General features: G+C 43.9%; 2 protein-coding genes and 1 long non-coding RNA gene across 6 annotated transcripts; 2 read left to right on the forward strand and 1 right to left on the reverse strand.

The window, feature by feature from the left end:
* Positions 1–7619: 7619 nt before the first annotated feature.
* LOC143836667 (galanin receptor 2a-like) lies at positions 7620–8372 on the forward strand. The gene has a single exon (XM_077336214.1). The coding sequence runs from the start codon at positions 7620–7622 to the stop codon at positions 8370–8372; it is 753 nt and encodes a 250-aa protein (XP_077192329.1).
* A 6793-nt stretch (positions 8373–15165) lies between these two features.
* On the reverse strand, positions 15166–184846 carry LOC143835862 (copine-5-like). 4 transcript variants are annotated; one of them, XM_077334233.1, is made up of 21 exons: positions 184083–184787; positions 151872–151912; positions 145254–145300; positions 127517–127620; positions 125652–125691; positions 124255–124331; positions 109709–109768; positions 106042–106105; positions 89006–89109; positions 81815–81919; positions 67177–67218; positions 66428–66503; positions 48677–48730; positions 42568–42629; positions 34474–34520; positions 30114–30295; positions 28727–28854; positions 27955–28057; positions 24288–24345; positions 20524–20597; positions 15166–19513 (listed from the first exon to the last, which is right to left on the reverse strand). In XM_077334233.1, exons 1-21 carry the CDS (start codon positions 184190–184192, stop codon positions 19325–19327), a joined length of 1767 nt encoding a protein of 588 aa, XP_077190348.1. In that variant the 5' UTR covers positions 184193–184787; the 3' UTR covers positions 15166–19324. The 4 variants fall into 4 exon arrangements, 3 of the variants coding, with proteins under 3 accessions (XP_077190348.1, XP_077190350.1, XP_077190349.1); XR_013230366.1 differs by lacking the exon at positions 24288–24345 and having other exon boundaries at positions 19438–19513; positions 184083–184793; XM_077334234.1 differs by lacking the exons at positions 15166–19513; positions 20524–20597; positions 24288–24345; ... (2 more) ...; positions 30114–30295; positions 34474–34520 and adding an exon at positions 39447–41301 and having other exon boundaries at positions 184083–184846.
* LOC143835863 (uncharacterized) lies at positions 37306–87915 on the forward strand. Its single transcript, XR_013230367.1, has 4 exons — positions 37306–37514; positions 70157–70249; positions 72595–72775; positions 85636–87915. It is a non-coding gene; the product is annotated as an uncharacterized LOC143835863 (long non-coding RNA).
* Positions 184847–204740: the final 19894 nt, after the last annotated feature.

A 204740-nucleotide genomic window follows, 5' to 3' on the forward strand; every position in this document is an offset into this window, starting at 1 on the left:
GGTAATGACTGGGGAAGGCACTGGCAAACCACCCCGTATTGCGTCTGCCATGAAAATGCTAGAGGGCGTCACCCCAAGGGTCAGACATGACCCAGTGCTTGCACAGGGGATACCTTTACCTTTACCTTTATTGGTAGAGGCAACACGGATGGGTGGCTTCTTTGCAGTAATTTTTTGAAAAAATGCTTCTGTGTTCCAGTGATGCAGCTCCACATTCTTTTGCTCAATAAAAAATCCCTTTTGCACAGTTCAGGAACTAAACTTGCATAGGCAAGTGTAATCCCCAGTTAACTGGTATACTTTTTCAATCTGCAGTTAAAGCTATAACTGATAAATGGCACCAATAATCTGTTTAAGTGAGCATTAAGTTAATTGCTACAACCTTGCTTACAGAGGGGAAGAACCCAGTAAGACTCCCAAAGCTCCTTGCTCCACTCCCACGCTTTGCAAGTCCTTCCGTTTCCTCCTGAAGTTAGCAATTTTCTGGGTGCCATCCACACATTACGCATTATCCTTGTGTTTGCTAGGGAACAACATGAGGACTTTTAATGAGATTTGCGATGGGAGTTCTGTGCCTCCCACATACCCACTGCCTCTAGATCGTGGATGGCCACAGCACACAGACAAGTGGCTGCAGTTTTCCCAGCCCAGCTGTTTTTACAACCTCAAACTTTACCATGAAGCCACCATTGGCGAGGTTGTAAAACTCAAATTACTTAGGTGGCTCCCAGGAAATTTCACAACAAAGGCAATAGTGGCTCCATGAGACAGTTTGAGGACATGAAAGCAGCAGGGGAGAGACTAAAGCCGCTTCTCCCAGTGTTATGGTCACAAAAAGAAAACAGCCAGTGTATGCGGGGGAGGCACAAAACTCCTGTTACATGTCTGATAGAACAACAAAAATTGTGTCAAATAGCACCTTTAACACCTTTAGGCCCAATCTCAAACAACTCCTTGTTACCCAAATTGAGTGGACACATGTCCTAAAACATGTATCTTTGAGCTTGTGGGGAATATTAGCTCAAATGCTGCGAGAGGGGGGTAACTTAGCGTTATCGGATCGTTACCTATGTCTACGAGGGTTTATTACACCCGTGGGAACTCAAGGCAAACACAGATTTAAAGGTAAAATATTAATATAAGCTTTTATTGAAAGGAAAATAACAAAAAGACACACAAATAGCTAACACACATACAAGCAGTCATATAGAGAAGGGGGAGGAAAAGTGGAAGGCTTGATAGTTACCTGTCCGAGGAGTGGTGGGTCAGAGGAAGAAGCACGAACCAGCGTGGGAGGTCCCGGGTTGGAAGACACTCAGAGTGGCTGTGTGAAGCCACAGTTTTTATAGGATTTTGGGAAGGGGGCTATGTGACAAGGCTCAGGTAAGCATGTGCTGGAAGTTTCCAGGGTCCCCAGAGATTAGGACAATACCTGGCCAAGTGGGGGGTGATGGCCGTAAATGGATTTGGATAAAGGTATTAATGGCTCTGAGGAAGAGAGCCATCAGGTCTAGCTGACAGGGTGTGGGGAGGAAATATCCCCTGGCAGAGGGGCCAAGTGTGAAAAATGTTGCAAGACAAAGGATTTTCCTAGGAGCCCTTAGGAAGAAGCCAGTCCACTCACTTAGAAATACAATGGGGGGGGGGGTAAGCTGATGCAAGCTGGAGTCCAGAGGCACCTCTGGGTCAGGCAAAGGCTGTCATTCCAAACCTAAGGCAGAGAGCAAGATTTCTAAGATGGAGTCTGGCCTGGCTTGGCTGACCCTAGCAGTGTCATGGCTTTAGCGTAAGCCTAGACTATTGTGGGGTGTCATTGGTTATAGAAGACAGTGTGCCAAGGCATAAGGCAGGGATCCTGCCATGCGTAACATCCTCACCCACAACAATGCAACATGGACACTGGTATTAGAGCTTGCAACAAACCCAGATGCCAACTTTGCTGCCACGTACACTCCAATGACACAATCACTGGACCTAACAACATCACCTACACCATCAAAGGCTTATACAATTTCTCATCTACAAATACTGTGTATGCCATCAAGTGCCAACAATGTCCCTCTGTTCTCTCTACATAGTGCAAACAGGTCAAACCCTCCGCCAAAGAATTAACAAACACAAGTCTGACTGGTATGTGTGTAAAATATTTATTTATACGGTACTAGACCAGTAATCAAATTACAATGTACATAAAAGTATTCATTGGTAATTAAAACAGTATAAAATTCAAAACATCCCAACTATAAGAATCTATACAATTACATTTTAAAATTCACATGTATTATCTCCATTACCTAAGTTGCCCAGAATTCACCCAGTTTTCCTTATTTTAATTGCCCTCCAAGCAAATTTGGCAACAACAGAATTTATTTCAGTGTGTTTATCTGATAACATGTCTTTAATCGCCTCTGAGTTGGACATATTCTGTAGGGATGGAGTAATGTATGTTCTGATGTCTCAATGCTCCCATCCTGGCAGATGCATAAACGATTATAGATAAGTGACATCAAAAAACACAGGACTGAAAAACCTGTAGGAGAACACTTCAGCCTTCCAGGACATTCAATAAGGGACCTCAAAGTATCCGTTTTATTGAAAAGGAACTTCAAGAACAGACTAGAAAGGGAGATTGCAGACACGCAAGTTATTACAACACTCAAAACAATGGCAAACCCAAGGACATAGGCTTTTAAAAAAATCTCACTATGCATGCTAAGCTCATTCAACTCTCATATCCACATTCCTTACAATCCCCTCTTCTTTTTCTTTTAGTTGTGACAATGAGACTGTAATGTGATCTAAATAGTATGTAATGTAATTCAGAATCTAACTCTTTGGTCCCAGGACAAGAAAACTGGCCAGAGATACTTCCATGCTTGAGTGGAGACAAGGGGGAAAACAACTAGTCCCTTTTAATTATTTTCACAACTGGGAAAGTGTCTGCCATTAATTACTAAAATGGACAGTTTTATTTCTCCAATGTTTTTGTGAACTACAACTGAATTCAAAAGGACTGGTTAGCTGTTTTACCTAAGAATTATCATATGGCATAATTTGGATACTATGACAAAGTTTACTAATTTGACACTAATTTACTTTTTTTCCTATATATTTATTTTCTCATGATATTCCAGTTTTTCTGAGGAAAAGTGCTTGCACTCAAAAGCTCATACCCTGAATAGATATTTGTTGGTCTTAAAGGTGCTATTGGACTCAGTTTTTGTTGGGCTACTTCAGACCAACATGGCTAACCACTTGAATATGTCTGAGAGAAATAATTTGTTTTCCAACAAATATTAACTTAGGTTTCCTAAGTTCCCAGGAGGAACAAATGTGGTGCCACAAATTATAAATGATTTCTAAACATAATTGTGGAGCTGTTTCCTTCAGATTGCACATAGGTATTGAGTAGACACATTTTCACTGGGCTCTATAACTCCTTAGGCTTATCAGTCAGCAGCTGGCATATCTCTAGGAATTTCTGGAAACTCTATGGTAAAACCATAGAATTTCCAGTGATTTGAAGGGAAGTGTGATGCTACTTCTGGGTTTTTGCTGGAAGTGTTGTAATGCTATTGCCTGCTAGTAATTTCTAATTGTTGTCTCTCTCCAGTATTGGCAGGCACCAGAAGCTGTGAGCAGGTGATTTCATACCCCTAGTGGGAAAATGGGAAGCCTGCCTGCAGTGCTGCTCTTCATTTGAACTTATGGGGTTGGTTTCAGGGCCCAGACTGGTCATTGTACAGAGGAGCCATCCATTGAATCCTTTCTGAGCCCTGCTTCTGAGAACCTCTTAAAGGTAAAGGTAAAGGTATCCCCTGTGCAAGCACCGGGTCATGTCTGACCCTTGAGGTGACACCCTCTAGCGTTTTCATGGCAGACTCAATACGGGGTGGTTTGCCAGTGCCTTCCCCAGTCATTACCGTTTACCCCCCAGCAGCAAGCTGGGTACTCATTTTACCGACCATGGAAGATGGAAGGCTGAGTCAACCTTGAGCCGGCTGCTGGGATCAAACTCCCAACCTCATGGGCAGAGCTTTCAGGCTGCATGTTTGCTGCCTTACCACTCTGCGCCACAAGAGGCTCTTAGGGACACTTAAAAGGTTACTTGGAATTAGGGCTACCAGCCTCCAGGTAGGGCCTCAAGTTGCACTAGAATTACAGCTTACCATGAGTCTACACAACAGAGATGAGTTCCCCTGGAAGAAATGGCAGCTCCAGTGGGCAGGCTCTATGGCATCACATCCTCAATGAGCTCTGTCCCCTCCATAGACACTGCCCCCCTTCTCCAGGAATTTCCTCAATTGGAGATGGCAACCCTACTTGGAGTCTGCACAGAATCCTAGAGTGGCATGGCTTTATTTCTGGGTTTGATGTGACATTGCTTCCCATGATCCCTACCAAACCCATTTTCTTGCCAGGTGCCAGCCACAGGCTAGCAACCCCTATTTGGACTAGTGGGATGGTAGCAAGCAAGCATTTTATGAGCTTCTTTCAGGGTATCTGTGTTTCTCTCCATGGGCTTCTATGAAATAAAGGAATAATAATGTTTGCATGACCTACCTACTATTTCTCCTCTGCATTCCTTTTCCTAGTTGGCAAGGACACATTCCCTGTGCCTTAAACAATTTCTTTAATCGCTGACCTGGGTTCTGGCCATCAGTAACAGCCCGTGCAGCATGTAGGAGGAGATGATTTTTCTGGTTGGGATGGCTTCATCAATTTCATTTCTGTGCCACAAGCAGCTGTGGCAGATACTGCAGTATGACAGTGGTAACCCGTCAGATGGCTGAGGCCATTCTACAGGACATCTCTTGTCTCTGTGCATCAAGCCTCCCAAATATTAAAGTGAGGAATGCACCTGAGGGCAAGATGAGAGGCTGTGGGAGAGCCACAAGGCTCATGTGACTGGTAAAGAGCCAATTTGTCCTTCTACTGACTGTCTGGCCACACGGCTTCATTCTGTATACTCCAGTGTCCAGCTTCCTAACAAAGGGTTAACAGCCTCCTGGAATAAATGCTCTCCAGGCTATCCAGACCAAAGGTGGACTTTATGGCACTATGCTCCCCCCCCCCCAACCCCACACTCTTCTGGCACTGCCCCTGGAGCTACAGGACTTTCCCAACCCAGATTCTAACATCTTATTTACTGTCGCTGATGGGAATTTTTTTTTTTGCTCTGTACTAGCTCTACTTTGGCCCTGCTTAGCATCCACTCCAGAAATATCAATAGCAAAGTCAAATAGAATTTTATTAGATCTAGAAAAGAAGTCAGCAGGACTACCTGAAATATCCTGAAGAAACTTACTCCAGTCCCCTCCCTTCTCCCCATAAGAAGACTACAGCAGCTAAAACAGCATATGCTGCAGGTAAAAGATAAGTAAAGGAGGCTTAAACATATAATAAGAATTCAGATTTATCTTGGTGCCAGGCTTAACATTCCCTTCCCTTGCAAAACACCCCCATGAGATAGCCATACACCTTTACAGAGGGTTTGCTTTTATGTATGACTTGGAAGCTTAAAATAGCATCTCTGTTCTCCCACCGCACACACACATGCTGTGACGCAGGAAGAGTGGATGGTGTCTCTATCCCCCAGCTCCCCCGCCCCTTGATCCGCAGTGATTAGGGGAGGAGATCTTTTTCTTCTCTTCCCCGTAGACCAAAGTGATATAAATCACTGGCTGCTAAAACAATAGCAGAGCGGGGTCTCCTCCAAGTTAACCATTTTACAGTGGCTTATCTCAGAGCTGTGCCGTGCCGTGCCTGAAGCCTGGTCATAAAATACAAAGGTTTGGTAAGTTTTTTTCCTTTTTTCAAAGTCAGCCGAAGAGGCATTCTGAGCTGCCTTAAATGAGCTGGTGCAAGAAACATTTGTTTGAGTGGATAACTGTTGCCACTTCCATTATAAATGTGAAATATTTCTCAAAGGATGAGTTGCTTTCCTATGTACTTTGAAGGGTGGCCTGATCTTTGTGATTCCTGTGGCTTCCTGTGCACACTCATCCTATGGGAGACTTCTGCTTGGATGACATACCTCCTCTTCTACACCGTGTCTGTGTGTAAGGTGCTGTCAAATCACAGCCAGGCAACCCCAGCCAGGAGCTGTCATGGCAAACGAGAAGGAGAGGTGGTTTGCCATTGCCTCCCTCTGCAGAGTCTTCCTTCAGAGTCTGACCGACCCGAGTGTGGTCCGGTTGCTGCTCTCCAGGGATGATGGCTAATGCACAAAGTAGCTTTGTGGCATTTGCTATTTTGCTCGACACTTAAAATCAAATGGATAAGAGAACAGAGTCTATGTAACACAACAAAATTTGAGTCCAATAGCGCCTTTACAACCAACAAAGATTTATTCAAGGCCTGAGCTTTTGTGTGCAGGCACACTATGTAAGTCTCTGTAAGTCTCACTAGTGAGGGCTGAAACTGGATGCTACCAGGAGGCGGGTGAACAGTCTTCTGATGGGATGGCCTCTGAGGAGACTGGCTGCAGACAGCCAGTGTGAGTGCGAAGACTGCAGTGGAGTCGAGAAGACTGCACCCGACCTTCCTGAGGGACATGGCTGTGGTCCACCCGACAGTGGGTGGAGAAGCTGTGTATAAGTGTCCATCCTTCCACTTACTTGTCAACCCTGCCCTCCCCAAATAAACCTCCTCATAAGTTTTCCCTTGTGAGGTAAAAACATACTGAAAATAGCAGTCTTGAAAGGACCAATGGCAGGAAGAGACAGAATTAAATATCTCCTCCCCCAGCTTTCCTCTAATCAGATTGGCAGCCCCCTATGGCTGTTTTAAAGCAAAAATAAATCTGGCAGGATATTGTTCACCTTGAGCCATGACTGATGACTGACTAATTGCATCCAGCAGCATTTTGCGACAGCCAGTCAAAGTCATCACACGTCAGGGGAAAAAACCCTCTTTTCTCATCTCACAATATGACCATCAGGGAAAGGTTATAAGCTAGAGCTGTGTGTTCTGGCTCTGCCTGGAGACAAGCCTATTGGAAATCTACTATTAAATAGCTACTAAATTTTTAATATTTTCCCTAATATTCCCTTAATTACTTTGTAGGTTTTCCTAATCATAGTAGTCGAAGTCCTCGCAGACCATGCACGTTTAATAACCGCCTGTGCAGAAATTTTCCCTTTCCTCTTAGAAATGAAGTAATGTCGGAACAAAATAGCTTGTGTGGGTTGCCACAGACACACAGTGTGGCATGGCGAACATTAATTTAGGCCAGTGGATGCTAGGATGTTGGTACTGCTGGCTCTGTTCAAAGGCAAGGAAGAAATAATGGTAATGGAGCTCTTAATTTTTTGTTGTTCCAGAGAAATATCTACCCACTGTTATCACCTTAGCAAGCTGGAATGATGAACTTCCCAGAAATCAGAGAGGTTTTCCTTCTTGCTTCCAATCGCACCATCAACACCTCTTCACATAGAACTGAATACAGTTTTGGAGGCCTGACAGTGTTACATCTTAGACACATTTTTGCTTCTTTCTGTGGCATCACTTTGTTCATTGGTTTTGCTGGCAACCTGTTCATGCTGCTGGTCCTAATCGAGGGTTTCCAGAGCAGCAGCAGCAGCAGCAGCAGCAGCAGCACCAGCTCCATCTCCATCATGACCAACACTCTTATGGTCAACATCACGATCTCGGATTTGATTTTCCTCCTCTACAATGTCACTGTGCTTTTGTTCACCTTTGTCTATGAGGACTGGAGCATGGGTGCTGCTGTGTGTGTAAGCAGCCAGAGCTTTTCTATGTGGACCATGTTCTGCAGCTTCTACAGCATGGTTGCCACCTCCTTCCTGAGGTACATGGCTGTGGTCCACCCGACCTCCTCCTTCCCAGCAAACAGGCTCCAGCGGTTCTTCCTCTGCATGCTCATGTGGCTGATGGGTTTCACTGTCTCAGTTCCCAACTGGATGCATCAGGGAGTCATTGTGCTTGAAGATGCTAGATACTGCATGCTTCTGATGACTCCAAAGCAAACATACTTATATTTTGTGCTCTTTGGGGGGATTGCCTTTTTCCCCTTTGTGCTTCTGTTGGCCCTCTGCTATGGCAGAATTGTCCAGTCCCTCTGGTGCAGGAAGATGGTAGTGGTCCATTCTTCAGTGAGCAAGAAGGCCACTGTTATGATTTTGACTGTGTTAGCCATTTTCATTTTGATGTGGATACCGTGTTCGGTGGTGATCTACCTGTCTGCAAGCCACAGACTTCCACAGACTTCTGCAGCATTTGTGGCCTCCAGTATATGCACCGTGTTGGCATACTCCAACTGCTCAGTGAGCCCCATCATCTGCTTCTCCCTCTCCGATCAGTTTCAGGCTGGCTTGAAAAAGCTACTTGGCAGGAGGAGTTACAGATGATAGAGCTGTGAGACCTGGGACCATTGGACCCTGAAAAGAAAAATCTACATCTGCTCAGGGAGCAAAATATGCCCACATGATATTGCACACCAAGTGTTTTTCAGTGGTTAAAACAAAAAAGAGGAAATTAGTGAAAATACTACTCTGAGGAGAGGTAGCTTGGTGTAGTGGTTAAGAGTGGTGGCTTCTAATCTGGAGAGCCAGCTTTGATTTCCCACTTCTCCATATGCAGTTCTGTTAGAACTGTTCTCACTGAGCGGTTCTGTTATAGCTCTCTCGGCCCCACCTACCTCATAGAGTGATTGTTGCGGAGAGAGGAAGGGAAGGCGATTGTAAGTTGCTTTGATTCCGGGGTATAAGAACCAACTCTTCTTCAACAAAGATGGAGGCATTGCAAATCTAAACATCACAATCTATTTGTGAGAATAAAATAGAAGAAAGCAGGATATAAATATCTAAATAAATAACAATGTGCTGGGGGTGGGGTGGGGTGGGGTGAGGATACTGAGCTAGGAAATGGAAAAACAAAATTATGTTGTTGTCAGTATAATAAAAGATGATGTGTGGGTGAGGTGATTCATTCAACTTCAATGGTTAAAGTTAAGCATCATTGGAACAAGCCCAGTTCTTCACAGATGTCTGTTTCTTTGCAGTCCAATTGTTTGGGTGAAGCATGCCATATTATGTGTTCTGCTCATGATTTCTTTGACATGACTAACCCTGCCCAGTCAACTATCTAAAAGCATCATCACACTACCAGCTATTTAGGTTCTTGAACTTCAACTCAGATTGCTCCCCAGCTTGTTTCTGAATTAGCTCACTATGTTAGATACTGTCATGGCTGATAAAACGGATTGTGGATTGTTCTAGTGCTGAGCTGCAAATAAATACAGAGCACTAACACCTTCTCTGTTAACAGATACATTAGGGTTGTCAGACCAAATATGGCAATCAGAGGAAGACCTGGAGGGGTGGAAACATGAGGGCAAATGGCCATTGTCTGCAGTCCCGAGGAGGTGTGATGCCACTTCTGGGGTAACATCAGCCCAATGGCCATTTTAAAATATTGCTGTTATGCTGCAACTGCTGGAAGTAACATCAGTCCTCTCTAGGAATTGTTCAAACTCTGTGGTTTTGTCATGGAGTGTCTGATGTTCTTCCCATTAGTGACATCAGCCTAATGATCATTACAATTTTTTTTCCTGCTGCTGCTTTAAAAAGTGTCAGTCTTCTCTTGGAATCACCAAAAACTCTGTTCTTTTATCACAAAGTTTCTGGCAATTCCTAGAGTGGTGTGATGTCATGTCCAGATTTTCCCCAGAAGTGATGTCATACCATTAGCCCAACAGCCATTTAAAAACCATTTTTCTCCCACTGCTGCTTTCTGAAGTGGCACTGATCTTCTCTAGGATTCACAAAAAGCTGTTTCTTAACATAGAGTTTCTGGCAGTTCCTAGAGAGGTGATGCAACTTTGGGTTTTCACCAGATGTGACATCATGTCAGAGACCCAACATCCTTCTTAATTTTTCTTCTGCTGATTCACACTCACTGGGGGACAAGCAACCCTGAAATGCATCCCCTTCAGGGGGATGCATTTACACTTACTAGATGTGGTGAATTTTACAGACAGTAAAATGGATTATATGTGATCCACCAAGGGGGATTCAGGTATGATTGAATGCAGATGCCAATACACAGCTGGATCATCTTTCTGGCATCATTAGTGATGTGTGCAACACTCATGAACAGAGCTGAATTGGGCCTGTATTTTCAGCTCCTTCTGCAACTGTTGACTGAGGAATAAACATTCCACTTCTAAACTAAACATTTGCCAGAAAAGCTAATACCTGTGACTTAAAGAAACTATGTTTATTAAGCCAATTTGTACATATGGCAAGAGGCAAAATGTAGTTCAGGCTATCAGACTCTCCCCCCACCCCAGCTTCTGTACTTTTAATAGACCTTGCATACAGATTTCAAACCTATTTTTATGGCTCTTAAAAACATTCTTTTTTTAAAAGGAAAGAACATTGAAATGTTCTGAATTATTTGCTCAACACCCAATTCAAGGAATATGATCATGAGAGAACTGCTGATTTATCACATTTATCTCTTGCCTTTCTCAGTAAAAGGAGCACCAATTCAAAATGCCATTCTGATAGCACAGAAGCACATAGGTAGGAGCAGATAGCAATTTATTATTATTAATAATAATAACTCACTTTATTAACTATCCCTCTCTGCATTCAGGCTTGAGGCAGTGTAAAACATACATTTCTACAAGAAACTTAAAATCAGAATATAAAACTGTGAAAATAAATAATAAAACTCTATCCCAATGCCATCTCAGTATATCTGGGTGGCATAGGGTATTCAGGGTAGGGTGGAGAGGGTGTGCAGTTTGTCTGTGTGTCCTGGAATCACCTGTTTACCTAATAAAATAGTGCCAGCTGGGGCCAGGGCCACAAAGGGCTCATCATACTTCTTTATAGTCAGCGACCACTGGCATATTTGCATTTGTAGATTTCTGACTTCATCTGGGGAATATGGGGAGAGGTGATCCCTTGGATATGCAGGGCCCAGAGAACACAAGACCTTAAAGGTTAGAACCAACACCTTGAATTTTATCTGGAATTCAACTGGCAACCAATGCAGCTGCTGAATTATTGGTCAAATATGTGTCCTCCATGGTGACATAGTGAGGTCCTGTGCAGGTGCATTTTGTACCAGATGCAGTTTCTGAGTCAAAGTCATGGGAACTCGGGTAAAGCAAGTTACAGTCACCTAATCTAGAAGTGACCGTTGCATGAATCACTGTGCCTAGGTTTTCCTTGGTCAGATAGGGCAGTGGTCCCCAACCTTTTTATCACCGGGGACCACTCAACGCTTGACAATTTTACTGAGGCCCGGTGGGGGGGGGGGGTAGTTTACTCCTCTACTCTCAACCACTGCCCTAACGCTCTCTGATCGCTATGGTAATGTTTAAACATCCCTTCAAAATAAGATACAGACATGCCACAACAATGAACATAAGGAACATTTTATTTTCATGGAAATTTTAACTCATGACAATGACAAATCGAGGGGAACCCTGAGCTTGTTTCTCTGCAACGAGATAGTCCCATCTAGGAGTGATGGGAGACAATGACACCTGAAGTGTGTTGTAAAGGGCTGGGGGGAGGTGGAGAAGGTGTCCTTCGCGGCCCACCTCCAATTAGTTGACGGACCACATGTGGTCCGCGGCCCACAGGTTGGGGATCGCTAAGATAGGGTGCTAGTAGCTTTGCCTGGTGGCAATGCACCCCCCCCCCCAGCCAATTTTTTTTTTTTTGCTGGGGGCATTTTTAAAGGGGCAGTAGCTTGGGTAATGACTGGGGAAGGCACTTGCAAACCACCCCGTATTGAGTCTGCCATGAAAACGCTAGAGGGCGTCACTCCAAGGGTCAGACATGACTTGGTTCTTGCACAGGGGATACCTTCACCTTCAACCGGAGGCTGCATGCTTGGCTGCTGGCTGCTAGCCCTGCTTCACTTGGTGCACTCATCCTTCCCCCTCCCCCAGCACACAAGGCCCTCTCTTCCCCTTCCAAACAAAAGAGTCTGTGAGCCCTGCTGCTGATTCCTGCCCAGAGGCAGTGAAGAGGCTCTCTCAAAATTGGCCCCAGCTGCCGCTGTCTCCTCCCATGAAAAAGGCAGCAGGTGCAGCAAATGCTTGCAGTGCTCAGCAGCAGAGCTCAGCAGAGGCCATGGCAGGCACTCACGGCCCACTGCATTGTCTGCACTCATTGGCACCCACCTCACACCCACACAGGCAGTAGCACTACCATCACACCCCACCCTACCTGCCCAGCCCCACCACCTCTGCCACCAGTTCTTACAGCAACTGCTTGCTCACTGCTGCCACATCCACGAGGCTAATGGTTGGAAGCTGAGTGGGTAGGGCAAATTTTAGGAGGGGCACCACCCCTGCCAACCCCCCTCCCCCCATGGCTGAAAGCCATGGAAGAATGTCTGGTGAGCCACCTTAGTGATCTGTGCCTCCATTGTTAATGGCATCAAAGCTCACCCCCAAATTCCTGACGGAATGTGAAACTGTTACTTGCCCTCCATCAAGGAAGGGGATTCCTGCTTCCTCATCTGCTCCTTTCCTACCGAGCCACAGGACTTTGGTCTTTTCAGGGCTTAGCTTTAAGTGGATCTGCTAGTTTGCTCCTGGCTGTCTCCTGAGACGTTTACATGGATTTCTCTGCCATCTTTGTGGTGGAAAAAAAGACTATGTGAACCTTAGTCTGTGGCCTCTAGATGGCGCTCATGTGCCTGACATTGAGAGCGGCTGCCCCGGTGGTTATAAACTGTCCGCATACAGATGCAAACCAGCCTGGGTCCAGGGCAGGACTTTAACAGCAGTGTTTATTTTATTCAGCTGTGCCTTTGACAGTGGCCTGTGATCTCTTTCCCTTTTCACATGGTCACAGGCTGCTGGTGCTTAAAACCATTAAGCCAAATGGGTGTTTTCCTTCATCTGTGAGCGGATATTAATGCAGTTCCCCAGCGCCTGCCTCAACATTCATAATTGCTGAGGGAGGCTAATGAAACATAAATATTAAGCAATCCATCCTGTGAGATGGATGATTCCGATACAGTCCCTATGGTTCAGCATGAATAATAAATGTGACGGCCACCAAGCAAGAGCTGCATGGGGCCGTTAAAAGAAACAACCCCCCCCCCCCCCCCGCTTCACGTAAGCAAGCAGCAATATGATGGGTTGACTTCAGTGTCGCTTTTCTTCCCCCTTCAGCAGTAGAGGAAGACAGGTCCAAACATCTTTCCCCATACCTTTCCTGACTGGTCGCTCAGAATAGAACAGTCATAGACTTGGGACAAGACTTGCTTAAGATCCTTGAGAATTTCTGTATCCCCTTGATGTGAGAAAACCACAGTCAAACCAGAGTAATAGGTAGGGTGGATCGATGCCCTTCCTCCCATGCCGTGCAGAACTTTGCCTCTGGTTCTCACTTCATTCTTGGCCACAGTGTCTGTTTCTTTCAACGGCCTGATAACTCACCCCCTGCTGTGTGAAGAAATCCGGCATGTTTTCAAAGCAAGCTGCAAAAGTGAGGCCTGCCGATCTTAGTTCAGAACTTTAATGTGAATTTAGAAATCTGGAACAAAATGATGTGGATGGTTTAGAGGTTTCAATTAGCCTTCAAGAAGAAGACTGTGCCATGTTGCAAATGGGTGGGGTGAAAGGGGCGGGGAAGAAGGCCATGGATGCCTCTGTGAATCCATAGCCTTATTAGTCCTCCTGTGCAGGAGAAACCATTCAGTACAAAATTGGGCTATGTATGTCTTAAGTTTTGTTTTCCTCAGCAGAAGATCTTTGCATTGTAACAAGGCCACTTCTGAAAGTTTAGAGGAAGCATAGTGAATCGTGGTGTATAGAGCTTGGAAGTGAATGGGAAAAGTTAATGGCCACAAGAAGCACCTCATCCAGGTTTTTGGATCCATGTCTTGAAGTGTAGTGGTATCATTGAATCATAGAGTTGAATGGGGCTGCTTGAAGACTGCCAGTGATGGGGAGCTCACCACCCCCTTGGCAGTCGGTTCCACTGCTGAACAACTCTGACTGTTAAATTTTTTTACGTGATATCTATCTAACAGATATAATTAGGTACTTAGTTTAAACCCATTATTGCGGGTTGTATCCTCTGCTGCCAACAGGAACCTTTCCCTGCCCTCCTCTTTAAGTATTTGAACAGTTGTCACTTAGACAACTGCTCAAATACTTAAAGAGAGCAATCATGTCCCCTCTCAACCTCCTCTTCTCCAGTCTGAACATCCCCAAGTCTTTCAGTCTTTCCTCATAGGGCTTGATCCACTGGTCTCAGATAATTTTGTCGCTCTCCTCTCAATTTTGTCCACACCTGTTTTGAAATGAGGCCTCCAGAACTGCACACAGTTTGGAAATACTATATTTGAGACAGCATAGACATGATTTGCCCCCCTGTATTTGGCTGTAAGTACCTTGATCTTGAATGAACAATAAATGAATCATGAGAAGCATGAAACGGTCAGCACACATTAGTAAGTGATTAGAAGTCCCCAGTTCTCTATCCAAAAGGAACTGTGTATGATTTTGAGCAGATTTTGCTTTATTAACTGGTGTTCATACTTCTCACTGATTCCTGCCAATTCCTTCCCTTCTTCCATAGCCTGGTTTGTAGCTTCTCAATGTATGTGCTTTTCCACAGAGCCTATCATCTCTCCTCACATTTCCAATGGTGCTTATGCTTCTTACAGAAACCATTAGCATTCTACAGAAAGGACTTTCTATGCTTGACAAGAAGCATGGTTGGAAGGCAAAGCTTTGCCTCACTGTATGTTAATGAAGACATAATGCTGGGAGCGATTGAGGGCAAAAGAAGAAGGGGATGACAAAGAATGAGGTGGATGGATGGAGACACTGAAGCAGTCGGTGCAAACTTAAATGGACTCCGGGGAATGGTAGAGGACAGGAAGGCCATGGGGTCGCGATTGGTCGTGATTGGTCGCACCTAACAACAACAAAATGTTAATGACAACCGATACCACCAAATTTAGTAGTACACATTATGTACTTGCAGTATAGTGCACACGACACAGTGTTTAATAGATTATAGGTATGTATACCTCAAACTCGGAACATTTCAATGTCACAGAAGGATGTTTCAAGACAGAATAGTGATATTTTTTAATTGTCTTTTCAAAAGTGGAGCATATGACAAGCTTAAATGACAAGCTATGAGACACGGCTTTAATAAAAGGAATCATTTATTTCAGTTAAGGCAATCCAATAGAAACCATATTACATCAGACATTCAATGCAGGATACTGTAGCATAAATAGTTCCAGGGCATCACCATGCAAATAAAAATATTGGTCAATGGAACAAGGAGGAACATGCTGGATGGCTGTTCATAAACCAATAAAATTTGGAGTTTGGGAGTACACATTACAGCTTCTCTCCATGGACTCAGAGGCATTCACCTACAGATTCCCAAAACCCATCCAAGAGCTATGGGCCTGGGGGTTCAACAGACTTGATCTTACATGCACAATGAATCGTCTTTGCCCAACACATTTCCCCTGTACACTGTGCTCATACACAGCAAGGTGTAAAGTTTTATGATTTGTATCACCTTGCTCATATTCTCACATAACTGGGCACAGGAACACTTTGGCATGCTTTACCCAATGGGTACAGAGACATGGCACACAAAACTGCAGAGCACGCAGCACTCAGGTGAACTTGTAATAACATGACATAATGCACAGACAGAAAAAGTAAAATTAGCATAGGCAAATGCTATTAAATTCCTCTGCTTCAGAACTGGCCCTCACATTATCTATACCTCTCTCTGGTTCCTCTGTGAAGGTTTCTAATCTTGAGTGGCACTTGAAGGGGAGAGAGGCTGAACAAGGTCAAAACAAAGAAGTAGAACTATTGCCATTCTCTGCTTTCTTTGGGAATTTGGGAGACCAAAGCAACAGAAGCAACAGCTACAATTCTTTACCTCATATTGAAGTCAATGGCAAGGCTCCCCTTAACCATATAAATATAATAATAATAATAATTCTGGATTGTATTCTGAGTTTATGCTACTGAACATTTCAGCCCATATCAAGGTCCTCTTACTGAATTATATTTGAGGCTGCTCATATATCGAGGCTGCTCCTATATCAAACAAGGAAGATAAAGATCAATAAAAACTTGTGAAACAGAAGATATTTGATGGTCCTACAAAAGAAATCCATCATGGTAAGTATGAAAGAAAACTCTGTTGGCTGATTTATGACCCAGGCAGCTACCGATATTCCACAAGGGATAAACCACAAATACATTTTCCCAGGGTCCTCTGTATGACCAGATGTATATTACAAGTTCCATGCTGGAAACGTAATCGCAAGTATGCAGGGGCACAACTGGGACTGAGGCTTTGATCCATGAATAAGGAGGTTTAGACCTCCATTTTCCAATGCTGAGATTATTCCAAAGGTCACCATTTGTCTGGCTGGGGAAACCTAGGTGTCAGCCGTTCGTGCCCTAGGAGTCTCCAGTAACAACTATCACCTCTGGGGCATTTCAGATTGCAAAAATGGTTATGGGGGAGGCTGAACTGCTCTCCCCACTTGCATCTAATCTGATCAGACCCATGTATGCCTGGGATTAAGTTCCCTGCACAGAATTTGCTAGAACCAAGAGAGAGAGAACCTTAGGAAAAACTGTAACATATAATTAAACCCTAAATTAGCCATTAAACGGCACAGGATTAATAAGGCCACTTAGACATAACGTGGATCCAATGAAGCTGATGAGGTGTGCATTAAGGACTAAGTTTTGCAATGTCTCTTTAATCTTATGTTCTAAGAGCAAAGTTGGGATGACTTTAGATGCTTAAATCCAGTGACTGGAGCTGTGAACAGGCAAAAGGCAGATCTTTCTACAAATCTGAAAATGGCCATAGGTTGGTAGAAAAATTTGAAATCTTAAAAAATAAAAAACCACCAGACAGCTTTAAATAGTAAAAAATGATTTTTAAAAAGCACTGTTAGTTTGATTCTCTCGGTGGCTGTTGATAGGAAACCAAGCTTGGTTCTGGTAGTAGAGGGGAGAGGGACCTACCCTTTCCAGGCCTATCTTGGCCCTTGAGGGATGGAGCCAGGCCAACCTGACAAGTGTGGCCAGCTCCAAATTTGGCAATTCCTAGATTTTATGTTGGAGTTTGAGGAGAGCAGGGTTTGGGGAAGGGAGAGGCCTCAGCTGGACATAAGGCCAGAGAGACCATTTCCCCATTAGGAGACACACCTTGTTTTAGCCTCACCTTGGATTTCCTTTGGATGCTGTGATCTGAGTCTAGCCTTTCCACATTTGGGCTTTCCTCCCCTTGTTTCTCCAGCTGAAATTTGTGACATGCTTTCCGCACTGAGTCTGATGGAGGCAGCCTCCCATCATGCTTTGCTCCCTGTCCCTTTTTAAAAAATGTCCTTTTGCAAAATGGTGCCTGCTTGAACCTTTGTTTTTGTTGCACCCCTTAATTCCAACATTCTGCACCCTTGATTCCCCCCTCCTTTCACTGTCCTAAATGTATTTAAAAAAAACCCTGGGTTATAACATTATAGCACACCTGTGCAAGACTGCTTTTTTAAAACTTGGAAACAGTGTTGTAACATGATCATCCCCTTTTTAAAAAAGTGAGATTTCTTGGAACAGAAGGAGAGAGGGGGAGAGAGGAGGGATGGCAATAAGGAAAGAGGCATGCCCAAATGACTCAAAATGGTGGGCATGGGGAAAATCCCAATTGCATGCTTTTCCACCTTGGACAGCCCTGAATTAGACCCTGTTTGACCCCACTTTCAAAAAATGGTATTGGGTTTTCTGGGGATTCCTTTGCTGCAAGGCAAGTGAGGGGACAGTTTAGGACTGTGTGGAAATGAATGAAAAAGTCAACCCCTTAAAAATGCAAATCCAAATGATATCACTAGTGCGAAAACTGTCAGAGTCCATCCTTCAAAGAGTCCACCATTTTCTCCAGAGAAATAGATCTCTGATGTCTAGAGTTCAGTTTTAATTCTGAGGGATTCCAGGTCTAGGCCTGGCAGCATCCTCTGAATAAATAAACGTCTTGTTGACAGATGAGTAAAGCAAAAGTTGTTGTCCCTTCTGATCCTAGGAAGGGGTAGGTAGCATTAAATGTTAACAGTATGGGTAAAGGGTAAGCCACCCTTCGCCTGGAGGGGAAGAGAGCATAAAGTGCCCCATTCAGGACATGTCCAGTGAGGAAGGAGGAATATTTAGGCAACTGCTGAGACTCCATGCCTGACTGCTTTTGCTCTGGGCATGTCTTATAGCCCAAGGTTTTGGGACATTTTATGTAGCAGTTATATGCCTTACAAAAGCTGAAAATGAAGAAAGGCCATCCAGACTCTTCCAAAGCCCTCTGAGCTGCAAGCACAGAAACTGTTTCATACCAGCCCTTGGCAAAGGACGGAACCTCTTTAGTCTAGGCCCACAGAGTTGAAGCCTATGGCCATCTTGAGTTAGGATTCAACTAGCATGATTGGCAGGATTGCAACATGGCCAAGAACGCAGGCCCAGTTCTTATTGTGTTCTCCTTTTCTCACATTCAGAACACCTGGTTTACACACTCCACAGTGCCGTTCAGAGGCTGAAGGGTAGATGGCACCTTGCCAAAAAATGAAAGCAAACACAGGCACACTAACTCAAACCAGGCTTGCACAGATATTTGGCAAATTAGACTTTCAGAGGATGAGCAGTATTAAGCAACTCAGGGATAAACAATGTGTGGTACAAAGAAGAGCAGCAATACCATTAGAGGTGACATCACACAATTAACTTGACAATATTCAGCCTGCTGGGTCACTCCACAAGCCAGGCCATTACAAAGCCAAGAGGAAAGGCAGAAGAGATGGACTATACATTGGGTATAAAACTTCCAAATCCTTTAGAAACTCATGTTAAGAGAAAGAGGTGCTTAGAAGATTTGGGGCCTGATTGGTCCATCACAGGAACCATAAGCCAAGTGAATGATGTAGATCTCCTTAAGAGAGCTGTCAAGACAGATTAGACTCTTTTCATCTTGGTGATATCCCCAACCAGGGAATGAAGATACTTGCCAGTGATTGGGCTTGTTCTGTTTTTAAAAAGCCCACATTTCTGCCAGGTTGCTGCATCTCATGTCTGATCAGTGCTTCCAGTTATGCATATTGGCGTGCTGGAATTACAGCTTTAACCAGTTCCAAAAATGGACTTTTGGGGCTAAAGAGTACACTGCAGATTTCCATGTTATGGTGTACTTACTGCCTTGCTGGCCTGTCCACAGAGAATTGAAACAAGAGAGCAACTTGCATTTTGCAGGCACTTGACTCAAGTGCTCTTTTCCTCTTCTTGTTTTCAAATTTGGGTCTGAAGGGTGTGGCCTGTGGGTGTATATGGAGGTGGGGCAGGGTTGGGTTTGATGCTGCGTCCTTTCATGTAGGAGATGAATTGGTCTGGGATCTCAGCAAGGACATCTTTAGCAAGCCGAGCCATGCTCAGGACATGGTTTCCTGTGCGGTCAATGTAATCCCGGAATGGAACAAACTGCAAGAAAAAATTATATGCATATCAGATCAGATGCTTGAAAGGCAAAACTGTAAATTATTTAAAAAAAAACAACAGTGTATATTCATACAACTGGGACTTTTTAATCCAGGCACACTGAACTAGGGATGTGCACTGAAAATGTTTTTGGTACTTTTTGTATTCAGGTCAAATAGATTTGGCCAAATCTGAATCACTTGAATCACTGGTGTGGACTTGAAGATTTGAATTTGGAAATATGGGCTTGGCTGAATTGGTTAGGCGCCATTATAACCTATGTGTCATTGAGGTCAATGGGGAATTTTGCCTTTTTGTCTGTTCCATGGTTTGGGGTGGGGCAGGGTCTGAGGTGTACTAAATTTGCAGTGTAGCTGGGGGAGCATCTCCTCAACATCCAGGTTTCAAAAATATTGGACCAGAGGGTGCAATTCTACAGCAACCAAAGAGGGTGCCCCCATTCAACCTCCACAGGAAACAATGGAGGTCATATGGGGCATTCTCTTTGGGTGACCATAGAATTGGACCCTCTTGTCCAATATTTTTGAAATCTGAGGGTTCTTTTGAGGAAGAGCTCCAACAGCTGCACTGCAAATTTGGTGTCTCTACTTCAAACCCCCAATCCTCAGGCAATAGAATAGAAGAAAAGACAAATGTTCCCACTAACTTTAACAGCCACATGGGCTTTTATGGAATGATTGGACTGCATCTGAATCATGATTTGGATAATGCTGATTCAGACCATTTAAGTGCAGGGGTGGGTGATTTGGCTTGGATATGGCTGAAAAGTATTCAGATCAGCATAGATTTTGGTATGCTTCAACTCTCAGTCAAGTATTATAAAAATTTTCATGACAAACCAGTTTTGAAAAGTAAAGATTCTTCCATTGTCTCCTCTTCCGTGCCAAGATCGGTGACAATTAGTTTGTGTGGTGGCTTTTGCCTTTAACTACATGATGCCCACAACATTAAAGAAGCCTAAAATCCATATGAGAGAAATATTTCTTTGTTACCTGGACAATGTCACGTTCAGCAACCTTCCCCCGAGATGAGATTCGAATGTCATCTCCATCCAGCTCTACCATGGCTGCATTGTGAGGAGAAGTGAACAGTAACCAGGATGAATTGCAAAATGTACAAAGTACAAAGGAACTAAAAACTATAACAGCTCCAAAAAGCCCATGGCAGATTAACAAATCAATTATTTGGAAAAGGTAAGTTGAGAGAATCACTCAGCTCTTTTCCTTCAGACAGCTGAACAGGAATTTCCCCTTTGCGTAATGCAATTTGTACCGATATGAGCTGTATCAATGCCCATTTCTTATTGCAAGATGTAATTAAGTGTTACATTTGTTAATTTCATTATACAGATGTTCTGCAAGGTATCAGACTTGGAGACTGTCAAATGCAAGCAGAGGTAGACAGGCCATTTAACTTACAGGCAAATTTACCTGTGGGCCAGCATCCTAGAGGGTTGCTAGTCACCAGGAACAAATGTAGCAAAGCTTTGGCATCTCTGCTTGAGCCGCTGGAACCTCTTGGCTCAGCCCCTTCATTGACAACGGGATCTGATGTCAGTTCACCAGTTGTCTTTCCCCACACTGCTGCCAGTTTTCAGGAGGGAGCAACGGGTGAGCTAATGCCTACTGTGCGCTGCTGAGCTGAGTCACCCCTACTGTGCTGGTTTGTAGCTCCACAGGGGCCGATACATCCTGGGTTGTTCCAGGGCCTTTTTACTTTCCAGCTTGTTCCTGAATCTAAGGCATGACATTTTGAATTGATGGCTTGAACAGTCACATGAGAGACCTCAGCTGATGCTTTGCAACACTTCTGGCATTTACTTTGATTGGCTGATAATGCTTTATAAGCCTATAATGACTTCTCATTTCTTTCCTTATTGGCAAAATCATGCATATAGGGGTTGTTCCACAGCCATCTCTAACCTTTTCCATAAATATTAATCTGTAATTTGGCTACACAGCAAGTATAGTATTGGGAATTTTCATACATAGCACAACACCAAGGTTACATGGTACATGGACCACCCTTGAAGAAATATTTTGGTCACCCATGTAATCTTTTCTTCCCCCTCAGACTTAGTCACTTTGTTTTTCTGTTGTTGTTTTTTAGCAAACCATATTTTGCCAGTATACCCAAACCAGCACAGGATGGGCTATGCTTGCCCAGAAGTATTCGAGATCATGGCAACAGTAATCTGTGGTTTGCAAAAGTCCAGAACCAGCTACTTCACAAGGAGAGTCTGACAAGAGAAGTGATCACATGGGCAAGCCTGAGGCCCTTCTAGGTTTGTTCATGTAGCTCCAAGTTATGGATTGGCATGTGAACCATGCAAAAATTGAAGACCCATGTTATGTGTGTGGATAAAGTGCCATCAGCTTACAGCCAACTTATGGCAAGCCCAGCAAGGGGCTTCCAAGGCAAGTGAGAAGCAGAGGTGTCCTGTCATTGCCTTCCTCTGCTGTCTTCCTTGCTGTACTTCCCTTCCAAATACGGACCCTGCTTGGCTTCCAAGATCTGATGGGATTGGGCTATATCATGCTGCCTTCCCTCCTCCAGGTTATAGACCTTCCATAGTATTCATGTATAACTGTGTTCTGATTTTTTTAAACTTCCAGTTATAAGAGAAACCCAGCAAAAAAACCCCAATAAGCCACTCAAAGGAAATATTCAAGAAAATTTAGAAACAGCCAGGAATACTTTAGCGTTATGATTTTGTAACACCAAAGTCATGGTGTGCACAAGTGCAGAGCTGCTGCTAAAGGCCTAGGCAGCGGCAGCAGATGATGTGCGCCCAGTATGCAGACCTGGATGTAAACTGCACGGAGCTTTTATTCCAACCCCAGATCGATTCAGTCCCTGCCCTCTGCACAGAATGCGATTTCTGTTTGGATTTTGGCCGATTTAAAATTTCCTTCTGCAGCAAGAAGGATTGATACGGTGTAACTCTACCTTTATTGTGCGATCTCAGACTGCTTTTAATCCTGAATATCCATTTGGGTAAGAAAACTCCGTGGTAGAGAACCTCTGATAGGTCATGTGACACGCTTGCCTTAAAGGAGAAGCCCCTAATTTCTCTCAATTTCTGTCGGTCCTGGATTTTTCCTCCCTCCTCTGCCTTTTCGATCCTCTCCCCCTCCCCTCCAAGAAAAGAAAGAGGCTCCCTGCTTGGCTCCTTCCCCCCCCCCCCTTCAAGAAAAGAAAGAAAGAGGCTTGGCTTCCTCCCCCCTTCTGAACTACCCTAACCACGTGCAGAACACTTTCCTGTTTCAATGGGGGGGGGGGGAGAGGAAGAATCGAGTTCAAAGCGATCTGAATTCAACAGGATTGACAATGGAATAAACAAAGTAACTGCAGACTCTGCCCTAGTGATAGGTATTGCTGCATCTGTTTCTCTTCTGTCAATCGTAACACTTTCAAAGACAAAAGGATCACCAGCCACATTCTTCTGTGATGCTGCCAGGACTCATGCCAAACTGGGGGATTTGCTATAAACATTTGTTTGAATCCAGCAGTAAACTTTCACTTGCACTATGCACTAGATCAGACTGTCCCTCTCAAAAGCGTATGCTCTGAATCTCTAAGGTTCCAGGGGATTCTAGATGCATTCCCACTTGTGTTTCTGCTTGTGCTCCATCTTGTGCAACCAGTTTCTGGGCACTATAAAATACTAGGAGGAAAGTGCTGGGTGTTGTATGATCTTATACGAGTAGGACTGTGCTCAGCCTGTTTATGCTCCTGCTTGTGCATCACTGGATGACACTGCGACTCTCTCTTCTTTGCCACTGTTCTCAAAACGGGTAGCAAATAAGTAACCACCGCGTCCCAACTATGCATGTTACTTGTAATGCCCTCATTGAGAAGGGAATGAGAGTTCTCTCCTACCACATCATGTAGGGGTGAGAGCCCTCATCTTGCACATGGCATTGTCACTGGATCACTAGTGACAGGAGAGGGTGCCATAGAAGCCCTTTGACTCTGACTTGGCTGATATCACCACCTTCATTGTGAGGAACCCAACAGTTGCACTGTATGAAGTGAACATTTGGAGAAATGTGGGCAACTTGCAGGCACAGGCTTTCATTCTACTGAATTCATCCTAGGGCATGGAATGGTGAGCATCTTGACCAGCATCCTGGAGGCAAGAATACGTCACTAGCTTCAGTGAAGCCATTGGTGCATGTGCCAGGTGAACTGACTGGTTATTGCAGTGCCCTTGCAGGTGTGCATGTGACTCTTCCGAGCTCTGTCTGGGTGCCCATCCCTAAGAACTCATTTAGGATAAGACTAGACTCTGGCTGCAGTGTAGGATCTCTTCTGTACTAGCTGGAATGCACAAATGTGATACAGTGGGGGGGGGGGAGAAGAATGTGTGTTAAAAATCTGGCCCCACAAAGACTTAATTGAGGATGTGTCATCAGAAGTGTGCAACAGCAAGGGTAAGGTCAGGGAATCTGTCAGATGAAAGGAGTACAACTAGCTTGTGATGAGACAATGTGTCTTCCATGCACGGCTTATGTGGGTGTTATCACCACGTGTTGCTGTGAGTTTTGAGCAATAGCCAAGTGGCTGGGATGCTGTAAGAATATGCAGGTGTTCTGACATACAGCTTTTTTCCTGTGGCCACTCTGGTGATGACTTTGCTGCCTAAGCATAAGCATCCTGATGCAGCAAGACTGGAGGAGCAATCTTTTAGTTAAAGTTACTTGAAAATCATTGTGTTGCAAATAAATTCATTGAATGCAAATTTGGTTCTTACCATCAAATTCAGCCTGTCCAACTCCCACAATGATTATGGACATTGGAAGCTTGGCAGCCTTAGGCCCATCAGGAAGCAAGGAAGAATGGGGAGGGGGTTGTGGGAGAGAGGGTGGACAGTGAGGATTTGAGAGGGGGCGAATAGAGAAGAGAAACAGCATGCATTTAAGATAGAACTGTAATGCATTAGGAACCATGCTGCACTATAGGGCCAGTTAGTGTTTCTTAAGAGTAAATATCTGTAGTAAAGCTGATAGGACAGTAAAAGGGATAAGTACAATTATTCAGTTGATTTGGCACAGATACCCAGAATCAAAGATAGCTTTAATGGTAAATGAAAGCTTACAACAATTTTGGCATTTTACAGATATATGACCATTTCCAGAGACTGGGAGATTCTTTTAGGTGACAGCTGATGGTACTTTGAATGCTCAGTTACCCATTCATGATGGGTTACAGTGCAACTCCCAGGGCCATTCCGCACAACGGGCAATGTTGCTAAATCTGAGCGCTATTGAAAAGCACTGCAAGCAAAAGTGGCAGGTCTTGGTAATGTACACAGCTGTTTCTATCTAAAAAAAGGCTCTTCCACTAGTGCTGTTCTCATAACATACAAGTTTCCGGTCTCGCTGAAATTTCAGCAAACGAAGCGCAATATTTTTCCATGCTTCCTCCCACCCCTGGCTATAAATCAAACAGAACAGCCAATTAACTATTGTGTTCATGCTTCCATTTAAGAACTGTTTTTTAAAAAACCCAAAACACCTGTAGCAACACATATTCGTTGATTCGATGTATCAGAAAGCCCTTTTTCGCTGGCGTGGGAGATGGCGCTTAATCGTTTACATGCTCTTAAAGTTAAAAAAAAAAACCCTGCTATTTCTGGCCGAAATTACGGGCAGTGTCAAAAAGGAGGCTGTATTGTGCTTGGAAATTTTACAGACAATTGATTGTGGGGGGATTTCAGCCAAAGAAGCATTGCTTATTCGTTGCTTTTGCCGGTTTAAGGGGGGGAAACGGTGATCGCGACACCGGAAGCTTGGGTGCAAGAGCTTAGGAAGGAACATGCTTGCTACCGCTACACTGAGAACGCACATGTCTTTTTTAGATGTGTTGTAGGTTCTTCTCTAGAATCTAGTGGGTTTTTAAGGTGGAATCCACTTATGTGGATTCCCCAAAAAGTGCTACAATGAAGTGATTTTTGCGGGAGTGTTGCGGGAGTGTTGCAGATTGTGTACGATGTCGTGAATAATGAAAAATAAATAGCGTTACACAATGCTAACACTTCAGCAACATTAACGCTGTGCAGAATGGCCCCTGGTGAGAACAAAATTTGGAGAATATATGCTAGTTTGGGCTTTTTCTGCAACCCACAAGACTAGTTCTTACAATGGCTATATCACTTTGGTTGTGGAATCTTCAATTCGCAAGAAGCATTAACAGCTGTCATTAACAGCAAAGAGAGATTCTGGATTATAAACACTCACTTTGATTGATTTAGCTGCTGGCTATAGTACAGTGCAGGATTCTGCAGGCTTTTTGAGCCTGTGGGGATTGCTGGAATACTAACAATGTGGTGTTTGCAGCAGGGAGACAACCAGAAAATGGTTGCCACAGCTTACCTTCAGACACAAAGTGAAGAGCCTTGTGCTGTGTTGGCAGCTGATGCTAAAGCAACATTTAAAAAAATCTGGATGGGCAATCAAATCTTCAATAGCCAATCAGAAGCTTTGTTGGGTAAAAGCCCCACCTAGTAGCACCTACTTTCTAAAAGCAATTGGTGGACATTAGGAAAGGACTCAGTGATATAGCGTCAGTCTAGCTCAGGGGTAGTCAAACTGCGGCCCTCCAGATATCCATGGACTACAATTTCCATGAGCCCCTGCCAGCATTTGCTGGCAGGAGCTCATGAGAATTGTAGTCTATGGACATCTGGAGGGCTGCAGTTTGGCACACTTCCATAACTAATTCTGGTCACATTAACAGCTTGCAGATTTTGGACATTTTTGGGGGGAAATGCAGCATTCAGTGGTTCTAGAGAAAACATCTGTGTGGTTTGCACTCTCTGCCACAAAGGGCAGATTTAGACTTGGGGAACAACTGACCACTGTTGCCATACACAAACATATAGCACACTCCCCCACATCCGGTTTTCTACTTTATCAGGTGAAAACTTTCTGTTTGCATAGAGACAAACCTTCCCACTCTCTCCCTGCTCCTAATGTTTTTTTTAACTTGTTAATGGATTTTTCCATTATGTAATTTATCACAAGAGAGGAGAAATCAAAGTGATACTTCCTGCTTTCTGCTCTGCCGCCACTAATGCCTTCAGGAACCTTGTTTGTATTTTTAACACACTTTCTCAGCCTCGTTATCAAATTATCTAGCTCCCTTTTCTTCCCCTCCAGCAGTCACTGATTGTTCTCGCTGTTAAACACAGAAGCAGTAATAATAAGAGCTCTTTGCCTGAGCTGATCTCTGGCTGCACCGTAACAGAGGACTGCAACAACGCTTGCTTAATAACAAGCAACACTCATCACTGTTTCCTCTCTGAGCACCATACATGGAATGGGTCAAAGTGGTGGCAAAAAATGAAAAGGGGGAAATGGGCTGGGAAGCTGCTGGGTGCTTAAAGCATACTGTGGGGTAAACAGGAAGCTACCAACAGTTCATGTGGTCCTCATGAGCTGGGAGACCCAGGTTGAACGCCCACTCGAGCCGCAAACTGAGTAGTAGTCCTGGATGATCCTAAATTTTCACTGAGAGCTCAGAAGAGAGTGGATGTTAATATAATGGTAGACAGAGTGAGCTGAAAAAAAAATCCTGCTTCAGATCTTACCTCTTTCATCTAGTCATTGGATGACTTTTGGTGCCCCATCTGTAATATCTGGGTAATTATATGTCCTACCTTATAGGGATAATGGAATGACAATGCATAATCGAGGCAATGCATGTCAAACAGTCTACTCTAAGGACTCTCTGAATGCTAAATATGAACAGATCCAGTAATGATACATTAATAATATAATTAACATGCCATCAAAAATCAGCTCCAAAGTGGACAACACAAGCAATACATTGACAGAGAAATACCTAGATCGGGGTTTCTTGATGGCCCTGGAAGGGTTTCCTGAATGGGTTGGAGTATATTAATTGTTTATATTTGTTAAACATTTATCAGGTGATATGACCATATATGGTCATGTTGACCCACCCACCCCTCCCAAAATGGCCAATGATGGGCCTGAAGGGAGTGGGAAGGGAAGGGGTCCTGGGTGAGTATGTATATAGCCCTGCTTCCCAACCTTATTCTGCACGATTGTGCCACTTCTGGGGGTTCTCAAGGCCTGAAGAATGTTTCAGGGGTTTCTCTACAGGTTGAGAAAGGCTGACCTAGACTGTATTTCTGGAGACTTTTTCAAGTGGTGAAATGAGATTTGTGCTATTGGAACACCCTATCATTTTCCCACCTAGAAACAAATGCCAGGAATGTGAACTTCCTATCAGAATCTGTAGCCTTTCAAAAGGGGGAAGGTTTTCACCCAGGCAGGCAGAAGAATACTGGCTACAAGGCAATGTTTTGCTTGCCTTCCAACCATAACCTGCAACACCATTATAATCCTGTGCCATGAAGGAAAGCATGAGGAAGCAGAAGCTGTGCTACTTACATTGACTATAGCTTCTTTTGTCTGGGCCATGTCTGATATCACACCATCTGTGATGATGAGCAAAACAAAATATTGGGAACCATCTTGCACAGCAGCTGCATACCTGTGTGGAGGGGAGATCACATGAACACTGGAGCAGGGGCAAGGCAGTCAGAATGCTATACTGAACCCACCTCTTTCAGTAAGCCCAGGACCACCATTAGCTAAAACCCAGGAAGGCTTCTCCCTACTGTCTTGTGCTCTTCTGAATGACTGGGTGGGAGCAGAGAAGAACTCTGGGCACCACAGGTAGCCCTTCTCGGCCACTTTGCTGCTACCAGGATCCTTGAACCAGATGCACTCTTGATCCCTCCCCTCTTCTGCACTTGTCACCTATTCAGACTCTCATAAGACAAGTTCAGCATGTGCAAAGACATTGAAAAAAATCAGCTCAGGTATTAGCCTTAAAAAAATTAACTATGTTGTGAACTGAGCTTAGATCGTACTGATTTCATAAGGCCAGGGACCAGATTTCAACGCTACTGGAAAATAAAGATCAACTGCCTGCTATCATTCTGTGTGATGCTGTCTGCTATCATTCCTTCAGGCATCCAATTTGAATCTCCACAGTTACCGGCAGTGGTTTGCCTGCAACAAACAGTTATAATGCAACTGGTCATCTGAATCTGCCTGCAAGGATGGAATGAGGCTCCCCACTGCCCACACCTCAAGGCAAACTGCAGATAAGCCCTGCTGTGCGTCAAAATGATGGTCTTGGAGTGGAGGGCCATACCTAGCAACATGGTTGACCACCGGTGCAAAGTTAGTTGGTCCATAGAGCTGGACGGTCTTGAGGCTGTCATGATAGGCTTCAAGGATTCCCTCTATCCCACTGCAATGAGGATTGTCAGGGTTGCCGTTCTGAAGGAGAGAAAGAGAGTATTAGGGTGGAAGTTCCCAGTTAGAGGCTGCTTCCTTGCCCTCTCCTTCTTGTTTCAAATCAACATCTGTTTCAGTTGATAACTGTAGGGGAGGGCGGTATATTGAATGAATGAATGAATGAATGAATGAATGAATTAGCATTCTAGCCAGATGCAGTTTTACCTAAAGATTTGAGAATGAAGGAGTCTCTGGCAGGAAGCAGAGATATGCCTAATGCTATAGGAACAGCCTCCCTGAAGATGTAAAGGCATGGCAATCACTTCCCTCCCTTGGGCCTCAAATCAGGGACAATGGTACAAATGTAAGGTAAAGGTAAAGGTATCCCCTGTGCAAGCACCGAGTCATGTCTGACCCTTGGGGTGACGCCCTCTAGCGTTTTCATGGCAGACTCAATACGGGGTGGTTTGCCAGTGCCTTCCCCAGTCATTGGTACAAATGTGGGAACCCTTAAATTGTAGGGAATGAAAGCAACTGAACCCCAGTTTCTGTTCTAATTTAGCCTCAGGAACCCCAGCTATCCAGTGAGGATCAAGACAAGATCCAGGAGCCCAAAAATTCAAAGCACTTATTTACATTACACTCCACAGAATTAATTATTACAAGTAGTAGTGATGACCATGAGTTTGTGGTATTTAAAAGAAGAGGCTTTTTTGGTGCTTTTTACTATCTGAAGGAGTCTCCAAGCAGCTTACAGTCACCTACCCTTCCTGTGAGATAGGTGAGGCTGAGAGGGCTCTGTGAGAACTGTGACTGGCCCTAGGTCACTCAGCTGGCTGCACATGGAAGAAAAGGGGGGAATCAAACCTGGTCCTCCAGATCAGAGGCCACCACTAGATCAGACTGGCTCTCAGGGGGACAATTTGAATGCATGGAGGGTCTATCAATGGCTGGTAGCCATGAAAATGATAATGAAATCTCCATGATGAGAGGCTTGGTTCCTCTGTATGCATTTGCTGGGACGGCAAACAGCATCTCATTCCCATGGGGTTCATGGGAGCATCTGACTGGCTATGGTGGAAAAACAGTGCAGGGCTAGAGGGACCTTTGGTCTGATTTCAGCCAGGCTGTGCACATATCCTTATTTCCTCAAAGGTTTTGCTCTCAGCAGAGCAAATTATTCCACATCATCAGACAATGGGGGCATGTTAGGCTGTCTGGCTCCAGACTGAAGCTGAAATAAAGTACCACTCATCAGCTGTATCTGACTGCTGAACTGAATCAAAGGGAGGTGTCAGTACCAAGGGAAACTCATGAGACACGTGGCCATCAGGTGGTATTTTGGCTCCAAACCCAAGTGCTGGGAACATTTTGTCACTGTCATAGTCCTGGATGATCTCGCCAACAGCCTTCAGTGCCATAGCGTATGCATTGAGCTGGTAAGGATTCATGTAGTGAAGGGAGGTAGACTGAGAGGGATTGCCTGCCAAAGAGAAAGAGAGAGTGAGAACAGTCACTGGGCCACCACTGTACCTCTGGCAGGCAGCAACACTCAGAGGAAACTCTCTGCAATCTGCAAGAGAACCCCTCACAAATTACACGCTTTGGGCTCGTCTATGCAATTATTTGTTTATTTTATTTATCTTTCAGTTTGTATCCTGTCCCTCCTGGCAAGTTGGCTCGGGGTAGCTTCCAACACTCAACTTTACAACATAAAAAAATCAACAACACAATAAAATGACATTTATCTACAGTTTAAATTATATATAATAATAAAATCATAACATTTTAAAAACCATCACAGTAGCTATATTGCCAAATGATTTGTTGCGTTGCATTCTGAACTTGACCTGACTTCAGATTCATGGGGGATCCATGTAGAGGGAGCCCAGTTGATGCTCAGTCACTCACTTAACCTATTTTGTTAAACAGAGTACTTGGATGGGAGAATGAGCCAGTATGTGTTCTCTTAAGATTTATACAGTTCCCTAAAGCATTCATTCTCCTTCTGAGTTTGGATAAAAAGACTGGCCACTCAGCAGGTAATACAAATGAGGGGCAGGGAGAGGCTGCCTGTAAAGAATCGCAAGGCGGATCAACTACTGAGAAAGTGAACTTGCCCAGGCAGCAATAGCATAAGACTTCAGAGATCTGGAACTCGAAGAACAGCTTCCCACTCCTCTAGGCTCAAACTTCCGCAGTTTAGAGCTGTAATGCAGTTCTTCTAAAACCCTGTGGGCTGTGATTTGTGGGCAGGTGAACAGAAGTTGAACATATTTCCCCAGATATGGAGGGGGGGTACACTTTTATCTCTCCCTACCTGTGCTATAAGGGGTATAAGCCTGAAAATCCTATTTTCGCTCTCCCATATCTTATATTTATTATTTTTACAAAATTTATATCCTGCCTTTCTGCCCTAGGGTTGCCAGGCCCACTGGTGCTGCTGGTAGGGGGGGGGACTCTCTGAGAGCAACATGACATGCTGACCTTACCTGGAAGTGATGTCAGCATGTTGGAGACATTGGAGGAATTTGGTTCAAACTATAGAGTTTTGCCCAGAACCCAGAGTGTCCCCCATGACACCAATGTGCCGACATAATTTCTGGTTGACATCAGCATGTTATGCTAAAATGCAGCATTCTTCTGATTTGGGGTAAGTTGGGTTAAGGTAATGGTTAGGAGTGCATTCAGAAAGTGGGGGACCCCTGTCCAGATCAGTGGCTCTGGCAACCCTATTCAGTCCTCAGAAGGAACACTAAGTTAGCTAACAAATTAAAACATACTTAATCTAATCTGTGCATTCTATGCAAGGGGTCAATAAATGTAAATGCTTATTTTCCATTCAAATTTATTCTAAGCCAGGTTTTCTCAACCAGGGTTTCATAAAACCCTGGGGTTTCTTGATGGCCTTGGAAGGGTTTTCCAAATGGGTGGGAATTAATTAATTTTAATATATATTTTTTAAATTTGTTAAGCCAGTGAGGGGCCTGGAGGGGGTGGGAAGGAGAGGGGCCCGAGGTGGGCATGGATGCAGCTATGCTTCCCAACCATATTCTGCACAATCATACCACTTCTGGGGTTTCCTGAAGCCTGAAGCATGTTTCAGGGGTTTCTCAATGTTAAAAAAGCTGCAAAAGGATCATCTAAGCATATTTAGTATGTTAAACAGAATACTTTTTTTGCCCTTGGAGTTTGTTATTGTAATTACCCTTGGACTCCAGTCTATAACAGTGCTCTTGGAAGTAAACTTGTGAAACCACATATGCTCTATGGCTCACCAATTTTTTCTCAGGCCCAGTTAAACTACCCAATAGGCTTCAGACAACTTTTCTCCCCATAAAATTCTTGCTCCATGTACAGTATCTATGGTCATACAGGTTGAATGGGGTCTTCCAAATATCTCTACTTTGATGTGTAAAGCAATCATTAACCTGAAATTTAGATTGCGTAACAATGAAGAGCCCTGCTTTCACTTGATCAGCAGCCTGTGAGCGCTGCTGGTCTTAGCAGAACAGAGCTGTAGATTTTCAAATCACTCACTTGTACCCAGTGAGGCTTTTGAGCCCCTTAACAAATAAGAAAAGAGAGCTACTCATCAAGAAATTACTTAAACAGGACTGGGATCTCTTGCTTAATTATGCCAGAAGGAAATATTCTCTGCTTTACACAGGAATTAAATATCCAGCTGAATTTGAATGCCCACACTATCTTCACATGTTGACAGTTCCGAAACTGAGAAGGCCATACATGATTGCACACTGGGCATTACCTGCAGCTCAGATGAAGGGCCACTCTCTCAGAACATCTCCAGAAAAGTGCTTTCATGACTCTGCTTTATCAGGAGTTGACTCATCAATGCATGTTTTGCTTTATTGCTCAAAACATGCTGAGGCCAGGGAGAAATTTCTTTTGAAATGTTTATTAAAATATTTAGCTACTGCAGACACCCATAAGCTAAAATTACTTCTGAGTGGTTACAACAAAACTTGTACGGTTGATGTGGCTAAAGCAAAACAATCAAATCACATCTTTAAAACCTCTGTAAAAGAATTAAAAGCAGAGCTAAAATACATACAAAAGCATAAAAGCGAGTTTTAAAACATTGGGCAGGAAGGAAAGATCATGGAGGGAATGCCAAACAAAAGTCTTCAACAGAAAGGGGCAGATGAATCTCTCTGGGGAGAGTGTTCCAGAGTTTTGGTGCCACTACCAAGAAGGCCCTCTCCTGGGTTACCACATGCCTAATCTCAAAAGGCGGAGGCATCCAAAGATGTTCCTCTGAATACGACAGTGGTGGTTTGGTAAGTTCTTAAGTAAGTAGGTGATCCTTCAGCTATTTTGGTTTCAAATAGGATTGCCAATCTCCAGGTGGGGGCTGAATATCTCCCGTTATTACAACTGAACTCCAGACAATAGAGATCACATCCCTTGGAAAAAAAGGGCTGCTTTGTAGCGTGGATTCTATGGCATTGTGCCATGCTGAGGTCCCTCTCCTCTCTAACCCTGCACTTTCTGAATATCTTTGCTAAAGGCTCACGCTCGGCCTTTATCGGAACGTTTATCACCTCTTCTTTATTTAAATTCTGACATGAATATTATTCTGCACACCTTGGGAGTCCCTCAGCTATGCAGGAGGTCCAATGATGTATGTCTGCAGAAGTAGATTGAATTACTGGGAATCTCGTAATTTGTTGCCCCATCCCCAAACCCTGGGCAAAAATGGAGACTTGCTGGGTTTTGCTCCGTGAATCCCAGATGAAAGGCCTCAGGCTTTTGATCCCAATCAGACTGTAACTGCACTAGCGATAGCATTTGACTTTGCATTTTTAAAGGGTCAATTCTTTTGTCCATTTCCATACTAAAATGTGCTTCTTAAGCTGCAGTCCCAAATTGCCCCCTCACTTGCCCTGCAGCAAAGGAATCCCCAGAAAACCAGATGTCATCTTTCCGGGGTCTAATTTGGGGCTGCCCAATGTGGAAATGCATGCAATCGGGTTTTTCCCTACACCTGCAATTTCCTTATCGACATCCTTTCTCTGTTTTGAAAAATCTGCCTTCTTTTTAAAAAAGGATGTGATCATGTCACAATGCTGTTTCTAAGGTTTTTTTAAAGTACCCTTGCCCCACAGTGTTATAATGTTATAACCCACAGTTTTAAGAAATCTGCATTCAGAACACTTTGGGGGAAAGGGGGAGAGGCGATCAAGGATACGTAATGGTGGGGTCAAGGGGTGCAATGAAAACAAAAGTGCAAACAGGCACCATGGACTCAGTGCAGAAAGCATGTTGTGAATTGCAGTCTGGGAAAGCCCAAATGCGGAAATGCTAGTGTCGACTCACAGCATCCAAAGGAAATACAAAGTGAGGCTAAAAGAAGCTATGTCTCCTAATGCGGAAACGGTCTCAGATTACTCAGCAGTTCGGACAGAATCATACACAAGGGTACTTTCTCTTTTATTATAATGATGTTTCTCAATTTGCTGAGGAACAAAGTAGCTAGATGTTGCCTGTCTTACAAGATGTAATGACTGCAATAAATACAAGTGAGTCAATACTTCTAAATACACTAGTCACAATTTATATCACTTAAACACTGGGAAATGGTCTGAGCACGCAATAATTTAACACAGTTCAGCAAAACATATGTTATTAAAGCCTCACCATTGGAAGCTGTGAAGTCAATGGCCACTGTGAAGTTGATCTGGGTCCTAGGTGAGAAAAATAATCACATCACCTTAATGGTTCAGGTGAGCAAACAAATAAATACTTTGATTAATAAAGATTCTTAAAGAAAAATGGCAAATTCAGTCTAATATCTAGGCTTCCACTTTCCCCGTATCTGCTTCTGCCTCTCCTTCCAACCTTATTATAATAAAAGTAGGTTTTGAATTCACCAGGTCTTTAGCCAGAAATGATGGTTTGGGTGGGTCTGGGTGCTATTCAGGGAGGCCAATGTAAGTGAATACAAAATCAGTTTGACAATATTTCTAAATTGATGGTTGTTGGGGTGGAGATGAGCAATGAAAAATGCTCCACTTGGGAGAACCCACTACTTTTTGGCAAACTTGAGCTGCAGTTCTGTATCTGACTTTCTGTGTTACCAACGGGGATGGTCATGAACCACTTTTTTGTAGCTTGGCTCATAGTTTGTAGCTTAATTATGAACCGAACCACAAATCCATAAGAACTGGAAAGTTAGCTCATGAACTAAACTGATTTGTATCAGTTTGTGCGCCATTTAATGCTTTCTGCTCCATGTGGCTTTTTGCAGGGAGCAGAAAGCAAGGGATGAGATGGCTCCAAGCCATTAAACCAAACAACTGAGCACTGGGGAGTTCCCTACCACTCTGCTGTTTTTTGTGGAAAGCAGAAAAAGGTTTAACTCCTAGCTTTTTGCTCTTCACAAGCCATCATGAAGAGCATTCAACATTTGTAAAAAAGTTTATTTTATTTTATTTATTGGACTTCTGAGCCGCCTCTCCCCAAAAAGGTCTTGGAGCAGCTTACAACAGATGTAAGTAAAATCCTCATACAATAAAACAATTAAAAATTGTAAAAGGCTATGTAAAATATGTAAAATATGTACTAATCACTCACTCCATCCTACAATCATCCCCTGCAGGATTTTGGAGGTCCAGTTGTCAGCCCAAGTCAAATGGAAGGGGAGTGGCCAGGGTCAAAGCCCTGGCAAGGGACTACGTGGGAAAGGCCCCTTCAGATGATAAAAGTGCGACCTTAGCCTCAACCAAATGCCTGGTGGAAATGCCATTTTGCAGTGGTTCCAGACAGGCCATGTAAAGTACATTTTGTCTCAGAATTGAATGATACAGACTTGAGTTTTGAAATACAGATGGTTGCCAAACAGCAGGAAAGCAGTGGAGGCTAAGTGTGTGATAAGTCTTCCCTTTGCTTGCTGCTCCCACTCCACCATATACTTTTCTCCATGGGCATGTCTACAGTCTTAGAGGTTAGCAAGGAACAGCAAGTGGAGGAATAATTCAGCACTGCTTTCTTGCACATTGCTCCTCTACCAAAAATATCTTCACCACCATTATGGCACTGCTGTTTGGTGGCTCAAAGATCAGCCACACCACAACATGCAGCAGAAAGCCATTCAAGTGGCACACTGCTCTCCATGTTTCCAGTGCATTGACGGATGCCAAGCTGAAATGACTGGGGAGCTTGTATTGTTCCAAAGGTGCTACACAGAAGAATGGCGGATGTCTTGGCAGGTCATCTCCTTTGTTATGTTATTTTAAAAATTAATTTACCAATGCCATGTTTGTCACGACCTCCCCATTCCTACTGCAGGGATTGCCAAAATTACTACTGTTCAACATTTTTAGTGTTATTCTGAGAAAATAAATTAGGCCAACTTTGATCAAATCCTGATTTTTCTTTAGCTTGCATGAGAACAAGTTTCAAGGGTTTATGTTAATCAAAATGAAGCAAACACAAAGTTGCTTTAGGGCATCTGGGCTCTTTGTGAATTGCCCAAGGTTAACAGGAACTGAAAACTAATCAAAGCCCATGCTTTAAAGTCCCTATTGAAGTAAGCAGGTCACATGCATAACTAAGTTATAGATCAACCATACACTCGATGCAGGATGTTAGTTAACACCCTTGTAAGGTTCTCACATTTACTGTAGTGATTCTCCATCTATCTCAAGCCGTACGTGACACAGTATGGCAACTTCACCTTCCTCAGATACACATCAGTGTTGTCTATCAGAACATATCAGAAACTCCATATTTCTGAATAATTGACTTTTAAGAGATCAGCAGCCCAACTTACACATGAAAAGAGTTTGGTAGGAATTACATCTAAGTAATCGTGCACAGGATTATAGATGCTGGAATCCATTGCCATGTTTGTTGAAGAATTAAAGAATAAAGACATAATTATGCTGAATAGAAGCAAATTTCAATGATAGGTTATCCTTCCTTGAGCTAAGCATTCAGTAAGCCATGGCCCAATTTTTACGGCCTACTCCAGTGGATAAGAAACAGTAGCTTAGAGCCAAAAGAAGGGATGGCTGAAAAGCTGCCTGCAGATGTATCCCCTGGCAGCCTTCTCAAAGGCGATCCCCTAGCCTGTCATCTCCTCTCCTCAATCAGCATCAGTTGCTCCCATGACAGATGCTTCTTTCAAATGTCACACAAGGCCCCTAATGAAAGAACATGTCTGTCAGTAGGAGATAACATTTTAACTGCTGGCGAGATAGGAAGAGACAAGGCCATAGGGAAAGAGATTTTTTTTCATTATTTTTTTGGTTATGCTGTGGTTCTGAGACATATCAGCAGAACAGAATTAGGACAGGCTGGGGAAGTGCCCCCAAATCCGGAGGAGAACTCAAAGTAAGGGACTGACTTGTGACTGTCCCAAACTGGCCAATTATAAGGCTGCTTATGTGATACTTCAGTCACTCAGCAGTTTTTGGACATGCCTAATTTATCAGTGGACTCTGAGGAGAAATTGCAGAGACAGCGGACAGAAGGAAAGGAATGTCAGGAATGCTGCAAGAGCCTTTGCTCAGGCTGCAGTAGGATTGCAAAGATAAAGGTTCAAGGGCTGTTGAAGCTAGGCTGGCCCTATTGGTTTCCAAGGGCTGGAGGATGAAGAGAACACTGAGTTGTTGGGTTTGAGGTAGAGAAGCAGCCACTTCGATTTTCATGAAGCCCAGGAAAGAAATCCAGGCAATGTAAGTCTAGGAACTTCTGTTTGGCAGAAAGCTGTTCAAGCTCATCTGAAGAAACCCCTGGGATTTTAATGCTTTTTCATCAGCTCTAAAAAATGGTAATGGTGATCAAGGGAAGTCAATGCAGAATTGTTGCCAACAGGTCCCGCCAGACCAGCCTGGTTTCTTTCTTTGACCGAATGACAGGCTGACTAGATCGTGGAAACTCAGTTGATGCTGTTTAGCTGGATTTCAGTAAGGCTTTTGACAAGGTTCCCCAGGATGTTCTGGTGGATAAAAACTGGGAGACTGCTGACTGGATTTTTGGATAGCTAGGTGGATAGGGAAATGGTTAGAAATCTACATCCAAAGAGTAGCTATCAGTGGTGTTTCATCTTACTGGAGGGAGGTTAGTGGGGTGCCACAGAGCTCGATACTGGGTCCAGCACTTGATAAGGGGGTGGAGGGACTCCTCATTAAATTTGCAGATGACACTAAATTGTCATGAGATCTAAATCCAATGAGATCTAAACATGCTGGAAAAGTGGGCAAATGAGAACAAGATGCAATTCAATAAGAACTGCAGAGTTCTACATCTGGGTCACACAAATGAGAAGCATGCATATTGGATGGAAGATACTTGTGGGTAGCAGTGTGTGTGGATGAGATCTTGGGGTACTTCTGGACTGTAAGCTAAATATAAGCAGACAGAAGGCGAAGTCAGTCTTGTAAAGAAGGTGAAGTCAGTCTTGGGCTGTATCAACAGAGGCATCACATCAAAATTGCAAGATGTTATAGTCCTACTGTATACCGCATTCCTCTTTTTGTTACCATGCACCTTCCCAAGTACATGTGGATATTTCCCTAACACTTCTGCCATTAACAATCTGGTGGTGTTGCCTGTGATGCATTTTTAACAAGATTTAGTTTTATTTTGGGACATCCCTAGCAGGCTGCTTTCCTTTAAAAGGAAATATCCTTTAAAATCTTAGGCATGGACATTGGATCTGACCTTCTCCTTTCCAACACATGCCTGGCCAAGTACTGAAGTCACTGCCAGAAATCCTCCTTTGAGAGATACAGCCTTCTCACTAGCAGTGTGTGGAATTTCCTCTTGTGGGAAGTTTGTAGGGCCTCCTTTTTGTTGGCCTGCTGATAACAACCCCGTGGCCTCTGCTCTGCTACTGCTTCTTATGGAACTTTGGGCTTGGTTTTTTTTTTAAGGCATTGCTTATGAGGCTGTTCATTATGTCTGAGGGTGTGAGCTGATTATTTTCTTGATGAGATGTTGGCCATGTAGCTGCTTCAGACCAGGAGTTCGGCAAGTCTAATGTTATTTATTCTGATAACACAGTAATCTAGGAGCACCTTCCCAGAGTTTCACATAATGGTCTTTCATTATCACCTGTTACTTGACTGGAAATGCCAGAGATAGAATCTTGGATTTTTTGCATGAGCTATGGCCTCTCCCCAGTAATTCTACATCACTGGCTGCTGTAACAAATAGCAATTTGCTGTGATTTTATTCTAATATTATTTTCTGCAGGTTTAGTGTGGATGTTATCTATTTATAGTGTTCTAAATTACTGTAACTAGCGTTGAGATTCCATTCTTGAATGGAAAGCTTGGCTACATCATCTGAATGTTTTTTTTCCAGACAGGAAGGGGTATGGAATGGTCCCCCCCCAAAATAAGACTGCATCTCAGACCAGATTCACATGGTTTCAGGGCTCTTTTTAAGGTATGGGTGAGAAGGTGAATCCCACAGCTCCCAGGCATCCAGATGGACGGGCACGTTCATGTTACCTGAGCAGCACAGGGGCAGCTTCTTCATGACTTCATCTTGCACAGCTCTAGTAATTCTGAGAAGCAGAAATCACATGGATCTTCAGCCTCCCAACAAACACAGCATGCAAGGAGCATGGGTGAACGCATGGGTGAATTAGGACCCAATCATTGGCCTGTTATATGTCATTCCTTTGGCCTGGTATGTGTGACACAGGATCAAATATAGGGAAATGGGCCCAACACAGTTAACCTCATCATTCTCTGGATAAAATGCCACTAAGTTGGGGCTGCATCCTATTGTATGTAGTCTAAAATGTGTTGACAAAAGTAACACAGCTAATCATGGGGTAGTCTGCAGAGGGCTTTTTACCCACTAACAGATTGACTAAATCCATGCAGTCTACACTGAATTCGATTTCCATTTTGATTTTGGACACTTTAAATTTTCCCTATGGAACATGCATGATTGATTCATGGTGACCCTACCTTTCCCTGGTGATATCCTGGAGTGGATATAAGCCTCAATATTTCAAAAACCGCCATGAGTAAATGTGCATATTTTTGCTTTTTTTCTAATGAACTCCCTTCTCTGTGCCTTGGAACAAAACTGTCTTACCTGAATGTTCAGGGCATCAGTTCAAAGACTTCCTGGTTCCCGGATGCAAGGCTTGTTTTAAAGTGACTGTGCTCCAGAAGCCCTAACTTCTCTCAGCAGAGATTTGCCTCTTGTTATTCCCCCCTCAAATCCCCCCCTCCTTCAAGAAAAGAAATTCCTGCTGCAATTGGCACCCCCCCCCATTCTGAGGTTCCCCAATCTAGTGCAGAACACTTTCTGTTTCAAATGGGGGGGGGGGAATAGAGGAAGACCTGAGTTCAAACCGATCTGAATTCAGCAGCATCCACAACGGAAAAAACAAAGTAAGTGCGGAATCAGCCATGGATGCAAAAGGCCTACAGCCACTTTGGTACAAATACCAAACAGAAACAACTTGAGTGTAAATCTTAGGTGGTGTAAATATGCACAGCTCAGTCAGTGGGGCCTAGGCACCCACAGAAATTACTGTTCATCTCCAGACTACAGAGATCAGCTCCCCTAGAGAAAATGGGTGCTTTGGAAGATGTAGTCTATGGCAATGTATTCTACTAAATTCCATCCCCAAACATCCAGAGCCCCCCCCCACCCCATTCCCTGCCAGTGGCCAGGAGAGATATGGCAACCTTAAAGAAGAAGAGTTGGCTTTCATACCCCGCTTTTCACTACACAAAGGAGTCTCAAAGAGGTTCATGATAGTCTTCCCTTCCTCTTCCCAAAACAGACACTCTATAAAGTAGGTGGGGCTGAGAGAGCTCTGAAAGAACTGTGACTAGCCCAAGGTCACCCAGCTGTTTTGTGTGGAGGAATGGGGAATCAAACTCGTTTTTTCAGCTTAGAGGCCCCTGCTCTTAACCACCACACCCCACTGGGATGCTATTTATTTATTTATATTTATTTATTTATTATATTTATATACCGTCCTCCCCGGAGGCTCAGCCGTCCACACTTTGCTTTAGGGCTTTACATAAACCATCAGAATTGTCTGTTCTCTGTTTTCTGTCTAGAATTTTTTAAGGTGGTCGGGGGAGGACACAGTTCTAATATCTCGTCTCTAAGGTGCCAGATAATTAGAGCATTATTTTGCAGAGAAAAATGTGCTTGTCTTCCAGCTCAGTGACTGTAAAATTCATCCACATGTGAGCTAGATACCTTTATTGAAATGGAACAAAACGTTTTACACAGCTGTTACATAAGAAGATAAAATATACCTTTGCAGAGATGTACCTGACAGACAATCTCCATAAGCATGCACTGGATTTTTAATTATATCAAATTCAGGTATAATTAGATATTTAAAGAATGACTGGGGGAAAACATCTGAAAATTGTCTGTCATGTCCTGAGCTGTATATTTCATAGGTCTGGAGATCCTACTGTCCATAACACCTGAACTTGGTCTGCTGTGCCCTTCTGTAATTTCTCAGTCATCCTGCTAGAAGAATAAAAATTGCTGGGAGTTTTTTATTTATTTATTTATAATCCAATTTATATGCTACTCTTCCCTGAAGGCTCAGGGTGGCTTACAACATTTGCAATAAAATACAGATTAAAATATTTTAACATTAAAAACAAGTTAACACTTAAAAACCAAGGAGCTCAATGTTTCCATTCCAGTAGGGGTGGGTCAGCTAAGTTGTTGTCAGCTAGATAGTGTACAGATGCTTATCCTTTTACACCCACGCGCATTTATTTGTAGGGAGGCCAGCTATTGATGGTATTCTGTAGACCCCAACCATAGGCCTGGTGGAATAGGGTCTGCAGAGCTGTTTTAGGTCCTGCAAAGCTCTGATCTTGCTTGGGAGAGTGTTCCACCAAGCTGGCACCGGGGCTGAACAAGACCTGGCTCTGTTTGAAGCCAGTTTAACTTCTCTGGGGCCAGGGATCTTGAGCAAGTTTTGTGTGCTCGATCACAAGCTTCTCTTAGGGGCACGGGGGGGAGGCGGTCCCACAGGTACAAAGGTCCCAGACCATTTAGAACCCTGAAGGTAAGAACCAGCATTTTGAGCCTGATTCAGTCTTCAGTCTGAATCTAGTGCAGCTGCAAGAGCACTGGTTGAATATACTCTTTCCATTTAGTTCCTGTAAGGAGCCTGGCCACTGCATTCTGGACTAGTTGAAGTGTCTGGATCAGGTACAAGGGTATCCCTGCATAGAATTGCAGTAGTCAAATCTGGAGGTGACCATTGCATGGATCACAGTGGCCAGGTCGGATGCAATCTTGCAGAGATGGTCAAAAGCCTGGTGGGCAACATATATGAAATGGCCTCCACTGACAGAGAGGAGTCTAGGATTACACCCTGATGGTGGTCTATGACTGGGTATTTCCAGGGGTCTTTAAGGAAAAGTACCATCATGTAGAGTTTCTGTATGAGTCACAACCATGCAGGGAGAGAACAGAAGATTTAACTCTGCATAATTGTGCTAATTGAGAATGAATTCCCCATGTTTTTATAGCCTTGTAAAAATTTAAAAAGACTGATCTTCCAGTGTTCCACATGCACCAACAGTGTAGAGCCCTCCTCTACCAATGTGGTCAGAACTTTAATTCCCCTCTTCCTGCCACATAGTTCCAGTGTCGCATGACTTCCTGTCATGCTCATTAGATTCTATATTATTATGTGGGCATTAAAGATAGGCCTGGGGTCTAGCAATGATGGAGACCATGCACTAGGAGATATATAGAGATTGTACTCACCCTCCTTTGATGTAGTCCAAAAATGTGTGCTCTGATTCTGTGGCGAATGAGAGCAACGTTACCTCAAAAATAAAGAAAGAGGGATATTATTATACAACAAACTCAGAAGTAGCTATTATTAGTCTGCGTCAGAGGTCCCCAACCCCTAGGAGCCTGTGGGTCCCTTTGGAATTCTGATACATGGTGGTGAGTGCAGCCCCAAAATGGCCATTGTAGGAGGCAGAGCCAACCATAAAAGGTGAAGGAGTGGGGTTATGCATAATTCTAACAGTAATTATTCACTATTTCAGACAGAAGCACTGTTTAACAGAATGCCTTTTATAATGAACATATTAATTTAAAATATTTTCTTGCATCTACTTTCTGGCATCTAGTGAAGAACCTTGCGTTGTGATGGGAGCTGCTCCCAAAGAGACATTTTTGGAAATCTGCTAAACCTAGCAGGTCTCCAGTGGTCAATCAGAAGACTTCCTAAGCAAAAGCCCTATCTGGTTCTACCTGCCATGAATCTCCCTGTCTTCTCTGAATGTCATTTCAAATTTATTGTAGGTCCATGAACTGTCCACCTTGTGTCAACAAAGGTGAGAGCCTTCAAAGTAGTTGCCTCTGTCCTGTGGAACTTGCTGCCTGAAGAAGTGCATGTTTTACAGGACCTCCCTAGGTTCCTCAGGGCATGGAAGGCCACTCTTTTTTTGGGGGGGCAGCTTTTGGGTGATTGTGATCTGCCAGGAAACTGAGAAATTATGCTACATCTGTGTCTTCACCATTCATGCATCATAATGGATAGGTTTTAACCAGGGAAGGGGGAGCGGGATTAGGGATGAGCATGATCCGAACCATAAAGCAAAATTAATTATGAATTTTGCCCTGTTTGTGGTTCGTGAACAGAAGTGCATTACAGGTTATGAATTCCCACAAGCTTTTAAAGCACTTTGTGGCAGTTCACATCTGTGGATGGAGCAGATAACTGGTTTAAAGGGACTCTGAGTCTCTTTAAACTTTTGTTTTCTGTTCCCTGAAAACAAACCTCCTGGTTCAATTTGGTTTGTGGTTTGGCTGCATTTTTCTGGTGGGACAAAATCTGTTAAAATAAATAAGTAAACCCGTGGCAGGTGCCAGAAAGGGTATAGGTGAGTGTCATGCCAGGGGACCCCTGGTCTGGGTAGTAATCTTGGTGGTGACTTGCAGCAAAGCTTGGGTGCAAAAATTCTCACTAGGATACTATAGACCTATTACCAAACTTCTGAAACTAACTCGCATCAACACTGTTCTTGGGCAGTCAGTGTCTTAAATAACATTCTTGGAGGTGGAATATCTTTTCTTGGTCACACTCCAGAGTTTCTTCCCATTCTTTTAAATCTGCTACTGAACAGAAGGAAGCTGATTCTGTGGTTCACCTTCCTGCCTATGCTCACATCCTGCCTTTGGTGGGTAAGGTAAACAAGATGAAAGAATTGGGATTTTTTTTAGGGAAAGGAAAGCCATGGTTCCATTATCACAGACATAATTGTAACCCATATTTCAGCATACAGTTAACATGTAGCCTACACAGAGATCAAAATGAAATCATAAACAACCTCATCCTCCCAAACATTCCTAAACTCTTCTAATGGTCAGTCCATTCCCCCTGCCCTCAGCAGATGTAAGCATACAAACAGTAAAGAACATGGCAAGATGCTAATGCCAACACAGATCCTGACAGTGCCCATTACAGATGAAATGGTGACCGTATATCTAAGGCAGATGACAGGTATGAGGATTGTACCTATTGTTACTAGGATTAGTAGTTTGTCATCTTTAGGGCTGAGAAGAAACTCAGCCCCATAATCAGAAGGTTTAATAACAGGATATGTAGTAATAGTAGCAGGGTTTTGCTAACATTTAAACTACACTCTCCTAGGTGTTAATGTACAATTCTAGGAGAAAGACTAGGAAAAGACACAGGGCTGCTGATAGCTGCACCAGTCATGCATCTCATGTAACTGAGTTCTGGACCGTGGGAAACCAAGGCCTTTGGGGTGCTAATCTTCCCTTGAAGCTATAACATTAAATGCATGTTTCTAATTTGGCTCATCTATCATCTGTGCCAACTAAGAACACTTGGTCTGGGTGCATTAAATTAGTTTTTAAATCAAATATAGGAACATATTGTCTGAATCATAAATCATTGTAGATGACATTAGATACTTGAATATTCTTGAAAAAATCCTTCAAGAATTTGTGGGAAGAAATATACAAAAGATCTTGCTAGATCTACATTTGGGGTACCCAAGTGCATATCCCAGGAGTACATGCTATTCAAGCTCCTCTTGATAATGCAGCTGCTTGACATTTTGTCTGAAAAGCCACTGTGTATGCAGAGCCTGTCACCTTCCCAGTCAATTTCTCAAATAAACAGGCTTGGCATGTTTAGCAAAAGTGATTTACTGAAAAGACACAAATTAAGCTCATGATATATATTTTTTTTGTTAAGAGGAGACTTCAGAGTTATCTCCAGCACTGCTCTTGGAGCTGCAGGGTCTAGCAGTTGGTGTTCACACTAGAGTGTAACAAACACTCCTGGGAAAGTAGGGAGGTTACCTTCCTAAGTGGGGTGGTATGACAGGACATGAAGGTGGGGCTCCCAAGCCATTGGTTGCTGGTTCCTAAACTATATTAATAATTGTTTTATAAAAACATTTTGTTTCCATCAGTAATTCTCAAATGTTGTCCTGGGAGCAGCAGCAGGCTATGCAAAAGCTGCCTGCATGTTCCAATTAATGACATAAAGGCTGCTGGGAGCCCAAATGAGCCACCCACAGTGATGCTCAGTCTCTGCATTAATCTCACCTCTGGGATTGCCCAGTCTGTCTCCTCTGGGAGGGGGTAACTCTGCAGTGGGTGTAATCAGACCACTCGGTCATTCTGATGTAGAGATAATAGTAGCAGCATTCTTTGCCCTGGGAGGAGGCTACAAGCTACCACGTAACACATTGTAAAGGTTAAGTATGTCTCCAGTTTTAATGCTGGAAAACAGTACTCTTCCTAGCAATGCATACACTCTGGCCATTGTTATTTATCAGGGCCATTACCCCTTTTGGATTTTCTGTCCCTATTTGTCCTGATTTTGGGAGATGACATATTAAAATTGTTAGTGAGATTTGCTAGCATGGTCATCTTTCAAGGTTTAGTCTTTTTTCGCAGGATCTCTTTGGGGGGTTGGAATACATCTGCAGGTCTGTAATGTGCATGAATGGAGCTGCACACGCATGAACATAGACGTGTAGTGCATGAACATGTAGTGCACAGCCTGTCATTTCATATGCTAGTGGGGGACATTTAGAACTGCTCATAAAAGAGTGAAGGACAATTAAGGTTTTAAACCATCCTGTGGCTTTTATAACTGTTTGCACAAACAGTTGCATAATAAATAAATGCAGCATACAGTGGATATTTTAGAGCATTCAGTATTTTGCAACAGGGGGCTCATGCATTAATCCTTGGTAGGAGCATACAAGTGTTAAATGTTTTCCTCTTTTCATCCATTAATATATCCATCAATCCAGCCTTTCTTCCTCCCTCCTGCCCTCTCTTTCCAGAGCTCCCTTTGTCAATAGATCTTGAGCAATGACTAGAAGAGTATTTTAGTTTCTAAAGGAAAACATGATAGATAGGAATATAGCAACCAATAAAAATTTTTTGGATCATGGTCTAGTATCAGATAGGGAATTAATATCCCAACAAAAATTATTGAACAATAAATGTGATAAAACAGGTAAAATCCAGTGATTCCTAAAAACTCTTTAAAAAGGAACATTCTGCTACTTCATAACTATCAATTTCACCCCGGCCACCAGGGCAAAGATGATCTGAATATGGACTATCACAAAATCTCCCACACAATATTTCAGAGGAGTGAGTGACAAGATGAGCTAGAGCAAATGCTCTAGCATAACGAGGAACCATTGGATATAGCCATTCAATGTTGAGAGGCATGGCAATGAACCTTAAAATATGAAGGTGTTCATTTTGCAAATGAACACGTGAAGCTGCCTTATCCTGAGTAAGGCCCTTGGTCTACCAAACTCAATAATTGTCTATTCATCCACAGTGCCAGTAGCACTCCACGGGCTCAGGCAAAAGTCTTTCAAACCACCTGCTACCTGGCCTTTTTAAGTGGAACTGCCAGGTATTGAACCTAGGACTTTCAGCATGAAAAGCACATACTCTGCCACTGAACCATGGCTCCACCTCATCCTTATCCATTGTTGTTCCTCTATATATTTGTGAAACAGCCTAGGGGGTGGGACATGTCCGGCTATCCAAGTTGGAATAGGGCCAATCAGGGTGCAGCCAGCTTTGCCCTGATTGGCCCTGCCCCTGTAGCTCCCGCCTTCTGTCCCTGGACTCTAGCCCCTTTGCTCTCAGACACCTCAGTGCCTCGAGCCAGAAGCAGGTAAAGGGAGAGGGCCCTGGGCAAAGGGTTGTGGTGGAGGGCTTGCTAATGAGGGCCTCTTGGCCTGCTAGGCTGGGCCTGCTGACGAGGGCCCCCCGGCTTGCTGACTGCCTGCTAATGAGCTGCCCAGCCCCTGCCCGCCACATTTGATCTGGCTGCAAGCTGTGGCCCAAAGCCACCTTAAGCTGCCTGGCCAGGGGCCAAGGGAAGGGACCCTTTCAAGGCCTGTTCTTAGGAATAACAACTTATTCATACATTCATAATGCATGAATACTCACAGATGTGATAATCTTTCATTTAGACTGAAAGGTTTTTGTTAATGCAATTTGGGAAATGTGGAATGAACATACTCATAATTCTTACTAAATGCTGAATCTTTCCCTGCATTCAAGTATACTACACTTGAAAATTCCCCTTCTTTAAATCTGGTGAAAATGCACTGGGGAATAATGTCCTCAAACTCTGGAGTGTATTATGGGTCCCCCCCCCCCTATTATTCATGGCTGCACTACAAATATGACACATTCTATCTTCCTAACTTTGAAAAATGTTTTGGGGATGTATTTGAGTATGAATTCATTTATAAATGGGAAGCTGCTATTTATAGAAGATGCATGTATTTCCATGGAACATTTCACATGCATTTCTCTCCCACTAAGCAGAGGTCAAAACATTCAACATTGCAGGAAATGTGAACCATAAATAGCAGAGCTTTACTAATTTATTGAGAGGATTTCTACACTGTCTTTCTATTAAAGTAGCACTCAAATAAGTTGACAAGTAAAAGCTGAAAAGAAAGGGCTACTCTAATGATAAAATAAATTAGCAACAGCACAACGATTTACAACACAACAGCAGTAAAAAACATGCTAAAATATTACAATTTAATAAAAGAAATAAATCCAGCAGTAAGCAGTAAATGTAAGAGTTGTTAGGAGTAAACAAATTGATCAACACTATGTCAGAAAATAGATTGCATTAATCTATCATTAAATGAATTCCAGAATAAAATAATTTGTACAGATCTCAAAGAAAGCCAAAAGCAAGGAGGCAAGTAGGTCTTCAGGTCCAACCATTATACAACAGACATGCTTGTGGATGGTCTAGGGCAGCCTTTCTCAACTTTTTTACAGTTAAGAAGTCCCTGAAATATTATTCAGCCTTCAAGAAACCCCAGAAGCCACACAATTGTGCAGAATATGGTTGGGAAGCATAGCTGTGTACATGCCCCTCCCTTTCCCACCTCCTTCCAGGGTCATCATTGGTCATTTTCAGGCTGTGTGTGTGTGTGTGTGTTTGACATGACCATATGTGGTCATATCACCCAATAAATATTTAACACATTTTAAGCATATATTAAAAATTAATGAACTCCCACCAATTCTGGAAAACCTTCCAGGGCCATCAAGAACCCATAGATTGAGAAAGTCTCGTTTAGAGCAAAGCAATTGGATTTGTGCTCCCCCTCTCAGCAGCAGGAAACATCTCATCTTCATTCACTTTTCAGTTTGCCTGAGGGTATACAAATGGTACTTGCCTTTTGGCTTCCTGATGCTTAAAATCTCTGAGGCAAATGCCAAAGCACCTGGCCAGAGTGCCTAGGGGCCAGCTACATCCCCACTAGAGAAACACCTCCTTCCTCCCTAAAACAAGAATTAAAGTTGTGTTACTCACTGTTCCTGAGTTAATATACTTCTTTTTCTTCATTTTCTTTTTGGGATTTACCACCTAAGAGTGAAAATAAGTAGAAAGCAGATGTCTTAAGGGAACACAGGGATGAGGGGAGATCCCTGCCTGTAACTTCTGATTGTTCAAAGTGCATAAGTACAACCATTATCAGACATTATCTGGTCCCATTGATGCTGATGGAACTTTGCTGAGAGAAGTAGCAAAAGCGGCAGGGCCTTGACCCCAGGAACTAACAGCTCTACATTTCAACAACAAGGTAAGGAAGCAAGAGAGCCAAGGCAGAGTGGAGGGAAAACCAAAGACTTCAATGAAATGTTTGGTTTTGAGGAGGGCTTTGACAGTCTCTCACTTGCTGATTTTTGCACCCATCTTATTCCCATTTTATAGACGGGAGAGGTGGCTCAGACTCTTGGCCTGCCTGAGGTTTTTTATTTTTATTATTATTATTATTATTGTATTTATACCCCGCCTCCCCCCGAAGGCTCGAGGCGGCTTACATAACCCCGTCCCCTAAAAACCATAAAATAACAATAAGATCCAATAATTTACAACAGTGGCAACAACGATGGCTTAATCTTACTCATTTATTCTCCGCATCCTCAACTACAAGAGGGGAGGGGGTGACACTCTCTACCGCCAGTTTGTGAGGCTTAACTGGAGGTTAACTGGAGGATCCAAGGCTCAGAGTTATGAAGTCAGGTTTTTTTCAGTCTCCAGCAGTAGTAAGAATGACAACACAGATCTCTTTTTAAAATATCAGCTAACTCTAGGGTTGGCAGCTCTGAGTTGGGAAATATCTGGAAATTTTAGGGATAGGACCTGGGGAAGGTGCTGTGGGGCCTCAGTACAGTACAAAGCCAGAGTCCACCCTCCACAGCAGCCATTTTTTCCAGGGGAACTTATCTTGGTTGTCTGGAGATGAACCATAATTGCAAGAGATCTCCAGGTGCCACCTAGATGTTGGCAGCCCTAGCTGAGTTTGTACAGCAAATGTCTTTCAGCATTAGAGGAAGCTCTCTGAGGAAACATGTGCACACAAGAAAGCCTTGAATAAAACTTTGTTGGTCTTAAAGGTGCCACTGGACTCTAGATTTGTTCTGCTGTTTCAGACCAACACAGCTACCCACTTGACTATAGCATTAGAATATATTTAGTCTTATTTCCCATCTCTGGGTTTATGCAGCCCATCATTCAGCTCATCCTGACCACATCCTCTCTCTACCATGTAATGGCTTTGCCTCACTGAAAGTGTTTCATCTCACTAGCCAATCAAGCCTTGCGCTGTATTTAGCAATGCACCATGTTGCTAGCAAATTTTAGCACATTACATGTTTGGTACATCTGGGGTTGGCTACATTCTGGTCTGCATGTACTGGGCACTGTGTGGTTCTGGGCAATGAAATCAGGTTTGTGAGAATGTTCTTTTTAATGAAGTTTCTACTTCTTATTTATTACTTCTTTTATTTATTTATTCAAACTATTGTATTCTGCCTTCACTCTTGGTTTAAGGCAGCTTGCAGTCTCCAGCTAAAACCAAAGATTAAATAACAAGGCCCAACCCCCCCCCCCCCATTTAAAAGATACCAGCTATTAAACCCCCATCAAAAGCCTTGGCAAAATAGCAGGCCTCTCAGCACCTTCTCCAGGGAGAGGGCCCCCACTTGCCTCTTCAGGGAGCGCATTTCACAGCAGCTGTGCCCTGATGGAAAAGGCCTTAGCTCTGGTCTCTATAAGTGGGATAGCCAACGGATGGCTCCCTGCCTACTGTAGTGGTGAACAGACAGATCACTGCAAAATCTGTGCAGCTTGCAGAATTCCTTAATGGACAATTTGGATTACCCAGGTACAAAATGTTAACATTTAGCACAGAACCCAGACAGTAGCCAGTTTTCAACACCTGAAAATTTAAGGACACAATATTTTTTTCCAGAGGGCTTGGTGGTTTCTGTCAGTTCTCCCCTCCCAATTCAGACCCCCCACACACACACACTTTGCCTGTGGGCCCACAGATCCCCAGGAACAAATTTTCAGGGGACTACAATGGGAGGAGGGAATTGGGTGGAAATCAATGGCCTTAAGTCTTCTGCAGTGTGCAGTGGCCTATTGCACTGACCCAAGTTGGGCCCACTTCACACCCCATTGTACTGTGGCTGTGGTTCGTTTGACTTGACCATTAGAATGATTATATTGTGCCATGCTTTGATGTGAGATTTAGGATCCAAATAATCTGTATGCTTCTTTCTGTCCTAGATTAGAGATATCCCCTGAGATGTAATCAATGCAAATTCAGACAGGAAATAAGGAATCATTGATTGTAGGAGCCATTGCTAAAGGAAAACAAACAGTTGTACATTATCATTATGCTGTAAACAACTGCTGCACAAATACAAATTAATCTTTTATAAAATAGAGCTGACACTCTTCAGTAATCTTCCACCTTCATATTTCATAGGGAAGAGCAAACAACATGCCTGCATTCATCTCATACCTCAACAAGCAAATTATAAACAAACTGTTCAGAGCTACCAGATTCAGTGGGTTTGCGCAAAATACATACATTAAGACAGTGAAACTGAATATTATATTACTATACTATTATGAAATTCAGTCTGAAAATAGATTACAGTCCAGGTTTCCAGATGTTCCAACGTGTGTGCACCAGTATTACATTATTTATACATGACAAGGGGGGAAGTGGAGAAAAGCAGGTTACTATAGCCCTGTGCTGTAGTTACTTCCCTTTACCCTGCAGGTTTTAAACCCTTATAAACACTCTTCATGTGCTTAGAAGGCAGAATGTACATCATACTTGACATGTCTCGCAGCTGCACCAGGCACAAATATTTGTTGTTGTTGTTAGGTGAGAAGTTGTGTCCAACCCATTGCGACCCCATGGACAATGATCCTCCAGGCCTTCCTGTCCTCTACCATTCCCCGGAGTCCATTTAAGCTCACACCGACTGCTTCATTGACTCCATCCAGCCACCTCATTCTCTGTCGTCCCCTTCTTCTTTTGCCCTCGATCGCTCCCAGCATTAGGCTCTTCTCCAGGGAGTCCTTCCTTCTCATGAGGTGGCCAAAATATTTGAGTTTCATCTTCAGGATCTGGCCTTCTAAAGAGCAGTCAGGGCTGATCTCCTCTAGGACTGACCAGTTTGTTCGCCTTGCAGTCCAAGGGACTCGCAAGAGTCTTCTCAGCACCAGAGTTCAAAAGCCTCAATTCTTTGACGCTCGGCCTTCCGTATGGTCCAACTTTCACAGCCATACATTGCAACTGGGAAGACCATAGCCTTGACTAAACGCACTTTTGTTGGCAGGTTAATGTCTCTGCTTTTTAGGATGCTGTCTAGATTTGCCATAGCTTTCCTCCCCAGGAGTGGAACATATATATGTTCAGCTAAAACAGTTATGGAGCATGTTATATGAAATTGCACAGCTCATCTACATTTCTTTAATTTCAAAAATAGTGAATAGTAACTTGCAGAGGTACGTGTGTTCCAAATTTTGCCTCCCACATAGAGGGAGAGGGCTTAGTGCCTACGTGTGTAGCTGCCTCAGGCAGGTTCCGGAACATACAGGGTATAAATATTTTAAATCAACCAGTAAATAGATAAATAAAGGACAGGAAGCCAGGAGTGAAAAAGCTGTTTTGGGTCATGATGGAAAGAGAAGGCTAGACTGAAGTAAGACTTTCAGTGCAGGGTATTCCCACCTCTGTTCCACCTCACCCCCACTCAGCCCAGAGCTCACACATGCACTGTTCCCCTCTGCTACATAACCTCAGGATAAGCAGTCTTTTCCCTTCCCTTCCTCTAGTCTAGAGTCTAGGCCAGGGGTAGTCAAACTGCGGCCCTCCAGATGTCCATGGACTACAATTCCCAGGAGCCCCCTGCCAGCGAATGCTGGCAGGGGGCTCCTGGGAATTGTAGTCCATGGACATCTGGAGGGCCGCAGTTTGACTACCCCTGGTTTAGGCCTTACCCCCACATGTGCATGCATAGAAAGTGAGTTGTGTCTGTAGATGGCAACTCTAAGGTGCAGCCAATGAGAAAGAAGCCAATCACTTTTCTTTCTTATTAGCTAATGGTCTAAAATTAGTTTTAATTAATTAAATGTTTTCCACTGGCCAAGAAAGGCAGGGAGCATGGAGAAAAAGGAGGAGTGGCACTTTCAGTGCCCAGAATGAGGAAAGGTCTTTGTTCTCCGTGATTTGTTTGGTTGCTGGTCCAAACCTTCACATTTTGCTATTCCTCATCACTTTTATGAGCTTCTCCAAGACTTGCCACTCTTATCCTGACTATAATCGACAGACATATTCCTTTTCCAAGCTGTGAAATTGCTTTTTATTCCAGTCTTTGTAAAAGAAAAAAAACCCTCATTTTGAAATTCTGCTTTTCTTTCCTTTCCCTTCACAAGATCCATTCAGCTAAGGGCTTGACAATTCATCCAGAACAAAAAGCATTAATGATTTACACAAATTATACGGGAGCTTCTTCTTCCCCTCCATGTGGGCTCCCATATTTTCCTGCTGAGGGGAAGAGTAAAAATCCATGAGAGGAACTGCTGGGATGTGATTGCATCTGAGTCAGGTCAGTCATTTAGAAAATAGCCTAGAACTGTCACACTGGATGATATTAAAACGGAGCAGCTGCACTTAGCACATGTGGAGTACAAATAAATGTTAGATAACAGGCGGGAAGAAACCCCAGGCATCGATGCAAAGTGGTGTGCTGCAGTGATTTGTTTTTCAGTTCCACATGGGCTTTGCCATCTGCTCCTTGGGCCAGATCTCCAGACTAATTCTAATACCCAACTGATATTGCACTAACACTGTGCTACCTGGGCAGAGATATGCTATGCAATCCAAAACACTACAGACAGAACATACCAGAATACTCTCCTCCCCTGTCCGAACCATCCACATACCCAAGTGGCAGAATTGATAGATATATCCAGACACCAGGAAACCAGTGAAGCACAGAGGTGCACATTAGGTGGGAGAGATTGCGGGATAGTAAATTGCACTATTTCCCCCCCTCCACATTCTGCCTCCCCATCTCACTTTTTCCCCTCCTCACTAGCCACTCAGTCCGTCCCTTCTCCACACACTGCCACACCGCCTGAGCTGCATTTCAACAGGTCTGTGAAAGGAAGTGAGCTGGAGAGATTCTGGCCCTAGGATGTCAGCTGGGGTTGAACTCTGAGGCAGGGACACAGGCTCAGCAGGGAAAGGAGGCTGGTCCTGGCCAAGGAGGGAGAGTGCCGCAGAAAGAGCCCAGCCAGGGAGCCAGCCTGTCTCCACCTGCCTCTGCTCAGGAGAGGGAAAGGTCAGTGGCGGGGAGCACCTAACCCTCAGCCCCTTCCCTCCAGTAAGCCCAAGCTATGCCACCCAAGCTGCCACTGCCACACTGCCTGAGCTGCTCGAGCCACACTGCCTTGGCGGTCCAGAAAGGTGAGCAAGTAGTGCGGGTGGGACAATGCTCAAGAGACTCTTGCCTATTGCCCCCTCCATATGGTCTTATCCCTGGATGCTCGCTGCTTGTTCACCTCTGGGACGCGCGATAGAGAGTGGTCAATCCACTTTCCTGGATTTACCACATCATGCTTTGAAAGTGACCACATCGTGAAATAGCCCCGGGAGGCTGGCAACATCATTTGGAGGGGCACCGATAAGCTGCCAAAATTTGGAGGCTGTGTCACCAAAATTCCTTGTGCAGAACTTGCTATATTTTTTGTAGCAGCAATGTGAATTATCTCTAAATACCCTCTTCCTTTAGCACTAGTTCTTAATCTACCATCTACCACAACAGTGTTCCATTAAGGGAACCTTGCTGCAATGGAAAAGCTCTTTAAATGTAAGAGTGAAATCTATACCAAAGAAATAGAAGCACAGATTTCAAATGTATTGTAAACCCACCTACCCGCCCACACACAAAGGGTTCTTAAATGGAAACTGGGGTGTTTAAATGAGCAATCATTCACATGTTAAAGAACAAATACCTTTGGATGAGCAGTATGCATACAACTTGCAGAAAATAACCATTATGTTATGCACCCTGTCAACAATAGCAAGAACAGCATTTTACCAGCAATCACCGTTTGAAGTCTAAGGTAGCAAAAGTTCTAATGGAGGCACAACATGGAAAGAAAAACAAAGAATTTGGGCAATATGGTGGTTTTAAGAAACACAGGTTCTGTATACAAGCCCCTAAAGCACCAATCACTTTACTGGAGGACCTGAAGATAATCAATTTAACACCAATCTTTTAAAAACAATCTTGGGAGAATCTAGGAATTTGCAGGACCGTTAGCCTAATAGCTAACTGGCAGAAAGTATAATTAAAGTTACAATTATGGGGAAGAGCAGGTTTTACTGGGACTTGTGTACAGAATCAGCAAGGCTTCTGGCAAAGGAAGACCAGTCTCACACATCTTCTGGGGTGCCTTGAGAATGTATCAAATATGTAGATCAGGATTGTAGCAGACATGCTATAATTGGACTTCCTAAAAAGCATTTTGCGAAATCTCTCATCAGAAGTTCTTGAGTGACTTCTCAGGTGTAATATTTATGTGTTTACCGACAGACTAACAGAATGAGGAACAGTTGAATATAAACCGCAATTAAAACATCTTGTACAGCAGGATCTAAGCCCCAGAATTTTATAAAATTAAACATGGGGTAGAGAAAGTCAAAAGAAAGAGTACTTTGTTCCCCTCTCCCATAATACTAGGAGGAGAACCTTTCCAGTGACAGGTCCCGTTTTTGCTAGGCTGTTGGCAACAATATGGACTAACTGGCCCCTTGATCTGAGACAGCAACACTTGTTGTATCTTTATTCGGTTCTTGAATCTGTTCCTATATTCTACTGTCTTTAATGGTAGAACCCAGCAAGAATCCAGTAGTACCATAAAGACTCACAAAATCTTGCTGTTTTCTACTGCTATAGACAGACTAACACAGCTCCCATCTTAGCTTTCAATGGCCATTTTAAGTGTGTTTTTTATAAATGACTACAACTTCCTCTAGTATCAGATAGCCAAATTCTCCTTACTAATTTGATATGGTGCAAAATGTGGTGTCATCAACATCTCCAAAGGACAAATATTACATTTCAGTCACGTTCTTCTCCCCATTTTCATGTACTTTAGGCGACAAACTGTAAATCTTCCTGATTCTCCTTGCTTGTTTTTCTTGCTGAACTATGCTGGCTACACCGGAGGAATCATATCCACTAAGTGACAGCTTGATAAATGAGCCAACATTCTTTTCTAAAACGACAGCAGGTATTACATAGGGCTGTTTCTTTTAACAAAAAGAAACAAATCGGTCAAGGTCTTGAGACGTATTGCATTGAGTGGCTTTGATGCAGAAAATCTTGGGGAAAACAGCAAACACACCAGAACAAGTAGAAAATATTAATTCTCTAAGAAAATATATAAGACAAAACATTATTGATGGCTGAACGCAGATTAATATAGCATACAACAGGCAAAATATATGAAGTTGATGAACTGAAAGCATAAGAGATCATGCCTACTCCACAAAAAGCTGACAACTGACTCTTAAAAACACTCACAGGCACATGAAGCTGCCTAATCAAGATCAAAGTATTTATTAGTACAGTCACAGACCAGCACAAATCTTAACAAAATCCCAGCCTTATCAAGGCCAATATTGCCTATTCAGACTTGCAGTGGCTCTCCAAGTTCTTTCCACTGGAGATGTTGGAGACTGCATCTGAGACCTTCTGCATGCCAGGCAGGTGCTCTGCTGCTGATCTGCTGCTCCTCCTTTGTTACAAGTTTAGGTGAATGAACCATGATTCCATGAACCACAAGGGAAAGGTGTGTGTATACATGTTTTAATAAATAAAAACCATTTAAGCACTTGGGGGGGGGGGGGAAGGAAAATGGATGTGTCAAATGGCTTCCAGCCATTTCAATTTAACAGCTTGTCAGGTCTGCCTGTCAGCTGTTAAGTTCAAATTTCTGTGAGCCATTTAACCAGTCTGATTTCCCCCCCTTCCTTCTAAGCAGATAACTGGAATGGTTGCTAGTGCTTCACTGAGTGGTTTCACTTCTCCCTACTTGGAAGTAGGGGGGAGCAAAATTGATCAGTTAAATCACTGACAGCCTTTTAAACTTAACAGCTTGACAGGGATGCCTGCTGGCTGTTAGGTTTAAATGGCTGTGAGCCATTTAATACCTCTTTCCCCCCCTGACAGCAAGGGAGAAAGAAATGGGGAGCTTAAAGCTCTGCATGGCTGAGGTCCATTGAAGCTCTCCCTTTCCTTCCCCAGTGTGTGGGGAAGATAATAGATGGCTGGCTACTTACAGTCATTTAAACCTAACAGCTGATGGGTGAACCTGCCAAGCTGTTAAGTTTAAATAGTTGATAGCCATTTCATTGATTGATTTTGCTCCCCTCACTTCTAAGCATGGGGAACTGAAACTTATCAGTGAAATGACTGGCCCATTGATGTCTATCCCTATTATGGAGACTAGGGAACAAGGTTGCCAGATGTGATAGATGCATTTTCAAAGTAAGGCTCCAAGTACTAAATGGATAGAGAACCAGTAAGGAGAGTTTTAAATTCTTCACTGAGGCAGGTGGGGGCAGTAGGTGTAATATCTCACCTAGAATAATTATTTGCTCCACCTAAGGATTTCAGGGGGCAAAAACACTTTTAAATTTGTGACAGGTCAGCCTCCCTCACAATAACAAGATCTTGTTTCAAAAACAGGAACATTTCTTAGTCCTGAATTTCTGTTTAAAGCAGTGGCAGATGGTATGGTATGCCCTTGAGGTCTTTTACCCTGCCCAGATCTGCACTCCCTCCACACCCCACCAAATTCTCCCTGGCTAAGGGCACAATTTTCATAGTTCCCATGCTTAAGTGGTCCAGAAAAAATAATTCACTTTTAAATATTTTGACTGAATATAGCAATAGCAAATCCCTGGACAGAAACAATAACAGATCCCTAGGTAGTTAGAAGAAATCAAAACAGCAGTTGGGTAGGGGAGGCTGAAGCAGCTTCTGTCTGCATACTGCAGTGATATGCCTGGCTTTGGGAGGTATGAAAATACCATTGGATAACTGGTGGAAAATCCTCATCTTGCCCACCTATAAACACGACTCTGTGCCAGTCAGTCAAGAGTGCTTCTGGGTGGTGACTGCGCTTCAGTAGCACACACAGCAATGCAGGGACTAAGCTCAGGTTCAACTAAAGAGACCTTTTTAAAACTAGCAGAGATGAGCAAATCCATTTGACTTGCCCATGTTCTGTCTGCTTGGAATCAAACACGCTAAGAAACAACATCAGATAGCTAAAAGGAAGACCTGTTTGTGGGCAGTCATAGGCAGGGATAAGCCCATGCACACAAATGAAAAAGCCAAAGAAAGAAAGAAAGAAAGAAAGGAAGAAAGGAAGAAAGGAAGGAAGGAAGGAAGGAAGGAAGGAAGGAAGGAAGGAAGGAAGGAAGGAAGGAAGGAAGGATTACATAAAAACCCGAAGTTGCCTCAGAACTAATTTGTACTGGCTATAAAGGTGACACAGACAGTTCCTTACTGCACAATGGACTGAGGATCGATTGTCAAACAATTAAAACAACTAAATTTAAATGTTTGTAAGAAAAAGGAAACCTTCCTAATGCTCTTCCAGTGTATTGCAGTGGGGATACATTATAAATAAGCCAGAAAGCATATCTAAGGAAAACATGTTAATAATAACCTGAGAAAATGGGAGGTCAGCAAAAACATTTTCTATCAATCTGTGACTAAATGCCTGTTTCCAAGCTCTATTAAATAATGTGTATTCCTCAGTGGAACAAAAAGTCTTATCGAAAGCTGTAGCTGCAAAGGAAGAAAGGAAAGCAAGAGGCTGCATACAGATGTTCAATCAGAAATAATCTCAGCCAAACAAAAAAGGCTACTTTAAAAAATTACTTAAAGCATTCACAGTATTTGGCTTACAAGAGCTTCCTCTTTCCCCTCTCATTTCTTGAATGTCCACAAATATAAGCATTTTGGAAATAAAATTATATTCCTACAGACAATATTCATAGGGTTCTTTTGCTTTCATGTTTAAAGGGTGTATTGGTCTTATTAAGCATGTCTTGACTGTGTCAAAGAAATCTAAGCTCATCTTTTAGTCTTCCTCAAGATAGTTGTCTCTCAGTGGATCCTCTCGGGGGTGGAAAAACATGTCCCGACCACAGCTGCAGCTGCAGGTGTGTCAAGAATGGACTGAAAGGTTGCCCACAAGTCTCCATCTTGCTGCAGTTGCTCCTGCGGCCACCCCACCCCTCCTTTCACTCCACCATTTCTGCACAGAAACACAGAGGGGTTACAGCCTTGTTACCTAACCCAAGTTCCGGTATAAAACTACACCAAGCTCAGCTGGGGGGAAGCCCTTAAAAAGTCTAAAGAGGGGTGAATGAAGAGTTAGGCCTCAGCATTTTGAAGGCGGAGTTTAATTAACTGAGCTCCATCTCATTATGGATGGCCAACCAGAATCCATCCCAGATAAATTGGCCCCATGCCTGGAAGCTGTGGCTGGATAGTTTTGACAGAGTAGATTGAAACTGAATCAGCCAAAGACAGAAGTCCTTTGGGTGGGCTGTGAGGAGGTGGCTGAGGCTGGCCAGCTCCCAATGATAGATGGATTACAGCTGGTATTGACCCTATCTGTCCTTTGATTTGATGCTTCTTATCATTGATTGATCTTTTCAGGAGATTGTTACAATTGATTAAAAAATTGATGATATTAGAGGGGCATTGGAATCTACTAATCCTTCTGAGAACTTTCAAAAGAAATTATCGGACATTGAGGGAGAATTTTAAAAAATTTCAGACAGTTTGAAAGAATTTAAGAATTAAAAATTCAGCCAAGATATTAGGGATTACCAATCAGACAATGTATAGCCCTGGATGCCGGGCAAGAATCCCAAATTTAAGTAAAATCAGTCACTTGGGATCCAAATACTTTCTCGTCATCAGAGGCTGAATCAGGTAGCTCAACTGGTGAGGATCTCCCTTATACTCACTCTCAGCCACACCCGGTGAGAAGAGCTAGACGCCCTGACAGATTCCAGGAGGGTTTTCTGAGGGGGAAAGCTCCTGGGGGACTGAGATAGTTTTAAATTGTTCTAGCCGCATATTAAAGAATGAGGAGATTTCAGTTTTGAGTAGAGGGTTATCTTTTATACCTCACTATAAATACAATGTCTTTCGCACCAGGATTGACTTATTTAAAATGACTAGACTATTGAAATTAAAATACTTTTTTTCATCAAGGACCACAACATATAGCGAAAGGTTTAAAATTAAATCAAAATTCACTCAAGTCAAGGATTGCCCTGAAATTCAGACTTTTGAAAAGATAGTTCTTAAAAATATAGCCCAGATGGAAAGCAAGAAAATTAGATATCATAACAATTTATCTACTTTAGAATTTAATGCTTTGAAGGATTTACAGGCTGATAGTTCCATTATTATCAAACCAGCTGATAAAGGAGGGGGGATAGTAGTTATGGATAAGGTTGATTATAACAATGAAGTTCATAGACAACTTTCCAACAAGGATCATTATATCAAGGTTAATTTTACAAAAGTAAATTCTACTACCAGACTTATCAAAATTGTAGTACGGGACGGGTTGGCCTTAAATTACATTACAAAAAATGAGGCCGAATTCCTTATGAGAAGGCATTTTAAGATCCCCCATCTGCACTCCAAGGAAGTCAGCATGGATTTGTCTCCAACAGGTCCTGTCAGACCAACCTGGTTTCCTTTTTTGACCAAGTAACAGGTTTGCTGGATCGTAGAAATTCGGTTGATGTCGTTTACTTGGATTTTAGTAAAGCGTTGGATAAGGTTCCCCATGATGTTCTGATGGATAAATTGAAGGACTGCAATCTGGATTTTCAGATAGTTAGGTGGATAGGGAATTGGTTAGAGAACCACACTCAAAGAATTGTTGTCAATGGTATTTCATCAGACTGGAGGGAGGTGAGTAGCAGGGTACCTCAGGGCTCGGTGCTCAGCCCGGTACTTTTTAACATATTTATTAATGATCTAGATGAGGGGGTGGAAGGACTACTCATCAAGTCTGTAGACGACACTAAATTGGGAGGACTGGCAAATACTCCGGAAGATAGAGGCAGAGTTCAACGAGATCTGAACACAATGGAAAAATGGGCAAATGAGAACAAGATGCAATTTAATAAAGATAAGTGTAAAGTTCTGCATCTGGGTCAGAAAAATGAAAAGCATGCCTACTGGATGGGGGATAGGCTTCTAGGTAACACTGTGTGTGAACGAGACCTTGGGGTACTTGTGGATTGTAAACTAAACATGGACAGGCATTCCCAAGTCCCTCAACCTATCTTCATAGGGCTTGGTCCCTTGGCCCCAGATCATCTTCGTTGCTCTCCTCTTTACCCTTTCAATTTTATCTACGTCCTTCTTGAAGTGAGGCCTCCAGAACTGCACACAGTACTCCAGTGTACTGTGTGTACTGTGTGTACTGACCAGTGCCATATACAATGGGACTATGACATCTTGTGATTTTGATGTGATGCCCCTGTTCATACAGCCCAAAATGGCATTTGCTTTTTTTTACCGCTGCATCATACTGCCTGCTCATGTTTAGCTTACAATCCACAAGTACCCCAAGGTCTCGTTCACACACAGTATTACCTAGAAGCGTATCCCCCATCCAGTAGGCATGCTTTTCATTTTTCTGACCCAAATGCAGGTTCCGAAGATGATGGACAAGGGCTGTGCAAGTTCTCTGGAAAGTTCTTTGAGTACTCTCAGGTGCATTTCATCCGGACCAGGGGATTTGAACTCATCCAGTGCAGCTAAATGCCTCTCGACAACCTCTCTGTCAATGTTAACCTGCCACCCAGACACTGGCTACGGCCATCTCTAGATGTGCCTAAACACTTTTGTAATCCTTTGTAAACCACCTTGGTGGGATGGGTGGTGTAAAATTCTATAAATAAATATGTTCCCTTCCTGTATTGCAGAGGTGTCAAACATATGGCCTGCAGGCTGGAACTGGTATCTCCATGTCTCTTATTTGGTCTGTGAGCAGATGGTAGGTGGTAATCAGAGCTTAGGAGTGGGGAAGGAAAGAAGAAGGAAACCTGTGGTTGGGGGAGAATTCTCCAGGGTATGTGTCTCCCACCCAGGGCCAAGGCCCCCCATCCAGCTCTGCAGGGATCTGGTGCCATAGTCAAGCAGGCTTCAGAACTGGACTTGCTGCTTAGTGAACTGTGCTCCCTCCTTCCACTGAAAGGCTTGGAAAGCTCCTCTGGGATGTAGATGACAATACAAATGTTGGCTGGTGTGCACTACATCTCCAAGCAGTGTGCATTAGAAAATAAATGCAAATGAAGGAGGGCAACTTGAACAGCTTGGTGCTCCATGTGTCAGGTGGCATTGAGAAGTTGGGGGTGGGGAAGGAAAGGAGGAGCAGGATGAAGTGATGGGGTGTGAGGGAGAAGAAGACCTTACTGGGGCACTGAGGCAGTTGGCTCCATATCTAGAACCCACAACTGAGCTTGAGAGGAGGGCAGCAATCTGCAGGAGGTTGGTCACTTCAGCCAGGGGGACCACAGTATAACAGGAAGAGAAGGCACATCTAGTTTGAGGTTTCTGTGACTTTCCCCCAGCCATTTAAGTTGAGTGAAAAGGTTTTTTAGTTAGACACAGCCCATTTCTTAAAAAAAAAAAAACACCAGAAATTGACAAGATAGTGGAAGTTTAAGGAACTATCTCAGGGTGGTGGAAGTGACCTAGAGATCAGAAAAGAGCAGAGAAGGGAGAAAATCTGATGGAACTGTTATGCTTGTGAATGACTTTCCCCTTGTGCATGCTCTGCCTGCAGCAAACATGGGGAGGGAAGAAGCTAACCTCTAAGTTTCAAACTAGCAGAATGAAGTTGCACACCCCTTCCCTTAGCACTTTAAAGAGCTTTTCTTATTCTCTTAGCTAAGTTACGTTGTAGCTTTACACAATGCTTCAGCTGAGAAAGGAAAGGGTGGAGAACATGGCACAATTATCATTCTATCAATGCTTCTGCACAGCACAAAGGGGATGGGTGGTAGATGAGCAGAGCAGCAATAACAGTGCAGGGACTGACAGGGTACATGGATGTCATTCCTGCCTATTTCCATCTTGTTTGCTACTGCCAAAGTTGGAGCATGTAAGGAAGCGGTCTTGTACTACACTTGGTGTAGTGGTTAGGAATGCGGACTTCTAATCTGGCGAGCCAGGTTTGAATCTGCACTCCCCCACATGCAACCAGCTGGGTGACCTTGGGCTCGCCACAGCACTGAGAAAACTGCTCTGAACTGCTCTCTCAGCCTCACCTACCCCACAGGGTGTCTGTTGTGAGGAGAGGATAGGGAAGGCAACTGTAAGCCGCTTTGAGCCTCCTTTGGATAGAGAAAAGCGGCATATAAGAACTAACTCTTCTTCTTACCACAATGAAAGTGGTAAGAATTCCCTCCCTTACACCTACTAAAAGGATAAGCACCAGGGTTGCCAGCCTCTAGATGGGACCTGGCATTCTCCCAGAATTCCAGCTGATCACTTTACTGCACAGATCAGTTCCACCTGAGAAAAATGGAATCTTTCGGGTAGACTTTATGGCATCTCATCCACACTGATCCCTTCACCAGACTCTGCCTTTTGACTCTGCACCCAGATCTTCAGGAAATTGTCATTCAACCCTCATAACACCTGGTCTAAACTGTGAAAATTAGATCCCAACTTTGTTTTTTAAAAACTGACTACTTCTGTATTTGAGCTTGTTAATGCTACATACAGCTTTACAGCCATGTTTTGTATGGCTTTCTGCATTAAAGATGGTTCTAGGGTACAAACTTCATGTACTGTTTTAACTAATGCATATTTAATGTTCCTGTTGAATATGTGTTAATGTTGGCAACATTCTTTTACTGTTGCCTACAGCAATAGCATTTTCATGGCTGGCAGACGTATATAGGTTAAAGTTGTGCAGCACAACAATGCAGCAACTGAGGCTCCTCTTTGTACAGTCTTTTGAGGCAATTTCCCAGTGAAGTGACGTGAGCACAAAATCGACAGTATAGTGAAGTGGAAAAATCTATGCTCTCCTTCCAGCGTCCACTGGCTCCTTTTATTTAGCTTACAATGAGACTGTTATCAATGCATCATTGCCCTGGTTTATTAGGCACTTAAATGAGTAGAGATCTCACTAGTTTCCATTAAGACATGATTCCTCCCACCCACCCCCCCCATCCCAGAGAGACAATAATAACTTCTGCCCTTAAGTCCAAATGCTTTTCTGTTGCAATAACTCAGTCCTGCCCAGGGCTTTCCTGCTGAGCTAAAAGCGCAAGTAGTTGAAGAATGAGAGTGAAACCAAATGTGCAAAATTGGCCATGTTTCTCCCTGCCTGATAAGGAGCAAAATACAACAGACATAAGGCCAACTTTATGCAGGCAGCTCCTCCTTAAATTGCTTATTTCTTTGGACATTATTTCAAAAAATAACCACAAATAGGTTGCTTCATTAACTGGTGGAAAACAACAGCATTGATTCCTATTAACTTGGGCTGGAGTTATTTAATAAATCTTAACAGTTTTCTTTGTCTTCTGAGCTCTGTTCTGAATAAAATCTTTCCCCTTTCCTAAAATTGCAACTCAAGCAGCTGGACCTACTATAATCCATCCTTTAAAAAAATGATAATACAGCACGGTAGAATGAGAGAAGAAATCTGAGTGGCTTCGGGTAGCTGGTTACAGGTGTTACTTTGTGATATGCCAGTGCATTATAAGAGTCAAGGTATGGTTCATGGCGATAATCTAATCCTGGCTATGTGTCTTGGACTCTAAGAATATAGCAAGCAGGGTTAAATACAGCAATATCCTGAAATTATTTATATTCCACATGAAAAGACTGTTGTGATATCTGATAGAAAATACATAGATGGAGAAGTAATTTGCTCCATGTTATCAGAAATATTCCTATTATATATATTGAAAGCTGTTCACTTTTCTTATCTGGTGCTGCACTACACAATTTCCTTTGATTTTTTTTTTTTAGGCAAAACACAGGCTGAGTTTAACACCCTAACTCTGCCAGCTAATAATACAGGGTAGGGCATAATGCTAGTGGTGCTAGATCGGGTCTAATAAGGGGATAGTTCTGAAGGGGACAGTTCATATCCCTACAAAATCCCATGAAAAATAAATAGGAGTAGTACTGATTGGACACTGATGATGACATACCTGGCCCCCACCTGGTGGAATGAGCTCCCAGGAGAGCTGCGGGCCCTGCGGGACCTTTCAACGTTCCGCAGGGCCTGCAAGACGGAGCTCTTCTGCCAGGTCTATGGTTGAGGCTGGGGCTGCTGGGGTACATCGACTGCTCTACCCCGGGCTTCTTCTTGAACATCGTTGACCTCCTTCTCTTCCACCCCCCCTTTTTTAGGAAGGGGGGTAGGAAGGGGATCTTATTATTGTGCCGCCATGTTGTGGCATTTTAAAGTCTTTTAATGGGAGTTTTAATGGGGTTTTAGACACTGTAACCCGCCACGAGCCATCTGGGAGTGGTGGGAAATAAATCGAAATAATAATAATAGTAATAGTAATAGTAATAGTAATAGTAATAGTAATAGTAATAGTAATAGTAATAGTAATAGTAATAGTAATAGTAATAGTAATAGTAATAGTAATAGTAATAGTAATAGTAATAGTAATACCTATGTAAATTACTTTTGGTAATGCCCACAGGCAGCCATTACCCACGGAGCCCCTTATACTTTTGTGGCCTTAGGCAGCCAGAGGTACAAGCAGGCACCATCTTGGATTAAAACCAAAGAATCATGGTAGAAATGGAATAAAATCACATGACATCTAATCTTAACCATAAACTGGCTTTAATATTTGTGAAAAGCCAGCTTAGGTGAAGCGCTGTCCAGGACACTTCTGGGTATCTGGCCTGCCAGGCACGCTCAGATTGGGCCAGCCCCTGGAGTGCCTGCCTCCAGAAGTTGGCTGCAAGTGGCTCGCACAGACCCGCCGCCAGATGCTTCCTGGCTGCCGAGGAGAATGCTCACACAGCTCCATCCCTTCACCATGGCTCGACTCGGCTACCACCAACCATGCTGCCCTGACTGCCAGCGCGCCCGTCACCCCACCTGCCAGCGAGCCCGCTGCCTCCGACGGCATGCACTGCCCCAAACACCTTCAATGATGTCTCTTTTGCAGGAGAATATCCGTGCTGAATTGGGCCAAAGGGTGTTTGTTTTTGATTTTTTAGTCTAAAGCAGTGGTCCCCAACCTTTTTATCACTGGGGACCGGTCAACGCTTGACAATTTTACTGAGGCCCCTGTTCGCTTTCTCATTGGCACTCCTGATGTCCCACCATCTGCTGGGGGGCGCTGCCAGCAGCAGTTGTGCAGTGCCACGCCGAGGGGGAGCCCCAGCCATGGCGGCTACTGGAGAGCACCAAAGGTGAGCTGGTGGCAGAGTGGCAGGGCAGCCTCTGAGGCAGCAGCCGGGGAGGAGGACGAGAAGGAGCTGTGGCCCAATACCGACTGATCCACGGACCAGTACTGGTCTCCGAACCGGGGGTTGGGGACCGCTGGTCTAAAGGAGGGAAAATCCCAAAGTTATTCCCAAAGGCTCTCTCAGCAAACTATTATCTCCCATCTTGAGGTTGAGGGAAATCACTCACCTCATAGACATTGAACTGGCTTTGTCCTCGAGCCAGTTCTCGATAGCTGGTTGTAAACTCCCCAATGAAATCATGGCTGTTGGTGGAAAAGAAATTCTGTGAGAAATATAGTTCTTAATGTTTGCATCTGTTTCCTTCCTTCCTTCCTTCCTTCCTTCCTTCCTTCCTTCCTTCCTTCCTTCCTTCCTTCCTTCCTTCCTTCCTTCCTACCTACCTACCTACCTACCTACCTACCTACCTTCCTACCTACAAGGTGGTGTACATGGGATTCCCATGAAGTCTCCCACCAGAGGCAGACCATCTACCACAAGGCTGCTGCATCAGGTCATGTTTTGGTCTAGAATAGAGGCTCTTCTTTGTTTTCTACTGTAGATGGGCATATTTTCTAATTGAATAATATAAACACCCCCATCAAATAAATGGCAAAGTCACTCACTCTTCCAGGACTCCTTTCCCTTTCTTGATCTGTGAATCTTTTGCATTACTAGGAGGAGGTGCACAATAAAATCAGAGTCCAATAGCAATAGGAGAAGGTGTTTAGAGCAATACAGACAGCCTCATCTGCTGAGTGTCTGTTTACAAGTTGTGTTTCTACAGGAGCCTTTTACAGGCCTTCAGTGCCTTCAAAAGACATTAAAGCATACAACAGGCCTATGCATTCCTATTCAATTCCTTATGTTTAAGTCCCATGGTTTACAGGCAGAAATATTTCAAAGACTTAAAAAAAAAAGATTTTGAATGCCACTCACCTGCCATCCCGGTCCCAGTCATACACTTCCACTTTTATAGTTCTGAAAAATATGACAATAAAGGTGACTCTCATAACAAGTCGCTTTTTCTGTTGTTACAGTTTCACCTTCTTTCTTCCTGTGGAAACCACTGGCAAGAAAATGTCAAGCTGTACATAAGAGATAAAATTCAGTCTCAAAAGAAAATCCTGGGCAAATGAGAAGCCAAACTGGGATTTTATATATGTTTGTGTAGATTCCCCTAAATTTACAAAATGTGTTAGGGATTTTTTAATTAAACATCTAATTGTTCCTTATTGGTTTTTCCTGCTTAACTTCAGGGGGAGTATTTGTGCAGTCAGTTTTCTTTCTTTTGTTCTGGAACTCTGAAAAAAATGCTTTGAATACTTATTTATTTAGATTTTTATACCGTCATCTCCTAAGAGCCTCTTGTGGCGCAGAGTGGTAAGGCATCCGTCTGAAAGCTTTGCCCATGAGGTTGGGAGTTCGATCCCAACAGCCGGCTCAAGGTTGACTCAGCCTTCCATCCTTCCGAGGTCGGTAAAATGAGTACCCAGCTTGCTGGGGGGTAAACGGTCATGACTGGGGAAGGCACTGGTAAACCACCCTGTATTGAGTCTGCCATGAAAACGCTAGAGGGCGTCACCCCAAGGGTCAGACATGACTCGGTGCTTGCACAGGGGATACCTTTACCTTTACCTTTTACCGTCATCTCCTACGGCTCAAGACAAACTATATCTTAATTCTCTATATATCTTAACTCTCTCTCTCTCTCTCTCTCTCTCTCTCTCTCTCTCTCTCTCTCTCTCTCTCTCTCTATCTATCTATCTATCTGTCTTACCCTCAGGAAGCCTTATACAGTTTGAACCATCATTAATCAGAAAGGCCACAGTGACAATGTCCGTGAATTCTGGCTCCGTGTCTGTTAACCTGGGCAGCTAAGGGCAATTGTAGCTGACAATGCTGCCAGATGAACTTAGTGTTCCTAGGAAGATTATGGAAGTTGCTGTGACCATGTTCCTCTCTCTTACCTCCTAATTGTGGCAGGCTGTTGTCAAGAGATGCTCCTGGCTAGCTCGCTTTTTAAACTCCTGTTAGAGGAGTGACAGTGATTAATTTGCCTGTGGCTCCCTGTGTGTTGATGGGTGACAGTTGAATTCTCAGGGGCACTCCAGTGAGCAGAAAAGTCAGTCCCTGCTTTGAGTTCCAGTTGGAGCTCATTTGCAGAGACTGTGCCACGTCCCCCATGACCTTTGGACTTGCTTTCTATATTTTTTTTCATTGCCTCTGCAATCCAGCCAAGTTATTGCTCTGGCCTGTGAGTTGCAGGGAATGAATAGGTTATAAAATATGCAGCAAAGCTGGCTCAAGAAGCCTGACACCCAATTTTTTTAAATATAAAGGTTACAGTCAGAGTTACTATTCCCAAAAGTCATAGGAAGGAAAGGCAGCCCAACAAAGATACAGCTCCAGAACAATGAAAAACACTCATTAAGGTGAAAGAACTACTTGCAGCTACAAATTTAATAAAGAAAATCAGCAAACTGATAGATGCATCTGCTATGAATTAGAAGCAGAGCTCACCCCAAAGGCAATCAGAAGACTAGTGCCATGTTACATTCATCGCCACACTGAGAAGCAGCAAGCAGACCAGATCACCCAACATGATCTGAGGGGGATGGCTGCACTCATATCAAGAAGCCAAGCAGCAAGTGCATTCCCAGGTGACAAAAGAGAATCTGTCAATCAACATGGCTTATGAATGGCTTGGCTCAGATTGGATGTTGGCATGGGAAGGTCTCTAATCCTTCAAGATAATTTAAACAGCTGTGCAGAGTTTAAGATTTTGTGCAGAACTAATGATTTCTCCCCACAAACAGTGGATGTGTTCCAAAGAATGTGCTCGAAGCCGATGACATTCTTCCTTCTGCCAAAAGAATCTGAGGAAAAAGCAAAAGAGTTTTTCTTCAAAGACAAAAATCTGTACTGAATTTTTAGGCTCACAGCAAGTCAGAGAGGGAAAACTAGGAAATGGAACTCCATTGGAGAGAGCCCTGATATTATTCCTCAGACAGAATCGGTTTTTCAGTGCCGTGGTGAGGCCAAGGTGGCTGCATGTGGGGGAGTGAGGAATCAAACCCAGCTCGCCAGATTAGAAGTCCGCACTCCTAACCACTACACCAAGCTGGCTACAATTAGTTCAGAATGTTGTGGTTAGGATCCTCACAAATACACCATGGAGATCCCACATTCAGCCGGTACTCCAACAACTCAACTGGCTCCCGATTGAATTTCAGATTAGGTTAATTACCTTCAAGGCCATACAGTCTGGGCCCAGTGACCATCTCTCTGCCTATACCCCCAAAAGAGCACTACGCTCTGCCACTGCCAACTGGCTAGTCATCCCTGGCCCCAAAGAAGTATGTCAAACCTTAACAGGGACCAGAACCTTCTCTGTACTGTCCCCCACCTGGTCAAATGAGCTCCCTGAAGAGATCAGGGCCCTGGTCAAACTCTCAGAATTCCACAGGGCCTGCAAAAGGGAGCTCCTCCACCAGGCATACTGAGGTTAATCTGACCTAAAAACATCTGACCTAAAAACATCTGGCGGTCCCCCTCCAGCCATACCCTCCATAATCTGAAGGATTCTGTCCTCCCTAAGGGCTTTTCTATTGAAATGTTCAATGAATGAATTATAGTAAGCTGTTAAACTTATATTTATTTATTGTTAGAACTGTTACTGTTATGTTATGTTGTGACTGTTATTTAATATAATGTGCTATGTTTCCTAAAGCATCCCATGTAAACTGTCCTGGACCATGTGCAAAGAGTGGTATAAAACTCTAATAAAATAAAATAAATAAAAAGGTGATGTTAAAGGAGAGGACGCATTGCACCAGTGGCAGTGGCAAGAGCAGTGACCTGCTCGTGACAGATAACGCATGTCACCCCACAAGTAACTCAGACTTTTTTTTTTCAGATTCCAACTGCAATTCCGAGCATGGACTCAATAATCCTTAGAATTGAAAATTCATGGAGGCTTCATAGTGTATGTGACTGAAGATTAAGGCTAGTAAGCACATTTTGGCAATATTCAGCAATAGATTGCTTTTCTTGGAGAGATGCAAATACTTTTAATACTTGCCGTCACTGCTTCAGGCATTTGCTGAACCAGGGAAATGCAGATTTCGCAATTATGCTTTTATTCAGCACTGCTTACATACAGCTCTTTTGCAGTTCCACAGCTTCTAAAGAGAAGCCGGCCTTTTCCCAGAATCTACACAAAATATCAAGGGATAAACCTGGCTGGGACAGTGCTGATAACCCCTTGTATGTGGATGGGACATACACACATTGCTTTGACTTGCTAGGTAGGATGGGAGGGAGTGCTTGGACAGATAATCAGTATTTATATCATCTGGAAGGGCAGCCAGACAATTTCAAGCAATTTTCACAGGGAGAAACAGAAAAGTACCACTAACTACATGCTATTTTGGAACATGCAGGTTTGAACACATCTCACACATGAGCTCCCTATGAAGAATGAAATTGGGGGAGGGTTGAAAGTTTATGTAGAAGTACCTAATTGGAGAGGATCAGTAGTAAATCCTAGGGGCCATTGACAGGAGTGACTGGAACACTATAGTGAACAGGGCAGAGAATCTGAAAGAATTCCAGACCGTGTCATAGGCACCTTCAGTTTCTCAACCAGCCCAAATACGCCATCATTTTATGGTCAGTGTTTGTAGGCATCAGGTTCCCCAGCTGCCATCTAAGCCACTGGACAAGGAAGAGGTTAATTTTTAAAGCACACTTTCAATCAGAAAACAGAATGAGTAGAAGATTGCGTTGTCTCAATCAGTGTCTAGCTTGGTCCCAGTGTCATATGTCTCCATGGCAACTAAAGCTAAAAATATACTGCCTAAAAATGGGGGGGAAGGCCCACGCAGCAGTCAAAACAAACTAATTAAAGATCCAGTGCAGAATCACAAGGATAATGCATAAAGTCATTTTAATCATTTGTTTGGACTTGTTCAGAAGCAGATGAAAGTTAGAAGATGATGGGAAATAATGTGTTTCAGAGAGAATGCCGAAATTTTCACCCACTAGTATGGGTGGAAAAGGGGCTTGGTTGGAAAAGGGGTTCTTTGAGCCATGTTTTCATGTGAGTATGCTCAGGAGAAGAACTACTTTTGGAGAGGCTTCTCTATCTGATATTGGCTCAGACTTAAGATGCATAATATATACAAGATTCTCACAGATATACAGGAGGTAGAATACTGGAATCAAGCACCCATCTTTCCATGGTTCCTCTATATATTGGTGAAACAGCCTGGGGGGTGGGACATGTCCGGCTGTCTGAGTTGGAATAGGGCTAATGAGATTGGCCCTGCCCCTACAGCTCCCTCCCTCCCTCCCTCCCTCCCTCCCTGGACGCTAGCCACATTCCTCTCAGAGGAATGCGCCAGGAACAGAGACACACACACAGACACAATGCGCCAGGGACAGAGAGAGACACACACAGTAAATTACTTCACTGGCAGGAGACTTGAACACGAGCCCACATTCCCTCTTATCGCTCCTGCTGCTAGGCAGAGAGAGAGATGCCTCAAGTTGCTGACCAGCCCTGCTTCCCTCCTAAGGAGCCCTAATTACCTGCTTTGGCTCCTGCTGCCACAGACAGAGAGACACAGAGAGAGCCGCCCCTACTGCCATGGAGGGAGAGAGAGACAGACAGAGAACTGCCCCAAACTGTACACTAACCCTGCTTCTCTCCTAAGAATGAACCCTAATTACCTACTGCGAGGCACACCGAGAGATAGGCAGCGACGGGGAGAGAGAGACACAGAGAGAGATCTGCACCTCCTGATGTCCCCTGGCTCCCAGCGTCCATTGCATTTCTGGTTGCAATGGGCTTTCTTGGTAGTTTACTTCAGAATTCAGAATCATACTGCAGAATATAATTGCACCCCCTCAAAGATGTGTTGCTTTAGCAAATTGTCAAAGGAGAGTCCACTTATGCTTGTTCTCATCTCTGTGACATTACAGATCAAATTTTAAAAGGATAGAAAATAGCCAAAAGTGTGATGCAAAATCGTTAACACTACTCACTAAACAGTCATTAGGGAAAGTTTTGCAGCAGCCTAGTCAACCACACAAACCACTTCTTGTATATTATACTGCTCCATAAGCACATTATTTCATTAATAATTTTATTAAAGTACTGTGTGTTGCTGAGCAACTCACAGTACATCTAGTGGAAGCAGAAGTGGTAAAGTACATTTTCCTTTCCATCTATACATCTCTGAATCAGCTCCTTGGGTCTCCCTCATGGATTGGCTAGCTTGTGTAATAACCTGTGGTGCAGTTTGGTAGCTTTAGACTCTACAGCTAATGGCCTTATGCCTCCTCTTTTAGATGGTGATGTAAATTACTTCACTGGCAGGAGACTGGACCATAAATATATGGACCAGAATATGTGGACTGGACTAGAAGATGGACTGAAGGAATTGCCTCAGGCAGTGATTGTGCGGAGCAACTCAGAAGCAGCAAATATGGATCGGATTCAACGGGCTCTCATAAGATGCTAAATATGGCAGTAAGTATAAGAAGAGATTCATTACAGTGCTGGGATATGCATTGTGTATGGGGCTCATGGAAAAGGTCTTGGGGGGGGGGACTATATCATCTCATGACATTCTGCCATGGCTGAAGATTCCCTGTTTTATGTCTTGTTGTTAAGGCAGTCCAGTCTTGCAATCTGAGAGATTGCTTAGCGTTTGGCCATGACTGCAAATTGAATGAGTGTGAGTTCGGTCATTAAAGCAGAATGTAAACTACATCAGGAAAAACAACAGCTAGCAGGCTTTGTGACTGGAGGGATATGTCTGTGTGATCCCCATTCCTTTTCACCCATTCAGGTTTCTCATAGGATGCATCCACACATTTGGATATTGCAGTATGCCACAGCAATCTTTTGCAACTGGGTTTCCCTGTGCGGACAAGTAAGCCCAAATACAAATGATAGCTATAATACAATTACATGTGGATACAATCCAATGATATGTAGATACATCCCTGAATCATTAATGCAGTTCTAGTTTCTTGTGGTTGTCAGGATAATCTTTAATGTAAACTTACAGAAGTACAAAAGCAAACCAAGTTTTTAAAATTTTGTTTGGTTTTATTTATTTAGAAAATGTGTATGCTGCTTGCTTAGCATATAACAAGACTTGACAAGACAAGAAACCCCACAAATCAATAAAAAAACAAATTAAACCAATAAAAACAAATCCATAAAACAAGCTGAGTCAATAAAATAAATCATTACCAAGTCAATAAAACAAGAAAAAAAAGCAAGCCAGAGCATAAAGGCACATATTTTAAAAAATCTAAAATTATACTTTTAAAACAGGCTAAGAGCAGATGGAATACTTCAAATAAAATCCTGGGTAAGAGAAAGCTGCTGGGCAGGTGTCTAAATAAAAGGAATGTGGGTGCCAGGAAAGTTTCAAGGGGGAAAGCATTTCACAGGGAGGTGCCACCACTGAAAAGGCTGTCTCTAATCACTTCATGGCAACATAGGCAAGGACGCACACAGCAAAGAGTGAGAAGATCTTCACTGGCAGGCTGAAGAATGTGGGAAGAGGCAGTCCAAATACATTAGACAAGAATACCCTTTGAAAAGGGCAGAGGATTCAAAGGAATCAGCTAAATCCCTTAGAAGAACAATAACAACATGACTTTATTTAAATCTAGAATTTTGTCTGAACTTAGCTGCTACTTTGACATGGCCCATGTAATTATATTTTACGTTAAACCAAGAAACCAGCCACCCATGGTGCTGTAAAGAATAGTTTATCAGCTGGAAGAGAACCACCTGTTGCTTCTGAAGCACAGAAAGGATAAGATGAAGAAGAAAATGCTTCAGTTTTTACTTGGAATCTCAATTCTAGAATAACTCTTACCCTGGGACCCATTTTGTGTCTCTTTTCTCTAATTAGTTCAGCCAAAGGAGTTCCATCATGAATACAGATTCATAGAATCATAGAGTTGGAAGGGGCCGTACAAGCCATCTAGTCCAACCCCTCACTCCATGCAGGATCAGCCTAATGCATCTATAATAAGATGTCCAGCTGCTGTCAATTTGTTTATGTGCTATGTCTATGTGCCGTATATCAACTTTTATATCCCAGATTTAAATATGTATCCTCAGGGAACATTCCAGCATTCCACATAACTGGTTGATCTATTTGTAAATATTGTCTTCTCTGAGGTGCTGGAGATCTACTTCTTTGCATTTCTACTATTGGCACCTTTTGGAGCACCCAAACTACATCAGACCCATGATACTAGTGTTTGTGTGATGACAACCCTTTTCCCTATGGCTTTTCCCCTAACATAAGTTTTCCTCCTCCTGATGCTATTTGCCCTGATACAGAAACATAAATGTTTTCCCTGAGGGCAAATAGCATTTTTGGTGATTGAATTCAGTTTATGCGGTGAAATGGTACAGGTGGCAGGATTAATTTTTCCATCCCTCCTGCTCCAGTTCAGGTTCTACCACAGTTGCTCGTAATAGAATTTTTTTAAAAATGAAACATCTGATGGCAAATCTCCAATTTCTTGTTTTGCTTAGCTTCAACACAGATTAGGGAGAGACACTTCATAGGAACAGCTTCTTTCAGCTAAGCTCTGACCCCATGAATGGAGCCATTGACCTATATTAGCCAGCCATGACAACTTTTGAATTGCTCCTCGAAACATAAACAAGAGCATAGAGGGATTTGTATCTGAGAGACAATGATAATAATCAAAGCTGATGGTAGGGCCTTAGTGGCAATAAAAAGAGCTTTATGTGAGCTACACAGCAAAGATATGAAACAGCATCAGAAGAATCTTCACAAAGTATCCTGCAAAATTTATGGCACCCCTATCCTATCACTGTCATTTGTCCTCAGAACCTTAAGGGTAGGATTTCCACACATTTGTGTGAGGCATGCAGTCTTTTTGACTTCTTGAATCAGCTTGTCAGCAAATCACTGGAACCACATGGATAGTAAAGCTTGCCTGAGCTCTAGGATCCTTGCATAATGCATGCCTACAGTGACTGAACTTAAGCTGAGGAGTACCATAGAAGGTATGTTCTGCTCCCCCCCCCCTTTTTGTGGAATTCTAAGAGGACATGAGGTCTTTCTTTCGTTCTTTAGTTCTTTCTTCCTTAGTGCTTGTTAAAACTATGCATTCCCTTCTGGGTTTTTAAAGAAGATTTGTTAAGTTTATATTGCAGTAAATTATTTGTTTTAACTTATATTGAACTGTTTAAAACAGGCTTTCTCAACCAGGCATTCATGAAACCCTGGGATTTTGTGGTGGCCCCAGAAGGGTTTCACTGATTGGGTGAGAGTTAATTAATGTGTGTGTGTGTGTGTGTGTATATATATATGTATATATATATATATATATATATGTATGTATATGTATATGTGTGTGTGTGTGTGTGTGTGTATATATATATATATATATATATATATATATATATATATATATATATAAACACACACACACACACACACATACATATGTTGGCATGTCAACCTACCCTTCCCCCCCTAATGGCCAATTTTGGGCCTGGAGGGGTAAGGAAGGAGAAAGGCCAGGGCAGACCAACACTCATCATACGTGATAGTGACTGTAGTCCAGAAAGGTAAGAACTATCATTTTAATTTAACCGGGGAAGGTTTTTTGTTTGTTTGTTTTTTTGTTGATGGAATGGTACAGGCCTGGCTCAGTCCTGTTTCCAGTTTTTGGGGTGTGTATGGAGGCAATGGAGTGGCAAAGGCTTGCCCAGGTCCTGTTTCTGCAAGCTCCCACCACAGGCTCCCTTTGGTGAAGAAAAGCAAACTGGTAGTCAGCCTTGAGTATAGGTATGGTTCTGTTCACAAAGCAACTTAAAATATTTCTGCACTGTCACTTCCTGTGCTGGGAGAATGGTCTGGTGATATCACATCCAGTGGGAATGTCTGGGTGATGCCATTTCTGGGGACATGGGACTTTCAGGGGTGTGGCAGGAAGATGTGGCCTGCAGATATTACTCCCAGGGTTTCTCCAAGAAGAATGTTTCAGGGCTTTCTCAATGATAAAAAGGGTGGAAGGGTGATCTAAAATTATATTTTAAAAATGAACAAATTTAACAACTTCAGGTCCCACAAAATCTGTAGTTATCTGTAGCTGTTAATATTATCAGTAATCAACAAACAAATGAAAGCCCTAGAAAAAACTCAAACCACGTAAGGATGCAAGGACCATATAAGGACTATTTGGATTAACAGACTCTTCTTTCAGTTACTGAGGCTGAAATTGGCTTTCCCACATTTGGATGCAATACCTTCTAGCAAGACAGTTTTGTGAGATTATTACTGACCAACACTATCTTCTCTGATCATGGAATTACATGCTAACATCCATTAGACTCATCCTAAGACCCCTGATGGCAGCAGAACTACGTTATAACTTTCTCTAGGAAAACAAATTGTATTAGTAGAAGATGAGTATTTCACTGTAGTTGTACAGCTAATTGAAATGAGTGAAAGAATAAAATGATACATGTTCGTAAAAGTGTTAAGCAAATTATCTTACTGAAAAAAAACCCTGGAAGCTTCTTAATTCTAACTGGTCCTTTCCCCCATGCTGCTCCCTAAGTCTGGAACTGCCCCCCTTCCTCTAAAATTCTTCATCAAAATTTACATTTTCCCTGAAGGCTTGGGTAAATTCCCATATTTCCCACTTCCTGCCTATTCTTGCCTACATCCCCCCCCCCCCCCCCGCTTTCCTTGCTATCCTTCCTGAGCTGAATTACAGACTGAAAACTACACACATTGATGGTACAGATAATATCAACTGTAGCCAGAATTTGTTAGCAAGTATTACAGAACTCTGTATTACAGATTTGTATTACAGATCTGATAGACAGAGTGCCTGAAGAACTATGGATGGGGTTCGCAACGTTGTACAAGAGGTAGCAACTAAAACCATCCCAAAGAAAAAGAAATGCAAGAAATCAAAATGGCTGTCTGAGGAAGCTTTACAAATAGCTAAGGAGAGAAGGGAAGTGCAAGTTGGCAAGGGAGAAAGAGAAAGATACACCCAATTGAATGCAGAATTCCAGAGAAAATCTAGAAGAGATAAGAATGCCTTCTTAAATGAACAGTGCAAACAAATAGAAGAAAACAATAGAATGGGGAGGACCGGAGATATTTTCAAGAAAATTGGAGATATGAAGAGAACGTTTCATGCAAAGATGGGTATGATAAGGGACCAAAATGGTAGGGACCTCACAGAAGCAGAAGAGATTTAAAAAAGGTGGCAAAATTATACAGAAGAACTATACAAGAGCAAGCTTAACATCCCTGATAACCACAATAGGGTAGTTACTGCCCTGGAGCCAGACATCCTAGAATGTGAAGTCAAATGGGCCTTAGGAAGTTTGAGCAACAATAAAGCTAGTGGTGGTGACAACATTCCAGTTGAACTATTCAAAATCTTAAAAGACGATGCAGTAAAAGTGCTACACTCAATATGCCAGCAAATTTGGAAAACTCAACAATGGCCACAGGATTGGAAAAGGTCAGTTTACATTCCAATCCCAAAGAAGGGCAATGCCAAAGAATGTTCAAACTACCACACCATTGCACTCATTTCTCATGCTAGCAAAGTTATGCTCAAAATTTTACAAACTAGGATCCAGCAATATGTGGACCGAGAACCTCCAGAAGTACAGGCAGGATTTCGAAGAGGCAGAGGAACTAGAGATCAAATTGCCAACATACGCTGGATCATGAAAGAAAGCTAGGGAGTTCCAGAAGAACATCTACTTCTCCTTCATTGACTATGCTAAAGCCTTTGATTGTGTGGAGCACAACAAATTGTGGCAAGTTCTTAAAGATATGGGAATACCAGAGCATCTTATATGTCTCTTGAGAAACTTATATGCAGGTCAAGAAGCAACAGTTAGAACTGAACATGGAATCACTGACTGGTTCAAAATTGAGACAGGAGTTCGGCAAGGCTGTATACTGTCGCCTTGCCTATTTAACTTGTATGCGGAGCACATCATGAGAAAGGCAGGATTAGAGGAGTCACAAATTGGGATCAGGACTGCAGGGAGAAATATCAACAACCTCAGATATGCAGATGATAATACTCTAATGGCAGAAAGTGAAGAGGAACTAAAGAGCCTGTTGATGCGGATGAAGGAGGAGAGTGCAAAAGTTGGCTTGAAACTCAACATCAAGAAAACGAAGATCATGGCATCCGGCCCTCTCAATTCCTGGCAAATAGATGGGGAAGAAATGGAGATAGTGACAGATTTTATTTTCCTGGGCTCCAAGATCACTGCAGATGGGGACTGCAGCAAAGAAATTAAAAGACGCTTGCCCCTGGGGAGGAAAGCTATGGCAAATCTAGATAGCATCCTAAAAAGCAGAGACATCACCCTGCCAAAAAAAGTGGATCTAGTCAAGGCTATGGTCTTCCCAGTTGCAATGTATGGCTGTGAAAGTTGGACCATAAGGAAGGCTGAGCGTCAAAGAATTGAGGCTTTTGAACTCTGGTGCTGGAAAACTCTTGCGAATCCCTTGGACTGCAAGGCGAACAAACCAGTCAGTCCTAGAGGAGATCAGCCCTGACTGCTCCTTAGAAGGCCAGATCCTGAAGATGAAACTCAAATACTTTGGCCACCTCATGAGAAGGAAGGACTCCCTGGAGAAGAGCCTAATGCTGGGAGCGATCAAGGGCAAAAGAAGAAGGGGACGACAGAGAATGAGGTGGCTGGATGGAGTCACTGAAGCAGTAGGTGCAAACTTAAATGGACTCTGGGGAATGGTAGAGGACAGGAAGGCCTGGAGGTTCATTGTCCATGGGGTCATGATGGGTCAGACACAACTTCGCACCTAACAACAACAACATTACAGAACTCAGCACTTTGTGTCCATAACTTTAATACCATAAAAATGGAGACACAACTTTGTACTGTGAGTATACACATTGTATTATCCTTTGGATACGGCTGGTTGTAATCAAATATTCAGCAATTAAAAACTAAAAGTAAAATCTGAAATAAAATAAAATTAGCAATTTCCTGGTCATCAAATGCAAATGGAACACGTAATAATCATCCCATAAAAGAGGAATCCTTGGGAAAAAAACTAATTAATTTTTAAAAGTGAGAACTTTATGAAACCAATAAGGACCAAAAAGCAAATAAAAATGTAATTATATGAATATAAGTAGATCATTAGATATGTGGCTAGCACCCAAAACTCTGAGTGCACATCAGGTCTTAATCCAGTATTTACTTTATTCAAGAATAATATGTGTCAGAAGAGAACACCCTGAAGTGTAACGTTTGTCATTGCATTGGACTATAGTAGTCACTCAACAAGCAGGTGTTCCATGGGAGGGATCTTATTTCCCCTCCCCTATTACTTCCTCTTTTCATTTAATTGGTCCCCACAGTTTCTCTTTTTTTCCTTCCTACCTACCAGGTAACCTACCTTTATTTGCCTCCCTATCTCCAGCTTTTCCTCTGTACCTTCTATCTGAGAAAACTATGGTCAAGTTTCTCACTGTAAAACCTGCAAGAACTTTGGGGGCATCTCATTTTCTCCTGTATCTCCTTCCCCACATAATTTGTTCTTTTTTCCCTTTCTGACAACCTTCCTTAGCATTTGTTTGCTCGTTGCTCTCCTCTCCCTTGCACTACATGGCTTTAAAGCTCTACTGGTGCTTTAAAATGCCTGTTTGCTACAGGGACGCTGGATGCTGAATGCCAAAAATACCGCATCAGCAAAAGGTAAGCCTTTCACTATATTTTCCAGGTGCAGAATGGCCCCAAGTTTTGCTACAGTACAGCTGCTAAAGCTAAATTGTTGCCTAACCTGAAAATAGCTTAAAATCAATGTAATTAGAAACAACTTTTCATTTAGACTAAATTAGGCTCAATTTTTGGTTTAGATTCATTACTTCACTCAAGCAATGTTTAAATGCATTCATTTCAATTCCACATCCCTGAAGGTGCCTCTCTGGTCAAGCTGTGCAGTAGAGGAAATCCATCCAATGGTTAGTTAGACAATGTCACTTTAGACTTAACAAAAAATGTCCAATGGGAGTCAACACTCAGACACATTCCTTTACTAGTTCAGAATATAGAAGAATATTGACTAATTTATAGAAGAATATCATTTGACACATTTGCTTTAAAATCTCCTCTGATGAATAGTCTGAGAAAGGCAGTTGTAGGCTAAGAACAGAAGAGGGTGAAACATGAAATAAAATGGAATTGGCTGTCAACCCATTTCTGGAGATTGACTAAGCATGATATAAACAGGCAAGAGATTATTTTTTTAAAAAATTAAAAACAGGACATGGTCTTAGTTGTAACAGGGTTTCCTTTTTTGTACTGTTTACAAGGACAATCTTATCAGGAATCATTAGGCTATGTGAGAATGCAACCCAGCAATGAGCTTCTAATCAGTGACAAAAGTTACAGAGTATACTGGTAACCGCTTCAATTCAAGAACAGCTGGTGTGCAAAAGTGGAAACACACACTTCTCTGCATACCAGGAACTCTTATTAGCCTGATTAACACTACTGTCAATTCCCCCACCACCAAGACTATCACCCTTGAATTGCGACTGACCTTTTCTGCTGAGTTAGGCATAGCAGAAGCATTTATAAATGCAGCAAATTATCCATCTCCAGGGCTTCTCCAATCAGGCTTTTCCCAGGCCTTGTGGGTAATTTCCACCCATCAATCACCCCTTAAGCACATTTTTCTCCCATCTGGGAGGAGAAGGGAAACGTCTCTAGGAAGCTCCCCCTCCCTCTTTTGCCTCTTCAGTAATGCTAACACAAAACTAGAACCTAATTTAGAACAAGTCTGACTCCAGGATTTCAAATGGAGACAGATTCTTTGAAATTTCCAGCTGGGTTAAGGGGAAAAGATTATTTTGGATCGCAGTATTTCAGGATGGGACACAGATTCAAGTAGGTTGGTCTGAAGCAGCAGAACAAATTTAGAGTCCAGTGGCACCTTTAAGATCAACAAAGCTTTATTCAAGGTATGAGCTTTCGTGTGCCCACACACTTCCTCAGACACAATGTCTCTGAGGATGTGTGCATGAACACGAAAGCTCATACCTTGAATGAAACTTTTTTGGTCTTAAAGGTGCCACTGGGCTCTAAGGCTCTCAAGATTAGAGCCCCTTGTGGCGCAGGGTGGTAAGGCAGCAGAAATGCTGTCTGAAGCTGTCTGCCCATGAGGCTGGGAGTTCAATCCCAGCAGCCGGCTCAGCCGGTTGAGTCAGCCTTCCATCCTTCCGAGGTCGGTAAAATGAGTACCCAGCTTGCTGGGGGGTAAACGGTAATGACTGGGGAAGGCACTGGCAAACCACCCCGTATCGAGTCTTCCAAGAAAACGCTAGAGGGCGTCACCCCAAGGGTCAGACATGATCCAGTGCTTGCACAGGGGACACCTTTACCTTTAACATTGATTACTTCTAACAGCCCCCCCCCCATCCCTCCCTCTCAAGAAATAAACACCCACAGTTGTTGAATCAAGTTCTATGATGCTTGTACCTGTCATAGTCTCCATTGCAGAGGGCCCGGACGGGGATGGAGAAAGACTGCCAGACAGGGTTCAGAGTGTTCTTCACCACTTCTGTTTTGTGGCATATAGTAAACCTGGCAGGATACAAAAAGGCCAATTATGTTATGAATTAACCTCAGATACTGCCCAAGACGAGATACTGGAGAACACAGAACAACAACCTCATTAAAGTTCCCATCTTTGACAGATTCTGCCGACAACCCTGGACAAGGGAATGCTCACACGAGGTTGGATCAAGACGAACATGGATTACTTTAATAGTCATACAGGCTGCCACTGTTTGTCTCCAAGGCCATAAAGCAGTAATAAACCAGTCTTTTACCTACTGTTAGCAAAACACAGAACAAACACAAGAGTGCTCAATTTTCTTAGTGTGAGCATGATTCTGTACCAATACCACAAGATCTGTTGGAATATGCAAGATCTGTGTGTGCATGATTGAGAAGATGTGTATTTAGCACAGTTAAATTAGCAATTTAGCATAGTTAAGCATTGGGGGAGATGTGTTTTTAGTATAGTTAGAGTAGGAACTTACAGATCTTTTTCAAATAGTCTCCTCTAGTGTTCTGATTGGCTCTTTGGAGATTTCCAGCACCTTTGAGCACATTTTATCCATGCTTGCCTCCAGAACAGGACAGAAGAAAGTTAGGTCTCTCTCTCATTCTATAATAGTTGTTTCTCAGTGGAATAAAATCATTTCATTCTTTTAAGTATCTTGGTGCCTTGCTGTCTTCATATTTAAACTCTGCCAACAATGTTAAGAACTGGACGACTGTTAATTATGGTTTAAATATTTTCATGCTTAGTATAATGTTGAAATTTTAATATGATTAATTTTAGTATAAATTATATTTTTGTATTGTTTATTTAATCATGATGTACACCACCTTGAGCCTTCTGGGGGGACAATATATAACTTTAATAAATATTACTGATGATGATAATAATAATATCTTTGTTGAGAGGGAGTGATGTGTGGAGGTGTCAGTGGATATCCTGTTTCTGAGCCTATGTATTGGAAGGACGGAATAGACAGTCTAGGGGAGACAACCATATTTGTGAACATTTCTTAAAAATGGGCACACCTCTGCAAGAAAGAAAAGAATAAATGTAAATTTATATGCTCTGCTTTTCTCTACCCTATGAATCTCAGAGCAAGCTTTCCTTTTTCTTCCTCAACAGTTATCTTTTGAAATAGGTGGGGATGAGAGAGTTGTGACAGAATCATGACTGGCCCAAATTCATCCAGCAGGCTTTTTATAGAGGATTCTATAATCTGTTTATAACCTCTCTTAACCATTAGCGTGCATACCCTTCCAAGAGCTGGGGGGAGGCATTTTGTGTAACCTATGACAGTACAGGCCTCTATTGGATACCTGCACAACTGCATTCCATAGAGCAAAAGGTGCATGTACCACTGACACACAGGGAGGAGGAATAAAGTTACATTTTCCCAAAAGACTGAAACAATGGCTGCCCAATGGAGAACAGCATGCCTGTGCATGTCAATGAGCTCAACTCTCAGGCCGCACAGGACTTTCCTGTTTAAACTGGATCAGAAGAAAACCTCCTTCATCTAGCTCAGTCCTTCTCAACCAGGGTTTCATGGAACCCTGGGGTTGCTTGACAGTCCTGGGTTTCCTGAATGGGTGGGAGTTAATTAATTTTTAATACATTTTTGCATTTTTTAAAGCATTTATTGGGTGATATTACCATATATGGTCATGTCAGCCCACCCACCCTGCTCAAAATGGCTAATGATGGGCCTGCAGGGGGTGGGAAAGAGAGGGGCTTCAGGTGGGTTGTTTCCCAACCTTACTCTACATGATTGAGCCAATTCTGGGGTTTCTCAAAGCCTGAAGAATATTTCAGGGGTTTCTCGATGCTAAAAAAGTAGAGAAAGGCCAAGGTAGCTCAAAGGAGGAACTGTGGGGCAGCACCAGGCTTGGCTTCCTTGTAGATGCTCCACCTTCAGCCAGTTGGGGTTTGTGTGTGGAGCTAATTTCCGCATTCTGTGCCCTTTAAGACCCTTAAATTTTTTTCCCATCTGAACTGTGGTGTATGGGAAATGGCAGGGTTGCTGGACAATGAGGGGCAGTGCCACGATCATAGCATAGCTTCTGAAACAACCTGATGGAGGCAAATGAGGATGGGCAAAGGTGAGCAGTGCAGGTACTGAGTAAGCAGACCCACCTGCTTGCTTTCATTTTCTTTAAGCAAAATGCTACTACATACAGGGGTACTCTCCAAGATGGTGGCTGACGGATGGGCAGTGATTCCAACTGCTCTTAGGATCTCTTGTTAAGTGGACCAAATATAGTCAGATAAGGAGCATTTTTTTGTTTCAATATCCTCCTCTAAGATGAGAAGTTTTTTCTTCACACTACATGGAGAAAATAAAGCAGGGATGCCTATCTCTAGCTTTAATCTCTGTTGGCATGATCCGGGCCTTACCAAGGAAATCGGTATGATATACCACCTCAGCCAGACTAGATTTTTTTTCTCTTTATCTGCTTTAAAAAAAGAAAAAGATAGAACTTGCTTTGCTGTCTTCTCTTCTGAAAAGCCTTCCTTTCATTAAATTGGAAATTAGCCAGCTATTCAAAATGACGTGACTGGACTCTGCTGGAATTTGTGATGGTTCCCCCCCCCCTTATTATCTCTATAAAAGAAAGAAGAAAGACAAACTCTCTGTTAAACTATTGGAACTCAACTATATTGAGCTAATTAAAGACCAAAGACAAAACTATTTATTTGACTGTGTCCAAAATAATATTTCTAGTACACCACAGATAACCCAGATGGAACTGGTCGATGTTTATTCTTTTGGCTAGAGAATGTTTACCATTTTCAGTAAAACTGTCTGGAATCTCAGCCAGTTATTAAGTACAAGCCTGAAACTATGAACTAAACCCAACAGCACATTTAATGACCTCATCTTCCCCACATAGACACCCCTTCCTCTATCAAGGTGGAGGATCCCACTGCCACACATCTTAATGCCCCCAGAATCCCATAAATCGCAGAGGAACCTGCTGCTGCTGCATCATTAAATGTGCCTGTCCCATCCCATGCTCCAAAGGCCCTGGAATCAGCAGCCACCACCAGCGCGGCACAGTTCATGGGCAGTTGGGGCTTCACTGCCACAGCCTGCCCTGACCCATCACTTTCCCCCCACTGGCATCCTTTTTGGCACCATGGTTGCTTGTTTCTCTCCCGCTATCTCGCTCTCCTGCCAAAATGGCCTGTGAGAGGCTTAGCTGTTTGTTAGTTTTTGTTAGTTTGTTAGCGTGTCTAGCATCCCTTTTCCCTCAAAAAGTAAAATAAAATAAAATTGCTGGGCTTCCCTGACATCGTGAGGCGGTTGGGACAGAAAAAAAAACGGCTCCTCCCACCGAGCGACGTATCTTTGGGCGCCCTGATGGGGAAAAGAGGCCGAGCAATGTCAGGCCATCCGTTTAACTGACACCTAGCTCAGCCACGCCCCCTGTTGCCATGCCAGCACACACCCTGCCCAGAATGCCAGGGCTGGGAGTTCTCACCCACCAACCAGGTCCCTGTCGGCATTCCTCCCCCACAGCGGCAATGGCCCCCTTTAGATGAGTCTTGGGGGCTTTTTAATGACTTAATACCTTTAACATTAACTGAATTTTCATTACTCGGTGCTCTATTACTCTTACTCTAAGATGAGTAAATTGGATATACTAATGGATAACATTAGTTTTCAAAGAATAATTAACTTATCTTTGCAAGACAATTAAGACAACAAAATCACAAACTTTGTGCTCAGTTTTCAGAAATTATCCATAATCCTCAAGATCCAAAACAGGATTAATTCAAGAAACATCAGAAAACCAAAGGGTTCTGATCTTAGAAGATAAATCGGTGCCACAAACATGTTATAACCTGAAAAGACTGACAGCTGCACAACAAATCCAAGCAGGGGCTCCATTCCAACTACTGAAGGAGAGATGAAAAACTATCACCCCCAAACTGAAACTGAGAACTAACACATCCTCCCATCAAGATTTCCAGGGTGGCAAATCAGGAAGAATTCTGGACAAAAACATGAATCTGCGAGAGAATCCTATCAGCTACAAGAGGACAAGAAAGCTTACATGGAAAGGCATTACATCTGCAAAACAAGGGAAAACCTCCACATAGAAATGAACAAAGTAGGGACTCACCTTTGGGAGTAGAAATTCTTTTGGATAAAGGATAAATATAATATTGTTAGTGTATAATTTATGTATAATTAGTGTATAATTTGGACAGATAACGATAGCATTTCCTTTTAATTTTGTTTTTGACGCAAGGTGAATATATTGTTAGGTAATTTTAGCAGAATATTGGCAATAAGGACATTATGGCATTGGTAATGAATATTACTATTATGGATTTGGATTCAAAATATTGAAATATTGATACATTTATATTATAATTTAATGGGAAAGAAAAGGGGGTATATTTAACATTGAGAAATATCTAGGAGTGAAAAATGTTAAAATGAAGCAGAAACTATATTTTGTGAAGGGACAAAATGGACAGTAGAAGGGCGTAGTTATTCTCTTTTAATATATAGTTTTCCCCTTTCTTCTTATCATCATTATGCTTTCTGTTCCTTCCAGGTTAATCTTAGTTTTATATTTAAGTGAGAATTTTTTTTTAAAGGGAATGGAATGTTTAACATTGGCCAGTATTTTGGGATACAACATTTTAGGGGCATTTTTAGCGCAGATTCATCCCTGGAGGAAGAATTACTTTTATCCTTTTCTTTGACAAAAGATGAGCAGGTTATTGTTAGCATCTACTTTGGACAAATGACAATGTAAAGATGATAATATTATTATTGATACAGATATAAAATATTAAGCTATCATAATGAAAAATATTCTGTATTATAATTTGGCCTAATAAGGACTTAATGTCATACCGCATAAAAACCTTACCATCCTTCTGACAATGTGTCAGGCCCTCACTGGGGGAGATTCCCCAATAGGGTGATGGTGGGCCTATCAGAGGTTCTTCACTGAACCATGCTCCACAGCCTCCTGGCTGCCAGGAGAGTGGGGAGGACCATCCGACTGGACTCTGCAGCAGCCATGCTGCATGCCCAAGCTTCCTGGCCATTGGGAGAACTCACGGAGGCTGTCCACCCATGCTTGCTGTCTGCCCTCCCTGCTCTGCAGGAGTGGGGGCGCAAGGGTGGAGGGTGGCAGGGTCCCTGCAGAGTGTGGCAGACTAGTCAGTGGGCTCGCCCACCCTCCTCTGCAAGACCCCTCCTGCCCTCCCACCCTTCTATGACCCATTTTAAAAATGGGCTTTGTTACTAGTATTATGTAACTTTGATTCATTGACTGTGATACCAAAAATAGACACTGGATGTCAGACTTGTATTACATAGATGTATTGTAGACATCTATTTTAAAAAGAGGGTTTTTAAAAATCTATTATGTTAAAATACAATCTTTTTGGTGGCATTACCTCACTTGTAAAGAGATCAGAAACATACCATAGGATTACAAAAAGTTTAGAGGAGAAAGTACCTTAAATATTTTGTCTTCTGGAAAACAAGATTAGTAACTAATTATGTTGTTTCTTTCTTCCTTTTAGTCTTTTAAACAAAATATATACTAAAAGATTAAGGGAATAGTTGTGTTTTTAAAAATTATATATTTTTCTTTTTTTCAGTAAATATATTGTAACATGTATTTCAATTTATATAATACTTTAACATTTAATAACAACATTACAGTGGATGGTATGGAATGTGAAGTTGATACAAACGTTAATCCAAGTTTATATTATTTTTATTTATTTTATTTATAATTTAATTTATATCCCACCACTCCTGTAGCTAGCTTGTGGCAGCTTTTTTTAAAAAAACATGTTTTTATTTTCTCTAAATCTGTTTTTCTGTTAAGATCTTAATAGAAACTAATTGTTATTAAGTGATAGGAATAACAGATATAAAGAACATATTAATCAATGTTATAATGCAAATTTTATTATATGCTGTATTGTTATTTCCTTTTCCCCTTTTCTTTCTTCTAAATAAAATAAAATATATACTACACACAGAGTGCTAAATTCTCCTTTGTTGCATACATAGGAGCAACTTTAAAAGCTCAGGCAAAGTAGATCAGCTTATCTGAGTTGCACAGAAGAAATTATTTTGAGAGAATCACTTAGGTTCAAACAGATCCACTAAGAAAACGCATCAGGCCAACTGTCAGTCATTGATTATTGAGGTTTGCTAAGGCTGCAAAAATAGGTAGGCTAAGATGGCTTAATTTCTCTCAGAGCAACACAGAACATTCATAAAGATGAGAGTGCTCACAAGCACTTTCCCTCCCTGCCTGAGTTTAATATTCTCTCCTCCACTCCTCCTTCCTCACACTTTACAATTCTTGACAGTATTACCCTTGAGTGATTTTTCTCCCACTCATATACAAAATGCTCACATTTTTAGATTGCCTGGCAAAGAATTTCGGGGATAGCATCCATACCATACCATGTATCGGATTCTCTGTAGCCTTATAACAGAACATGTATTACAAGAATATTAGTTCCTGACTCCCTCATTCATTAATCATATTTAAGTATGAGAGAGAGAGAGAGTAATCCTTAGATTGGCCACAATCTCTCAGGTCCAATCCCAAAGGATGCTCTTTTGTACCATTCAGTTGTACCTGTAGGGCATCCCAACTCAAGGCTGCTGTAACCTTATTTAGGAAAATGATTAAGAAGGAATCTGGTTGTTTGAAGCCAGCGGACGGGTTTATCCTTTAATGATGGGCATTTTATTTATTTAAAACTTTTTTGCCCTGTTTTTCTCCCCAAAAGGCCCTCAAAACTATTCACATCATAACACTAACAGCATACAACATATTGTAGAGCAGAATAACATTGTTCACTTCCAGCTGCCTTCAAAGGCCCTCCAGTCCAGGCTTCCAAAGGTCCCTCAAGGCCAGAAGGAAAGGCTGTTTTTCAGGGAGACTGTTCTATTCACTTGGAATCACAGTAGTCAAGAATTAAGACCATGCAGTAGCACGCCCACTAGACCCCTAGGAGGTGATAGCCAGGAGACTGCAAAGCAATCTATGTACCATTTTGATCAGAGCAAACTTTCAACCTCAAGACAAAGCTGTTATACTTACGTCCCATCCTCGTTACTTCTGTAGAAGACCATGAAAGGGTCAGATTTTCCAAAGAAATCTTTCTTGTCCAGCTTGTTGGCACAGAACTGCATTGTGGCCACATCCTTCAAATGGAAATCATAATATATCATGTCTATAAATAATGCCACTGTCTTAACATGAGCAACTTTTGGGGGGGACCTTCATAGATTTAGTTCCAAAGGTCTAATGCATACAGCATCAAAATCCAGGGCAAAAACATCCAGGCTTACAGAGGAGGGTAAAAGGGGGGATTAATGTTCATCACTGAAGGACAGGTGCATTGATAGATAAGGGAACAGTCTGAAATAGAAAGCAGCAAGGTAGCTGATCACCGAGATATCTAACAATATAACTTTATGCCTAAGAATTTAGACCTTTTTTCAACCTTGAATAGTGCCAACGTCTGACAATTTGATTGTGACAACAAAGATGTTTTTGTTTCTGGTAGGGGCATTACTGCTTTGACCGTCAGTGTATCAATAAGCTCCTTGAATGTGCCAAAGTACAAGATGCTATGGACCGTGATAGGGATGATCAATTTGTTTCTTGCTAGACCAGCCTTTTTCAACCAGAGTATTATGAAACCCCTGGGTTTCTTGATGGCCCTGGAAGGGTTTTCCAAATGGATGGGAGTTAATTATATATTTTAAAATTTTGTTAAACATTTATCATGTGATATGACCATACATGGTCATGTTGACCCCCCCCCCAAATGGCCAATGATGGGCCTGGATGGGGTGGGAAGGAGAGGGGCCTCAGGTAGGCATGTACCCAGCTATACTTCCCAACCATATTCTGGATGATTGCACCACTTCTGGGGTTTCTCAAAGCCTGAAGGATGTTCCTGGGGTTTCCCAACAGTAAAAACGTTGAGAGAGGCTGTGCAAGACTATTGATTCAATATTTCTTTTGGCACTTTTGAGATTAAACAAATCCAAATTCTCTACAGTAGCGATCCCCAACCTGTGGGCCGCAGACCACAGGTGGTCCGTCGACTAATTGGAGGTGGGCCGCGAATGACGCCTTCTCCCCCCCCCCAGCCCTTTACTTCATCCCCCCCCCAGCCCTTTACAACACACTTTGGGTGTCATTGTCTCCCATCACTCCCAGATGGGACTATCTCGTTGCAGAGCAACAAGCTCAGGGTTCCCATTGATTTGTCATTGTCAAGAGTTAAAATTTCCATGAAAATAAAATGTTCTTTATGTTCATTGTTGTGGTGTGTCTGTATCTTATTTTGAAGGGATGTTTAAACATTACCATAGCGATCAGAGAGTATTAGGGCAGTGGTTGAGAGTAGAGGAGTAAACTACCCCCCCCCCACTGGGCCTCAGTAAAATTGTCAAGCGTTGAGTGGTCCCCGGTGATAAAAAGGTTGGGGACCACTGCTCTACAGGGTTATTCTGCTTTATTATTTGAAAGATTCAGGTTTAGAGTTTTAAAAATCTTAATTTGCATATCTCTTAATCAATGTCACATTCATTTTTGTGATCAAAATCAAACTTTTGAAAAACATCACCTAAAGGTCCAGTACCAAATTCTAGTCATGAATCAGGAGCAGTAGTCTGCTTACAGATCAGAAGTTAATTAGGGATTATAAGATCCTGTGGTCCGCATCATGGTTCCCACAGACTTCCCACCAATGAAACATTAATACTAGCAGAAGAGTTAAGCCATCTTAACTGAAAGCTGTGGAAACACAAACCAATTTAGTATCTTAAATAACATACTTACAGCATCATCCTAAGCGTTACACTCTTCTAAGTCCATTGGAGTCAATGGGCTTAGATGGATGTAACTTTGTTTAGCATTGCACCGTGACTTGTGCATTTGTAGACATTGGAGACATACTTTCTCATCGACCCAGTGCAGGGTGGCAATGGTTATTATCTATAGATATAGATGTTTTTCTCCAGTTCTTCTTCACCTCCACCAGCATTATCTGCGTCAGCATAGATGGAAACACCTTTATCACTCCATGATGCCTGAGCTCTTATGTGGCCCACTAACTGGCACAGTACAGGCCATGACTAGTCCAAGATTTTGGACTGAGATCCTTGGAGGATGCCAGTGACAGAAACACCAACATATTCTAGTGTTATGGAACTATTTTGCCTGTTAAAACCCAGGTATCTAAATCAATGATGTCATGAGCACAGCCACATTTCTTTCTGGATGGGGATAAAGCAGACCTCCTTTCTGGTTTGAATGAACCCTGCATCAACGCAGAGCCAAATGTGTCCTAGTGTAAAGAACCAAGGATTGCTGTGCTGTTAGAGAGGTCATATATGAGATGAAAAATCAGCTGAGATCTTAGATGCTTGACAAGCAATAGGCAGGCATGAGAAGAAATCACAATAACTCAGTGGCAAGCCTCACAGGATATTTGTGATTTTAACTGATTGCACAATCCTTTAGTTCCTTTGCTAAGCTACCAGCTTGTATTGGCTGCCGGCAGAAAGCAGCCTGCCCCCCTTCACCAGGCAGTGAGTGACTCATAGACATATAAGCACTTAATTCTTCTAAGGATGTAACCATAGCTTAGTGAAAGGGAGGAGAGCTTTGTAGCTTCAAAAGGGACTGAGAGCTGCATGTGTCACTGCCATGCTGTGTGATCCTGGGCAGCTCCCTTCCTCTTCTTGTTCCCATCTATCCATCTGGACACTACAGCTGGTTAACAATTACCCACTGTTTTTTGAGAGCTCAAACTAAAAGGCACTAGAGAAATGCAAATCAGACATGAGAGTTGCTTTGCTCAAAGGCTGCAATAATCAAATGTGAAGAGGCAAGTTGACACTTTTGAACACAAAGTGGGTGCTTTGTCCCCACTTAATGGGCACGTTTTCAGGCTTACTGGAGGAGATCTGGAAAGCATTCATTTCTTGTGATAGCACTAACAGCCCTAGTAACTGCAGCAGCAAAGCATACAGAGCAACAGAAAAATTCACCAAAGCTGCATCTACCTATCATTGGATATTGTGTGGCATTGCACAGCAGAAATCATGGTAATGTGGACATACTAGTCCAGTTGCAAATGGCTGCTATAGTGTAATATCTAGTGATGTGTGGTTGCAACCCAGGTATGATATATTTCAGAATCTCAGAATCAGAGTTGGAAGGGACCATACAGGCCATCTAGTCCAACCCCCTGCTCAACACAGGATCAGCCCAAAGCATCCTAAAGCATCCAAGAAAAGTGTGTATCCAACCTTTGCTTGAAGACTGCCAGTGAGGGGGAGCTCACCACCTCCTTAGGCAGCCCATTCCACTGCTGAACTACTATGACTGTGAATTTTTTTTCCTGATATCTAGCCTATATCGTTGTACTTGTAGTTTAAACCCATTACTGTGTGTCCTTTCCTCTGCAGCCAACGGAAACAGCATCCTGCCCTCCTCCAAATGACAACCTTTCAAATACTTAAAGAGGGCTATCATGTCTCCTCTCAACCTCCTTTTCTCCGGGCTGAACATTCCCAAGTCACTCAACCTATCCTCAAAGGGCTTGGTCCCTTGGCCCCAGATCATCCTCGTCACTCTCCTCTGTACCCTTTCAATTTTATCCACGTCCTTCTTGAAGTGAGGCCTCCAGAACTGCAGGTGTGGTCTGACCAGTGCCGTATACAATGGGACTATGACATCTTGTGATTTTGATATGATGCCCCTGTTGATACAGCCCAAAATGGCATTTGCTTTTTTTACCGCTGCATCATACTGCCTGCTCATGTTTAGTTTACAATCCACAAGTACCCCAAGGTCTCGTTCACACACAGTGTTACCTAGAAGCGTATCCCCCATCCAGTAGGCATGCTTTTCATTTTTCTGACCCAAATGCAGAACTTTACCTTATCTTTATTAAATTGCATCTTGTTCTCATTTGCCCATTTTTCCATTGTGTTCAGATCTCGTTGAACTCTGCCTCTATCTTCTGGAGTATTTGCCAGTCCTCCCAATTTGGTGTCATCTGCAAACTTGATGAGTAGTCCCTCCACCCCCTCATCTCGATCATTAATAAATATGTTAAAAAGTACTGGACCGAGCACCAAGCCCTGAGATACCCAGCTACTCACCTCCCTCCAGTCTGATGAAACACCATTGACAACAACTCTTTGAGTGCGGTTCTCTAACCAATTCCCTATCCACCTAACTATCTGAAAATCCAGATTGCAGTCCTTCAATTTATCCATTACAACATCATGGGGAATCTTATCAAAAGCTTTACTACATCAACCGAATTTCTACGATCAAGCAAACCTGTTACTTGGTCAAAAAAGGAAACCAGGTTGGTCTGTCAGGACCTGTTGGAGACAAATCCATGCTGACTTCCTTGGATCACCAAATTGTCCTCCAGATGTTTGCAGATCGCTCCCTTTAATATCTGCTCCATTATCTTCCCCACAACAGAGGTCAGACTCACTGGTCTGTAGTTTCCTGGGTCATCGGAATAATGTTTCCTCTCTTCCAGTCCTCCGGGACATCGCCAGTCCTTAATGAGGTCCCGAAGATGATGGACAAGGGTTGTGCAAGTTCTTTGGAAACTTCTTTAAGCACTCTCAGGTGCATTTCATCCGGCTCTTGATTAGAGCTTGGCAGGGAATAATATTATGATTCCTCAAGGTCCAAAAAGGTACAAATGCCCAGAAAGGGAATGCTGGAAACTCTTCAACATTTCCCTGAATACAGCCCTCTGGTTTTATTGGTCAATCTTCCCCTTAGCATTAGAGGACACCTTCCTGGGATGGCTAACAGTAGAAGAAGAGTTGGCTTTTATACCATGGTTTTCACTGCCCGAAGGAGTCTCAAAGTCAAATTAGAAGGCATCTCTCTTAATCACTACACCATGCTGGCTCTCGGTATGCTTTTATTGGGTTGCAGAGTAGAGATGGAGGGAAGAACATGGAAATGCAGAACATAAGGTTCAATGTCCATCTAATCCAGCACGGTTTCATGCAGTGGAGAACCTGGCCTACAAACACAGCACAGGGGCCAAATCTTTCCTATTGTTGTCCCATCAGAGTGTTCCAATATTTGGTCATCATGCATAATGGCCATTGATGGACCTATGATTTCCATGAATCTGTGTTACCTGCTTTTAATGCCATCTAATCTAGTGGCCATAACAACATCCTGTGGCTGCAAATCCCTCAAATTTGACAATTCCTTTTGTCTGTCCTGTAGCAAATGCTCAATGAAGAAAGATAATCTAGACTAAAAAATGAAGGGCTCTTGTGTGAGAGAGGGCCTTGCTGTGCCACAGAGATGGTTCACTTACTCTTTTGTGCAGCTTTTATCCTGGGCAACTCTGTCTTCAGAAGACACTGACCAGGGGAGTTTTCCCCTGCTGAGCCTGAAGCAGCGTACAAGAGGCTCACATGTCATATCACACCTGGCCGCACTGATTGGTACACAAAAGGAAAAGATCACCCTAGAGGCTGCATCTGCTGCAAATATGCAAAGCAGATCACAATGGGCCTACTTTTGGAGCTGTGAGTGAGAACAGGGTTGCCAGGACAAAAGCACTAAGCAAATCACTATTGCTGAAGCAGCACCACTTAGAAAGTGACTGCCTTTCCCATCACTCTGTACAAGGAGCCAGGGCCAGTGATGTTATTGCTGGGAGTGCTCCACTATCAGCCACTGCTGGTGTCCACTGGTCTCTATCTATCCAACTCCCAGTCCACACATGCCAGGGACGGTGCAATCTTTCGTGGCTGGCTTCTCCTTATCAGTACAGCAAAGTCTTAGTGCATTAGATCTTGTCAGGAACTGGCTCTTGTTAAGCCGCTGAAGGCCGCATGGCCAAGAAGCAATGTAAGGCAATGTTGTATGGGCAAGACAATGAATGCACTGGCAAAAATGCCCATTTGTGGCAGGCAGCAGCAGCTTCCTCAAGTCAAGGAAGAAAGCTGACCTGGAAGCTCTTGTAAAAGCCAATTCTCGTCACGTGACATGTAGCCATTTCCTTGGTACGATCTTCTGCCTCTGGAACATACTGAAAACTGAAAGAGGCACTCAGAAAATGCTGCTGAAGAGAAGTCGGTAAATGATCCCCAACAGCATAGCTGCATAGCTGTCAGATTCCAATGAAACCTTCATTATTCTTCCTGGAATGTACACGAGTTGTGAAGATCTAAGTCAACAAGGGCGCCAGCAAGACATGATGTGGCCCATAGAGGTAGCCCCTTGCTGCAACCCCCCACCCCTCAGGTGGAAGTCATCACATCAAACAGCTGACTGTCTTTTTTGCCCTGCCATGATGTTGTCTGAATTATTTGAGGTGATTGACAAGTCACTGTGCAACCATTCAAGGGAAAATGGCATGGTGTAGAAGCACAGTACAACCCCTAGCACCCAAGCATCACTCACTTGATGGAGAAAAGTTAAATCAGTTTCTATCACAAAGCAGCGGAACTGCTCATGCAGAGTTAATTGCTTCTGTCTCGGTTCTTTTAGCTCAAAATGGGTGTTAATTCTCTTTATAGCACAACAGATGGCAGGGTACTTTGTATGCATTCAAGTGCACCTCAGAAATCTTAAGTGGACATTAGTGTCAGAAATGGCAGGCACTCACCTACATGCAGTTAGTGCCTCTCTTGAGTCAAAAAGCTATATAAATGTAATTTCTGTGTGTGTATATGCATGCATGTGCATGCAAGCATTAATGTAAGAGCAACAGAGGAAACAACTGTATAATGTTTTCGTGTCAACAGCTTGAGAATTTGATGTCAGGAAGCAATAGATCAAGCATACTCACAAATGCCTGCCCATGTGCAGAAGGATGTGGTATACGCATCTTATATTCTAACTAGCAAGAAAGCCCATTGCAACCAGGAATGCAATGGGCGCTAGGACCCAGGGGACACAAGGAGATGCAGATCTCTCTCTCTCTCTCTGTCTCTCTTCTCCTCTCCATCTGCCTCGCAGCAGGAGGCATAGCAGGTAATTAGGGCTTGTTTTTAGGAGGGAAGAAGGGCTGGTCAGCAGCTTGGGGCAGCTCTTTCTTTGTCTCTCTGTGCCTCCCTTGCAGCAGGAGCAATAGGAGGGGATGAGGGCTCGTGTTTGGTATGGCAGGGCTCTGTGTGTCTCTCTCTGTCTCTGGCCAGTCTCAGAGGAACTTGGCTAGTGTCCAGGGAGAGAGGGCAGGAGCTGTAGAGGCAGGCCCAATCAGGGTGCAGCCAGTGTTGCTAGCTGCACCCTGATTGGCCCTATTCCAACTTGGACAGCCGGACACGTTCCACCCCCAGGGCTGTTTCACAAATATATGGAGGAACCATAGATAAGGATAGTGATAGTGAAGTTGGCCAATCTTTGGATACTTAAATCCAGTGTGGAGCTGTGAATGAGCAAACTGGATCTTTCTACAAATCTGAAATGGCCCCTAGGTTTGCATAAAAATGTGAAACATAAAAATACATGCTTTTTTAAAAGCCAAAATCTATAAAATGAATGACTGTAGCTTTAAGTAATGGATTCCCTCAGTGGTTGTTGTTCGGCAACCACAGTATTCCAGGCTGGGTTTACATGAGGAAAAAGGCAGGAGGTAGGGGGCAGTGACCTTTCCAGTCCTATTTTGGCCTTTGACTAGGGATGATAACTCCAGGATGGGAAATTCCTAGAGATTTTGTGGTAGACCCTGAGGAGGGCAGGAATTAGGGGGGTAAGAGAAGCCTTAGACAGATATAAATCAATCAGTCACATTTATATCCCACCCTCCCCTGAGGCCCAGGGCAGTTTACAGTGAAATGCATTATATAATACAAATAACACTGTCATTAGAACATATAATAATTTAAAACACGCAAGGTTGACTCAGCCTTCCATCCTTCCGAGGTTGGTAAAATGAGCACCCAGCTTGCTGCTGGGGGGTAAGCGGTAATGACTGGGGAAGGCACTGGCAAACCACCCCGTATTGAGTCTGCCATGAAAACGCTAGAGGGTGTCAACATGACCTGGTGCTTGCACAGGAGATACCTTTACCTTTACCTTTACCTTTTTAATATGTCTAATAGTAAAGCTCATAACAACAGAATGTTTAACATTTAACATTTAATTATAATTTTCTGATTTTGTAGCTTGTTATTTGGCATCTTCCAGTGCTGTGATCTGACACTGTCTGTGAGATGTAGTTGGTGGCGGGAGGGGGTCTCTAGGCTCTGATTGGTGTATTGCTTCATTGGCCTCAACCGAAAGCCTTGTGGAACAGCTCTGTTTTGCAGGCCCTGCAGAACTGTTTTAGTTCCGGTAGGGTCCTGATCTCTGCTGGGAGCTCATTCCACCAGGTGGGGCCAGGACGAAGAAAGGCCTGGCCCTGGTCAAGGCCAGGCGAGCCTCCCTGGGGCCAGGGATCACCAGTTTACGGGTGCCTGCAGAGCATAGTGCTCTTGGGAGGTGCATAAGTGGAGAGGCAGTCCCAGATCATGTATGGCCTTGAAGGTGATTACCAGAACCTTAAGCCTGACTCCACTCTCCAAAACAATATTTTTCCCAGAGGGACAGATCTCTGTGTTTAGATTTCAGTCTAGGTCCAATCTGGAGGCTGAAAACCCTAGATTTGGGAGCAGCCTCTAGTGCAGGTTTTCTCACGCAGGGTTTCATGAAACCCCAGAGTTTCTTGACAGCCCTGAAATGGGAGGAAGTTATTTATATATATTAAAAAATTGTCAAACTTTTATCAGGTGATATGACCATTATACTGTGCTGCAGTTCTCCCCAAAACATGCCCTCCTAAGAGTCCACCCCTAAATTTCCAGCCTGGAGCTGGAGACCTCAACATGGAACTGGTCTCTATATTTGATAGATCTGCTGTGATTCCAGGTGATATCCAGTCACTGCATGGAGGCTGGCAACCCTAGAAGGAGAGAAGGAAGCCGGAAAAGGGGAGAGGCTATGGGGGGCTTTTATGACATGAAAAGAGGAAATGGTGGAAGATGGAAAAACAAGACGCCTCTCACAAGTCCTTGCGGGTCTCTACTAGTTTGCTAATTGTGGCAATCCAGCATGTGTATGAGAGCAAAAGAAGATTACTTTTGTCTGCGCAGGAGAGAAATTGGTTTTCCCCACTCTTGCAGACATCAGAAATGTGGGTGAGAGGAGGTGAGAAAAATGCAGTGATACTGTTTGTATTCATTTCTGTATGTGGGAGAAAGAGAAATAATCTGCCTGTGCTAGTGTCTAGACAGGGCTGTGTTTCTCTTAAAAGATGTTTACCAACTGGGCTTTGTTCTATTCAAGGGTAATATCAAGCTGGTCATGGCAGCCAAGAGGTTTTGAACCGTATGACCAATACTTGAATTGCTGGATTCATACAGGCAAATATTTGATGGCTCTCTACCAACCCAGCTCCCCCCTGCCTCTCCCACACATCTCAAGTTCAAGACTGACAGTGTAGAAAGACCTCATTCCAGTCACAATGGGCTTTGCCTCTGCAAGAAAGTATAACCCCCCCTCCCCCATAAATCTCTACAACAGAGATGGCTGTTAATCAAATGGAAGGCTGAGTTCCGTTAAGAGGGCCACGTAATGGTCTCCAGCCAATCTTGAACTTGGGCACCCTCTGCATCTTTTTCCAATGCTAAAACAGGAAGGAGAAGAGGAGGAGAGCTGTTTTTCTCATACCCTGCTTTTTTTCTACCCAAAGGAGTCTTAAAGAGGCTTACAATCACCTATTTATTTTTATTTTATTTATTTATTTATATTTATATTTTTATACCGCCCTTCCCTACGGCTCTGGGCGGTTTACATAAAACATTTTTGAACATTCACATAGAACACTATCAAAATCAATATCAAAAATCAATATAACAATATAACAATAACAACAACATATCAACTGGAACAATTAGAACGGCACTTCAACAATAACTTGCCAATCCCTCCGTCGGTTCGTTCCCTCAGTCTGGGGGGCACCTGTAGGTGTTATGGCTCAGTCGGCCCCAACAAATGCCTGGTGGAAGAGCTCCTTTTTGCAGGCCCTGCGGAACTGTGGAAGTTCCGGCAAGGCCCTGATCTCTTCGGGGAGCTCATTCTACCAGGTGGGGGCCAGGACCGAGAAGGCTCTGGCCCTTGTTGAGGCCAGATGTGCCTCTTTAGGGCCAGGGATCCGTAGCCAGTTGGAGGTGGCGGAGTGTAGAGCTCTTCTGGGGTATAGGCAGGGAGGCAGTCTCTCAGATACACTGGGCCCAGACCGCGTATGGCCTTAAAGGTGATTACCAAAACCTTAAGCTTAATCCGGAATTCAACTGGGAGCCAACCAAGTTCTTGAAGTACCGGCCGGATATGTGATCTCCATGATGTCTTAGTGAGAATCCTGGCCGCGGCATTCTGCACCAGTTGTAATTTTCGGATCAAGGATAAGGGTAGGCCTGCATAGAGCGAGTTGCAGAAGTCCAGTCTGGAGGTGACCATCGCATGGATCACTGTGGCTAGGTGCTCTGGTTCCAGGTAGGGCGCTAGTAGTTTGGCTTGGCGGAGGTGGTAGAATGCCAGCCGTGCTACCTTTGTGACCTGGGCTTCCACTGTAAGGGAAGCATCCAGGATCACGCCCAGGTTCCTGGCGGAGTGAGTCGCTAGGAGCTGCACACCATCCAGGATGGGCAGGCGCGCATCCTCCCATGGTCCCTTCCTACCCAAACACAGGACCTCCGTCTTTGCAGGATTGAGCTTCAGACGACTTGATCCATTTTGTCACTGCTTCCAGGCATCTGGCTAAGGATTCTGGGGGGGAGTCAGGGCAGTCATCCATCAGGAGGAAGAGCTGGGTGTCATCTGCTTATTGGTGGCAACCCAGGGAACCAAAAGTAAAAGGATTCAGATGTCTTTATACTAACGCCCAAAGCATGGGCAATAAAAAGGAAGAGCTGGAACTTCTCATGCTGATGGAAAGGTATGATCTAGTAGGCATCACAGAAACTTGGTGGAATGATTCTCATGACTGGAATGTAATGGTGGATGGATATGAACTGTTCAGAAAAAACAGAATAGATCGAAGAGGTGGAGGAGTGGCACTGTATGTGAAGAAAGGGCTTCCCTGTCAGGAAATTCTAGTGAAGGAGAGCATATCTACAGTGGAAAGCATCTGGGTGAAAATAAGCGAGGGGAAAACAAACAGTGTGGTGGTTGGCGTCTGCTACCAACCGCCTGACCAACGAGAGGATGTGGATGCTGCACTTTGTGAGCAGCTTGAGAAAATATCCAAACGGCAGGACCTTGTCATCATGGGTGACTTCAATTTCCCAGATGTGTGCTGGGAAACAAACTCTGCGAAGCGTCCTCAGTCATGCAAGTTTCTGACCTGCCTGGCTGACAATTTCATTTATCAAATGGTAGATGAACCCACAAGAGGTTCAGCCATACTGGACTTAATACTGACCAACAGGCAAGAGTTGGTGGATGAGGTGAAGGAGGTGGGGACCCTAGGGGGAAGTGACCATGTCCTCATAGAATTCCTTTTGAGATGGGGAGCCAAGGAAGCTTGTAGCCAGACGCGGATGTTGGATTTTCGTAGGGCAAACTTTAATAAACTCAGAGACATGATGAGTGTCATACCATGGACGAGAATGCTGGAAGGGAAGGGAGCATGTGAAGGGTGGGCGCTACTCAAACAAGAGCTATTGCATGCTCAATCAATGACTATTCCAGAAATACGAAAACACTGCAGGAGCTCTAAGAAGCCTATTTGGATGAACAGAGAACTTCAAGAGGAACTAAGAAAGAAAAGGAAAATGTTCAGGAAATGGAGGAAAGGACAGAGCTCTAAAGAAGAGTACCTACAGGTTACTAGGCACTGTAGATCAATCATCAGAAAGGCCAAAGCTGAAAGTGAGCTAAGATTTGCCAGGGAAGCCCATTGTAACAAGAAAAGATTTTTCAGTTACGTGAGGAGCAAACGTAAAGTAAAAGAGGCAATAGGCCCGCTGTTGGGTGCGGATGGACAAACTCTAACGAAAGATGCAGAGAAAGCAGAAAGTCTTAGTGCCTATTTTACATCTGTTTTTTCCCACAGGTCAAAGTGTTTAGGCACATCTAGAGATGGCTGTAGCCAAAGGATAGTGTCTGGGTGGCAGGTTAACATGGATAGAGAGGTTGTCGAGAGGCATTTAGTTGCACTGGATGAGTTCAAATCCCCTGGTCCAGATGAAATGCACCCGAGAGTAGTCAAAGAACTTTCCAGAGAACTTGCACAGCCCTTGTCTATCATCTTCGGAACCTCTTTAAGGACTGGAGATGTCCCGGAGGACTGGAAAAGAGCAAACGTTATTCCAATCTTCAAAAAAGGGAGGAAGGATGACCCGGGAAACTACAGACCAGTGAGTCTGACCTCTGTTGTGGGGAAGATAATGGAGCAGATATTAAAGGGAGCGATCTGCAAACATCTGGAGGACAATTTGGTGATCCAAGGAAGTCAGCATGGATTTGTCTCCAACAGGTCCTGCCAGACCAACCTAGTTTCCTTTTTTGACCAAGTAACAGGTTTGCTGGATCAGGGAAATTTGGTTGATGTCATTTACTTGGATTTTAGTAAAGCTTTTGACAAGGTTCCCCATGATGTTCTGATGGATAAGTTGAAGGACTGCAATCTGGATTTTCAGATCGTTAGGTGGATAGGGAATTGGTTAGAGAACCGCACTCAAAGAGTTGTTGTCAATGGTGTTTCATCAGACTGGAGAGAGGTGAGTAGCGGGGTACTCCGGGTTCGGTGCTCGGCCCGGTACTTTTTAACATATTTATTAATGATCTAGATGAGGGGGTGGAGGGACTACTCATCAAGTTTGCAGATGACACCTAATTGGGCGGACTGGCAAATACTCCGGAAGATAGAGACAGAGTTCAACGAGATCTGAACACAATGGAAAAATGGGCAAATGAGAACAAGATGCAATTTAATAAAGATAAGTGTAAAGTTCTGCATCTGGGTCAGAAAAATGAAAAGCATGCCTACTGGATGGGGGATACGCTTCTAGGTAGCACTGTGTGTGAACGAGACCTTGGGGTACTTGTGGATTGTAAACTAAACATGAGCAGGCAGTGTGATGCAGCGGTAAAAAAGGCAAATAACATTTTGGGCTGTATCAATAGAGGCATCACATCAAAATCACAAGATGTCATAGTCCCATTGTATACGGCACTGGTCAGACCACACCTGGAGTACTGTGTGCAGTTCTGGAGGCCTCACTTCAAGAAGGACATCGATAAAATTGAAAGGGTACAGAGGAGAGCGACGAAGATGATCTGGGGCCAAGGGACCAAGCCCTATGAAGATAGGTTGAGGGACTTGGGAATGTTCAGCCTGGAGAAAAGGAGGTTGAGAGGGGACATGATAGCCCTCTTTAAGTATTTGAAAGGTTGTCACTTGGAGGAGGGCAGGATGCTGTTTCTGCTGGCTGCAGAGGAGAGGACACGCAGTAATGGGTTTAAACTTCAAGTACAACGATATAGGCTAGATATCAGGAAAAAGTTTTTCACAGTCAGAGTAGTTCAGCAGTGGAATAGGCTGCCTAAGGAGGTGGTGAGCTCCCCCTCACTGGAAGTCTTCAAGCAAAGGTTGGATACACACTTTTCTTGGATGCTTTAGGATGCTTAGGGCTAATCCTGCGTTGAGCAGGGGGTTGGACTAGATGGCCTGTATGGCCCCTTCCAACTCTATGATTCTATGATTCTATGATTCTATTTGGGCTCGATGATTGAGAGGTGTCCATGTCTGATGTTGTGTTCCTCCTTGGGTTGTCAACTGCTTAACTTCTAGGGTTGTGCCCTGGTTCTTGTTTCTTTTTTGGTTGCTTTGGCTTGGATGCTTTCACTTTTTCTGTTTCAGGTGGTTGATTGGTTTTGGGTGTTTCAGTTGGATTCCAGAGGGATGACCCCGATCGTCTATTATGACACCTCAGGGCTACCCAATCTGGAGTTAATTTGTTACTAAGGTGTTGTGTACATTCTATTGGATCTTATTCAGGTGGGATGGAAAGGGGAAGGGGCACATTTTAAGGTTGAATTTCATTTCATGTTATTATAGTTATTAATTGGGGTATGGTTGGTAGTGTTAGGGGCGTAATTTGTGGTGATTAGAGGGCCATGATTTGAATGATCAATTTAGTTTGTATTAATTTGAGTGATATCTATGGGATTTGATAATGCCTAATTCCCCCCCCCCCCCCAAGTTTCATTCCTTACTTTTTTTCCTCCCTGTTACTATTTTCTGCCTGGTTTCATGTTTATCCCTCTCCCCCTCCCCCCTCCCTTCCCTCCTTCTCCTGTGCGTGCAATGTTTCCCACTAAGATTTTCCCGCCCAGCTATCCCCGCGCAATTTTCCCGCCTATCCCTCCTTCTCCCTTTTCCTTTTTTCCCTCCTCCTCCCTTCTCTTGGGATTCTCTATCCTTCCTCTCCCCACAACAGAAACACTGTGAAGAAGGTGGAGCTGAGAGAGCTATGACTGGCCACTCAGCTGGCTGCATGTGAAGGAGTGGGGAATCCAAACTGGTTCTCCAGGTTATTTTATTTATAATTTAATTTATATCCCGCTTCTCTTGACAGTCGTCTCAAGGCAGTTTACAGAATAAAACATAAAACAATATTAGAGGCCACCACTCTTAACAGTTATTCCAAGATCAATCTCAACAGCCAGCATTCACCTTCAATTCCTCAAGAGTGGGCCTAGATTCAGATTGTGCCCTTATATTGAAAGAATTGCCCACCCTACAGGATGTTTTGGATCCTTGCTTCCTACTCACTGTCTCTGATGATGCTACTTAGCAGGTCCTTGGCCTGGAAAGGTACAAGATTACTACTTCCGTAGAGGAAACATATATAGTTCTGTACAGTATAGGATGTCCAGTGGCATGTTTGTGGAGCCAGGGAAGAAAACGCTACTTTGATTAAGGTCTTTTAGCGCAAAAAACTAGTTGTCTAAGGATTGCAGATCCATGCCGAAATTAGGCTGAGAGACTATGCTGGATAAGTGACCTGTAACACATGCTAGTGTAGCTATTCATAGTTAAGAATGCGGGTGCACTGTTCTATGTACACAGATAAGCACTGAATATACCTTTTGCCATAAATATTTAGCTTATTTCTCATACCACAACACCAGCCTTGTGGTTGCAAACATAGAGGCAGGGACAGCTAACAAGAAAGCACCAAATCACTAAGGGCAGTTTTTCCCTGATTTCTTTCTTTCTTTCTTTCTTTCTTTCTTTCTTTCTTTCTTTCTTTCTTTCTTTCTTTCTTTCTTTCTTTCTTTCTTTCTTTCTTTCTTTCTTTCTTTCTTTCTTTCTTTCTTTCTTTCTTTATTTATTTATTTATTTATTTATTTATTTATACTGCCCTCCCTGGGGGCTCAGGATGGTTTACATAATAACATAAGAACAATACATGGAACTGAGAGCTTACTACTAGTACCACAAAGATGGACACAGAAACCCAGTGTCCATGGTGAAATGCAGGAAACAACCTTAGGAACCCACAGAACTCTGCACAGATCATACAGCTCATCCACCTCTACCCAGGTACCATGTTATTTCTGATTTAGGTGCACATTCTATGTATATCTCTCTGCACAGCCAATGTTTTCATAGAATCATCTGTACACCACCTGTGGCGCTGCGGGCGCCACGGACTAAATAAAAGAGTAAGGTGTTCTGGGGCAGGATGTGTCCGGGATGAGGAAGGGTCCGGATTGGACCCTTCCTCATGACAGACAATCGGAGGGACCAATCGGCAGGCGCAAAGCGCCTGCCGATTGGTCCCTCTGATTCCCAGCCCCAGCAACTGCGAGCCGCGCACAGCACGGCTCGCAGTTGCTCCCGGCCTGACATGGCGAGCCCCCTGCTTAGGTATAACCCATGAAAACAGAGCAGGCAAAAACTGGCACTTGCCCAACAAAGACAGGTTCAGAGGAGTCCTTGGAAAACGGATTGGCTCGAGAAGGTCAGTCTTTGTTGCACAGTTTAGCAAAAGCAGGAAAAGAGAGCGCGCGAGAGCAGCCAATTTTTTTAGGCGCGGGGCCAAGGAAGGCGAGACTGGTTAGTTTAGCCAGGAGGAGACTGTGGAGAGAGGAGAAGTTTGCGGAACGCCAAAGGCTGGCATTTAAAAAACCAACAACTACAACCAAAATGCGGCATACGAGGAGAGTGGATTAGACGGAGGGAGGGGGAGCCGGCCGGTTTCAAATCTCACCCATGAAAAGGCAGATTGAGGCAAATAAGCAACACTTTCTTGCTGTTGCTTTTGGTCGGGTTGTTGTTCAGGGCAGGGCTGCCCCCATTCTTGCTCTCGGGAGCAATCACTTTGTCGTATTTGTTATTCTGCATCGTGCTGGGAGAAAGTCCCTTCCGAACGGCGGCTCGGAGTGGAGGCAAATCCAGGCGATGGAGCGGGGCTGCCTGCCGGCTGCTGGCCGAGCGAGGATCTTCGTGCTCCGAGAGAGGGGGGGGGGGAGGAGGAGGAAAGGGGCTGGCTGCTCCGCAGACTTTTGTTGTTGTCGCTAATTTGCTGAGGGCCCTTTAAATCTGGGACCTAGGTGGGTTTTCCTCCCCCCTCCCGAGGTGAAAAAGGAGAAGGGAAGAAAGTGTGCGATTCCCTCCAGCTGGTCACAGAGTCCTCGCAAATATTGTTGGTGGAAATCAAAGGTGGAAATCAAGCCTTTTTGCCCAGCATGATCTGGAATTCGACCACTCCCGGCTGCCCTTTCCGCCCACAGGAGTTTAGCGGAGCAGCCAGCCAAGCGAGCGAGCACTGCAATGCCCTTGCACAATGAATGGGAGCCGCAGCAGCCAGCCGAGCAGACTTGTTCTTGTGAAACCCATGCTGAGTCTTAGAAATCACAGCTCTCTTCCACCTGCTCAGGGTCCGAATTCATTAGTTCTAAAAAAAATCATCCACTAATTGGCCTAGGGTATGAAAGACTCAGGCAGTACAGCACTCTCTAGTGTGTGATACTCCTCATGGCAGATGGAGTTTTCTTTGCCCTTCAGACACAATCGTCAGGAGCACTAACAGAAGCTCACAGGACAAAGAATTACTCACTCTGCAGTTTCCCAGTTCCTCAGCAGACAGGATGATGGTGCCACATTTTTTCCCTGGAATACCCCTGCAAGAGAAAAGAGAAGGATTCAGCTAGCCAGGAAGTAAGAAAAGAAAAACCCATCCATACCAGATCCCATATTGCATTCTTTGGCCTGCCTTTTCACCTCTTAACAATTCCATGAAGAAGACTGGCAGAAAAAGACTGGCTTTTTCAAGGCCACCCAGTGAGCTGAGCATCATAGCTCAGCAGGCTATCTGACCTTGGGCTTCCCACATCAAAAGCCAACACATTGTCTCCTGATGCTCATTCGCAGACCACTCTGGTACTTCTCCATGTACAGGAGCCCTTCTGAAATGGAAGTGGTTATGTGAAAAATAGTGCTGTGAGGACTATGACTTATAAGGGTGGCTCAACAAAGAAGGGGATTTTTCAGCAAACTGTGATTTTATTTGCACTTGTACTGTTTAAGATAAAGTGACATGTTTATTTTCAGTGCAAATGTATAGAATAGATTGGAAGGCACAGCTGCCTTGTACTTAATCAGACCATTGGTCTGATTTTTTTTTTAACCGGAACCATTTTGTCCAGCTTTGTGAGGTAGACTCATCCCATCCATTCAGTGCCATGACCCCAGGAGACTCTGCTGGACAGTGATCTTTCAGAATGAATCTGTCCTATAGGCCAGATGACAGCTCAATTCATTTCATGGCACTGGAAGTTAGGGGTGAAGCAGAAATGGACTGAGTTGCCCTTTTCCAGGCCAGAAGTCTAAATGACAAAAATCTACAAGCTAGGCCAAGTGAAGCGGCGTAATTGTGATGTCACATGTCTAGCAGCTTAGGAAAGGCCAAGGCTCACGTGCAGAGTCAATCAACAATGAAAACAATAACAAAAAAGACCAGACTAAAACATGGAAGAAGACAAACTTCTGCTTTATTTGTTCTGTCCTTTGTTGTGTTGTACTGACACAACTCTTCATTTGAGCCTATTCTGCTCCCACAGTTGCACATGGAAATGAGAAGGCCTATGAGCCACCTCGAAGAACTGCCTCTTGCCAATGAATCACTGGGATCATTTATCACAAGCACAAGTGTGATTTTGAACATCACCTCAAGGTGGTGACAATAAACTCACAAAACAGGTTGGACATATACCCAGTGCAGCTGGACCTTTTATTCTACGGGTATATATACAGAATAGTTGAGTGAAGTGGCCCAGTGGTTTCTACACACCCCAGTTACCTTTTTCAAACAGTCATAATTCTTCTACATCGCCTGAGTTTCTCCTACATGCCCTGAATCTCATCCCCCCCTTTTTTCTCTCTCTCTCTCTCTCATTTGTGTCTGCACATTTGGGGTCATGTTGGGCTAACTAGGCTCCCTCAGGAAACATGAACAGAAGTTGGCTTATCTGTATTATCTTTTCAACTAATCATATTAAAAAGAAATCTGTTGTGATTTGTAGTGAAATTGTGCACTCAAGCTTGGCATTGAGACAAATGTGTGCAGGTTTAAAATTATGTAACAAACAAGAGGAAAACAGAGGAAGAAATCAGGCGAAAAATGGGCCCACCTGGGTAGTTTGAGTTCTCTAGGGCAGAGCTCTGGGAGACAAAATGAATGCACCCTCCTATCTTTCGAATGCATATTTGAGGGGGGAAAGGCGAGCTTCAGAGTTATTGCAATGTGAAATCTTAGGAACAGCTCTACAATGTGCTTTTACACACAATGAACAATCTACTTCTAATGCACTCGAGCAATCATTTGTAACTGGATTTTGCTGTTTTGCAGAGTAAAATCCAATTGCAAAGTGAACTGAAAGTGCATTATTTGCTGTGTGAAAGGTTAGAAATAGGGGCAGCTACCATTAGAAGTAGTATATGCCTGAGACCACCCTCTCAATTAGACCCCACTTTCATCCAAGCCTCCTGATTATCTGAATACAATCTTATTTCTTCTCATAGTCAAATATCTGATTTCCATGTCCCTGAGCAGCGGTAAGAGCACACTAAGAAGCAACATGCTGCAAATGGTGTTGCGTTTCTTTATTTAATTTATTTACATTATTTATAGTCTGCCTTTCTCACATGGACTCAAGGCAGATTACAAAAAGTGAGTCAGTACAGTCAACAAAATGGTAATTTAATAACAAAGACAACAAAAGTTGGAAATTACCAGAATGAAACAGGAGCATGACACAAGTATTACCAATGACACATTAAGCAGTACAGAAATTACATAAGAGGACCCTACTTACAATATGCTATATACGGCAGTAAAGACCATAAGTCTCAGTCATTTATCCAGGTAAGTTTGTGAAACCATTTTGTACCATGCAGCCTTATTACTTGTGCAGAGAAGCCCTCCTGAATAGTTCAATTTTGCATAGTTTGTGGAAAGCTAAGAGTAGAGGTTTTCTTGACCTCTTTAGGCAGGCTATTCCACAAAGCAGAGCCACAGTGGAGAAATCATATGTACAGGCAGTTTTTGCACGTTTGCAGGTTGACATCCACAGAAACCTGTGCTAACATGACTGGTTTGTCATGGCGGAACATAGACAGAAACAGTCCCATAAATAAGAGGACCAAAACCATGAAAGGCTTTATATGTGATAGCACAATATGTTGGATTCAGTATGGGTTCTCTGCCAGCACCATTCTAGACCTCTCCCAACAATTTTAAGATCACCCAGCTCTGTGTTAATCCAGGAGGCTGTTTTGATCCATCAGAGAACAGTTTTCTACTGGGAGCTCAGCATACATAGTAGTTCCTGCACCTATAGCTGGCTTTGGATGCTATAATCCTGCACCTATAGCTGGCTTTGGATGCTATAATAATAAATGCCTCTTCTTATACTGGAGCAACCAAAACAACTACATCATGACTTGCTTTGGATGTCACACAGGAAGCACAAGGAGATGTTGGTGTATTTTCTCTCCAGTTCTTCTTGCTAGGATCTGAGAATGATAGAATCATTTGCACACTGACAAAAGCAACAGAAACAACTGAAATATTGGGTTAGTCTCTATTTCATGTAACCTCAATGGAAGCACTACTAGGATTGTGTAGTGGTTAAGAATGCAGATTTCTAATCTGGCGAGCCGGGTTCGATTATGCGCTTCCCCACATGCAGCCAGCTGGGTGACCTTGGGCTCGCCACGGCACTGATAAAGCTATTCTGACTGAGCAGTGATATCAGGGCTCTCTCAGCCTCACCCACTTCACAGGGTGTCTGTTGTGGGGAGAGGAAAGGGAAGGCGACTGTAAGCCACTTTGAGAATCCTTCGGGTAGAGAAAAGTGGCATATAAGAACCAACTCTTCTTCTTCTAATTCTATGCTACGATTCTGTTGTATCTGACCTCCTAGACATAATGCAAAGTGCCACCCACTCAATGAAAGAATCAGCCCAGTTCAATACTAGCAATATTGCCTGGCTCAGAGCTTCATATGAAAGCTTATTTTTCAAGTTGATGTGCCACCAGTTAGTAAAACTTGCATTCCTTGTGCAAATTATGTGCTCAGTTTACAACAGACAGTAGGTAAAATATGCTGGATTAAAGCAGCGGCCTCCCACCCGCTCTTGACTCCTTGATATATGCCTTCAATTAGTCTGTGATAAGAAATATTATAGCGGCTCCTAGAGGAAGGGATTACAGCAAGACTTACCCATTGGACACTGATGGCATGGGCTTCCCCGTTCTGGAATGTAAAGTAAATGCTCCCATCCTGCAGATGAAGAGAAAGAGATGCTAGAACGAAAATTCCCCTTCATAACTTATTTCTGTTCTCTTAACAGTTTTGAGAAAGGTGGTCCTCTTCTCAGAACTTCCTGAAATATTTTCTGAATTTTCCCAACCAGTATATGAGTGAATCTGGATGCTGGTTTTGATTTTCCATCCAGACCAGGGATACGTAGTCATTTATTAATGAATGGAGAAAAGCAATGGAAATAACTCATTTGGTATGGTTAAGTTTATAATTAAAAAAAAAATAAAAAAGAAATTTAATTATATTGGTTAATACTCTGGAAACTGTCTGGTTTAGATTTCAAGAAGGTATGTGGGGAATCATATAATAATGAAATTGACAGGGAACCTTTCCAGTTATCAAGCCAAGCACATCCTGTAATAGTGCTTGCACTCGAAAGCTCATGCCTTGAATAAGTCTTTGTTGGTCTTAAAGTTGCTACTGGGATCTGATTTTAAAAGAGAACTGTATTGCTAGGCCTTTCTTTCCACACTGTCTCTACCAATTAGCAGTGATTTACAGTGCAATCCTAGGCAGAGTTATACCCTTGTTAGCCCATGGCTTATATATCTTTAGGATTGCACTATTGGTGAGGATTCTCTTAATTTTATTTTTTAAATGGCTCCTATTTACCAATGCTATTATATTTGATAGTGCTTTACTTCAACTGCTATTTAGGTAGAGGGAGATTCTTCCCCTCAATCCTTTTCCCTTAGTGATTAACATTAACCTATATCACAGAGCACTGTGGCAAACATTTTACTTTGGCAAACATTTTACCCAACAGTCGGTTGTGCTGCAAACTGGGAGGGGGACAAAGCCAAACACTTTGTTGCTCCTTCTTTCTCAAAAATCCATTCCGTACTACAATCCATACTATAGAGAGTGAGGCAGACAGACTTTATCTAGTTGCTAAGAAAAAGAAAAGGCTTAGACATAAAATAAGAGAGGTGTAGGTGCTCTTCTCCCAACTTCTGGCTAGAAGGGGATCTGTGTCATCTACATAGCCTGTCCTGTACTCCTTCATTCCCATGCTTTAATAGTCTTAACTGGGATACCAAACCTCACCCCGTAGCCACTATGTTACTGCTTGTCTTCTGTGGCTGCCAACCATCTGCCTCTACCACGGTGCCAGTGAGAACTTTAATTGTCTTTTAAAACTGGAAATCTTTTTCTATTTAACTAAACTTTGGGAGGGGCAGGATCCTGTGGGTGACCAGTGTGGTAATGTTTGACCTGAAAATTTCAACTCAATTTGATGGAAAACAAAGAAGTTACAGCTTTGCTGTGTTTCCCATGAAGATCAACAGAAAAAAACAAACAAATGAAGGCAGTAACAAATGAAGTCAAAAGACATATATAATTTAATTATAACATGACAAAAGTTTGGGCATGTGATGACATATCAGGTACCAAAGGATGGGCCACACAAGCAGCGCAAGTCACAACACAGGATGAGGTCATATATTCACACACATGGTCATCAATTGTTCACTGCTACATCAAGCAATTGCTTGTAAACACAAAAGGGCCCTCAAAAACCAAATATCAAAGTCAGAATTTCAAACACGACACTTTTCATGGCAAGAAGTTCAAAATCCACACTTGACTATGAAGCTGAACAGATGACCTTGGGTCAGTCACCCTTGGCCAACATAACTTTTCTCACAGTCTTAATATGAGCATATACTGGGAGAAGCAAGATGGCACCCAGAAGCAGGGGGACCACTCTGAGCTCAGAGGAAAATCAATGGAACAAAAAATTACTGGATAAAATCTGTCTCTCACAACTGAGAAACTTTAAGCACCTGAAAATCACTCTCGATGAAAAAGCTAAGGCAGGACTGGTGGAGAAATTTCTTTGCTAGATCAGTAATAAATCTCATAAACTGAAGACATTGGTCTGTGTTGGCTTTTTCAGATGTTCTTTCAGATGCTCACTCCTTAAAAACCACCTACACAGTCCAGTGGAATTTACATTTAACAGGGCAACATCATGAGGGAAGCTGTGAGCTTGCCAATGATCAAGCACATCACAACCTTGACAAAAGTATTATCCTGGTTTTGGGATTCAGCTTGATCACCGTGTGTGCTTATATAAGAGTTGGAGACAGATTGCTGCAAAGAGGAAGTCTTTCAGATTTTTTGTCCCTCCATTCCCTGCTGCTAGGAACAGTGGCATCTTCTAACTTTCTCTTCCTTGGCTTGAGGCCATAGCTACAGAGACAATGACTAATTCCTTTCCTTCACTGATATAGTTTCCTTGACAATATTTATAGAATCTGGCTGAGGCCCCCTACTCCCACCTCTGAATGCTCTGAAAGGCCCACTTAGCTTCTCTCGGTGTGTCTGATCCTTGGCTCAGCTCTTCATTTGAGCTGGAAGAGGCATCTGGAAAGTTATGACATTTATAATCAGTTCATTTTGACAGAAGTCAATATGAACTTCTCCTTCCCACCACCCTGCAAGGGCATGTGGCTTTTCTAATGTTCACTGGCATGATGAAGGACAAACATAATTGGCACCCCACAAATAAATGAATATCTCACTGAGTTAATCTGGGAATTTCTCTCCACAGTCTGCCAGAAGAGAGGGAAAGGAGTACAGACTGGTTTTCCCCTTCTGGTTCAATCCCCTTCCTTGTTTCTAGTCTGAGGCCTCAACCATTTGTTCAAGTGCCTAATTTCTCTGTGTTTTCCAGTCAGGACCTAGAAGATATCTATGATTCAGGGATCTTCCCTGCATTTCACAGATTCTGTGCTCAATGAAAAGACTCATGACAGACATTCCTCAGACATTCCTGTGGTTCCTCATTTTTCTTGAGTCAGTAGTCATAATTATGCTACATCAGACCTGGGAAAATATAGAATCTTGCCTTGAACATCATGCTGAGCTTCAGAAACAATCAAAACACTTCTAATCGCACCACTGTCAAGTCCCTTGTGGAGTTCTGCAGGGGGTGGCCCTCTCTCCAATTCTATTTAATATCTTTATGCACCTCTTGCCTAGCTGGTCTGTTGGTTTGGGCTTGGGTTTCATTAATATGCAGATGACACCTAGCTCTTCCTCCTGATGGATGGCCATCCTAATTCACTCATTGAATCCTTTGCCAGATATATGGAAGCAGTGACGGAATGGCTCAAGAATCATCTGAAATGCAACCCTTCAAGGACAGATATCCTGTGGCTGGGAAGGAAGGCACCAAGCGAGAAGTGCTATTGCGATGCTGGATAGGGTGGAGCTGACTCTTGAACACTCAGCCGGGAATCTGGGTGTGATCTTCAATGCCTTTCTCTCTATGGAGGCACCAGTCACAAGAGTATACCAGCTGGAATTCTTCCATCTTTAGCAAGTTAAGCTACTAGCATCCTAGTTGGCCCCGGAATACCTAGCAACAGTGATCTGTAACTTGCTCTGTGTAAGCCTACCTTTATCCCTGCTTGGGAAACTGCAACTGGTCCAGAACACAGCAGCCAGAGTCCTCACAGGAACATCTTGGAGGGACTATACACAGCCTGTACTTTGGCAACTGCACTGGCTTCCAGTAGAATTCTGGATCAGGTTTAAGGTTTCGGGACTCATCTTTAAGGCCATTCACAGTCTGGACCCAGCATACCTGAGAGAATGCCTTTCTGCCTATGCCCTCAAAGAGCTCGGCTAACTCCAACTGGCTAGTGATCCTTGGCTCCAAGGAAGTATCTTGGTTTCAAGGAAGGTCTCAACCATGGCCAGGACATTTTCTATCCTGGACCCTGCTTGGCGAAATGAGCTCCCAGAGGAGATCCAGGCCCAGTTGGAGATAGTACAGTTCTTCGGGGCCTGTAAAATGGAGCTTTTCTGCCGAGCCAGGAGAACTGGGGTCAGGGAACTGTTAAGATCTATTGGGCCTTGATCAGAGCTTCCTATTAAAAATGCCCAAAGAACATTCGGGATGAGCTGGAATTAATCTGTCCAGACAGCAGCTTATCTATAGTTTTATATGTTTTTATTTAGATACTGTAAATTGTATATTTTAATGAGAATAATTCTATTACTGATATATCATATGGTTTGATTATGATGTTCACCACCCTGAGCTGTCAAAACTTGAGAGAGTAGTATATAAATTTAATCTGAACACCGCCCGCAGGGCCGCGGGCGCCATGGACTAAATAAAACAGTAAGGGCTTTAGGGGCGGGATGTGTCCGGGATGAGGAAGGGTCCGGATTGGACCCTTCCTACGGACAGACCATCGGAGGGACCAATCGGCAGGAGCAAAGCGCCTGCCGATTGGTCCCTCCGATTTCCGCCCCGGAGCAACTGTGAGCCGCTCGCAGCGCGGCTCACAGTTGCTCCTTTGCCGGCGGCTTGCTGCGTCGGGAGGCTCCCTGCCCGGCGGCCTGACGCGGTGAGAGGCGCAAAGCACCTCTCGCCGTGTCAGGCCGCAGCCCAACGAGCCCCCGCCAGCCGCCCTGCGCCCGGCTGCCGGGGGCTCCCTTGCCTAGCGCCCGCTGTATTCAGAATACAGCGGGCTTGAATACTAGTAATAATAATAATAACAACAACAAGAACAAGAACAACAAATATACACAGCACAAGATAAAAGGCAATCCCCATTCTCTTCTCCATTCCAAGCATAAGACAATAAGCAAATTTTGGGGTACTGGTTTGGAGAATTTAATTACAAAGCTATCCAAAGCTATCCATTTCATTAAAAACATATTTGCCAATAGTCTTATAAGTAGTGATGTAAGTGAAATCTTGATGCTGAAGTAATTTGATACTATGGATCAGTAGCTCTTAAACACAACAAATTTTCACTGGTTAGCTCCAGTACACTTCTATCAAACACACACACACACACACAGAGCTGCCATATACTGAGTCAGATTATCAGTCTATCAGTGTCAGCACTGTCTACTCAGACTGGCAGCATCTTTCTAGGTTCTCAAGAAGAGGTCTTTCATATAACCTTCTACCTGATCCTTTTAACGGGAGCTGATAGGGATTGAGCATGGAGCCTTCGGAATGGAAAGGAGAAGCTCTGCCACTGAGCTGTGGGTCTTGAGCGACTGCATGGCAAGGTTCAGCTATCAACAAGCTTCAAGGAAAAGGACTTAGTTTTTACCAACAATGTCAGACTGGGAGCCCCCGAAGATATCCAAAAATGGTTTCCCTCCTACTCTGCTGCTTTCAATTGCATTTGCCTATTGAACGGGTTTCAGAAGGGTAGCAGTATTGATTTGCAGTAGAACTAGATTCAAGTCCAGTAGTACCTTAAGACTAACAATATTTTCAGCATTGAGTCTTGAAAGCTTAGACCCTAAAATCTTCTTGATCACTAAGATACTATTGGACTCAAATTAGCTTACCTCTTGAGATGTTTAACAGTTTTTCAGGAGTGTTGATCTGTTAGTTAAAGTTGGAGTCTGGTTGGTTCTTTTTCCTGAAGCAGTTTGGGGGCCAAGTGAAAGTTCCTGTGATCTAGCTGTGGCCTACTATGACATGAAGCTCACTGGCTAAGCCAGTCACTCTGTCCCAGGACATGGAACAACCATATATACTGTCCTGAACTCCTTAGAGCAGCCTTTGTCAACCTTTTTACTATGGAGGAGCCACTGAAATAATATTTCAGGTTTTGAGGAGCCCTGGAAGTGATGTCAGCTGGCCACACCTCCCTGCTATGCCCTCCCCAGAAGTGACATCACCACCTGTGTTAATAGGCACACCCAAGGATGACTGATTGGGGGAGGGACAGGAGGAGGTTTAAGGCAGAAGTAGGCATGCACGTACATGAACCACGAAAGAACTCATACTTGGGAGGGGGAGCAATGGAAGTGGCTGGTTCCCTAGCTTGTAGCCAAGTCCATTAAGGCAGGAGGGGAAAGCTGCAGACTAACTCTAGAGCCTGGTTGGGAATCCCTGCCTTAAAGGAAGGATGGGTTAAAGGTGGATTAATGGATGGAAGGCTAAATTGATTAATAGGCTGATAGATGGGTAATATGCTCATGGCTTGCCAAGGACATTGAGATGCAGTGGACTTTAAAACCACCATCTCCTTCTTATGGTTCCTACTGGAATCTGGAACATTGCCCAAGATTTTGCTCATGCAATCTGATATCCCTCCATACTAAAAGGGCTCATAATGGATTCCAGTGTGGTGTAGTGGTTACGAGTGGCAACCTCTAATCTGAAGAACCAGATTTGATCCCCCACTCCTCCACATGAAGCCAGCCTGGTGACCTTGGGCTAGTCACAGTTCTCTCACATCTATCTCAGCCCCACCTACCTCACCAGGTGTTTGTTGTAGAGAGGGGAAGGGAAGGTGATTATAAGCCACATTTAGACTGCTTTAGGAAGAGAAAATTGTAGTATAAAAAACAACTCTTCTTCTGCAAATGGCATGCATGTATTCTTTGTTCCTGATTTTGTGAAGTCTGCTGTGTGCTACTTGGGTAAAATATCACTTTTTGGTCAAATTCAATGAATGGCACACTACTATTGCTGTACACATGACTGTGCCTATGCCAGTTCCCACTCCATGGGGAGGGCCCATATGCCAAGATTCCAATAAGCTGTCTGCCTATCAAACAGCAGTCCCATGTTCAGTAAGAGTAATGGAAAGTGGAAAAGGAGCAGAGATGACTGATTCCCTCAGGTATGGCTAGTGACAGTGAAGACTGGCAACCTTTCTCCTTCCTGGCTGGAACAGCCTTGATTAGCAAGTAGGGAAGTCAGAGGATATGCTTTGACTGATGCTATTTGTCTTGAGTGATGCTAAACATTTATCCAGTACCTGCCTTCACATAGCAAGGCTCAGCCTGATCAGCCTGATACGAGCAAAATGATTGCCTCTCCCCAGGGGCAAAAGTGGTTCTGGGGAGGGAACAAATTCTGTCTACGCTGTTGCAAATCTTTACATGCTGGGAGCCAGCCAAGGCATAAACTGCACGTATGGAGTCAGAACCAGAAAGTCCATTAGGCAGGACCAGGCTTATGGCAGAATCAGGTCTAGGACAGAGTTAGGTAGAAACATGTCCTGAAACATGAAGGTTGCCAGGCAGGATAATAGAGGCTAGACTTGGAACAAATTTTGGACAGACATCAGATGCAAAGGATAGTGCAGGGTAACCAGTAACAATGCTCTGTAGAGGCACAGAATATAGGAAGAGGTGGAGTCAATAAATCTGTGTAAGAATGGTTGGCCTACTTGTGAGTAGCAATTTTCCAGCTTCGTTATGCCAGGGATGTTGGGAAAATGCTTCCAATGGGGCCAAGATAGCTTTGTCTCTTTTTTGGTCCGCAGTACAGTGACCCCTGGTACACACATGATGTCCAGTCAACCCCTCATGATCTGTAACAGGCCATCAAATTGTTGAGCATCAGCTTTGTGCCCATCTGTGAGTAAAGTACCAAAATGGACTGTTGAGAACATGAATATGACGCTTTCACCACATGCATCATTTCAGGAGAGTTCAGACGTTCCACGGTTCTCTACTCTTTTACATGGTCTAGCTGTTACCATAACTTCTTATCCCACTTTCTTCCCTGCCAGTGCTGAGGCTCCGTATTATGCATGCGCATATCTAGGGTGAAGAGAAAACAGGTCAAAAGATATGGAGGGGCCACAAGAGAATCTCTTTTGACATCCCATCAAATGACTCCCCAGATCATCATCATAATATTTTAGGGATGATTCATGCATTACCTTCCTAATGAGCAAATTCAAAGAATGCTGTTTGCATTCTGAAAGACAGTGTAGATGGCAAGAGCCTAGGGATTCCTCACCGCCCTCATCATGGAAATCAGGAGTGTTTCTGGTCACTGCATGTCAAAGATAGTCTGGCCTGGAATATAGAGAGCAGCTCCAGGGAGAGGCCTCTGGTTTCTTATCACTCACACTGCCTGCTTGGTTGAGCAGGGGGAAAATGTGGCAGGTGGTGATGATGTGCAGTCAGAAATTCACTAATCTAGATTCAATGGACGTTTTCTCTTGGCTACTAGAAGGATGCTTTTGCTAGTTACAGGGGCTGTGTATGTAATAGGGATTGGGTAACACTTAGGCTAATTGGCCTCAGGTTACCCAACAAGCTTCCCCAACAGTGGGGATTCCTAGTTCAACACATTAACCACCTCACCACTCTCCAAGGTGGGAAATCACCAGATTGGAAGGAAAATGCTAAATGAGGCAATGGGCAACAAGGCAAGGTGAAACAGCAGGCAGTATTTCACTCCCCCTTTTGTACCCACTCCAGTTTTATAGGGGAAAGTACCAGGGCCACTTTGAGGATCAAAGTGTTTGGTGTATAAATGAGGATTCCATTTTGTGAGGGTTCTTTGGGTAACAGGTACAGGCCTTGAGAATTTCATCCCAACCGGAATACACCCAGGAATATGTTTCTCATTGAAACAAATAGAAGTCCATTTAGGACTGATTTCCCAGGACACCTAGGTTTAATTCTGATATCAATGAATTCACCTCCAGTTTTTAAAAATGACACTAGAAGCTAATTCCACTTTCAGTTCCCTCAACACCCCCACATCTAGTGGTGACTTAAGTCTGGTGGTCCCAAGTGGCTTCCTTCATATATGCCATTCCCATAAGAAGAGTCACCCTTTCCTTCATCCAAGCAGACATGACCTTTCTTCTGTGCCCTGGACTAGCCGACTGTGTTTGTGGACAGTTATGTATGTGGCCATTGATACTAGCTAAACACGGACACTGGCTTCGTTCACTTGGAAGTAGCAATTAGCATGTTGCACCCCCCACCCCCAAACTCCAAAAGAACAGAGGCTGCTCCTGCCTTCTGGCTGTCTACATGGGAGCAGACAGCTTGACTCTATGAGTTCCTTCACTTAACATGGGGATTAGATCGAAGACTGAACTGATTCTATGCCTAATATGATGCTCCAGTTGCTTCAGGTGTGTTAGTCTTGCTTCTTGAAAAGCACTTGCATTCAGATCAAAGGGGCTCATCTCCTGTGCACGGCAGGCATTCAGCCCTGCCTGAATCACACAGATGAAAACTGTGAAGAATTACTCTGTATAACGGAAACTGAGACGCCCGTGACAAGGACTGCTGTGGAAGGAAATTATACGTTTTAAGTTTAAAAAAATACTCAAAGGATACTCTGTTTTGAATTAGAGAGAGCAAGAGAGAGAACCTTTAATGAATTAACATAGCAAGCAACCGTGCTTAAGAAGTCTGCTGCCTTCAAAGCAGTTATTCTGCTAGCAAAGAATATTGAAATTAGCACCCTAGAGAGACACGATTCTCTCCGGTAAGGTCCGAAAACCTCCCTTGTATGCTATTTCCCCTATGCAGATGCCTCATAGCTTGGCCTCAGCAGTGAAAAAAAATCAAGCAGTGAAAAAAGCCAAGTAGAGCCAGTGGCCAATTGTAAGCAAAGGACTGCAGAAATCCAGCAAACTTACACCACTTGGCAAGATGGCAACCAAGGTCTTCTCTTAGTGCAGGATTCTCCCACATCATGCAGTTAACTGCATTTTTGAGAAACATCTTCAGAATCTGGTATGAAAACACCAAAAAAGAACCAAGAGAAAGCTCAATATGGATACATTTCAAGTGAAACCTCAGCACTAAGGCCTGAGCCTCTCTTATATTGCTGCCTCTTTACTCTGCAGATGTTCCATAACATAAATAAGAAAGATGTAGAGAAACTGGAGTGTGTCCAGAGGAGGGTTTGGAGGGGTTTGGAGACCAAGTCACATGAGGAAAGGTGGGGGAGCTTTGTCTATTTAGCCTGGAAAGAAGGCAACTAAGAGGTGACATGATGACCATCTTCAAGTACTTGTGGGACTGTCATATAGAAGATGGAGCAGAGTTGTTCTCTCTTGCCCCGAAGGGACAGGTCAGAACCAATGGGTTTAAATTAATTCAAGAGAATTTTCGGTTACACATCTGGAAGAAGTTCCTGACAGAGTGGTTCCTCAGCAGAACAGGCCTCCTCAGGAGGTGGTGAGTTCTTCTTTGGAAGTTTTAAGCAGAGGATAGTCATCTGACAGAAATGCTGATGTTATGATCTCAGGCAGATTGTGAGTGGGTGGGCAGGAAGGGATGTGCCAGTGTTTGTCTCTTGTGGCTCTTCCTTGCATACCCAGGGAATTGCTAATTGTTGCTGTGGATCGGTGGATTTCCTCCAAGCCAGTTTGGATTCTGGAGATTTTTGGTGGAGAGATCACTTGGGTATGAAATAGGCACAACTGTGGGTGGGCAGGTAGTTGTGAGTTCCTGCATTGTGCAGGGGGTTGCGTTAGATGACCCTGGAGGCCCCTTCCACCTCTGTGATTCTATGATTAAATGCAAAATACAGAACCTATAACAGTTTAAATTGAAATGTGTAAGATTTTTCTCCCCTGTGGTGGGGGATTTGGATTTTCTGCCCCACACACCATAATATCTTGAGCTGCTCCTGGATACCCTACTGGAAAAGAGGGATGTTTTGTAGATTAATAACATTTTTCTGTTTCTGTGTTTCCCTGTCACCTTTCAGTGAAGCAGCTCCCCAGTTTGGCAGGACAACTGCCGAGATTCAAAACACAGAAGCCAATTATGCCCTGCTTTCTCTCAGGAGCAGGCTATTCCCGGGCTCCTCCAAGCTACCAGCACCACCTCACAGCCTAGGAAATGAAAAGGCTGCTGTGTCAGCAGCTCTTGCAACTTTGGTTTCCAATTCGCCTGGCACCGGGGGAAGAACACACACGAAAACATGGGCTTTGTAGCTGTGCTTGAAAAGCCTGTTCACACTTCCCAGAGAACTGAGCGTAGGAAAAATTGTGCTGATGTAGGAGCACATTTCGCACTCCCCTCTGTGATTGTTATTAAGTCAGTACAGTTGCTGGCATGCTATGTGGTTTGTGACAGCTCAGAGGGTCTGCCAGTTGTGGCGCAATCAATCTGCCCAACGTGGGCACAAAGTGATTCTGCAATGGAAGAGTTTACTCTTTCCCCTCTGCTTGGGGATATCAAGGCCATTTCCAGCATTATATTTCCCATTCAGTTGGGTGTGTCTACAAGCTGCTCCTGTGACAAATATGACTGTGGGCCTAACTACACAATCCTAGCCTCCACACAGCGTCCACACAGACTCAGTTGGCTCTGCCCATGCGGACAATATGCTGACCCAAATCCATATCAGCAATTATCACTGGACTGCAACCACTTAGAAAGCCGCCATTGCAACTGGATGCCAAAATTTATTGCAAGCTTTCATTGTGTGGTCAGCACAACCAGATATGGCTGGGAATTATTGTAGGCTGCAGTAGGCCATTCCATCCACTTGCTATAATTTCTAGGCTTTTCAAAACAGGTGTGCCTGTTGGTTAAAGTCCTTCAAACAGAATAGTCACATCTCAGGAACAAGTTGCAGACAGACTAATAGGAAGTCTGGAAACAGCCTTCTGGGATGGAGAATGAGGGAAGAAACACCTTAATTGCAGCAGGCAACTCAGAATGAATAGACATATTTTTGTATTCTGTTTCCAAAACAGAAAATGGCCACAGGCCTGAGGCCTTCTCCTCCATTCTCCCCCTCCATCAAAAAGGCAGAAAAATGATGAAATAGACAATTTGTTTGTATTTCTGCGGTGTTGTATTCTGCAAAAGATGAAGTACATGGTCCTCTGCCACTCTGCCATGGAAATGGAAGACACCCCACCCCCCAGTACCCACTCAGGTGGCTTGTAGCAAGTTATATGGTTGCCAGGGAGTCTCATGCTATAGTGCCTGAAGTGCAGATGGAAGGAAATGGAGTAGAAACGAATGAAGGTGCATACCACCATTGCACTAGTGCTCTGACGTTTCTGGGGAGAACTGAAAGTAATGTCATGGGACACTCTAGTACTTGCAAGAAAACCCTCTATGATTTTATCATATAGTTTTAACAAATCCTAGATCCCACAAATTGTGTTTCTAAACTGGGATTAGACCATAGTTTAGAATCTCAGTCTGTGGAGAGGAAACAAACTCCAATTTGCACAGACAACTGATCCTCACAACAAACTGGAACTTTCAAAGCCACCTAAGCCATGCTCCCAGGGTGGAGGTGAGAAGTAGCATGTAAGCATGAAACAATCCATGTATGTGCCTCTCATAGAAGCTTGCTGTGATGTCTGACTATAGTCCTTGCTTTCAGACAGAGTTGTATGGTTGAAACAGTGAGAAAGTATTTGATATTTTAGGAATCATTAAGAACAAATACTCATTAAGAAGGGGAAAAATCCATTATGTGCACATTTTGCTATCACTGCAGAACTTGGATTCTGTAATAATCATACTAATATGTAGGCATTTATTAGGCATTTATCGGTATCTAATTGTTGTTGCTATTAAGAACATAAGACCAGTGGTTCATTTAATCCAGCAGCTTGTTTCATGCAGTGGCCTACCGGTTACCTTGTAGTCATTCAAGGTCTGAATATGGAGATTCCATTTAGTCCCCCTCTCCCAAAATACAGGGCAGCCAATGAAACTGGTGTGTAGTACGTTCAAAATAGACAACAGTAAATATTACTTTACACGGAGAGAGATTAAAATGTGTCATTTGCTGCAAGAGGATATGGCAGGCTTTCTCAACCAGGATTTCATAAAACTCTGGGGTTTCTTCACAGCCTTGGAAGGGTGGGAGTTAACTAATTTTTAAATATATTTTGAGTAATTGAAGAATTGCACCCAAAACAATAAGATAAAATTCAATACAATATATGTAACTGTATAACTCCCAGGAAAGGTAGCATCATGCATAACATTTATTTTTCTACAAGTATAAAGGAGGGCTGGCTGAGACTGGCAGTTCTAATCCAGCAAACTAAGGCAGCTCACATATTAAATAGAAGGCAGATGCATCCAGAAGGTGATAAATGGAGTGATGGACAAGGCTGATGTAAGCCAGAAGAAGAAGTACAAAGAACCAGATATATTTATCTGATGCCCAAATAGACACACATGCAAATGTTTTGAAAGAGAATTACATGGTGGCATTTATTATCCATTATTAACTTTGTTTACTCGGAATAGATCTTATTGATTGCAGTGGGACATATTTCCTAGTAAATGTATTTAGGACTGCAGACTCTGGGCTGAATAGACATGAGAGTAAATGCAGGGAAAAGACTTTGGCCACCCATTGCCATCCTAGTTCTTCATATAGGAGTACTTGTTATGTATTAAGATTAGGGTTTCCAACCTCTAGGGGTTGGCTGACACTCTCCTGGGATTACAACTGATCTCTAGATGACAGGAAATGCCTGCCCCCATTGAAGTCCCTCCCCTCCCCAAACCCTGCCCTCCCAGGCTCTACTCCAAGTCTTCAGGTATTTCTCAGTCCAGAGCTGGCAATCCTACTTAAGGCAAACTCCAGCTTTGAATAACAGGCTTTTCAGGGCTGCACAGGATTTGAGACATCTTGAAATTGCAATCGGTTTATCATCAGGAAGGAGCTTTAATTCAATCCCTGGCAATTCAATTGCCAATCCCTGGCAATTTTCAGGTAGAAGGTGATGTGGAAGACCTCCACCTGGGAGTCTGGAGAGCTGCCGTCAGAGTAGACAATATCAACCTTGAAAGACCAATGTTCTGTTTCAATATGAGGCAGGTTCATGTGGTCATCATCCAAGAAAAACAGAAAACTGGTATACCACCCAAAAGAAAAATTCCTATATCTAATTATCCAGCAAAGCCTCTCTTAATGTAGTAAAATTAAGCAGTGATCCAGCGCCTCAAGTCTAAGGTCAGTTAATGAGGCACACAAGTAACTTGTATCAACTACAGTAACTTGCACTGTAGCAAACAAAAATCTGGGTGTAAATGGAAGACCAATCTATGAGACTTTAGCTATGTAGCACTCTGTTTACTGCTGTTGTTCAGAATTCAGACTTGAACCTATGGACATACTAGCATACTACAGACTTCAGCTGATTTAACCATCATCTCCTCTCCCAGGGATCCCTGAGAGGTGTAATTGTGTACATGTGCATAAAAGATCCCCAAGGAGAGTTCTGAGTGTCCTCACCACTTTACAATTCCCGGAATTCTTGGGAGGGGGATACAAACTAACACAGAAATGACATCATTTTGTATAGATGCATACGATCTATTTCTTCTTCTGTTTTTCAGTTGATTTGAGTGGGTTATGAAAAAAAGCTACAGCTGTGTACCAGAGATGATAAGCTGCAGCAGCACCAACACATACACCTAACGCCTTAACTGTATATCCAGCAGTAAACCTAGGAAGAGCCTCCACCTGGATGTGGCCCATAATCCCTTCACTATCAGTGTATAGCAGCACAAAGCTTTTTGTCTGACTTCATATCTTGCAGACACATAGCAAAGCAGAGCCAAGGTACCTTGAGCTGGACCTTGCCAGACAACACAAAGAAAACACAGCTGGCCTTAAACATCCCCCCCCCCCGCCCTGACACACACACACACACATGCACCAGGGAATACCCAGGCAGAGCACTCACATCAAAGGCTTCTCCAACCGGCTTCCTGAAGATCCGACAATCTCGCCCAGTGTGCAGAATGTCTGACCCAGGAAGTCCTGTGGAAGGAAATTAATATGATCATTATGAAGCAACCATTTTCCAGTGCCAAAGACTCCCTGGAAAATGGAGGGGAGATATTACCTCTGTGGCTATAGAAATTTTGTTTCGGGAAGAATTCTGTCCATTTAATCCAAATTCCCTGAAACCAAAACTGCACTTCAAAGAGTAACACAAATGGCTCAATAAAATCAGAGTCCAGTAGCACCTTTAAGACCAACAAAGATTTATTCAGGGTGTGAGCTTTTGAGTGCAAGCACCCTTCGTCAGACTATGAATTACTTACATTCCCACTGTCATTTCCCACTGTCTTAAAGGTGCTACTGGACTGATTTTATCGAGCTACTTCAGACCAACACGCCTACTCATTTGAATCTATGCAAATGGCTCAGTGGAGCTGTGGCTCAATGGTAGAGAATCTGCTTTACATCTATTGATTTTATTTTTATATGATATTTCATATCACATCATTTATGCTCCCCCTGCTTGCTGATATGTTTACTGTTATAAAGTTTATTTTGTTGTTTTTAGGTTTTGCCTGCTTTTTGTGGAGATTTTGGGAACGATCTGTTGAATTAGGAGACAGTAATAGTAATGCATAGTAATGAAAATGTCTAAAACTAAAGCACATGAAAATACAAGGTAGATTTTACTTGTTGGACTTACAATTTACTTTAAAAATAGAATCAATTAAATAAATTTCAGTTGGTAAAGAGTTCCATTGCAAAGGAGCAATAACATAAAATAGCATAGCACTAAGACATAAAATGGGAAGAGAGTTTAACATGCAATAAAGAACCAGAATAGTACAAAGCTAAAGGAGAGATTTGGAGAAATCAGGGACAAAAATTGTGCAGAGAATGAATAAATTTGAAGACAACTAACAGAACAATCCTAAACAGGGTTAAACTGGCCTAAGCTCCTTGAATCTTAAACAGAATAGGGAAAAGTGAGAGCAAAGTGATGGTGAAAAACTGCTAAGATGTTGAAAATGCTGGAAAAAAACAAGTGGGCATCAACATAATGCAAAATGATTACAGGAGCAGGAAAGATAGACTAAAATAATATTATGATAAATCCACTAGACTAAATGTTATTACAAGGAATGTATCAGCAATCAGAAGGGGCATAAATAATGTGATAATAATTATCTAAACTAAACAAACCGAAGCACAGTCAGAATCAATAGGAAGAAAACAATTACTATTAGCAGCATCTGACAACTGAAAATGGCAAGACTTAACTAAAGATGAAAAGTGAGAAGGAAAAGGAGAAGAATCTAAGAGTATGTTGGAAGTAAAGAGCAGCAAGGAACTTACATGTTTTGAAAGGTCAGGACTCTTGGAGTCCACATCATACCTAGGAAGAAAATAGAAATCAGATTTTATTTATGTAGGATCCTAGTATTTTCCCCCTGCCTTCATGCCCAACCTATCTGGCATGTTAGAATATGTCACCCTAGCCTACAGCATCTGCAAAGGAGACAGAGTCTCTGATGGGAGCACAAAACTGCCAGTCATTCTATATGGGTTCCTGCAGTTTATCTCTTTAGATCAGAGAAGTACTGGCCTACAGTCGTTGCTTAAAGCAAGGATGAAGATGGGACTAGAACACAGAGGCTATGAAAACACTTGAAAGGAAATTTCATTTTTAGATACGGCATACAAATTGTAATTTATCGTAATGTAAAGTATTTAATAATGGTTTAATGCATGTAAATTAATTATTTGTATATATTATGTTGTCACCACCCTGAGCTAGCTGGGAAGAACTAGGAAGAATATTATTATAAAAATAAAGTTTTTATTTACTGGCCATGGATTCTTAGGGATTTGGGGGGGGGGCATCATCTGGGCATGGAGCTCCCCTCCATGATTCTATGATTTAAAAAAGAACTCTGAGATGTGGTATCTTACTCTGAACTCATTTTAGCACTTCAGCTTCCTTCCTTTACACAACAAAAGCACATGTTGAAATTTGCCTAATTTTCCAAAATGCATGACATTTGCCACTCAGTTGCAAAATAAATTTCCAATTTACATAATCACAAAACATTAAACACTCCATGTGAATATTTCAGGCTTTTGGCATGCCTTGTTTCTTTCAACTTTAGCTTACTTTAAATAATAAATGTCTAAACTGTCAATAGTCACTTGTTATTCCTGCTGTAACTTGTTTCTCAGATGCTGGCAGATTCTAAATACTCGTTACCTGTTAAATGCTATAAAACTATCACACACAATATAATATTAAATGTCAGTACTCAAATAGGCAACTTTTCTGCCGTTAGTGATCTATCTCTGCAGTGTGTGGGAAACACTTAGGACACAGTCACAATTCATAGTGGGGAAGGGGAACAATTGAACTGTGTTCGTATCTCCTCAATTCTCATGCTGAGTTTCTCCAGCACTGACATACAGGTTCCTGGAAGTCTCTCCATTTGTTATTCCCCTCCTCGAAGGAGTCTCATGCTGCATACATGGCTCGTCTCTGAGGTGGCTTAGGCTGAAACCATATGAGTGGTCTACAGTCACTCAGCGAGCTTTTTGGCAATCTGGGGACTGAATGGGTCTCCCAGATTCTAGATCTACTATCTAGCCAACACAATACACTGATTCTTATGTCAATGATGATACTTTTCCTGAAGGCAGAAAGTGTAGAGAACTAGGCAACAGCTGTCAATATGATTAAAGACTAACACGAATGTAGGCCTCAAATACTAAAATTAATTTTAATCGGGAACCAAATCTGGAAGTGAAGCGGTCAGAAAAAATTCATTCTGATAATATCCAAGGGAAATTCAATAGCAAAATTAGCCAAGGAGAATGTGGGAGAATTTTGAGGAGCAATAGAGCTACTTCACAAGGGATGCAAAGTCCCTTTGTGCAGAGGTCACGGAGAAAGGAAAAGTACACAGTAAAGGACTATTTTGGAACTATCTATTTCAGAGCCAAACAACAGAAGAATTCCAAAACAGTGCACACAAAACCTGAATTGATAAAACAAGCCTGTTGAGATTAATTGAAATTATTGCTTTCCTAGCTCTGGAGTAAAAAAGAGCAACTGCTGAATTTTAATGTGTTTGCAAATCTCAGATAGGGAAATATACAGTCATTCTTTACACCGATATCTTCTTTCTCTTCCCCCACGCAGACACTACAATGTCTCAATTTCTGTCACTCACAGGTCAAAACGTAAATTTTGCTTCTCTTCAAAAAAATAATCGAGGATGAACTTGCGCACAAAGTCGGGGTTCAAGGTGTTGTCGATGACTTCAGTCCTGCCAAACTACAAAGGGAGGGAACAGCAGTCAGAAGCAGTAAGGGTGCAACATAGTGGCAATTTATACCTTAAGGACTTTGAGAAGACCAGTTCTGGGACTCTTAAAAGTATGTATGGGGTTAATTAATTTGTTCCACCCACATTCTGCTCTTGGTGTGTGAGAAACTGGACAAAGGATGGGTTCATTAGCTTACAGTTTTTATGAACTTTGTATGTAACAAAGTTTTTAGGCTATTTTTTCAACAAATTTGCATTTAAAAATAAATATACATTTTCGTTCTTGGACATACTTTTTCTAAATTTGCAACAACAAGTGTATCAATTTCATTTTTATCCTTTGCTTCCTCCAAGAAGTTTAGGATGCTATATATGGTTCCCCCCCCCCTTTTCCATTTTATCCCCACAACTCTGTGAAGTAGATTAGGCTGAGACAAAGTCAATGGCCCAAAGTCACATGTGAGAAATCCTAACCTAAACAGGTTCTATATCTGGAATTCAGGGGGCTTACAAGGGTGTAACAATGTTTGGGATAGATGTTCATCCAGGGGATATGTGCTGTCTTTTGGAGTGAACAAAGTACAGCTGCAAATGATGTACCTGGGGAGAAAATGGAACATGTAGATCATTGCAAGGTATTGGAGTGATTTGACCTTTCCCAAGACAGCAAAGGAGGTGTGGAAGAAAAAAGTGTTAACATGGATGAAAGGCAAAACAACGAAAACAGGAAAAGGGAGGATGAAAGATTCAGCCTAAAGATAGGGACCTACTGTATGTGAAACTGCCAATTTCTTGCTTGCATCATAAGCACAGTAGCAAAGGCCTTTACATAAACTAGCTGACATAGAGTTCAAAAAGGCGCTGTGATTAAGTCTCTAGGTGCATCAATTAAGCAGATGTTAATTACATGCCATCAGTCCACAAGGGGGTTGCAGAATTGCTGGGTGGACTTGCAAAGCTTTCCTGTCTGCCGCTAATTAATATGTCTTCAGAGCTAAATTAATCTCATGACACAACCATGGTGAACTTCAGTGTACATATGTGTGAGAGAGAGAGGATTACAAATGGCAATGAGTTGTTTCTGTTGGAGATATTTCCAAGGCCACAGAGAAGGGAATCCATGCTAGGAACAAAGCCAGCTCTCTGGAAATTGCTGTAATTCTTTTAGGTGTAGAGCTCCTTATCAGTGGGACGGAGGGGAGAGAACTTATGGCCTATGTATTAATGCCTAGAGTGTCCAGTTACTTGCTAGCAGCTAGCCTTGTGTAATGGAACATATTTCCAAAGTTAAGAAAGGTTGATCTGAATTGCCTTTTAGTACATGCTTGCAAAGGCAGTGTCTGGGGATTTTGTTTTCACCAGTACTTGGATATCTTCCAATTCTACTCGGGAAAACAAAACCTGCAGAGATCCAGCAAGAAAATGAATGTGTTTTTTACTTTGCCTCCTTAGGAGAACAATAGAAGTATCATTGCTTCAAAAATGGCCTCCATGGGAGTAGCTGAGAAGAAGTAAACAAGCTCCAAAGTTCTGGGATGATTCTGACAACCAGCAGGAGGCATATGGAAACTGCTTCAAAGTTATCAGCATGGGACCTTGACTACAACCGTGGGGTGGCAGAGGTAGGGTCACCAGCTCTGAGTTGGGAGTTACCTGGAAATTCTAGGGGTGGAGCCGGGCATGGGTGGGATTTGGAGCAGAGAAGGGTCTCAGTGGAATATAATGCTACGGAGTCCACCCTCAAAGCAGCCATTTTCTCTAGGGGAACTGATCTCTTTAGTCTAGAAATCAGCTATAATTCCAAGGGATCCCCAGGTCCCCAATGAGTTCCTTCAGTCAACATTTGTGCACTTCCTCCTCATAGTGCTGACATGGTAAGAAACACATTCCAGTCCCCAATGGCATTCCGCTGTCATGTTCCTCCAGCACATTCTGCCTCTGCTCACTGACATACAGTGTGCTGGCCAACAAGGGTCTCTTTTCTCTCGTGTGAGCCTCCAAGGAATAATAGGGGGAAGGGTATGCTCTAGGTTCGATTCTGCTGAGAGATAGCTTGTAAGACATATTGTGAATCTTTGCGCACACTTTCACAAGTGTAATCCTATCACTCACCTGGGGGAAAAAACAACACACCCCTCTCAATTAGGTGCAGGGTTTTTTGTATTGGTTTGGTACAAGAAATGTGGACTCAGGTGCCTTCCCAGCATTTGTGTGGCTATAGCAATGTGCAGGAATCACATGAAATGAAAGTGCCAAGAGGCACAAACAAGGATTGTGATAGGGTGTAAAAGCTTCAGAAGATGCTTTAGAGGGAATTAAGTCTTTTAGGTTTCAGATGCTTCTATACTAGGGAGCTCACAAGATACTCAAAATGACTGGATGGATTAATTCAACTATTATCTGGCCTGTAATTTCTCCTAAGTGTTCAGAGAAGTATAATCTCATTTTATCCTCATAACACTGTTGTGAGGAGATTTGGCCAAGGCCACTCAGTGAATGGCCCTATTTCCTTTTCAGGCACAAGGAGTTGCAACTTCAGGCAAACCTATTCAAAAAGCAGACTTCAAGTCATGCTTATGGTACCACATGTTTCAGGTAATAAAGGAATGTGGTCAGAATGGCCTCCTCGTTGACAGTCCACCTCTTTTCCCACAAACATTAAGGATGGTTACCTGTATTGGGATATCATGTGTATTTCCCCACTCCTAGTTTATAATGTGCTACAGCTGGTAAAAAATTGCAAAATATAAATAAATAAATAAATCCCTTCAATTCTGAGGGCCATTCCGCACAAAGTCTTACCTTTTATAAACGCTATTAATTTAACCGGGGAGAAAGGTGGGTTATAGAGAGCCAGCTTGGTGTAATGGTTAAGAGCAACATCTTCTAATTGGTAAGCCAAGTTTGATTCCTCACTCCCCCCACATGCAGCCAGCTGGATGACCTTGGACTCACCACGGCACTGATAAAGCTGTTCTGACCTAGCAGTAATATGGGGGCTCTCTCAGCCTCACCCACTCCACAGGGTGTCTGTTGTGAGGAGAGGAAAGGAAGGGGATTGTAAGTGGGTTCTTGAATGGGAGACTTTGCAGAGGAAGGCAACAGGAATTGGGAAACCACCTCTATTTAATCATCTGTCTTGAATACCTTTGAGGTCACCAGCTGTGACTTGACAGCAGATTACATACAAGCATTAGCAACATGATGTTATTTACCTCCAGGTTACAAAAGCTTCAACTGCCAATTTCCACACATTAAGCCTCTAATAAAAGGATAGTTTTCCCCACACCAACAGGCAACCCTAATTGTCAGAACTGGACATCTGCATCCACACAGCTACCTTCATTCCACAGGTATAGATTTTTTTAGGACTGCGGCTTGTATCCAAACCCTCAGTCCCAAGACAGAAGCGCACTTCCATTGTTGGTAGATGGGGGGCTTATTTTGCCCTTCATCAGCAGACCCCCACACTTCGCTTTTGGTGTATTTCTGAGGGTCTCACTGAGCACCAGTAATAAAAATGGAGAAGGTCAGTGAGCTGCCTGAGGAGGAGAAAGTGGTAAAGTCCTAATCTGGGAGGTCTGTTCAGAAAGTGATTACTACTGGATACAAATCTGATTTCTGTGGCCAAGAGGAAAGTGTAGCAAGAACCATACTTTCTGGAAGCATTGAACAAAGCAGTGTTTTACTTGGTATAACAAAACAAGAAGGTTCCAGAACATCATTTGCCATATCCATCACCATCACCAGGGTGTAAGAATAAGCAAATGATCTTCACTCAGTGGCTCTTCCTTCGTGTGCCACCCTTCCGAGACATGTAGAAATGTAGGCACAATTTCTAGAAATGTAGGTACAATTGTTGCCCTAGAGGCCTTGTGTTTGGCAGGTGGTTCCCACCTTAAAACAGCCATGGTTAAAGGCACTAGAAGACATGAAAGCTGTGGGCCGTGTGGAAGTAAAGGACTGTCCTCACCAACCACCCCCTTTCTTTGGCATCACCACCTTCTCATCTCAGCACCCAGGCAACTGCTGGGAGGCAAGTAATCTTATGGCAGAGAAGAGGAAGTACAGCCATCACAGTAACCACACAAGTAAAGAGCAAGAGTGGAGTCGTGGTGGTTTTACTTCCCTTTACTATTTTGTTGTTATGTGCGAAGTCGTGTCCGACCCATCGCGACCCCATGGACAATGATCCTCCAGGCCTTCCTGTCCTCTACCATTCCCCGGAGTCCATTTAAGTTTGCCCCGACTGCTTCAGTGACTCCATCCATCCACCTCATTCTCTGTCGTCCCCTTCTTCTTTTGCCCTCGATCTCTCCCAGCATTAGGCTCTTCTCCAGGGAGTCCTTCCTTCTCATGAGGTGGCCAAAATATTTGAGTTTCATCTTCAGGATCTGGCCTTCTAAAGAGCAGTCAGGGCTGATCTCCTCTAGGACTGACTGGTTTGTTCGCCTTGCAGTCCAAGGGACTCGCAAGAGTCTTCTCCAGCACCAGAGTTCAAAAGCCTCAATTCTTTGACGCTCGGCCTTCCTTATGGTCCAACTTTCGCAGCCATACATTGCAACTGGGAAGACCATAGCCTTGACTAAACGCACTTTTGTTGGCAGGGTGATGTCTCTGCTTTTTAGGATGCTGTCTAGATTTGCCATAGCTTTCCTCCCCAGGAGCAAGCGCCTTTTAATTTCTTTGCTGCAGTCCCCATCTGCAGTGATCTTGGAGCCCAGGAAAATAAAATCTGTCACTATCTCCATTTCTTCCCCTTCTATTTGCCAGGAATTGAGAGGGCCGGATGCCATGATCTTTGTTTTCTTGATGTTGAGTTTCAAGCCAACTTTGGCACTCTCCTCCTTCACCCGCATCAACAGGCTCTTTAGTTCCTCTTCACTTTCTGCCATTAGAGTGGTATCATCTGCATATCTGAGGTTGTTGATATTTCTCCCTGCAATCTTGATCCCAATTTGTGACTCCTCTAATCCCGCATTTCTCATGATGTGCTCTGCATACAAGTTAAATAGGCAAGGCGACAGTATACAGCCTTGCCGAACTCCTTTCTCAATTTTGAACCAGTCAGTGATTCCATGTTCAGTTCTCACTGTTGCTTCTTGCCCTGCATATAAATTTCTCAAGAGACAAATAAGATGCTCTGGTATTCCCATCTCTTTAAGAACTTGCCACAATTTGTTGTGCTCCACACAATCAAAGGCTTTAGCATAGTCAATGAAGCAGAAGTAGACGTTCTTCTGGTACTCCCTAGCTTTCTCCATGATCCAGCGTATGTTGGCAATTTGATCTCTAGTTCCTCTGCCTCTTCGAAATCCTGCCTGTACTTCTGGAAGTTCTCGGTCCACATATTGCTGGAGCCTAGCTTGTAGGATTTTGAGCATAACTTTGCTAGCATGAGAAATTAGTGCGATGGTGCGGTAGTTTGAACATTCTTTGGCATTGCCCTTCTTTGGGATTGGAATGTAAACTGACCTTTTCCAATCCTGTGGCCATTGTTGAGTTTTCCAAATTTGCTGGCATATTGAGTGTAGCACTTTTACTGCATCGTCCTTTAAGATTTTGAATAGTTCAACTGGAATGCTGTCACTACCACTAGCTTTATTGTTGCTCAGACTTCCTAAGGCCCATTTGACTTCACATTCCAGGATGTCTGGCTCCAGGTCAGTAACTACCCCACTGTGGTCATCAGGGATGTTAAGCTCGCTCTTGTATAGTTCTTCTGTATAATTTTGCCACCTTTGTTTGATCTCTTCTGCTTCTGTGAGGTCCCTACCATTTTGGTCCCTTATCATACCCATCTTTGCATGAAACGTTCTCTTCATATCTCCAATTTTCTTGAAAAGATCTCTGGTCCTCCCCATTCTATTGTTTTCTTCTATTTGTTTGCACTGTTCATTTAAGAAGGCATTCTTATCTCTTCTAGCTTTTCTCTGGAATTCTGCATTCAATTGGGTGTATCTTTCTCTTTCTCCCTTGCCTTTCACTTCCCTTCTCTCCTTAGCTATTTGTAAAGCTTCCTCAGACAGCCATTTTGATTTCTTGCATTTCTTTTTCTTTGGGATGGTTTTAGTTGCTACCTCTTGTACAATGTTGCGAACCTCCGTCCATAGTTCTTCAGGCACTCTGTCTATCAGATCTAATTCCTTAAATCTATTTGTCACCTCTACTGTGTATTCGTCGGGGATATGATTTAGTTCATACCTGAGTGGCCTAGTGCTTTTCCCTACTTTCTTCAATTTAAGCCTAAATTTTGCAACAAGAAGCTCATGATCTGAACCACAATCAGCTCCTGGTCTTGTTTTTATTGACTGGATAGAACTTTTCCATCTTTGGCTGCAGAGCACATAGTCAATCTGATTTCTGTGTTGACCGTCTGGTGATGTCCATGTGTAGAGTCGTCTCTTGGGTTGCTGGAAAAGAGTGTTTGCTATGACCATTGTATTCTCTTGACAAAATTCTACCAGCCTGTGCCCTGCTTCATTTTGTACTCCAAGGCCAAACTTGCCTGTTATCCCGGTTATCTTTTGGCTTCCTACTTTAGCATTCCAATCCCCCATGATGATAAGCACATCATTTTTTGGCGTTGCTTCTAGAAGGTGTTGTAGGGCTTCATAGAACTGATCAACTTCATCCTCTTCAGCAGCAGTGGTTGGGGCGTAGACCTGGATCACTGTGATGTTGAATGGTTTGCCTTGGATTCGAACTGAGATCATTCTGTCATTTTGGAGATTGTATCCCAAGACTGCTTTTCCTACTCTCTTATTGATTATGAATGCTACTCCATTTCTTCTGCGAGATTCTTGTCCACAGTAGTATACCTGATGGTCATCTGAATTAAATTCACCCATTCCTGTCCATTTTAGTTCACTGATTCCTAAAATGTCGATGTTCAGTCTTCTCATTTCTTGTTTAACCACGTCCAGCTTGCCTTGATTCATGGATCTGACGTTCCAGGTTCCTATGGAATAAAAATCTTTACAGCATCGGGCTGTCTTTTCGCCACCAGTTACTTCCACAACTGAGCGTCCTTTCGGCTTTGGCCCAGCCGCTTCATTCATTCTGGCGCTACTCGTACTAGCCGTCTGCTCATCCCCAGTAGCATATTGGACACCTTCCGACCTGAGGGGCTCATCTTCCAGCGTCATATCGTTATGCCTATTGGAACTGTCCATAGAGTTTTCATGGCAAAGATACTGGAGTGGTTTGCCATTGCCTTCTCCAGTGGATCACCTTTTGTCAGAGCTCTCAGCTATGACCTGTCCGTCTTGGGTGGCCCTGCACGGCATAGCTCATAGCTTCACTGAACTACGCAAGCCCCCTTGCCACAACAAGGCAGCGATCCTTGAAGGGGGTCCCTTTACTATTATGGCCCTATATTATTGCTGCTGCTACTGCTGCTCCCACCAATAAATAAAATGCTGGATCCCATCATTTGGGAATGAGCCTATCAAATGAGTTCACAGAAATGTTCTTTCTTTCCCTTCTTCTTCCTGAAGCAGCAGTCTGTGCTATTTCAAAGCTTGCTTTCCTTCTGAAAGGCTTCACAACTAGCGTTCCTGGGGAAAATGGCTGAAAGGGCTGTCTCCCAGAGGAGATCAGGGCCCTAAAGTAACTATAATATTTCCACGGGGCCTGCAAAAGGGAGCTCCTCCACTGGCATTTGTTTGAGGTCAACCGAAACTAAACAACATCTACTGGACCCCTGAACCTCTCTCCCTTGAACCCATGCAACAGATCTGACCAACTATCAGACTGTTAGATTGTTCACTGTGTTCGAATGTTATTTCCTTTGTTTACTATTATTATTATTACTGTTACCTTTCTTTCATTATAATCTCTGAATTTGATGAATTGTTCTGTTTATGTTCTATGTGAACCGCCCTGAGCCTTAGGGGAGAGCGGTATACAAATCTGATGGATGGATGAATGGATCCAAGTGCATGCTCTTTCCAATTTCCTTCTCTTCTCTCAGCCCCATATTGTTCAGAACAGTGACCCAGCACCCAAGGTTGCTGAGGGACGGGGGAGATTTGCTTCTACAAATTCTTTCAATTTACACAGGGCAGAACCTAACCCTTTTAGCAATGGAGGTGGAGAACAGGTCCTGATGGCTTAAACAAATTGTTTCTCATGTTTTCTTCAGTAATTCTTACCAGTGGCCTGTGAAGCACAGTTGTATTATTATTTGGAGATTTGGGGGAGGAGAACTCTGTGGCTGGTGTGGTATTTTGAAACAAACAGATGTATCCTGCCTTTATTTATTTATTTATTTGTGGGTTTTTTAGACTGCTTTAAAATTTCACATGCTATGATATAAAAACCAATACAGCCAAAATCAACATCAGTTGCAAGAGCAGAAAGCCATTAAACTAAGCATGAGAAAACTTCTATAGAGGGAATAAAACAGCAACTGTGGTCGATCCAAATGAGTATCTCCATGATCTTCTCCTGGGAGGGATGAGTGTGTGTAATTTTTGCATATGTCCCCCTCAGACTACAGCCTCTCACCCAATGTCCCATGAGATTTCTGACCACCCCAGTAGGCACAGGGGACTGCAGCAGGAAAGGGGCTTACATTGCTAAGGATCCAAGCAACTGTCACTTGCTTTAGCCATGGTACTTCATTGAACCACTGTATACAACATAAAAAGAGCCTCTTGTGGCGCAGGGTGGTAAGGCAGCAGAAATGCTGTCTGAAGCTGTCTGCCCATGAGGCTGGGAGTTCAATCCCAGCAGCCGGCTCAAGGTTGAGTCAGCCTTCCATCCTTCCGAGGTCAGTAAATGAGTACCCACGGTAATGACTGGGGAAGGCACTGGCAAACCACCCCGTATTGATTCTGCCAAGAAAACGCTAGAAGGCGTCACCCCAAGGGTCAGACATGACTCGGTGCTTGCACAGGGGATACCTTTACTTTTACCTTTATACAACATAAAACAGCAACTTGGCTTCTATCCACACCATGCAAAGTTAAAAAGACAATGACCTAAATACTGGCAGTCAATGTATTTTATTTGCATGAAAGTTCTTTCTCTGAACCTTAATAAAGTTCATAGTAAACGAAGCAAAGGTTATCAACCATGATGCTTGGTAGAATCAAAAGCTACGGTTCCTTTCCATCCTCATTGGCACTGTGCTTTGTGTTGATGAATCTGTGTTGGTTTGTTTATTCCAAATATTTATACTTTGTTGATTAAAGAAGGAGCTAAACACAATATATAATTAAAACTTATTTCCATCTAGCTAGTGTGTGCTTGTCAGGAAGAGATGCTGAACTGAACTTCATTAATTGAGTCACTCTTAGTATGCATCTGTTATGCTAAACAAGAAAACACAGATAGTTCTTGTCTGGCACTTAAAATAACTATGTGGAAGGATTTTGGCGATTCCCCAAAGCATCAACTTGTCACTGGCTGAGCATCTGCTCTTTCTGGGAAAGTACAGACTTCAAGGTGTTTTGAAGATATAAATTCCTTAGTATAAGGTCTACAGGCAACTTGGTAATAGCGTCTGTGTCTATTCTTGAATCTCATTTTGACTCATTGCCCAGTCGTATTTTTACTCAGCCACAATGATATTGCTGAAAATAAGCTTATTGAAATCCAGTTAGTTCCACTTAACTTGATTGAAGAAGGAAAATTGGTTCTTATATGCCGCTTTTTTCTACCCGAAGGAATCTCAAAGTAGCTTACGATCGCCTTCCCTTCCTCTCCCCATAACAGACACTCAGTGAGGCAGGTAAGGCTGAGAGAGCCCTGATATTACTGCTCGGTCAGAACAGACAGTATGATGTGGTGGTAAAAAGGTAAATGGGTTGTATCAACAGAGAAAGTTCACTTTGGGCAAGACAAGCATTTGGACAAAGCAGACCTTGAAATTCATGGACTATGGGTTGGATCCCACAACCCAACAATGGAAGATGCTGATGGTCACAGATCTTTCACTCATTCTCCTTCCTGTATCAGTCCCACCCAGACCCAGGACAACTGATTCTCAGGATCTTCCAACCTTCAAGTGGCCACATGAGTCAGGAGGCTGAAGTGAGGAGAAATTAGATAACCTAATTTATTTTACCTTTTAATGACAGGATTGCAAACTATGGGTTGGCAAATTTTGAGAGATCTGGGGATTAAGCCTTGGAAGGGCATGGTTTGGGAAGAGGAGGGTCCTCTCCAACTGAGCTATTTCCTCCAGTGGATCTGATCTCTGAAGTCTGGAAATAAGTTGTATTTTTGGGAGGTCTCCAGGCCATACCTCGAGGCTGGCAACGATGTCAATGAGTGATTAGGTTACTATCATAACTGTTTGCTACTTGTTCTTAACTGTTTCTCCACTGTTCTTGTATCTTTAAAAACATTTTTATGTTCCTCTAATTTTCTTTCAGCATTTATATTGCTGTTAATCATGCTACTTGTCTGATATTGGTATACTGAGCCCAGTTTAATTCATTTTACTTAAACTACTGAGTCTGTGTTTACTCACTGGCACATCATGGTCCACTGGGGCAAAATCGGGTCCGGATTTCTACTGGCCCCATATTCCCTAGTGTTACTTTGCATAGCAAGAAACAGTCCCTGTTCCTATAATTGGATCTGAGCTATTGCTTGGAAATCTGAGAATTCCCTGAATGTTAGTTAAAAAGAAAAATGCTGACTGCTCAGCAGTGAAATATTTGGCCCAGATCTGCAATGTGATCAAAATGAGATATTCATTCTGATAGCATTCACAAAAAAACATACAGCTTCCAGGCTCTTTAGATATTTGAACGATCCTCCCTCTTTTAACTAAAAGTGCTGCAGAAGGAGCAATGTAAGATGCATGAAAGTTAATACAAGACTTATATAATAGCAGAAATTAACTGTATGCCAGCAGGCCAAATGCCAGATCTGCTTTATCATTCTGCTAATTGTGATTCAGCTCCTAAATCAAAGTTAAGTGAACTTTCAGCCAAAGAACTGGTGCTCTTCTATTTTTTGGGTGGTACCAGGAAAGCAAACTTGTTTCTAACCCTATGGCTGCAGTGATCTAACATCCATCTCATTCTTTACTGATTTCCCAAGCACCCATGCTGTTGAAGGCCATGTAATTGGTACAAAGCTGACCTCAGACTCAGCATACCATCACCCTCTGTAATTACAACATACTTTGACCTCAGCACATGTTAACAGCAATCCTTCTGCTCGTTTCCTGCCATCCAGGCTGTAACTCTTTTTCAGTGGCAATCATGCACGTGCTACCGTCATGATCTGAGCCTCCATTGAGAGGGAGGCATCAACTATCACTCCCAGGTTCCTGGCGGAGTGGGCCACTTTTAGCTGCACTCCATCCAGATTCGGTAGGCGCACTTCCTCGCTTGGGCCTTCCTGCCTATCCACAGGACCTTCATCTTTGAAGGGTTGAGCTCCAGACAACTCTGCTTGAGCCATCCTGTCACCGCTTCCAGGCAGCTGGCTAATGTTTCTGGGGGAGAGTCAGGGCGGCCATCTATCAGGAGGAAGAGCTGGGTGTCATCAGCATTTTGGTGACAACCCAGCCCAAACCTCTGCACCAGTTGGGCAAGAGGACGCATAAAGATGTTAAATAGGGTTGGAGAGAGAATAGCCCCTTGGGAGACTCTGCAAGCCAGTTGGTGATGGCTTGATGAGCTCTCTCCTAATGTTACCCTCTGTCCAAGATTCCGTAGAAAGGAGATTAGCCACTAAAGGGCAATCCCTCTGATCCCGGCATGTCACACGCTGCTGAGAGATCTAATAATATAAGCAGCGCCGACCCGCCCTGGTCCAGCTGGTGACGGAGGTTGTCCATCAGGGTGACTAGCACTGTCTCTACTTCATGGCCAGACCAGAAACCAGACTGGGATGGGTCTAGGACCGAAGCTTATTCCAAGTATGCAGACAGTTGGTCCATGACTGCTTTTTCAAGCATTTTCCCCAGAAACGCTAAGTGTGAGACAGGGCGATAGTTGGATGGCTGTTGTGGATCCAGAGAAGATTTTTTTGAGCAGTGGGCAAACCACTGCCTCTTTTAGTTCCTCTGGGAATTCTCCTGTTCAAAGGGAGAGGTTGATTATCTCCCAGAGGGGGGCTACTACTCTTGTGTCAGATGTTTTTAGCAGCCATGATGGACATGGATCTAGAGAGCAAGTGGTTGTAGTGTTCTTGCAGTGATCATTGCAGGGCCAGTAGAGGGACTTTCTTTAAGAAACTGGTAATTGTTCCAGTGCTATAACAATTAGCAAGATTTTTTAAAGCCCTTAGTGGTGTTGCAGAGAAAATGCTCGCTATGAGGGGCTGACAGAAGGACACTGTTGGTGGGACCTTTGAAAATGTCTCATCCAGGAAGCATGCTGATGTCTTTGGACTGAATTCTTAAAAAAAAAATCAGACTAAAGCAGCTTTGAAAAGGGAGATACTGGGATGGAGAAGACCTGGAACATGGACAATCAGAGGATGATGTCACGTGAATTCTCCAAGAAAACAGCACTCTAGTTTGGTCGCAAAGGTGAAGGGAGAAATTCCATATGGAAGCAGCTATTATCACATTTTTAGAAAGGGTTTATAGAGGTTAGTGCATGCCGGAATGGCTATGTTCCTGCAAAGAAAAAAAACACTTAAATGCTTTGTTACTCCCAGGGGAAAAAATATCCTTAGTGACTGTGACAAACTCAGAAATGAAGGTTTAGAAAATGCAATCTGGAGTTCCTTGAATCCAAGCCAAAGGAGTTCATGATCTTTCTTTCTCAGACATAAAAGATCATCAGCGATGTCACCTTTAGACATTTTGATTATGTGTTGGCACTAATGAGGTGAGAGCAGCAGTGAGCTGTCCAGGCACCTACATCCCTGGCTCTCCCCCAAACAGGTGACCTCTGATCAGACAGTTTACAGAAGCAAACAACTCTTTGGCAAGCCATGTTCAGAGTAGAAGTTTATTGTCACAGAGAAGCAACCACCTGACTTCTCCCAATGGCAACCAAATAGCTCACACGTTAGAAACATGTTGGGAACAAAGGAGGATTTCCTTCTGTATTCCTAAGACACCCTGAGAAAACAGAGCTCACTGCTCTCTATCTGCGGATTTGCGATCTGACAGCTTTCAGTCCTCCTATGCACAGCCGTGTGTGTTGAATGTCTTGATATTTTTGCCTTGGGGCCACTATGTCAAAGATCAAGGAAGCTTGAGATGGTTTTTATAGACTCTGCTACAGACGAGTAGGGTTGCTGGAATCCATGCCTGCCCAATAGTTGCTTGTCTTACAAGAAATTACTTTGGCAAATTGGCATTAAACCCCACAGGGCACCCTTGGACTCCAGCAATCGACTTCAAACATTGGCCAGGCAGGGATCTGCTTCTGCTGCTTTGGATTTCCTTATTATTAAATAATTTATGAGCCTGAGACCCCAGAAGGGATTCTGGAATGCCTCTCATTGGCCGGCTATTCTCACTCTGTATTTCTAGTGCATCGGCATAAGCCAGTGGATGCCGCTTAGGACAGGGGAGGAAGGGGAGGAATGTCTTTGAGCCACCTGCAGGAATCTGGATGATGCTTCTGTTCTTGCTTCGCTGCAAGTACAGAGCTCAGGCTGGAATGTTTCCAGAAATGTTCTCACTCTAGTTAGAATGCCCCCTCTCAGCTGCTCTGGGCTGAGAGTTGCTGTTCTGACCCTTCTCCCAGGGAGTAGGGCTTCTTCCTGGGCTTCAGAGCAGGCACATTGCAAGAAGTTCTGGAGAGGAAGGGATGCTGACTTGCCAATGCCTCCTTCCCCAGCCTCATGGGAGGGGGCTGCAGGCTATACAACATGGCTCTATGGGAATTCATGTGGCCCACAGTTTGCATTTTGTGTACTTGTACTCTAACCACTACACAACTATACTACACTGCTATACCTTCAATGGGAGGCCCATATACTTCTCTCATGCCTGCAGCCATCCCGCTCCTTTCCAGAACTCCAGTCTGGAAACAGAAGATTATACAAACACAGGAAGCTGCCAGAGTTGGGCTACAGGGCAATTCATTCATTCATTCATTCATTCATTCATTCATTCATTCATTCATTCATTCATTCCTTTTCTATCTGCCTCAGGGCAGTTTATAACAATCCGATAAAACACTTAAATTCGATAATAACAAGGAAACAATTTAAAGGTTTAAAAAGCTTAAATCCTCAAAAATGATTCTGTTCACCGTAGCTGCTCAACACCATGATCAGTCATCCAGCTCACTAATCAGTCCTGGATGAGAGAAGAGTACAGAGAAGTTCAGTATTCTCTCTGGCTTGCAGCTGCTCACCAAGTAGGGTTGCAGCTGCTCACCAAGTAGGGCTGTCAGCTTCTAGGTAAGACCTGGAGTTCTCCAAGAGTTATACCCAAACACCAGGCTGCATAGACTTAGTTTCCCCCAAGGAAATGGCTTTAGAAGGGATCACATTCTAGCTCAGATCCTTCCCTTCACCAAATCCCACCCTCCATAAGCTCTGACCCCAAATCTCCAGGAATTTCCCAGCCTACTCCAAGGCCAAAGCACATGTGGCTTTGAGCCACTGAGCCATGCCCACATCCCGAGGGGAGCAAGTGCAGCAGCAGCTGTGGTAGATATAAGGACAGAGTTTCACATTAGAGTGCCAGGTGTTTCCAGGGAGTTGGACCTTGGTCCACCTAAACTGACACTCTCCAAGTGGCAGGGCTCTCCTATTTTGACACTGGCAATGCAGGAATCTGCTACAGCTGCCACATCTTTCTTTATTAAGTGAATGGTGAGCTCTGGGCCTCAGAAGAGACTCCATAATGGCAGCCCCCCAGCCAAGTCTCCCACCGGCCAACTCTGCTAATGGAAGTGCTTTAACCGGAGATGCCAGAGATTTTCCCTCTGAGCAACAGCTCCACCCTGAGATGCTCCACTCCTGGGCTGAGGCTTCCCACCCAAAGGCTGCAGGGAGGTGCATCTCTGCAGCATAGGACTCCAGTCCTGCTGCTACTTCACTTGAGTGAGCTTCCATGGGGTTCTTGTTAAATAATAGAATTTTAAAATATTTTCCTTAAAAAACCCATAAAATTCACAAACCAAACACGTAAGTTCATTCCAAGGCCAACTATTAAGTTAAACAGTTATATAAAGTGTACCTTATTTAACAACCATAAATATATTTCTAAATCATCTGCCTTCATCACGATGCAAAAATTAAATTAAATGTAACCATGTGTTCTTGCAATTTTCTCTGTAACAAAACAGTTGTGATAATACAAGATAGCTGGAGGGGATATAAATGGCTTAAATTAGAATTAATTAGTTCTTTTGCTAGAATTGTACAAAAGGAGAGGATGATGTGCACACGCATGCATATGCCCCCTGCCAAGGACACAGCTGCACATGCAGAAGGGGGCTCAGTGGCTCCTCTGTTCCTCCCTCTTTACCCTGCTTGACCTTCGGCCACACATGCAGACACACAGCAGGAATGGGTACCCTGCACAATGCCAACTGCTGCTACCAGAAGCAGACCCATGTGTGCCTTCCTTTTCTCCCCAGGACCCTAACTGGCAATGTACTCACACCCTAGGATGGAGAGGGACAGCTGGATACATATGTGAGCAGTTCCCAGAATGCTGCAGTGCACATGATCAAGAGGGGCTGAGGACGGCCAAAAGATAACTCCACCAGATTTCACAACAAACAGTTGGGAGAATTACCTGGGGACAGAACTAACATCCAGCCAACAAGCTTTATTTCCAGCTTCCCCCAGTCAGAGGACTCAGGTAAGGACAGCAAGACAAGCGGAGGAAGGCATTGCTTCCCCCCATCCTGTGGCTCCTGTACATCACAAATCCCTGATGTTATGCCATCTGCTGCCCCTACCTTTACCCCCAGCACCATTTTATTTATGTTATGTTATTTACGTACTGATGCTACTGTCCTCCATGCTATGAAAAGCTTCAGTTGCCAATGTCCACATATTAAAGATTCAGTTAAAGAAGGAGAGTTGGTTTTATACCGTGCTTTTCACTGCCCAAAGAAGTCTCAAAGTGGCTTACAATCACCTTTCGTTCCTCTCTCAGATGGGGCTGAGACTCTGATGGGACTGCTCAGTCAGAACAGCACTATCAGGATTGTGACTAGCCCAAGATCACCCAGCGGGTTGCATGAGAAGGAGGGGGAATCAAACCTGGCTCACCAGATTAGAAGCTGCCACTCTTAACTACTACGCCACGCTGGCTCTTGCCACTAAAGGGACTGGATATTTCCACCTAGGTTGCTGGCAACCCTAGTTTCAGTCAAAACATAGCCAGCACAGCTTGATAAGTGTGCCTCCTTGGCCATTCAGTGAAGAAAAGTATGCCATTCCATTCACTAACAACCAGCCAACTCCACAACTCCACAAGAATATATTTGCTTTTTACTTCACTTTTCTCCCTATTGGAGACTTCAAGCAGCTGACAAAGAAACAGAAAATTATATCTAGACAAACCAACCACAAATCTACAACACAACTCCAGCTTCTGACAGGGTTGCCAACATTGGAATAAGCAAGATCTGTAGTCTGCATGAATCAACAGAATAAGAATTCCTACAGGGGCATTGGAGGAGGAGGTGTATCTAACATAGGTAGGACAGGAGCATCCTGATGTTTTTCAAATCATCTCCTCCAGTGTCCTGATTGGACACTTCCTGGTCCTTTGAGCAGCTTTCTTCCCTGCTTGCCTCCAGAACAGACTGAGTGAATGCAGAAAAACTGCCAGGAGGGTCTCCCTCCTCTCTTTCTATTCAAAGTTGTTTCTCCTATAAATAAAACTATTTTTAAGCATCCTGGTGCTTAACTCTTCTTTTAATATTTAAACTCTGCCAGCAGCCAGCCGCTCTGGAGAAAAATGATCTGTCCCCTTAAAAGAGTTTTAATGCATGCAAATGGGCAACCGAAGCGCTTCATGGCACAGATGTATAGTACAGGGAGAAGGCAGACCAGAGGTCCCTGGCTACAGTCCCAGGTTCAGTCCCTGGGGATCACCACGTACATCTGAGAATGGGAAGTGCACTTGACAGGCAAGGAGGCTGGTATGCAGACTACAGGCTCTATTGCCAGACTTCATGCCCATCATCCCAGACAACAATGCTTCCTGAGTGGTCACTTGACCGATGGCCAGCAGCTGCCAGTTTTTCCCAGCTAACCCTTTCCATAATGCAGCTGGACTCCAGAGCTTATCCAATTTGCAGTAACCTGGGGGTGGGGCCTGGAGACCACTGTACTGTTAGTCCCTCCTCCTTGTCCCTGTAGCTCTCTGCCTCCCTCCATTGTGCTCTCACGCTATGGTGAAAACATTCCAGGTGAGTGGTAAGAACAGAAAGAGACAGAGATCCCCCACAAATTTTATTGAGCAGTTTCAGGGGCAATGTGATTTTGGGGGGAATTAATTAAAACATATTTTAACCAGATACTAAATTGTTTCACCTAGCCTCCATTTCAGATTATATAACTTAATCCTTGTTATGAAGGTGGGGGAAATCGAGATCAGGAAAGTAATTTCAAACATTACATAAAACATGAGAGACAAAATACAGGATCCCGGAAGTATGATCAGCCCAAGTCCCACCATCCTCCTGAAACCAACATTTCCCAATCATTATTATTTGAAATAAATGCAGACTACATACCTCTCTCCACTGCTTGCTCTCAATGCCCTGAGTATACAACACACACACTGCAAAAGAGAAAAATCACAGGTCAGTTCAGCCAGTGGCCCCGCAAAGGAAGTTCAGATGTTGTGCGGCATTGCATCGTCATGACCTACGGAGCAGAGTGTTCTGCAGGACCAGAAATCAAGGAAGCTCATTGCAGACTTCTTTGGCAGTACAGATGGGGAAGGGGATCAGTGTTCCTGAAAACAGAAAACCTATTCACTCCTTTGTTCTTTCTCACCATTTTCATACAATTGCTTATCCCTGTTTAGCTTTAGAAGCTGTTTTGTTCCGAAAGCACTTATTGCACCAAAGACCAACACAAGGTATTGAGGAGTGGATGTGGCATGTGATGGAAACCAGAAACTGAAAAGGCAGGCATTCTTGCACCAGTGCTTAGGGAGTGATTGATCCCTTGGTCACCCATTGCATGGACCTGGGTCTTGGATGGTAACTAATACTTAACAGAAGCTATACTGCAAATGAAGCAAAGGCTGAATGTCCAACAATACCACGTCTAGCCACTGGCATGCACCCACATGAATAATTGCCAGGGACTCTGATGGAATTTATTTATTGAAACCATTATACTCCACCTTCTTCTGGAGATTCAAGGTGGCTAACAAAATGGAAACATTGCAATCTAAAAATAATATTATGATAGACAGGAGGCTCTCCTGGCCCTGAAGGGAAAAGCAGCCACAGTGGGAGTGCTGCCAATGGGATCAGAGCCCTGTGGAACCTTAAAGTGTTCTGTAGGGCTTGCAAGACAGCTATAGTTGAGGCCAAGAATTACTGTTCATATCTGCTGTCCTCCCTGCCCAAACTAACCCATTGACACCTACATCACTGTCCCCTATCCCCTAGAAATAGGAGATGTTTCAGATGGAACACATGCCATTTTGTACTTGAAAGCATTAAAGAAAATTCAAACCACAGAGAGAAGCCCGGCAGTTGTTCTAATATAAATTGAAAAACAGATTAACTAGGTTAAATGTATGTGCCTTAGTCAGGTTTCTCCTTGACCACTTGGAGATCTGCTCTGCTGTTCTGTTCTTTGAAACCAACCTGTAGCCAGTGTGATCTCAATGCTTAACAGCTTCTTGCTGTGGCAGAAGAGCAATGTGGACTGTGTTGATTACATTAACAGCTGGGGGATCTCTCTGGGCCGAATTTATCTCCCTAGATAAAAGGGAGATCCAGAGATAGTCCACACATTCCTCCAATGGCTGCTTTTTCTGTCTAGGTAGTGAGAATCAGAGGTGTCTTGCTACCTTATTCAGAGTCAGAGGTAGGAAGGAAATTATCTTCATTCCACCCCACATTTGCATTCTTAAAGCTGGTTGAGACACATTTCCTGAATGCCTGAGGAGGAATAGACTTAATTGATGAACAGAGATTTTATCCATGATATCAAATTCCTATGGTGAGAATCCATTTTTCTCAGAGCTATAAACTGAGACGTATATTACTGCTTAAAGCTTTGGCATATAGATAAAACTGGATGCCACTTCTTTCCTACTTGTCTTTTTTCCTTTCCTTTCCTTTATGTTTGGTAATTTGCATGTTTCTTTTTTCTTGTTTATGTTGTATTCTTAAAAACTCTGAATAAAAGCTTTATATAAAAAAGAGATCCATCTCTAAATAAATAAATAACCTTTGTTATTTAATCATATCTTAATCCTATCTTAATGAGCTTAATGTTCTACCAGCTCATCACAAAACATACCTCCCAGCAGCAAACTCAGAGCCTTTATACTTGCTACCTTAAGAACATTTGTTAATTGATGGGAAGATTTATATTTTAAAACAAATCTGCTTCTCTAAAATCATAGGACACTGTATGGGCATCCTCGGTTAGCAGAAAAAGCCTGTCACAAATACCAGCAGAGAGATTCATAAAGTAAAAACAGCCTAAATATATAACTGCATCAGCCTTCACATAAAGCTTAATGGAACAGGACAGCTTTACAGGCTCTTTGAAAATGGAGACTGCCTTTCACACCATTATTCCATGGTGGTGACCCAATGACCAAAAATGCTCAACCCTGGACTGAAAAGGAGTGGTTGAATCTGTGGGAATCTATCAAAAGGAGGAAGATCAGAAGGGGCACTCAGGAGAACAATGGGAGATACACTGCATTAGATCCCAGGCCATGAAGAACATTAAAGGCAAGGGCCATTATCTTAAAGGGGCCCAGATTCAAATAGGTGACCAATGGAGAAGTTTTATTTATTTATATACCACCCCTCTCGGACTTGCCATCTCAGGGCAAATGACAATTAATTACAGTATAAAACCATGAATTAGTTTGAAAGTTTTTAAATTACACTTAAAAAACAAGGAAGTATGAAGGGCGGGGGGGGGGGAGAAGAGGGAGGCCCAGCAGTTGTTCTAATAGAAGTTGAAAAGCAGATGTTATATGTTCCATAGAGCTAGTCCTAGACAAACGCTGGCTGTGGAGTTTGTACCCCCAGGAGGTTCCAAGTTCCATGAAGAACATGTGACACAAATCAGCCTTTCTCTTCAGGGCACAGGCAAAGATTCATTTCAGCTCCTGCTATCCAACAGAGGTGCTTTCAAAGTCCCTCTTTTAAGTTTCCCATGTCATCAAATCTGTTGGTCTGCCACATAAGGAGTATGACAGAGCCTAGGTTGCTGCTCAAAGTTTGTGGTTAGGAGTGCGGACTTCTAATCTGGTGAGCCAGGTTTGAATCTGCACTCCCCCACATGCAGCCAGCTGGGTGACTTTGGGCTCACCACAGCACTGATAAAGCTGTTCTGACCGAGCAGTAATATCAGGGCTCTCTCAGCCTCACCTACCCCACAGGGTGTCTGTTGTGGGGAGAGGAATGGGAAGGCGACTGTAAGCCGCTTTGAGCCTCCTTCGGGTAGAGAAAAGCGGCATATAAGAACCAATTCTTCTTCCCCCTTCCCCCCTTCCCCCTCCCCCTCCCCCTCCTCCTCCTCCTCCTCCTTCTTCTTCTTCTTCTTCAATAGGCTCCAGTCAAACATCCTGAGATGAGAAGCAGGGGCCCATGTGTTCAAAAGTGCTGTCCTTATTCCAAGCATTAAACACTGACCCCCACCCTGTCCCACCAATGCTTCCTTTTTCTGACACTTTTAGAGAAGCTCAGACTGAAAGCAGACTTGACCTCCTGCTTCAACAAACACAAAGGCAAAATGAACGCCAATCTCTTGTGACTTAACCAAGCCACCAAAGAAATCAAAACAAGATCTTAAGGCTGACTACTTAAAATAGCAATAAAGACACTTTCATTAGTGTATTTGGCTCCCTTTCAAAGGCTCCCAGTTACTAAAGCACAGCAGAAATGCACAGAAGATTAATGAGGTGTTAATGAAGAGCTGCTGCCAAAACGGGGGTAATTTGGCAGACAGCAAAAGCAAGTTCTATTAATTTTTTCTCGAGTTCTGCTGTTTGCCCCCACCCCTTTGTCTATGATCTAAGGACATTTGATCCAAGCATATGATCTAGTGTCCCTGGGATCTCTACAGAAGGAACATTCTTTACCATGTATACAATCACAGAAGGAAGAAAATGGATCAAACCAAAAGGTGCAGCTGAGACAAACAAAAGCATGCAAACTCCTCAAGTGCAGCCGCTGACTCGCCAGCAGACCACCAATTACCACCATGGCTGGATCCAGCCACAAAAGAGGCAGTGTGGCCAGCTTGCCTCCCCCCCCCCACACAGCCTTGCCGCAGCTGCAAACACTCACCTGCGCCATGTGGGGTGTGAGCAGGGTGGGAGGGGTGGGTTGATCCCATGTCTATTTAAACGGAGTCGCCCATGTGCTCTCCCTCCCTTGCACCACCCTGCCAGTGGCTTGTTTGGCTCGTTTCCAGTTTGGCACTGGGCAGACATGGAGGGTGCATTGTTTGGGGCTGTGCCTGTTTCTGTGCTGTTATTTCATGGCCTTCTTATGGGTGGCAATGATCTCCCTGCCATGTCTGCTTGGGAGTCGTCCTCATCTGTCATGCGAGACCTGCTCATCACTCAACAGCAGTGACCTGATCTGCACATCTTGTGGTCTGCTTTGCTGGAATGGCGAGCTTGGAGGGGTGCAGTGGATCCTCAGAAGGTGGACTTGGCGAGACACAAGCTGTGCAAAGTGGTGTCTAGGGGATGCGTTTCCAGCCGGTGCTCAGTCATCTGGCACCCGGACATTGTGTTTTGGCTGCCGGCCTTGTACAGGCATGATGGTGTCTGCTTGTCACGTGGGGCATGGATGTGTGGCTCAACAATATTTCCTCCACACTGTTGGAGTTGTCTGGCTAATGAGCACTGGCAGGAGCAGGGCTGCTGGTGTGTGGCCCGCTCTGTGGTGGTTTGGAAGGATCCTTTTGGTGTGGAGCCCAGGCCTGTGTGCTGGGCTTCTCTAGTATTGGGGGCCTCTGTAAGAGGCTGGGTGCATGCTGAGCAACAGCACCTCTCTGAATGGAGGGAGCTGCCTCGCTGTGCGGGTGATGGTGGGTACCCTAATAGAGGCTGATGCCCATAGAGCCTCCACCAATACCACCACCTAGCCTGCAAGGTAAGTGCGGCTGCTGACTCGACAGCAGACTGCCCATTACTGCTGTGCCTAGATCCAGCCACAAAAGAGATGGTGCGGCCGGCTTGGCTGACCATGGCTCTACAGCAGCTGCAAGCACTCACCTGCCTCGTGCGAGGTGTGGGGTAGGTGGGAGGGGCAGGGAGATCCCAGGGCTATTTATCCCATGTGCTCTCCCCTCCCTTGTATCTCCCTGCCAGCAGCTCATTTCTCACCCCCCCCCCTGCATGGTTTAAACTTTTGGGTGCTGCTTTCTCAATGTTGTCTTTTATACATCTGTTGTATTGTTATATTTGTCTTGTTCGTCATCACAGCTGGTGGTTTGGAAGGGAGCGAATCCTTTTGGTGTGGAGCCTGGGCCTGCATGCTGGGCTTCACTAGTATTGGGGCCCTCCACAAGAGGCTGGGTGCACGCTGAGGAACAGTGCCCCTCCAACTGGAGGGGGTGGTCACATTGTGTAGGTGATGGTGGACACCTGAATAAAGGCGGTGTCCATAGGGACTCTGCCAGTACCACCCTCCTGTGGGCACAGCAGGCCTTGCAGTTTGGGGAAGTTTGACCTAAGGGATTGCTTGGTCCCCAGGGGCAGCCTGCCGGTGTGTGTGGGCTTTGTTTGGTCAACTGGCCACTCAGAAGCTGGATCTGCCCCTTGGTGTTTTTGCCGGTGCTCATGTACATAATAATAAAGCTGTGGCCAGAAATTATGCCAAAAAAGTATGGTTATCGAGTCCTCTGTGAGGCCTAGAAAATTCCAGTCTGCAAGGTAATCACGTTATCTTTATCACTAGGTTTGTTTCCATAGTCTTACAGTGACCCAGAGATTCGTTTTATTAAGTCCTAGAAAGAAAGCCCATTTTATGGCAGAATAAAATGGGCGCTAGTGGTGAGGGCCAGTGGGCAGGAACGAAGAGGAGGCCAGGACTTGTGGGTGAAGGTGGCAAAGGCCGCTGGAGGGGAAGAAGCCGGGCGACGTGGAGTCCAGGAGAGAAGGCGGGTAGCGGGGCAAATCCCGGATTGCGGGGTGTACTCGGTGCGCAGGGCTTAGTCGGGGCATTGTGGGTGCGGGGAGGCGCGGGGCTTTGGTGGGGCAGGGAGGCGCGGCCGCTTGTCTTTGCTCTGGCGGGGCGAGGAGGCACGGGCGTTTTGCAGGGCGGGGTACCTGGCTCTATGGCATGGGTGGCTCCGGTGGCAGCAGCTTCGGCTCAGCGAGGTGTGGGCTCCAGCCGGGCGGGGTGGCTGGTCGTGGCAGCCTGGTGCATGATGGGAGCCACTGGTGGCACCGTGGCCTGTCGTGGTAGGAGCGGCGGGTGCAGCGGGGGCGGGCGGCGGTGACAGGGAATCGAGCGCCGGCAGCGGATAGAGGATAACTGTACAATTGTACAGTTCAGTTGTACAAGTCATTAAGAATGAGGACCTTAAACTCTTGAATACCCCATGATCCTTGAGTGGATCTGACTATCTTTATCCGTTCTGAAGAGGTAGCTGTATGGATGTGCATGCATCTGATGAAGTGGACTATGACAAACTTGTTAATCTTAGAGAAACCACAAGACTCTTTGTCATTTTATCTTTATAGTACTAACCAGGCCCAACCCTGCTTAGCTTCCAAGATCAGACAAGACCAGGTGTGCTCAGGGTGGTATGGACGTAGGCTGACTTTTTAAATCTTTATCAGAATGGGGGTGGAAAGTGCTGCTCAAATGATCTATTGTTTAAGTAGTTTTCAAATTTTAGTGCTTTTTGTGTGGGACTAATTGCTACCATCCCAGAGTCATTAACACAGTGAACAATCCGGTCATACTTTTAATTCCCATCAATTTCAACGGGAGTGTTAAGTATGTGCTGTGCTCTCTCAAGCTGTGCTTACTCTGACTAGATCATCCCAAAGGTTGTAATTCTGACTCCCAGGACCCTATGAGACCTAAAGTAAAAGAAAAAGTTGGATGCTGCATGAAGGTTAAATGTCTCTGAGCAAAAAATCCAGAAAATGAGTGAAACTACACACAAAGTGTACTTACATGGGTCAGACTTGGAGAACGTATCCTTATCCAAAAGGTTTCTGAAATAAAGCAGCAAAGACAAAAGATTACATAAGAGCCTGGACAAATCAGATTGCTACATACAAGCCAAACATCCTGCATTAGTTTCTGTATCTGAACTGATTCTTAGAAAGAAAGAAAAAAACAATACAGGTCATTTTCAGGAGCTCTGACTTGTATTTCTTAAGCTGACACTGCTTAAGAATGTATTTCCTTTCCTCAGATTCACATTCTTGTTAAATATAGAGATTATCAAATGAAGTAAACGAAAAACCTGATCACAATCACAGAATCATGGAGTTGGAAGAGTCCATAAGTGATCATCTAGTCCAACCCCATGCTCAATGCAGGATCATCCTAAAGCATCTGTCCAGCCACTGCTTGAAGACTGCCAATGAAGGGGAGCTCAACACCTCCTTAGAGAGTCAGTTCTACTGCTGAACTATTCCACTGCTGAACTACCATGTATTCTTAATGTAGACCAGGGGAGGAGGGAAATGACCAAGCACTGTGATCCATCAAATAGATATTTAGCTATATTGATTATCTTGCTCATTAAATATCAGTTACTGTCATTATTTGAGAGATGTTGAGGACCCAGAAGACTCTTACTAAAGAAACTAGGGAGAACTGGTAGCTGTGGAAATATTTGTTCTTGTGTTGCATCATTGATTTGGAACTTAAGCTGCCTCCTATTGATACTATTCTGGAATCCAAATATCACAGGCATAAATGTCATGGTGTACTGACTTCACTTTGCAAATCAGAACTTTCCCACAAAATAAGGATCTTTTCCATTAGGATCAGGAATAGTTTGACATAAAAGAATCTCACACTGAAATCACTCCTGCCCTATGTAGATGGTGCTTTTCACAACAGCCGCTATAATCCCCTGCATATCTGCCCTGCAGATGCTGTAAAGCCCCATCCAGAGATGACTCATGGGGTGCCCATATTTTCCATATTTTATGGTGATCCTGTAAGGTTGTCAAGGCAAAATCCAAATGGAGATGGTTTGCCACTGCCTGCCTTTGTGGTTTCCCATCTAAGTATTAAAGTCTGCTCTGCTTAGCTCCAAAGATCTGATTTATATACCACCCTCCCCCAAAGGCTCAGGGCGGTTTACAGGGAACAGGAAACAGATACAGATAACATGAGGTAACATGTGACAACAGCAATAACAATACAACAACAATAACCCCAACATGATAACAGTAATAATAATATGATAGAACTGCAAAAGAGCCTCAGCTCAACTCTTACTGGACCCAGTGGGTTAGGCAGATTAGTAGTGGTCGTAATAGGAAGGGGGGGCCTGAGGGCCAATTCGAAGCTATGGTCCGGGTCAACCTCAACCAAATGCCTGGTGGATGAGACTAGGTCATCAGGTCAACTATTAAGGAACATCACCTGAACAAAGGCAATAAGAATATAGAAGAACCCAAACAAAATTATTAATGAACCAGATGAAACAAGCCCATGTGATTTTGTGCTTAATTAACATGGACTTTCCTGAAATCTACTCAAATTTCCCCACACCTGGGGGAATCTCTGAGAGATTCTGCCTGTGGTATATACAATAATACAGCTTCAGGCCCTGCACAACCAGCCTTCATCCCCACCTCACTTAACCATCCATTCAATTCACAATCTTCCAGATGATAATAAACTGCTGGGAGCTGTCCAGCACTTATGGTACTGAAAGCGGCCAGCCAAGACTGCAATCAAGATGTAACCGTAACAGTCAATGGGATCCTTTGCAGAGCTGGATGAAGTTTGGATCGGTCCCTAATGGCCCAGAAGGCAGGAATGAATAGCAGAGATAATGAGGGATTAAAGAAGGCTTAATAGCATTCCAGCTTCAGAGCCAGGACTCCTGTGAATGCTCCTTTCAATAGCTTATCTTCAAAGCATGCAAGAGCACCAATTAAATGTAAGAAGATATACAAGGCTGAGTGCAGAGGAAGCTCATTTCAACTTGCTGGCATACTCATTCCAGGAAACAGTGTTTCACTGCTTTAGTGATAGTGGCTCAACTTCAGGGATCGGGGTAAGTCAAGTTGTTGCTTTGGAGCAGAAGAGAAAGCTGCTCTCAGTCAGCAGCATCACATGAACAGGTTAGGCAAACAGAAATAAAACTTTTTCATGTAGGATTGGTATTGCAAGAGCAGACAAGATCAGTAGCAAGACTTGCCAGAGATGCTGAATATCACCATTCCCCACTATAGCCAAATGTGAAGGATTTGAAGGCTGCAGCATCATGTATAAGAAGCTCTGATTATTGAGTGATCCATCCATTGTAATGTATTATGCACAATCAAAAAAAATTAGGAGCATCTTGAGAAAGCTGATCTGTTTTCTTGTCAGAGGCAGTGGCAGCTAGTGATTAAGGAAGCAGCAAGAACTGAGTTTGTCCTGGTATCATATTAGGTGGGACAGAGAAATTCTAGGCAACTAGCTATCAATTTAGTACTTTGCTGCTATTCTAAGGTGAAAGGAGAGAGTAGGACTTATATTTTTGTTTCAACTGTTTTTGGTTTTTGCATGATATATCCTAAAAATATTGCAAAACCATATTCCCATCAATCAGTTTCAAGTCCTAAAATGTATTCACACACCCCTTATTACCACAGAAATCTGGAAATAAAGATTATTTTAAAAGAATGTGATTTAATTTATCACCCCTGCTGCAACTTTTTTCATACTTGGTAGTGAATTCTCTACACTGACTGTGAAGAACTTTGAGCATTAAAGTTGATATATCTTAACACCACCCGTGGCGCCACGGGCACCATCTTAGCGCCACGGAGTATATAAAAGGGTAAGGGGTTCTGGGGCGGGATGTGTCCGTGATGAGGAAGGGTCCAGATTGGACCCTTCCTCTGGACAGACAATCGGAGGGACCAATCGGCAGGCGCAAAGCACTTGCCGATTGGTCCCTCCAATTCCCAGCCTACTGAAAGTGGAGCAGGGAGGAAGAGCGGAAGCATTCTCCTTCCCCCTCTGAGGTCCGTCCTTCCGGCTGGCGTGTCTGGTCGTCGAGGGCTCCTCAGGCTCTTCTCCCCGCCCCGCGTAGTAGGCGCACAGGCCGCGCGGCAGGCCCTGCGCCCTTGCTTGATGAGGCGAGGTTCGCTGGGTGACGGGCGGGAGAAGGAGGCTTAGTGGCAGCGGCAAGCCACTTTCGGTAGGCTGCTCCGCTGGGGGGGGGGAGCCTAGAGCCCGCTGTATTCAGACAACAGCGGGCTTATTTGCTAGTATATATATAAAGCAAAGAGCTGGGTCTTCTTTCTGCAATGTTTAAAATGCAGACTTTCCAGGCATCTAGCTATAATCTTGCAATGATGTGGCTGTTGAATAGGGTGCCCTGCCCCGCAGGGACAAACTGCACTTCAGCTTGAAAATTATTGGCAGAGACAGTAGTTTGTGTGGGTGGCTGTCACAAATTGCCTGAATAACCCATTAAGCATGAAAGACATAAAGAGAAAAGAAGCCCTCTCATCTCAAAGGGGACAAAATTTCACATGGTGAATGCACTTCCTTACAAGTTTTAAGGCTACAGAAGAAGAAGGGAAAGAGACTAAGAGCAAAGGGGACCTAAAAACACAGGGAGCTGAGAGGAAGGCACTGAAAAGGAAAAATCAGAAATCCAGAAAGCAAAAAAGTACAGTAATTCCAACCAAATGGGAACCATTTGTCCTTATGCTTGTAATGTTGGCCTTTTGATGCTAAAAAAATTCTGCTTTCCTTTCAGAACTGTTTCCTCTGAGAGATCTTCATGCATCACCCTCTCTCCTCCTTTCATACTATCTCTCATTCCCAGAATGAGAAAAAGCCCAGTGGGATAAAACAAAACCCCCTCCAGACTCTTCATGCACTGAGCAATTATGACTTTCTACTGGAGGACAGGGCTTGAATGGCTACATCCTCCCCTTCCGAAAAAAGCTAATATTTTCTTGGCAGAATAAGCAATATAACCATTGCCAAAAACACACAAACAAAATCAGTGCAAATTAACATCACAGAATGCAGATAAATCACACAGCAGAAATGGGAGCTTGGAGCAGAGCTATTGTAGAAAATGCTAAAGAGAGACCTGCAAGTCACAGAGAGTAGAGGGGACTACGCAACACAACAAAGCTTCCAGCCACTATAATATCCTGACAATTGCCCAGTGAAGGACCTCAGTCCATCCTGCCTCTCAACTTTGTGTCATGCCTCAGATTAAGCCAACAGGACACACTGGAGGTCTGAGCGGGACTTCTGACTTGCTGGCCAAAGAGATTACACCTCTCAAAGCAACCATTTAGTCAACATGGATACCTTATAAGTAGCAAAAACTATATAAGCAGAAGGCACTGTGGAAAGGATGTGGCAACAGTTAGGGCCATTCCGCATGAGTTCAAAGTAGCAGAAGGCTTGCAAATGGTAACTAATTTGCCGTTCCATGACATCGCACACAATCTGCAATAGTCCTGCTACACTAGCGCTAAAATCACTTCGTTGTAGCGATTTCCGGTGAATCCAGAAAAGTGGATTCACCCTCAGAAAATCGCTACACTCCTGCCAGCAACCTGCAACACTAGCGAAAAAGACCTGTGCGTTCTTAATGTGGCGGCTGCAACAAAGTCCCTCCCCCTGGCTCTCTCCTCCGAACTTCCGGTGAAGTGATCACCATTTTTTCCCCCTCGGAGCGGGGAAAGCAATGAACCAGCGAGGCTCCCTCCACAGAAGTGTTTTAAAGCTCCCCTAAGTCCCGAAGCACAACACATCCCCCTGTTTGCAAGTTCCTTTTATTTTCTGCTGAAAATCGCACCCGTGGGGGGGGGGATTTTTTTTCACTCAGGGGAGCGTGGTAACGATGAATCACCAGCTCACACGCCAGCTAGATGGGTCTCTCCATTGCAACAAATCAACACATATTTGTTGCAACGTGTGTGTGTGTTTTTTTTAAACCTGTGCTTAAAGGGAAAGGGGCTTTTCCGGAACATGATAACAACCACCCATTGGCTGTTCGTTTGATTGACAGCCAGGGGCGGGACCAAGCACAGAAAAAATCGCTCCCTTTCTAGCGATTCCTGCGAGACCAGAAACCTGTGGGGAACGAATGAAACGCTACTGGATTCCACTACAAATGCAGGTATGCAGAACGCCGAGATTCCACTATTTAAAATAGTGTTTCTGCTTTGTGGAACCAATTGGCAACATTGGTCCTTGTGCGGAGAGGCCCTTATTCTTGAGTCCTGACAATCCAGATCTGAGTTCATTTGTGCAGCCCACCAATTAAGAACCTCCTTACATGTCCTACTCTGTGTCCCCAGATACACTGCTGAAGCGGGCAGGGACCAGAAACGGGGATCTGTCATTTCCTCAGGAATGCCCTCCCACTTTGGCCTTATTTGGCACCTACCTTACCACACTAAGGCATTTCTTTATACTCTGGCTTTTAACTAAGGTATTCCACCTTTTTTGAGTTCTGGTTTTGGTTTGTTTGGTAGTGTTGAATGTTCTCTAATTTCAGCATTGTGAAAGAACATTCAATGCTGCAAAACAAATTACTAAAGAATACTCACTTCACTAAATTTAATTCTGGGCATAAGAGGAAAAGGAAGCGGATTATAAATCGCTTTCAGACTCCTTCTGGTAGAGAAAAGTGGGATATAAAAACATCCTCCTTCTTGTCTTCGTCCTCCTCCTTCTTTAGATACATGTTTTCAGATACATTGAAACAGTTTATAAGCAGAATTCAACTTTGTGGGTCTTAAAGGTGCCAATGGACTGAAATTGTGTTCTGCTTCTTCAGACTAACATGACCATCCCACCTGCACTCACTTCACTGAATGGCCATGTTGTCTCATTGCTGTTCTACCCATTCTGGCTGCTTCCTTCTTAGAACCTCTTCCTTTCTCCTTTGCCCCCACAGTCCTCAGCATCATTTGCCTCCAAGGTGGTTTCATCTGATTATCACAGCCAATACATGTGGCTTTCTTTCCGAGCATTGGTGACATCATAGCAATAGAGCTGGGTGGTATTGCAGCTGACAAAATTATGTGGCTCATCAGAAACCATAAGATAAAATGAAGCTGAGAGATGAAGGAGCAAATAAGAAGAGGGGTGTGGAGAAGAGATGGATCAAAGTAACGCAAAAACCAACATGGAGTATTGCCAAAAATGGGAGCTTCTCCAGCTAATGAGATCCTGGTAATCTGCAGTATTAATAATGTTTTTTCCCACCTAGTCTTCAAAGCAACCAGTAAAGTGGCTAAAAAAAAAGCACCTCACTTTAAATATGCAAACAGGCCAAAAATTTGTATCCAATCTGCCTCTACCATGCATTCACATCTCTTCCCTCTGCCACAGCACATGCTCTTTTCACCCTCCTTTCTTCCTTCCTTCCTTCCTTCCTTCCTTCCTTCCTTCCTTCCTTCCTTCCTTCCTTCCTTCCTTCCTTCCTTCCTTCCTTCCCTCCCTCCCTCCCTCCCTCCCTCCCTCCCTCCCTTCCTTCCTTCCTTCCTTGTCTTCTCTCCCATCTCCCACCAAGCTGATGCATGTGCAATCCACAACAAAGCTTCCCCAGTACAAAAACAGATCCAGTAGTGCACAGACTGGAACTTTCCTGCTTCTCCCCCTGGCTTCAGACTATTGAGTCCCACCCTAACTATGTTACTGGGTGGGGGGCTCAGTGGATTATCAGGAACAGCATGGGTGGGACTTACTGCCCTCTCTTCTGCAAACAGAAATGCTTTTCTGTTGGAGGAACTACATGGCTGAAGAAAGGCTAGTAGGGTGGAGTAGTCTGAATGCCAAACAAATTGAGAATCCAGTGGCACCTTTAAGACGAAAAAGTTTCATTCAGGGTATTTGTGCGCACATACACTTCCTCAGATCCAGTATCATGGGATGGAAGTAGTCAGTTAATACTTATAGGTGTATCTGACAGTAAATTAACATACAGCATGATGAAAACGGTCATCAGATTCCAGAGATAAATAGGAAAAAACAGTAATTTGGATTTGTTTGCATTCACTTGAGATTGACTTGCATGAGAAACATCTTGGTTTCAATAAAGTTGTCTGCATACGAATAATGAGCAAATATATAATCAATTGCTGACAGCAGTTAGCTGAGACCTTGCCCTTATGCCCCCTCCCTGTCCTCTCAGGCATGGAAGAAGCATCTTAGGATGTCATCTTCTTTGAAGCAGAGCGTTTGACTGTCTCTTCTGACCATGGACCAGAAAGAAACATATTAGCATATCATTACAAACTACCTTGCATTATACTAGTCAAAGTTACATTACATGACAATCTGCTTGTTCAACTAAGAATGCTGGATTTCAAAAAGGGAGAACTCAAATTCAAAATTTTGTGCTATGAAATTAACTTGTTCAAACTACCATTTCTCAACATAACCTTCAAATTGTTGATGTGGCACCCAGATGCAGGCCTGAGCTTCTAGAGGTGCTGGAATACAATTTTCATACATCTGACCTGATATAAATGGGGTTGCTACCTTTTTACTGCCAGAGTTCCTGTGCCCTCATCATCTACATGTCAGACAGAAATTCAGTGAGCAAATCCTTTTGCAGTGCAGTGTACCGGGGAGACTGCATCATAAAATAGAGAGTTAAAAATGCAAGGGCTATGCTAAGGGAGAAAAAGGGTCAACTGCATGGAAACTGCATAATACTGCTGATTCAAAATAAACTATAGCAGTGATTTTCATAGCCATGTTGCTCATCAATATGTTTCCTAATACTCAGTAGCTTCTCCCCCGCAAACCCCTCTTCATCAAAGCAAAGAGGTCATCCACCAGATCCCCATCACCACTACTGGAGTGTCATTACTTCAGATGACCCAAGAAGGCATCATCTTTTGATCTGCAGAAAGTGGTGGTAGCGTTTCAATATGCAAAGAGGTGGAAAGCATCAGACTGTTTAAAAGAATAAAATACTTTTTTATTGTGAAAATAGAAAAAGGAGAGAAGAGACCCAACTGTCTGTCTAACTGTTCTGTTCTGTGTTCAATCAGTTTCTTCTGTTGTGGAGGCAAACAAGGAAGAAGAATGTTCAAAGGAGCAGAAGTCTCCAGTTGAGCCAATGAGGACATAGAAGAAGATCTGAAAAATACCAGGAAATTCTTGATCTATGCTAAATATATATCTCCTCCAATATCCCCTGTAGGACTTTCTTTAAATGATGTTGAATCATGCACACTACAGATCTTGCATATTACAACAGTGAGTGTCCATTCCAAAATAGCTGCCTTTGTCAGAGGAGGGTGCTTGGCTTGGGACTTGCCAACACTTTGCGATATGCCTCAGTCCACATGACAGCCATTTTGTAATTGGCCACTTCTATGGTATCCATTTTGTGGGATCACTGGGACCCCCCATTATCTATCAAAATTTTAATACTACCAACAAGTTCAATAAAGTTCAGGGCCTTTGAACTACACTCTAAGCAAGAATGTTGGCCAGTCTTCACATTGCTTACTGTTCTTTATGGTAACTTTTTATCACAGATTCCCATAAACAACAACACGTTGAAAGATGTTTCATTGATTTTAGTAGAATACAATTCAGAGTAATGCATTTAAAATTGATATGCAGTTAAGATAATGTTCATAGACCAGTTATAAGCATATTTATTGAGGCAAAAGTTCAAATGGGCTTGCTACTTAACTGTGTGTGTAAGAATGGAGCATTTGCATTTTTGCACTGGGCTAAAAAGCTTTGTATATATTATCCTAGCAACAACTCTATGAGACAGGCCAGGATTATTTCCCACCCCTCCATTAAAGATTTGTGAAGGGTAAGACCGCCACAAAGCATCTTGCCCAAGGTGGCCATGGCTGAGCTGACACTTGAACCATGGGTTTCCACCTCCAACTGCTATGTCACAGCTGCTTTCACCTAGAAACACATTGACTAAAGAAAATCCCCATGACCAGGTCAATGCCTGATGGCCAGGCAGAAAAGACTGGTTAACACGATGGGGTACAAAAGCTGACATAGTTTGGGTGTGACTGCAAATCAACACGGACAGTCTTTCCCCTGGGGAGACTGGTTGAAACTTCTGCATAGAACTGCTCTGATATAGGGTTCCAGATGGGGTTCAGTTTTAATTATTCCACAAGAGAAACTATGGCAGTTCCTTTACAACCAAAATCACAAAAAGTCCTACTGCATATTAATGGACTCTGGTACATACTTTTCTACTGCCTTCCGGTCAAAATAAATTAGTGCTCAAGGTTACTTCAAAAAATGTCATTAATTCAAAACACATAAAACCATCCATTTTGAAAACCCGCATGCAGCAGCATTAATGAGAGCAGAATGTGAGAACATCTATCATAACAATAATATAGGAGCAAACATTGACAGCCTTCAACAGAAGAAGAAGGGCTGGCGTTTTTATACTCAGTGTTTCACTACCTGAAGGAATCCCAAAGTGGCCTACAACACCTTTCTCTTCCTTTCCCCACAACAGACACCCTGTGAGGTAGGTGAGTTTGAGAGAGCTCTAAGAGAAACACTATAAGAATGGCTCTAAGAGAATTGTGACTGGCACAAAGTCACCCAACTGGCTACATGTGGAGAAGCAGGGAATCAAATCTAGTTCTCCACATTAGAGTCTGCTGCTCTTAACTGATATGCTGTGCTATTTCTCAATAGGATCCTTGTGGTACTTTACAGTTTCACAAGGTTAGCATAACCTTTTGTGAACTAGAGGCCATCAGATGCATTTCCTGAAATTATCACTGTATTTGCATACCATAACACAATGGTCTTGTTTCTTGATGCCCTCTTGCTTCTTACCTAAAATTTCTCTTCCCTCAGTGGGAGAAGGAAGTATTTCAGAAAAGCCTAAAGGGGTTGCTTTTGCATCTGCAGGGGGCACAGCTGCCTACATCATAGGAGGATGTTTGGCTTGGAACCACCAAACATTTTGTGGAACTTTCCTACACTTTATGTTTGGTCCCATCTCCAAGGTAATGATTTCGTTGGCCTTGTCAAAACTCCAAAAACATCCACAGATTCAAGAAAGTCGAGGCTGCCTGTGCCGTAACAACGGGGTACCTCAATCCCTACCAGTTTGTGTCACAGACTTTCCTCCGGGCACCCTTCACCTTTGCACTCTGAAATGTTGGCAGAGTTATCTCAGCATAAGGACATGGCGAGAAACGCCTTCTCCCCATACAATTTGCTTTTGCATCCCATGCAGTTTTTCTCAAAGTCTGCTAATCCACATTGTGCAATTGTATGTGGCTTCTGGCTTAGCTCAAGACAATTAGAAGCATCAAATGCTTTGACTATTGTCATAAACTACCTTGTGATGATCTTTTTGCCTGCACCAGTTGTTGGCATGCACAGGGTGAAAGGCTGTTTGAACACTTCCCACATTTCCAATCGGCTTCAGCTTTGCTAAACTTCACTCAAACTATTCTCACCTTTTCGTTGCTTTACTCTGGGTTCACAGGCAGTGAATAAATGGATACAAAATGAATAGGGTTTCTTCAAAAATTACAGCAGAATCAATTGTGTCTTGGTAAATGCACTACAACTGGTCTAGACAGTCAAGGCCTCTTGACATTCCCACTTGGAAAGTAATAGACACACCAGGATAAGTTGCCATACAGCTTATTCAAGCAACTGTACATGTTCCACCTGTAGACCATATCTCCTGTGAACTGATGGCTCAGAGGCCATAAGATGGTGAGAGAAGACCATCAAGTCACAGCTGATTTATGCTGACCTGATATGGTTTTCAAGGCAAGAGATGTTCAGAGGTGGTTTGCCATTGCCTGCCTCTGCATAGCAACCCTGGGCTTCCTTGATGGCGGCTGTTCCAGAGGTTATATTATTTTAATGGATTTGATCAGTCCAAGGAAGCCCAGGGAGACAAGACACTGTGATAACACAAATATACTTTAATTGCAGAAGATAACACAATCCTCAATATGCATAAAGAAGGTTCCTCCTATCCCTTTATCCATTGGAGGCTTTTTACAGCAACAATGGTCTACAAGTATACAATAACGCCCACCTTGCTACTGTTTCCTTTTTATATCCTGCATAGGAGCAGCTTTTGGCATATGTATTACCTGGCATGGTGAGACAGTTTCTAGTGCTTGCACATGATGTTCCCTTATTATGGAACTGACCCTGTAGCCACTTTGATGGAACCTATCTGCAAATATGTTCTAAGTTCAGATAAGGTTTCCTGACCACACCATTCCCTCCTCCTCCTCCAGGGGTTCTTCCATGATGGCACGACATCGGTCTCCCATCCAAACCAGGGCTGATCCTACTTAGCTTCTGAGATCTGGTGAGATTGGGCTAGCCTGGGACATCCAGGTGAGAACTTTAGAAAATACCGCCATCTGAAAGATGCTAGAGAAAATTGCTTTCTCAAAAGAACCTACAACCGAGGTTAGGATCTTTTTTTTCAATTGCCTCACAAAGGCCTCTGGTAATATGGTGGAGAAAATGATGGCCACAAAGGACAAACAGAAGGAAAATGGTGCGGCTGTGGGTGTCTTCCAGGACATCCAATAGATCAGCTGTCCCCAACCCCCGGTCCGTGGACTGGGACCGGTCTGTGGATCAGTCGGTACCAGGCTGCGTCTCCTCCTCATCCTCTTCCCTTTGACTCTCAAAAGCTGACACCATGGTCTTTGAGATGCTAGTGTTCTTCTACCTTGCCTGAAATATGTAAGCTAAAGACTTGCACAATCGTATTCATACGTGCATACTTGGCCCACTTGAGAATAGCCTAGATCAGAGGTCTCTGGTCTTTCTGAGCCTATTTGGATATTCTGAATTAAGAAACATGGTAGGGGGCACAATCCCAAAATGGCTGCCACAGGAGGCAGAACGACATACACAGAGAAGGTCCAGTTGCAGAGCAGACCACGGCTAATTCAAAAATACATTGGGAGAGGTAGGTAGGAAAGGGAGGTGAGAGAGAATACAGCAAACACAGAGATAGCAGCTGCCATGGAAACAACATTGTATTATTCTGCATAACCAATCAGATCTTCTGTTGCAAATCAGAAGCCCTGCTGGGCAAGAACTCCCCCTGCTCCACCTATTTTCAAAAAACCCTTGATGGGTCCCAGGGAGTCCACATTGGGGATCCATGGCCTAGATAATGTGATTCTTTCCTGAAGAAGTGAGCACTGATTCAGGAAAGCTCATACCCCGCTGGAAATTGTGTTATTGTTTAAGGTGCTGCTGGACTCTATTGCAGTCCTTTTCCTCTTTATCATTAATATTATATTATATATTATATTATTGCAAACTTAAATGGACTCTGGGGAATGGTAGAGGACAGTAAGGCCTGGAGGATCACTGTCCATGGGGTCGCGATGGGGCGGACACAACTTTGTACCTAACAACAACAACATGTGAAGCATAAGAACGGACACACATTACAAAATTCCTTCCATGTAGGGGTTATCACAAAAGCCAGATGTACATTATAATGTTCATTGAGCCTGTATCCAATGCAAATGTGTGCTGAGTATCCCCACCCAACTCAGACATTAGAATCTCCACTGGAGCTTCCCGGATAGGCTTGGCTGACAGCACCCTGAGTTTTGCAACCTAGTCCAGCACGGAGTAAAGAAATGGTACAAAAAAGCCAGTTTTTAGAGGAGCACATGAATAATTCTTCTTGCAATTTCTATTGGAGTTCTTTATCAAAATTTTAAGTTGAATTTTGGGCTTGCATGAACTTCTAAATTGCTGTACCAAAAGGAAGTTGCTGGATATCTTTTAATCCAAATTATACCAGTGTCTAAGTGAAAAGCAAAGTTAATTCATTAGGAATAGAAATGTTTGACCAGGGCATAACTGCTTCCTATTATAGTGGAAGATGGGGAAAGTGGTCAACTACACATCTAAAATTAATCTGTACTCGATTAGTCAAATTATAAACTCTGTTGAATTCAGAGTGCCCTTTCTTGTGAAGGGTTTGTAAGTTATCCTTCCTTGGAAGACAACCAAGGACTAAGGAGGAAAGGGAGCAAAGCAAAGTAAAAGGCAGTCCTGAGAAGTTACTGGAGAAAGAGTGAAGAAGAGAAGCCCTCCTTTAAAAAAAAAGTCAGACTAAACAATTCAAGGCAGGGTTTCCATTTCTTCTGAAACTGTAATTGGCACAGAAGAAAAATTTACTCTCCACTCACTATGGCACAGAGACTATCAATCACCAGTTGTGAATTCCAGTGTGCACAAGACCAAAAGAGAAATGATAAGGCAGCTCCCAAACCGGTATAAACTAGAATAGGAACTATGTTGAAGCTCCCCTGAAATGCAGAATTGTGACATATGAGATAGATGGCCTTAGTGGCCTTTAGGGTTCATGTTGCTCCTGGCCACTACAGCATCTCCTACATCAGACTGGCTCATTCATTTATTCCAACCACTTTTGGAGAAGTGCAGGGTCTACTGCAGGTAAGTCAGAATCCAGTGATTCATCAGGATCAATGAAAAAAATCCAAAGTGCCAAAAATATTCTGAGATTCATTTTTCCCCACATAACATATTGTTTTTTCTGCACCTGTTAACTGTAAAAGAAGCCATTCTCTTATCCTATGTTAACTGCAAGTCACAAGAGTCATTCCTACCCACTGACTTTTACCAGTGAAATATACATATTTTAACATCATGGATAAGTCTACCATGCCTCCCCCCTCCCTGATTTTGCTGGGTTCTCTAGCCCAGGGTAGTCATGGTAATAAAGTATTAAGGAAGATATTCTATGCTGCCTTTTTCACTCTGGCAGCAATGGCTGTCCTGTACAATGGCAAGGAAGGGGAGGGGATTGATATTCCTTGAAGAAAATCCAGGAGGGAAACCCGAGAGCCATCAGAGGAATGCTTTAATCCTATTTAAAAGCCTGGTTAAGCCTGATGCTCCAAAGTAATGCTGAAATTAGGCTGTCCCTTTAATATTTACTTGCATGAGAAGAAAATCAATCAGGATTCTGGTGTCTGATTTATAGCCGTGAGAAGGAGTGTGAAGTGGGAGCCAGAAGCCCCTTGAACGCTCCGCCTGCTTCTCAGTGACCCTGCAGCAAAAGAACAGGAGAAATCCATCTGCTTCCATCCGGAACCTGCCATGTTGAAGCCTTGCTAGGGAGATTTGTCAGGCACACTGAGGGCTCCCTGCGATCTGAGCCTCCCCCTCCTTTCCCTGGTAGTGAGAGACCAAACAACTTGAAAGTCAACAGAGGCTGTGCTTATACTCCCACAACCATTTCCCCATTCATGAGACTTCTTCCCTTCAGCCAGCCTTCTCCTACCTCTCCCAAACCTCCCCTAATCTCAGTCTAGTGCTTAAATCAAAGCTCTTGACTCTGGATGGGTTTCAAGGAATATCTCCTCTCTGTCGCTCTACAAAGGGTGCTTTCTAAAGCTGCCTTTTTGACTGCCTGAAGGTCTAACTTTAAAGTTAACTGCCTCAAACGAAGGTTTAGGATTGCACTAATCATAACAGTTTTCTAAGAAAGAGCTCGTTGATGGAACTGAACCTATCACTGCCTTAGTGGCAGAGTTTAGTTGTATGCCCACTTCCCTTACCAGGAAACATCCATTTTGCACTAGTAACAGAGGGCATCTCTGGCCAGACCCTACATATTGTCAGCAGCAGCACAGGAACTGGATCGCCCAGTGCTCAGACCCCTTCCTCTTGCTTTGACCAGCCAGTGCATCCTGGGGCAGTGCTGCCAACAAAGCTGCAGTTTCCCTCTAAGAAGAGTTGGGAATTACTCCCTGAGGAGCCAAAGGAAAATGAGATGTGGGAGTTCTTGGGGGGGGGGGGTTCAATAAAGATGTGAAGAAATTTGATAAGGTGTGTACAGCAGTAGAAAGGAGTTACACCAGCAATGCTGAAAGGGCCTGTGGAAAAGCCAGGTACTTTCACCATCCTGAATATTTTGGTGTCATCTGAAAACTTGGCCACTACACTACTCACCCCTAGTTCCAGATCATTTCTCAATACATTACATAGTACTGCCCCCAGCATTGATCCTTGTGGGGCACCACTGCTTATTTCCCTCCATTGTGAGTGTCCACTGATCCCTACTCTTTGCTTCCTGTCATTTAACCAGTTCTTAATCCATATGAGAAGCCATTCTCTTATCCTATGACTGCTAAGTTTGCTCATGAGTTTTGCTTATCTACTTTCTCAAAGGTTGGTGAAGCAGGACTTCCCTTTATAGAAGCCATGCTGATTTTCCTTCAGCAAGCTTTGCTCTTCCATGGGCTGAATAATCCTATCTTTGATTACAGTTTATACTAACTTGCCTGGGATAGATATTAGATGGAGGGCAGCCATTGCTCCATCAGTTATCTCTGTCCCTCATGTGGACAAGCAAAAATAGCAGCAGGCTGAAGGACCCAGCATATGCAATCTGAGAAGAATCAGATTGTTTCGGAGGATGGTCTCTATGGCATTCCACCCTGTTGAAGGCCCTCCACTCTCCAAACCCCACCCTGCTCGGGCTGCACTCCCAAATTTCCAAGGACCTACTGCGGCAGAGTTAGCAACCCTAAATAAACTGGTTATACTGCATAAGCCATCTGGGAATAAGGCTCACAAGACAAATAATGAAAGCTCACAAGATATATTATTCATATAAACTGGCCCTATGTCTTGTCAAGGTTGGTTGGGGGCCTCTAACCCAGTGGTCCACAACTTTTTTCAGGCTGCGGACCAGCAGCAGCTGGGAGGGTGATCGCCCAGCCACGCATGCGCGGGAGTGCTACGCATGCGCATTTGCGGCCGCTCATGGTGCAACACGCATGAGCGGCCCGGCCCAGCCCTGTGGACGCAGAGAGCCGCGGCCCGGTGCCAGGGCCTTCGCGGCCTGGCACTGGGCCGCTGCCCGGTGGTTGGGAACCACCGCTCTAACCCTTGTTCTTCTCATGTGGTCAGCTGACTTCTGTGGAGGTCCTTTCCTCATCAGGCTCTCTGTCCTCCTTTCACTCCATGTTGTTCCTGGCCACTTGAAGCATGTGGCCCAAAGCAGTGGCAGGAAAAGGGAGTGCTTTTCAACACGTGCTGAAGCAACGGTGCTGACCCTGCTGATGTTCAGTCTCATACCTACGGAGATTACAGCCATGAAAAATGCAGCTCTGCAAGAAGCTTGTTTTACGCAGAGGTTAATTATACTTTGATTTCCCTGTGGTATGATGTACATGAGATCAAGCTCGGGCTACGGCTTTAGATTTTGAAAACTGCAACATTAAAACTTGTTGATCCTTCCACCCCTCCCACCCCACAAAGGACACTCTTTTTTTCACCATTACTAGCCATGGAGCTTCTGCAGAGAACCAGATTTTACAAGACATTGGCTAGGATCCTGAGCCTTCTTTTTATTTATACTGTACCCCTCTTCATGGCAGAAGCAGTCCTCCCCTGAGACACTTAGTCCTCCAGCACGAGGAGCTTCTCTACATGCAAGACCAATGCACTGCCTTCCATGACCACTGCACTGCCTTCCATGAGCTCCTTCGTGCTGCATTGCCTTTCCATGAGCTCCTTCACGCTGCTTTGCTTTTCCATGAGCTCCTTCGTGCTGCTTTGCCTTTCCATGAGCTCTTTCATGCAAGACCACCACACTGCCTTCCATGAGCTCCTTCATGCAAGACCACTGCACTGCCTTCCATGAGCTCCTTCATTCAAGACCACTGCACTGCCTTCCATGAGCTCCTTCATGCAAGACCACTGCACTGCCTTCCATGAGCTCCTTCGTGCTGCACTGCCTTTCCATGAGCTGAACTCCACCTAGTGCCAGAGGAAACTGCTGCATGGTAGAGGATTGCCTCTGCCCCAGACAAATGGGAGGAAGGCTTCAGGCCCAAGCTGTGGAGTCATAGATGCAGTGGCTCAATTTCTCCTTCTCTCTTCCTCATAGGGTCTAATTTAAAACAACAATCATGAAATTACCCAGCTTTATAAAACTGTATAATGTTCTCCTCCATTTATTTTTAACTAAAAAGCTTCAACTGTTTAAGTTCTTCTTTGTAGGGAAGAACAAGCAATTCCCTAATTTATTTTAGTTGCCCTTTTTTGTGCCTTCCCACTATATCCTCCCTCTTGCGAGGGAGAGAATTGGACACAACATTCCAAATACAGCCACCACTTAGATGTATATATTAGCACTATTACCCCTGCCATATTATATCCTAGCAATTCCCTGACAATTGTCCACATGGAGCTCTTCTTCACAAACAAAAGACACACACACCAACCTACAGACAAGTGGAGATGGGAGAATCAGACCGGTTGACCTTGGAGCTCCTCTGTATGTGGCTGGAACAAGATATCCTGAACTAATGCATCTGACCCTGCAGAAAGCCCTGGCCAAACATGTCTTTCTAGTCCAGTCCCTTGACTCTCTGGAGTGAGCATCTCTGTTTGTGCATTTTAAAAGAATGGAAAACTGGAATACCAAATGTACTAAATATGGAAATGGTAGCAATAAAATAAAATAACCAAGCTCTTAGGAGAAAAAGTTGTTTTTGCAAAAATAGCTGGCTTTCACATTTGCATATGTTGAAGGCCAGTAGTGGAGACCACTGGCTGCTACAGGAGTGAGCTGTTACTGCAGACTTCCAGCTGGCTCCCTAAATCAAATGTGATTTATCACTGTAATCTAGTAATCCTTGGATATTATATATTATACATAGGAATTTATATTTACAGTCTAGCTCTGTTTGGTTTCTTCCTCTTATTGTATTACTGAAATATTAAATATTCTGTCTTGCATTTGCGTGTACCCATCCCAACTCATGCAAGCAGCTTTGCTCTTTTCTTCACCACATACCCAAGGCACATCCTGGATAACTCAAGACCCTAGACTGGGAGTGGGGTATTTGCCACTAGAAGGACAAAGGAACACTACTCTAGGAAGGTTGTAGCAAATTTTTGACCACAACCAAATCTGTCCACGCCAAATAAAATGAAAAGTCACCAGACACACCTTATAGGAAGAAGACCTTACTGGCGAGTGCCACAGGGTTGTCCTGCCCAATGATTCCCGCTCTATTGCCTTTCCCACCAAAATTATCTACCGTGGCAGTTTCCAGACTGTGCTCCAGGGATTCATGGGGTGTCTTAGCAGCAGGGCTGCACAACTGACTCCTTGGGGCAGCATAATGAGAGCCAGCCAATTCTTTCCATCATTGCTCTTCTCTCCACCCCTTTGCAGTCACCTGTCAGCTCTGGAGAACACCTCTATCTATCCAAGAGGAAGCCATACTTGGCAACAGGAGTTGGCAGCTCAAAATCTTAGCTTTAGTGACGACACAGGTCTACAAGAAAAGAAACACGGACAAACAGAAGAGCTGTCCAGCTGGAGCTACAGAGGCAGAACAAGAACTGCTGTAGGGAGATGCTGCATTATAAGGTTGCCAGGTGTGTCCTGGCCCACTGGTGGGGGAGGATTACCAGATCCTGGTTGAGAAACTCTTGGGAGATTTGGGGATGGAGCCCAGGAAGGAAAGGGACCTCAGTAAGGAGACCAACCCCCCCCCCCCAAACACACACAAAGTATCAATTTTCTCAAGGGAAACTGACCTCTGTAGATGAATTGTAATTCTAGGAGATCTGGGAGCCGGCATCCCTACTGCAGTAGCAGAATGTAATTACTGGAGAGTTCTGTAGCTATTCTTGCAGCTCCAGCTCTTGTGGTGCATTTAGTGGAAGTTAATGGTTTTAATTAAATCCAGCTTGGCACTTTCCTCCCAAGTGGGACTAGCAGAGGGGAAGATTTATGCTGCTAAGCAAGCACTCTGTCTTCTGATCTGGACTTCATGTCAGACCCCCATTCCCTCTCCACTCTTGCAGCTTCACAGAGTTCTAAAAGAAGAGATGAGGAGCTGATTTTTTTTTGTACCCCACTTTTTACTAACCAAAGGAGTCTCGAGGTGGCTTATAATTGCCCACCTTTCCTCTCCCCACAACAGGCACCCTGCAAGGTAGGTGAGGCTGAGAGAGCTCTGAGAGAACTGTGAATGGCTCAAGGTCACCCAGCAGGCTGCATGTGGAAGAGAACTGGGGAATCAAACCTGGTTCTCCAGATTATAGGCTGCCACTTTTAACTACTACACCTTACTTGCTCTCACCAAGATGGCAATGGGGACACCCCTGAGTAGGGTCCATGGGTACTACCACTTAGACTGCTTGTCCCATCCCTCTATGCCTCCTCACTCCCACTGGCACTTTCTAGGAATCAGGTGGCTCAATTACTGCCTCCTCCTCCTCCTCCTCCTCTAAGTCTTCAGGGTTTCTGTATTCATGGAAAATGAAACAAGGAAATCATCCTCTAAATATCCCTTACAGCCATATCCATAATAGCTAAAACTAAAAGCCCCCCTGCCTTAAAAAGGGCAGACATCCATAGCATTTTCATTTGAGTCCTTGCGGACGATAGCAAAACAAAGCCCCCCTCTCACTACTTTAGGCTGGCATAAAATAAATTCTTTTATCTGAATTTGCTTCACCCCCTCTGAGCTTTCTTCCTTGGTGCTTCAATATTAAATGCAATTAATACATCAGCTATTGACTACTGGTGGTAGCAACCCACTCAGCCTGAGCGAGGACCACAACAAAAGCTTCTGTGGATAGACAGTGGCAGGAAGATGAGACTGAGAAAGAAAAGGGCTTTAATTTCATCAGCATTTTAAAAAGCAGACTATCCTTTCCACCATTCTGATGAGTGGCTTTACAAATACGGCTTTATTTTCGAGTGGCTGATTTGGGCAATGGGAAGATGAGGGGAAAGCTGAAGGGAAAGGATTGTGGGCTCAGTTTTTATATCTGGAAATTCTTTCTCATCTGTGCCCAGAGGGAACTTTCTCCTGCATCCTGAAGTCTGGGGTGAGAAGAGGGAGCAGCTATTCAGTGCTGAGCCAAATTCACTCAATACGTGCTCATGGGCATTTCCCCCTTCTTCCAGGACTCAGCCCTAGGGTCAAAAACAAACTCCTGAATGAGGCATTGGAACAAATTTGGTAACTGATTCCAGAAACAAATTTCAGAAGGGTAGCTATGTTAGTTCATTCTAGCCTTGTATCACCTTAAAAACTAGCATTTACTATAACATCAACTTCGTCTGCAGCCTACTTCATCAGATGCAAGAAAATCCTCAGTGAGCAGATCTAGCCAACCATATATGAGGATACAGACTAGAAAACAGTGAACAATGAGGATAAAAGGCCGTGAAATGAAGATGTGTATTTTGTAACTGGCAAAGCTTGATAGAACCAGATACACCCAACGTCCGCACATGGCAGCTGTAAGATGTCTGCTTAACACAGTTAGATCTATTTAATCTAAATTCTAATCAGCAATTATTTATTCAGAAATTATCTGTGCTACAATAAGCATGTCAGCCCTTGAGGTGCCACTGAACATTTTAAAAACAATAAGGACAGCCATTGTGCCAAGCATTCAAAATGCATCCCACTCCAGAGCTATGCCCTCTTGCAATAAATTAATAAATATTGTATGTTTAATGTTTAGGAGATTAAAAAGAAAATTACACCACAGGAAACTGGATTATTTTATATGAACCCACATTGTGCTTAGAAACAACTGGGGGGGGGGGTCACAAAACCTCAGGATTTGAATTTTATTAAAGGGTGGGGAGGGGGGTGTCTGCAGGGCTCGAGCACCTCGGGGTTCCATGCGGAGGCGGCAGCAGTGGGTTGCAAATGTTATGATGGTTGTTAATTTAACCTGAGGAAGAGTGCATGCAGGGGAAAACTCACGCCTTGAATAAATCTTTGTTGGTCTTAAAGGAGCTATTGGACTATATTTTTTCTTGTAATACTATACCTTGCTTGGGGAGACAAAATACTTTAAATCAGGCCCCACAGGGGCAGTAAGGAAATTTGTCATGGCTGACACAGCTTCCTTGAAGCACTGCTTGACCCATCAGTAGTGCTCTCTCCCTGCAGTCCATAGTAGAGTACCAAGTTTTTTTCCATATATGAATATGACCATGAGGCCCAACAGGCCTGGCTTGTGTCCCCTATGAACTGCTTGTCTTTCAGAATATGCCCCTCCCCAGAGCACGTGGGGTTCTGACAGGCCCTTCAGCACCTTAAGTAAAAACACCACAGGAGAACTCTGTTCAAGACTCTCTTCATAATATAGTTCCTGTTACTGAAAGGAAAATAATCCTTGAGTGATGTTATGGAGCAAGTGGCTGAAAACAAGGGAATCAATGGGCAGAGCTAAGATTGTTGGCTGCTTCAGCACTGCTCAGTTCACAATATAGTCTGTGGAACAAACCAGTAGCCATCAAGGAACTCACAGAATTGGTACCCTTCCTCTGCCTTTCTGGTCCCTGTTGGTAATAATCTACACATTGCCAGATGAATGCCCAAAGGAGCTGGACATTGGCTTAGTCTCACTGGATTTGGCAATGACCTGGAAAGGGAGCCTTTGCTCAGGTAGTCCCAGAGTGCTTGAGGAAAAAGTGACTTGTCCAATGCCACCTCAGAAGTTTCACAGCTGAGCAGGGATTCTAATTTAGGGCCCTCATGCCACCCCCAACACTCTGGTACAGTATTGCCTCTCCTTAGGATTAACTCAACTCTAAGGGCAAATCCAAGAATAGCAGAGTTTTATCATGTGGCTACATCACCAACTTGCATCTGATAAGACTGAGGCAAACAATTTGTTGTTCTGGGCATCTGGGACCCTAACATGCGGTCCAAAGTGCCATCCCAAGTGCCAATATTACCTTTGACGGCCATTTACTTTGATGGGCTTAGGAAGAAGTGGCTGTGCTTACAATTACACTGTTGACCACCAAGCAGCCACCAGAGAGAGGGGTGCATGCAGCCGCGGCATTGGGAAAAGGAAGAGTAAATTATTATTGCTATTGGAATCCATACACAGCCAAGCTTTTTTCAGCTTCCAGGGGGGGGGGTAGGGTTATAGGGAGACAAAGAGGGTGGGGGCACTTTCCATTGGGGGAACAATATGTGGAAAGAGGTTTCTTTTAGAAAATCTTTACCAAAGCTGTGACCTGGGTTCATATTGTGTCCCATGCCGGATTTTTTTCTAAATCACTTCTGAAGTTTCTTGCTTTGAAAACCCTCCTTGGTCACCATTAAGTCAGCTGCAACTTGATAACAAAAAAAAAAAACCCAAAACAAAAAGATTCACACCTTTCTGTATTCACTGAAGTCAATGGATTTAAAAGGGTATAGCACTACTTAAGATTTCATTGACAGTGTGATATCTTTGGAATGAAATCATGGTTATATGATTAATTTATTCATGTTGCTGAATGAATTCAAATTATTGCGAGAGAAAAGGTGGGGAAGCTGAAAAACTGTCTATCAAGAACTCTGGATTATGGATAACCAAAGATTCTAAAATTGGTAAATCAACTAGTACTCCTCTAATACCAGAATTGTGAGAAACCTCTGCCCATAAGGTATGAAAAAATAAAATTATTTAAGATGATACATTGGAAGCACAGAGCACACTAGAGAAACACCGAGCCACTGAACTGCACAAAGTACATTCACAGATGGCTGAGAGCTGAATGAATCCTTTGAATCTACCATCAGAAAAAAAAGGTTACTAAGAAGATACTCACACCTGAATCATTCCCTTCAGATGATAAATCTGAAAAACCCAATCTGAAAAAATTGAAGTGTCAGTAGAAGAGGTTGCAGAACAAATTGATAGGTTAAATAGTAATAAGACACCTGTCCCAGACAATATTCACCTAGGAGTCCTGAAAGAACTGAGATATGGAATTGTTGAACTGCTCATTCTAGCTTTGTAAAACCTCACAGCATCAATCTTGTAGCAAAGACCTGGGAGGCAAACAATACACCACCAATCTTTTTTAACAGCATCTGATGTCCTTGTTGGGCAAAATGGTAGAAAAAAATAATTGAGAGAGAATAGATGAAGCTCCTGGACAAAGGCGACCTGTTAGCTGAAGCCTCAGCATGGGGGAAAGCCCATAAATCACTGGCACAGTGCATGTGTAGGCCCCCAGGTGTAGGGGGCATTTCCATGCCACAATGGCTGGACTTCTCTCTTCTACATGCCCATTAAGGAAAAGGGAGCTATGTTGTTGAACAGGTGATCATACCTGTACTCAGGCTTATTAAAACATTTTTTTTTAAATAAGATGTCCTATGATTCTTGAGTTAAAATGTCTGTTAACACTTTTAAGCCCTTTGGCCTCCATGGGTTTTTTTCCTGCTTGTCCATTTGTCATTGTCTTTATGGGCTTTTCTCACACAAGAGCACTCATTAGTACACCCAGAAAGAAGAGCTGTTTTTGGTATCCTGCTTTTTGCTGCCTGAAGTAGACTTAAAGCAGCTTACAATCCCCTTCCTTTCTTCTCCCCATGACAGATACCCCGTGAGGTAGGTGGGGCTGAGAGAACTGCGACTGTCACCCACTTGGCTACATGTGGAGGAATGGGGAATCAAAGCCGGATCTCCAGACTAAAAGTCGCCACTCTTAACCACTACATCAAACTGGCTCTCAAAAACAGGCACAAGAAGATCTGTGAAAGCCATGGTGAAGAGAGTCAATGAACACCTTCTCTCTTGCTAGGTGTTGTGTGGCTGATAGGCAGCCAGTCTCCACTTGGACAGCTGCTCAGTAGGAGACAGTGCTGTTGGAGTACAAAAGTCTGGAAGGAGAACCACTTCCTGGTCACCCCTGGACATTCTCCTTCATTAAAGGCTGTAGGTGAAATGCCAGGACCCATTCTGCACTAGCAGCATTGTGCTGGGCTGCCGCCAGGTGTTTGAGCCAGGGCAGGTTGCCCTGCCTCTTCCCAGTTCCAGACGGGGAAGCATTTCCCCCGCTTCACTCAGCCCACCCCAGATTTGAGCCTCCAGACCAGGCAGCCAGGGTGTCGAGATTCCGCCATGGGGGGGGGGGTTGGTGGGGGATTTTTGTGGTTTGGTTGAAGAATGTGTTTGACAGTGGTATTGCGTGAAAACCCTGTACCACATTCTGCAAACAAACAAAAAATTCCCCAGGTGGCTCCGCTGTGCTGCACAGCATTTTTTGTCCCTTTTGGGACACTGTAGTCACAGCCATGGGTGGGGAGGAGCCAGGCCAGGACAGCCTGATTCTTCCCTTCCTGATGGCTACAGTGTCATATGGAACTGGGAATTTGTCCTGCCACCGAATGAGAAGTGGGTTGGGGCAAATTCCCAGCGCAGAAAAAGTGCAGGCATTTCAAGCTTGCACCTAGAACTCTCAGCTACAGACCAATAGGAGGCCAGGCTGCTGCAGCTCACAGAAACACACATATACTTCCAGAGCTAGGCAAGTCAGCCCCTCATGCTCTGAGTTTTCATCACTTCCAAATCAGGAATCTTGTCAGCAAAAAGAGACTAAGATGAAGGAACTTCTACATCACTGACCTATCTGCAAAATATGAGCCTTGGACAACAAGCCATTGCTTATTTTGTTCTTCCTGATGTTATGCACACCACAACCAGAAGAAAGTTGGAGGGGAGATGTGCGTCTAATCATTGCAGCCTCAAATAGATACAACTGATTTGGCAAAAGTGCTTTTAAGCACTGACGTAGCCTTAATCCACATCAACATGTTTAATGCAAAGGGCCATAGAAAAGCAGCTGCAGTTCCATTATTATGGTTATAAAAGTTATGTGATCAAAGATGTTTGCAATAGAATGACTGCATACATTGATACATACAATGGGGGGGGGGTGGCTGATACGAGTGTAAATTGCATCTGCCAGAAGATCTATTTCTTTAAGGCAATACTGCGAAAAAAAGGATGAGTCTCTGTCAATGTCGGTTCCTTGGTTTGAAAAGCAGCTTTTATAGAGCTACCCTGTGGTGGTGCGTGGGCAATAGAGCGGGTGGGAAGAATGAAATGTGTTATCGCTGCACATCTTATGTGTACAACTCAGAATCCACACAGGTGCAACTCTGGGACCATTTAAGCACATCTCTAATTAGGATCCCATCACTGGATATTACTTCCATGGAGGACGTATGTGTTGCAATTCCAGTAGAAGAATCAGTGGAGTAGGGTGGTCCTCCTCATGCCTTGCATGTGCATTTTCAATGTGCCATTAGGAAACTTATTTGTATGGACCAAATGAAAAGCAAACTGATTCAGAAGCGGAGCCCTTTTCCCTAGGAAGCACAACACAATGAACTTCATGCTACAAGTCGTACATTTCATTCTACTTCAGATCTAGCCTCTTCACATCTCCCTGAAACTAATTCAAACTTCCAAAGCCTTATCTACAAATCGAGTTCTTTGAAATACTTATGATGAGAGAAATGAATTCAGTTTAGACGCTATTACTCAAACTCTCTCATCAAGACACTGGCTTGGATCTAATCATGATCTGACACTTTTTTTGTTTCTATACTGGTGTTTATGGAGCTCAACACGTCAGACATAGACATTAAACCATTTTTTAAAAATGGTACATAAATCTACTGTTGGAAAGCTATCATTTCAACAAGTTACAGTAAATGTTCAGTCTTCTCCAAATGCCTTTCTGCAAACAAATTGCAAATATTTTCAAATCAGAAACTTTAAATAAATATAGATCTTCAATTCATTCTTTTAGGCAAGTCCCCAAAACGTTCTGCTCTGTATTTTAAAATATACCCAATATCTACCCATATAACTGCTAGGGGAGAAAAAAAGCCAGAATAAAGCTTCCCTGCTGCATCACCTGGAAGTAACTCTTATCGTAGCTGCCCAGGTAAGTGGCTCTTTACAAGCCCACTTTCATTTTCACCTCTATTAGCCTTGTCACAAAGGATGCCCTAACAAGGCCGATATATAATGAATGTATGAAGGCAGCAACCAGATCCATAAATAACTCAAGAGGCTGTTCCTTAGCTGAGCATTCGTGGATGTGACACAAGCACAAAGCACAGGTCAGTGAGTTGTATACTTGGGTTCCAGCTGGAAGGAACCTTATTGTTGCCTTGTGCAGGGGTGGGGAGACACTTTCTGAGAAAGCAGAGCAAGGATGTCTGAAAGAGTGCTGCATGCCAAGTCCCACTCTGATTTTGTAGTCGAGGGCTGTAGGTGATGCAGTTTAGTTCTAATTTCATTATGACATCCCTGCCAATATTAATCAACAAGGAATCTACGAGAAAGAGCTTCTTCCAGAACCTGGAATCATCTCCAAGAATCTATCCGCAGATCCCTTCAAGAGAGATGCTGTTTCCTGTTGCCCCAGAGGGTCAGATCAGAGCCAATGGGATGAACTTAATTCAAAAGAATTTTCAGTTAAACATCCCGAAGAAGTTCCTGTGGTTAAAACATCCATCAGAATGTGGGGGATCTTATGAAGCCATCGTCAACTATCATGGAAGGGATTGTAATCTGAACAACAGCCCATTGAGTTGGGGAGAAGAGAAGCTAGGGGATGCCGACCTCCTTGTTCCTCTGATGAGAGCTGCTGGTTTGGATGTCTCCTTTTAATAACAACAACAACAACAATAATAATCAGTTTGCAGGCATGTTCCTCTTCAAGCTGCTGTAACCACTACACAGCTTCTGAAGCCAAGAGCATTAGAAGAAGAAGAAGAAGAAGAAGAAGAAGAAGAAGAAGAAGAAGAAGAAGAAGAAGAAGAAGAAGAAGAAGAAGAAGAAGAAGAGTTGGTTCTTATATGCCGCTTTTCCCTACCCGAAGGAGGCTCAAAGCGGCTTACAGTCACCTTCCCATTCCTCTCCCCACAACAGACACCCTGTGGGGTGGGTGAGGCTGAGAGAGCTCTGATATCACTGCCCGGTCAGAACAGTTTTATCAGTGCTGTGGTGAGCCCAAGGTCACCCAGCTGGTTGCATGTGGGGGGGGGGGGCGCAGAATCGAACCCGGCACTCCTAACCGCTACACCAAACTGGCGATATTGGAGGAAGAGTACTTGCTCATGAAAGACTATATTTTGCCAGTCTCTTTCCTTAAGGTGGGGTTTCAACATCAACAAACAAAATTTGCTCATTGCAGTGGTAGTGGTATATTCCACCTCATCATCACATGTTGGAAACATTAATAATTTAAATAACTTTGCAACAAAAAGATGGGCTCCTTAGCAAGAGTACAAAACCCTTTAGTCACAAACTGGACACTCTTGGGTTTTGGATTAAAGATAACAGAGATGTATTCTTTCAAGTGGGTAGCCATGTTGGTCTGAAGCAGCACAATAAAGCAAAATCAGAGTCCAGTGGCACCTTTAAGACCAACAAAGATTTATTCAAGGCATGAGCTTTAAAGTGTGCTTGTAAAATACAGAATCAAGATCCAGGACAAACCATACACATTCTTTTAGGTAATGTTCCAGTCATAATTGTTTCTGATATGAGTTGTTGGAAAACCTTCCAATCTGACCATTAATCTGGTGCCTTGCTATTGGCTTTCATTTGCCCAGGCAACAGAAGGACCAGTGAGAGGAGGGAGTCAATCTGTAGACTTGTACACAACAAAAAGATTATCCAGCATTGTCCCAAATGGCATTTCGGTGCACGCTTTCCCACTACTTCTGAGTGGTTTGAGATGACTTTCCAACTTCCTGTAAGCCATGTCCACTGGGCAGGAGCAAAGCTATGCTTGTATCAGCTGGATCACACACCAACAGTTTGGCTGACTGGAAGGGGACTTGATAAACGCAAAAACTAGTCATATTACTTTTCTTCAGTTATGACAGGCCTTGCTACATACCTGCAGAGGTGACAGGCAAACGTAATGAATGCTTTGCTTACACTGAGGGAGACAGATGTACAAGGCTAGCCATGATGCTCTTTACTCCCTGTGGTATGAACAGCACACGGCTGCAGGGGGTGAGCCAAAGGTGCTGCTTGCTGTCTCTCCTTCTGGCAGGTTGGTCAGGAATGCTGCACACAGGAAGCAAGTGATTCTTCACTCTGACCCTCAATGGCATATTTAGGGTATGGTGACCAGGGTTTATGTCCTGGGTACCACATTTGATGGGAGCACACTGGCCCCATCAAGGCCCCGTAGGCTATGGAAGCTGCCCCAAAGGTCCCTCAAAGGACCTTAAGATCATCAAATAAAAATAAATTAGCAATTCCCGGACCCAAAAGAAGTATGTCTGGTATCAATGAGGGCCAGGGCCTTTTCTGCCCTGGCCCCTGTGTGCTGGAATGAGCTCCCAGAAGAGCTGAGTGCCCTAACGGAACTGGCTCTTCCAGAGCTCTTCCACCAGAGCTCTTTGGCTGGATGAACATCTAGAAACTTAACTAAACATTGTTGAGCTCCCTATATACCTCCCCTGAAAAAACCAAAAAGCAAGGTCTCTTTGTTTTAGCCTGCCCGTATAGCTGATTGGCTGTTTTGGATTATTTTAAATTTTATAAATGTCTATAAATTTATTGTGTATGCTTTTAGAGTCATGTTGTCAGCAGCCCTGAGCTGGCAATATCAGGAGGGGCTGGACACCAATCAATCAATCAATCAATCAATCAATCAATCAATAACTGTCCTATGCCCAGTGACACCTGCCCCAGTGTGTCACTGGCTCAGCTGTATGTGTGCCAGCCGTGGCCATCCTGGCTCCCTGACACCATGGACCCAAGGCTGGGCATGGCCGTCGCTCACAGTGGATGGATCAACACCCAGCAGTCATGCTTCACAAACCACTGCAGCCTTCCTTCTGGTGCACGGCTGCCCTGATGGCTGTCACTCCTCTGTCCCACCTTCCCAATGGTCCAAGGTAGCTAACCCCTCTGCCACCACCACTCAGTGGGATGTCAAGCATGGGGGGGGGTAGTTTGTGGGTGGGTGTTTCTCTGAGGAGACCCCGCACCTGCATCACCAAGCCCTGCCCATCCACTTTCCCCAGGCACAAAATGGGATAGGTTTGCACCTGCCTACCCTAGTCAGATACAGGGGCAAATGGAAACCAGATCATTGTAATGAGGAAGGATCAAGTTCTATGGGTGCTTTCATACTGGTTAAATAACATACTTCCAATGCACTTTGCAGCTGGACTTTGCTGTGTGAAATGGCAAAGTTTACTTGCAAACAGTTGCTGAAGTGGGTGGAAAGTACATCATTTAGCATGTGCCAAAGCACCCCATGTCTATGCAAGAGATCATTCCTAATCAATTTTTTGCGTTCTCAAGTCTCAGTCCTTTTAACTTTATACAAAACAATATAGCTGCGCCAATTCCTGCATATAAATGTCCAGCTGCTATTAGCCCTCAGAGATTTGTTTTTATAGGCAACCTCCCACTCATACATAACGCAAATGGGAGGAGGGAGGCCAATTTAAAACAAAAAACCTCCACAGGTGAAGGGCATGAAGCAGTCTTGTTCAGATCCCAATAAGGGGCCTTTGTCCATTCTCTCCCCCTCATCCCTTGTCCTATTGCTGCTGCAGATAGATAGACAGACAGACAGACAAAGATCTTTCTCCTCAGTAAAATTCAAACACAATGCTTCAAGTGAAAAGGAGGCATTTTCTTATTAATTTTCGTAATTTAGCCCATCCTTTCCTAGAGGCTCAGGGTGGGATAAAGGTAAAGGTATCCCCTGTGCAAGCACGGGGTCATGTCTGACCCTTGGGGTGATGCCCTCTAGTGTTTTCATGGCAGACTCAATACGGGGTGGTTTGCCAGTGCCTTCCCCAGTCATTACCGTTTACCCCACAGCAGCAAGCTGGGTGCTCACTTTACCGACCTCGGAAGGATGGAAGGCTGAGTCAACCTTGAGCCGGCTGCCGGGATTGAACTCCTAGCCTCATGGGCAAAGCTTCAGACTGCATGTCTGCTGCCTTACCACTCTGCGCCACAAGAGGCTCTTGCAGGGTGGGATACACAGAGTTAAAAACATACAATCCAATTTTATAAAATTACAATAAATACCTACTTATAGTAGGATTTCCATGTCCTTAAAGCTGTATGTTAATATCTCAGCATCACCAACAGACAGACACCCTGAGCTAAGAGCTTCTGCCCTGAAACTGGGCTTGCTGCCTTCTGAGGAGAGAAGCAGAAGTTTTCAGAAGGATTATGCAGCTCCTAGAAAATTAATGCTTTAGCTTTCTTTTACAAAATGAAGGAATAACATGCTTTTCACAGGAGAATCTGCTTCTGAAGTCCCTCTTTCCACCTAGTGATAATGGGAAAGCTAAAAGCCTGACAAGTCATTTAGAAAGATAAAAGAGCTGGCTGATCAACATTCTACATTTCATCACTTGCTTTTGCCCTTTGGAATTCTGTTCCTATTGCTGGGGCAGAAGGAATGGCTTAACATGGGCAAACTTGCTCACTAGTTGCATTTCATTTTAACCATGTGCAAAAAGGTTCATCATAGTGTAGAAGTTTGTTTTAGTCCGCCAAATGATTTCAGAGAAAAATATTCTGATAAAATGACGGTCTGAATTAAACAGATGCTGTTATGCCGGAGCAGTCAAGGAAAAGGACTTGGTCTGTTATGGTACACACTACATGTATACTAGGATGTGGAATGCATTGTAGTATTATTATTATATTATTGTTCTCTGTCAGTTGTACTGCAATAACTTAAGTAATGTCCCCCATTTCATGTTCTAATTGCTTATCCCTTTGTAAATTCAAGGGAGCTGACTTACAAGAAGTGATCTTGAGTATTCATTCTACAGGGGATGAGGAATTTCAGACTTTATTATTGGTCTACAGAGTATAGAGGCTGGCGTTGGCAGGTTTTTCCAATTAATGAATATGGGCTACAAGGATGTGACTGTCATATCAAACCATTAATAATGGAAGGCATGCTTAAAGGGAGAAATCCTAAGAAGGTCCACTTAGAAGTCAGTCTCATACTAGTCAACAGGACTTACTCCCAGAAAGTGTCTTCAAGATCGCAACCATTATCACTCTTGTATATTTGGTAGTTAAGAAACAACAGAAGAAGGGATTCTGTGAATTTAGGCAGATTGTATGTGGATGGGCAGAAGGGATTGTGCCCATGCTTGGCTTTTGTGGCCCTTTCTTGTATGCCCAGGCAAATGCCGATCGCCACTTTAGGGTTGGGAGGCGAATTTCCTCCAGGCCATACTGGCCAGGGATTCTGGGCTGGGGGGGGGCATCATCTGGGCATGAAACTGGGGCCACAGTGGGTAGTCGTGAATTTCCTGCATTCTGCAGGAGGTTGGACTAGATGACCCTGGAGGCATCTTCCAACTTTTTGGTTCTATTATTCTAATCTTGCGTATGGAACACCTTCAGCATCCTTCCAACCGTGCCAGTTCACCAATAATGGTTACAATGTGCATGGATCATAGCAGTAAGCATGCAGCATGGTAAAACCACACAAATTCTTCATAATAAAACACTTTCCCTTATAGGGCAGACAAGTCATTTTACTCCATATATGTATGAAGAAGTTAGAAATGAATTTCTCTCATGGTTTGTCAGCAGAGGGATGCTCTTCACTGGATCAACTTTTGCAGCCACAACAGCGTGTAACCATCTTCCTTAGAGCACAGTGCTGCACCTATAAAAGTGGATCCATTAACAGGGCACTCTCTCAAAGAAGAAGAGTGCCACCCTTCTAAGTCCATCAAAGTCCGTGGGCTCAGAAAGATATGGCTCTACCTATTGTACCGGGTGACTCACAGCTAATGGTTCTCCTTATTAACAGCGACCCTGCAAAGCCTGAGATCTGGGATGAGCAGAAATAGAACCCCTGAGGACTATGAGGGGGTCATTGGTCTAATCACCCGTCTTTGCCGTACCAAAACTCTGTGTCCAAGGGATTCATGGGAGATACCACCCCCACCCCCATACACGCATCTTCGCCGTGTGTGCTCCCTGATCTAGGGCGCCCCACCACCTGACTCCCCAGGGCACACCCCCTCCCCAGGTGCAACCGACCAGCCCTGCTTTCATCAGCCAGCGAAGAGAGGGGAGGCATCCAGATGCGGATCAGTCCACACCGCGCCGCCTGCCCAGCTGTTCCTAAAGGGGTGACCGACGGCCGAGCGACGTGCTTTCCCCGCCGTGGACCCCGGCCTTCGCCCCGGCGCTTCCCAGCCAGCTCCAATCCCAGCCGCACGCGTTGCAAGGCTGAAACTTTGAGCGAGCAGCCCCCCCCCCCCGCCGCCCCCATTCCCCGGCTGCAATCGCCGCCGCCTGCACGCCGCGAAACTTGCTCCCGCGCTGCCGGGCCGGCCTTACCTGCAGGAGACGGTGAGCTCCACTTTGGTGGCGGGGATGGTGCCCATGAGCGGGTCGAAGTCCCTCACCGACGCCATGTCCTCCACTTTGTCCATAACGTCCTCCTCCATGGGGGAAGCGCCTCTCGCCTCTCAACAAGTCTCCAGGCGCCGCCCGGGGGGCGTCCCAGCTGCCCCCGAGTCCAGCTCGCCACCCCGCCGCCCGGGCACGCTCGCCCGCCCGCCCGCCTCGCCGCTAAGCGCTTCTCTGAGGGGAGCCCCCTCCCGCCGGCCGCGGCGTTGTCGTTGGAAGACGAGCCCCGCCGCCTCGCGCGTCCGCCCCTTCCCCAGGCTCGCTGCGCCCCGCTGGAGCCCACAGACGGAGCCCGGCAAGCTCCACCTCCTTCCCCCACCAAAGCACCGGCGAGCAGCAGCAGCAGCAGCCGGCCCGGCTCGGCTCGGCCCTGGGGCACCGCTGCGGGAAGGCAGGCAGCCGAGCGCCCGCCGAAGAACGCCTCTCCCGAGCCGAGAGAAAGGCGAGAAGGGAAGCCTCCCGGGCAGGCGGGCAGGCAGGCAGGCAGGACGCCGAAGCGCTCGGCGGGGTCGTCCAGCCTGTCTCTATGGAGCTGCCTGAGTCACGGGTATGTGCACAGCATGGGGAACTGTGTGCAGGCAGAGAGTCACATGGGTGGCAGCGACGGAGGCTTCCCTCAGGCAGAAGCGCTCGGTTTTTGGCTCAGAAAGGGGGTCACCTCATGCCAGTATCCAAACCCCGCAGGACAGGGACGTCATGGCAAGAAACGGAGACCATATGGCTGTGGAGATCTGTGTACTGAGACAGACCCAAAACACGACACAGACATGGCACACTCGATGGGCCAACATGTGCCAGGCACCCAAACAGTCACAGCAGCACACAGTTAAGGGAAACTCTCCTAGGAGCCTTCAGGTCATGGCAGAGCCCTGTCGTTTCCACCCAGCCTGCCAGGCTGCTATTGCTGGGAGGGGCTGGTGGTAGGTCAAGAGTAGCAGTCCCTCAGAAAACACACTTTAGACCCATGGGCCCACTCGGTGTAAAGGAGTTTCATGGGCACATTCATATATGCAAACACAACCCCTTTAAGCTTACACTTGCTGCTGCTGCTGCTACACAACACCCATTTCACAGACAGTAAAGCAATTTACTTGCTGCCCAGATCACCCCCCAAATCAATTCCCTTTCCAATAATTATCCCAAATTAATATCGCACCCACTCAATTAATTGACCCCAATGCCTAGCCAGTTCTCCTAAGTCAGTCTCCAATATTGTCCTGTTGCTGCTGTTCTTCGGAAGAAAGACAAACCTTCCATTTTCCCCCTTCCTGGTGAGGCAATCCTATTTTGCAGTAAAATAATAGTTGTAAATGCCCCTGTTCTTGACTCCTGTTGCTTTTTTGAGTTATAAATCACAGTGCTTCAGCGATTGTAGAAGCTACAACAGATAGGATTTTCCCCAGGATCTAGCCTTGTTGCTCACCAGTCCTCATCCGCACTGTTTCCCTTGCCCTTCTTGTCAATATTGCATAGCCCTCAGTCCTGCTCTTCCCCTGGCACCTGCTTCCTTCAACTCCACACCCTCAGCCTCTGTTGTTTCCTGAGGGTCCAGCTTTTCAGTCTGTTTTGTTCCACACCCTTTAGCAACTTTGGGCCTAGTGGCACGTTTTATATATACAGAAACTTCAAGAAATTTGACTGGAGCTGTTCTGTATATGTAATGACTTGTGTGTGCAATGATGTGTGTGCTTAACCCTTTCCCTGCCTGCTCTTTGTTGAAAGTGATTGGGAGTGGAGAAAAATACCTCCCTTTTCTGATACTTCTCCCCTTCCAATTGTTTCCAGCCAAAATTTATTTACACACCTGTCTCTTGATCAACTGCCCCTCAGTTTATATACCGGGGAGGGCGGTATATAAATATAATAAATAAATTAAAAGAATAAATTTACTGAGCACATAATGCACAGGTCCTTCCTAACATTCAAGTGCTATGAACTTTCTTCAGAATCTTCTTTCTTGCCTCAGTTTTATTTTCTATTTCTTTTCTAAGTTCATTTTTCCACCTACCCTTTTCTCTGCTTCTCCTCTGGCTCTTAGTTCCCCTTCCTCCAGAGACCTCTTCATAGGCTTCAGTCTGCCTCTGTGTGAATCCCAACCTAAAGTGACAATTTCCTCTTCCCACACAGAAGCTGGACTGCAATCTGCTTTGCTCCTGGAGCAGTTGAACATTCTGAGTCATCAGTTCGTCCAATCAGAGTTAGAGGCTCACAGTGACCCTGTGAAATGGTTTAGGTTGAAAGAGAAAGAACAACTGGCCCAAGGTCACCCTATGGCAGAAACATTCTGGGTGGCATAGAAGTTTGAACCTAGACTTAGGAATCCAACATTCTAACCATTTTTAAAAATTGTATTATTCGATTTATACCCAACCCCTTCCAGGGTGGCTTCCAGCACTCTCTGGGTATGAATAGGTTGGAGATATGAAGTGTGCCTGGCCTCAACCAGGGCCAGGGCCAATGAGCTCCCAGAAGAGCTGAGAGCCCTGATGCAGCTGACCTGTAAGACAAAACTTTCCGCCAGGCATTTAGTTGAAGCCAGGCTGAGGAATATCTCAGCCCCTCCTCCGGTGCTCCAATATCAGCATCAGGGCTAGTTTATCCATGTAGCATGTGCTATAGGTCCCATGCTTCCAGGAGCCCCACAAATTGCCTTCCCACCATGGATCTGGGCCACAACCTCTCCCCTCCTTTCCTCTTTAAGGATGCTCAGAGTAATATCCTTTTCCACTATGGGGGGGTCCCTCTGCTCCCAGTCCGGCTGCTCCCATCAAAATTGTATTCTGCTGGAGGCCGCAAATCCTTAAACTGGCCCTGGTGCTGCGGGCCTCACAAATCCTTAAACCTTTCCTGATCAACATCATTCCCTGAATGTACAGCAGATGGTTGTATGTTTGGGGAGGGGTGGGGGCTGCAGGATGGAGGAAGGGAGGAGGGTTTTTTCACTGGGTTGTTTATAGTTTTATTATTTGCTGTTTGATTGAAATTATTTTATTGAATGTTGTAGGCTGCCTTGAGCTAGCTGGCTAGGAGCAGTGGCCTAGTGGGGTTTTAATGGGGAATTTTAATGCAGTGGTCCGCAATCTTCTTCAGGCTGTGGACCGGCGGTGGCAGGGAGGGTGATCGCCCAGCTGCGCATGCGCTGCCTGGCACGGCCCTGCGGAGGCACCGGTAGTTGGGGACCACCGTTTTAATGGGTTTTAACATACTGTATGTGTATTTAAATATTGTGAACCGCGAGCCGGTTTCCGAGAGTGGCAGTCATACAAATAAAATAAATAATAATAATAATAAATTAATAAAATCAATTAATCATGAAAACATACAATAAAATACAATTTAGTGATAATTTAATTTAATGTACTATATTATTAAAACTTTAAAAACCATTAAAAGTTCAAATCAGTTGCACTAGTTTATCAGCCAGTTGGTATATTCAAGAATGTTTACTTTTTCGTTTCAGTTTCAGGGGATTGTCCATGGGGAGGGAGCCCAGTCGATGTTTAACTTGATATTCATTGCCTCCAACCAAATGCTTGGCAGAAGAGCTCCATCTTGCAGGCCCTGTGGAATTGTCCCAGCTCCATCAGAGCCCTTTGCTCTTCCAGGAGCTCATTCCACCAGGTCGAGGCCTGGACTAAAAATGCTGGTTGAGGCCAGAAGTACTTCTCTTGGGCCAGGAATCACCAGTCTGTTGGAACTGGATGACTTCAGTGTCCTTGGGAGGGTATAGTCAGCCAAGCAGTCCCTCAGATACGCTGGGCCCTGACAGAATTCAGCCGGGAGCCAGTGCAGCTTCTTCAGAGCAGGCTGGATGTGGCACCTTCATGGTGTACGAGTGAGGAGTTGTGCTATGGCATTCTGGACCAGGTGCAGTTTCCAGATCAGCTTAAAGGGAAGACCTTTTGTAGAGCACATTACAAAAATCCAGTCTGGAGGAGACTGTCGAATGGGTCACTCTGGCTAAAGGTTTGGGGGCCAGGTAGGGCACTAGTAGCTTTGCCTAGCAAAGATGATAAAATGCCAGCTGAGCTACTTTGGTGACTTGTGCTTCCATTGACAAGCAGGTGCTGAAGATCATGGCTGAATTCCTAGCGTATTGCACAGCCATAAGCTGCATGCCGCTTAGGCTGGGCAATTGTGCTTCCTGTCCTTTCCTACCCAGACACAGGATCTCTGTCTTGGAGGGGATGAGTTTCAGACAGCTCTGCTTAAGCCAGACCATCATGGCTTCCAAGCACCTGGTGAATGTTTCTGGGGGAGTGCCCACTGGCCATTGATTAGGAACTAGAGCTGGGTGTCATCTGAACTAGCTGGGCTTGTTAAATCGAGAACTGTGCTGTGCAGTACTCCACAAGGGAACTGGCAAGGGTGTGAGTAGCTCTTTCCCATTGCAACCCTCTGTCTGTGACCCTCAAGAACAGGCCTGTCCCACGTATACCGGCATCAGCAAGACGGTGAACAAGAAGCTCGTGATCTACCACATTGAATGCTGCCGTGAGGTTACATTATTCCAACTGTTGCACATGCTACCTCTGGGTTGAAGATTAGAAGCATGCTCTTTTATAGTTTTACTTCCTACATCCTTAAAGCTATTTCTGCTGAAGGAAAGCAACAGAAGTTCCGTTCTAAGGTCTCCTTCAGTTTTTTTTTGTTGCAGTGTACAGTGGTCTTTCCCCCATGATCACTAGTAGAAAGTAGTTTTGATGCAAACTTTTCATGGACTGGAATTTTTGCTGGGCAGATGTTTGCCTTAGAGCAGTGGTCCCCAACCTTTTTATCACCGGGGACTGGTCAACGCTTGACAATTTTACTGAGGCCCGGGGGCGTGGTCTTTTGCCGAGGAACGTCACTGCCACCGCCTGAGCCCTGCTCCATTTGTTTTCTCACCCTGACTTCCCCCCGCCCGCTGAGGGGCTCTACCAGCAGCAGCTGCACAGTGCCACGCCAAGGGGGAGCCCCAGCCATGGCGGCCACTGGAGAGCACCAATGGTGAGCTGGCGGCAGAGTGGCAGGGCAGCCCCCGAGGCAGCAGCCGGGGAGAAGGACGAGGAGGAGCTGCGGCCCGGTACCAACTGAACCATGGACCGGTATTGGTCCGAAGACCAGTACCGGTCTTCAGACTGGGGGTTGGGGACCACTGCCTTAGAGGACCTTTTTAGATATAGCCAGGAGAGCTGTACAGGATTGGCCCAGCAAGCACCCCGTTAAACAGTAAATGGTGCTTCCTCCCAACCAGTGCAACCATTGTATGTATTTGGATACAAGAAAGAGGGCTCAGCTAGTACTGGAGGTAGTGCTTGTGACACCTAGTGAAGTTGCCTCACAAGCCTTTCCTCTGTCTTGTAAAAAGCTTTGTAAAAGCCTCCCACAGACTTTATTTAAATTTTAAAAATTTTCCCAGTACAGCCAGGCTACCTCTCTCCTCTTTTGTTCCTGTGGAACCCGATTTCATTGCAGTGGTTAACAAACCTTGCATAAGTATTCATGCTAGCCAAAGGGAAGAGTTCTCCAGATGGAGGGAAGAACCTAATTTGCAGAATTAAAAGGTTCCCATTCCTACTCAGGCTCCATGTGAAAAAAGTGCCTGTGTAGAAGAAGTGCCTGGATGGTACATAGCAGACCCCACCCTCCTGGGCTCCACCTCCATCGAATTCTAATGCAGCACAATGTTCTTCATGCCCTGCTCACATAGCCTTAATGCCAACAGACAGAGCCCAAGCAGTAAGCTGTGAGAAAATAAGAGCAAGCTCTGTGAATAATGCAAGGAATCCTGCCTCTTCCCTCCCCACACCCACACAGAGAAGCCCCAGAGCAAATATTTGTACTAAATAATTGAATACAATTCTGTGCAGAAGAGTTTTTGGCAAGGAGGCGGAGAGTAAATCTGAACAACTTCAGAATGGATCCATTGTGATTTTAAAGGATATTGTTGATTCTGTGGTTTGATTTAGAAACTACTGCTAGACTTTTAATATTGCTGGGGAAAGCATCTTAAGCTCAAGACAAAGTCTGAAATTTGAAACATCCATGGATCTACTCAGCATCTTCCAAGAATTCTTCCAGCTATTGCTATTTATTTGTAAAATGGAGCAGTACTATTTTTATGCTGAAATTTTGCAGTCTGCAAATAATTTACCCCAGAGTATTTCTGGATTAATCTGACACACATCATTAAAACTATACATGAGCTAATTATTTGTTTATCAAAACTGAACAATTTTTTCTATTCTAAGGACAAGGGAGGTATTATTCAATCACATAATTTTGTTTGGTGCATCCCTGCATTCGATAGATTCAATCTCTCAATTGTATTTTGATTAATTGTTTTGCTGTGTGAATGTCAATTGCCTTTATGAGGAGAGAGTGTGATTTGGAACAATCATTCATCTGTTAAATTCTTTCTCAACCCGTTCTGCAAGAGCTCAGGGAAGTGTATGCTGTCCTCCCATTTGACCCTCACAATTTAGGGGAGGCTAAGAGGAAGAGCAATGGGTCCAAACACCCTGATTGAGTTTCATGGCTGAATGGGGATTTGAATTCATATCTCTCTCTCTCTCTCTCTCTCTCTAGTTCTATACCAGCCCTATAAGCACACTGGCTCTCTAAGGCACTGCAATCCAAAACAGATTCACATACTCTCCCATGCCCATGGAGTTTAATGCATTCAGAGCGGTAGAACTCTGCTTAGGATAGCACTATAAACAATGCTGAAACATTTGCAAAACCAACTGTAAATTCATCTCCTTCATGGTATCCAAGGCAGCCTACTCTGGACTCTCACAAATGATCCTGTCCAAGGACTGCCCAAGCCCACTCTGCTTCAGCGAGGTTGCTACATGTCCTGCAAATATATCCAAGCTCTAGAATTACCCAGTTGCTGGGATTTGCTGTTCTTAGAAAAAGTAAACATGTCCCCAAAGGGCTAAAAATAAAAAAGAAATCCATATCTACACTTTCAGAAGCTGTAATGGTCATTAGAGAGAATTTTGGGGCCTTAAGAGGAAGCAGTATAAGATGGTTCACACTTGGGGGGAGAGGAGGGGAATGTGGGATTCTTTGGATTTCTTCCCCCCCCCCCCCATTTCTCCATATGAGTAGTGCAATACAATTGAATCTCTGTAAAGTGTTGTATCAGGGATAACATGCAACCCAATTTGAACTCATTAATGTAAAGTATGGCTCTGTGCAGTTCTGATATGCCTGTGGGCCAATGTTCTATTAATCTTTCAGCCGTTGTCCAAGATTAGCTCCACAGATTCAGCCATCGCCCCGGGTGCCTGACCAACAGAAAGCCCTTTTGTTGTTCTGCTTGCATTTCCCAGGCATTTGCTCTCTGTAATGACAGAGAAACAATTGCTTCATGTTAGCAAGAAACAAAACCAAAATCATTGCAACCACCTTGAGGCAGAATGCTGCAGGCTGGGAAGTAGCTTCTCCAGTGTGCCGCTACATGGCACTGCAACCAAAGTTCTGGATTGCGGAAGGGTTCTTCTTTTACAGTAGCTCGGTTTGCACCGAATCAGAAATGAATTGTGAGAGGAAAAGAGCACTCCCCCCACCCCGAATGTAGGTGGGAAAGTTCCATGCTGCCCTTGCTTCTAGCATCACTGTTATTGAATCTGTGTGTGAGTAGTATCAGGGTTGGTTTACCCATGTAGCGGATTTTGCATGTGCTACTGGCCCACACTTCAAGGGGCCCTGCACAGCCCCCCCCCCAGCTGAGGGCCATAGCCTCTCTTCTCCCCCTTTCCCCCTCTAAGGACACTGCTCCTCCCGCAATGATACTCTGCTGGGTCCTGTGAATCCTTAAACTGGCTCTGGTGCCAAAGGCCCCACACATCTTTAAACCACTCCCGAGTAGTATGGGGTGGTCTTTGGATGCAGTGCAGTGCATTGGCAGCACCAAATATTTTTCTGTGGAAGGCCAGAATGTTTCAGACGAGCTAGTCCATGTCTGGGAATTCAAGTCCAGCAGAAGACCCAGAGTGGTGTAGAGGGATGAGCTTAGGATCTGGGAGCCCCAGGCTCAAATCCTCACTCTGCGGTGGAAGTGGTCTGAGTGACCCGGGACCACTCCTTCTCTCAGCCCACCTTGCCTCACAATGTAGTTCTTGTGAAGGTAAAATAGAAGAGGGGAAAACAATGTTGGAAGCTGCTTTGAGTCCCTTTTGGAAAGAAAAGTGACGCTATAAATAGATCTAGAGAAATATAAATACCTAAGGAGAAAAAGCCTACATACAGAGAGGACTTAACAAGCATACCAGCTCACCTGAGAAACAATTGAATGGGTCCAACGCCTTAGGCTTCAAAAGAATGCTTCATAGTCTTGTTCAGCTTTGCCTTTTAAATAATTTAGGCTGATAATTACAGGATCTAATGAAATATATGTTGCCATTTTCTTAACACCTCAGTGTCTCATAATTCAATATCTCCTTCTGAAATCTCCAGCAGGTTTTCCCCCCATTGCCATAAATTATCATGCTATAGCTTTATGTAAAACTTATTAAACTTATGACATCTACAAATGAACTTCATGTTTTCTATTTACACACTTAATTTTGATTCTCTTTTTCCAATTAGATATCACTGTGATTTAAGTTTTTCTTCAAATGAATACTCCAAAGATACTTCTGCCGAACTCCAAATGTGATTTGATACACTTTTCCTGTTTAAATGGGAAATTATTTTCCTGGCCCCCATTTTTCAAATCAACCCTTTGGAATTATTTTTTTATTAACAGGTGGTTTAAAAGCATTTTACCTCATATCTGTTTATTTTTATACTTGACTGTAGTTTCAATTTTAATAAGCAGCGTGTTAAACTCACACTGTCAATATTTTTTTAATGGCTAGTTTATTCATAAACAACCTCTAAGTTTGTGTGTGGGAGGTGTCCCTTTACACGCAGGGCTTCTAATGAATGGAAGCAGTGAAACTTTACCATTTCCAAGGCACATGCCTTCCAGCTTGCAAATGCGGGATTGTAAACCTTGTGTTGTGGCCCTCCATACGGGAAACCTGTCCCGTGCTTTTCAGCTGCTGCTTCACGCCTTTTCCCCTCCTTACAAGGCGAGGGAGAAGGCAGAAGAGAAAACAATGCGAACTTTACTTACCACTCCTCGGCCTGTCAATCACTGGTGGCAACCTCTCAGCAGCATTTTTTTTTCAAATGGCAAGTTATGCATTGCAACGCATTAACATCACAACATTGAAGCATTGCTTGTTCTATAATAGGGATTAACTTTCCTGTTTCAGTTTGCTGCTCGCTGTTCGGTCGAAAGCACATCCCTGCCCAGAACACACCCCCATGTTACCTGAAGAAGCCTGCCAGCAGCACACCTTTCCACCATTTTCCTTTGTTTTTTGAGAGTGGCCATTTCGGGTGTATATACATAATGGAGAATCTCTTGGTGGCCATTCTGGCTCAGGGGGCACTGATCGTCCAACTCATCTTTTCCACCCTTGCTTGGATCAGGGAAGACACGGCTCTATTATATGGGAGGATGATCCAGCTAAGGCACAAGTGGACCCTGTGCAGGCCTCTCTCCTGGTGTGCCCGGCATAGCCAATACATCAGGAACTTCCTAAGGTCTAGAAGAGCAACAAGGTGAAGCTGGTTCACCTTCACAGAGGTGCGCTTCCCAGGTGTGGATGGACAGGCGAAGCACTGACTGGTGGGAGAACTTCATCCTGACAACTTAGAGTAATGACGAATGGATCCTGAACTTCAGGATGACAAGAGGCACCATCACAGAGCTTCTCTGTGTGCTCAGAGGGAGGCTGCAGCACCAAGCTACTGACATGTGCCTTCCCATCATGGTGGAGAAGAGGGTGGCCATGGATATGTGGTAGCTGGCAAACAATGTCCCATTCAGACTTGTCTCCCAGCAGTTTGGCCTGGGCATGTCCACTGTTGGAAAAATCGTGCTGGAGGTCTGCTTTGCAATGAGCAAGTCAATGGCTTCTGTGGTCCCACATTTGCAAATTATACCCCATATAATTTAGGCCAACACTTTCTACCCCAGGAGAAACAGGGACCTTGCGAGACATGAGACACATTTAGCTGGCTCCCCAGGGGAGGAGATAATGCAAGGCATAGATGTCTGCCCGTAAGTGCCATCTGTCTCTGGGGGAAACTCCTGTGACATTCCGCATTCAAACCAATTGTTTCCTGTTTACCCCCCATCCTACAGTGCGTGCCTTGAATGGCCGTGTGGATGCTCTGGAGCAGTGGAGGAGGAAAGCTGGGAGGATGTTCGACCTGCACAACAGAAACCTCAGGGAAATAAAGGCCATACTGGAATGCCTGGGGTGCTCCAGAGTGGCAGGGTTGAAATTTTCCCTCCCCCTACCCACCACATGGTCCCCCATCCTGTTCAGAGACTGTACAGCCCCCATAAGGATGGCGTGGCTCCTTTTCATGGAGGCAAAGACCTCCCTGCAAAGCCTTGCCTCCTCCCTGTCCAGCCTGGCCTCCTCCCTGTTGTCCTCTTGCTTCCTGGTGAACAGTTCCCTTTCCTGCTGAAGCATCACCTTTCCCATGCCCTAGTCGGGCACATGTCTTCTTCCCCTTGCTCCAAGAGGCTACTCCCCAGGGCAGTGAGGAGGGAGAGACACCTCTGCCTCCTCCTTTCCCTCTGCAGCTGCTCCTCATCCAACAGCCCACCAAGAGGCTGCTCCAGGTGCCACTCAGCTGCCTCGTCTTCTGCCTCCTCTCCTGAGTATGCACATGGAAACAAGGGAGGGGGGGAGAAGGGTGGTGGGTGGGAGCAGGGGACAGTGCATGTAATTCTTCCCACCAATGGTCTTAGTGTTGCCACTCAGCACCCGCCTCTGCCCATCAGCAGGCCTATTCCTGCTGCAGAGACTAGCCCTTTCATGGCAGGACAAGCTCAGTGGCAGTGGTCACCCCTCTTGTGACCTCAGGCATAATCCAGTGGAATGACCCCCACTGCTTAGCTAGATACAGAGCGTGGGATGCTCACCTCTGGGCATCGCTAGGCATGCTGGGGCACGTCCCTCCTGGCCAGAGCTACAGGCTGCATTCCCTGTGGTGATTGTGGGATGTAGTCTGGGGAGAAAAGGTTGGTCAGACATAAGCAGTTCAGTGCAAGCAATGAGGAGCACAGTAGATGTTTGGTGAAGCCGTCTATTCAAATCTAAGCTTTCTCCTGTACAGGGAAACATCCCTTGTGAGCCTCCAGGAGAACCAACAGCTTCCCACCCACTCCTCCCAAGGATAGCTGGTGGGCACCAGCACCCACCTATCTCCGTGGCAGATGAATCGTGGCACTCTGACTCCATTCAGAATTCAACCCTTGAGAGGCATTCGATCAGATTCTGTTATGTGTGCTAGTCAAGTACAAGGCACTACATCTAGTCATCTTCATCTGGTCTCATAGCCTAATGGAAATATGCTCAGCTATCATCCATTCTCAGGTGGACATTTTTCACATGTGACACACAAAATAGATTTTTTGTCCCTATAGTGTTTTTAAAGAACCTGTGAATGGGCTTCATGTCATGTATAATGCAAGTAACCCTCATTTTAAATTCAACATGACAGATCCTAGCAATGTAGTTATTTTAATCTGAATGAATGTTGTCCTATTCCTGTGAACAGAAGTGTTCTGAAAGAAGTGTAGTCTCAATTGCCAATCAGCATTTGTGCCACAAGGAAACATAGCATCTGAGCTGTCCTTGTGGGGATCTAGCCTCTCCTACACTAAAAAGTGGCACAGGTAGATTTCTTCTTTTAAAATTATATTTTTATTGACAGTACTTAATGAAGTTCTAACACAGGGAAAGGTGGGGAGGAAGATCAATAATAGAAGACAATAAACATTACAAAAAATCCAAGGAACAAAATGTGAATCCAAGGGCACCTTTAAGACCAACAAAGTTTTATTCAAGATGTGAGCTTTCGGGTGCATGCAGAAATCTTCAGACAATTGCCAGAGGAAATGTGCATGCACACGAAAGTTCACGCCTTGAATAAAACTTTGCTCGTCTTAAAGAAGCCTTTGGACTCACATTTTGCTCCGCAACACGGCCACCCCCCCCCCCAAAATCAAAGGAGACACGCTTTTACTTACTTGTGGGCTTATCTCTGTTTAGGATGGCACTGCTAAGAGCTTAAAGCTGCACTTGGTACCATTTACACAGATCCCCTGTGCTGCTGTTCAGTCCAAAAAGATTTATACTTAAAGTAAGGAACTATTTATGAAAGCAATAAACAAATACAATTGTGCAGGGAAAGTATTTGGTCTAGCCAAGCCTCTAGATAATCTTATTCGGTGTGTTAGCTTTTCTGTAATACCAATTTCCCAATGCTGCAGTAATCAACATCATTATGTTCAGGGGTGGATTTCGAAGAGCACAAAACCATTACCATTTAAAGATGCATAATATAGGTCAAGGAGGGAAGGCATAGCTCAATCTAGTCAGATCTCTAAAGCTAAGCTGCTTGGAAGGGAGTCCACACAGGTGAACTTTGCAGAGGAAGGCCCAGGCAAACCACCTCAGCTTCTCCTTGCTGGGGCCACCATAAATCGGCTGCAACTTAATGGCACTTCACACACACAAAATATAGCATGAAGTCCCAAATAGATCTATTACTTTTTCATCCCACCTTTTAAAATGGAATCCATAAAGAGTAGCGTGCACAGTTCTCTCCTCTTCTACCCTCAAATCCACTCGGTGAGGTAGGCTGACACTCTCTAATCCTGTGTGCTTCATAGCAGAGGAAGGACCTGAACTTGAATCCCTCCAGTCCTGCTTTGCAGTTTTTATCACTACACCACAGTGCTCTGTTACCATTGGCAAGATCCCTCATTATTGGATTGGCATGGGACAACGTGCCCCTGCATTGATCTGCCACTGATACCCACGCTGGTCTAGGCAAGGGCAAGCCAAACCACCAGCAAAAGGCACTCTGAAAATATCAGTAGCCATGTTTAGACCAGTTCCTGCCTTGCTACAGGGAGATTGAGTGTCACGTACACATTCCCATAGAAACAAAGAGCATCCATCCTTCCTGACATTCTCTCAACCACTGTATTGCTAAATTGTAGCTGACAGGCTTCCTTCTCAAAGTCTCATCCTGATGTTTAATCCTTTGCTCACCCTAAACATTCCCTTCCTGCCCCACTATTATGCCAGGCTGCCAAGAGTTTGATTTCTCTCTTCCACCTGAGATTAGACCCAGAATCATGCGAAACTTCCCATTGTCCCCTCAAGCATCTCCTTTTGTTAATCCCATCGCTGCAATCAGACAGCAATCACACCTTTTGTCTGAAGCCCATCTAGCCTAGGTGCCTTCTCATCATGTACGTGGCTGGTAAAAAACTATAAGAACCCCTCACTTCCCCCCCCCCAAATTGCCTCTCTGGTGACCAGCTTTCTTGGTACAGATCCTGCCAGAGCACAACTCAAAGAGTTCAAGTTCATTTGCATTGCTGTACTTCTTTTCCAGTGCACCCCAAGTCCAGATTGGTAACTATAAATCTTACTGACCCTCATTTTCCAAAGTCTAGTCATTTCCTTCTCTTTGTTTCTTGTCTGTGTTAGTGTAATCACATATCTGTTTATCCAGTTATTACCTGTCTTGTGAGTTCAAATAAAACTAAATTCTTTTATTTAATAAAATCTGTTGTCTGCCTTGGATTCCTAAAAGGGGACAATTACATCATAAAACACTGGCAAAAGGTCTTACTCATCAGCATAGCTATTTCCCAAATTAAGTGCATTTGGGGTGCCAGCTCCAAAGCCAGTATCTTTTCTAAGAAGGCCTTCAGACAAGGGGCTGCTCCACCCAAGAGCTGCTCTACCACTAAAGATCAGTCTATGGCAGTATTCTGGAGCAGAGGTTCTAGAGCTTGCCTCTTTTTCCACGGCCTCACAAGCAAAGTTCACATTGCAGGGCATAAATGTTTTAAAGACAGTTTTATTTATTCATCCCTGTATTTCTGTTTTGTTTTGTTTTAATCTCCTGGCATTGCCATGGATCATTTGTGGACGTGCTCTTGGCCTTAAATGCAAAAGCTACTTGGGACATCAGCTCTGAAAATTGTACACTGGGCATGTTCACAAAACAAAGAAGGCAAAGCTAAAAGGGAAAGTTTCACTTTTAAGATGCAACTATCATTTGAAACTTTTTTCTTTAAATAGAGCATTTTGTTTCTGAGCTGCTTGGTTTAGGGAAAAAAGTGAATCTTCTAATGAAACCATCATCTTTCCTGGCTTTTATGTATCATAATGATGACAATGATATGCACTGCCCTTTCATTCTATATACATATGAATACGCTCACTGTGATTAGAATCCCCCTCCCAAAAAATTAACAAAAACGGATAGTAATTAAATTTTCTCAGTTTAAGTAGGTATTATAAGGTCTTTAAGAAACATTTTCTAAAAATAGTCTACTGAGTCACATTCAGATGAACTTGCTAATTTTTCTCTCCATATTCAGTCTTAATGCAAAATTGCACATTTGGTGACATCAAGTTCTGGAAATTTCCTTGGAGATTGTAGGCTAGAGCCAAAGGAGCCTGTTCAAATAGGGAACGTGCCTTCTGCTCCTGGAAGGGCTGCTTTGTACTTCATACTGAAGCTCTGCATGAGAAAATCCATTTTCTTTGGATTCAGTTCAAAGCTGTACTCATAATTTAGGCGATGCCCGAATATTTATATGGCTAGACTGGTACCATTGATCAGATTCTGTTTTCTGTTTTATAATGCTTGATGCTATTTGATGAAAATAATTTGATTTGTATAAATATAAAGGGATCTTTCTAAAGCAGGCTTTCTCAGCCAGGGTTTTGTGAAACCCTGGGGTTTCTTGATGGCCCTGGAAGAATGTCCCAAATGGGTGGGACTTAATTAGTATTTTTTAAATCTGTGAAATATTTATCCGGTGATATGTCAATCTGCCGCCACTCTCAAAATGGCCAATGATGGGCCTGGACAGGGTGGGAAGAAGAAGACGAAGGAGTTGGTTCTTATATGCCATTTTTCTCTACCCGAAGTAGGCTCAAAGCGGCTTACAGTCGCCTTCTCTTTCCTCTCCCCACAACAGACACCCTGTGAGGTGAGTGAGGCTGAGAGAGCCCTGATATCACTGCTCAGTCAGAACAGCTTTATCAGGGCTCTGGCGAGACCAAAGTCACCCAGCTGGCTGCATGTGGGGGAGGAACAGGGAATTAACCCGGCTCGCCAGATTAGAAGTTGGCACTCCTGACCACTATACCCAGGTGGGCGTGTGCACAGCTATGCTTCCCAGCTGTATTCTGCATGATTGCTCCACACCTGGGGTTTCTCAAAGCCTGAAGGACCTTTCAGGGGTTTCTCAAGGGTAAAAAAGTTAAGAAAGGCTGTTCTAAAGGCACCCTCCAGGTGGGCAAAATTACCTCTCAGAATTACCAGTGATTTTCAGAGTAAAGTGATCAGTTCTCCTGGAGAAAATGGCAGCTCTGGAGGGTATTATACCCATCCTCTCCCCAAATCCTGCCCAGGAAAGAAGAGCTGTTTTTTCTTCTTCTTTTGTACCCTACTTTTTACTCTTGAGAGAACTGTGACTGGTCAAAAGTCACCCAGCTGGCTGCATATGGAGGAGGAGTGGGGAATCAAACCTGGTTCACACTTACTCCAAACAGGCTGTTCTGCAATATATATATTGGTGCACACAGAGACAACAGACTTACTTTTAGAGGCCTGGTGGCAGCGGTGGAACTCAGAGCAACAGCCTGGCCCAGCCCACATGGAGAGTGGGAAGCAAGGGGGAAAGCTTGGTGGGCCTGCTGATAGCCTCTCTGGGCACAGCATAGAGGACAGGAGGGAAGAACTGCTTGGGTAACCCAGAGCAGCTACAGAGAGCAGTGGGGGGAAGGCAGCAAGGCAGACTCTGGCTGCAGGAGAACCTGGTCCATTCAGAAAGTGAGTGGGAGGTGGGATTTCCCCCCCTCCCATGAGTCTCATGGGCTCACACTTGTACTATATGCTATGCACTATGCAGTACTATGGTTCTGACATTTCAGTGGGATTTTGAAATGGACAAATAAGGGGTCTGGCTCTTTGATGGAGGTGAATAGTTCCATAGCAGGAATCATCTGGTTGGAAGAGCCCTTGTACCTACAGAAGAGATTGCTCCAGCAACAGAAGGCTATTTACCATAGAAGAAAATTGTACAGTTAGTGCAACAGAATTCTGGAGTCAATCCTTTGCTAGGCAAGGTTGTTTCTGACGGAGTTGTATGATGCTCAGCCTAAGATTGGGAATATCAAGGTGATTCATACACAACCCTTTAAGGTCTTTGCATTTGCTTCAACATGAAAAACACCACAGCAAACACAGAAAACATGGAAAACTACAGCATAAGCATCTTTCAACATCCATGCAAATGTGTGAGAAAACTGGTATTTCCCTTGGCAATTCAATGTATATTGGTCCAGGACTGGCTCTTCTAGTTCACTGAGATCACAATGTGCTTATAGCTTTCTTCTGCTGGAATGGTGTCAGAAGTTCTTCCAACCAGACAACTCCTGCTATGGAGCAATTCACCTCAGACACTGTTATGTCGACCATCATCTATATTCCACGTTTATTGGCACTCCTACAAATATTGCTGTCCCACGTGGTTGTTTGGGTGGACCTAGGCACAGTAGTGCGTCTACTCAAGTGCATCTAGTCAAGGCTATGGTCTTCCCAGTTGCAATGTATGGCTGTGAAAGTTAGACTATAAGGAAGGCCGAGCGTAAAAGAATTGAGGCTTTTGAACTCTGGTGCTGGAGAAGACTCTTGCGGGTCCCTTGGACTGCAAGGCGAACAAACCGGACAGTCCTAGAGGAGATCAGCCCTGACTGCTCCTTAGAAGGCCAGATCCTGAAGATGAAACTCAAATACTTCGGCCACCTTATGAGACGGAAGGACTCCCTGGAGAAGAGCCTAATGCTGGGAGCGAACGAGGGCAAAAGAAGAAGGGGACGACAGAGAATGAGGTGGCTGGATGGAGTCACTGAAGCTGTAGGTGCAAACTTAAATGGACTCCGGTGAATGGTAGAGGACAGGAAGGCCTGGAGAATCATTGTCCATGGGGTCACGATGGGTCGGACATGACTTTGGACCTAACAACAACACCAAATATACCAAAATTTTAATCAAGAACCCCCCCCCCCCGGTCAATGGTGTCCCGCTTTACCATTGTTAAAATCTGGTCACCTTACTTAAAGGGCTACAGAGCTAACTTTCCAGTCTCCTCTAGGGCTCGTTTCCTCCCTTTGCTCTGGCTTCCAGGGCAACAGGAGTGAGGAGGAAGAGGCATCTCTGCAGCTCCAATGGCAAAAGCACCTTAAAAGGGGGGGACGTATAGTGCCTTAAAGGCAATAATTGCAATTTCAAACCAGCATGTGAATCAAAGGCTCCAGTGCTCCTCAACTAGGGTCTTCCTTAAAGCTGCTTATTACACCTTATTGAATAACTTATCTTTCCTGAACAGCAGCAGATATTCTTAAAAGCTCTGCAAAGGGCATATACTAATTGGAGAATAAAATATAAAATAATGAAAGATATGTATGGTATGTTTATTAATAGAACAATTATTCCCTTCCACAGCAAAGATGCTAAAAGTAGGACATGTTATCTAATTCTGCAGTATCTCTGTACCTGCTGAACAAAATACATTTGGTGTGGAACTGCAGAATATCAAGTGCAAAGCAGAATATTTTCTTCTTAATAATTTTTAATCAATAATTCAGGTGCAGGGAACATTTTTAAAACCCTCACAAGTTCCCCTAACAGACCTTGATACCAAGAAAAAACTTGACAGCAAAACACAAGCAGAAAGTACTTCACCTCTTCTGTGTACTGGCCGCACCCCTCAAGACCTGGAAGGCTTCTGCACTGCAACTGGGGCTTTCAGAATGCTGAAACAACCGGAAAGACGACACCATATTCCCGGCCTTCAGAAGCACTCTCCCACCCTTAGGCTTAAATCCACTCAGCATAGCATGAGGAAGGGAGACCCAGGCATGCAGCCCCTTAGTGCCTTGAAGAAGTAAGGCTCCAAATGCATCAGATAGGCAGAAGTATAAAATACTGGAGAATTCCATACAAGTTTCAACACCAGAATGGAAAGTATCTCTAAAACATTCTGTCATAGTAAAAACTAAATTGAAAAATACAGTTTAGTATTTGAGCAAAATGCCTGAACCCTAAGCAACTCCCTAAGGGGGAGCTGATCGGTTTTATTTGGAATTTTATCTTCTTTGTAACCTACCACAAGTAGGGAAAGTGGCGGCATAAAAATCCAAGATTAAAATAAAATAAAATAATTGTGTCACAGTTTGAGAAAGTCTTTACAGAAAAGGGAGCAGAAAATCACAGATTACCCTTTCGCAATTTTGCTTGGAATTTCTGCTTCTGTTTAGGAAGGTGATTTGTTGCACTGAATAGTGCAAGGAACAATTGTGGTATAGATTGGCCTATTGTTCTTTGGCTCTGTACAATGTGAATGTACTGAGAAATGAGAAAATGCCACCCACTGTTCCTGTAATGCCAAAAGAATACAGAATAAGTGAGGGTATCACCCTTCTTCCCAAAGAGTGCTCCTACCTTTAATAGTAACATAAAAATCCACTGATTGGGACTCCCCCCTGCACATTGTTGCAGAGACAGGGAAAGCTTTACTTCTTGCATCTATTTTTGTCTGCCACTGTCATTACCACTGTTGACTGCCTAAGGAGGTGGTGAGCTCCCCCCCCCCCCACACACACACACAGACAGTCTTTAAAGAGTGGCTGGACAGATACTTATCCTGAATGCTTTAGGCTAATCCAGCATTGAGCTGGGGCTGGACTAGATGGCCTGTGATTCTAGTTTCTGTGATTCTATTAAAAGCATAGGATCTTACAAGAAGGTGGACATCCTTGTAATGCCTGATGACGACCAGCACACGGCCCTCTGGAGATCAATAGATTCAGCATCCCATCTTGGCCTCTCCTCTATGCTGGCCTCATGCAAATAGGAGAGTGAGCAGTTGTTTCTTATGCAGCCTCCATGCCTGATTTCTGCTAAAACTCATTGTAACTTAAACTTTGATTATTTATTTTATTTTATTTTTGGCATCAGCAGAGCAGACTTCTGGAATATGGAGTCACAATGAAGAAAAGCACTTCTATATATTGAGAACTAGAGCATGTTTCTACATATTAAGGACTTCCTGAGCAGATGGAATGGATTCAGAGTTTAGCCAAGGGATTTTGGAGCCTGAGGCAACCAGTGACTCCTGCTCCTCCCTGTGGGGTAGAAATAGAGTAGTAAACCAACATATTGATGACGTGCTGTCTTTCCCCCTAAAGCTTCCCCTTGAGAACAGGAAGTTTCATCTGACCTAGTGGTCGCGCTGGTCCTGCATAGAGATGCTCAGGGTTTTTTTTTTATAATGTTCATTTTGCTGTCATTTTATACCCTTTGTTTTAATTCTGTTAGTTGTTACATCTGTTCATGTTACACATGACATTCATTTTTATTCCAGTGCAATGTCTTTCTGGATAAAAATTTGAGTCCAAGGCACCTTTAAGATCAACAAAATTTAAGTCTGGGTACAAGCTTTCATGTGCACACATACTTCCTCAGAGGCAGAAGATCCTAGGGTTGTCTGGCAGCCAGAAGCTCTAGCTCTTGAGCGTTATCCAGGGCATACCACAAGGAGGTGGGCTAGAATCGCACCTTCAGAATGTCTTAAGACATCAGCAGTTTTTGTTGATTGTGAGGGATGGTCTGGAGGGATGGTCTGCTGTACAAGTTTTTACATGTTTTCCCCTGCAGAACATTATTTCATCTCCTAAACATACTGAGTGATAGAATTTCCCAAGCAAATATGAGCCAGTCAGTCAGCAGGCAGAAGAAACTGAATCCTTGTCTAACCCAGAGCTCGGTCCCCAGAATTAAACTTTGTTGGTCTTAAAAGTGCCAAATGACTCAAATTTGTCCTATTGCTTCAGATTGGCACAGCTACCCACCTGCATTCCTGATGTAATTTGTTCTCTATCCAATGTAGATCACATTTTCAGGGATCCTGACTGTCTCCCAGATTTTAGACAAACAGGCTATTAACCCAATTACAATGAAACAGGGAGGGAGAGTCATTCTCATGCATTGGAAGTATTTGCTTACATCAAGAAGGCAGACTACATCACACGGCATGAGCTCCAGCAAATAATGGCACTGGGCATACTAAGCAAGCCATTCAAAAGAGCAGGCAGACGCTAGCCCATGGAACACTTAGGAAAACTGGGCAGAGTTACAGCAGCTTAACACAGACAGATGTTTGCATCCTCAATAAGACAGGCAGCAGGGCAGAGGATAGAGGAATGTTGCTGTCCATGGAGACAGACACAGCATGTGCAACGGATCAAGGAATCCCAGCAATGTCAGGTGAATCTGCAGGCAGGCAAACCTTTCCACTAGTTGATAGGCTGCAGTCAACACCTCCTTCCACTCTGCTCTGTGTTATTCAGTGTCCATGTTATTCAGTGTTGCTGTGCCCTAAACTACCATCCCAGGGGCCTCCACCAATACGGTCTGACTTGC

This window comes from Paroedura picta, chromosome 4, assembly GCF_049243985.1.
Source record: "Paroedura picta isolate Pp20150507F chromosome 4, Ppicta_v3.0, whole genome shotgun sequence".
Classification (NCBI taxonomy): Eukaryota; Metazoa; Chordata; class Lepidosauria; order Squamata; family Gekkonidae; genus Paroedura; species Paroedura picta.

Bases quoted from the DNA above. Each gene is read 5' to 3' on its own strand.
- LOC143836667 (XM_077336214.1), top strand. From the start codon at position 7,620: ATGACCAACACTCTTATGGTCAACATCACGATCTCGGATTTGATTTTC.
- LOC143835862 (XM_077334233.1), bottom strand. From the start codon at position 184,192: ATGGAGGAGGACGTTATGGACAAAGTGGAGGACATGGCGTCGGTGAGG. The intron at 66,504-67,176 runs GTGAGTGGCATT...TTCCACCAACAG, and splicing joins GACTGGGACCGGGATGGCAG to CCATGATTTCATTGGGGAGT. The intron at 19,514-20,523 runs GTAACAAAGAAA...TTTTTCTTGCAG, and splicing joins CTGAACGTGACATTGTCCAG to TTTGTTCCATTCCGGGATTA.